This window comes from Parambassis ranga, chromosome 6 (genome assembly GCF_900634625.1).
Source record: "Parambassis ranga chromosome 6, fParRan2.1, whole genome shotgun sequence".
Taxonomy (NCBI): Eukaryota; Metazoa; Chordata; class Actinopteri; family Ambassidae; genus Parambassis; species Parambassis ranga.
In genome coordinates, this window is record NC_041027.1 from 10,596,054 (window position 1) to 10,868,171 (window position 272,118).

General features: G+C 42.8%; 28 protein-coding genes, 1 long non-coding RNA gene and 1 other non-coding gene across 68 annotated transcripts; 14 read left to right on the forward strand and 16 right to left on the reverse strand.

Moving 5' to 3' along the window:
* Positions 1–275: 275 nt before the first annotated feature.
* On the forward strand, positions 276–9,766 carry cdc42ep1a (CDC42 effector protein (Rho GTPase binding) 1a). Its single transcript, XM_028407430.1, has 4 exons — positions 276–493; positions 4,296–4,403; positions 5,779–6,694; positions 8,072–9,766. Exons 3-4 carry the CDS (start codon positions 6,223–6,225, stop codon positions 8,800–8,802), a joined length of 1,203 nt encoding a protein of 400 aa, XP_028263231.1. The 5' UTR covers positions 276–493; positions 4,296–4,403; positions 5,779–6,222; the 3' UTR covers positions 8,803–9,766.
* On the reverse strand, positions 9,740–17,204 carry sh3bp1 (SH3-domain binding protein 1). Its single transcript, XM_028407427.1, has 18 exons — positions 16,925–17,204; positions 15,649–15,691; positions 14,850–14,954; positions 14,686–14,762; positions 14,210–14,321; positions 14,019–14,095; positions 13,848–13,935; positions 13,694–13,762; positions 13,482–13,572; positions 13,267–13,403; positions 12,998–13,109; positions 12,636–12,717; positions 12,472–12,552; positions 12,271–12,384; positions 11,691–11,788; positions 11,440–11,602; positions 10,923–11,299; positions 9,740–10,418 (listed from the first exon to the last, which is right to left on the reverse strand). The coding sequence occupies exons 1-18, from the start codon at positions 16,972–16,974 to the stop codon at positions 10,135–10,137; spliced, it is 2,160 nt and encodes a 719-aa protein (XP_028263228.1). The 5' UTR covers positions 16,975–17,204; the 3' UTR covers positions 9,740–10,134.
* Positions 17,205–18,347: 1,143 nt separating this feature from the next.
* pdap1a (pdgfa associated protein 1a) lies at positions 18,348–21,569 on the reverse strand. 2 transcript variants are annotated; one of them, XM_028407432.1, is made up of 6 exons: positions 21,399–21,569; positions 20,630–20,709; positions 20,482–20,553; positions 20,091–20,215; positions 19,818–19,969; positions 18,348–19,730 (listed from the first exon to the last, which is right to left on the reverse strand). In XM_028407432.1, the coding sequence occupies exons 1-6, from the start codon at positions 21,409–21,411 to the stop codon at positions 19,696–19,698; spliced, it is 477 nt and encodes a 158-aa protein (XP_028263233.1). In that variant the 5' UTR covers positions 21,412–21,569; the 3' UTR covers positions 18,348–19,695. The 2 variants fall into 2 exon arrangements, with proteins under 2 accessions (XP_028263233.1, XP_028263232.1); XM_028407431.1 differs by having other exon boundaries at positions 18,348–19,733.
* Positions 21,570–21,794: 225 nt separating this feature from the next.
* Positions 21,795–23,386, reverse strand: cby1 (chibby 1, beta catenin antagonist). 2 transcript variants are annotated; one of them, XM_028407433.1, is made up of 5 exons: positions 23,308–23,386; positions 22,957–23,055; positions 22,647–22,752; positions 22,433–22,545; positions 21,795–22,109 (listed from the first exon to the last, which is right to left on the reverse strand). In XM_028407433.1, the coding sequence occupies exons 1-5, from the start codon at positions 23,311–23,313 to the stop codon at positions 22,029–22,031; spliced, it is 405 nt and encodes a 134-aa protein (XP_028263234.1). In that variant the 5' UTR covers positions 23,314–23,386; the 3' UTR covers positions 21,795–22,028. The 2 variants fall into 2 exon arrangements, with proteins under 2 accessions (XP_028263234.1, XP_028263235.1); XM_028407434.1 differs by having other exon boundaries at positions 23,223–23,374.
* A 294-nt stretch (positions 23,387–23,680) lies between these two features.
* Positions 23,681–23,753, forward strand: trnar-ccu (transfer RNA arginine (anticodon CCU)). The gene has a single exon. It is a non-coding gene; the product is annotated as a tRNA-Arg (tRNA).
* Positions 23,754–23,968: 215 nt separating this feature from the next.
* Positions 23,969–27,221, forward strand: plbd1b (phospholipase B domain containing 1b). The gene is made up of 11 exons (XM_028407428.1): positions 23,969–24,071; positions 24,529–24,751; positions 24,950–25,033; positions 25,165–25,306; positions 25,430–25,576; positions 25,807–25,951; positions 26,064–26,264; positions 26,397–26,537; positions 26,607–26,792; positions 26,871–26,977; positions 27,045–27,221. The coding sequence occupies exons 1-11, from the start codon at positions 23,969–23,971 to the stop codon at positions 27,219–27,221; spliced, it is 1,656 nt and encodes a 551-aa protein (XP_028263229.1).
* A 2,788-nt stretch (positions 27,222–30,009) lies between these two features.
* On the forward strand, positions 30,010–34,042 carry LOC114437455 (uncharacterized). The gene is made up of 3 exons (XR_003670908.1): positions 30,010–30,371; positions 33,232–33,354; positions 33,471–34,042. It is a non-coding gene; the product is annotated as an uncharacterized LOC114437455 (long non-coding RNA).
* Positions 34,043–35,644: 1,602 nt separating this feature from the next.
* On the forward strand, positions 35,645–45,733 carry sap30bp (SAP30 binding protein). 2 transcript variants are annotated; one of them, XM_028408607.1, is made up of 10 exons: positions 35,645–35,784; positions 36,152–36,261; positions 36,892–36,936; positions 39,285–39,324; positions 42,193–42,281; positions 43,346–43,437; positions 43,512–43,624; positions 43,712–43,770; positions 44,380–44,470; positions 44,979–45,733. In XM_028408607.1, the coding sequence occupies exons 1-10, from the start codon at positions 35,691–35,693 to the stop codon at positions 45,158–45,160; spliced, it is 915 nt and encodes a 304-aa protein (XP_028264408.1). In that variant the 5' UTR covers positions 35,645–35,690; the 3' UTR covers positions 45,161–45,733. The 2 variants fall into 2 exon arrangements, with proteins under 2 accessions (XP_028264408.1, XP_028264410.1); XM_028408609.1 differs by having other exon boundaries at positions 44,982–45,538.
* A 3,337-nt stretch (positions 45,734–49,070) lies between these two features.
* On the forward strand, positions 49,071–63,759 carry itgb4 (integrin, beta 4). 2 transcript variants are annotated; one of them, XM_028407660.1, is made up of 41 exons: positions 49,071–49,547; positions 51,226–51,311; positions 51,557–51,639; positions 51,720–51,821; positions 51,914–52,118; positions 52,194–52,290; positions 52,398–52,569; positions 52,753–53,106; positions 53,185–53,307; positions 53,381–53,548; positions 53,645–53,721; positions 53,828–54,036; positions 54,118–54,221; positions 54,302–54,397; positions 54,492–54,624; positions 54,710–54,835; positions 54,923–55,041; positions 55,129–55,162; positions 55,245–55,439; positions 55,531–55,634; positions 55,717–55,775; positions 55,878–55,901; positions 55,982–56,130; positions 56,234–56,413; positions 56,487–56,635; positions 56,729–56,936; positions 57,033–57,350; positions 57,429–57,583; positions 57,661–57,841; positions 57,940–58,077; positions 58,154–58,336; positions 58,816–58,944; positions 60,257–60,439; positions 60,529–60,675; positions 60,998–61,132; positions 61,326–61,475; positions 61,597–61,785; positions 61,866–62,021; positions 62,110–62,274; positions 62,379–62,498; positions 62,621–63,759. In XM_028407660.1, the coding sequence occupies exons 2-41, from the start codon at positions 51,236–51,238 to the stop codon at positions 62,749–62,751; spliced, it is 5,826 nt and encodes a 1,941-aa protein (XP_028263461.1). In that variant the 5' UTR covers positions 49,071–49,547; positions 51,226–51,235; the 3' UTR covers positions 62,752–63,759. The 2 variants fall into 2 exon arrangements, with proteins under 2 accessions (XP_028263461.1, XP_028263462.1); XM_028407661.1 differs by lacking the exon at positions 60,998–61,132 and having other exon boundaries at positions 49,072–49,547.
* Positions 63,760–63,857: 98 nt separating this feature from the next.
* On the reverse strand, positions 63,858–68,350 carry LOC114437164 (butyrophilin subfamily 1 member A1). Of its 2 annotated transcripts, XM_028407663.1 has the most exons (10): positions 68,219–68,350; positions 66,840–66,931; positions 66,637–66,735; positions 66,447–66,554; positions 66,191–66,349; positions 65,853–65,993; positions 65,584–65,635; positions 65,279–65,305; positions 65,018–65,044; positions 64,371–64,930 (listed from the first exon to the last, which is right to left on the reverse strand). In XM_028407663.1, the coding sequence occupies exons 2-10, from the start codon at positions 66,900–66,902 to the stop codon at positions 64,371–64,373; spliced, it is 1,236 nt and encodes a 411-aa protein (XP_028263464.1). In that variant the 5' UTR covers positions 66,903–66,931; positions 68,219–68,350. The 2 variants fall into 2 exon arrangements, with proteins under 2 accessions (XP_028263463.1, XP_028263464.1); XM_028407662.1 differs by lacking the exon at positions 68,219–68,350 and having other exon boundaries at positions 63,858–64,930; positions 66,840–66,974.
* Positions 68,351–70,053: 1,703 nt separating this feature from the next.
* aco2 (aconitase 2, mitochondrial) lies at positions 70,054–76,211 on the reverse strand. The gene is made up of 17 exons (XM_028408421.1): positions 76,057–76,211; positions 74,621–74,763; positions 74,184–74,442; positions 74,003–74,095; positions 73,746–73,904; positions 73,505–73,655; positions 73,314–73,418; positions 73,112–73,203; positions 72,866–72,971; positions 72,604–72,761; positions 72,453–72,526; positions 72,251–72,362; positions 71,695–71,973; positions 71,418–71,609; positions 71,176–71,308; positions 70,936–71,057; positions 70,054–70,848 (listed from the first exon to the last, which is right to left on the reverse strand). The coding sequence occupies exons 1-17, from the start codon at positions 76,090–76,092 to the stop codon at positions 70,714–70,716; spliced, it is 2,349 nt and encodes a 782-aa protein (XP_028264222.1). The 5' UTR covers positions 76,093–76,211; the 3' UTR covers positions 70,054–70,713.
* Positions 76,212–76,455: 244 nt separating this feature from the next.
* Positions 76,456–77,803, forward strand: phf5a (PHD finger protein 5A). Its single transcript, XM_028408420.1, has 4 exons — positions 76,456–76,567; positions 76,870–76,893; positions 77,341–77,507; positions 77,618–77,803. The coding sequence occupies exons 1-4, from the start codon at positions 76,516–76,518 to the stop codon at positions 77,705–77,707; spliced, it is 333 nt and encodes a 110-aa protein (XP_028264221.1). The 5' UTR covers positions 76,456–76,515; the 3' UTR covers positions 77,708–77,803.
* A 374-nt stretch (positions 77,804–78,177) lies between these two features.
* Positions 78,178–84,577, reverse strand: tefa (TEF transcription factor, PAR bZIP family member a). 2 transcript variants are annotated; one of them, XM_028408452.1, is made up of 5 exons: positions 84,340–84,577; positions 80,955–81,338; positions 80,441–80,661; positions 79,823–80,034; positions 78,178–79,731 (listed from the first exon to the last, which is right to left on the reverse strand). In XM_028408452.1, exons 1-5 carry the CDS (start codon positions 84,413–84,415, stop codon positions 79,707–79,709), a joined length of 918 nt encoding a protein of 305 aa, XP_028264253.1. In that variant the 5' UTR covers positions 84,416–84,577; the 3' UTR covers positions 78,178–79,706. The 2 variants fall into 2 exon arrangements, with proteins under 2 accessions (XP_028264253.1, XP_028264251.1); XM_028408450.1 differs by lacking the exon at positions 84,340–84,577 and adding an exon at positions 82,028–82,383.
* A 910-nt stretch (positions 84,578–85,487) lies between these two features.
* zc3h7bb (zinc finger CCCH-type containing 7Bb) lies at positions 85,488–96,439 on the reverse strand. Of its 3 annotated transcripts, XR_003670883.1 has the most exons (22): positions 96,170–96,439; positions 95,309–95,373; positions 94,762–94,798; positions 94,348–94,545; positions 94,100–94,258; positions 93,861–94,001; positions 93,747–93,789; positions 93,430–93,662; positions 93,069–93,348; positions 92,727–92,785; positions 92,501–92,600; positions 92,157–92,318; positions 91,849–92,054; positions 91,665–91,765; positions 91,391–91,572; positions 91,168–91,247; positions 90,704–90,972; positions 90,509–90,614; positions 90,261–90,369; positions 89,669–89,802; positions 87,125–89,591; positions 85,488–87,024 (listed from the first exon to the last, which is right to left on the reverse strand). XR_003670883.1 is itself a non-coding variant. In XM_028407517.1 (21 exons), exons 2-21 carry the CDS (start codon positions 95,365–95,367, stop codon positions 89,556–89,558), a joined length of 2,685 nt encoding a protein of 894 aa, XP_028263318.1. In that variant the 5' UTR covers positions 95,368–95,373; positions 96,170–96,439; the 3' UTR covers positions 85,488–89,555. The 3 variants fall into 3 exon arrangements, 2 of the variants coding, with proteins under 2 accessions (XP_028263318.1, XP_028263317.1); XM_028407517.1 differs by having other exon boundaries at positions 85,488–89,591; positions 93,439–93,662; XM_028407516.1 differs by having other exon boundaries at positions 85,488–89,591.
* Positions 96,440–96,563: 124 nt separating this feature from the next.
* On the forward strand, positions 96,564–101,636 carry rangap1b (Ran GTPase activating protein 1b). 2 transcript variants are annotated; one of them, XM_028407519.1, is made up of 16 exons: positions 96,564–96,674; positions 97,017–97,133; positions 97,246–97,373; positions 97,542–97,601; positions 97,714–97,893; positions 97,988–98,122; positions 98,222–98,380; positions 98,485–98,598; positions 98,687–98,786; positions 98,875–98,959; positions 99,085–99,250; positions 99,372–99,455; positions 99,546–99,648; positions 99,783–99,871; positions 100,297–100,418; positions 100,568–100,652. In XM_028407519.1, exons 2-16 carry the CDS (start codon positions 97,022–97,024, stop codon positions 100,650–100,652), a joined length of 1,722 nt encoding a protein of 573 aa, XP_028263320.1. In that variant the 5' UTR covers positions 96,564–96,674; positions 97,017–97,021. The 2 variants fall into 2 exon arrangements, with proteins under 2 accessions (XP_028263320.1, XP_028263319.1); XM_028407518.1 differs by lacking the exon at positions 96,564–96,674 and having other exon boundaries at positions 97,022–97,133; positions 100,568–101,636.
* A 213-nt stretch (positions 101,637–101,849) lies between these two features.
* chadlb (chondroadherin-like b) lies at positions 101,850–106,285 on the forward strand. Its single transcript, XM_028408371.1, has 10 exons — positions 101,850–101,927; positions 103,066–103,230; positions 103,316–103,510; positions 103,607–103,908; positions 103,987–104,268; positions 104,349–104,568; positions 104,649–104,922; positions 105,013–105,425; positions 105,496–105,662; positions 105,756–106,285. The coding sequence occupies exons 2-10, from the start codon at positions 103,066–103,068 to the stop codon at positions 106,066–106,068; spliced, it is 2,331 nt and encodes a 776-aa protein (XP_028264172.1). The 5' UTR covers positions 101,850–101,927; the 3' UTR covers positions 106,069–106,285.
* A 153-nt stretch (positions 106,286–106,438) lies between these two features.
* Positions 106,439–112,867, reverse strand: l3mbtl2 (L3MBTL histone methyl-lysine binding protein 2). 3 transcript variants are annotated; one of them, XM_028407893.1, is made up of 19 exons: positions 112,736–112,867; positions 112,495–112,528; positions 112,049–112,396; positions 111,835–111,943; positions 111,587–111,720; positions 110,006–110,084; positions 109,703–109,776; positions 109,385–109,502; positions 109,096–109,230; positions 108,882–108,970; positions 108,545–108,791; positions 108,367–108,434; positions 108,169–108,273; positions 107,939–108,086; positions 107,780–107,862; positions 107,442–107,676; positions 107,286–107,351; positions 106,972–107,109; positions 106,439–106,889 (listed from the first exon to the last, which is right to left on the reverse strand). In XM_028407893.1, exons 3-19 carry the CDS (start codon positions 112,376–112,378, stop codon positions 106,522–106,524), a joined length of 2,526 nt encoding a protein of 841 aa, XP_028263694.1. In that variant the 5' UTR covers positions 112,379–112,396; positions 112,495–112,528; positions 112,736–112,867; the 3' UTR covers positions 106,439–106,521. The 3 variants fall into 3 exon arrangements, with proteins under 3 accessions (XP_028263694.1, XP_028263693.1, XP_028263695.1); XM_028407892.1 differs by having other exon boundaries at positions 106,439–106,898; XM_028407894.1 differs by lacking the exons at positions 111,587–111,720; positions 111,835–111,943; positions 112,049–112,396; positions 112,495–112,528; positions 112,736–112,867 and adding an exon at positions 110,273–110,903 and having other exon boundaries at positions 106,439–106,898.
* Positions 112,868–114,990: 2,123 nt separating this feature from the next.
* On the forward strand, positions 114,991–135,828 carry ep300a (EP300 lysine acetyltransferase a). 2 transcript variants are annotated; one of them, XM_028408712.1, is made up of 31 exons: positions 114,991–115,380; positions 117,184–117,845; positions 119,005–119,184; positions 119,326–119,656; positions 119,951–120,070; positions 120,278–120,517; positions 120,710–120,812; positions 120,923–121,048; positions 121,900–122,017; positions 122,235–122,376; positions 122,551–122,625; positions 122,791–122,876; positions 122,982–123,134; positions 123,267–123,752; positions 123,998–124,406; positions 124,565–124,683; positions 124,844–124,907; positions 125,040–125,215; positions 126,201–126,289; positions 127,398–127,478; positions 127,593–127,649; positions 127,742–127,819; positions 127,922–127,989; positions 128,258–128,408; positions 128,533–128,679; positions 128,767–128,880; positions 129,001–129,166; positions 129,258–129,425; positions 129,521–129,682; positions 129,901–130,182; positions 130,291–135,828. In XM_028408712.1, the coding sequence occupies exons 1-31, from the start codon at positions 115,287–115,289 to the stop codon at positions 133,471–133,473; spliced, it is 8,430 nt and encodes a 2,809-aa protein (XP_028264513.1). In that variant the 5' UTR covers positions 114,991–115,286; the 3' UTR covers positions 133,474–135,828. The 2 variants fall into 2 exon arrangements, with proteins under 2 accessions (XP_028264513.1, XP_028264514.1); XM_028408713.1 differs by having other exon boundaries at positions 119,951–120,064.
* A 100-nt stretch (positions 135,829–135,928) lies between these two features.
* Positions 135,929–142,315, reverse strand: cbx7b (chromobox homolog 7b). 6 transcript variants are annotated; one of them, XM_028408721.1, is made up of 7 exons: positions 141,974–142,315; positions 139,278–139,321; positions 139,056–139,096; positions 138,840–138,905; positions 138,590–138,656; positions 138,197–138,506; positions 135,929–137,774 (listed from the first exon to the last, which is right to left on the reverse strand). In XM_028408721.1, exons 2-7 carry the CDS (start codon positions 139,287–139,289, stop codon positions 137,572–137,574), a joined length of 699 nt encoding a protein of 232 aa, XP_028264522.1. In that variant the 5' UTR covers positions 139,290–139,321; positions 141,974–142,315; the 3' UTR covers positions 135,929–137,571. The 6 variants fall into 6 exon arrangements, with proteins under 6 accessions (XP_028264522.1, XP_028264519.1, XP_028264517.1 ...); XM_028408718.1 differs by having other exon boundaries at positions 138,590–138,683; XM_028408716.1 differs by lacking the exon at positions 139,056–139,096.
* A 176-nt stretch (positions 142,316–142,491) lies between these two features.
* On the reverse strand, positions 142,492–148,310 carry josd1 (Josephin domain containing 1). Its single transcript, XM_028408561.1, has 5 exons — positions 148,141–148,310; positions 146,717–147,616; positions 146,512–146,640; positions 144,721–144,915; positions 142,492–144,523 (listed from the first exon to the last, which is right to left on the reverse strand). The coding sequence occupies exons 2-5, from the start codon at positions 147,076–147,078 to the stop codon at positions 144,424–144,426; spliced, it is 786 nt and encodes a 261-aa protein (XP_028264362.1). The 5' UTR covers positions 147,079–147,616; positions 148,141–148,310; the 3' UTR covers positions 142,492–144,423.
* Positions 148,311–148,699: 389 nt separating this feature from the next.
* On the reverse strand, positions 148,700–151,167 carry LOC114437560 (GTPase IMAP family member 4-like). 3 transcript variants are annotated; one of them, XM_028408340.1, is made up of 8 exons: positions 151,098–151,167; positions 150,814–150,922; positions 150,571–150,648; positions 150,301–150,351; positions 150,172–150,222; positions 150,030–150,080; positions 149,718–149,768; positions 148,700–149,636 (listed from the first exon to the last, which is right to left on the reverse strand). In XM_028408340.1, the coding sequence occupies exons 2-8, from the start codon at positions 150,857–150,859 to the stop codon at positions 148,924–148,926; spliced, it is 1,041 nt and encodes a 346-aa protein (XP_028264141.1). In that variant the 5' UTR covers positions 150,860–150,922; positions 151,098–151,167; the 3' UTR covers positions 148,700–148,923. The 3 variants fall into 3 exon arrangements, with proteins under 3 accessions (XP_028264141.1, XP_028264142.1, XP_028264143.1); XM_028408341.1 differs by having other exon boundaries at positions 150,814–150,990; positions 151,098–151,160; XM_028408342.1 differs by having other exon boundaries at positions 150,814–150,878; positions 151,098–151,135.
* A 260-nt stretch (positions 151,168–151,427) lies between these two features.
* xrcc6 (X-ray repair complementing defective repair in Chinese hamster cells 6) lies at positions 151,428–155,745 on the reverse strand. 6 transcript variants are annotated; one of them, XM_028408491.1, is made up of 13 exons: positions 155,640–155,745; positions 154,652–154,755; positions 154,378–154,490; positions 154,081–154,222; positions 153,753–154,004; positions 153,461–153,647; positions 153,140–153,326; positions 152,890–153,058; positions 152,628–152,789; positions 152,376–152,505; positions 152,177–152,277; positions 151,957–152,073; positions 151,428–151,842 (listed from the first exon to the last, which is right to left on the reverse strand). In XM_028408491.1, the coding sequence occupies exons 2-13, from the start codon at positions 154,722–154,724 to the stop codon at positions 151,643–151,645; spliced, it is 1,833 nt and encodes a 610-aa protein (XP_028264292.1). In that variant the 5' UTR covers positions 154,725–154,755; positions 155,640–155,745; the 3' UTR covers positions 151,428–151,642. The 6 variants fall into 6 exon arrangements, with proteins under 6 accessions (XP_028264292.1, XP_028264293.1, XP_028264287.1 ...); XM_028408492.1 differs by having other exon boundaries at positions 154,652–154,768; positions 155,640–155,735; XM_028408486.1 differs by lacking the exon at positions 155,640–155,745 and adding an exon at positions 155,118–155,168.
* On the forward strand, positions 155,338–158,357 carry desi1b (desumoylating isopeptidase 1b). The gene is made up of 6 exons (XM_028408493.1): positions 155,338–155,706; positions 155,848–155,869; positions 155,961–156,030; positions 156,151–156,260; positions 156,614–156,736; positions 156,842–158,357. The coding sequence occupies exons 1-6, from the start codon at positions 155,619–155,621 to the stop codon at positions 156,921–156,923; spliced, it is 495 nt and encodes a 164-aa protein (XP_028264294.1). The 5' UTR covers positions 155,338–155,618; the 3' UTR covers positions 156,924–158,357.
* Positions 158,358–162,565: 4,208 nt separating this feature from the next.
* On the reverse strand, positions 162,566–181,630 carry shisa8b (shisa family member 8b). Its single transcript, XM_028408479.1, has 4 exons — positions 180,937–181,630; positions 172,711–172,832; positions 165,346–165,459; positions 162,566–163,098 (listed from the first exon to the last, which is right to left on the reverse strand). The coding sequence occupies exons 1-4, from the start codon at positions 181,578–181,580 to the stop codon at positions 162,566–162,568; spliced, it is 1,413 nt and encodes a 470-aa protein (XP_028264280.1). The 5' UTR covers positions 181,581–181,630.
* A 16,391-nt stretch (positions 181,631–198,021) lies between these two features.
* On the reverse strand, positions 198,022–225,951 carry mrtfab (myocardin related transcription factor Ab). 12 transcript variants are annotated; one of them, XM_028408828.1, is made up of 20 exons: positions 225,807–225,951; positions 225,137–225,198; positions 222,557–222,745; positions 209,049–209,114; positions 205,707–205,762; positions 205,398–205,473; positions 204,859–205,020; positions 204,040–204,203; positions 203,811–203,957; positions 203,599–203,664; positions 203,291–203,475; positions 202,644–202,812; positions 202,045–202,395; positions 200,906–201,940; positions 200,573–200,779; positions 200,391–200,483; positions 200,079–200,204; positions 199,842–199,934; positions 199,342–199,402; positions 198,022–199,256 (listed from the first exon to the last, which is right to left on the reverse strand). In XM_028408828.1, exons 3-20 carry the CDS (start codon positions 222,729–222,731, stop codon positions 198,670–198,672), a joined length of 3,819 nt encoding a protein of 1,272 aa, XP_028264629.1. In that variant the 5' UTR covers positions 222,732–222,745; positions 225,137–225,198; positions 225,807–225,951; the 3' UTR covers positions 198,022–198,669. The 12 variants fall into 12 exon arrangements, with proteins under 12 accessions (XP_028264629.1, XP_028264628.1, XP_028264627.1 ...); XM_028408827.1 differs by having other exon boundaries at positions 199,342–199,405; XM_028408826.1 differs by having other exon boundaries at positions 203,590–203,664.
* A 1,247-nt stretch (positions 225,952–227,198) lies between these two features.
* On the forward strand, positions 227,199–232,098 carry get4 (guided entry of tail-anchored proteins factor 4). Its single transcript, XM_028407909.1, has 9 exons — positions 227,199–227,371; positions 228,240–228,318; positions 228,417–228,498; positions 228,663–228,812; positions 228,901–229,039; positions 229,382–229,522; positions 229,689–229,764; positions 229,881–229,953; positions 230,148–232,098. The coding sequence occupies exons 1-9, from the start codon at positions 227,232–227,234 to the stop codon at positions 230,237–230,239; spliced, it is 972 nt and encodes a 323-aa protein (XP_028263710.1). The 5' UTR covers positions 227,199–227,231; the 3' UTR covers positions 230,240–232,098.
* A 62-nt stretch (positions 232,099–232,160) lies between these two features.
* vps35l (VPS35 endosomal protein sorting factor like) lies at positions 232,161–239,691 on the reverse strand. 2 transcript variants are annotated; one of them, XM_028407908.1, is made up of 30 exons: positions 239,602–239,691; positions 239,039–239,138; positions 238,765–238,947; positions 238,569–238,688; positions 237,410–237,434; positions 237,253–237,332; positions 237,041–237,169; positions 236,877–236,961; positions 236,743–236,799; positions 236,561–236,657; positions 236,427–236,474; positions 236,226–236,319; positions 235,878–236,078; positions 235,751–235,797; positions 235,559–235,670; positions 235,366–235,482; positions 235,226–235,279; positions 235,064–235,144; positions 234,915–234,977; positions 234,745–234,830; positions 234,572–234,652; positions 234,424–234,487; positions 234,242–234,340; positions 234,073–234,150; positions 233,839–233,953; positions 233,607–233,746; positions 233,354–233,519; positions 233,153–233,271; positions 232,874–233,023; positions 232,161–232,623 (listed from the first exon to the last, which is right to left on the reverse strand). In XM_028407908.1, exons 1-30 carry the CDS (start codon positions 239,616–239,618, stop codon positions 232,525–232,527), a joined length of 2,907 nt encoding a protein of 968 aa, XP_028263709.1. In that variant the 5' UTR covers positions 239,619–239,691; the 3' UTR covers positions 232,161–232,524. The 2 variants fall into 2 exon arrangements, with proteins under 2 accessions (XP_028263709.1, XP_028263708.1); XM_028407907.1 differs by having other exon boundaries at positions 232,874–233,026.
* A 387-nt stretch (positions 239,692–240,078) lies between these two features.
* On the forward strand, positions 240,079–245,918 carry zdhhc16b (zDHHC palmitoyltransferase 16b). 3 transcript variants are annotated; one of them, XM_028407805.1, is made up of 10 exons: positions 240,079–240,224; positions 242,716–243,028; positions 243,106–243,300; positions 243,388–243,476; positions 243,561–243,589; positions 243,697–243,830; positions 244,280–244,365; positions 244,449–244,572; positions 244,691–244,761; positions 244,881–245,918. In XM_028407805.1, the coding sequence occupies exons 2-10, from the start codon at positions 242,759–242,761 to the stop codon at positions 244,981–244,983; spliced, it is 1,101 nt and encodes a 366-aa protein (XP_028263606.1). In that variant the 5' UTR covers positions 240,079–240,224; positions 242,716–242,758; the 3' UTR covers positions 244,984–245,918. The 3 variants fall into 3 exon arrangements, with proteins under 3 accessions (XP_028263606.1, XP_028263607.1, XP_028263605.1); XM_028407806.1 differs by having other exon boundaries at positions 240,090–240,224; positions 242,712–243,028; XM_028407804.1 differs by lacking the exon at positions 240,079–240,224 and having other exon boundaries at positions 242,701–243,028.
* Positions 245,919–245,994: 76 nt separating this feature from the next.
* On the reverse strand, positions 245,995–254,642 carry mms19 (MMS19 homolog, cytosolic iron-sulfur assembly component). The gene is made up of 31 exons (XM_028407802.1): positions 254,546–254,642; positions 254,059–254,107; positions 253,851–253,951; positions 253,690–253,775; positions 253,522–253,596; positions 252,068–252,137; positions 251,778–251,906; positions 251,624–251,685; positions 251,179–251,265; positions 251,024–251,098; positions 250,848–250,925; positions 250,598–250,736; positions 250,357–250,511; positions 250,206–250,281; positions 249,973–250,098; positions 249,797–249,878; positions 249,610–249,707; positions 249,370–249,528; positions 249,134–249,289; positions 248,950–249,049; positions 248,678–248,780; positions 248,520–248,597; positions 248,312–248,438; positions 248,117–248,223; positions 247,974–248,030; positions 247,704–247,890; positions 247,524–247,606; positions 247,274–247,438; positions 247,096–247,155; positions 246,899–246,999; positions 245,995–246,826 (listed from the first exon to the last, which is right to left on the reverse strand). Exons 1-31 carry the CDS (start codon positions 254,631–254,633, stop codon positions 246,796–246,798), a joined length of 3,090 nt encoding a protein of 1,029 aa, XP_028263603.1. The 5' UTR covers positions 254,634–254,642; the 3' UTR covers positions 245,995–246,795.
* Positions 254,643–255,128: 486 nt separating this feature from the next.
* On the forward strand, positions 255,129–262,174 carry ubtd1b (ubiquitin domain containing 1b). Its single transcript, XM_028407976.1, has 5 exons — positions 255,129–255,284; positions 255,687–255,883; positions 259,294–259,521; positions 259,620–259,777; positions 260,070–262,174. The coding sequence occupies exons 2-5, from the start codon at positions 255,802–255,804 to the stop codon at positions 260,337–260,339; spliced, it is 738 nt and encodes a 245-aa protein (XP_028263777.1). The 5' UTR covers positions 255,129–255,284; positions 255,687–255,801; the 3' UTR covers positions 260,340–262,174.
* The last annotated feature ends 9,944 nt before the right edge of the window (positions 262,175–272,118 follow it).

Below are 272,118 nucleotides of genomic sequence, written 5' to 3' on the forward strand. Positions count from 1 at the left end.
CATCATTATGTATTTCCCTTTATCTGAACATCAGCAGGCACTCAGCTGATGATGAAGCATTTGACTCAATTCCACACACATAAAATGAATATTTTTGCACTGATCTGTGGAGCAGACTCATCAGGTTGGTGATGATGTTCACATGAGGAGTCTCTAACGGGGAGGGGGGGATTCCATGTCTCAGCGTCTCCTACTGTAAAATCACTGCGTCATTGCTGCTTCAAATCCTGTTGACAAGCGACATGTTGTAGCGACATAATAAATAAGCGGCGTGGGAGCTCCTGGTGTGGCTCTCTTAATGGTTTCAGTGGTATTTGAACCTCACCCCGCCCCCTTTTTTCCCCCCTCATCCTCCGCGCTGCGCCTTTACGCATACCCGGCGCACCAGCGGGACAGTACGGCTGCAGCAGCGGCTCGCTCTGACCCCAAAGCGCCTTCACACTGGAAAGTCTATTAAACCGAGCTTTTCATCGTGTGTGACAAGTTTCCAGAGGTGAGTTTACATCTAGATTTATCTATCAAATGAATCAGAAAGAGCGAAAGAACAGCCTCAGTGAACTTGATTGAAGTTTTAATACAGCCTCATATTTATATGAGAGTTTGCACTGACTTTTCATGAGTTTGTACATGTCATATATCTCATAATATTCCTGCTATATGTGCATGCTTTCGTGTATATATGTGCTATTTATCAGATAAAAGGGACTTAACTTAACTTCACATTGACTTCTGATGTCATTGCTGTGGAATGGCAGGATTAATCATCAGCCAATTTAAAGAAGAAATAAAAATAAAAAGCTTCCCACTCAGAGGAAGAAAGTTTAGAACAGTTCAGGTACAGGTAAAGCTTGTAAAAGTGTTGACAGAAGCTCATACATGGTGTTAATGTTACCACTGTGTGAGCTTTTCTTCCAAGTCTGACTGAAACCAAATCTGCTCTGCAGCATATTTATACCCGGGAGCAGCAGCAGCAGTATGTCATTACTATTTCCCCCATTGCAGCTCTGGTCAAAATAAATTCTGGCAGTGCTTTGATTTTTATCACTCTGCCTTGTAATTACAGAAGTTAACACAACCTATCAATTTCCATACATGTCAATGACAAGATGTGCCTCTGATTCGGTGGAACGTGACATCAAGTTTGAAGCTGGTGGCCTTCAAGTGTTTTAATTAGGGAGACAAACAGGCAGCTCAGTGGTGGACTCATTACAAGTTGTTTGGGGGGGGGGCAGTGACCTCATGACCTGGCAACCTGCCCGCCACAGAGGCCACCATGTGAAACAGCGCACACAAACAGTGATAAAAGCCTGCCAGTAAACAAACATGCACAGCCATGATCAATAAAAAGCCAGCCTGCTTCATTGATGATGACATTAATGTCAATAAACAACTAGCAGGGGTCCAGTCTGTCCCCTGTGTCTCTCTTTTTCAAGTTAAAGCAGCTCTGTAATCTCCCTGGGGTAGGCGTACAGTAAATCCGTCTTGGTCCCCCTGTACGCAGCCACAGATGGTTAACACATGCATGTGATGTGTTTCCTGTACACCCCCCTTCACATGATTTACACTAATGATACTTGTCAAAGTCCTTGATTAAGTAAACTGGATCAGACTGGAACCTCTGTGGTTTTTCCCTCTGTATCCTTCATTTTTCTATTTTGTACCTGAGCCTGACATTCCTCTAACAGGGAACCTCTCTGACCTTTAGGTGTCATTGACGCAGCCGACCAGGAAGGGGTCAGTTGCAAAAGTGTGAACTTTGAATCATGGCTGCGGTATTTGTTTTCACACCACAGGGATCCCGCCCCCCCTCACACACACCTTTTTTTTCTGGCCACACAAGGTGCTATTGGGAATGACCATCACACCAAATGGTCAAATCTCTGTCAGCAGGATCTCAGCTGCTCAGTAAAGCTCAAAATGGTGAAAATCAGTTTTATAATATCATCGGGAAAAAAGCTGAACCTGTGAGAATCTCTCTCAGAATAAACTAAATCCTGAGGATGCCAGCTTGCTGTGCATGTTTGGAATGTCTCCTCCAGGGGGAGGTGGACTAATAAGAAGAACTCAGGGGTCTGCACCTGTCCTGAGTCCAATCCAGGACTAATATAGAAGTGTAGCCTTCTTCTGCCTTTGTTAGACCACCATAGTCATGTCGTGCTGCTTTCAAAATTAGGCGCTGTCATCATACATATATGTTTTACAGTGGCCGAGAAGTGGCCGAACACCCGACTACCCATGCAAATAGACAAAACACTAGCATTTTAAGGAAACATTGTCATCAGATAGTCACAACATAACAGGGATGTTTTTGGGGATGGACTTGGGTGGGACCAAGCAGCATAAAGCCATGTGGAAGTGTGAGTGAGTGTGCAGTTCGCCAAACAGCCTCTAGAGCGTTGGCTCCTAAAGCAGCCTGGTACAAATACAAACAATTCACTGATAAGTTCTCCTTTAATTTTAATGACAACATTTTGTGAAAATTAGTATTATAATTATTGGTGTGAGCTTCCTTCTGCCTGCCTCAGCTCCATCTCTTTGCCTGTATTTGGAGTTTAGGCAGAGCTGCTAACACGGCGACAGTTGGAGCCTCCCACAGAGACTCAAACCGACAAGTGACATCACAGAAACTTCATCCATAGCTATATACAGTCTATGGCTGGGGCAGTTGAGTCATGGACATGCATACATCTCATTTTCATCTTATATAAGCTACAAACCATCAAACCTTTGCTAATAAAGAGTTATAGACAGACATAGCTGATAAGAAAAGTACATAATCTGTGTGTTATTGTAGAGATTACACATTAACTTTACTGCCCTCCAGGGGGCAAGCTTCTCCGTAATAAAGACACATATCATTTATGCACTTCTTGCTATAGGCAAACTGTGGACTAAATCTTAAATACTTCTACAACAACAAATGAAGGATGAGAAAACGTGTTAGAAGAAAAGAGGACAGTTTATACAAGCATGAGAGGTATAAACAGAAGCAAAGAGGCAACAAAGAAGGCAAATTAGGACTGCCAGTACCAGCAGAAGCAGGAAGCAGAGAGGCTCAGAGAGTATGGATATTTATTGAAGCATGAAAATGTTTTCTTGGCCGAGGAGGAAGTGTAGCCGTGTTTTGCTTGGATTCAAGTTGAGCACGGACGGTGAAAATAGGGCCGTAATTGAAAGTCAAAGGGTGACCCTGAAAAATGCGGCCTTATCTTGTATGTTTGTTCACCTGGTTAGCGGGGTTAGCGAGTGGAAGACATGTGCAGAGAAGGGAGGAGGGAGAAGATCTGCGATAAAACACAAAGGCTGCTCAAGACAAACTACAGCAGCGTAAACAGTTTACAGAGTTATGGCCGTCAAACCTGAGATTATGTGTTTGTGTGTGGCCCAACAACTGTTTTGTTCATGTTGTTTCATCCCTCATAAGTCAGTCAGGACACTCAGAGAAGAAGAAGAAGAAGAAGAAGAAGAAGAAGAAGAAGAAGAAGAAAAAAGGAAAGGGAAAATGGAAAGAGAAGGAACAAAGGAAAGAGGCACAATAGAAACAAAGACTGACCAAGACAGTGATGGAAAAAGAAACTGAAGAAATGAGACACAAAATGTCAGCAAAGGAGAGAGATTCAGACCCGAACATGGTTTCAATCTGCAGAGATGATTAAAAAAGAAAGATGTTTGATGGTCGTAATCGAGAGAAAAACTCTGCCGACTGATGCTCTGCTCAGGAATGCACACACACACATACACACACACGGCTCCTATTAGACTGTGGTTACTCTGGTTTATATCCAGCAAAGCCACCTCAAGAAACAAACTGTACATAGTGACATGGAGACATTGTATCAGGTCTGTGATGTATGAATGCAACAAAATCCTCTGATTGGTGACTTGGCTGAAAAAGCAAATTAAATCTGAATCTAAATGCTGGACTGGAAGTGTATGAAGCAAATGTCAGTGGGATTTACTTGAACCGCAAATGTCTGGACCGGATTTGGTGTCAATCCTTCAATGAGATGTGTTACCGGATAAGCAGAAACGAGGGGTTCTGTGTGGGTCTGAAGGGACGAAATAAAGAAAGTATGATTCTGGATACGGAAGGATTCACAACCGTAAACAACTTCGGACATTTCTGTGCCTTGCAGGGACTGCTGGTAACGGGCCTTAAGTGCTTGACTATAGTGTGATGCTGCACATCTTTGACCACCTTTAAATCTTTAGTCCTGCACATCAGTGGCAGTGTAGAAACCCTTAAAGTTCTGAAACCAGAACCCACAGTTTTTGCTTTTATTCCCCTCTGACAGATACCAGAACCAGTGGACCTTCCAGGGTGGAAGCAGCCAGGCCTTGCCCAGAAAACAACGCCCTACTGGGGACAACGGAGGAGATGAAGGATTAGGAGATAATCCAGGGTATGTCCAAGTTACCCCTATTCTTTTCTGAGATTTAAGACAAAAACAGACTTACAGGATTAGCATTATTGACGTTAACATTAGCTTATTGTGGGCGTTTTGTTCTCTCAAACTCACAAAACACAGCAAGTGCGAAGGCATTCCACAGCAAGGAAGGAAAGAGAGTGGATAGGATGTTCAGATAAAACGAGCTCTGACCGGAGGTTTCAGATACAGAACAGCAGTCAGAGGGGAGCGACCCCCTCCTACTGCTGTGGTCAAAGGTCTTTTAACAGGATTACAGCCGAGACAAAAGCTTTCCGTAAGCACGCAGTCAGAGTAATTAATGCCTCCTGGTGTATTCCTGTACTTGCGTTTTTAATTTTTTAAATCATTGTGTAATTATAAGTTATGCGTTAGGCTGAGGTTTTTCGGTCTTCATTGTGTCTGCAGTCACTGCGGACTTCTTTTTCATGGGAACATGCACATGGCCCCTGCAGACTCACACTGTCTCAGCTTCATGATCACACCTCGGTATTACTGGTCCCCTGCGTCTCTTTGTGAGGCTTTTTTCGCTCAGGGCTGGTATGTGGCATGTTTCCTCCCAGATGCCCCTCTTAAAACTGCAGCCAGGGGAAGTGGAGCGTAGGGTCTGGGACTGCGGTCAGCAGCAAATTACAAGGACTGCCTTGGACCTGACGCAATCCCCCCCCGTCTCATGAACCATAGCAGGTCATTAATGAAGCCAGACAGGGGCCATGCATGCGTGGGAGGCCCCGCCGACATTTAGCTGCTGCAGTGAAAAGCTTTTAAAGAGAAGCAGAGGTCCTTGTCGGGGCTGCCTCATGCTATCAAAACAAGATCTGAATATCAATTGCTCTGCCGGCAAAGAACCAGGTCCAGTTTTCATCAAAGATCAGGTGGTTGAAGAGCGATTAAACAGTTTGAGGCAGTTGTTTCTTATCAGGAAACCTTCATTATCTCTTCCTATCTCTTCCTTGTTTATAAACAAATCTGTCTTTTCTGTAAAAATGCAAAATGAACTTTGTGTAACCTGTATGCTACATAAAGCAGCACAAAATGGAAGCAGGAATTCCCTGAAAGTCCAAATGTTTTTTTTTTATGGATAAGAAGCAGACTTTGGTTTTCAGCACAGAGGACTGACTGTGGTCTAAATTTAGATGGTTCCAGACCAGCGGACACTTGGAACGCGGAATCCTTTAAAACCTGCGGGAATATACAGCCAAAAAAAGAGGGCGGTTACAGTACTTTACAAGTACATACAGCATCCATGTCGTCTACATGTCGTCCATTTTTCTCAATATACCTCAAAATCAAGCACATCCCTGTCTGCACTTTAAAGATAGATGTTTCCCTCTGTTTCTCCTCTCTATAGATGGCTCCATGGTGCGACCGCAGAACCGTTTGCAGCTGGACTCCGACCTATTTCTGAGCTGATGTTGATGAAGCCAAAGCCCGAAGCGAGCCAAGCAACCTGACCACACTCCAACTGGATCGACTGCCTCCACAAACACAACTGCATAGTGTTCTCCTCAATTTATGCCTGTTTAATTCAGCCAGCTATGCATGACAACAAGCTACAAAGAGCGGCACAGAGTTTGGCCTGTACATGATAAACAGAGATTATATTCCAGTGAACTATTTGGCGCTGCGGGCCGGGAGTTCAGTAATTACACCATCTTGGAATAACCTTTGAGAGTGATTTTTCAGGTCCACGCTTCTCTGTCAGAAGCTGAAATCTGCCGTTCATTTTGACCTTTCAGTGGGATTTAATCCAGGAATTGTTTCCAGCTGATTTTCCATCCATCTCTTTGTGATCATGAATCTTCAGGAAAAGCTTTCAGGCCTCAAAGGTCTGGTCTCACACTCCCACAGCAAGCGTCGTCTTAAAGGTGAACTCACGGTGGACATGATCAGCCCACCTCTGGGTGACTTCCGCCACACCATGCACGTGGGCCGTGGTGGCGATGTGTTTGGGGACACCTCCTTCCTCAGCAATCATGGCGGGACAGGGAACGGGAACAACGGTGAAACAGATTCTATATCCAGTCCTGACAACAAGATAGGAGCGTTCTTCAGCAGGACGCTCCGTCAGATTAGGAGGGGGTCAGACAATAGACCCAGAGAAGGATCCAAGGATCTGTCGCCGCCGCCTCCTGCTGTTTCTCCCATCATTAAGAATGCCATCTCCCTCCCCAGGCTGGATGTGGACCTGCCAAATGGGAGTCCCACCACCAAAGTGCTCTTCCCCAGTTCTCACAGCACACCAGAGGACAAGAAGAGCTCATACGGTGAGGATCTCTTTTCCTAATAATAACCTGCATTCCAAGAGTTAATAAGTAGCCACTAAAGAGTCAGATATTTCCTTTAGGACTTGAACAGAGCTGAAATGTGGTGTTTTATTTGTGTTTTTCTGCTTGTTTGTGCCTGAACTTGTCTCTTGTTTCTACTTATTCTCTGTGTGATATCATCTTTCCTCATTATGGATCTCTTGCTTGCTTTATTGTTGAAATAAGCTTTTGTTTACTGTTTTGGATCACTGGATACGACCAAAATATCTTGACTGGAACTTTCTCAGCATGATGTCATAGCATCCAATTTTCCCCCAGTTATTCAAGGATTAAGCGAAGAGCACCACCAAATCCCAAAATTGTCCTTAAGCTTAAGCGTGTATGTTTTCCTTTAAATTAAACAGCAGTGTTGCTAAACAAAGTAAAAACACGTGAGCGAGGGTCAAACGAGTTAACCAGTGTTGACTGGAAAGTACGGAGAAGCTGCAAACACGTGTGGAGCTGCAGTCAAACTCATCCCTCGCTTCTACCCTGTAATCTGGAGACAGATTTGCCCCAGATGTCCTTATGATTCACCTTGGCTCATAATCGGTGGCGTTTGCACTGATAACACCACAGAGATCCAGACAGGGCTGTCTGGGAGGCTGCATGAGTGACCCATGCTAACACCACACTCATAGCACAGTGTCAGCCCTCCCTCTGTGTGTGTGTGTCTGAACAAGCACACAGTGCTCTTGCATGCAAAGTCTCTGCCTCGGTGTTAGTAGTAGTGTTGACAACAAAGTTGTGTTGGGCCTTTGAAATCCATCTTCTAATTGCACCATTTCTTACAAAATAATATGAAAGTCATCAGGACACAGTTTAAGCTGTAATCCTTCTTACTTATATGAAGTCTGCTTTGCTTTCTAGTAATAATGTGTTGTGACACGTCCAGTCGAGTCCTCCACAGATAAAGTGTTTCTCTGGTTAAAATGTGTGAATCTGTGAAATCAGACGGCGTTTTCTTTGGTTGGAATTAAAAAACCTCCAGACTCTCTGCCCATGGCTGGCATTGAGAAGTGTTGTGGTAATTCACCCATTTGGGTCATGCAGGCAGCAGTGTGTGTGTGTGTGTGTGTGTGTGTGAGGGGGGGAGAGAGAGAGAGAGAGAGAGTGACTTGTTAAGTGATCTGGCAGGGTCAGGCAGATGATTCACTGTTGGCAGAGCAGACCTTGGCTTGCTGGCTTGTTGTGGAACAGGATGGGATCACACTGCCCCCTGCTGGAAGTGGATGATGAGTCATGTTAAAAGTGACAACTTGTGTAAACAGATCAATTTGTGGCCTTGACATAAAGTGGATATTGATCAGTTACGTTTTTGTGCTGTGTCTTCTTCAGGTCTGGAGTCTGGTTTCGTCACTTTGCCTCGCCTTTCTCGCTCTGAGCGCCAGCAGCCTTCCATCTCCATCCCCGCCTCCTGCTCCTCGAACATTCACCGCGGTTCCTTCACTGACCCCACTGAAGCCATTTTATCCACCTGCTCCACTTCGATCGTGGCTTCCAACACCAAGCGCACCACCACCGCCTTCTCTGACTCCCTCCCTTCCCTCACCTCTCTGGACACCTTCACCTTTGACCTCGGTCCCTCCCTTATGAGCGAGGTGTTCAGCCTGATCGACGGCCACCCAGAGGAGCACACCCACACCTGGGACACGGAAGAGGTGGGGTCGGCGTGCGGGCTGACCACTGAAGGATCAGAGATGGACTCGGCGACTATCTCATACGTAGATTCCTTGCTGAGGGAGGACTGCGGGGGCAGCAAGAGTCCACACAGGGCTGAATGGGAGGAAGAGGAGGAGGGGAGCATGATAGAGGTGAACGGAGTCGGGCTTTCCGTTAAAGTGCCTGACGTTGTGATGGGGTCACATGAACGTGCGATGGTGGGAGTCAGGATGGAGAGTGAGCGGTTCCAGAGCGCTACGGATGTGCTCGCACGCCACTATGGCGTCAGCCTCTTAAAGGGACAGAGCAGGATGGAGGCAGGAGATTCAGATAAGGCCTTCATGAACCAGCCGAAGAAGAAAATGTGCTACAGCTACATGGACGACGACGACGAAATCAAAGTCTGAAGGGAGCAAATCATAGATCTTTGATGACAATTTTTAAAAAAGTTACCTGATTCTCTATAATTCCAATCATATAAATCCTTTTCATGGTTGCCAAGGCTGGTTCTTATGAGGGGATGACCATGAAAACTACAACGGGGATCCTGGGTTCCTTACTTCGGTGTAATCGTACTCTAAGGATGTAAAGTTTTGATGCAAACCTGCTGCTGAATGTATCTGAGAGGGGACTCGATGCTGCACGCTTCCTGATCTGCACATTAAGGATGACTGCTTTTTATAACAATAGACTGAAACAAAAAGAACACATGGAAAGTGAGGATGTGCCAGAGAATGTAGATAAGATGGTGTCAAAGGAAATACCACCATTACTCAATATAGAAATTGCAAAGTTTGTCGTAGACTTCCTCATACGTGAAGGGAAAAAAAGAGTGCACTACCGAGAGCACAGTGAGGAAGTGAGAGTTGGAAAAATATATTTAATCTTTCTGCATCTTTGTGGCATCACTACAATTTTTTTTGTCAGCTTTTTCACTCAGGAATATAACACCAGGAAAGAAAAAAAGGGAAGAGATCAGGAATCTCGGAATGTGTGAAACCTCGTGAGATGAACCAAAGCAACACAAACACTACATGGACTGAGGGAATATGAAACGTAAATGTTGGACTTTGCTCGATGCAACTACAGCCTGAACCATATAATTATTCATTTTATGCTGCAGACCTCCTATATAGATACTCCGTGCACCTTTATTTGATTTAAATTCTGACTCCTGTATTGCTTTTTATAGAAGAATTGTCATTTATATGTTCGTTTATACAACTGTACATGAAGACTGACCTCCTATAGATATGTACCTACAGTATGAGCACCTGCAGTACATAGTGCAATTCACATCCATATGCTGCAGTCAGTACCAATGATATACTATGATGCTATGAATTGACAATAAAGATGTTTTTAATTAGGTGTGCGTTTGATTACATTGTTTTAGTTACTTTTGGGGTTGGTTTAAAGGAATATTCCACCCAAAATCCTTGACCATATTTTGAAGAAGTGGCTGTAATTTGTTAAATATGAAACTCCAACTCAGTGTTAAGGTTCATTAGTTAATTTTCCTCAGCTTACACAAGCACTGTTCATTTATACATTTATAGAAAATGCCACCCTAAAACACTTATTATTTCTGTGACCATTAAGATATGGGAAATATAAAATGTCAGAATAAATAAAAAGGGACTTGCTGAAACATCACCAAATTCAGTGTAGAGGTAAAAACAAAATAAGTGTTTCTGCTGCCAGTAAACTAGATAAAGATAGATAAAAATTTGTTTTTTTCACTGTGCTATAGAAGGGACCTCTTTTGCCTGTGATGGTGGAGGAAGCGGTGGAGGGCAGTTTGGAGCTCTGAGTCCGGGCTTCTTCGCCGGAGGCTTTTTGAGGCTAGGTTGTAGAGCTCTGGGTGCGGCCATCGGCCGAGGCCTAGAAGTGTCCGCTGCTGCTGCCTCGGCTGTAGTTGGGGGTGGAGGGGCCTGGGCCTTGGGAGGTGCCGGAGGCCTGGGTTTGGTGAACTGAATGGTCACCTGATCATTGGCTTTGGTTGGGTTGAATGTTCTCTTTGCTGTGAGGTTGTAAAACAAAGATGGTGGGAAAATAAGGCTCATGCTTGTCATGCTACACACATAATATCACAACATCAGACAGATAAGGAAAAGAATTTAAGCCTCTGTTGACCAGTGAGGCAGTTACAACAGTGTGAGAGATGACGCACGAACATAGAGACTGATATTTTTGGTCAGTGGTGAGAGACTTCCTGTTTCCTGTGTACACCCTAGTTGTTACAACAAGACTTGTAGATTGACTTTTCTTCCCTCAGCTTGCACAAACAAGCCTCAATTCTGACTTTGTCACACAGAAAAGAGCAAAAGTACAGAATCCTTGCAGGATATTACAACAGGCCTGGTCCCTCAGCCCAAAAATAACAGTGAATGAAAGGGCTTCTGTTTAAGGAAGTGTATTATAAACCACTTAAAGGGACAGTACACGAATATTACATGTGATTATATGTGAAATCCTGGTGATGCCATTGTGCTGTCTTATCTTCTTGTATTGGGTTTTTACTTACGTTTATATGGTGATGCTATCTTCACAAGTGCTTTGGGTGAGTCTGGTGGTGCTTCCAAAATTGGCTCCAGCTGGCTCTGATCCGAGCACTGCTTCTGGGTGGGACTCTTTGTCTGACCCGCGTTTGGCGCTGATCCTGCTGCTCTAGGAATCGGGGCTGGGTTCTGGTTTGAGCTACATGAATAGGAAGCACTGGAGGCCAGAGTGGGGCTGGGATTGAGGAAAGGTGAGCCACTGGAAGTTGTGTTTTGATGGGCTGATTGTGGTGGTGCTGCTGCCTCCTCTGCTGCTGGGCCCGCCCATGTGGAGGTGCTGCTGCGACTGGTAACAGAGCCGGATTTCACCAGGAAGAAGCTGCTACTGTCCTGAGACGCTGTGCTGAGGTACAGAGACAGAGAAGGTTTGATGATTCCAACTGTTTTTGTAGCCACAGTGCATTAGAATAGAGCCGCTTCTCAGTCAGGAAGTGTGACATTGTTTTATTAACAATAATTGGTGGCAGGGTGGGAAGGTGGTACCTGTTTGTCTTGGAGACTGGGAGGTGATAAGAGGAGATGGAGGAGGCGGTGGATGATGAGGAAACTGTTCTGCTCAGTCTCTCCTTTTCTGAAAAGAAAGACTGCGCAGCAGGAGGAGGTACATCTGGAACATCGGGTAAGTCTGGAATCTCAAAGGATAAAGCTGACAAAAAAAAAAACAGTTTCAGGGGTGCCTCTTCAGATAATATTTCATATAGCGAGTGGTCAAGAAGCATGAATGTTTGGCATACCTTCAGGGAAGAGACTGGAGCTGTACTGAATAAGAGGCTCGATGACTGTCACCACCTGGACTGATGAGGCTGATGCCATGTCAAACAGAGCTGCTTCCCTTCAGAGACACAAACACACACACCACAACTCAGACTGCACTAAACTTGTCAAGCCCATAATGGCAGCTTGTTTTGCTAAAAAAAAAAAAAAAAAACGCTGCCCGTTGAGAATTGACCACAGACTCTATCAGCTTCTCCTTCACAGAAATATGCTCACAGGCCAATGCATGTGTTTTATCTGCTCACAGGATGCTGTGGTTGTGTGCAAGCTTGTTTGGTAGATTAAATGTGTAGTGGTGGAAGATCCTTCACTCAAAATAGACGTGTTATTTCAGATTTGGACATATACTATATACTATATACTCCAAAAGAAGAAGAAGTAGATTTGAGGAGTCCATATCACCACACAGTGCAGCCAAGGCTGTCAAAAACTGTGGAAAGTCCAACATTTCCTTTTAAAATGTACAGTAAAAAGGAGGGTAATGCCACATTTTTATAAAGTATGTGAAGCCAGCAATAGAAAGGTTTTATAATTACGCACCCCTCAGCTCGTGGCCAGAGCAGGTTTGGTCCCAGGACGATGGCGATGTTACTGGGTGTCATCTTGTTAACAGCTTGCTGTTCAGATAACAGAGACAAAAACTGGACAAGGTACCTGAAAAAAAAACAAAGTCGACTGGGTAAAGGCAGTTTGAAATGTTTGATCATGTGACACTGAAAAAAAAAAAACATGGCTGCCCACCTGAGGTTGTTGTAGTTTTCAGGTGGTAGTTTCTTCAGGAGCAACTTGAACTGTTCCAGCTTCTCATTCAGGTCTTTTTCCCTGTGAGAAGAAAAATGTCAAAACTCAAAAAAAAAAACAACAACAAGGAGAAATGTAGGTGTGAGTGTAAGGATCATACGCACCCCGCTGCTTTAAACCAGTCGTTATAGAGTTCAAAGGTCATCAGAGGTTCGGGAAGTTCTCGAAGGTAACACTTCAAAGCTCCTGTCAACAAATTCAGAGATAAATCTCATTAGAGAAACAATAATATTTATGAAACCTTAACGTCTGTGAGAGCTTTTATTTCCTTCTTGGTTCATGGGAAATGGTACATTTTACATTACTGGACGCAGCAGCAGAGAGAGAGAGATGTGCTTGGAGAAAACAGAAGAGGAACTGAGTTGTGAAGATAAGCTCTGAAAGTCACAGTGACAGAGAAGACACAGAAAATCAACTGTAATAAAAACTCAAGAAGAAGTTAAAGGAAAAAAAGATCCATGCGTACCTGCCACAGCATGAGGGTCCATGCTGAAGTCACTGTGGTCTACATTCCCCTGATCCAGACAAGTCTTCAATCTCTTGACCACTGAGGCTGCAGCTGCCAAACGAAACAAACCCTGAGGAAGGAGAGACGTGGAGAAACAGGCGATCAAACTATTTTACAAGGGAATTCAAGCATGAATTCAAGCAACACTAGAGAATAAGAAAAGTATGACTTAAAGCAGCTAATAAAGTGTAATGATCTCCACTGTGAACCCTGTGGTGTCGTCTTACCTCCTCCCTCATGCCTGTCCTCAGCAGCATGTGAATACACTCCTGGATCGGCACAGCGATTTCTCTGTTGCTTTGAGACAGGTGTGAGAGCAGATCCTCCCCATACACCTTCTGACCGGAGAGGCTTGGTGCTGGGCCTGAGGAGCCAGGTCAGCACAAAAATGAAACAACAACACATATAGATTTATCATCACAGCAGTGTGAACAGCCCTCACCTTTCTGATTGTGGTTCTCCTTAAGCTCGCTGATGTTTTTTTCCAGGAACTCGACTGAATTTTTGTGGTATTCTGCTTGCAGCTCGAGGAGCTGTGGGTGAAGAAACAAGAGAAGTGATGGATTTTAAAAAAAAACAATCTGTGGTTAGATTGAAAAATGCAACAGAAAATGTTTTGTTAGTCGGAAAACAAAAAACACTACAGCAACTCACATGGATGAAGTGATTAGCATAGTCATCCTCCTTAGTTGCGAAGTGATAGAGGTCTGCAGAGTACTGGTCCTGCAGTGACAGAAAAACAGAGAGGTCAGAGGTTCAGGGCCTCGTCTGCATCAGCCCAGGTGGTTATAAAAGGAAACACAGGTACCCTGATGCTCTCCAACTTCCTCCAAGCTTCTTCCACTTCCTCCCTCAGCCCATCCTGCTTTGCCTGGGGCCCAGTGCTGGCCTGGCTCCTGACCACACACACACACACACAAAGAAATATGTGTGGTTAAACTATAACACAAACAATCCCAAGCGAGGCTGTGTAACTCACTTTATTTTAGCATTGTTCCAGTCCAGAGTGAGCTTTGCAAACTGCTTCTTGTTCTTAAGGATTTCTGGTAGATCATCCTGAATGGAAAACAAGTAAATTATATTACTTTATAAATAAAAATTGATTACACACACACACACGAGTAATGCACTAAAGTTTCTTTTTTGAAGTATGAAGCATTTTCACTTCACCTCACTGAGTTTGTTGAGCGGCTCCAGGACTTCCTTCTCCACCTTCATCTCAAAGTCTGCCAGCATGTTGGCAAGTATCTTCTCCATGAAACAACACATCTCCAGCACCCTCCTACCACACACACACATTTAAAACTATAAAAATACATTTACAATAAGATCCAGAGAAGGATTAAAAGGAAGCAATGACCACATACTCTATTATGTTCTTCACCCATCAATTCACACATTATACACCATAACATAAGGTACATTACAGCTGGTAACTATATATAAAACACAAACACATGGCTTTGGTCACAAGCCGTAGACAGGATCCTCTTTCTTTTTCATCTAGAACTGAAAAACTGAAAGCCTCCACACAAGCAAACAAAAGTCACAAGGTTTTCACATGACAACACAACAGCTGATTCAGAGTCCAGGTGTAGAAAATGGATGGATGTGTTGATGTACTGATGGAGGATCAAACCTGTCACCTGATTGAGGACTCTGCATCAAAGTCTTTGAGGCTTTCGGCCATGCTGATGGACAGCAGCATCAGAGGAAGCTTTTTCTGTGGAGAGAAAAGCAGCTGTGACACTTTGAACTCAGCTACGTTAAAGGTTTTGCAGACACCTTGTAGATGCAGGGGTCTCATCACCATTCGTTTTTCAGCCTCCAGTCCGGGCTGACTCTGCATGCAGCACTGCAGCTTCTTATGGAGGACCTGAGCTGCCTTCTTGGCCGGTTCCACTCGCTGCTCCACCTTTATTTACACAGAGACACAGACACATGCAGGGAAGCTTATGATCAGAACAACATGCAGCTGAACAAACCAACTTTAATATCATGAATATACTAGAAAAGGGCATTTTCTGAAGAAAATGCAAGTTTGATTGCTGCAGCTGAAGCATTGCTTTGAACACTGATGTGAAGGATTGCTCTGATTCTCCAGCAATTTAGAGCTTTGTATGCCTCTGTGTGTCAGCCTATCACCATGGTAACAGCAGAGGAGACCTCAAAAACCACTCCAAATTTGAGAGCCTGGTGTGCGGAAATGATTCGGAATTAGAAAGTTCTGAATACAAGTTTGATAGAGCAGCATCTAATGAGCGTTTTAAGACTAAAATGTAGCTTGAAATTTGTAGGAGGAGATACATTTGGCAGATGAGCCTCGTTGAAGGGCTCTCTCATAGACTCCTATGTTAAAATGATGCATAAATTGCTTAACATTTGGAAAATGAAAAATTATAATTTTTTGAAACAAACTTGAAGTTGACCCGGAATGTCCTCTGTGAGATGAACATTTTGATAGTTAAATGGCTGAAATCGGTCAATGTATGCTGAAGATACGCTGCCCCAATAAAACGTACGGAAGAAGAAGAAGAAAAAGAAAGAGGGTGAAGAACAATAGTTTGATCGCCTAGCAACGGCAATCAAACTAATTAGTTGCTTCTCACCATAACCAGGTCCTCATGTAGGAGCTCGGTGGCATCTTGTGACCTGCAGACATTTTAGCAACAAATGAGAGTTACATACACCCCCACACTGCGATATGCTACCTTTAAGGCCAGTGAGAAATCAAAGGTAAGGAAAGGACATTTTGACTAACAAGCACCACAAACAGCTCAATAGCTGAGTGTGGGCTGTTTCTGTGGTTATGCTCAAAACTGAGGGAAGCAGATTCAACAGAGGTGACAACTTTTGAGCTTCTAAACTCTTGTGTCACACCAAAAGGAAGCCCAACCCAGTTCACAGCATGGTCATAACTGCTTCACTACCTACACGGTGTCATTTCTTATTTCCTGACATTTCAGAACATAAGAAGGGAGAAAAACCTGGACATGGCTGAACCACTCACCAGTTCCTCTTTAACGTGTGTAGAACAAGTGTTAGTGTTAAGCAGTGGAAATCGTTCAAGACTGTAGGGTAGGTGGAAGCAAAAGTGTGTGATAGGTGTGTGTGTGTGTGTGTGTGTTTGCATGAGTGCACAGTTTCAGTACAAACTGAGAACTGGGTGAAGTGCTGCTGTGGTAGTTGGAGCCCACGCTGCTCTGCTGCAGATGCATGCTATGTAGGTTTATTATTAAACCAGACTGTGTCAGAGGTAAAGGTGGCATGGTCTGCTAACACGCATATTTAGCCCTGCAGCATGAAGGTTAGTACCAAAAAAAAAAACCCAAGTGTGGGTGGATGATTTGGTCACCCACGTTTGTCAGTCAACTAGTTTGTTTCGACTCAAAGATATCATTACACCATCAGGGCGACCAGGTGAATGCCAAGACATTCCACAGCCTGAAATGATTTTTTTCATTTACATAAAAGCTTTACTTTATCCTTAAACACCACATTAGTAACTGTGAAAACGAGAACATGAACATTTCCTCAAAGTAACACCACAACTGAATAATGAAGAGAAGTGCGCATAGATTTTCACCAAATATAGGACATTATGTTGCCAAAATTGAGGAAAATTAAATAAGTACTTAGCTTAAAGATAATGTGAACTTAAGGGTTGCATAAGCTGTGACACTACAACAATGAGAGCCACCACAACTTCACCCTTAGACCTGATTATGCATTTATTTTTAACAGCTAAGTAACTGTGGTCACCACCATAAAACATAACGAAACCTGTGAGCTCACACAAAACCTAGAAAACCCTTAAATGTAGTCTTAACATAAGTGTTCAATATATGAATGAGTTAAAACACAAATATTAACAGACAGGCTTACTTTGCCGCAGAGCCGAACTGCTTCAAGATGCTCAGAGACTGCCGGAGCATGCTGGCAGTGAAGTCCAACCAGCTTTTCTAACCGACTCTCTCAGACCTGTTCAGGGTCCCACTCAGGGTCTGGCTCTGTCACTTCATCAGGATGAAAAGGTACAGACCTGCCACCCTTCCTTTGGTGGTGGTTGTTTGTCAGTGTGTGTGTGTGTGTTTTGGTTGTCAGTTTTCGTTCTTGTTTTAGGAGTGCGCTCGTAAGTCACATCTAAGAGTAGTCAGCAAATGAGGAAGTTGCACAGATGAAATGTGAGCTGCGAGAAGGGAAGAGAAATCCTTTTCAGGTTTGCCTGTCACCACACTATGACTTAGCATTAAGCCTAGAGAAAGATGCAACACTGATAATTGTATTCAGAGAGGGGACTTTATAAGTATTTGATTTCTGTATGACACCATCACCATGTATTGTGCTGCAGTGTTACATGTTGCTGCATGCATACTTTTTTAAAATCATGCTCACCTTTGCTGGGGATAACGTGTACTTCTCTAAATGCTAAGTGTGCTTTTACGAGTTAAAGGGATGTGAAATGGCAAAAAGAGGAAACCATCAATGCTGCTAACATTTTTACAGTTTTACATGTCAGCTTAAAAATATTACTTCAGAACAGACATTACCATCCAGCTTAAATGTTTTTTTTCCTATTAAGAAAATTTTTGCATTTAAAACTAGCTGTAAAGATCAAGCTTACAACCTGTCCTTGCTTAAGTTTCAAAAACAAGCTTTTCTTGTTTTGCCTTCTTTTTAGGTCAAAACTTAAAAAAATCAAACATAATTTAGTGACTCAGAGTTTGCTTTTAATCCAGCTGCAGCAGTAGATGCAAAACCAGACACTTAAGATTTTCTCTCACTCTTCAACAGTACCGAGTCATCTGTAACAGACAGCCACATGACTGGCTCTGCCTTATCTGTCAAACATTCAAATGATAATGATGAAACTAGATATTATGAAAGTGGTATGGGGAAAATGACCCTCAAAACGTGCACTAAGTGACACCAGTTCCTGTGTGTGCATTAGGGAAGGAGCTTACCTAACTGAAGTGTCACATTACACCTTCTAACCTACATTTTAGCCAACAGTGCTGCTGGGCTGATGATGAGCCTGCAAAGTTAAAGGGACAAACATCAGTATCTCGTCACAAGCACTCTCCCCATCCTCATGGCAAAAACGGCACCTAACCTTTGGCAGAGCATCTGAAGCTGCAGGTGGAAGCTGCACTAACCCTGGTTGCTGACAGGTGCTGCCCCCTAGTGGTGAGATTGGAAAATACATGCTCGCATGCATGCAACTTTTTCCCCCCAGTGTCCAACACTGGCCAGTAAAACACAAACAACTGAAACATCAACACTGACAACATAAACACAAAAACAGCCATGTATCTATCAATGATCTTTATTTTCTAAAATGATTTCAAATACATTACATTGTGGCGACATTTCCTAAACTTTGTGATGTCAGACATTTGTTACGTGAACTACTTCCATAATATAAGGAGAGCAGCTTTTCTGATTAATGTAATTCCAAATCTACAAAATACGGAGTTACTGTTACATTTCAAACGACTTGTATTGAATCCACTTTAATCAAATTAATGTTTTAATTTTTATTTGCGCTATAGGAGAGGGGGGGGGGGGGGGGGGGGGGGGAACCTGTCAGACAATTTGGGGATCAGAGGCGTCAATGTGAAGGACTGCAGCCCATAAAAGTACACCTGCAGTAATAAAGTAACCCTCTGTAGGTTTGTTGTGGCACAAAAACAGGCAAAAGACAGTGATTGGTCCCGTGAAAGGCAACAAAAAACTATCTTAGCTACAGTGGATAACGTCTAAAACAGAGCAGTTACTGAGGTGCCTCAGATGTTTACCACCATCAGGATTCTAATTTGGAAAATTCAAGTGCTTTTCCTGCTTTGAACAAGACTCCCAAACAAATTCTGAAGGTATGGAATCTTTAAATTGACAGCAATAAATTGATCTTTAACATTTAGAATAAAATCCATGATGGTCAAGTGAACTAAATATTTCCTACTTTCTTGACATGCTGCGGAAGGGACCATTAATTGATTTTAGTGCATAGCCAATTTAAAACAGTGATCAAATAAAGGAGAGCGTATGCTGGGTCAATGTTCCAGTACAATTTGGATGAACAAACAGTGAACTCCATAGTATATTTAACAAATGTCAAGTTTTTCCTCTGAATAATGTTCTTTTCTCCGTCCATCACTGGTTTGCCTTCTTACAAAACAGACGAGATGGGAAGAAAAGTAAAGCACCAAAGAAATCCTCATGCAGGCTCACTGTAATACCGGTCCTGTAAAGTTCAATTAGGGTATACTTTAAAAAAAACTGTATAAACCAAAAGGAATGGAAATAATGTCAGCAGCTTTAGAATTAAAACCTTGGTAGATGGGGAAGAGAAAAGAGGTTGTGAAGCACTTGGAAAACCTGAGATTTTCTCCTCCGGAACCTTCCGAGGAATTCTAACGAAAAACTAGAGGCATCCCAAATGTTGCATTCCTCTTCATCTTGCTTTACTCCACCCATGTACCCTGTCCTGATCACACTGTCATGGAAGACCCACACCCGTCTGATTTGAAATGAAAGACAGGACTTCAGGAGCAGCATTGATCTGACACCACTCATACTGGTCCCCTCCTTGTTCTCCTCCTCCATCCACCACCCCCCTGAGACCAAAGTGCATGTCAAAACTTTCAGAAGGAGAACTAGCGCTTTGCTTTGGCTTCTTCAGCTTCTTTTTCTGCTATAAAAAAAGAACACATAATGGTGTAAAGCTTTGACTTCAAATACTGCATGATTTCTTCTGCTACACAAAGTTGATCGTTACCTTTCCTGAGTTCGTCTCTCTTCTTGGCAGCATCCTCCCTCTGTTTCTTAATGATGGCCAGTCTAGCCAGGTCAGCTCTGGCCTGCTCAGTCTTACCTTCATAATGAAGTTTCATGTAGCGTTCCTTTGATTTCTGCTTTTCTATCTCCTCTCTGAAAGAGCGCATAGAAAAGGTAAACTCATAAGACTTTCAGTGGACGATCAGATCAGATGGACAGACCAAACAAAAGCAACAAAACTACAAGCCTTAATTTTTTTTTTTATGACGCCCACCTCTCTCTACGAGACAGCTCCTTGGGTGCATCAACGTCTACCTCAGATGTCTTCTTGTTCTTTTGAGACACACGGTTGGGATTCTCAATTTCTATAAGCCCCTCCACTCCATTCCTCCTCTTGAACTGTGTGCAGAAACATTTTTAACACCAATTAAATCCAAATTTCCAAACATCAAGAACAAATATTAGGCGTCCAGCAGTCAAAAAAGGCATATTACCAGCCTCAGCAAGCAAATTATAACTGAAAATAATACACCAAAGAGAAAAGTGATTTTCATTTCTCAAGTGTTGACAGTGTGTCTGTGTAGGACTCATTGATACTACGTGTATGCGAGTATAACCTCAATACTCAACAACAATATGCAAACAAGCAGCAATAATACACTTACCTCAGAATCCTCATCACTGCTGCTCTCCTCCTCAGAGTCTGAGTTCTCTTTCTCCGCACCAGCAGTCTCCTCCTGTTACAATACATTTTAAAAACCATTACAACTGGTTTAAAGGAAACTCTTGATAATTGTCGCAAAAGTCCTTCACCTCTTCCTGCGCTCTCATCTGTCGATCAATCTCCTCCGGGTTGCTGAATTGCTTCCCTCGGCCCTTGTGCCCCTTTTTTCCTGCATCACAATTGACAGAGTTGTCACTGCCAGTTACCATGAGATTGTTCATGTAAAAGCAACAGAAAGGACTAATCAAAGAAGTCAACCAGTGTACAAAACCATATAATTCAACACACTAGCCAGTGACGTAGAACGGATTAGAAAATCCCAGTTCACATCCAGTCTAGTGTGAACAGGAGTAGACTGTGGTGAGTCACAGTGACGTTCATTGAAGGCTACCCCGCTTCACAAGCGAATGAGTGACTGTTAGTAAGGAACGTGGTTGGAAACAACCCCACACATATCAGAAAAAGACACATTGGCGAATGTATCTGGTAATTCTAACCGCTTTCATTTACCAGGAAGTGCGATAAAGTATGTTTAGGTAAGCCGGTGCTGTCTTTTATGCACATTGTACCTCAGTGTAGGGTTCAAAGGAAGAATTAAAAGGTAGCCAAACCAGCAAAAATGCAAGAAGCAACAACATGAGACGCATGTGTCCAAACGAACAAACATATAAGTTGTACATTGGCGGTGTTTACCTTGAAAATTGCTTTACTCGGCTAAGACCGCTAACCACTTAGCATGCTAACAGCTAAACATGTGGGAGTGCAACGAGAATTCATGCTACTGCAGCTAACAATTAGCTAGCTAGAGTTAGCTCTCTAAAATTGCCCTGTAGTGTTGTTTTTAAAAGCAATACTTACCACCACGTGGCATTATGAACGGTGAAGTTTATACAGACAAGGTTTATTACGTTGTCGTTGAGAAATATAAAGACAGAGCCGGCGAATTAAAGTGCTAAAAGAAAAGGCTACAAACTACTTTGTCTCTCCCGCTGTTGCCTACAGAAACGTCGACAGACGCCTGCAGTTGATTGTGACATCATGCGCATGCGTACTTTGAACCATATCGTGACGTCACCCACTTCCACCAATTTCCACTTCCTCACAAAAAAAATCTTACATTGTGAAAATTAAATAGATTGAATAAAATAAAATTAAATACATATTAAATATTTTTACAAAATATATAAATGTAATTTTCCCATGGCAAAGAAAAACAAACACAAATATCAAATAAGAAAAACACAGCTGTTTTTTTCAGTTTTAGTTTTTTATATAAAACAGAACACAGTAAATACAAAAAACTTTTACACACAGCATACCGAGTTTCAGTTCTATACAACTGATACAATTCTTAGAACATATGTTGTGGATTAATAAAAAAAATGGTTACAGTTAAATTCAGGCGCATGGAGAATAACACAAAATTAAGCTAATAAAATTAAAATCAAGATTCAAAGGTATTTTGGTGAAGTCATCAGATTTGATTGATCATTTTTTTCTTTGATGCTGAGTCTTTATATCTTTCACTTCTTTCTCCATCAGGTGGTAGTCTACTGTAGTCTCTGTCAGCTTTAAGAAAGAGATGAAATATCATTATTTCACTGCTTTGTTTACAAACAAAAAAAATACATAACCAACTGTACTGTGCATAAATGCATAACTGAATATATACCATCAGAATGAGAAATACTTTATTTATCCCAAGGGGAAATTGTCCCCACTCTAAACATGTGATAAACACACGGTACCAAAATGTATTGCAATGTATGGATGGACTAACAACAAACTGTAAGATCCAAGATAAAACTGATGTAAGCAGTTTTAATAATGGTGTGTGAGTTCCTTATACTACCTTATATTGCAAGGACATGAAAATAATGTTCAGGTCTCACCATGTCTAAAAGGATTTCGATCTTTAGTTTCAAAAGGTTATTCTCTTCCTCCAACTGAGCATTTCGTTTCTTCAGCCGCTGCAACTCTCTACTAGATGTATTTCCACCAGACTCTGGATTCAAACAACAAGCAAAGACAGGATTTGTCCTGTGTTAGTTCTTCACAGCAATGATCCAACAGAAAAGGCAAAACACTCAGGAACATAAGAATGACCTGTTATCCACTGGCCCTCTTCAAATTTCCAGGACTGGCCTCCAATGTTCATCACAGGAGGTCCATACTCAAGGCCCAGCTCTATTTCTCTTGTTGAACGATCCAACTACAAGATAGTAGAAGGTGAAGAGAAAGAACAGCCTGCATGCACATGTACATGGACCAAAATACTTGCTGCAGCTTCTGTTACACAATTGAACGTACAACGCCTGAGTAACAGATGTAGACATTTGAAATGAGTTATATTAACTACAGGTAGGAAAGGTGGCTCTAACTCTACCCATACAATAACAGAAGACCCGTAACTCACCGTATGGAGGCTTGACAGAGATGCAGATTTGCGAGGAGGTGTTTTCTTCGGAGTAAATGTGTTTCCAAAAAACGGCATCTTCAGTGAATTTTTGAGGTTCTGTTGTAAAAATAGCATATCAATGGATGTAAGTGTTTTTTCTTAGATAGTATCAGGTTCCACACTGTTACACCATCACTTGGCAACAATGTTCATCGTTGCTAGCGTTACGTTACCGAACTAATGCTAGGTGGCTAACGCTAGCTAGCTGTGTAGATTACTCATACCTGACAGTTAAATGAAATTGTCGACTGGCTCTCAGATGGGTTAGTAGTAGTTGTGTCACGGAAAATACAAAGCTACTATATTTACCTCCATACAGAGTATTTATTTATAATCTTAACGCCGTGGTCGAACTTCTTTTCTCTTCTACCATGCTTGCCAGTGCGCATGTGTGTAAGTTCCATTTGTCCAAAATAGACAAATCTCCAACACAATACACCGCTTAATTTTAAAGTAGTTGGACCCCAAAAAAACAAAAAAGAAACGAGTTTGGACATATGTTGTACTTGTAACATGCTTCTTTTGTCAACATGTTGCACATTCAAATACTTACTTACGTTAGGAAGATAGATTTACCCCTGTTTTGGACGGTAATGGAATCGTCCATTAGACGCATCACCATGGTAATCTTACAAGCCGAGTCCAAATATAAATTCTAGTGACCCCGCCCCTCTTTCATGTAGCCCCAGTGGCCTAATGGATAAGGCACTGGCCTCCTAAGCCAGGGATTGTGGGTTCGAGTCCCATCTGGGGTGGCTCTTTTTTTATCAGAACAACAAGTTCACGGATTTCGTGTTGTTTATTAATTACGCTTACGAAGAATGTGTGGAGAAAGAAAGGCTTAGGCAAATTGTACACGTAGATCGCGGGAAGTCGCGCTCCATTCTTTCCTTTCTTAGTATATTTAAATATATTTATTTATCGAAATAGGACATGAGAGGCAGACAGTCGCAGGACATTATCAGCTGACATGGAGAAACAGAGCATCAGACTGTGCATCCTGCTGAGCACATTGGCTATATCATTAAATTCTCTGGATGTAATAAGAAGAACGTCTAAGGGTCAAAGTTACCGTGAGTATACTCCTATGTCTTTAACAATAAATGTGAATGACATGTAACCTTCACCCTCAGTATATGTTAGGATTTACCTAGTTTATTTAGTTAATTATTTAAAATAAAAAGGTTATTTTTACATTAAATTCAAATAGTACAATATTTGCACTTAAAACATCACTTTTAAAATTAAGTGTTTATACATTTTAAATGGGAGTACATTTGTTAGTAAATATTTATATGCACTAAACTATCAATTTTAAATTTGTCAATTCTACTTGCTGTCCAAGTAGTTACACTCAGCATTGTAAACTCATGTGTTAGTCCATAAAAAATTATATTTATTAGACAGATACCATCGGAGCAAACAATAAAATGCTGCATTTACATTCTATTGGTGTCATGACATTATCTTACATAATGCATGTTATCTAACCTCAACCCTCTAACCCTGTGCATCCTCCTACAATGGTAGAGCTTCAAGAGGCCACTGTGCACTGGGATGCTGCCCAGAAAAGTGTGATACTGAAAGAGGGGGTGATGGAGACAGAGGGGGGAGCTTATGGTTACTTCAACGACACTCTGTTCCAGTCTGGATGGGGGATCCTGGAGATCAGGGCAGGTTATGGTGAAAACACACAGGAAGATGAGACCACCTTCTTCCTGGCTGGATACTTGGAGGGTTATCTCACTGCTGGGTGAGTGGCAGGTCTTGTAGTGAAAATTTAAAAAAAAATGCATCTAATCTCAAACTTCAGAATAAAGAAGCACAGATCCAAACCATTTCTGTGTCAACACAACAGGCTGCTGCTGGTGATTTATTGCTGTGGGTAATTATTTCTCTACATATTTTAGGCCCCATAAGCAAAATTCTTCTTATTCTTCCTGCATTCCAGGCAGATGTACAGTCATTACTCCAACATGTACCCACAGCTGATAAAGGATGAAAAGGTTTTGAATCCTCTGAAGAACTTTTTAAGGTACGGCCAACAGTTAAAAATTTATTGCTTATGCTAGTCGTACAGAGAGGCTTTATACATGTAGTAAAGTTCTAAATTTAGGTGCACGGAAATGGTTAAAAGTTCCTCTTTCCTCTCTGATTGATCCTCAGCAAACAGGATCAGTGGGCCAGAGAGCAGGTGAAAGTGAAGAGAAACAGTGACCCCTTGTGGAAGCATCTGGGACTGATCATGGCCCAGCTGGATGGACTCCATGCTGGAGCTGCTCAGTGGGCCAAAAGCAAACACATGGAGGTGTGTGAGTGTGAGTGTGTGTGTGTGTGTGTGTGTGTGTGTGTGTGTGTGTGTAGACATGGTGAGGGAGTTGTCACAGTATCATTTTATTGACCCGTCACTTGCTCTTTCATGCCTGCCCAGCCTCTATCAGCATTCGCTGTCCAATTCCTGAACGGTGTTGGTGACCTCCTGGACCTTGTCCCAGTCCTGACACATCGCTCCAAGTCCACCACAGAAACCAGCACTTTCAGGATGCCAGGAATGGGCCACTGCACTGCACTAATAAAGGTTAGGCCAAGCTCACTTGGCTCAAGCTGTGAGGAAGTGCTTCAACATAGGCCTAATTTCTTTTATTGTTAAGCTTTGTGTTGGTTTCTTCTTCTTTAAAATCAGTTTTTCGCAGAACTTTCCTCTGACTTTTCCTCTGAATTCTAGAAGTCTTTATGACTTTTTACAGCACATGCTGTACCATTACCATTTCTCACTACAACCTATTTGCTGCTTTTTCTGAGTCTCAGGTGCTGCCAGGCTTTGAGAACCTGCTCCTGGGACACTCTAGCTGGTATACTTATGCAGCCACCATGCGTATCTACAAACATTGGGACTTCAGGGTGTCTGACGCACACGTCGCCACTGGGAAGATGTCCTTCAGTAGCTACCCTGGTACCCACACTCGCACTGATTCACATATATGACCTACTACAATAGTGGACAAACAAAGTCACTTCAATATTATTGAAATATTACAGACATTTCCCCCTTCATCCTCCTCCAGGCTTCCTAATGTCCCTGGATGACTTCTACCTGCTTGGGAGCGGCCTGTTGATGACTCAGACCTCCAACAGTGTCTTCAATGTCTCTCTGTTCTCTCAGCTTCACCCACACAGCCTGCTGGCCTGGCAAAGAGTCCGCCTGGCCAACAGTCTGGCACGCAGCGGAGAGGAGTGGGCACAAGTTTTCTCCAAGTATAACTCAGGTGGGAAGCTGCTGTTATCACACATGTTGCTATATGAGGGCAGGAGGACTTGGACTTCCTTGAGAATATGATCTTTTTTGATCAATGATGAGGCCTCATGGGGGTCATTGAGCATGTGTCCATTTCTTTCAGGTACATATAACAGCCAGTACATGGTGGTAGACCTGAGCAGGGTTTCTCTGGGTCACAGCATCAGAAATGGAGCTCTGACTATTGTCGAGCAGATTCCTGGGAAGGTGATGCACTCTGATCAGACTCGAGCTTTATGCAGAGGTAACACAACCACACAACCCACCCGTATCTGTTGTTAAACGTCACTTTAAATGTAACCTCCACCTTTAGGTTACTGGCCGTCCTACAACATACCATTTCACACCGAACTCTACAACCTGAGTGGGTACAGCGTGATGTGGAAGAGATATGGCGAGGACTTCTCCTACGACCTCTGCCCCCGAGCTAAAATCCTCCGCAGGGACCAGGCTAAGGTGTCTGACCTTGGCTCCCTCAAACACATGATGAGATACAACAGTAGGTGTAACAGTGACTCCTGAAGTCAAAGAGGGTCTTATTACTATGACCAAAAACTCAGGACTGGATTTATTTCAGACTACAAGAGGGACCCGTACTCCAAGGGCCATCCCTGCAAAACCATCTGTTGCCGTAACGACCTGAGACCGAGAAGACCACATCCTGGAGGATGCTATGACACTAAGGTAAAATTGTGAATGACATCAAGTTGTGACTTGAACCCTTGAGTCCTCTTTTTGTGTCATGAATCAGGTGACGGACTACCAGATGGCTCTACAGCTGGCTGCTGAGGCAATAAATGGGCCGACGACGCAGGGAGGCCTGCGTCCGTTCTCGTGGCAATCCTTTAACCTCTCGACACATCACGGACTCCCCCACACATACAGTTTTCCCTTCATCACCATGAGGCCCACATTGTGCCAGCCCTGAGGGGACAGTGACTGAGATGGAAGGTGCCATCTGGTCCTGTTATACTAATGGATTAGTGTACTGTCCTAAAAGTATTTTCAAGTTGATTTGCTGGTTTGTACTGGACATGTGAGACATTTAACAAAGGTTTAGCATCTATTCATCAGGAAATTGGTACTTATTTTGTGTTTATGTACTAATGCTTTATTCTATGCAGTGTTTACTCAGGTTTGCACCATGTGACACAAAGAAATCTGACTGTTCAGTCACCTGCTGGAGTTATAGCACATCAGTGCTATGACTGCTTTCTGTCCTCTGGACTGTTTACAAAAGGAAAACAAGCAAAGAAAAAAATATACGATATACGATACATACGATAAATATATAATATACGAAAAAGTCCAGTTGTAAATACTAACTGTTAGAGTGCCTCTCTGTGTGTACTGTCATGTCTCATTTATACCACTAGATGGCGAGCTTGTGATGTCATACATCCTTAAAGCTGAGGAAAATAATAAATTACCACTTTCCTGTTGTTACCAACTTCACATACTACAGGGGTGCCGTTCTACATTCTATTATGATAACATATAACCATATGTATTAATATAAATTACATTATAATATCTATATATTCTCACTTATCACTACAGGTTAAATACATGAAATTTAATACTGCTGTTTAAGTGCAGCTGCTCTCTGAAAAGTGGGCCATAAAATGTCCCTAATAAGCCCCACATCTGATTAAAGAGGATTGGAATGGAGCCATCTGTGATAAGAGGTGGTAATACAAGAAGATCTGTTTGTTGTCAAAATCAAATAAAATCACTGGCGCCCTATGAATGTGTCTCTGCTGCTGCAACAGAGTCACCATGAACCATGAATTTATCTGCTTGAAATCCACCGATAAGACTCACCCACATGACCATTAGTATGACACAGTGATGTCTATAGCCTGGATGAGACGCTGAGCTACAGATGGTGACCAGACTCAAGAGTGTATGCTGGTGGTTGAGCAATCCGTTTCCATGTACATGTCTTGAATTAGATGCTTTATCTGTACCAGCTGCTGTTGTGGTGACTATAGCGAGACATTTTTGTTCTAAAGGGCAAAGAAGTTGATGAGCACATCGTCCTCCACAGTCACTGAACTCTGTTTAAAGTAAACAGGCGGTGTTTTCTGCAAGTCAGTAAATGCAGATTTGATTAGAAACAGATGTTTCTATGTCAGCTGGAAGAAGTGGAGGGAAAGATCAGTTTTGCAATTCAAATGGATGTGTGTGTGATGAAGGGGAGGTCTGTTATTTATATGTATTATCAGCCTGACAATGTGAGGTAATGGCAGAGCTTCCTTCAGCTAATGGCTGGACTGTGGTGAAGGATAAGTGCTGTGGAAAAATGGCGAGAAGATAAATAATATTTAGTTTAGAAACCTTTTTTAAAAAAATCTTTAGAAAAAAAGTAAGATCTGTTTCCATGTTTTCAGGGCCGGCCCAAGACTTTATGGGGCCCTAAGCAAAATTTCATACCACCACCTCAGCATCAGATGCTTCATCATCCTATACGCTGCACTGTGTGTAATACACGCTACTGAATGTGTAATATCATCTCGTTTGTAATAATTAATGTTATTTTTAAAATATAAAATATATATTTTATCATGGACTTTTGGTGCTCTTGGGGGCCCTAAGCGACCACATATTTCGCATATGCCTTGAGCCAGGCCTGCATGTTTTAATGTGTTTGCACCTGTCCTTAATTCACAGACTTGCCAGAAAGCCCTAAAATATGAAATTATTTTAGCAACCAGCCAACTATATGGATTGAAGTGAATTGGACTGAACACAAATACTCTAAACAAAGAAAAACATCTTAGGTTAGCCATCAATTAAACATCGAACCAACTCATCACATGTTGAGCCTCGTCTCCATCTTGTCATCGGGAAAATAATGGGATATTTGGTGCAGCCATGAAGATCAATATGATATCTGATCAAAATGTCAATATACTCATATACTAGAGTAAAAAGTGCTTCATGTGCTTGTGATCAAAATAAGTCTGACTCTAAACTAAAGTTCAGTCTCTGAGGGTGCACGGCTCACCATTCGTCTGACCGCATTTGGGGTCACAAGGTTAAAATGCTCACAATAATCAATGAGTCTGCCTAAAAACAAAGCCTGACTGCAGACCGATTCAACCAGTGGCCTCTATTCACAACACACTCCCCACGTCCTACAAGGGGTGACGTTGGGAATGAAATAAAGCTGCACAAGATTTTAAAAAAAAAATTTCATTAAAGCTGTGCAAGAACATAAACAAAAGAAAAGGGCTCTTCTCTTTTATTGTTTGCTTAAGGATGCACCGCCTCTGGTTTTGATGGAGGAGGAACTCACAGGGGGACACGCCAAGAAAACGTCTCCTGTAAACCTTCCAATGTGCACACAAAGAGAAAACATGGGAGAGCAAAGACACGGGAACATGCCTATAAGAGATATGGGAGTCAGCTGGCAGGACACCAGACGGATGCACACACAAATACACACCACCCCCTGCCCCCTTTTAAAGGCAGCCTCGGTCTCCACGGTGACTGAAGACAAAAAAGAGGCCCTGGTACAGCTGGTCTGTAGAAGGAGAGAGAGAGAGAGACGGAGAAGACGGAAAAAAAAACAGTGAATGAGTGTACAGACAGGCCAGAGGGTGAGGGGGAGTGAGAGACGGTGTGAGCAGCAGTGAATGAGTGTGTTTGGGAAGTAGTTGGAGGAGGGAGAAGCTGGAAAGAGAGAGGGAGAGAGGGAGGGTAAAAGAAGAGGAGGAGAGGGAGGAGGTACAAACACAACTCCAAGAGAACAAGGAGGAGAAAGTGAACATAGTGCAGAAGGACCAGTTGCTGTAAACAACTTGCTGATTTGCTGAAAGAGTCAGATTACTTCCAAACATCCAGTGCTGGTTTTTCAGGCAGGCTAATTAGATGAAGAGCTTGAGACCAGCAGGCACCACAACAAACTTGAGAAAAGGAAGAGAAGAAGAAGAAGAAGAGGGGGAAGGGTGAAAACAAGAAAGAGCAGAAGTCTGTGAAACATCCTGGGGACAGTTTTTGCATCGCTAATTTTTTTTTGTTTTTTCAAAGAAGAGTACAACAACTGGAGGCTCTGCACACATTCACTGCAGAGGTAAGAGAGTTTTTGTTGTGTATGTGTCCCTATATAGACTGCAACTCTCTCTTAGACTGTTGTATTAGAATGCACGGCATTAAAAGATAGGCAAAGTAGCGCAACAGAAGTTGCTTTGGTCTCATGCTGCACATTCTGGTGTCCATATTCTGCTGCATATGAAACATGTGGGAGTGCACTAGAAGGACAAAGACAAGAGCAGATGAGGGCCAGCAGCAGAGGTCACACATTCCTCACACATAAAACTCTGGCAGGTGGTGGAGACGTTCACAATCAGAGGCTGGGTGGGGGGCTTTCAGAAAACACAGTCGGTGTAAATATATGTGTAGATATTTGCAGCTATTCATGCATGTTTTTAACTGGGTTAAATTTATCTTGTGGAGATCAGTGTGCACTACTTAGAGGCACATAGAAGGATGGTTCCTTCCCAGAAATTGATGTTTCATCTGTAAAGCAACAGGTTAACCACACGCACAGTCTTGGTGGCACTTCCTCTACTCTGAACAACAGGAAGAACAATTAAAGCATAGATACAAAATCGTGCTTTTCAATAGTCCACAGTTAACCACTCAGAAAAAGTCCATAAGTATTCAGTATGTGGTCTAAATATACTAGGTAAGGGTTTTTGCACTTTTTTTGGCGCAGTGTATCTTCAGCATACATTCAACTATCAAAATGTTCATCTCACAGAGGACTTTCTGGGTCAACTTCAAGTTTTTTCATTAAGCAATTTTTGCGTCATTTTTAACATGGGAGTCTATGGAGGAGCCTTCAAAACCACCTTCAACTTTGACATGTAACTAGTTCCACATGCTTTCAGCTACAGAAACCATTCAAACATAATTCTGTTCAGCTCTTTGAGGGCTATTAAACTTGTATTCGGATTTGTTCAAATATCTTTTGTTTTCAAAATATTAATAAAAATTTAAAAGCCATTTAACATTGAAGTCTATGAGAGAGCCCTTCACCGAGGGTCATGTGCCAAATGTATCTCCTCCTACAAATTTCAAGCTACAGACTCCATTTTAGTCTTAAAACGCTCACAAGATGCTGCTCTATCAAACCTGTATTCAGAATTTTCTAATTCCGAATCGTTTCCGTGCGCCAGGCTCTCAAAGTTGGAGTGGTTTTTGAGGTCACCTCTGAGTTTAACATTAGTGTGTATAGAGCAACTTCTTGCGATTCTCACAGTGTCCTTATTTTTTGTCTGAAGGCTTCGGTTTGGACAAAAACAGCAGTTGTTTAGAGGGTGTATTTACATTGGAAACGCATTAGGAGGGGGACAGAGAGAGCTGCAGTTAGGGGCAGTTGATAAATATTCTGGTTGCCATGGATACAGGCAGGCAGGCAGGGCTGTTACAGGCTGACACACAATACGTTTTTTCACATTAAAAGCCTGTGCTTCTTATAATCTTATGGTATTATTCCAGCCTCAGACCTTTCATTTGGTATATTCACAGGGTATTCTGTCTGCTAGTCAGTGACTTCATACTCTTCTTGTCTTTCTTTTTCATAGCTTCATAATATTCAAACATTTTCTACTTTTCAGAATAAGAGCTTATATTTTATTTATCTATGTTGATGTGTCTTGATGTTGCCTAGCAACGCAAAGCGGCAGCATTTCTCAGGTGCAGTTGGTATTTTTCGAACATAGTTTTAAGTATGAAAAAGGATAGTATTTACTCAATTAGCCAAATAAGAGACTGGTGGGTTTTGTTTTGCTTTTTGTTTTTTGTTATTACCTTTATTACAAAGAGGATATATTGTCATTCGTCCACGAAATAAGCTGTTAGAAGTCGTTAAGCAAGTCGGTAAGCAGCAGCAATAATGCTAACTAGCTAGTTAGCATGACGTGACGTGAAAAATGAAAAGCGGTAACTGGTAAAATCATATATCTGTGTTTGTATTTATGAATCGTATGCTATTCTAACTATACTATATAAGATAAAAATGGATACTAAAACTTCGTTAACAGCGCTGCTAAGCTAGCTTAGCACAACAATATCTGCAAGTGGCACTGACTTTGCTCAGTTAAGCTTCTTAAAAATAAGTCATGCTAAGTGTATTAACATGATACACTTTAATTAAGCTGAAGATAATGTAAGAGAAATCTAAACAGAGAACAAGAAAACATTTAGTTATATTTCGAACTTTGTTGTAGTGTACTCATAAAGCTGGTTGCCTTATATTAAACATGTAAACAATATTTTTTGGTTGTCTTTAAGACAACAAGCAAGACCCAATTGCTCTAATTACATGTTTCACTCACTCATGCCCATTCAGAATTTCTCTCTCTGATGTCCGCCTGCCTTCATTGTGTCCTGTTCTGTTGCCATTTTACACACCCTGTGCCTTTGCCTTCTGCACACTGCATGTAGTATCAGCCTGTGCGATCTCACCCACACACAGCTGTTCCAGTAATGATGACAGGCTTCAGTCTTGAAATGCCAGGCCTGAAATAGTTAGCCTTGTTTATAATTAATCTGAGGTGCTGGACAGTTTCTCCTGTGTGTGGATACATGAGTGCTCAGCACATCACACAGTGTGTCCACAAATGCAACATGCAACACGTCCACACAGACTTACGCACAAAGGAAGTTGATCAGCGGGCTAATTAGAGGTGCTGATGCATAATGAGTAACTACTTGTAAAGCACATAAAGAATTTAGCATTCAAGGCCGAAACTTTTTGCCAGGCTGGAGGGGTAATTGCAGGGCGGGGGTAAAATTGCAGTAGTGAAGGCTGGAGCCAAAGATGAAAATAACTTCTTCAAAAGAGAGTAAAACAGTCATTGACTTGCTATATCATCTTGTCTTTTTCTTTTTTTTGCACCTCCTCTTGCATCATCTGAACTCAACAGTAAAGATGGACGGGGAAACTGAATTATCGGACATTCTTCAGAAGGTGTGGAACAAACTGCAGGGTCTCCCCCAAGCCAGTCCACTGGAGCTGGGAGCTTTTTTTGTGCTCATCCTGTTTGTTGGTATGTTCTCTTAAAAGAAGGAAGCTCAGTTAACAATTTTTTGAGTGACATCACTGTGGTTATTAATTTCTTTGTACAGCCTGTGACTTCTTTCTGCCTCCTGTTTCTCCTTCCAGCCACATTTCTCTTCATGATTGTGCTGTGCTGCATCCACTGCTGCTGCTGTGGGAAGTCGAAATACCAGGCCTCAAGAGTACAACCCCTACAGCCTGTCTGAAAGGGAAGACAGAGAACAAATTCCAGCAGTAAATACAACCTCCATCCTGCCTTTCTTCACAAGGCTTTTTTTGCACAGTTTGTTTGTGTGTTTACTACAAAACAGAACAGTGAGACACTGTGTGGCAGTGTTTCATGCAAATAAAGACACCGAATTTGTGCTCAGAGCCACATGGACTCCACTATGGCAACGTCAGCACTTTGGTATACTGCCAATGGGTGTTGAAAACAGCAATGAAAATATACATTCCAGCATGTATGGAAGTGATGGCTTGTGTCAGAGCGCCATCTGCTGGGTGAAATGGCCTTTATAGTTGTTCTAATGGAAATTGAGCAGCTTGTCGACAAAAACAAATAATGTATTGTTACATTGTAAAATAAAATTGACGCTCAGTGGCAATGCAGCCGTGCATTTGTAAATATTAATGGAGCTACATATAATACAGCTACGTACGCATATGTTTATTTGTTCTTGGGAGAATTTAATAAATGTGTTTCCAAAATTACTTGTTTTTATTTGCTCACATGAGACACTACTTAAGCTTTGGTGTAAATTCCACCACTAAAACAGTGGTGGAATAACGTGTGCTTATCTTGCCATCAGCTTTCACCTGTTTCCACTCGTCAGGGTTTGGAGTTTAAACATTAACCAGTTTAACTCTTTTCACCATGCTCACACAGGGCACAGGGCAGTGACACTGTCCACTGGAGGGTTTGAATAAGAGAATTACTCTGCGATGTTTTGGATATTTAAATAGTCCCAGTCTTGTGGAACAGCAGTACAACAGCAGCTGCTGGCTGTTTACACACTCTGTAGCATTTTCTCTCTGTTTGGAGTCACTGAGCTGTGAGAGGACTGCACCACGGACATGGCTGTGGAGAGGTGAGTTTTTTAATAGGGAGCTTTTGAAAAGCTTTATGACCTTTTTGGACATTTTATCAATATGAAGAAACAAATACTGATGCCATCCATTAAATATCTAAGCACAGAATTAAAGTTGTATGTGGTTTATCACTTCCTGTGCAGCGGATCACAGCAGGACAGCCTCACATGGTCACCAAAGGGCTGGGTGGAGTGGTTCCTGTACCGTCTCCATGAGGAACCGTGGGCACTTGGCGGTTTTGTGGTCATAGCGGTGTTTGTGCTGGGAACGCTGTCTCTGGTGCTCTTTGCCCTGCTGTACGGATGCTGTCGTGGCCCAGAGAAGAAGCACCAAAGGAAGAAAAAACAGAGGAATGCAAAGGACACAATGATATAGACATACTGTAGTGTGGACTTACTTGTACTGCTACATGAATGTTTGCACACTGGAGAATTTACTGTGGACCTGGGAGTTTTCACTGCTCACACAATGAAATGTCTAAATTAAATTAAAAGTTGTTTTTAGAGTGAATGAGTTGAGTTTCACTTTGTCTCTTTAAGAAGGTATCGACACAAACTACAGGCAAATGGTAAAACCTATATGTTTTTCTTTTGTTTAGCCCTTCTACAACAGCTGATTCCAGGCATTTGAGATCTGTTAGTGTTAATATAGCAGTAGTTTTTCTACTAGTTTACTTATAAGGACTTTCTCACCAGGCTACTCGCTGATAAGGACACAGTATATCAACTGGAGCCAGATGTTTTTTAATTATTTGTCTAAGGAGTGAGGTGATTTTCAGTCAGATCAGTTTTCTAGGTAGGTCGGTAGGTGGCAGTAGTTCAGACAAGATCTGATTGTCAATTGCAAAAAGAAGCAAAAGAACAAGACGTCTGTGGCTAACTTTCACAAAGTTATAATAAACATGCACATCTTCATCCATGATCTACAGATGATATTTCTCCCACCCCTTCCTGTACCTGGATGCGGTTGAAGAGGTAGAACTGTATCAGACGTTTGTCGAGGAAGTCACCGGTGAAATTGAAAAAATATCCATCCAAAACTGTACGCACTGTTTACGCAGGGCCTCTATCCACATTTCATGACGACTGAATCCATCAATGCGCCCATTAATTACAATGCCATAAGGCTTCGTTTATGAATGAATCCATATGCCATAAGGCATGCAGTAAATACAAATCCAACAGATACTCTGACGTCATTATCCTGCGACCCAGCGTTTATGCGACGCACACAATAATGGCGAGCGGTAAAAAGAGTGCTCTGCTTTCCTCTTTGGCGGACTATGGAGACGATTCAGAGCCAGACTCTGACCCTGATCCAGAAGAGACAGGTATATGATAACTGTTTTTTTATCATCTCGTCAGTGCAGGGCCAATGAGACACTGTCTGATGTTCTGTGTGTCTTTCCCCGTAACTTCATGTGCTAGCTAACGTTAGCTTGCAGCTAACATAGCTAACGTAGATTAGACATTGAAATAATTTGAAAAAGTGCTAGTAATACACCTTAAAGGTAAAAGTGTATTGGACGATTCTGTTGATTTCTGGGTAGAGTATAGCTTTAAGGTGTTTTGTTGGAGTTCTGATCTATAGCTAGCCTGTTTTTTTTCTGGAGACATACATGTACACACATGAAATGGAACATTGAATGTGATTTAATGTGAGCTTCCACTGATCAATCTCTTTCTATCTCTATCTAGTGGGAGCTACCGGCAGCCTGGTTTATGGCTATGGAGAGGATGACCTGAATAAAACTGAGGAAATCAAGGACAAAGTATCTGCAGATGAAGATAGTAGAGAGAGCAACTCGGTGGGTTTTTGAGTTCTGAATTCCTCCTTTTAGTTTTTAGTTTTACACTCAGCTGGATGCCAGATACATTGACAAAAAATAAGTTCACTTTGGGGTGTAGTGATTTTTTTTTTTGTTCATGGGTCATGACTAAACTCTGGATGAGTGAGGAAGTGTTATATGTTGACTGTGGCAATGGCTGGTGTGAATAACTTAATCATTAACCCTAACCCTTGAGATGAGATTTGTGTAATTGGGTGGTATGTGTACTGACCAAATTTCCAGCTCCTGTCTATCTACTGAACATGAAATTCTGCCCTGCCACTGAAACATGCCCCAACAGTGTAACATAGTTTTTTTCTATTAGTTTGGATGAACAAAGAAAGAGCTCTAGAGGGTTGCTAAACAGAGAACAGCTCTATAAGCATTACAGGCCCATGATACATCTATCTGTTTGTAGTGTTTTTGAACAGAAATGTAAGTACTGAAGAGCAGTGTGTCAGTCTTGGGACTCAGAGAGCCCCATTGTTATATAAGAAGTACATAAAAAGGGCTCTACATTCCTCTGCTGTGCCCGGTTTGTTCCTCATCCAGATCTTCTCTCCCTTTAACCCTTAACAGTGTTAACCTTGTGCGTTTTTGTTTTTATAGGAAATGGACGAATCTGACGAGGGGAGGGACGCAGATGATGTTGAGGTATTTGAACATGCACCTGTTGTGGGGTGGATTAGATCTGGGCACAATTAAGTGTGATTACTTTGGTTTGTTTTGGGACTAACCAAGAGCAAAGGGACAGCTGTCACTACCGTACATGCTGTGAAGGATGAAGGATGGTCACTAGAGGGCGCTGTGGGTTTATGAATGTTTGGTGAAAGTTTATGTGGGCAAAACCTGCTGGTTAAAGTACACTTGAAGTTGTTTGACTTATGCTTGTTCATGTGTGTCTTCTAAAGTCATCTAGCAGTGTTGTTTGTCAGAGCACACTCGCTGGAACTTCACACCTTACAAACCCGACTGCGTATGTGTTTTAAAGCTGAATAAGCTGAACAGGCTGCTGAGGGTGACACAGAAACTTAAAAGGTTAGAGGATGTTTACTCTGTCTGAGGCTTTGTCTTACACCATATCTTTGAGTGATTGTAGTGTGATAAGCTGCAGTATTGTGTGGCGCCTCATGTCATTGGGGGGAGATAAAAGCTAACAAGCTTGCAAAATCTAATAATGATTGTGCGTCATGCTGTGATTTCCCAATAACGCATGTATCAACATGCGGAGCATCATTCCTAAGAGAAACACACATTTCCAGGGATGTCATGGAAACCATTGTATTTACATCACAGGATAATAGTCGATTTTTATTTTGTGATTTTAGTGATGAAAACCTGGTGTTGACTCATAGGGAGTGCATGTTTTTTCCTATTCTCTTATCTTTTCATGATCATTATTCCTTGTCGTTTGAGGTCCAGTTGTTAGTGTGTTTTGGAGCTGAGTGTTTAGGGTGTCTTGCTGCATGCCATCTGAGCAAGTGGAATTGTTTCCCTTCAACTTGATATCAGTTCCTATCTCCAAAGCTTTGTGGTTGTCCCAATTCACAGTGGTGATATTGACTCTATCCATCACCACGAGCAGGCTGATATTTCCGGCTTTGGATAAAATGGGTCAGTGCATAAGTTATTGTATGTTTGACATTCATGTGGATGTGAACATGTCACATACATCATTAAATTACCCATCAGCCTTGGTGTTATTGCAAGCTCAAAGTATGGATGGAAGTTCAAATTAGTGCAAACCTGCTCCATCTACTAAACATGAGGATGCCATGTTAACATTGTCGCTGTCTTAGGATTTATGTAAAAGCACCCTGTCTGTATTCCCACAGATCCAGTAGTGTGGCAAAACGGTATGAATGTGTGGCAAAGAGGGTACCTCAGTTACAGCTGGTGTGTGTCCTGCTTTCTAACATTAAAACACAGATGCACACATCACATTTACAATGCAATAACTGTGGTGGTTGTGTCTTATGTCTTATGTATGTGTTAAAACTCGTTTAAAGACACAAGAAGACAGCCTCAGGAATATAACCCAGACTTTATTAACAGTGATGTTTGTTCAGACCTTTCGAAGCACCTCCACGCCCACAGGAGACATTATATGGCTCCTGATAAGAAATACTGAACTTCCTGTGTGGAAAGTCAGAAGTGTGCTTCTTTAATGTACAAATGTAGCTTTTAAGGCAGAACAAACAAACATTTTAGTATCATACAAATTATATATTTTTCCCAAACTGTAAGAAGGAGTAAAAATGGATACATGTTTTGAATAGCTGGTGATGTGTGTCCTTTAAATATTGAATCCTTTCAGCATTAGTGCTGCTGTTTTTAGCTTACTGTGACCCCCTAACCTTGCTCTGAAGAGCATCCAAATGACAGCAGAAATGTCAGGTGGGGGTGTGCTTATTGGCTCAAACAATAGGTGCCATTCATTATTTATTTATTTATTTTTTTTGGATTATTTACCAGTGAGCTCTGCTGTACTTCCATGTTGTTCTATCTTCACTTTAACGCACAGTTCTTTGATGCGGCCGGGCAGTTGCTAGGTGACGACATGATTCCTGTGAATAACGGCACTGTTCTTTTTGTGCTGAACCTGTGTTATGCCCACAATGCTGGCACAACAGGCTGCATATTTTAGAGGCTGTACAAGACTCCTCCTCCTGCTGAGCCAAGGCATTCACTGGAACCTTCCTAGATTTACTACTCTGTGCTTTATTCTGCTCGGTCTGTTGCATTAGCATCTGTGATTTGGAGGTACACAAGGCATGAACCTTTGTCTCCACGTCTTTCACCAGAGCAGTCCACTTAACAAATATACCAATAATCCATGTTAATTAACTATACCTAAGCTGGGAATATGGTCTTGTAACTACTTATACTGTGTATATTCATGTCTAGTGAGCTGAATTGTTGTGATTCTAAAAGAGACCTAAATATCCCATGTGTCTCTGTTTCTGTCCTCTTCCTCTCTCTTCCCTCTTGTCATTTTGCAGATCTCCGAAGCAGAGACAAAAGATCCCAATGAACTCGTTGGTGAGTACATACACATATACATGTGCCTGCGATAAATACACCAGTGTTTCAATCCACTTTCTGGCATAAAGCTCAATTTTGTTCAAAAACAGGTGCTGAAAAGTATAATCTTTAAACATGTCTTAAATCTAAGAAAGTTTCAGTTTTAGTAAGCCTGATTTGTGGTAGATACAATGATAAAAGTGGAAATAAATTTGATTTTCTATGTAAAACAACATGTTATATGTTATATAACCACTAAATTTTAGCTTGCTGCAGTATGCAGAAAACTAGTGTTAATCCGCAGCTGAAAATAGTCCCTGAATGATGAGGTGAAGTTAAGGAGAGGATTTGTGACTTGTCTGTAGCTCAAACTCAGGACTGAGTGCCCCACGCAGAGGTAGGAAAGTATGGGGTTTAACAATTACTATAACACTCTATTATGAAACAGATAAACAGAATAGGATTCAGATCTCACTCTTTATTGTGTGAGCTAAACATGTTAATCACACTCTAGTTATAAAAGAGTGTTAACTCTAACTAGAGTTATAAAAGCCCCTTTGTCCACTGGCTGACAGATGGGTGATTAAAGTTGTACAGTGAGTTGGCAGTGGTTGGTGAGTAATGACTGTCCTGCACAGGTGTGCATAAGTGTAGCTGAGCACCAGGTCAGACCGGATGTGAGTGATACAGGGAGTGCCATTTTATACACCCCAGTGTGTTTCAGCCCATAAACATTAAAAGTTTAACCCTTCTGCTGGTTGTTTATACAGGCCCAGGAAGTGATTCATATTGGTGTTTTGCAGCGGATATAATTAAAATAGGAAAGGTATTTTATTTTGAAAGGAATGTCAGTTAAAGCCAAGTAGGAGTTTAACTCCTAACACGCTCCATAAGGGAGAAGTTGGTGGCTTCTGCCCACAGAATTGCTCTCTCTGTCATCCCTACTTGCACTTTTCTGGTTATTTGGTGCCATTAAACGGAGTCAGAGAGGGAAGAAGGGAAATACATTAAAGCAATTTTTAGTCTTCAAAACAGCCACCAGCACCGTCAGTGCACTGTGGTATCAGAGTGTGACTCATAGCCTGGGCCTGGACCCCTGACATTCCTACCGAGGAGCCTGGCTCCTCTCTCTTGTCTGTCAGAAAATGTCACAGCGCGTCTGGCAAAAAGCCTCCCGTCAGCAAGCTAAAGACAGCTCTTTGTCTGTTCACTGAAGGGACAGACTTTGTCTGTCTGTCCAGAAAGACCCTCAGGGCACAGATTGAGACTTTCTTTTTTTGTTGGAAGAGGCAGATGGTGATTTAGAAATAGAATATAATCTTTTCTCTGTCTGTGTATTTCATGTTCTTCCTGCCTGGTCGGTTGTTATGAGAATATTCCTCACAGGCGGCGCTGAATTGGGATATTTATTATAAAGGCTGTGATTTGTCGACATTTCCACCACTGCTATCGGGCTCCAGAGTTTATTTTGGTGTTTAAATCAGTATTTGTCCAACAAAGCTTCAAAATTATCAAGTAAATCTCAGGGTTTCTTAAGCAGATTAGCAGCCTTCCACAAAGATAAACCCCTGTTGGAGTTACACTGTCTAAGTGTCTGTGAGAGTTTAGTCAAAAGCTAAACTAATGCCTCTGAGTCATTGGACCTGCCCTGTCAGGTTCTTCTGTGTTGGAGGCTACAGTCTTTTTTTTCTCTGTTGCACCATTAGTATTCCTGTCCCTGCACATTGCTTGTTCATCTGTGTTCTTGCATACACTGATGCTGAGTATAACTTTTGTGTCTGGCCAACGGAGGCAACACCCTGCGCCTCCTTTGCCCTGGTGGTAGAGGTTAGCTGTAAAAGATATGGAGCAAAAAGGAAAGGGAGGTACTGCTGCTCCTCTGAACTATTCAGAGATGTCAGTGTGACTAGTCGGAATCAACACATGTCGGTCTTTGGTCCGACACAAGCAGCAGACCAAGCAAAACGGAAAAGATACTGAAGGACCGCTGGAGATTGGGTGTTAGTATACAAAGGCATCCTGTCTGCACACAAAACTCTATAGTCTGGCACAGACTTGCAGGGCTTCCTTCACTATAAGCAGTGTTATTTATGTAAGATATGTATATAAGATGCACCCACTGGGCCTGAGCTCCTGCGTCACACCAACCAACATCAGTGCTCGGACACATTAGCATCAAAACTAATCCAGAAGGACGATATTATTCTTTAGGGGCGTGTGTCTGTGGAATTTTCCTCTAATGTGTCTTCTGTTTTCAGCCAGACCACTTCACCACCTCCTGAAAATTATCCTCCCCATATCCAGTCAAGTTTTTACATGTCGGAGTTCACAGCATGTCAGCAGACACGAGCATCTGCACATATATACTTGCAGGGATGACTGATGGTGCTTAATGACACAAAAAAACCATGTGTCTGATTGGGATATAGAGTGACACTAAAGAATGCCTGGCATGCAGTCAGAGAAAGCACAGGGAGACAAGTCAAGTAGAGTAAGGGACAGGTCCAAAAGGGAGGGAGAGGAGCCTCCCTTCTCCTTACAAGCCCCAACAGCAACCACTCCCTGCCTGGGATGTGCACTCCTCATACCACACTGCCCAATAAAACCTACTTGCATACGCTAAGATGAACAACAAAATGCTCAGGAATTCTCAGGAATTCACCACCAGTGTTTGCATGATGCGACATAACCTTCATTAAGTTTGTTCACAAGTGCATATCCAAATCTCATCATCCTCCTGATCTGTCAGCTGTTAATATTTGCTTCTCCTGTTTTACAACATGTCTTTGTTATGCCCGTGTTTCTGCATGTAAAGACAAGCGGGGTGGGGTGGAAAGGGAAAGCCACAGCAGTGCAAACACATAAAAGTTCATGTATATGTTTCAGCTCTATTCTCAGAGAAGGTGAGGAACATGTCGCCCGATGAGATCAGGATCCCCCCCGAACCTCCTGGACGCTGCTCCACCCAACTACAGGTACACACAACCACTGTCACAGTCTGCCCTCACTCCTGTTGTTCAAAAATAGGAATTCTAAATCAATGTGTTGAAAAAGTACCTCATCCATTATACCCAAGTTATCTTGGATGTGGGCGTTTCTTGATGCCAAGTAGATAATTTGGTTCAGTTTCACACATTCCCTCTGCTACATAAATTCTGAGACTCGCCCCTGTAATTAAACCAGCACATGGTGTCATCCTCAGTCAGCTTAGCATCACCAGCGCCGCTGCTCACTTTCTATCTGCGCACTCAGTGCTTTGCACCCCCAAAGAGGTCTGTCAGGCAGGTCAGGACACACAGCTGACTTACTAAGTGAACAGCTCAGCAGAATCCCCTCTAGGCTAACACTCCCCTACCTATCAAAGTAATGATTCACCTTCACCAAAACAGCCTGAATATCCCTGCCCCCAGGCTACAGAAGCAGCAGCAGCGCATGTACGCTCAGAATGTGCCTGAAATGGAATTTACTAATTTGTACTTTTCCTTTAAAATTGAAGTGTTTTTCTGACATTTCACCATTCCTGGAATGTATCCAGTTCGTGAACTCTTTCCAAGTGCCTTTGCATTCGTGCCCTGACCTTGAGATTAGAACAATCCATTGGCTGCCAGCTCATTGAGCTCAGGCTTGATGTCATATCCCTCTAAGAAACTAGAAAAGAAGAGAAGAGACGCCAACCGGTGAATAGTTGCCAGAACCCAGAAGGTTGTGTGAAGTATGGATTTTATCTGTCAGATGTTAAAACTAAAGAGAGAGACCCACAAAACTATAAGAACTATCCTCTTGGTACCTTCTTTTAGAAGCAGAGGTCTTTGTATGACTAAACATTTTTGCTAAACTTGAGTTTTTGGTTTGTGTATCACTGCCTCTGCCAGCACCCTGTGACTCAGTTGAACATGATTGTCAACAAACGTTATTTACAATAGCTCCATTTAGCCTGATGATAAATATTGTAACTGCTCAGTGTTGTTGGAGGTGTCGGCGTCTTTACAGTAGGATGTGACCTCCTGTCTCTTCACTTCATTTGTTTGTTTTGTGACAGGAGAAGATCCACAAACTGTATGAGAGGAAGCTCCATGGAGATTTTGATACAAACAGCCACATCCAGAAAAAGAAGGAATTTAGAAACCCAAGGTATGCTGTCAGGCTGTCATTTACATATAATATCAGATACACAAGCAGATGGATATTCTGTGCTTCTCTTTCAGTATTTACGAGAAGCTCATTCAGTTCTGTGGTATAGACGAACTAGGAACTAACTACCCAAAAGATATGTTCGATCCCCACGGCTGGTCTGAGGACTCTTACTATGAGGCTCTGGGTAAGCTTCTAAGATCCTTAGCGTGTTCTCTTGTGATGACAGCTCAGCACTCATTATTGAGTGTTTTTTTTTCTACTCTCCTTCCAGCCAAGGCCCAGAAAGTGGAGATGGACAAACTGGAGAAAGCCAAGAAGGAGCGGACCAAGGTGAGACTTAACAACAAAGAGAAGCAGATTAGCCTGCTGTCAGGGATGTTCTCTTTCTGCGTCAGGGGCAAGTCTCCACCAGCTGCACTTAATTTCTACTTTACATCCTTTATCTGACACAAAGAGCTCAGCGCCAAGTTTTAGCTCTCATAGCAGCAGTTCAGGCCCAGCGGCTTTACAGCTTTACCCACTGAAGTCAATACAGACATCTGCAGTAGAAATTTACTTTAAATGTCTTTCTTTGCTTGAACTTGTGCTTTCACTTTGTATCATTTGAAACAGTCTTACAGAGGTAAATAGCGTGTCAGTGCTAAAGGTGAGTAATGGGTATGTCCTTGTAGCATGCATGTGTGGTTAGAGATCAGTGATACATGCTGCCATCAGCAGCAGCAGTATCATGCCAGCTGTCAAGTGGACTTGACTGAACACGTACTCTGACCTGTTGTTCTCTGAAACAGTCTCTTTATAATGGACTGTTTATACTGAATAGTTGTGATCTGTTTCCACCACTCGACACCAGATTCAAATCAAACTGCTCACTGACAAGCAGAGGTCAGTTATTGGTTCAGAGAAGAAATAAACCTGTTTTAATGTTTGTGTGTTCTTCAGATTGAGTTTGTCACAGGGACTAAGAAGGGCACCAACCCATCCAATACAGCGGCTTCCACCACCAGCAACACAACCACCACCACAGCCACAGGTGAAGTCTCCCACTGTCAGACCAAGTCTGTTTTTAATGATGATGTCTGATCCAAAGTGGTAACAATTTGATTGCACCTGCGATGAGACTAACTCCCTTATTTTCACAGAAATAGTGCCTGTATGCACATTTTTGTGAAAAAGAAATATGGCTGCATATGTTTCCAATAGGGAAAGGATCATACGTAATTTTAAGTAATTAAAATTACATTTTTTAAAAGTTTAATTTAATTTAGTTATAAAAGACTATATCCGCCGAATAAAACTATTTTTGTACCAGGCTATAAACATGTTTATTTCTACTGTAAAGTTGGACATTTGAACATGGTCGTTGATGAGGATTGATCGCTTTTTTTCCATTTCCTAAACAAGGAGGTTGCCGTGTCTCCTGCATCCTCATTTGTGTGCATGATGCAGGCAAAACAGGGGCTTACCTGGGAGCTTTGGTTCCTTTGGTGCAGCAGAATTTGACCTTCCTTCCTTCCTTCCTTTCTTTTTACTCTCACTAGCAGATGCCCAGAAGAGGAAAAGCAAATGGGATTCTGCCATCCCTGTGACCCTGGCCCAGCCAACGCTCATCACCACCACGGCCACTCTGCCAGCCGTCGTCTCCGTGACGACCACAGCAAGCGGCACCAAGACCACCGTCATCTCAGCAGTTGGAACCATCCTAAAGAAAGCAAAGCAGTGAACAGAAGTCCCGGTCCAAGAGTGAATGTTCAAAAGTGTTCAAAAATGTATTGTACATGCGGAAAGATGCAGAGACGGGACAAATGAACTGATGGACACTCTGCGTACAATTTTAAAAACCCAGCCTTTAAAAGCCCTCTGCTACATAAGGACTGATGTTAAGACAAACTGCCTTCTAACTCTGGGATTGTATCTGCACTATTGCGTCATGGAGCCAATCTGACCATTTGGTGAAAATACTCATGGGCTCTCTGTAAATGTGATGCATGCAGATCTTGTTCTGATTAAAACGTATTTTTCATTTTTACATAAATATATATATATAACTTGTTTTTGTTCATAAACCGTCATAAAACAATGGCTGAACATGGTAACCAAACCGACCTGTCTGCAGAACTGTTTATTTTTATATCCATAGTACTTGTGCAGTATTTTCTCGTAGCTTTTTTATGTTATAGCTCAACATGAACATGCTTTCTTTTTTTTTCTTCTGTGACAATTCAACAAGTTTTTTTGCACTTGTACATTTGTATTAATGATAGGATAAATAAATGGATCAGATGTTGCCTTTTCAGCTGGATTCCTGTCTTTTCTCAGTGAAATCGAACACCATCTTTTGTGTGTGTGTGTGTGTTTGTGTGGAATCGGGGACAGGTTGGAGTTCAGAGTGATTCTCAGTCCAGATGAGGAAACTGATTCTATTGTTGCACACATGGCTTTTTTTTAAACAAAGCTTTACATCTTTGTGTTTTACTGTGGAAACCAGTGGCCACTCCTTTTCAGTTTATTGGTGAGCGAGCTCTATTGACTGCAGGCATTGGCCTGAATCTGGACTCAAAGAATCTCTTTGCCGTTCATGCCCACAACCACAAACACATTGACACAGTTTCTGTCTCCTCTCTGAGGGAGTGCGCGTGTCCCAGGTGGAGATTTTACTTTTTACCTTTTGTCGGGTAGAGGTCGTAGTGTTATCTGAAGCACTGGCACATTGTCTTAACATGTAGAAAGGTATTAAAATGACAATTATGCAGGCTTACAAGCTGCTCATAATTCATAACCTTCCACTGCTCTAGACTTTAACAGGGTGCGGTCCTTCTAACACAGGTTAACATTATGAGACAATGACTCTTTGTTCTATAGATTATCTAATCCAATACTTCTGTTTCAAAAGTATTGATAACAAGAAACATGCACAATGGCGAGCAATAAACGTACATTTTAAATATACTAGACTGCTTTGGTTCCATTTATGAAAATCTGATGAATCATTTAAATTGGTGATTTTCAAAATAAAATACTAAAATTTGTTATTTTTTTGTTTTGTCTTACTACATCAGATGGAGAAGGGTTGAGTTTTTGGTGTGAACAGAGCTGAGTCATATCCACTTTTGGCAGTGAGCCGGTGCAGTAGGTGCAGCACATTGACAAATGTCTTCTTCTTCTTGTACCTCTACATGTTATTGCAGAGCCTGGAATGCAAAAACAAGATGTCCAGGATCCATGTAAGAGGACTAAGAGGAAATGTTACGCTAAGATGCCATTTAAACCCATTTGAATTTCCACAGAAAATCCCCCAAAATATCAAAAACATTTACTTAGCTAGCCTTAATGCATAAACTGTTATGAAGAAATTAATCAATAAATTTGTCCTTTAAATTTAAATTAACCCTCAGGAGATCCTTAAAAAAACGTACAGATTTGTCCCTCGGGACAAATATGTACACACCTTTAAAATTGCTGTAAAAAATATGATTTATTAATATTTTTTTCCCACTTTAAATGACTCAGTCTTTTAAACTACTCCAGCCTGAAATATACATATCAAATATTAATTATATTTTTGGGATTTTAATTAACCCTTTAAAGGCCAGTTTGTTTACCAAACCCCCTCTGTTTTTTTATGGAAAAAAAAAATTTACATAAAATACAGTCCATGTAGTTTGATTACTATTATACTAAGAGCCTTTGATGTGTCAATAATTGGCAGTAACACTGATTTTGATGCATTGTTATTTTTTTTGCAGTGGCATTTTTAACACAAAACTCACACTTACGATCCTCGGGACAAAATATGTACACACAAATATGTACTGCTGTATATATAATATGATATATTAATATTTTTTCACACTTTAAATGACTCAGTCTTTTAAAGCTACTTCAGCCTGAAATATACATATCAAATATTAATTATATTTTTGGGATTTTAATCTCTGATTAAAATGCGGCTCGCGTGCGGCTTGTACTGAGCATGTCAGAACTTTCCCTCCATGCGTGCTGCTTACGCAAAAAAAAAACAAAAAAAAACATTAAGGTTGTTCAGTGACGTGCCCGCAGGCCCCTGACGGCGGCCATGTTTGTTACGCCGTACTGTAAACATGTAACTATAGGTCAACTAGTTAGCATAGCATATTAAACTATGTTATGGATATGTATTATTTAATGTTTTAAACACCTTTATTGACTTATGTAAATTTAATTAAAGTCTTAAATGTTGACCATATTACGAATGTTTTCTTATTTTACCCATAAACTGTTTGTGCAGTGTAGACTACTTCACTAGGCTAATGGGGAGAAAAAAGGGGAGACGCCATTAAAAGTGCTGAATGAGCTCAGTGGTCCAAAAAGCGTTGTTTTTTTGTCATGTAAATTGGCAGAGGGTTACTCACTAGTTGGAGTCAGTGCAGATGGAGACATTCTTCCGCCCTGTATCCAGAAACCTGGGTCTGTCAGCGGACTGCGTGCTGTGAACAGTGACGGAAACTTTTCCACAGTAAGTACCGTTCAGACTGTGCATAATTTAATGAGACAGACTGTTAGCGAAGTGTTGGCCCTGCAGACATCCTGCTCCCTTTACAGAGAGTTATCCATTGTGTCAAAGTAGATGTGGTTGCTAGGGGGGGCAGATGTGCATGTCTCAGTTCTCAGACCAGTGCCCAGTCTGGACAGTAAAGAGGAGCTTTCACCTCTAAATCCCAGATCTGGTGCAGAGAAACACACAGACAGACATCAGACAAGAATAACCAAATATAATGAAGCCTTTTTTCATATGATTTCTTTTGGCAGCTACAATTGTGACTGACTTTCACCACTTATTTAGTTAAAAGAAAGTTTTCTATATCGGAAACTTTTCAAATTGGCATTTTAATTTGTGTGAATGGCTGAATTAGCTGCAGTCTGTGAGATACAGACTTAATCTTACTGACAGTGCAGCACCTGTGACCCAGGAGGGGTGTTTGCACAACAATAAATGTCATTAAACTCTTCCAAACAACTTAAAACTCAGGAGTGCATAAATTTACTTAGGTAACATACAGGGATTCCTTCATTTACTGCCTTTCAGTCTGGACAAATATCCCACTAGCACCCAGCTTCAGTGGGAATGGGTGCAGTCATCATTCAGATGTAGTTCTAAGCAGATGTCTTTTTCTACTTTTCTAGTCAGAACTCGTACAGCCAAACAAACACACAAAAAGCACCAGGATTGAGTGTCAGGGTCACTGTTCTGCTGGGTTCCTCTCCTCAGGAATGCAGTTAACCTCCATACTAGTGCATTGCTTTGCATCCTGACAAAAAAAAAATAAGGAAAGCAGATATGTGGCAATCATATTGTTAATATCAAATATTTGCCAAGAAGAAAATGTGCCTGGAAGTATGAGTACATGATTGTGTAAACACGAGTCACAAAGCTGTTTCCCATAGCCTGCAGGCAGTGTTCTGCTCTGCCTGCCGCTCCCAAGAGACTGGGAGGAGGCCGCTGAAGGAGGGGCCCGACTCCAGAGTCTCAAGCCCACACAGGTGAACTCCTGTTGGGTGGAATGCAACAGGGAGGAGGAGGGGTGGTGGTGGTGGTGGATGTGAAGGGGGGCTTGACACACAGAGGTGTGGACCTTCTCACAGGGTGGGGACGAGATAGAGGTAGAGGAAGGGAGTGAACCCTCACCGTCAGAGCTACTCACCTGAACAGGGAAAGGAGGGTGTGTGTGTGTGTGTGTGTTTGTGTGTGCGCAGAAGCTAAAGGAGGGATCAAGTCACAGCACTCACTCAGTTATTCACTCAGTTGCTCTGAGTCTCACTGTGCCTCATATCTCTCCTCTGTGCAGACTGTAAAACTCTTGAAACATAAACACTTGAGCAGAGTTTAAGGTTTGAATAAGTCAATATTTGACCAGGCTGGACTGTACAAGGAGGAAGAAAGAAAGGAAGAAAGGCTGGGAAAGTCTTTTTTTGTGGAACTTTGAATTTGGACACGAGGACATTACAAAGCATTTTTACCCAGCACAGGTGGATACAGAGTGAACTCCTGCATCAAGCAGAGAAAAATAAGCATAGTTTTTTTTTGCCTATTTGTTGTTGGACTTTTGGACTGGGTGAGAGCACAGTAAGAGGTTTGTTTGATTTGTTTGAACTCAGTCATAAATGCTTTAACGGCTCTATTGTTTTCTGTGCCCTTCACTTTGAATGTCGTTTGAAGCCGTTGCTGGTTTCAGTGTGTGGCTCTTTATATTTGCGTGACTTCTCTGTGCGAGGCTCTTTCCCTGTGTGTCTTATATAACTTTATATGGCACCACATGGTTTCAGAAGAGACTGAGGAGATTTGAACTAACAGCTTTTGATTAATGTGGCTGCTCTCTCTGCATGACTGCCCACATCAAAACACAGACCACAGGACAATGCAGCACAGGTGAAGGGAACAGGAGCAGCAGTCACTGTTGTGTATTTATTTTATAAGTATTTCCCAGCTGACTTTTTTTCTTACAGGTCTCCTTAGGTGACCCTGCAAACCTATTACAAAAGCCCCCCCCCTTCTTTTCCCCCCATCCACTTGCTGATGATGTCATGACAGGTTTGACCCACACCCAGTGGTGATATGTTCACCTGGCAGGCATGTTGTTGTCTGCAGAGAAGCAGCTATTCTTTTGAACTTGCGTCTTTTTTTTCTTCCTTTTTTTTTTTTTTTTTTGCACTCACGCCAAAGCCAAAGCTGCACGAAGAACTCTCGTTCTATTTTCCGTCTCTTTGAAACCTATAATTAGTGTCTCTGAGTTTATTGTCAGTGTCATAAACGCCTGCGTGCCTTTGAAGTTATCTGAGAGAGAGCAAAATACAAAGTGCTTTTTTAGCTCATATTCATTGATGGAGTTTGAGAAATAAGAGCTGATATGTTCTGTTTTTTTTTTCCTACCCTGATCACTCTCTAACACATATACACACACCTGTAGCTGGTTTCAGATTCACATAGGGGTGCTAAGGTGCCTTTCCCATGTGTTTTCAGGCTGTGTTTTTTTAACTTGGACAGGTCATTCTCTCGCCTCGAGGAGAAATTCCTTCTCAGAGTTGTAAATCTTCTGGGCACAACTCATCGTTTTTTTTTTTTTTTGTGCGCGTGTGTGTGTGTGGTGCACTCAAATTGCATCTGCCCACTGAGACGATTACTGAGACATTTCATGGCACACAGTGCCCTTTGTTCCCTCACCACCTCCTGTGTTTAGAGGAGGTTTTTTTGCAGCTTTGTATTTCTCGGATTGTTCTCTCTCCAAGATTCCAGCATTAAATTATAAAGCGGTTTTGTTGTGAAGAGTAAGAATATATCCAGGTCCCACCCTGTGTCAGTCCTTTCCTGTATTGATTTGTCCATCGTGTTGTTACATGCGTTAACAAGCATGACATTTGCAATGGTACACCAACAATATCTGATCAGGTTGTCGGTGAGTCTTGAGCAATACCACAAACATACAGATTATAAAGTAAACTGCAATATAGATGATGTGTCCTCTCCTCCAAATAAGAAAAAAGTCCCATTTACCACCATTGTATTGCTAAATACAGCGAGAGACGAAAGAGGGACCCTGTCATGTGGATGAAATGTGTTTAGATCAGAAGGTCTCTGTTATTTTCTGCTTCTGCTGAAGGTTAAGGGGAGTGTCTGTGTTCACTTTCTCTGTGCTTTGGCCAAGGGAAAGTACAGGTGGTTTGAGTTACACCTTAATCTGCAGACAGTTGATGTTTTTTTCCCCTTTCTCTGTCTCTGCAAATGTGAACGTGTATTTTATATTTTTTTTCCAGCAGGAAGGAGATGGGCAGATGGACGTTACATTTCTCAGTGTGGCTTGGACTTCTAGCCGTTCTGTTAACCTGCTATCATGCCGAAGGTAACAATCAAAAAGTCCTTTTGAGTAATTTCCGTCATTTTATTGACGGAAAGTTCACAGGAAAAGGGAAACTCAGGCACTTTGTTGTTTGCTACAACTGTTGTCTTCATTATGAAGAAACTAAGATGTGCCAGAAGGTGGTTAGTGTTACCACAGGTATTTTAAGTACGCTTTGTGGGGACAATCATCACTCTTCCTGACACTCCTTCCCTCACAAACCTCCATCTCCTGTCCACCTCCAACAGCAAACTACTGCTTCGCTTCCAGGGCCAAGTCCTGCTCAGAATGCCTGCAGGTGGGGGAAGGCTGCGCCTACTGCCCTGAGGAGGTGAGAGCAGAAAACTGCAGGAGCAGGTGACATGTTGGATAAATGGCAGCTGTTTGTAATCATACCTTTTGTTCACACAGACCTTTAATGGCCCTCGCTGTGACCTGTATGAAAACATCCAGGCCCATGGCTGCAGCGCCGCAGCTATTATTACAGCTAAGAGCAGTATGAGCATAGAGAGAGTGAGTCTCATTTCCATACTGATGATCCCTTCTTCCTTTAGCTTTAAATTTAACCCACCTGTTCACATCTTACCTTTCCCTTCACTGTTCAGAAAGAGGAAATTAACACGAAAATTGAGAAGTCGCAAGTGACCCCGCAGCAGATGAGCATGACCTTCCTGCCAGGAGAGGAGAAACTGGTGGATGTGGAGGTCTTTTCTCCGACAAGAGGTCCTCTGGATCTTTATATTCTGATGGACTTCTCCAACTCCATGGCTGATGATTTGGACAACTTGAAGAGAATGGGCAAAGAGCTGGGTGAGTGTTTTGACAACGGTGATATGTTGTTGCAAATGAGTGTGATCATGTGACTGTGAGTGTGTTTTACTGTAGCTTCACTGGTGCAGAACCTGTCAAGCGACTACACCATCGGATTTGGGGAGTTTGTGGACAAAGTGATTGAGCCCCAGACTGACATGAGACCCATAAAGTAAGAGAGGCGCAGGAGAGAGTGAAGCACAATCATACAGCGGCATCGTCAATGTTGACATGTCACTTCCTGTTTCTCCTTCTCTCTTGGCTTTTGGTCCTCCTCAGACTGGCTCAGCCTTGGCCCAACAGCGACCCTCCATTTTCTTTCAAAAATGTCATCAAACTGACAAGCGACCTGGACTATTTCACTCGAAAGCTGCAGGGTGAGAGAATATCGGGCAACCTGGATGCTCCTGAAGGAGGATTTGATGCCATACTACAGGCTGCAGTGTGTGGGGTCAGTGATAACACAACTCAGATGATGCTCTGCCTACTGAATACAAAGAGAAAGGGAGCTCATGGTGATGAATGTGCAGGATTTTAGCACCTTTTAGCTCATTGGTTTGGTTTTCTAGCCTCAGTCAGTGTTTCCCTCACAGTATTATATTAATAATAACTACTCCCATCGTATTTGTACTAGGATAAAATCGGCTGGCGCAGCCACAGCACCCATCTCCTGGTGTTCTCCACTGAGTCGGCCTTCCACTACGAGGGTGACGGCGCTAACGTGCTGTCAGGCATCCTGCCGCGCAACGATGAGCTCTGCCACCTGGATGCGCAGGGCAAATACACAGAGGATGTAAATCAGGATTACCCCTCAATACCCACACTGGTCCGTCTGCTGGGAAAACACAACATCATCCCCATCTTTGCTGTCACCAGCCACTCCTACACACACTACCAGAAACTCAAAGACTACTTCCCTATTGCTGAGGTGGGTCTGCTGCAAGAAGACTCCTCCAATATCCTGCAGCTGATGGCGACTGCCTTTGAGGTAGGTGTCTCTAATTGTTAAGACAGGTGGCAGCGATCAGAAACCTCAGTGTGCTGATCTCCTCATACTTTCTTTCAGAATATCCGATCTAAGATGAGCATCCGTGCGGAGGAGAAACCCAAAGCTTTCGAGGCTCAGTTCTTGTCCACCAGTGGAAAGATCGCGGAATACGGAGCCTTCAATTTCACACCTGGAGCAGTTGTAGGTGCCATCAAATGCATAAATCACATAATGAAACTCACTGCGCTGAAACATAACTGTGTGTGCTCTCCAGGGCAAATTCAAGATGCGGCTCAAGGCCCAACGAATGATCGACCAGGAGCCTGTTTGTAAGATGAATCAAAATGATAAAGAGGGAACGATGAGAATCAAACCAACAACTTTTAGCTCTGCCGTCAGTGTTAAAGCCTCGGTTCTGTGTCCAACCTGCGACTGTGAGAAGGTTAAAGATTAACATCTAAAAGTTTAAACTTAAAGTCACATTTCTTCATGGTCAAGAAATCCCTGAATGTGTTTTTTATGTATATATTTTATCCAGACCCCCCTCCGTAAAGCAGCCAGATGCTATGGCAATGGAGACCTAGTGTGCGGGAAGTGTCATTGCTATGATGGCTGGTGAGGCTTTAATCTTAAGAAATAGTTAACAAAAATACTTTTACCGTGGCTCCTGTGCCAGGGCTGCTGGGTTTAATAAAGTCTTTCTGTCTGTTCTCTCCTTCAGGCTCAGTACGTTCTGTAACTGCTCAGCGAGTGCTTCAGCCCTGGACACCAACCAGTGCATAGGTCCGGGCATGACAGAGCCTTGTTCAGGCCGTGGAGACTGTCTGGAGTGTGGAACCTGTGTGTGCTACAACCCGGATCAGTTTGAAGGGCCGTACTGTCAGTACGATAAGACCCAGTGTCTAAGATTCGGAGGATTCCTCTGCAATGGTGTGTGTGATTGATCTATTTTTCTTGAAGACATTATTCTAGTGAATTTTACAGTGAATGTTTACATATCATTCTCATCAGACCGTGGCTCTTGCGTTATGGGTCAGTGTGCGTGTACTGAGGGCTGGGAGGGCAAAGCCTGTGAGTGTCCTAAAAGCAATCAGACCTGTCTGGATAGCAAAGGGGTGAGTAAGGCAACTTTCCTTATACATTGGCTTATGATGTCACTTTACACACAGCCTGACGATGTCTTTATATGTGCCAGGGTGTCTGCAATGGACGAGGCAAATGTGTGTGTGGCCGCTGCGAATGTACAAACTCTGGCATCGAGATGACTTCAACCTGCGAGCCAAATTTCCAGGTGTGTGATTGTATAAATATGCACGCTCCGGGGGGATTACACAGATAGTTGCTTTTTTTCACTTAATGTCTGTGTGTGTGTGTGTGTCATCCAGGCTCAGCTAGGTGTGTGTGAGGGCACAAGAAGTTGTGTCCAGTGTCAAGCCTGGAAGACTGGAGAGAAGAAGGAAAAAGAGGAATGTGACAAGTGCCCCTTCAAAATAGTCATGGTGGATGAACTGAAGGATTGTAAGCACAAGCAAGATGACTAAAAAATGACTTGATTTACGGCTCAATATGAACACTTGATGATTGTTTATATGTGTGTTTTCAGCGGAGGGAGACCTTGATTCATGCAGTTTCCGTGATGAGGATGATGACTGCACATACTACTACACAGTTGAAGCCCCGAAAGATACGACAGCTAAAGAACTGGAGGTTCAGGTGCTGAAAAAGAAAGGTGAAAGATTTTACTCTATCTACATTTGTGTTCACCTCCTTTGTATTGGGGGTGGAAGCAGAGCTCCTAACTGTGTCTTCTCTTCAGAGTGCCCTCCTGGTGGCCTCCTGTGGTTGCTCCCCCTCCTCCTCTTCCTCTTGTTACTGCTGGCACTTCTGCTGCTCTGCTGCTGGAAGTACTGTGCCTGCTGCAAAGCCTGCTGGCAGGTATAAATGCTCACTTTTGGACCTATAAATGATTTATATGTCAAAGCCACAGTGGAAGTAATGTCTTCTGTCTTTTTCTTGACACAGAGCTGTCTGGCCCTGCTGCCTTGCTGTAGGAGAGGTGAGACATCGTTTTCTTTTTGCCAGTCTTACTTAAAATCCTCCATCCTAGGATCATGTTCAATGAGTTGTATTTTTTCCAGGTCGCATGGTTGGCTTTAAAGAAGATGAGTATTTGCTCCGCCAGTCTCTGATTACCTCAGACCATCTGGACACACCGATGGTGAGGACCGGTCCACCTAAAGGAACAGATGTGGTTCGCTGGACGGTCACAGATAATGTACACAGAGGACCCAATCACCCCCAGGTTTTGGTAAAACCGAACCCAAAGGAGACCAGTAAGTACAACATTGTATTCTTAGCAGAATCGTGCATTGTAAGTTAAGCATCATATGGACTCGGGGGATTCCTCCGTTTGTTCATTTGTAGTCCAGTTCCCGGTCTCTCTCAGACTAAACAGATTGTTCTCCGAGAACCTATCTCACCCTGAGTCCAGAGATGCAGAACAACTGCGCAAGGAAGTGGCCGATAACGTGAGTGTTTGTTTGTTAGCTGGCACATGTAGAAGTACATCACTGGCACATCGCTGAGCACCATGTTTGTTCTTCCGTACAGCTGAATGAGGTGTACAAGCAGATTCCTGGGGCACAGAAGGTGCAAAAGACCTCCTTTAGGTGAGATGTGTTAAATTACACGTACACTGACATCTTGCCTCATTCTCATAATCACAAATGTAAATAAAAATGTCAAAATAAAACACGTTTTTATTCTTGCAGATTGCAGAGAAATGCTGGGAAAAGGTAGAACTCTGATTGAAACGTTACAATATAATATCAGAGTTTATTGTTATGTACATGTCTGATGTCTCTGTGCTTTTCAGGCAGGACTACACCGTCATGGACACCGTGTTGTCTGCTCCTCGCAGCACCTACCCGGACATTGTGAAACTCACTGAGAAGAATGTTCAGTCTGGAAACTTTCACAACCTCAAAGTGGTGCCGGGTTACTACACTGTGGCCACAGACAGAGGTGTGTGTTGATAATGACAGATCTTCAGCTTGTAGCAATGTTAAGGTAAACACTTTCTCATGTCTGTAAATCTGCTCCTACTCGTCCTCGTCCTCCTCTGCAGAGGCTGCAGGAGCTGTAGAGTTCCAAGACGGTGTGGAGTCAGTCGACGTTCACGTGCCGCTCTTTGTCAAGGATGAAGACGACGACAAGAAACAGCTGCAGGTGGAGGCCGTGGATGTGCCGCTGGGCATTGCAGAGATCGGAAAACGTCTGGTTAACATTACCATCATCAAAGAGCACGGTGAGAACTCTTCATAGATTTAACTTTAAAATATCCTGTCAAAGAAAATTAATTTTTTAATTCGTCTCTCCAGCCTCCAGCGTCTTCTCCTTCCTCCAGCCTTCTTACACCTACAGCAGGGCAGACGGAGTGGCCAACATCCCAATCAGCAGAGAGATCATTGAGGATGGACGCACACAAGTGACCTACCGTACACGAGATCTCACAGCCAAGGATAAGAAGGTGAGCTGAGTGTTTGAGCCGGATGCCCTGTACTTATGTATTGTTTGGTAATTTACACCTATAAAAAGAATGTATTGATTTCTTGTGTTTTAGGACTATGTGGCTGTAGAAGGAGACTTGAACTATGGTCCTGGTGAAACCCAGAAGACCATTCCTGTCCGTCTGCTGGAGCTGAGTGAGAAAGACGGCCTGCTGGAAGACAAACAGGTCAAGCAATTTGTCATGGATCTCAGTAACCCACGGCAGGGTGCCAAGCTAGGACACTACCCAAGAACCACTGTCACCATCACAGACCTACCAGGTGAGTGACTGCAGAAGTGTTTGGATGTCTTGATACCACCGAAAGCACTGATGCTAATGTTGCTCTTCTTTTTTTTGAACATCGTTCCACATCCAGAACCCAGCGTGATGATGTTCAAGAAGGGCACCCAAAACTTCTCCACATCAGATTCGACCTACAGCATCCCTGTGGTCCGCACTCGCAACGAAGACAGTCCCGCTACAGTGAAATGGCGCACCAAGAAGGCGCAGCGCTTCGACCTATCCGGCCCTCTGAAGTTTGGTCCTGGAGACATAGAGAAGAACATTACGATTGAACCCAAATCCTACCCTGGCCAGATCCAGCCAGAGACCTTCCAGGTTGAGCTGTTCGACCCAAGTAGCAACGCCACTATCGGAGAGAGGAAGACCACTCTTGTCAATGTCACAGATGAAGGTGAGACACCAGCGAGGAGACTTTCAGTTTGTCTGTTGTGAAGTTTCTGGTTGGTTAAACCTCATCTTCTTCCTGCAGCTCCAGAAATGCCACAAATAGGCTTTCTACAGCAGTCAGCTTCCTCCCCTGGTGGTCGCCTTTCCTCACCAGGAAACCCCAAAGCCAAGGCGACAGGACCCAGAAGCATCCAGCTCAACTGGAACCCGCCACCTGGTAACCCTTCGGGGTACAAGGTACATAAAATGTTCACGAGCTTCAGCTGGAGTTATTATTATTAGTAGGTTTCTTAAATGCTGTAAATTTGTTTCAGGTGAAGTATTGGATCTATGGTGACCCAGAGAAAGACGCCCAGGTCTTGGATGTGAAGCGTCCTCAAGCTGAGCTGACAAACCTGTACCCCTATTGTGACTATGAGATGCGAGTGTGTGCCTACAATGCAATCGGTGATGGATATGACACAGACATGGTTTCCTGTCAAACACTGGAGGATGGTAATTATGAACTATTAACATATATAAATATTAATCACCAAGTAGTTGTGAAGAAGTATTTTACGTTTGAACTTCCTCCTCTCTGTGTTTCTCTGCAGTTCCTGGAGAACCTGGCCGCCTGGCCTTCAACGTCATCAGTCCGACTGTCACTCAGCTCAGCTGGGGTGAGCCTGCAGAGACCAACGGCAACATTACAGCTTATGAGGTCATCTACACGCCCATTGATGACGACATGAGTAAGAGAACTACCTAAAAATATAAAGACAATCAACAGTGAGTGTAATTTTCATCCTAACACTGCTTGTTCCACAGAACCTGTGGAACCAGCCAAGAAAGTGAAGATTGACAACCCTAAGAAACGAATGCTGTTGATCGAGAACCTCCAGAACGGCCAAACCTATCAGTACAAGGTCCGTGCCAGTAACAGTGTGGGCTGGGGTCCCTTCAGAGATGCTACCATCAACTTGGCATCACAGCCTGCCAGACCTCTGTCCAGTAAGTCTGTGATGTCTACTCCACATCCGTTAAAGGTAGGGTAGGAGATTTTGAAAACTCAGTGAGAGTCAGCAAGATTTTGAAAGTAAACACACGCCCCTTTCTCTCGGAGCTCACCCCGAAGCCACGCCTCCCAATAACATGGACGTGCATTACCTGAAGACGAGCTGTGACTTCGGCCATCATGCACGTACCTCTCTGGTGCACGCAGAGCAGTAAGAGAGTGATAACCAGCCAATACTCCGCGCAGGGTCCACCCGGGGGATTGGCTGATGTTTTTAGCATTTTATAGCTTCCACAGATGATTCATATTCTTCGTTTTAAAGCGAAACTGCCGAACTAATTGGTTGCTATCAGATTGTAAAGAGAAGTTACACTAATTTAACAAAAAGTGCATCAGAATGAAATCTCTTACCCTACCTTTAAGCTGCAGTCTCTGTTAAAAACAAGATTTATTTTAACCTCCACTCTCTCTCTAGTTCCCATCATTCCAGATGTTCCTATTGTGGATGCAGAGGCCGGTGATGAGTATGACGGCTACCTGATGTACAGCAGTGATGTGCTGAAGTCGCCTACAGGCTCTAAGACACCCAGTGTTGCTGGTGATGGTGGGTACCTAGAGCCAAAACCACAAACTTCTCATTACGGCTGACAGTGTAAACTTGTTGTGCTAGTCCTCTGTTTGTGATGCATTTTTGGCTCCAGCGACATGCATGTGACTGCCAGATTCAAGAGTGAGCTATCGCTATCAGATGGATCCAATTATTTCTGTTATTTCCAATGTGTTTTCATGCACCGTGTGGTGCAAAGAAATGACACCCTTCACACTTTCCCCTGTGCAGCTCAGTAATGGCACTTTGTTTTGTTTGGCAGTTTTTTTTCTTCAGGCGACGCCCCTGTCAGGCAGCAGCTGAATCTGCTGTCAGTGCGTTCCCAGATTTATGCAATAGACAGACATAGTTTACAGTCATTAACTGGAAGGTGCTTCATCAATAAACCTACTGCCACTCTCCTTGGAAGACAGCGCTGAAATTGCTCCCTATATATAAACCAAGACACATACATCTATTAATGTGTTGCTATATTTTTGTGTAAATTAATGTGTAGTTAAAGAAACACTTCTCCCCTGTGATCACAAAATCGAGGCTGGAAATATGTGGAGTTGGTGGGGTCCAGCCTGGACCTCCGTAAGGTGTCGTGGAAAAAGCGAGTGGAGATCATCCCCAGTCGGCACAGCACAGACACAGAGGCGAGCTCAGATGAAGCCCCCAGCTTCAGCCACACCAAAACACCCCTGCCAGGTGAAGACCACTCCAACAGACCCACAGACAGACAGACAGGCAGGCAGGCAGGCAGGCAGGCTGGGAGCTAGCATGCCTGATGCTATGATCCTCTCAGAAATGTTGTGGCTTCCGTCCTTGTCATCTTGTTGGCCTCTTCCCCATCTATCCTCCTGCCAGCCGCCCAGAGAGGACCATCAACTGCCACACTTCCAGTTGATGTTTTAGGGCAGCCTGCCTCTATCTGTTCTCTCTACAGCCACTGGGGGAGGTAGTGATCTGGAGGCAGCTTTTTGGCTGCATGGACATTAAGGTCTTGTTTCTGCAGGGCGGCTTCAGTGATGACACTTTTTTTTTCTTGCAGCTGCTTTCATCAGATGTGCCTGTTTAGATGTGAAGCACCTCATGAAACTGGTCTAAAAAATCCTTTTCATATACAGTAGATCCTCCACTAGGGTGTGCTGTTGTGCCAAAGTAGCAGCAGCATGAAAATCATTACTGACGCTAGCATTTTGCTCAAGTGGGACATCCTAAATTATCACAAATGTATATCAGGCTAGTTTCTGGTGCTTCATGTCACTGTTGTCCCAGTCTGAACAGGAATGAACGATCAATTTGTCCTGTATGTTGACACTTACAGATTACATGATGAATGGGAAGTGGGAACAGAACTTCCTTTTCCCAGGAGGAACTTCACGGAACTTCTCAGCATCATCCTCTCCAATGTCCACTCTGAGCTCAAACTACCGAGGAGGAGGAGGAGGAGGAGGAGGAGGCGGCTCCTTCACCACAGAAACAACCACCACCTACATGACAGGACCAGGTACGATATGATAACAGTGAACTGCACCAAGGAAGCTAGAAAACTAAAATCAGGATATAATTGATCAGTACGCTTCTGTCTATGTGCAGGAGGGTCTCGTAAACAGGATATGTACGGAGGAGTTCACACATCTGAGGTCATCATGAGGAAGCGATCAGAGAACAGAGGTTACACAGATGAAAATATCCGTGACTCCATCGTCATGGGAGATGTGCCGAACAAGTTCCCAGATTTAGGTAAGCGGAGGTTTGAATATGTTCCAAAGTGAACATCTGGCCAAAAGAAGAGTTGTTTTTTTTGTGTGCAATATTTATGATGCCTCGGCAGGTAAACATGAGAGTGCATGAGGCCGATGGCTTGGTCAGCTGTTAGCAGGGATGGGGCTGTTGGCTGCACAAACTTTGCAGGAGCTATGCTGACTATCGCTGTTTCTCCCTCCCTCCAATTGTTGTTTGTCCCCTTCTTGATTTTTTTTTTTACTTCACTCCCTACCTGCCCTCCTCCCCCCTCCTATTCTGCTACTTTTTCTTCACCTCCTTCTGCTAAATGCGCCGTCAGGTGGGTTCGGCTACACTGGGATGCAGAGCAGCTCTCAGAGCCAGTACAGCTACAGTCTGTCTCAGGTTTCCAGGGGCAGGACGCAGTCTTCAGACATCAATGACGCCTTGTATAATCTGGACAGGGTGCTCCAGGGTAAGTGCTGCATACAAGCATGACGGCACTGGATGTGTTTACTGGGTGTGATGTGACACATCCCTCTTTAGTCACTTCTGCACTGTCTGATCCCTCTCTCTCTCTCTCTGACCATCATGTCCTGTCTCTTGCTGGAAACTTGCCTGAGTCTGTCTCATGTTTTTCACTCATGCCTCTCTGTGCTGTCCATCAGATGCACGTCTCTCTCCCGGTGTCCCTGACACCCCCAGCAGACTGGTGTTTTCTGCTCTGGGACCAACTGCCCTCAAAGTCAGCTGGCAGGAGCCCCACTGTGAGAAAGACGTTCTGGGCTACTGCGTCCTCTATCAGCTGCTCAGCGGAGGTAATATTATGAATATGATGACATTCAATCAAAAATAAAAAAGCAGAAAATGTACCCAGCATTATCAGTGCTGTTACTGCACATCCACAGTCTTTCTTTTGCCACCGCTCTCCTCCTGTAGGTGAGATGCAGCGTGTCAACGTGACAAACCCAGCAGAGAACTCAGTGATCATCCAGGACCTGCTGCCCAACCACTCATACCTATTTAAGGTGAAGGCTCAGAGCCAGGAGGGCTGGGGTCCAGAGAGAGAGGGAGTCATCACCATCGAGTCCGCTGTCGACCCCAAGAGCCCCCTCAGTCCCATGCCAGGTGCTCACTCTGTTCCCGTGTGGATCTAAGTGTGTTCTTTATGCACTTACTATAAGTTCATTCTCTGTTTCTGTGTTCAGGCTCACCGTTCACTCTGAGCACTCCCTCGGCTCCGGGCCCTCTGGTGTTCACAGCTCTGAGCCCTGATTCTCTGCAGCTTAGCTGGGAGAAACCTCGGAAACCCAACGGAAACATCCTCGGCTATGTAGTCACCTGCGAGAAGCTGCATGGTGGAGGTGAAGGGAGCGTTTCTGCATCTTCCTTTACACCGTTTGTTTTTTTTTTTGTGAGAGATGTCTGACCTTTGTTTCCTGTTTCTTTCAGGTGACGTGCGTTCCTTTCAGGTGAACGGCGACAGCGCTGAGACCAGTCTGACCGTCCCAAACCTGACTGAAAACGTTCCCTACAAGTTTAAGGTTCAGGCTCGGACCACGCAGGGCTTTGGTCCAGAGAGGGAGGGGATCATCACTATTGAGTCTCAGGATGGAAGTAAGAGACGTTTTGTTTTTCTTCAGGCTGTGTTGGTTTTCTAAGCTTAACTTGCAGCCTACTGCAGCACTTTTCATTTTTGGCCGTCCTTTCCCTTCCTGTAGGTGGTCTGTCTGAGTACAGCAGCCAATCAATGATGAGCAGGGACGTTTTTCACATGCCAACACAAGTCACAACACGGACCAACGTCTCCCACACCATGCTCAACGACCCCTATTTCTCAGGTAATGAAAGTAATGAAAAGAAATGAGAAGGTTAATAATAATAATAATAATAATAATAATAATAAAAAAAGCTCTCCTGGAAATAACATTTATTCGCACATTAACTGCTTCTTTTCTAACAGATGGGATGATGATGACCACTCAGCACACAGAGAAAAGCGGCATGGTGACCCGGCAGATTACCAAGGAGGTGGTTCAGAGGAGCGTCATGGGAGGAACTACTGTCACCAAGAAGATGTTTTATGAATCCTAAGGTCTTATTGAACCACACCCAAAGCGGATGAGGAGTCATGCCTAACGATCTCTTTTAAAAAGACTTCAGAATGTGTGTGTGTGTGTGTGTGTGTGTGTGTGTGTGTGTGTGTGTGAGAGAGAGAGAGAGAGAGAGAGCGAGAGAGAGAAAGAGAGAGAGGTTCTATATCCAAATATACAAAATAGAAACCATTTCATGTCATAAATAGATGGAGAGGCGGCCGCTCTCTTGTGTCTGTTACAACTGTGGCTGCTTTCATTTTTTTATCCATAGTTAGCGCTAGTTAGCTTCTGATGTGTTTCCAGACTGCGCGCCCTCTGTTGGTTCAGGCTTGGTAACACACACTGGGGCTTTTGAGGCCAGCATGGGCCAGTAATCTCAGTTGAGTAATCCAAAGTCACCTCCTCCCTCTTCTCCTGTTCTCCACCTGCATGTAGAGGGTGTGTCTGTTTTGACTTCAGGTTAAACTCATTTCAACCTGTACTTTGACTGAACATTTTTTCACGAGGGTTTTGATCAGTTTTCAAACTGGAGTGTTTAGAACTTTTTGTTCATAGATCTGTATTATATTAAAGTGAGCATATTTAATACTTTTTACTGCCATTGAAGTCAATTACAAATATGGAGCTTGGCCTGTAAACAGTATTTCCTGATGAGCATGATTTTACAATAAAGGCAAATAATCAATTAGATGTAACATGTTTTTTAGAGACATAAACACTGCCTCCAGTAAATACTTTACTCTGCAAGGCCAATGTATTTAGCATGTTGTGTTTCGAACAGTCAGATCTATAGAAAACATGTCGATGAAAGACAGAAAGATTGTATTTGCTTTCACTGCTGTATTTTTTGCTCCCTATCGTAAGACGGGTGAGCGTCACCAAAATGCATTCAGTAAAGTATTCTTGTACTTTTGGTCAGCATGTATTACATCTTCATACTTCATACAGCTTTTTTGCATTGTTTCTTTTTGTTACTTCTGTTGCAGTTAATAAAGTTTTTACTATACCACGTATGATTTTAGGACCACTACAGACAAAATGAAGCATTTCTGGTTAATTTATTGATAGAAGAAAAAAATGATCTTTATATTGCACACATAAACAAAAAAGCACACAGCTGTGCAAACAAGCTCATGTCTGACAAATGTTTGCAGAAAGCTTGAGATGAAAAAAAAACAGAATGAGCTATTGGCATGCATCAGTCTGTAATTGTCTGCCTGCATGTGTTAGCAACCCCTCACTGCTACACTGTCTGACTGCACTGAGGCTCACACATTCCTCACAGTGCCTCCATGCTAAGCAATAAAAAAATGTAATACAAAAATTATTGTACATATCCTCATGTGGCATGAAGGTGTTCAACAATTCTTCTTATCTGACACCATTAAAATGTTCATCTTTAAAATACAAAGAGTCAAACACTGTATGTCTCAATGAAGGCAGAGTAGCACGAAGTGTAATGCAGACAAATGGCGGTTGTTCCACATCTCACGAGGCACCTCACAAACACAGTCAGACTTTTAGTCCAGAAACCAGCACACAACATTCAGGATACAAGTGGACTCTGTGGGCTGCTGAAGATCAGGAATGATCAGTGTGTGTGTGTGTTAAAGCAGTTCAGGTCCAGAGGCAGGGCCCAGGGCAGAGGCACGGCTGTCTGACATCTGCAGGTCTGATCACCAGGTCTTTGACCACCTCCACAGTCCCAAACAAGGGGAACAGTTCCTCTGTGAACTTCTCATTGTAGGTGTAAATATGTGATCGCTTCTCCACATCGTAGAAGGACAGCTGGCCCTGCTCAAAGTCCAGATACACTCCGACTTTCCTGGGCAGCAGGCTCTGGGGTAAGGGGGTAGCAGGTACCGTTAGGGCTTTCAGATCCATTCCTCTCTCCAGGCGGAGGGTCAGGTAGCCTGTATCCGTGTTGAGCGCGCGAAAGCCCTGCCGGACTGCAGACGCTTTGGCCACGCCCAGACGCCAGTCCCGCTCGCCCACCTCCACCTCCCAGTAGTGACGTCCAGAGGTGTAGCTTTCCTGGCCGACAGCACACCACCAGCCATCAAAGCGTTGCTGGCACCGCGGGACGTCGCGGCGCTCCAGGCCGCAGCGCATGCGTTTTTCATCACTGGAAAGGAGCAGGTCTGGGTTGGAAGAGTCTGAGTCCAGGGTGACATCCTCTGTGGAGGCATGAAGCAGGAGGGATAGGTTACAACTTGTACAATTTGATATGAGTATGACGAAGAACAGAGGAGAGGCTTTCATACCTGTTGCTTCACAAATCCAATTCCACACTGCAAAAGGAAGAATGAGATTAAAGCCTGATAATGTTTTTATGTTCAAATTAAGATCAGAACAAACAAAAAATGTCTCCAAATAAATGCTAACTTAGCTTTGTGTCTGCTACATGTGTACATATTTATCAAGCTATTATCAAAAATCACCTAGTTTCAGCTTCAATTCTAAAGATTTACTGTTATACGTCATTGTAAAGTGAATATTTTTAATAAGTCAGGATTTGAACTCACCACCGTGTGGGATGTAGCGGACAGCGTCTGAAAGAAGAAAGTCATTAGAAGGATTACAAGGAGACAAAAAAAGTGTTTCAACCACAGCCAAACTCTTTCTATAGGCACTTCTAATCCCCTATCAATAGATTAGTTCTAATAAAAATCAAGTTACACTGCCGCTGCAGAGGCTGAGTGTATAGTGCTAATGCAGGCACGCATATTGTTACAATCAGAAGTCCTTCACACATTACAGACACCCATTCAGAATCTGACGGCTTCATGTCTCATAAAGTTAATAAGAGATGCATCCGATCATCACTCACCAATCCTCTGGCTCCTCTGCTTTTTCACCAGCCACTGTTTTGTCACGTCCTCCTACACACACACACACACACACACACACAGGGGCAGATAACAGGGACATAAAGCAGGCCAAGGTGGGTTTAGCAACAAGATAAAGAGATTAGCATGAACGCCTGTCATGCAACATGTCTGATACTTCAAACTCACAATGGCTAACTGTGTTTTTAATTATTGTGCTTATTCTATCATAACTAATTAATACAATAATCTAATGAGGGGACTTTCAGACCTTTATGGGGTTGTCAGCATTCAGCACAGCCAGGATGACCAGCTCCATGGCCGGGAGCAGGTTGGGCAGACGGCCCCTCTTCCACTGGAACTCCAAGTCGTCCAGCATCATGAGCACTGGCTCACCGGGCCAGATGGTAGGCTGGTACCAAAAACAATAAAAAACAAAAAAAGCAGTTCACAAACATTGTCAGCTTTTACTCCAACCTGTGATCACAGGTCCAGCACGCTGGAGTATGACAAGATGACAATCAAGGGCAGGGATTAGCTTAATCATCTTTATCAGATGCAAGGAAAGGAAAGTGGGTCAGACATAGGTTGTCTTCAATGTATAGTCACCTGAGGTCTACTTTTAATCTCTCGTGTCCAGTCCATGATGATTCTTTTGTGGGGGCCCATGTCGTACTCGCCCCCTGCCTCCAGCATGCAAAGAAGGTGTCCCTTCCAGTCCCTCTTCTCTGGCTTCTCATATTGGTAGTCAGATGGGATGATCTTAGCCTGAATAAAAAAAAAAACATACAGACTTTTTAACACACAATGTTGTGAGTAATTCTGGATTTTAAAAAAAAAATCATGAACAGCAGATGTATTGTACCGGCACTTTTTTCTCCAGCACAGCAGCCCAATCCACAATAAAGTCACGACACAAGCTGGGTGGCCAGATGTCCTCACTGGTCCAGATGTGGGCGAGGACGTTTGACCTCTTTGTTATGAAGACACACAAGTAAGCGATAAGACGTTGTAAAATTAAGAAGAAAATAAGCAAGAAGAGCAGATTGGCTTACCTGGCATATTCTGTTGAGTTCTCGGGCCAGCTCCATGATGAATAGCTGACTTTCTACCAGAGGCTCCTTCTTGTCAAGTTTCACTCTCTTACGAGACTCCTGGAGCAAAACATAGATGACAGAAAGTATATTTTAAAGGGAGGTGAAGACATTTAACACAGGCAGCAAACAGAATTCTATCAGAGAAGAGCAGCGCTCCATACCTTCAGTCGGATTTTGAGCTTTTTGGCCGGCTCAATAAGGAACTGCAGGCAGTCTTTCATCATGCTGGCAGCTGGAGTGCGAGGCTGATGCCCTGTGGTACCATAATAAAAAAGCTTTAGTGCACTGGCACTCATTCTGTCAAGAGCTGGAGCCTAAATGCAGCTGACTGAGCTCCACGTTGCCCACACAAATCGATGAGAGCGCAGAAATCGCTAATTTATGAGAGGTTGCAAAAAAAGAAAAGAAATAGAAAATAGGTTGTGTGTGGAGAGAGAGAGAAGCACTGCAGAACTTTCATCACAGCTCTGCACTCAAAGTCCACAGAGAGCTCATTATTAGACACTCAGAGCTATCATTGGGTGAAGAGGAGGAGAAAACACCTACACACTGACAGAAGAGAGCCCACTCACTCCACACACAAGATCACATAGTGGGTGGCAAACACATAAACAATGTAGGAAGAGGCAAAAAAAAAAATACTGCACAGCAGTAGGATTTCCTGACGTGTGTGTGGGTCGATGCATCTTGATCATAGCCTTGAAATTGGAAATTTATTCCCAAGGAGATGTGAGACAGCAGTGCAGAGCACTTTTTTTTTAAATACTGCGGGGGTTTGCTGGACCACTTTGCTGTTGATTCAGCAGTCCGCCCCTGCCTGTACGCCAGTGTGATGCTCTGAGGAGATTTGCTGTGATGTAGGGGTGGCAGATGCTGAAGTGCATATATTGTAATGACACAATCTGAGATCTGTTTATCAGGTGTTTACATGAATATCTATGACGATTGCTGATATTGTTGATATTTCCTCTCTAAAATTCAAGCGCTTCCATTCAGTAAACACAAAAAAATGAGATAGTTCTGCTCAAATTAACATGCAGATAAAATAAATAAGAGGAATACAGCCATGAGTAGGTTGTGAGCTTGTGACGCGTGGTTAGATGGTTGGTTTATTTTTGGCAGTGGAGGCTGAGCGTGTACTGTAGGTGGCAGAGGAGGAGGAAGATTAGAGGAAATCCAGGATTACCATGGGTGCCATATCTGTACAAACACAGGTAGTGACTTTCTATGTCGAGTGTGTGACGGACCGACCTCTGCCTACGAGTCAGAATCCAAATAAAAGCACTGTATTGAAGAACAAAAATGAAAAGGGCTACTGTGCAATATCAATATGCTCCATATGTGATTGTTTACAGTCCACAAACTGTTCAATGTTGAACCGTCAATGTTCCAAAAACAAAATAGTGAATAGTGCAAATGTCTTCCGTCTACATGAAGCTAGCAAAACTGTGCAACAAACAGCAATTAGCATACCGTAAATTATTTTATTTAATTACGCCCAACACTCTTTTCTTAATGAAAACATGCGTAAAGGTCTGACCTTGTTACAGGAGCTGTTTCCGTTCCGCTGTCAACTCTGCACGGCTGCTTCTCTGTGTTGTTGTTGTTGTTTTTTGTTTTTTTTGGGTGATAAACTCAGACTGGCTCAGAGCTCCGCCATCATCCCGCACCGCCACAACTGCGGCACATACACGTTGCGCGCGCTCTTATCCCCCGCCGCAGCAGTGTGGGAGGAGCGCCGCTAGAGGCCGCCATTTTGTTTCATTGAGACACCACAGAGGAAGCTTCGTACAGTCTGTAAGTTCCGCTTCTTGAAGCTCTTTTAATAACATTAGCTCATAATTATGCACATTAGCTTATTTTGCGTTTTTTTTGCTTATTCATATTTTTATTTATTCTTACTATGCTTAAAAATTTTCTTTTATCTTATTTTAGTTGTGTACAAAGTCATGAGTGAGAATTTCATTGCTCAGTGTAACCTCTGCTGTGCATTTGACAATAAACTTCTTGAATCTTCAATACATATATATACACATATATATATATATATATATGTGTGTATATATGTATATATACACATACATATATATATGTATATATATATATATACACACATATATATGTATGTGTATATATATATATATATATATACACATATATATATGTGTATATATACATATATACGTATATATGTATATATATATATATATATACGTATATACATATATATATATGTGTGTGTATATATATACGTATATATATGTATATATATATATATGTGTGTGTGTGTATATATATATATACACGTATATGTATATATATATATATATACGTATATCTATACGTATATATACACACACACACACACATATATATATATACATATACGTATATATATATATATATATATACGTATATATATATATATATACACATATACGTATATGTATATATATATACATATACGTATATATATATATATATATCTCAATAAATTAGGGACTAGCCTTCCATTACTGACTGGCTCTTTGGAGGAGGCTCAGATACCACTACACCTGACTGTCACCTGTGTGTTTTGATTCAGCATTGTGTCATTAATCTTACTTACTTTTGTAAGTGCAGCAGCTTTTGAACCTATGTCCAAACTATAATAGACAGATGACAGAAGCCAATGTAAATAAATGAGATCTGTGAATTTTTATTTTACAACCCATTCGTATTTCTGAAATACAGAAAAGATAATAATCTGGGAGAAAGTAAAACACAAGCACTTAAATGCACATAGACACTTTACATTACAGTGGTATAGATAAAAGACGGGGGTGGTTTAATCTTTCATCTGATTGGTGCATTTATTTCGAAGGGACCAGAAAGTGAAGAGTTGTTTCTGACCCCTATCGCCACCTCTCCCCATCTGGAAATGTTGGAGTAAATTTCAGTTATGTCGACCTAGGACCAAAACCAGCTGACAGTGGGTGTCGTGTGAAAATTCATCAATGATTTTATGTTTTAAGTGTGCTGCTTGTTCTTGTTGGGGTAAAAATAACACAAGAAGTGAGACCACACCCTATAAGGGCACAGAAAATAAAGAATAATAGTCTATCCTGTACACAGAGAAGAATAAAGCTTGTTATGCAAATGAATGCTGTGGAGATGATGTGAACCTTTAACCAAAAATAAAGTATAAATAACTGGAGGACAAAAGGGGAACAGTAATAGGAGTAGCAGGAGTTGAGGGAGGAGAAGAGGGTGAGTGGAAATGTCTAGAACCACTTGTAGCACTGATGATGTTTGTAGTTAAGAATGGCATAGAGTAACGCAGGGCATGAATCCCATTTAACCCCAATGGTCTCACATTATTACAATGATACACAGTAAGTTATTTTGATTTATTTGAATCCCAGCTGCCTTCCACACTGTAGTACCTCACTATAGCCACTAGAGGGTAGACAAGAATAACATTAGTATGGGAGAAAAACTTCTTTGAATAGACCCAGAAAAACGAACAGTGACATTTACCTGCTAAGGATGGACTTTGTAAATGACAAAGGACGGCTGAATGTCAGTGGTTGTCTAAAGCCGACTGTTGCCATGCAGTGATCAAGAAAAGCAACAAAATAACTGCATTCAGCTGCAAAAACAATGGCAGCACATCAGTGGGTGGTGTGTTACATCACCACTCAGCTCAAAGCCTTGTGTGTCAAAATGTAAGCGTGCGTGTGTGCGTCTCCCCTTTGTTGATAGGACAGCATCTCTACCTGGTTTATCAATGTAAAGCAGCAACTTGTTTCAACAGATGTACGATGTACCGACAGATGAAGGTTTAACAAATATCTTGCACCCAATCCTGTTGTTCCATCATGTACATTAGCTTGACACTTTGAAGTAATTCTACTCTAATGTTTAAATCTTAGAGGTATATGAACACATTACTTCAGCCTATAAGCTAATGCAGATGACAGTAATCAATGTTCTTCATCCCCTGTCTTCCCAGACTCCTCACCACCCCTGAACCTCTGCATTTATCCTTAATCCTCATTTCTGCAGCGCCTTCATCCTGTTGAGAGCGGAGCCTGCCTGGAACCACTCAATCTGTGTCTCGTTGAAGCTGTGGTTGAGTTCCAGGGTCTCCTCACTGCCGTCACTGTGCTTTAGGACTGCGGTCAAAGACTGGAAGATAAGAAGAAGAGATTCTCATGACAGGTGTTCTGTGATTCCCTGTGTGTAGTACTTCTTCCAGCTGCTCTGCACTCTTACCTTTCCTGGAGTGAAGGTTTTAAGTCCTTTGATGGAGATCTTGTCATCAGGGCGGATCTTGTCGTAGTCTGATGGGTTGCTGAAGGTCAGGGGCAGCAGACCCTGCTTCTTCAGGTTGGTTTCTAAGAACATGAGGCCAGAAAAACTCTTAGATTTGATTATACACCCTACACGCTACCACAACATTATCTGCATGATGAAGGAGGAGCTCTGTGTAAATCTCCAAAAAGCTTTTCTTACCGTGGATTCTGGCAAAGCTCTTGACAATTATGGCTCTGCCACCCAGATGTCTAGGCTCCAGGGCTGCGTGCTCTCTGCTGGAGCCCTCGCCATAGTTGTCATCTCCAACCACAACCCACGACAAACTATTGGCCTGTAAAGAGAGAGAAGAGAGAGAAGATACATTAGGAGTGACTGTGCGTGTGAATCCAATGTTGTTCCTTCCGTAGTTTAGAAAGCTGTCCCCCCTCTGTGATCCTCACCTTGTAGTGACGAGCCACATCAGGAACTCCGCCGTAATCTCCTGTCAGGTGGTTTTTGATCTTGTTGACAGCGTCGTTCTCACTGTTGACTGCTCCAATCAGCATGTTGTTGGAGATGTTATCAAGGTGGCCGCGGAACTTCAGCCATGGCCCTGCGGCACTGATGTGGTCTGTGGTGCATTTTCCCTTAACCTGCCAAAATAAAAAAACATTTCTACCATCAGATCAGCAGCAGTTACGTCAGTTCTATCTTCTAATGTCTTCTCATTGTCCCGACCTTGATGAGGACCTGCATGTCCTCCAAATCGTTTCCGCTCCATCTGTCAAAGGGCTCCAGCAGCTGTAACCGGTTGCTCTGAGGGCTGACATCCACCTTCAGGCTGGTGCCGTCAGCAGGCGGATGCTGATAGGTGTCCTGGCCTGGGTCAAAGTCCCTAGCAGGGAGTTCATCACCATTGGGGGGTTCCAGCTTAAACTTCTCACCATTAGGGGCTGTAAGGTAATCTGTCTCAGGGTTGAAGTTCAATGTTCCAGCAATGGCAAGGGCGGTGACAATCTGTGAGGAAGAAGAGGGGATGACAGGGTTTTATTTATTTATTTATTTTAGATACTTGAAGTGTCATACAATGACCAGCAAGGCACGCCACACCAGTGAGTGCACCGTAGGCAGTGCGGGTAAAGTGCTTCGCCCAAGGACACACAACAATGACTAGGGAGGAGTTGGGATCGAACCACCAACCTTCCAGTTATTGGACCGGAAGGTTGGTGGTTCGATCCCAACCAACCCCTGTTTTCAGCAGGGTCGGTGTGGATTAGACTCGGTGTGTGTTTACCTCTGGCGAAGTAACAAAAGCATGTGTTGCAGGGTTTGCATCATTCCTGGCAGTGAAGTTTCTGTTGAATGAGGTGACGATGGTGTTCTTCTCTCCCTTTTTCACATCCTGCCTAAAAAAAAAAAAAACCAAAAAAGCCCATTAACTCAAAACACAAAATCTGATGTGTATCATTACACAAATACTTCATCAGCACAGTTACCTGTCCCACTGTCCAATGCAGGGTCCACATGCATTTGCCAAGACAACACCACCAACATCTCCAAGAATCTTTGACTACAGAGGGGAAAAAAACAACAAGGTCAACCTGTAATCTCTCCATCTGAGTGTACTTTGCAAGTGCTGACACTCACATATCCGTCTCTTTCAATGGTGGCACGAATCTGCTCTGAGCCAGGTGTGACTGTGAACTGAGCTTTGCACTTCAGGCCTTTGTCCAAAGCCTGCTTGGCCACAGAAGCAGCCCGACCCATGTCCTCATAGCTAGAGTTGGTACAGCTCCCGATCAGACCTAAAAAACAAGAACTTGGTTTCAGCCAGAAATGTCTGTCTCTGTAATGGTTATCCGTGTTCTGTATAGGAATAAAGCCAACTATGTCACCGGACAGCTCTTACCAACTTTGACCTCCAGGGGCCAGCCATTCTTCTCAGCCACAGCACCAACTTGAGACACCGGGTGAGCCCAGTCAGGGGTGAACGGTCCATTAATGTGGGGCTTCAGCTACAGGAAGAGACGGCACACTATGAGGGAAAACATCTTGGAAGTTCTCTAAACCCCATTGATAACAACTTAACATTACATTTACTCAGGCTAGTGTGAAAATATTGCCACAGAAACCAGCTTAAAAACTCTACACATACTTCGTCAAGATTGAGCTCAATGATCTGGTCGTATTCGCAGCCCTCATCCGGTACCAATATATCAGAGTATTCATCAGCCAGGGCAGCAATCTCTACAAAGAGAAACGAATAAATAGCAGCATAAAATGAGCAAAATGAGAACAAACAATTAGAAATCATGCACTTAAATAAAATACATGTTCATCTAAAGCCTTGAACACACCTCCACGTCCAGTCTTCTCCAGATAGGTCTTCATGCGGTGATTGTAAGGGAAGACGGAGGTGGTGGCTCCGATTTCTGCTCCCATGTTGCAAATAGTGGCCATTCCTGCAATCACAAAGACACACATTAATGAGAAGGTGTCACATGAGTGTTTTCACACACTTGGTACAGACACACTTATCACTACTAACCTGTGCAGGAAATTGAGTCGACTCCTGGGCCATGGTACTCCACAATGGCACCGGTGCCTCCCTTTACCGTCAAGATGCCAGCCACCTTCAAGATGACATCTTTTGGAGACGTCCAGCCAGAGAGGGTGCCTGTCAGCTTCACGCCAATCACCTTAGAGAAAAAAAAAATCAGTTGTGTTTTATATGTGTGACAAAACAAAGGTGGAAGAATTATGTGTGACAAGTGCAGTATACTGCTAACCTTGGGACACTTGAGCTCCCAGGGGATTCCTGCCATGACGTCTACAGCATCAGCTCCACCCACTCCGATGCAGATGGCACCAAGCCCACCACCATTCGGTGTGTGTGAATCTGTACCAATAAGCATTACTCCTGGGTAGGCATAGTTCTCTAGGATGATCTGTTCAGACATTTAAAAAATCTGATTGTTAGAACCATCACAGCTATAAAGATTGACATATCCAAACCAAACTCCAATCAAAATTAAATCATTGATACCTGATGGATGATTCCAGAGCCAGGTTTCCAAAAGCCAACTCCATATTTTGCCCCGGCACTGGCAAGGAAGTTGTAGACCTCATGGTTGATTTCCTGTAAAGAGACCCATGACCACGGTTCAGTAAAGATTTCATGCTGCATCTTACAACAACTAACAACATTCATTGTGAATCCTCCTCACCTTTGCTCTGGCCAAATCCTTCACTCCTCCAGTCTGGGCCTCAATCAAGTGATCACAGTGGATAGTGGAGGGCACAGCAACCTTTGGTAAGCCACTGCTGATGAACTGTAGCATTGCCATCTGGGCTGTAGCATCCTGCATAGCCACACGGTCAGGACGCAACCGCAAGTAGGTGCGACCGCGATCGATGTCCTGGTTGTGGGGGTCATCAAGGTGGCCATAAACAATCTTCTCTGACAAGGTGAGGGGTCGGTTGAGCCTGAAATAGAAAAAATTAGAGTACACTTAGGTAGCAGAAGAATAAACTGAATGGACCCTGCAAACTGATGTGAGCTGGTAAAGGCTATAACTGTGGCAAAGGGTAAACAAACATTGAAGATCAAATACTCACACAGATAAGGGGGTGCAAATACAGAGCACTTTAGGAGGGCACTAACCTTTTGCGCACAATGTCAACATTAGACTGAAGCTTCTTATAGTTGACGAAGGAAGCAGGCTCAAAGCGGCTCATAGACACATTGGCCTTGGCTCTATAAGCAGCTGATACATGCAGTCGCCGTACACCATGGCCCAGGACCACCTGGAGAAGGTACACAAACATTATACTACAAACAACTGTAGACATAAACACAGATCACTTTATTTATCTGGCCAGATTACACAACTGAAAACATTTCAATGTGTAAACATAACCCCTGTGGGAAGTAAACTTGTGAAGGCAATGCTGCTACGCAGTTAACTCCCATGTATCAAATGTCAGAGCTACACAACATGATGCACCACAACCACCCCCCCACGCCCCCGCACCCAAAAAAAAAACAAAAAACCATCAGGTCACCTACAAACACATTTACAACAAGAACACAGGCTCCTCTTAAACACTCTACATTGCATAATTCCTAAATAGTAGTGGCTAGATTTATAACATATATTGAATAAAATAAACAAGACTCTTGATAAACTGCAACAGCTGGAAGTCCTCAATGACCAGAAGATGTGTGGTCAAGATTAGCTGTTGTTCAGTGAAGAAGCGAGCAGCTGTACAAACAATCACTCGACTGTCAGGGAGCTAGAGGTTGCTGTTATTTAAATAGGGTAGCATTTACTAATAATAGTCTAATCTAATAATCATCTATTGGTGATTATTATTGACCCTTACAGGAAAACCAGTGTTTGTTTTTAATCATGATGCTGATCTTAAACACTGATTCACTGGCATTGTTCAGTCCAAGGTCAGGTAAACGATGCATAAAACAATAGTTTTTCCGATGTATTAAAAAGAATGAGAAAAAAAAACAATGTTGTGGTTTTCATTTACCCTCCTTCATCACCCTGTTATTAAAATACCAACCCACTAACACTAGATATGTGACACTCATTATAACCTCCAAACCAAAAGGATTCATTTTCCCCTTAAACCTATGAAAATTATCTATAGGACTGTGTTTGTTGTCTTATTTGAAGACATTTATATTCCTGCTGGTGCCACGCTGCTCGCCTGTGAGCCTGTACGGAGCCTCTAACCTTGTGGTTAACCTTGCTACCATACTCAACAATCCATCTACCCCACGCCTGTTCATTTAAAACCTTTGGATATAGAGAGAATGTTCCTTTTGACGAAGACATAAACTGAGATTTATCTAACCAGTGTAAGAATAGTAGACGCTCATTGGATGCGTTCAGTGCAGTCGGGACACGATGACCTGGCCAGCTAGTCGGTGACTGTTTCGCGTCTTATTTATCCACGTTAGCCACTCTTATCCAACTAACCGGGTCAGAACCGGGTTAAATAACTTCTTTGTCATCTTAAACAGTAAATGACATCCGTCCCTGCTAAAGAAAAGGGGTAAAAAGTCTCAATTTTGTCTCTTACCTGCAGCCGGGCGACAGTCAGACAGTAGGTTGCCATTTTGTTCACTGACAAAGATGTATGGGTCGGCGGTGACGTCAGGCAATTGTAGCCTTTCTTTTCTTCTTCTCTGTTTTTTTGGCAGCGGCCATCTTTGGTGCTTACTGCCGTCTTCTGGAAGTTCCTCCTTGTATCATCGGTCCCTTAAATTAAATTAATCACAACAAGATTGCGTAGCAACGGCAATCAAACAAATCATTGAATTAATTTCTTATTACATCAATTACACGTTTAACAATGGATTGTTACTGGTATGTTTTGCCAAAGGACGCAGATTTTTTTTTAAGTAAGTTAAGGATACAGTGTGCTGTTATTCATGCTGGAGACGCCAGGGGGCGATAATGCGCCTCTTCATACGGAAATCACGGGTTAAAGGTTAAAGTTGAACCATACCAGCCAGCGCTCGCCTTACGTTAGCCAACAATGGCTAAACATCACCCAGATTTGATCTTTTGCCGAAAACAAGCCGGTGTCGGTAAGTTTGACCGTAGCACACGTTTTAATAACGAACAGCAGTATTTTTCTACTGCAACTAAATGTCTCTTAATGTTGTTTTGACATTAATTTAGCTTTCATGCTAACAGGTATAGCATGGATTTCATTGAATGTGTGTTAGCCATAGTGTTAGCTTGGAGATATCTACTGATCTGTGAGCTAATGGTACAATTTTTGCAAAATGTTTTGGTGTCTTTAATGATAGATACATATAAAATAAAGCAGCACAGCTATATGAACGATTGCTATACTAACAAACCCTGTTTTGTTTCCATCCTGCAGCTATCGGGAGACTTTGCGAGAAATGTAAGCATTTCCATCTTTTGATTGAAATACAGCTTTTGAATAGTTTTAGCCTTTGTGTGTTTACTAGACTCTTTCCCTCACTAGGTTAATATGTCACACGTACATACTGTCCTTCTGCTATATTTGCTGATTTGTAAAGCACTATTCCTTACAGTCACAGTACGATTGTGTATTTGTTTTCTCTAAAAGACAAAAAATTGCAGCTATTATTGATGTTTACATTCCTACTTGTAAAATTATTAGCAGTTAGAAACATTGGGTTCTGTGTACAAAACAAATAATAGTTTTTTTCTTAGGAACTGATTAGTTTTGTTTATTTATTCCATAAACATCACCCAGTCTGTAGAATGTAATAAGATAAGATAATCCTTTATTAGTCCCCCGCATGGGAAATTCACAATGGATTATTGATCATAATATTTGCCATCTCATTCTTCCTCCTCCCAGGCGATGGAAAGTGTGTCATCTGTGACTCCTATGTGAGGCCGTGCACATTGGTGCGCATCTGTGATGAGTGTAACTATGGATCCTATCAGGGACGCTGTGTCATCTGTGGAGGGCCTGGTGTGTCTGATGCCTATTACTGTAAAGAGTGCACAATCCAGGAAAAAGATGTGAGCAGCCTACTCCTCCTTCTACTGCCTCTTGCATTTAATGCTATTAAAAACACAGGCTGACCCTAAAAATAAAATATTAAAAAGTATTTTCTGTTTTCTGTTTGCAGAGAGATGGATGTCCTAAGATTGTAAACTTGGGCAGCTCCAAAACAGATCTGTTCTATGAGAGGAAGAAGTATGGCTTCAAGAAGAGGTGAAGATGCTGCAGCAGCCTCAATCATCCTTTTAGTTTTGCATTTCCTCTCAAACTTCCAAGGAACATTTTTGACATGTCAATAAAGCTTGCTTTTATATTTCTGCGTAAATTTCTGCTTTGAGCAAGAATTTTAATGTAACAGGTATCAAACTTGGCTAATCAATAGACTATACAAAGTGTTTTCTAAAAGATACATTGAGTGTCTGTCAGCAGATAGAAATGCAATATTCACATTTGCCAAGCACAATTTTGGGCATTTTATTGCCATTGTGAACAAAAGTGGAACATTCCGAGTACTAAACACCAACTAATATGTATTTAGTCTCAGATTTAAACTGAATATTTAAAACCTTAAATGCCAATTCGGTAAATTTAACTACATTGTTACTAAACATCTTCCACTAGCTGGAAATATTTGTCGCTGTGGACTGCTGTTCCTAGATGAGATCATATATTATGAAAGACTCAGACTTGTGTCAACAAGGCTTTATTTATACATACTCTATATACAGGACGCAAATGATGGCCATACTTAAAAACGCCAATATGTTTCTTTACAAAGAAATACAAATATGTAACCAGGAAGGTTAAAAATAACCCATTAGCAAACTGACCTGTTCCAGCAACAAGTACAACAATAAGCTTTAAAAATGATTAAAATCTCATCATTACCAGAACAGAACTATTCCAAAAATGTGATTCAGAAATTACACTTTTGAGACATGGATTTAGACAAGGAGACTTTAAAAAAAAAAAAAAAACTTGGAAGTGTACTCATCTCTGTGCAGCCAAGGATACACTACCTGTAGATCCTACCAGTCCTGAATTCTTATTACTTCACAGGAAGTTACATCCCTATTCATTTTGACAAGAAAAGCTATTAGAGGATTAAGTGTTCTCCTTATAGTTCACCATTTGCTACAAAGACCACACTAGTAAACAACTAATACAAAAGCATAAAGAAACATAGGTTTTGTCAGGACTGGCCAACAGAACAACCTGAGGGTGGAGCCCCTGTAAACTGGCAGAGAGCACACTGCATTGAAATGGCTTTTAACAGAGAAGACACTTAGGGTGTCTGTATTATTGGGGAAATAATCAAATAAGTATTTAACAAAGATAATGGAGGCAAACATGACACAGAGGGAGCTTTAACATTTAAGGACCTTCACTGCTTGATTATCCAGAAGTAAAGATTATTCCAAACCTTGACAAGCACAATATCTGGAGTATTCTATGACATTGAATATATTTTTATGTGATTAAAAACAGGAGAAAATATAATTAACCTAAAACTATTCACAGAACATGCATCAGTAAATTCTACACAGACACTTCTGAAGCATTACTGATGTAAATGGATGTGTCACCATTGACCAGCTGCACATGGTGATAAACACAGCACAGGAGCTACAGGAGCACAGACACTGAACTGGAGAACAGCGCATTAAACATACAGCTCTGTGTCACTGGTCATTAGAGAAGTGGCTGCACTTTGTTTAGGGCCACATCATTGTAATCCCCTGAAGAAGCTTATTAGAAATGTCACAGTCAGAAGTTTCTGCAGGGCACAGAAAAGCCCAGCTCTTCACATCAAGACAAATGAAAATTAAAACATTTTTTTTAGAATTTAATAAAGCCTGAAAAGAACTGGAAGCAACCTGCAAACCCTAGTTAACGGCAAAACAACTAACCTATTCCGTGTAAAAACAGAATAAAAACACAAACGATCTCTTTCGGCTGAAGTGTACAAAACATGATCAAAGTACAGCTCATACACGAGCTGTGCTGAAGAAGAAGCACTTGAATATTCCTCTCACACTCTCCGCACTCACATAGATGGTAAATACAAAAAAGTTATCAACATGCTACTACATCTCCAGGGCAACATGATACACCCCTCACACATGCTCTTCTGCTCCTCATCCTCCTCTTCATCAACCTCACTGGTTTGATTTATTTATTCATTAGGAAAAATAAATGAATAAATCAACGGCTGTCTACAGGTCGGGATCTGGCACCGCACTTGAAATAGAAGAGAACAAGGATGAATGACAGAAGGGTGGGGTCAACCTGACCTTTCACACCTCAATGGATTCGTTTTATTGTCCCTTACAGAGGTCCAAATTTGTCTTCATAGTGACCCACGATGTTCTTGTAGCGGCCGCACTCCTTCCGCAGCTCTGCAACCTCTGTCCGCAGCGCCGTGTTCTCACGCTCCAGGAAAGCCGCTCGTACGGTGATCTGGTTCTCCTTTAACCTGCGGGCATCACGTGAGCGCTTGGCAGCCACATTGTTCTTCTTCCTCCTCTGCCAGTACTTATCATCCTGGATAGATGGAGAGGAAAGCAACACATTAAATCAAGTCAGGGAAACACACACACAGAAAAACCACTTCGTACCCTCGTTAAAAAAAATACACTTTCACACAAATCTGATCTCGGCTAAGACTGAGATGTGGCTCACAGCCAAGTTCCTCCTTACATGTAAACAACCGTTCTCCAGTGCACAGGCAGGGAAGGAAAACATTCATTCTAAGCCTCACAGTGCTGAGTCACTGTGAGTTGCCAGTTCACTATCAAATGGCCTTATTTCTACCCTGCACACCAGACAAGAAACTCTCACTTTTGCTGCTGGTGCTGCATGGTAGCATTACCTCTACATGTATGAGGGTACTATACACATAGAAGAAAGAAGTCAAACATCAATTATGTTTAATTACAATGCCAAATACCTTCTGCTCTTCAGGCACAAACACCTTCTTGGCCTTTTTAATCATAGGCTGTGGTTTGAGCTCCTCCTCCGAGAACTTGTGTTTGCGGGGATCAAACAGTTCACCTCCAGGCACACTCGACAGGACCAGGTCTGTAGGGTCTGGCTCGTAGTTGACATCAACCTCAATGTCATCAGGGCTGACGGGCTCGGGTGTCACTCTGTGTTTTTCGGTGGTTACCTCTGAGTGGACAGATAAGGAGGATGTAAGATATGGCAAAGCTGCGAGCACCATCTAACACTCAGCTCTATATGCTTTGAGAGCTGCATGTACACCCTGCTGATAAACATGGTCATCTTCACTATGCAGCTTCTATTTCTGTCTCCCCATCAATCATCACCACCCATGACTTGCTTTTGGAATGAGTGACATTCTGACATAACACCAGTGTCAGTTAAATCACTATAAAATTATTAGAACATAGAAACTGCTAACAACACGTATCTAAATCTATACCCGTGGAGGGATAACTCACCAGCAATAACATCGGAGGTGATGTCGCATTCGTTCTTGGTTATGATCACCACTTCCTCCTCACACTTGTCCAGCTCCTGAATGGACATCAGAGACACTGGAGACACACTTGCTGTCTTCTTAACTGCAGTCTGAGCAGAGGGTGTAGCCTTCTTTGTGGTGTCTCCTTCTGGGATGTCCTTTAAGGGGTCTTCATCTGGTGAAGTAGAGATGCCGTTCTCCATGAGGAACTCCTCCAGGTCCATGTACTCCAAGTGGAAATTCTCCCCATCGTACGGGATGGTTTTGTCCCATATAGCCGGTGTCAGGGCGGCTGAAGGACCCATATCACTGCCTCCACCCTGGTCAGCATCGTGCCCCAGACACAGCTTTTCCTTGTCAGTTTCTGAAAAGAAAAAGTACAACATAATTGAACAACTCTCACTGAGCATTTTCACACAATTCAACAATCATTCACAAACTCCAGGACTGTGAACAGAGGATTACTCTAATTATTATATGACCATTACTCACAGATCAGTGACTTTTCCTGGTCTAAATAATAATTTTACAGATCTATAACTTTTTCCAGACTTTTCATGTGTGTTTATTTTTGTTTTAGGAAGAGACCAATCCAGAAATCTCCCATCACAAATTCAGTAACTGCAATGTATTTCTATTTTGCATGTATTTTGACTGGACTGCTCCTAAACCCAGCTGCTCCCTCCCAAGAATAATAAACGCATACTATTCATCTTGTACAACAATCTAAAGAGATTCAAAACAATAACTTATCCAAATCTCGTTTTATGTCTCGCGATAAGTCCCTGCTGTTACGGCTCAATAAACACACACGCATGTCTGGAAAGGTCTGGACGGGTCTGTGTGTCCTATAGCTTCACTGGATGGTTCATTAAAGTCCTTGCAGACGTGTTGACCCCCCCATCAGGACCTACGGTGCAACAGAACCCACTGTTGGCCGCGATGTGTGATGAAATCGTTCTCGTGTGTTTCCGCCTGTATCCTCGGTTAAACTCGTTTCTAAACACTTTCGCTCACTTCCTGTTGCTCTGCCGCCACTGTTCTTGCTCTTACCGTCGTCGCCGTCCAGGATATTTGGAGGTGGCATCTCCATTATTTTCTTCAACACCACGGGGAACGTACTCGGGGCCCCTGCGGCCGTTTCCAGCGTGATGAGAATTTGTTCGCCCGACATTTTTACCCCCCTCTTGTTATTGACACCACGGCTAAAGCAGTAAAACTCGCCGCTATCCTTAGACGTTATCCGTTAGATATCCGGCTGGACTAAAAGTGGCGCCGGCTGCAAGTTTTAGACCCACTTCTTCCTTTAAATTAGGTTAGTCTGAAGGTTTTGGTGTCGAGAACGAGTCGTTCCTCCTCCTCCTCGGAAATGTCCGCTCTGCGCTGTGTTGATAGGCCGACTACGCTCCTCGTCATGAATATTAATGAGATGGAACCAAGGGACGGGACCAATTGCGATTATCTGCGCTCTCATTGGTTGACCGAGTTATATATGTTACAGTGTCTACGTCATCAGAAAAAAAAGGTGCCAGAAGCAAAAACATAAACATTAGACAGCACATTGGAGCTGTAATGATGCTGTAATATCATAAATAAGACAAGTAAAAAATAAATAAAAAAAAAGCCGTGTTATAACTAAAAGCACACAAACAATACTCTGATAATGCGTTATTATTTCGTCTTTAGAATTTAAATCTAATGCGTTACCGTAGTTGCAGCCGCCCAAGCTCACGTGAAAAAGCATGTGCACTTTCTTGCCCTGACGTGTATCCACTGGCTCCGCCCACTCAAGCGGCGCCCATGCCGCTCAGATGCGGAGATGCGCAAGAAGGGCGGCGCTGCTGCTGCGGCACGGGGTCAAACAAGAAGGGAGCTCCTTTTGGATTTAGGTTACAGTACTTTTGGAGGCGTTGCTGCACCCAAGCAGACATCTCAAGGGCAAAGACCTGCACGTCCTGACGCATGGATCCTGGCTGTGATATTTTTGCCACATCACCTTCAGGCATTTGTCCACTGCTTGTTTACATGCACAATGCACCCCTCACCTATTTTAATGTATCATGTATAATAGGGAGCACACACCAGGATGTAGATGCACTTTGATCTTCCATCAGACATGCTCATAAGGTCTCCTTATAGTCGCTGGGTGTGTTTTTATTCCCTCCCATGTTGCTTGCTTGTGTCACACAGATGTTTTTGACATGTCACAATATGGAGTGAGACAAAGCCTTCAAGGTCAGCTGCTACACTATTAACTGCACATAAGATTTAGGGATGGTCGGTGAGTTTACACTCAATATTGTCTTCTCTATGCACACAATGTCATCTATAAGATAAGACAGAGAATAATTGTGCTTTTGCAGACAGATCCTCCTGTCAACAAAGGAAACCAAACTGCATATGAGAGGATCCATAAACAGCACATGCTCCAAGACAGCTGGAATATCTGCTCCATGCTGCTCACATCATCCAGTTATTTAATGTAGAAAAGCTACAGTTATGATTGCCATCCTATTATTTATACTTCAAAGGTGCTATATATGATTACAGTTTCCTGTTACAAACACAACAGACTGCACTTTGAACTAAATGAGGTCAACAGCTCTCAACATAATGCTTGTTACATCACTGAAATCTGATTTAGTGAAACATGGGGGCAGATTCACAAAGGACAGAGAAATAAGTCTGAAGTGGTGATTTAATCATGAAGCTTCAGAGCCACACACACACACACACACACACACACACACACACACACACACACACACACACACACACACACACACACACACACACAGCACTGAGATGAGAAGAGCAGATGACACAGATCCAGCAAAACTGGGTTATGTTCTCTTTTATCTGAAGCACACATCCTGGGGACAGGACATGTAAATATATATATATATAAAGCTCATATAAGGCGCTACAACAGTAGAGTCACAGTAGAGGTGACTCAGGCCTGTCTAATGCATTGATCCTATCACAAAATGACATTTGTCCTCCTCCTAATTCACAGTGAAATCACCCACAAAATACTAATATTTCTCTGCAGCATCTAAGTTATTTAAAGCTCAATTAAATGTAAACGTCACAGCACACACACCAAACACTGAAACATTAGTTGTTGGAGGTGTGCTGCTAACCTTTGGATTGTAAATAACAGCTGACAGCAGCAGCAGATCCATGCATTCCCAAAAACCAAGCACACATTCCCATGCTGCTGCTGCTCAGCTGACAGGGATTATGCAACAAACACGCACTGTTTGCAGACATTTCAGAGGCTTTCCTTCTTCTTTTTCACCCACAAACACAACTTTAATACATGAAATTTAAATTTAGCCTCCACAAATTTAGCAATCACTTACCATTCTCATCAAAGTTAGGTAGAGTGAATGGATGCTCAAGCAGAGCCCTGAAAATTTCCGGGACTTCACTCGTCATGTTTTCTTCTTTTTCGTTCAAACTGCTGTAAAATGTCAGAGTTTGTCCGCTGCTCAGATGAAATAACCGCAGACACACCTGGAGGTGCTTACACGGGCCTGACAGCTGCTGTGCACAGTTCAGAAGTGAAAACTTTGACGGGTCACACACACCGTGAACTCCGCACAACAAGTTACTTAACGGAACCCGCCCTCCGGCTCTACTCTCAGCCAATCAGCAGCGCGTCTTCTACGGCAATCACAGAAGAGAGCGCTCATTGGCCGATACTCGTGTTCATCAAACACTGACAGCCAATCCCTCGCAAAAGCCTGCAACTCAAATAAAAAAATAAAAGAAAATGTAGATGACTTACATAATGAGGCAGCAAAGTAAACAGAATACACTTTATTTTTACCTGTAATTTACAAAGTTTATTTATTTTATTGTTTTAATTAACACGCACTGCACAAACAGCCCCCAGGGTGCTAATTAGGAGTTAAATATGTGCATTTTAAGGCGTATTAAGTGAAGGGGTAATTATCAACTAATAACAAATGACATGTTGTGATTGGCTGTGTAATGCACGTGTATACAGAAAACACGTGTGTGTGTATATGACTTGTAACAGCAAGGTCACAGGTGCAATTAAACCTGTCAACGTGCCAGTACTGTAACAATCACACCTGTGTGAATTATTAAGGACGGTATGTAATAAATACTCTTCAGCCATTCAGTTGTATAATAAATACCGCACTAATCATGGAGAGCATGTCAAACTATCAGGGACTTTTTAGCTGCAATACGACAAAGTGATTTTTTTTTTTTTTTTCCCAAAACAGTTTATTAAATGCTTTCAAGAGATTTGGTCCATTTGTGTGATCATGAACTTCCAACCAGGGAGGAGAAAAGAGAAAACAAAGTCAAGAGGGGGAAAAACAAACCCATAAAAGAACACAATGTAAAAATACAGTACAAAAAAAAAGAGGCCTTGTTTTTTCCACTTCTTACAACCCTGGTTTCTTCATTCAACAGGATGAAAACAATTCAAATAACCAATAATTTTCTAACTCATCAAAACATCGATTCTTTTACGATATTTTGTGACTGTGTGGGTTGTGTGTGTGTGTGTGTGTGTGTTGCTGTTGTGAATCACATGACAAACTCATCAGGAGGAGAAACGGCTGAGAACCGTGTCACTTCATTAAACAGACTTTAGACAAACACTACATATGTAAGAGGACAACCTTCAGGTCCCTCATGTACCTAATAATAAATAACTTATTCAACTCATTATATTTTTATGCCTGTGCATTGTATTTAAAAAATGAATTTAAGTTGAACACACTGGGTAAATAATTCATTCATGCTGAAACAAATCTTAAATCTCTTCCTAAGGATGCATGTTTAACTAATTCCTCCTTGTCTGACATGTTTTCTCATGTCACACTCAATCTGAAGTGAAATCGGTGGTGCACAGCAGCAGGGGTTTTGGGAGAAGAAGAGTCTGATGGTGCTGCAAAACTGTGCCCCTTGCAGTGGAAAAACACTTCGTTACTGTAGCAGCCACCTCCTCCCTAACGAGTTTGCCATGATTCACCTGCCTTCAACAACAACAACAACACTACACAGAGCACGCGGCACAGGCATCCGCGTTTCTGCCCTCCCGTCTGTCTGTCTGTGTCAGTTATATCATAAACTCTGGCCTTTTTCCAACACTGGAAGCGGAGCCTCACCTGAATTTCACTGCCTTTTTATCTTTTATTACCTGTCAGAAAAGAATTTTATAATTACATTCCAACTGCCGATTGTTCACCGACCAATCATTTTCCACTCCAACGCTCAAAAACACCCAGCAGCCAAAACATTAAGACCATTAACAGGCGATGTGAGTAAGCTCAATGTCATAGCACCTGTCAGTAGGTGGGATATATCACACAATAAGAGACGTGCATCAGTCTGTCTGATGTGTTGACGATTTGACAAAGGGTCAAATTCCGATGGCTAGATAACGTGTTCATCTCCCACACTGCAGTTTTTCTCACATGCGTGGTTAGGGGCTGGCCTTTGTGGTCTGACTCAACAGCTACTGTAGCTCCAAAAGTAGCAAACAGTATTGCTGGTTCTGACAGAAAGGTGTTGGAGCACACACAGTTTCTTTGTGTTTGTGGCAACAGATCAGATCAGCCCAGGGTTTGAGGATGTTATGGCTGATCGGCGTCTCCTGAACTGACAAGTGAGGAGCGCTTGGTGGGCGTCGCTCTCTGTTTAACACGATGACAACACATTTCTGACCACAGCACATTTCCACAGCCACATTTAAAAAAAAAAAAAAAAAAAAAAAAAAAAAAAAAAAGGCAGTCGGCTGTCTCTTATCTAAATTACCTTATAAGGGTGTCTAAGTATTATAATAGGTATCAGGTATCATATAGTGTAATATAGTAAGCAGGATTATACAATAGGGGGTATGTATCATCTTATAGGTGTAATATCTCGAATAAGGCGCTATAAGGGGGTATATAGGCCTCCGTGTATGCTTTTGTTTTCAGGTCTGTCCTTGCCCGGTGAATCAATTCTAACATAAACACAAAGTACAGGCAGTGAGCAGTGAGCTCTGCTGGTTGGATCGAACACTGCAAAAAGGGGAAAAACACATTTACAGTATGAATATACTTCAATCAACAGCTATCTTTTTCGCCTACAAACAGAGCTCATGGGATATTAATGACTGACCTACGGTTGAGTGTAGAATTAAAAGGAACCGGACGTTTCCTGCTCACTGCCTCCCCGACAGACCTGTGCGCTGCTGCATACACAGACGCATATTTACTGTTAATTATTATACTCATACATGGATACATATATAAAGAGAGAGTTATACATTGCAATTAACATACATATATCAATAGCATATAGAAGAGAAATAGAAATAGTCAATAGATAGCAATCATTATAGTCATCATATTCATAATACTAGGAGTAGTAGTAGTAATACAATCCCTCAAAGAAGCTAATACCTGGGCTGTTCCAGACGAAGGCTGCTAACTGTTTTATTTAGGACACTGCAGTCACATTCTAAAAAAAAAAAGACGAGACGTATCCGTTTACTTTTACGGTTAGATTAAAATGATATTTACTTTTATGCCATGAGCTGAAGCCGCACCGCGCAGGTCGCACTTACTGAAGTATGAACGTGTCTGAATTTTGATAATTGTAAACACAGCAGAGCAAAAATATATATTTATGTATATGTATCCACGTTCTATACATCCACTATAGCTGCTGCCATTGTTACAGAAGTAATATCCTTTATATACACAACACCCCGTCTGGAACAACCCACACAGAAGGAAGCTTTTCAAAATAAAAAAAAATAAAAATAAAAAATCACTATGGTCATCTAGTTCAGCGATACATGTCATATAGCAATACCTCAATAACAAGAAGTTCTTCTATGTAATCAATACAGGTTTCCAGGTTATATATTTATTAAGCTTAACTGCTAAGTTATCAATTATTATTAGTAGTATAGCATTATTTGTAAATATGTATAATATGTGTGTATCTGAATATAGACATACCTTCGTGTCTCTGTCTCAAGGCATGGCTGTTTGTATATGTGTGTGTGTGTGTGTGTGTGTGTGACATAATGTGATGTTTATAGGCACAATATGTGGTGCGAATTCTTTTCCCCCCCCTTGTCTCAAAGTTAGCAGGTTTCCTGTGATTGAAGGTTTGTCTTTAGGGGCTGCTGTGAGAACATCTGGGTGCACATGTGGAGCACACAGGTGTTCCCCTCTGAAGGCTGTGTGTGGGAGAGCAGTGGTGAAATAATGACCCCATTTCAACTGAAGATGCCCTTACATTCAAATTATCCTTAACGCACTAACTACAAAAATATATTCTTAATTAACTTTTCTTTATACGTCTTCTGCCAGCGAATGATTGTTCATCCTTTTTTTCTCCTACATTATTATAAAGCTCTTAACTCTCTTGTCACAACTTAAATATTCAGTATTTTCACTATGCTTCAGGCAAAGTGGGGTCATCATTTGTCCATGGGGATCTGCGGTCTGATGTACTGATGTACTGCTGAGAGCAGCTCAGTCTGTATGTGTGCTTCCAGTCACCTCTCTGTATCTCTACTACACTAACTTTATATCTCTGTCCGCTGCAAAACAGTGTTCCAAACTTTGCCTTAACTACTGTGACAACAGCTAGCCTGAGCTATTAGCTTAACCCACTGGAGCCACAGTGTTAGCCCCCTCTGTTGTCGACCTGAGAGGAGCACAAACGACTATATAGGTCTAATGTGTGTGCATGTCTGTGCTCATCTCACACAGGAATGGTCGGTATGATTATATAATCAGTTAACGGGGCTGTTTTTCTCTCTCTAAAAATCAATAGGGGAACTGTAACCTTACATGCATTCCAAAATGAATTTCCTTGTTTTGTTTTGAAGGCCTGTGCAGGCGTTACATTCATAGCGTTCTACCAATATGGCAGGCAATATAACAAGGAAGCGTAACTCCCCTTGGAAATAATTATTTTCATCCTCCCACTATAATCCTGTGAAGGTTAGAACAGCAGGACGGGGTGGTTACAGAGCTTAGCAGGTGTGTCCACCATGAACACTTTTCCTCCCTCCCCCCAATGCTTCATAGTTCAGTCATAAACAGCACAGAGAGCTTGGCATTTATGGCACTCTATAGTTCTGTATGAGTGCTGGGGATTAACTGAGTTTTGAACTACCAAGCATAATTTAGGAGCTGCGACCAGCGCACCCATCCGAGAATCGTTTCAAGGGTGGAAAAAAAAATGTGGTTGGTGGACACAGATGCTACATCAGAACATCAGTAGATTATTTAAAACAAAACGAGCTCTGTCAAATTTTATGTGGTAGAATCTGCCGAAGGGGAATCTACAGGTACGGTATGATATAGTCCTGAATGCTAAAGCTATCCTTTTGTGGTGCCTGGTGTTATTTGTGTGTAAATGTTTGTGTGTACATATATATATGAAGGTGGGGTCGACCACGTTTTTTTGTGTTCTTGCTTTCTCACTGCTGAAGAGATGCAAGAGGAGGTCAGACTGGCAAGATGACAAACTGTTCAGTTGTAGCTGGTGTGGCAGGCCTGTCCCTCTGTCTGCAGCTCGGCAACACTCAGAGGTCATCGCCGTCAGACAACCGCCGACTCCCCTGAAATGATACACGCAGTTCATCTCTCGGACATTTAGACTACGAGCTGCTTCCACCTCTGATGTTACACCACTCACCATTTCATCTGTGTAATCGGCTGAAATGGTGACCTGCTTGTCTTCAGGGGGCGGTGTCACCGCAGAGTTATCTGTGCGTCTACTCTGATTGGTGAGCTGGAGCCACAGCTCATACATCTGTTGCATGTCTCTCACTGAGGAGAGGTGAGACAGAAAAAGACAATCTCAGTAACCTTGAAGAGTTGAAGTGTAGTGCAGCAATAAGTGAAAGTGGAGGGAAATCAATGCAATTATGTGCTTTTATCTGTAGTGGCAGACGGTAGACACCGGAACGGCAGCATTGATAGTTCTTACAGATAAAGGTGAGGTGCTTTAATTACATTACATTTTGAAGCCATTGTCCAAATTTACTAAACAAAGCAGATTAGCCAGTTCACTGCTACATCTACACAACATTCATCTCCATCCATCCTCCTCTGCTTTACCTGGTGTGTATGCCTCCATTCAAACGTTGCATTACTATCAAATTATATTATATTATATATAGATCTTAGTATATAAATACAAACATGCAGATTATAGAGCTGAATATGGAGTTCTTAGATGCACTGATGTCAAACCACAGTGCTCAGAGATAGAAGCAGGAACTTACAGCTGTTGTTCTTCATGTACGTCCACACATCCCTTTCCTCAAGACTGTGGGCAAAGGAGCAGTTCCCAATATAGTGGCACTTCTTCTGCTTCATCACATGCACACACATCTGGGTTGGGAAATGTAAAGGTTTACACATGGATCGTATCCTTCGTTTTACATTTCCGAAACTAAATGCTACACGGCACCAGAATGTGATAAACAAGCGAGTTTAAAAGTAGTCGCTGCAGAATATAGGAGGAACTCACGTCATATTGCTGTGGATAGGTGCGAGAGAAAGGAAGAGGCCGAACTACAACCCACTTTTTCTTCTCAAATGATTTTACCAGCAAGACTCGGCGCTCCTTTGTCCAGCTGAAGATAAAGACAGTAAAAAGACAAGAATGAAAAAAAAAAATTATATATGACCTAAATACACAAATACAGTCTGCGTCAGGCCTCACCTGTGCCGTGCCTTGGCCGTGCAGTACTTGAGGTTCTTGTCGGGCTCGTTGACCTGACCTTCTCTCCAGCACTGACCACACACAAACTTCATTTTCAGGTTGAGGGGGCGCCCCCTTCCTGCCCCAGCTCCTAACCCTCCAATCCCAACCCCTCCTACTGGACTCACGCCACCCCCACACATGCCATCTCCGCTCACTCCACCACCGCCCCCGTTTCCCCCCAGCCCTCCAGCAGGTACGCTGCTGCTTGGATGGGGTATATGGATTGACTGAAAGAGACAGAGAAAGAATAAATCAATGATGCTGACCAAACAGACGAGCTACTTGAAGGATGAATCACATAAGCACAATGGCAAACTGTAGCCACGTTATCTTGCTCTCAAATATAATAGAATTCCTCTGTGGACATTATGCTTTACAGGTAAAGGTATGTGATATATTCCAACTGCCCCTTCCAGCCTCACCTTCTGCTGCTTCTGTGCATTCTGCTCCAACCTTTGCCAGTGTCTCTTAGACTCCTGCACCATCTCCTCATGGGTGATACCTGAGGGAAAGTTCAGACAGATCTCCGTTTAAAATTTGTTGACTGCAGACGTTCGTCAAAAGCGTTATTGCATTTTTTCCAGCGTTTTATTGTGCTTATACATATACTTAATGCTTATGCATATACTTATGTGTTATACCCACCGGTGTCCTGCTGCAGAACCCAGCATTTAAGCTCTATGACAGAGTGAGCAAAGGAGCAGCTGTCCTCACGCTGGCACCCGTAGCGAACCTCATGGCGGCAGACGTCGAACTGGCAGAGAGGGTGCAGGGGGCGCACCTTACTGTAACGCACGTTGGCAGACCTCACCACATGCACCAGGCACCTGCAGGTGAGCGCTGCTGTTAGGATATCTCAATAAACCAATAATAACAACACATTAAAGCTGACATGATGCTGAAATCCCATAACACTCACTTGTTATCATCAAATGGATGTCGGGCTGTGAGGTTTGAGCAGACTGCTAAGTTTTCTTTGCTGCGTTTGCTGATGATGCGTGGCTTACTGTCAAAACATTCCTTTAGGGAAAAAAAGCACACAAGTCACACTGGACTCCTTCCAGTTTCCAAAAGTACTAAAGTCTAAAGAGAAGTCCCCTCACCTCACAGAGGAACATGAACATGCCCATGTGGAGCTGCAGCAGTCTGGTGACGCTGAGCGCCCGTCGCTCGGTGCTGCCCAGCGGATCAAACAGCAGCTCCCGGCTCAGCGCACCCTTCCTCTCCTGCGTCCACACATCAATCTCCTCCTGGCAGTAAGCAAACGTACAGTTCTCCCCGTACTGACACTCCTGACGTTCCTGCACCTCTGTGGGATGCAGAGAGAGAGAGAGAGAGAAGTTATAATATATCATAAATAGATATTATAAATATCTGTCCAACTGCAACAGCATCTGGAATTTCAACATACCTTTACAAAGTACAAATGCTCCTAGGAAGTTGTTCCGTGCAGGCCGAGGGCGAATCCTCTTCCAGGTGGGGTCGTCTGTGTTTTTGAGGCGACACAGCAGCACGTCTCTCTTGCAGCGGTGTGCTGCCTCTGGCTGATACTTGTAGTCCATAACTCGTGGACCTATACGAGGAGGAAAGACAACGGCTTACTATTTATAATGAGCCTTTTTATTACCAATTCAAGGCGACAACCTGTCAGTAATGTAATATGTCAAATACAAATACAGCTGGCAAGGTGCACTGTGCACATTTAGAAAAATCAGAACAGACAGCAGCTTTTCAAAGGTTAACAAGACATCCTACCTATTCGGCTGTAACAGGCGTGACAGGCCTGCCGAAACTCGTGTGTGGCTGCCAGAGGATTCCTAGACAGCAGAGAGAGGTTGGTTCCTGCGGGACCGTTCTGAAGAAAAAGAACACAAAGAGATGTAATTTAAGAAATGGTGACTACGTAATAAATGGCTCTCAGTGCCATAAATATCAAAAAAAAAGTTTGTACTGCAACAGCTGGTGCATGTGCATTACTCACTGCATGTATAGCACTGTGATTACGCATTCCAGGGATGAAGCTGTGAGACACTCGTCCCCCTGAAGACCACAGACACAAGGACACTGATGTCAGACACCATATTGTGGTAGTGCTGACTCACACTAACGGCAGCTGACGCACATCTTAGGTTAAAGGCAGCTCCCTAAGAATTGTTTCCCAGCAGGTGGGCAAGGTAAAAAATTGTTTCCAAAACTTTTTCATGTGGCAAAGGAATTCCTTTAGTTGACTTACGGTAGTTTTTTAAGGCAACACAAATGAAATATTTCTGTTTTCCACAAGATAGATATAATCTATCATGAATATTTTTCTCTCTTTGCTCACCAGGGAGAGTGTATTCAGAGAGTGAGTCGAGTCCGCCAGCGGCGACTCCTGCCTTTCCTTCTCCATCTGTGGAAAAGCCTCCCAAAGCGTCCTGCGCCTGGGTGGAACCTTGGTCCTGCAGTGACGGGTAAGGCTCCAAAGGGGGCATGTCACTGATGGAGGAGCTGAAGAAGGCTGGGGGAAGCTGAGGTGATGGGGCTGGAAGGCCTGGTGAGTAAGGAGGCCGGAGGCCAACTGCAGTGTTAGGAAGGTTTGTGGGAATAGCACCCTGAACAGGACTCTGGAGGGAAGAGACAGAAATTTCATCAGTGTAATTAGGACCTTTCTTACAGCCGCTGGCGTGGCCAGTTCAGTCTCTCACCTCACTGACTTTCTTAGGCATGCATTCCAAAAGGCTGTCCAGCTCGCCCTTGATGACGCATTCATCCATGTGCTCTGACACTGGGACAGAGTATGGCATGGGAGGCAGGGCCTGGCTGCTGGGGCTCTCCGACAGGTCAGTGCATGAGGTTACCACAGTGGTTGCTGGGTCATCACTCACTGGAATGGGCGTAGCCAAAGGAGCAGGGATGCACTGCGCGCTGGAGAGGTCAGCTATGAATGGAAAGGGAATATTATGTAAAATAAAACAAAAGCAAAGAGCAGAGGACCGATTCAAAGTTTGCCAGTAAGCTGTACCTTGTCCAAGGTCGCTCAGAGATTCCAGACCATTGGAGGACATCTAAAGAAAAACAAATATTGACCTCTCATTCAGCCTTCAGATGACATCTATAAAGTTACAGCAGCCCCTACCTCTCCAGTGGGTGGGGAGGTCTCCCCATGATTCTCCCCTTCTGTGGCCGTGGACTCTGTCTGTGGGCTGACGTAGGCTTTACGACTTTTCAGGCCCAGTTTGCTAGCTAAATCCTGTGCCAGGTCACTCACCTGTCTGTCCTGAAAATGAATTAGAAAGTAGGTCATACATAACTGTGGTTACCACATCCACTCATGTTAAATGTCCAGTTGCCTAATGTTCTATGTTGAGGACATACATGAGGTGACGTTAGGAGACATTTTGTTCCACACTCGTAAGCTTCTCGAAGTCGCCCCAACTCCCTGAGACAGAGTGCTTTGCGATACAAAGCTCTGCGACTGCCTTCTGACACACACAGTGCACTTTCACAGTCCTGAACACCACGCTCAAATTCCCTCTGAGATACGAAAGACATTTAAATATCAGACACAGCACATTCTTGTGAAGTACATCTACAGCTAACAACAATCCTCCATTATTCTTCACCGTCTGGTAAAAGGCAGCAGCCCTGTTGACGTAGAGGCTCTCCAGCAGCTCATGGGGAATGATGAGGGCCTCAGCCTGGGCATAGCGGGCAACACTGATGCCTTCCCCATACTGATGAATTGCTTGACGCCAATCCCCATCTCGAAAACAAGAATTTCCCTCATCCAGCAAATTACACACCAACTGGGTCAGAAATGCCTGAAAAGAATGCGCAAAAGTGAGTAAAAATAGACTGATTAGAGAAGCAGGTGAGAGAGGGTGATGTTAAAAAAACAGGTCAAAAAGAGAAAATGAAGACAAAAAGTAAGATCAAATGGCATCTAGGTCAAATTTACATTTAGGCTAAAGCGATACATTAACAATAAGTAAAAATACTCATGGAAAAAGTCATAAAAAAAACTCTTCAATGCAAACCTCATAACTCTCTGGCTCTGGGAAAGGCAATGATAACCTGTGTACAGAAGATAAGACAGATGTCAGTATTCTCTATACACATTTCCCTTTTTTTGTAAAAGAAAAATGGAAAATGTGTTACATCTGAATAAAATCCAAAGGCAATAATTCAATTCCATATAAACCCTATAGTGTGCGTGGCATGGGTGGTCTGGGTTCTGCAGACCTGTCACCCATTAAAAACAACACGGCACAATATGAAATGAAAAATACAACAAAGGGGGACTCAAGTTTAAAAGCAGGTGAAATCCAACATTGGAAAAAGTTTCACTTCAACAGCTACAGCAGGTGTTGTAAAAATTCCAGCACACTGGTAAACAGGCCCCTGTGCAAACTGTTTTTGGAATATCTAGCATTTCAACAGTGGATATGTTGTCTCTTTGCAAGAATACATTTACATGGCTTATGCATGACTGCTTTAATTTACATTTAAAATATGCTGTGTACTCTGGTTGTTACACAGTTGATAGATGATAACGGATAAATGTCAGTGATCACTTGTTCTTACTGGATAAAGCTCATTGCCTTCACAATCTCCTCTCTTCGTTTCTGTCGTTCAGATTCCATAGCCTCCTGAGGATGAAAATAAGACTGACTTGAGACAGCTTAACAGGCCACTTCTTGCACAATAGTATTAACAACTTTGTCTGCTGTAATCAAAACACAACATTGGGTATTATTACCCTGCTGGAGAAGATGTTATGCAATTATAAACACTAATTACTCACGTCCCAGACAAACCAAGGCCTGCCACTAAATCGAGATAAAAACAATCTCCAGGACAGCGAGACAACTAATGATTAAACTGGCAACTATAACAGTTAGCTACGTTAATGTGTGTAGAAGTTTGGGATGACACAGTATGGCGACAAAAATCATTGCGGAAACGTCGAGACATCGAAATGTTACGATAACCAAAACAACACAGGGGCTGTGGTGACATTAGCTAACGTTGGCCTGCATGTTATCAACTCGTACTAAAGGCAACAACATAGATAGAAGACAAACAATATACACCGAATCAACTGCTAATGGTGTTGCTGTGTATGGAAGGCTAGCTGGGTTTGCCTATCAATGTTTAGGATTAGCCTGCTAACGCTATGTGCTAATTCTGGCTAAATGCTAATCGCCATAACTTAGCTTTATTAAACAGATTGAGATAACCACGCGTCTCTGTCAGTAAATTATTGTTTAGCCCTTTCATGGTCGCTCACACTGCATAGCTTCATTTAGCTAGCTGAGCTGATTTATATGTCAGCTAAATTGCATGAACCTAGATTTAACTAGCGACCAGGTAAGTTAACGGACTTAATTCACTAGTAGCAACCAAGCTAATAGTCAAACCTATGTATAAGCTACGGTAACTCACCGAGAGTTGTTACTGCGCTTTTCAGAACAGAGGAAGCTTCACGGGGCGCTGGCGATAACGATAGGAAGTATAAGCTAGCAAAATATCAGTCAATATCCAGGCGCATATTTCTAAGTTCAGTGTCCCTGTCATTGGTCTATGGACGGAGCACGAATTTATGTGTAACTGGCTACGACTGCTGTTTGATACCACAAACTGTCTGGCTAGCTAGCTAGCTAGCTGCTAGCTCCTTTCCTCAGCTAGGTATCGCAACAAGTTTTCCAGCAGAAAGTCTGGCCACAAGGGGGCAGCAAATGTAGTCTCATATGTTACTTAAATGGTAACAAGCAGATGGGTACGGTGGCCGAGAGATGGCGGTAACACCATAACATATAATGCACCTAAACATAACCAACGAAGAAGCAGTCGGGTGGTGTGACGTCACTGGATTTAACAACTACCAGCGCGCCGCGCGGAAGTGAGCGGCGTGTGTTCTGTATCACTGCCCTAAAAACTGCTCTTTGTGGTAAGGTCCACTACTATTTACAGTTATTTGACTTTTAGTATGAGTTGTATACCCGAGAGACATAACAATTAGCTCAATAAGTCCATATAAAAATACTTTATATTTAATAGTGTTTGCGTTTCTCACGTTGCGCACTACTTAGCACCTGTTAAGCTAAATAGCTAACCTGTCCATTGTTGATAGTTTTTGTTCTGTGCGATGTTAAAAAAACTAAACGTAATATTTAATCTGTCGCTTTTAATTATTTGATGTTTTTGGTTGTATCACTTTGCTTCCTCTCATTTATGCTTTATGAATTTGCTAATATGTGACCCTGGCTATGTTCTGGATGTTTCCATATAGTTAACATGGCCTCAGATGACATTTCTCAGCTGGCTGATGCTCTTTCTAAGACCCATGTCGGGGATGGAGAGTTGAGCTATAAAGGCCTGGGATTGAAGCTTGACAATGCAGAATCAGGTCAGATCCTGGACAGCAACTTTGTTTGTTTTTTGTTTTGTTTTTACATCTGCTAACATCTGATGTTAGGTGACTGCTGTCAGACACGATAATATGCTCTCTGTGTTTCCAGTGAAGGAGCTGGTCCGTGACATAGAACAGTACCAAGGTCTGAGAGCTCTGCGCCTGGAAGGAAACACTCTGGGAGTGGAGGCAGCCCAAGCCATTGCCGAGGTTCTAGAAAGCAAAGACCAGCTCCAGGTAGGTCCTTTGTTGATTTGATTTGAACACACAGTGGAGCAGACATGGGCCTTGTTTTACTATGGGATAAATACCAAGCATTATTCTATACTGTCTCACTACTCCCACAGTAAAGCAGCTACACAGCTAACTTTAATGTCATTCTTTTGCCAACTTTTTGTCTGTCAGAGATGCTATTGGAGTGACATGTTCACTGGACGGCTGCGTTCCGAAATCCCAACAGCCCTGGTGAGCTTCGCAGCTACGTCTTTACTGAAACTCTTACTTCCTTATAGACATTATAGATTTCATAAATTTTATATCCCTGTGTCATTTGTTCATCTTCATGTGCTCCCCTCAGAGGTCCCTGGGCAGCGCATTAATGAGTGCTGGGGCCCGGCTGACTGAGCTGGACCTGAGTGACAATGCTTTTGGGCCAGATGGTGTTAAAGGAATTGAGCAGCTGCTGAAGAGCTCTTCCTGCCACACTTTGAAGGAGCTAAGGCTCAACAACTGTGGCATGGGGATTGGTGGAGGAAAGGTAAAACTTCAAACAGAGATGCTCCTTTAAAACTCAGCTGAAACCAACCAAAAATTAAAATCCATATTTTTTTGATGGTGTTTGTTTGGCACAGATCCTGGCTGAAGCCCTGATGGAGTGCCACAGACAGTCGTCAGCCCTCGGAGTTCCACTCAGACTGAGAGTGTTTGTAGCCGGGAGGAACCGGCTGGAAAATGAAGGAGCTTGTGCCCTGGCTAAGGCTTTTCAGGTATAAAACACTCACACACAATGACCTGATTGGTTGATTAATTGATTGATTGAAGATTGTTAGTTTATACAAATCTTTCCTGTATTTGTCGATTGTAAGTTGATGGGCAGTCTGGAGGAGGTTCACATGCCCCAGAATGGCATAAACTACCCAGGCGTGATGGCGTTGGCTTCAGCCATGCGTCACAACCCAGAGCTTCGAGTCCTCAACTTCAATGACAACACCTTCACCACAAAAGGAACGCTGGCTATGGCTCAGGTGAGGCCAGATTATTTTTATATTTAAGTTTCATGTAGGCAGAGAGTAGTTTTGTTGCTCCTGCCTGTATAAACAGTTTTTTTGTCATTTTGTTGGCAATGCAGGCTCTGAGGCACCTCAGGAACGTCCAGGTTATTAACTTTGGTGACTGTCTTGTCCGCTCAGAGGGAGCCATCGCCCTTGCTGCAGTCCTGAGGGAAGGACTGCCGATCCTCCAGGTCAGTCCTACACTCCCGGTTCAGGTCGTTTTGTCTCTGTGCGTCAATAGATTACTTCACAGCTGTTGTTTATGTACCATCTCTTCAGGAGCTCAATCTGTCATTTGGTGAGGTCACGGAGGCGGCTGCACTTGTGTTGGCTCAGGCTGTCATGGACAAACCACACGTGAACAAAGTGGATCTGAATGGTGCGCACATCGACTGAAGAATTGATCTTCTTTGAAAAGTGATAACATTTTAAAAAATAAATTATGACAAGAAACTACTCTCTCACAGGTAATTGTCTGGGAGATGAGGGCTGTGAAGCTTTAAGAGAGGCTATGGAGAACATGGACAAAGGAGACATCCTGGGATCACTCAGGTAATACATGTGTATTAAAGCATTCAAAAACAAAGTAATCTATTACATTTTTCCAGTTTTCTGTTTAACTACATTAGGATGCTAATAGCAAAATTAAGATTTTTGTTTCATCAACTTCACTACAGTGACGATGAGGGTGAACCAGATGAGGAAGATGAGGAAGAGGATGATGAAGATGATGATGACGACGCCAATGAGGACTGTAATGATGAGAATGAGGAGTATGATGATATTGTGAAGGAAAATGGAGGAATGAAAAAAGATGACAGTCCTGTTAAACCTCAGAGCCCGGTAAGATTTATGCAGCAAGTTCACTCTTCTGTCATGTGACATCACTGTTGGTTTGCACATGTAATGGCTCCAATGACATTTAAGAATACACTTCTGATTATGTCTTTGCATCCACCATCAGGCAGAGATCATGTCTTTCCTCAGCAGCCCCTCTGTAGAAAAACTTCTTCAGCTGGGAGAAATGAGGACAAACCTGCAGCAACAGGTGAGGATTTAAAAGTGTGACTGTATACACAGGTTAATTCAGACATAGACGTTTTGCAGCAGTCTTTAACCCTTTGCTTGTTCTCACCAGGTTGATGGATCTGAGCCACACAAGGCTGCCGATATGCTTTTGAAAATAGGGTCCTTGTACAGTGAGGAGTCGGAGACCAAAGCGGCTGTTCTTGAAACTATCGGTGAATAAAATAATGCTTTTTACAGTGTGATCTAAGCACTTAAAACAATCCTTAACCACAGTTCTTGCCCTCATATAATGTCTGTATTATTATTATTATTATTATTATTATTATTGTATCTCTCTGTCCCACAGACATAGTTTTGAAGAAGCTTCTGTCGGGTTCTGCCTTCCAGTCATACTGCTTCCTCTCCACACTGCTGGTCATGATGGGCCTCCTTAAGGTACTCCTCCACTCCGCCTATTCACCTCCTCTAAGAATCACACAGAGCCACAAGGAATAATTAAGAAGAAAAACACACATTTAAAAAAAAAAAAAAAAAACATTCATAAATTATTTAAAGTTTCCCATGGACCACCTGGTCCAGTCCGATCCAGCAGGTGGCACTAATACACAAGACATCAACTATGATTCCACCACATTAACAGGAAGGCATTATTATAGTAGTTTCAACTTCTGCCCTCAGTGGTTTTGTACTTTTGAGGAGCATCACTGTATGAGCACAAAGTAGAGTGATTCCTAATTTATTCTCTGGTCCTTGTGGACACTGTATCAGAACGATGCATTGTTCTGTCTCCAAGGTGCTGAAGTGTAAAGGTTTTTCTTGCCGTTGATTTAGTCTGTATTATTTTTTTCATCTTTTTTTAGGGAGAGGGGAAAATGAAAAAGGTGTTGCTGGTGCCGGGTCAACTGTTGTGTTTGGAACATGCCGTGCAGCAGGAATACTTCCCGCAGCATCACGCCTCGCTGCTCCACATCTTCATGTCCAAGTAATCTTTTGTCCTATAAAATCTGACTCTCGTTAGTTTTCGACCTGCTGTTACAGAAGAATGAGGATTGTAAAGACCCAGTGAAAGCAGCATAAATATGAAGATTTTTTATGATTCTAAAAACAATGTTATGTGTCATTTTTTTTCAGGAATGGTGAAGCTTTGAAGTCATGCAGCAGTGCCAGAGAGAGGCTGAGCTCTGCTCTGGAGAAGAAGTGCAACGACCTGCACTGATCCAATCAACCAATGCCAGTGCTGCCACATGGACACACACACACACGCTGTACTTACAATTGTTTTGTTTTTTTTTCCCATAATCAAAACCAATAGGGATGCTTTACACTTGAACAAAGGACAAGTACAACCACTGAACTCCACTCCAGATTTGTATATTTTATGAAGGCTGTCGAGAATTAGTTATTTTTTATTTTTCTACTTTTGATTGTGACTTATATTTTTGTAGGAAAAAAAAATAGATACATATACTAAAAATGGAAGTGATTGTAACCAGAAGCGTTGCTAACTTTAGGCACATTTTGCAAAGTATTTGCATTTAAACAATGACAAAACAAGGCATCTGTTTCCTCCTCCACATCTGTGGAAGTGTAATAGTGCATTAACAGTATTTTCAGGTCTTGATAAATATGGAAATCACACACGCACAACTACAGATGTGTAGTTTTAGACCTGTACCTCACTGTTGGGGGTGTTGCTCTGAAAACCTGGTTATCTAGTGCTGAGACAATTCAAATGAATAGATGAAAAATTAAAGGCAGCATGGTCCATATAGAATTTTCCTTGTTGAGGAGGGAAAAACCTTTAGGGGCCATCTGTCCAAACACAATCATCACACTGCTGCTGAAAAAGGTTTAGACAAATCAGAGTGCTGGGTGCACCAAACTGTGAGCAAGAAAGGGAGCAGTACACACCTGTGGATGAACCTGAGTGTGTGACGGCTGTGTCAGTGCTTGGCTCAGGGGGACCAGACTCTTCACTTTGATTTTTGTACAATGTGCTCATACATGACTTTGTGCTGCTGAAGTTCAGTTGCAGTGTATTACCTCATAGTTCTTTATGTGATGTGCATATAAGGGAATGGCATTATAGAATGGAAAATACTTAGATTGCATTGAGGTTATTTTTTTCTGAATAACAGACAAGGAGAGCTGAAATGTTCATTTTTACTGAAAGCTCTTAAATAAAACTAATACTAAAGCACGTCTCAGTGTGTGTCTGTGTGTGTGTGTGTCCATCCTCCTTCCTCTCCACAGAAGCATAACAAATATCATAATGCAGTAGAATTTGAGAGTTTGTGTTGAACTGCTCCTTTAAACACGAGCAGAGGAAGGTGGAGGTGTGTGTGGGTCGGGAGGGAACAGTGGTGAATGGAAGGGATAAACGGAGTTTGTTTTGGATGGGGGGGACAACCGGGGAAGAGCAGCAGAGACCGTGAGAAGAGTCAGCGGCCAGAAACAAACTGCAGCTGGACGGAACCGCGACGAAGCCACGGTGAGTCTGTGCGTAAAATGGATTTTAGAATAGCGAATCAATCTAATGATAGGCTAACAGAAAATCTGGAAATAGCAAGAAATTTAAATTGAAATCAAGTCATGGTGACTTTTTGCGCAGTTTTTTTGCATGTGAATATACATATTTTTAAAATGTGCGCTGCTTGTTTTTGTATTAAATTATTTCCTTTTACGCACAGGACTCATTAACAAAAACACAATATTGAAAATGGAGGTTTTATAAACACAGTGAGTTAAGGTTGATGGCGTCGTATTGAGTCTTCTCGCCGTCCCTGGTCAAAGGACACCGTTTTTTTTTTCACAGGGGAAAAGCATTTTGGCACAACACCGGCAGAGAGAGACACTGCGCGTCTTTGTGCGCGGCCAGCGCGGCTGCTCCTCTGCGGTTTGGACTGTTGATCCCAGGAGGACGCGGGCAAACAACCCGGACGAAGGAAATTCCTCCGTCTCTAGTTTCTTTGCCCCCTTTCTGTACAGGGGGTCGTATGAACAAAACGTCGTGTGCTTCTACTTATGAGTGCTTTTCATACGGTGGGCAGCTTAGTTAGAACGCTGCTGCATTCAATGAGCGCAGAGTTTCTGAAACAATAACATGTTAATCGAGCTATCCTCCCCTCCAGGACATGAGTTAGTTCGGTTGGTTTCTGTCAGGTCCATCTACTTGATGCGTCAGTTTTGACAGAAGGGGTTTAAGCTTGGCACCAATGCACGCGTCAACATTTTGAGACCCCAAATTTCAGAGTGCGGAGCTGTGAAGCTTTTCATGTCCATTCCTGTGGATCAAGACTGTTGATCCCACATGGGAATGTGGTTTTAAGGCATTCCAGTGAAGACTAGGGCAGACCAATCTGACCAAATGGCGCTAATCCTCCCAAAAGTACAGAATGATGGAGACCTGAGGCTTTAGAAAACAAATCGATGTGACTCACATTCATCAAATAAAATCACACTAAAGTCATGATAACTGGATAATAATATCTGTCATGTTTCAATAAGTATTGTGTTTATTCTCTAAAAAATACCTAAATGCTCAAATTGAAAATTACTCAAATCTTATAAAAAAGTATGACCCTAAAGTGTTTTGTGTGTAAATAAAGTAGATGTTTTTCCCCTCTCAGATGTTCTCCCAGCTGTTTCCTGATGTCCTCTGGGTCCCGCTGCTCCTCTGCATCCCCACACTGCACGCAGCAAAATGCCCACAGGAGTGCGTCTGTGACCAGATCCAGCTCACTGTGACCTGTGTCAACAAGAACCTCACCCAAGTTCCTCCCACTGTTGATGAGGTTTCATTTACACACACACACATTCAGTGTCATAATACCGAATTTTGTATTATGTCTTCCATCTGATACGTTCTCTTCTTTATAGATCACAGTGAAATTGGATCTTCGAGGTAATGACATCCAGGAGCTTCCCACCGGTGCTTTCAGACACACACCTTACCTGACTTACCTGTCGCTGCAGCGCTGTAACATCCGCAGAGTGAAAGAGGGGGCTTTCCGTGGCCTTGGACGTTTGGTCTTTCTCAACCTGGCTAACAACAACATTGATATCCTCTACCAGGTGACCACAGACTCACAGATCATATGTGACATTTGTGTTTATCGCCTTACAGTCAGCAGCAGAGTAAAACCTCTGGCTTCCCCCATGTGCACGCAGGAGTCGTTTGATGGTCTATCATCGCTGAAGCAGCTCATGATTGACCGTAACCGCGTGGAAGAGATCCAGCCTGGAGCGTTCACTCAGCTAGGCTTCCTCAATCTGCTCTCCCTCACCCACAACCAGCTGGTCTACATCCCCAACTTGGCCTTCCAGGGTTTACAGAACATTAAGTGGCTTCGTCTCAGCCACAACTCCCTGAACTACCTGGACACGGAGGCCTTCGCTGGTCTGTTCACACTCACCCGACTCAGTCTGGACCACAATGAGCTGCAGTTCTTCCCCACTGAGACCATGACAAGGTAAGGCTATTAGGTGAGGATAACAACAGAGAAAATCTCTGATTATTTGCGTCCACACTTCTCCTTCTCTGTGTCCAGACTGCCAGAAGTGACTCGTCTGGAACTGAGCTACAACCCCATGACATACCTGGGAGAAGATGCGGTGTCCATGGCCAAGCTGACTCACCTCTTCCTGGACCACATGTCTCTGCAGGACCTGGCCAACACAGCTGTATCAAAATGCCCCAACCTCATCCTCCTGGACATCAGCCATAACCAGCTGCGTGTCATCCAACCATTCTCAGAAGGGTCGCCCAGCCTGGCCCGCCTCAACCTGGCTGGAAACCCCATCTACTGCAACTGCTATCTGCGTCCGCTCAGGTACAGCAGACCTTTAAGATGACTCCTCTTCCAGGAAAAAAAATCACCACGTTCTTCTTTTCTTGTTTACTACACTGCAGAGAGTGGGCGATCCGCAGTAAGGTGAAGCTGATGGGGACATGTGGAGGACCGGCGCATCTCTCAGGAGAGAGCCTGGAAGCGATTCACCCTCCAGAGCTGCGCTGCCAAAGCCAGGAGGCCATGTTGAAGGCAGAGTTTGAAGAAGCAACGAGGATCACACCTCCACCCACAGAGGAGCCACAGAACAAGGTCAAGTGTCCAGCCAACTGTGTGTGTGAGGTGAGTGGAAAACTGTTTGAACAACATGTTAGTGGTGTGCGTCCTATATGTTTCTATGACCTCCTATGGTCTGTCCACAGGCAGAGACGCACCACTCCTCATGTGAGAACCGCGGCCACACAAAAGTGCCTCGGGGCTTCTCACCCGACACACGCCTTCTGGATCTGCGTGGCAACCATTTTCACTACATCTCCAGCAACAGCTTCCCCGGGGTCACACAGGTCGTGTCCCTGCACCTGCAGCGCTGCAAGATTGTGGAGGTGGAGGGAGAGGCCTTCAGTGGGATGAAGGGACTGATTTACCTTTACCTGTCTGAGAATGACCTCACTTCTCTCAGCCCTGATGCCTTCAAAGGTTTTTGCAGGCAAAATCAAATCAGGGGTTTTAACATTCATCTAACCTTCAATGAACTGGTTTTTGAGCAGTGTCTGTCTTAATACACAGGTTTGCCTCAGCTGACCTACCTCCACCTGGAGAAGAACCGCTTCAGCAGCTTCCCCAAAGGAGCCTTCAAACTGGTTCCAAGTCTGCTGGCACTTCACATGGAGAACAACGCCATCACCAGGCTGGAGCCAGATATCCTGAACAGTGCTGAGGGTCTCAGAGCACTCTACCTCACTGGGAACGCCATCGAGCATGTGTCACCCAGGGCTCTGGACCATGCCAGTGATCTTGATACGCTCCATCTAGGGGGTAACAAGCTGAAGGAGGTCCCCACTGAGGCACTGAGCAAAGCCCAGAACCTCCGAGACCTCAGGCTGTCTGGTAACTCAATCCGCTGGGTGGGGCCGAATACATTCCAGCCTCTGCACAGGACACTGAAGGAGTTGTACCTGGACAACATGGGACTGGAGAAAGTGAGTAATCTGTATCTTTCCATCAGTAACATTTATTTTGCACTTCTAACCTTTTTCTGGGTCACATCAGATGTCACAGAATTCCCTGGCAGGTCTGGGTCAGGGGCTAAGGAGTCTGTTCTTGGAGGGGAACCAGTTGGAGGAGGTGCCTGACCTCCACCCGCTCAAATCCCTGGAGGTCATCAACCTGGCTGACAATCCTCTAATGTGTGACTGCCCCCTACTGCCACTGCGCATGTAAGACAACTACAGCAAAAAGACCAATATCAGACATTCCTGCCTGTAAAAGCTGCTTACATTTGTATTCACTCAAATATTTTCTTCATTTAGGTGGATTGAGAAAGTTAACCTCAAGGTACGAGCCACCTGTGCCAATCCACCTGAAGTGAGGGGTCGAAGGGTTAAGGACGTCCACATCTTCAAGGCCTGTCCTGGGGGAAATAGTCTCCGCACTGTCCCTACTGTCACCCCAAAGCCACCTAAGGCACCCAAGGCAACCAAACCCAAACCGATGCACCTCAACGGCTTTCGGCAATTAAAAATGTTCAGAGCCAAATCCAAACTTCGCAAGAGTCCAAACACAAAACAGGGAGCAGCAAAGACCACCACCACCAAACCCACAAAGAAACGCAGCATGGCGTAAATCTTTGCTGACTTCCAAACACTGAACTCTCAGATATAAAAAAAACTAAAAAACATCAGCCTTGGCCCAGTTATTGAGTGATGGGCACATCTAATCAACACCATTGTGTTAAAAATCAGACTTTTTTGCAGGTATGTTCCATGCTACAGTGCAGTAAAAAGACTTTAAGCTCCTGAGCAGCAGTAGTTCAAGTCGTAGCATCTTAAAAAGAGGAAAACGAAGCCAAACCGAGCTCCTGTGTTGCGATACATTCAACGGCTTATTGCTAGTTAACCACTACAGCAACAAGTACAAAATACTGAGATCAAATTTTATCATGAGAATACAAGTGTATAAAACAGGAAAGAAAATAAAACTTTACAACACTGTCTGGATTTGCTGATTTTTATTTTTTTTTATATTATTCCATTACAGTCTCTCTGCTCTTCCGCCTTTTCTACAGATCCCGTCATCTCATTTCAGCATTGCTTCAGGTTCTCCTGTAGTGTCATGCTCTGTTGTGCTCTCCAATGTTTCTTCCATGGTACTGTCATTTTCTTGGCCCCCCTCGTCTTCGTCCACATGTTGTATTTCAGCTTCACTTTGCTCCATGCTGCTTTCACCAGTAATGCTTTCTTCCAGTGATCCACGCTCTTCACCTGTGTCTTCTGCGGTCTGCTCCATCGGTTCATGTGCTTCCTTGTCGGAGCTGCTCTGCCCTGACGTCTGATCTGGCTTACTCTGGTGTCCTCCCTCCTCCTGTTTGATTCGCTCCATTGAGACTTGTGGAGGGTTTTCTGGTGGATCAATAGGGGCCTCCATCTCCTCCACTTTTACCTGCACTGTAGAGACTACCAGAGACACAATGAAGCAGATTACCAAAAAGAACAACTACAAGAAAATGTCTGAGAATGGTTCACATACTCTCCTGCTCCTCTGGTTCGGTCTTGGGTTGGGTGAGTGGTTCTGATGAAGGAAGGGGGTTTGTACTTTTAGCGTTAATGACCTCATTATCTTCTGTAGCATGATCCTGAGACAGCCTCTTCCTTGAGTGCTTTTTTTCTATGAAAAGAAAAACAGGGAGGTCATTTCCAGGAATAAACACTATTGATCTGTATTCTCAATAGTTGGGACACTGCATGTATAAGTAAAAAAAGCCATTTTTAAATCATGTACATTTTACACAGCAGCCAAACTGTGATTACAAACATGGCAGTAAATATCACAACACAACGTACTTCTTTTCCCATACACATAAGTCTTGCATTTCTTGTTTCGTTCCACTGGGTTTTCAAATGCTTCAACTGGAAAACAGAAGAGAACACCTGTCACATTAAAACACAATGAAAAGGCATCTAACTAAGAGGCATCTCATTATTAATATTAATATTTACCAAGCCCAGGAGGAGGCTGGAGCTGGTAGCCCATCAGATCACACCATCCAACCGGGTAGATGTCCGGAGACTCGTGATCGACCCACTGGTCAAACTCATCCTCCCAGCCGTCGAAGTGAATAAGCAGCAGGCGACCCACACAGCGCTTCACAGTAGCCACACATACCAGTCGTGGCTCCATCAAGTCCACTGCCTCCAACTTCAGGTTTGGGTTGAAGCGGTGACCTGGATAGTCCTGGAAAAAAAGTCATCAGAGAACATTTAACTTCTGAGCATTAAAACGAACTGTGGGTGTGATGAAACCTCAGTTTGTTTTCATATCAGATGTTCTCTCTTACAGTGTTGAACAGTCTTGCTGGTGCCGCTTTTGCCTTTGTCTCCTTCAGGTAGTTTTCCCAGGTGAAGGTCTGAGAATCATACCCTACCAGGAAACACACAGAATATCATATACATGTTTTCATTTACACTACAAAGCTGCTTCTGTCATGGACATTTACCTTGAGGCACAGTAAGAGGGATGTTGTGTTTTGTACAGAACCCCACTGGAAGGATAGCATGTGAGGAAGCATGGTAACAAAACCAGTCTGAGCCTATGTTTGATATGGTGCCATCAATACCCACCATCAGGTAGCCATCAAACAGCACCTGGGGAGGCACAGTAAGGAAGCTGAGACAATGTAATACAACACCACATATAACAAACAGACAAAAAAAACTGTTGCCTTACTTTGTGTACAGTGGCCACACAGATGCTTCCGAGGTTGAGCGGGTCAATGGCCTCCAGCTTCATTCCTTCTTCAAAGAAACTGCCTCCCATGTAGACAAATCTAGGCTGTGGATCACAAACAGGCTTTGAAAAAGTTTCTTTATTTCCAGTAGTAAAAAAATAAGATAAGAAATTCTGTGTAGGATAATTTTCGATTACCTTTTTAAAAAGTGTGAATGCACTGTCAAAGCTACCCTTCAGACCACTGGAAGCCTCAGTGGAGTTTGCTTTGAAAAAAAAAAACAAAAAAAAAAACAGTCACCTCCCTCCTATCATTTTGTTCTATGCCCCATTAGCTTAGATTTTACAGATATTTTTCTCCTGCTTTTAAACTTACCGGGTGCTTTAATGCTGTGACCCACTTTTTTGGACCAGCCTATTGGGTGCAGGAGAGGACTCCACATGTGGCACCAGAAATCAGAGACGACATTCACAGGAGCGTCACTTTGGTCGGTGTACACCAGCCGCAGCCGGCCACCAATGATGGAGTCTATGACAGCCACGCGGGTGCGGCTCACATGCTTGGGGTCTACCACCTCCACTCGCATGCCTATTTTGAAAGAGGACTTCATGTCGTCTGTCAGCTGAGGAGAGGACAGAGGAAGGATGAGAGACAGTGATAAGTGAAAATATTTCATTTCTTTCCCCATGATTGAGAGCAGCATTACATTTACCTTCAGGTAGAAGTCAACAGGAAGTGTGTTGGCCCCCACAAGCTTTTTCATCAAATATTCTTTCCAGTCTGCGATGTCTGGATTCACATCTGCAAACACACAGTGGTAAAATTCTAGTGTGTCCAACACCCTTCATTGTGCTGCGTGTTGAGCCAGCAAGGACGGTCTTGTATCCTGTACTTGAGTGCCACGTGGTCTCAGTGTGCATCCTCACCTTGTGGAGGAACCAGCAGCTTGCTCGTCATGGCACACCAGCCAATCGGATTGATCTCTCCAGAAACGAGGCTGCACCAGAAGTCATGGCTGCTGTCATGCTCAAAGCCTTCATATCTCAACAGAGCTTTGTAACCTAGGAGGAGGAAGACGTTCGTTACTGCTGCTTTGCCAAACTGTTTATACACACACACACTTATTAAGCTTGAGTATTGAATAGTAGAACTTACTGTAACACTGTTTTTCATTGTGAACTAACTTGTTCATTACCATTAAAGATGTACACACACCTGCGATCTGGATGACTGTAGCAATCCAGTACACTTTACTGGGAAGAATTCCATTAGTGTTCAGGACCTCCACTTTCATCCCTACAGCGATGTTGTCCCAGTGGGCCCAAAGTGGAGCCTGAAGAGTGCAGAATGTGATCCCTTAGCTAGCTGGCTAGCCATACCCATTCACACAGTGAAAATTCTCTCCATGAAACAGGTCTGGAACCCCTTCCTTTCACAGCTAGTACTACTTGCTGCTTGCTTTGTTCAAAAATATATTTGCAGAATTGCTAATAACACTTTGGACTGTAAAGTTTTGAAGGAAAATTAACTCACATGTCTGAAGCAGAAGACGGATGCAGCCAGAGATGTTTCCCTCTCCAAGTAGGCACCCCAGTCAAAACCAGGAGCTGCCACAGAAGACAGAGGAGTCACACAGCTGAAGTTTGCAATGTGAGAACGGATGAAGAACTAGTAGTAAGTAGTAAATCAATACACCCACCACAGGTGGGTGCACTGGTGGTATGCATGTGTGTAAAGACCTGATGTTCAAGCATGACCAGGACTTTTGTGACACACACACATGTTCATTTTATTCATTTTTAGTAATGCATTTCGACCTGGGATCAGTACATTTACCATGATTCACTCCTGCTGTCACTGGGGGGGCTTTGTGCACTTTATTCAGCACAACAGCCTTTTTTGTGGGAGGCCTTCCCTAAAGACAAAGAGAAAGAAAAACACAAGATGTGTGCGTTAACACAATCCTGCTGCTGCTGGGCACAACAACATTCACACACGTGAATATTTAAAACTTTATTGACATTTTTAATGATCATATTTAGCAGGTAATCATTAATCAGCTGTTTAGTTTTATGGTGGATCATTGGCCATTTAATAACTTACCGCCTGCTCCATATAAATGTCTGAGTGCTGATCTGTCTCTGAGGTGTGTGCGTTTATGAACTGTGTGGGCACGGCGGTGTTTTTAAGGAGGCGTCCCCTACGGTTCGAGTTCTCCATCATGCAGTAGTCCTCCGGCTGAAAGTGCTTCTGGCAGACAAAAAGCTTGACGAGGACGTGGAGGGGCGTGTTTACGTCCATGTTCAGAGTACACAGCCATTGCCTCAGCCTCTCTGGGTTGCAGAATGGGAACCGGTGGAAGGCGAGGTTAGGCCGCTTTACGTTGTAGCAGCTATCGACGCAGCATTTGTGAACCATTTGTGCTGCTGAACATGTATATCGAGCTGATTAGAGCAACGACAGAAAAATATTCCACAAGTAGCCTCACGGGTCGGAGGTGTGCTTTAAAGTCCCGCGCGGTCTTCTTCTTCTTCTACGCCTTATTTTCCTGCAGTGATTGCTGGTACACAGCTCATTGTGTGTATACTGCCACTGTGTGGTTGTTGTGTAAATTACGGGAAATATCCTCAGATCAGGGATGGATGCACTGATTGATCCTCTTAGCAGGTAATTGAGTAAATTAAATCAATAACTGACTACTTATTTCTACTATTTTATTCTGTCTGCACGCTCTATAACACTAAGGTGAGAGAGAAACAGTATTTTGATTCCTCTGTATGTCCTACACATATGGTGAAATTGACAAAAAAAAGCTGGTCCAAAATTCTGCCGCTAGAGTTCTGAGTAATACCAGGAAAATGGACCACATTACACCGGTCCTCAAATCACTGCACTGGCTTCCTGTGAGTCAAAGGATACATTTCAAAACTTTACTCTTGGTTTACAAAGCAATGAATGGTCTTGAACCAAAATACATCCTGGACTTATTGGTTCGCTATAAACCATCCAGACCTCTGAGATCATCAGGGACAGGCCTACTGTGTGTACCCAGGGTCAGGACCAAACAGAGTGAAGCAGGATTCAGTTATTCTGCCCCTGCACCTGTGGAACAGCCTTCCTGAACACCTGAGCTCTGCTCTGCAGCGTTCTCCTAAATTCTTCACTGCTGTCATTAACTGCACTCTTCTTATTTAATCATCCTGATTTTATTTGATGTTTTTTATGATTTTATTCTTTTTATGATTGTAATTTCCTTCTTAATTTAATGTTTTAAAATGCTTTTATTCTGTGATTTCATCTTATGTAAAGCACTCTGAATTGCCTTGTGTATGAATGGTGCTATATAAATAAAGCTTGCCTTGCCTTGCCTTTGAATCTTTCTTGGAAAATGAGCATATAAAACGTCTTTTTACTCACCTGTAAACGTGCCAAAATGGAGGACGTCTTGGAATTTGATGAATATGAACGTGAGCAAGACGCACTGCAGAAACGTTTTGACCTTGAAAAAAAGGTGCTAAAATTGCCAACTGTTTTACACATCTCACACCGCACTGTGAAAAGAAAAAAAGACGTTTTTGTATATGAGACATCACTAATTTTGTTAATTGTTCATGCACAATCTGGATATTACTAATGGTTTTGATGATAAGTGAGGGAAACGTCACCTGGTTGTTCACTTTTCTTTTTCTCCCCCGGCTTTGACCCACCTCCTGTCAGAGGTTCCTTGTTAGGTCCTCTGTCTAAGTGCATAGGTGCCGTTTCATTGCATCCGGCCTATGAAGACAAATAAACCACATGATACATGATTTCATATCAACCACAATTTTCATGAGTCTGTCTGAAACAGAAACACTCTATAGTCCTCTATAGGTCTCTTGCCTCAGCTGTGGTGTTCCGTCGTTGGATAGCAGGCAGACAGCCACTGCATCCTGCTCCGCTGCAGAGGGAACAGTGCGGACGTAGAAACACTGTCGGAGCAGCTCCTGGTCTTAGCTTCAGACCACATGTAGGTGTTCGGGATTCAAAGTACTCCTTGCCAAAATGCTCACTACATAGGTGAGAGCTGGATGTGGCAACCCACTGTGTGCGAGTGCGCTGGACCTGTTTTTCCCATTTGCGGAACTCCTCTGGATCCTTAGGGAATTTGAACAGTGTCACACCATCTTCTGCGGTTTTGCCACATCCATAGGCCACACAGTGGTAGGGCATCCTGTGTCGTGTTCCTCCCTTAAATTATAGAATAGAATAGAAATACTTTATTCATCCCAAGCTGGAAAATTTCACTGTTGCAGCAGCCAAATACAGTGAAATTACTGCATACTCACTGCTGGTAGGCTGTAGGATGTGTTTCTTTTAGCTCTGCAAAAGAAGATGCAAAGAAACATTTAACATTAAAAACATTTAACAACGTTTAATTATCAAATTCAATGCTACAGCTAGCTGGGTTTAATCAAAATATAAACAGCGGGAGTAGCTCATTTGCTACTGTATATAATGTACACGCTAATTTTTAATAGCACGTTTGACCGAGCGGTTAACTTGTTAATAATATGAATAGAAACTTACTTAATTGATAGATATCCAAGCACTTAGTTAGACATCTTCAACGACTGCACAAGTATTTGTACATACTGTAAACAGCTCTCTTCAAAGCTCCCCGGCACTGTAATGTAGTCGCGGAGCTTTGACGTCATCTCCTGACGCGAGGACAAGGCATTCTGGGAGCTGAGGTCTTAGCATCTGTCAGAAACTGCTAATCACAAATACGTGATTTTTAAGATTTTTAAGTGAAGATATGTTGGTTTAATTCATGGCTGCTGGTGTTTATACTATAACAAGAACGGCCCAACTGAGTAAGGAGTTCACCGTCACTTATAAACATGAAGCTCAGTTAAAACGGATCTATTTTGATAACTTTTAAAAAGTGTTTTCACCTGCAGTCGTAAAAACGATCAAATGCTAATAGGCTCCTTATAAGTGCCAAATAGAATCAGATTAGACTTGCTGGCTTTAGAACTTCTCCAGAAGTGCTTTATTTGAACGTATTTATTTTTTTTAGCTTTGTGGTGATGCTTTCTGTGCAGCAGGCAGGCTATGATGATATTGATACCTGCAATTCCTCTACCTCAGCACCACTGAATAAGACAAAAAGGTGTCTTTGCATCATTTATATGCAACTTTTCCAAGAGTTTAAATCGAGGCAACTGGACTCAAAAAGACTATGACCTGGATGAATGAGAGCATCTACAGATATATTTATATGTAACTGCACTGGAGCAGATGACATTACAGACATTATTGAAATTTGGACATTTTCGTAGTCCAAATTTCAATCGGTGGAGTGTGCGTGTAGACCCGTGGAGATGGTGTCTCCTATGTGGATCTGTTCTTTCTGCAAGCAAATGCAAAATACGGCCTGCATCCACACTCATTGTATGGATGTGTCATCAGGAGTGGTGATATGGGGTAATGCAGGATTACACGTCTTCCCTCCCCACACCCAGGTACTTACAGAACCAGGAAACAAGCAGGGAAATCATTTCAGACTCCTCAAACCCTTCTGAGCTCCTCCCCTCCATTTTAGGAGCTTAGAAATAGCTAATCAGTATCAGTTCTCATACATCACAACAGCATTTGCTTACGTTGATGCATGTTATTTTTGCACCACTACACTTGCCTTGTCTCTGCATTGTCCCTTTATGTAGGTTTAGGTGACTCTGATCCAATATATACATGCAATATAATGTGATAACCTAAAGAAATGTATTATAAACAACAGCTGGGATCAAACTTTTCTGTAGAGAAACATCTGACTTTAGTGTTGATTTCAACAAGACTTTTTCCCACCGAAACTGGCCATCAATGGTCCATCGCTTATTAAGTTATAGAAATACAGAAACCACCAATTCAGCATGTTTCCGTCTGATGTTAATGGAGCATTTATTAAGAAATGATAAGATTTAACAGGAAACAACCTGTGTTAAAAGGATGCACGACATAATGCACTATTACAAATGTAACACATCCTTAATTATAACTCAATTATTTTTATGATTTACTTTATTAAACCCCATGGGGATTAATAAAGTAAATCTTAATCTTAATCTTATCCTCACTTTGGAACTGGGGTCTTAATCTGTAAATGAGCATTTATGAGTGTGGAAAGACGTTGACCGGTGTTTTAGTGATCCATTCAGTGTGTGAAGCAAACTCTCCTGGCTTTGTATTGCAATAAAAAGAGAATGCTTTTTAAAAAAAATGATACACATGAGTGGATTTTAACTGTGAAAGAGCATCAAGTTCCCTCAAGTCTGTTTTCAAAACACTTGCTTAGGTTCCTGTGCATCCACCTGATCTACGTGCACTTATTTGTGAGATTGCAGTATCAAATCTGAGTAAAATCAGATTATATTAAAAATAACGAGTCTTGCAGCCAAGGCAAATAGAAGATGCAAGTTTTGGTAGCTTCCTTGAAGAATCATAAATAAGTTCTTTTTATCTCTTGCATATGCATCAGCCAGCCAAAGAGCGATCATACTCTTTCCACCATTGCAGCTGCACATTTGTCAGCTTTATTTTTTTTATTATTTTTTTTATTCGCATCCCTTCATCCTCACCCGCTGCCACCAGCAGCACCACCACCACCACCACCACCACCGTCACTTCGCAGGCAAACGAGCCTTTTCTGCCCGACATTATCTTCATCCAGACTCCGCTGGAAAGGAGGCTGAAATGACGGATGCAGCCATGGGAGAGATACCCGGGGACAGTTTATTTACATCCGAAAAGGTACTGTAAGTTTAGAGGGAAGCCGATGCGTGTGTCTCCCTCTTTACTCTCACCGACCCCCTCCTCCTCCTCCGCTGGCAGAAATTTATAAAGAACAAAAAATCCGACGAGGGAGGGAGGGGAGGAGGGGGGGTGATATACGCCGAGGCTGAAATTGAGAGGCGAACCCAGGGAAAGAGGAGCAATTTGTACACGGGACTTTCCCCCTCTTAGTCCCCCAAAAGGAGGGGGAAAAGTCGCAATATTGGAAACGAGAAGGAATGGTCTTGTAAGGGTGTGAAGACATCTGCAATTGTGGATACTTTATATATTTTTATTTCGAAAAAATATGGCCGAGAACGTTCTGGACTCTGGCCCGCCTTCAGCCAAGAGGCCTAAACTCTCCTCTCCGGCACTTTCCGCCTCAGCCAGCGATGGAAATGGTAAGTATTGTTTAATGATATAATTTGTTACGTTTTTATTCATTTAATTTGTCAATTTTGGGCGGCTTGTGTTGACTAAAAAGAGGACGAAGACGCGGGATTACTCTTCTGTTTTTGTCGTAGCTTGCTAATGTTAGCGTGCTAGTCGTGGATGTGTATGTGTCGGACGTGAGAACGGCTCCCCAGTTAGCTCACATGCTAACAGCCATTTTAGCCGGAGGTAGCCACACGGCTAGCGCTAGGCTAGCTAACTGAATGCGGGTCCACAACTGTCCCTAACGGCGACTTTAGCCGAACTAATTTTAAGCTCCATGCCAAACCAACTTATGATAAAGTTTTGGGTATCTTACAGCTATGTCAAGTTGACAATCGTCTACAGATGCCACCGTACTGTATTTGAGTTTTCAAGCTTCACACGTCTGAAACAATCTTGTTTTGCCCCCATCATAACTCAGACCATTTCCTAACTCCTGTTAGCTTCTGTTAATAATGTTGGTGAAAGCACAGGTTTCTAATGGTGATCCTACTAGCCTTGTGGGTGAGCTAAATTTAGGCCCCCCTGGTCCTAGTGATTGTTAAGCTCAAATTGCCATTGTTGGTGTGTTTTTGTGGATGGTGTGTGGCAGCAGCTGGAATAGTGGCCTGAGAACAAAACTGTGGAGCATGGACAGCGCCATGCCCAGCCACTATCATACTAACCGCGAAGTCAAGTTGCCAACCAAATACTACTGGAAGCACTGAGATTTGGTCACTTAAATGTTTTATCAGCCCTAATCTTAGGGTGTCTATCGAGCATGGGTGTGCAGTCACAGGCATGGTTATATCATCCAGATACATACTTGCATGATATATGTTGAGGAGCAATGCAGTGATTTCAGTGCATTAAAGCTCTGAAGTGTCACTGTATGGTTATGGCTGGTCAGATGTTTAGTGTTGACTAATAATTTGGCCTGCATGATATGGGACAGTAGTTAAATGTGTAAATATCCTTGTTAGAGCAACCATGGCAGTGATGTCTTACATATGAGAGCAATGAACTGCCAAACATTTGGCATGTTTTCTTCAGATGTGGTTAACATCATTACTTACTTTTAAACTGATTGATTGCTTTATGTTTTTACATTAGAGCGGTCATAAACAATCTGTTTACAGTAAGATAAAAACTAGTTGTAATGTACATGAAAAGTGCCTAGCACTGATTGATAGAACTGATGTAAGTAATTGATCTTTACAAGATGAGTTGGATTGTGATTTATAGGTGACTATAGTTGATTCTGTAGATGTGGAACTTGTTTTCCTCTACATCCATAATGTATCCTTCTTAATTGCTTAAGTTGTTTGCTTTTTAACTCCTTGCAAACAAACAGTGAGTGTGCATCTGTACGGACTTGGCTCCATTTTGAGAGAGTACTGGTATGAAAATGGTTTACTTGTCACCTTGTCTGTATAAACATGCCTGCAACATGTTGAATCATTTTACTGGTCAGGGATTTTCTCCACCAGCGTTGTGTTTGCATATATGTTTGTGCATACAGTTAAACAAATTACTCCTCTGGTATTGTCTCTGATAAAATGTAATTATTTTTAAGTAGAAGAGAATTGGTCATACATCTCTAAACAGCTTTTATCACCTTTTAATGTCAAGCATGCAATTGCATTTTCATTCAGTCATGCTGAAAAATAAGGATTATACCAGCTTAACAAGGCTGTGGCCTTTTTTGTCCTCCTCTCACCCTTTCCCTGTTTTGTCTCACATATCATTGTCTCTCTCTTCCTAAACTTTGCATTTCTTCTTCATTTCAGATTTTGGCTCGCTCTTTGATTTGGAGCATGACCTCCCAGATGAGCTCATCAGCTCTAATGAACCAGGTTTGGTCAATGGTGGAGACCTTAACCAGCTGCACACCACCTTGGGAGGGGGCAGTGGAGGGTCAGGAGGAATGGGTCTTGGGCTTGGCCCGGGAGGGGGTCCGCCTCCTGGTGGAGGCCAGGATGCAGTGGCCAAGCACAAACAACTGTCTGAGCTTTTGCGTTCAGGGGCGACCACCTCGACTCAACAAGGGCACCAAGGTACTATGGGCAGCCCAGGAGGCCCCACTGCCATGGGGCAACATTTGCCAAACATAAAGGCATCCCCTGGCCAGGGACCTCAGCCGATTATGGGCCAGGGGCAGCAGCACCTCTCCCCTCAGCAGCAGGCAAACATGATGCAGCAGCAACAGAATGTTACAGCTGGAATGATGGGTAGCATGAACAGAGCCATGATGGGAGCACAGCAGAAAGGCAGCAATGGACAGCAGCAGCCAGGCATGATTGGGAACCAGGTGATGAATGGCTCCCCCAGGATGGGCTTTGGTAATCAGGGGATGGCTGGGAGCAGCAACCTGTTGGCTGAGACGCTACAACAGCAGGGAGCACCGGGCCAAGCTGGGATGAGAGGCCAGCAACCTGGAGCAATGAACAAGGTAGACACTCCTTCATTATAAAACTGTTTCTCCTTTAATATTATCATGGATTAACATATTACATACAAGCACTTTTATTCACTTTAAAATGAGTGGCAATCCATGTGAACATGTGCTTATATTCTAAGCAATCTCAGCAGTTATCTTAAAATTACTTCTGTAAACTAAAAGGTGTTTTTTTTTCTGAATTTCATCTTGTAATTAATTGTTGGCAGCTGTTTCATTACATGAATGATTGTAGTAAGTTTATTTTGTTTAGTTGTTGTTTATTCTTTTAACTTGCAATGCTTGCAATGCTTTACTGCAGACTGTAGTTAGGTTTCTACCTAAAAAAATTCTCTAACATTAAAAAGTAGTACTTTGGTGTCTGTGACTTAATGTCTGTATTTTAACAGCCATAAGTGATGCACAGCATGCATATGTTTCTAGTTGAAGTGGCAGAAAACAGGCCTTTCAGTATGACTGACAGTCCCATGGGAGCGACAGTAAAATGTTGCAGAGGCAGGCGGCTGCTGCTGTCTGAACGTGGTTGAGACACTGATGTTTGATTTAGCCAGAGATCGAATGCAGTGGGGTTTCCAGGTTAGATCTGAGTTAAGAAAAAAGGAAAGAGCAACTAAGCTTGTGGATACAATGAAAGGGAAAAAGAAAGAAAGAGACAGGGGTAATGATGAGGAATAGGTCATCAAATTTACTGTGTGGAGGGAGAAAAGGGAGTCGATTTGTCATTAAACACTTAGTATAACTGCTGTAAGTGTTTGCATATATTTGTGTGATCCTGTTTGCATATGATTTTGTAGATGAAACACATTTCTATGTTCTCATGTAGGATACTTAATTGGTGCACTTGTTATGGACTGTTAACTGGTGTGCTTTAACAGTGTCATTAATTAAGTTTGTGGTGTTGGAAAATAGTCTTGCTTATTTTACCGGCATAGATTTTGTAGGAAACATTGTGATATGATTTTGTAAACCGAACAGAATACTTGTGTTTTTGGAGTTCGGTTGTTGTCACAAGTCACTGTCAGATCGGCAAAATATAACTTGCTGAAGACGATTTATTTCCTTGCCTGCTTTATTCTGTCATTTGTGTGCACACCCCTTTATCATTCTCACAAAGTTCTCTCTCTCTGTCCATACCTGCATTTTCATCTGTTAGATGGGGATGATGGGGAACCCAGGGGCTCCTTTTGGAGGTCCATATGGAGGTCAGGGGAATCAAGGTTTGGGAGGTGCAGGGCTGGGCCCTCAGCTCCAAAACAAAGGTCCTATGGCCAACAGTCTGGCCCAGTTCAACGTGGATAAGAAGAACCAGCCCATGCAAGCAATGGGCAGCATGGTAAGGATAAAAAAAAAAGCACAACAATGTGCATCCCTACTCACTACCTCCTCCTGCATTATGCCTTATCTGCTTCTTTTTCCTCATTGCCTCCTTTTGTCTCACCCATACCACATTTTTCTGTTTCTCTCCCACTTTCAGGGAACCCAGCAGGCACAGGCAGGTGTTGGTGGCCCTTCAGGTGCACCTGGGGGAGGAGCCCCAGGGATGGTGCCCAATGCTCAGGCAGGTCTGGTGGGGCCTGGTACCCAGGTATCAGCAGCCTCTGCTGCTGCTGGAGCGCCACCCACGGCTGACCCTGAGAAGCGCAAGCTAATCCAGCAGCAACTGGTACTCCTACTCCATGCACACAAGTGTCAGCGGCGAGAGCAGGCTAATGGTGAAGTCCGGCAGTGCAACCTGCCACACTGCCGCACTATGAAGAATGTCCTCAACCATATGACTCACTGCCAAGCTGGCAAGTCCTGTCAGGGTAAGTGGAAGGGATGCTGCACCTCCTAAACTCAAAGGATAGCTATGATTCCAATAGATGTTATACCTGTATTTCAAGCAGGCTTGTTTTAACTAGACTGGGAAGCTTACATCCTAATCCAGTTATATATCACCATAAACTATATCATGTTTCAGCTGCACTCTCTGTAAATTTAAAACACTACTTGCTGTTAATTCAGATTAATTTATTTGTTTCTATGTCTCCAACCCCCCTTTTTTATCATACTTTCTGTGTTGCCTAACTTTTATCTTTTCACCCTCCTTTTATCCTCAGTTGCTCACTGTGCATCATCAAGGCAGATCATCTCCCATTGGAAGAACTGCACCCGACATGACTGTCCTGTCTGTCTGCCACTGAAGAATGCTGGGGACAAGAGGAACCCGCAGTGTGAGTGTCTGTATCTGACCAAAAAAATAGCTACACATTTCTTATGTTTACATTGTGAACTGCATTAATGTCATTAGCAGTTTTGACTGATAATTATATATATAATATATAATATTATGATTTATTAGTATTGTGTGCTTTGCATAAATATTCAGTGACAGGCTTTTGGTAGTTCAGATGCATTATCAACCCTCTCTTCGTCTTTGCTCACAGCTCTTCTTGGTGGTGCTGGTGCAGGACTGGGCAGCTCTCTAGGAGCAGTACCTGGTGGTCAACCAAGTGCTCCTAACCTCAACCCACCAAGCCAGATTGATCCCAGCTCTATAGAAAGAGCCTATGCTGCTCTTGGTCTCACCTACCAGGGGAACCAGATCCAGACTCCAACTGCACAGCCTAACATGCCTAATCAAGGCCCCCAGGGGCAGGCTGGCATGAGGCCTATAAATCCAATAGGTGAGATAAGTTGCATGTTTGTGTGCTTGCCTCTCAGAGTATTTTCAGTAGAAAGATATACTATTCCATTCCTGGTAGCACTCACTAGTAAACTCCAAACAAGAGCATAAAAAGAGCATTCTGCGTTATAGAGCGCTATATGTAAATTCATTCATGTGCCATTGAATACTGACTTTTCTTTTCGACATGTAGGTGTGAATCCCATGGGAGTTAATGGGGGTGTTGGTACCCCCTCTCAGAACCAAGCCAGTCTGCTGCAGGATACTATGATGCATCTCAATGTGACCAGCCAAGGGTAAGATGACAAATACCATATGATGAAATGCCCTCTTAGGGGTGGCAGATCTAAATTCCAGGGCACACAAGTAGAAGTTAATAAAAATGATGCCGCCTTGTCTGTTTCAGCATGATGAATGATGCTGGTGGGGCTGGTTCCATGCCCACTGCAGCACCTCCCTCTGCTACAGGCATGAGGAAAAGCTGGCATGAGGACATCACGCAGGACCTACGGAACCACTTGGTACACAAGCTGTAAGTATTAAATATGACTCTAGATGCTACATCATTTTTTTTGTGTGTGTTGCACATACAATACACATGATTCTTTTTGCTCTTCTGTGTGCCATTCACTTGATGTAGAATGAGACATAGTGCCACTAAACAGAAACACTGTGGCTGTCCTGAAGTGATGCCACTGTGTAGTCATCTACATCTGAAAAATAAACCAGCAAACTCTTGAGATTTGACACAGGGTTTATGTGTGGAAATTAGAATTTCCACTTCAGACAGTGTGGAGTGCATAGCACACCATCCTCCTCTATGGAAGATTTCCAAGACAAAAGCTTGCTTGCTATGTGCAGGAAACTACAAGATTATATATTGCTAATTAATCTCAAAGAAAAATTGGAAGTGCAGTATTTGGTTGGATGAGACATCCAAATCAGAGTGGGTCCAGCAGGTTTGGCATGAATCTAGCTTGGACTATCACAGTGAAGCACAGAGGTCAGGCTAAAGTAGTGCAAAAGGTGCTGGGAGATGACATTCTGAGATGGCACCATGAATTCCTGTGGATAAACTAAACAACTGGCCGACAGGATGACTCCAGTCTCCATGAGCTTGGCAAAAGAGTCATATTCCAGCATGATAGTTATCTGCCAAAATCATACAAGAGCTTCCAATGAAGAAAAATGGATAACTGACCTGGCCAAGTATGTCACCTCACTTGAGTCCAACATAGCATCTTCTGGGTATTTTAAAGATGTAAAAGCAAAAGTTTTTTTTTCATCTGCAGAGCTGATACATTTTAGTCATTTCTATTTAATATAAAAACATTTTCCACTCATCCTCTTGCTTTCTGTGTATGTTTGCTTACCCCTCTACAGTGTCCAGGCTATCTTTCCAACTCCAGATCCTGCTGCCCTCAAAGACCGTCGCATGGAGAACCTGGTGGCCTATGCTCGAAAAGTTGAGGGTGACATGTATGAGTCGGCCAACAGCAGAGTAAGTTGTTTTAGTTCACTCTGCCAGTTCCAGGTGACATTGCCTGACTGATACATACATGAACTTAAGCAAATGGAAAACTAGCAATAGATGACTTTAGCTGTTGAAAGCCATCCTTAGCCGTTCTCCTTAGTTGACCCTCTTGAAAGTAATTGCTCTAATTTTATTTTCAAAATATGTATGTTTCTAATTTTCATTCTTTTCACCTTTTTGGCAGGCTGAGTACTATCACTTGTTGGCAGAGAAGATCTATAAGATCCAGAAGGAGCTTGAGGAGAAGAGAAGGACACGGCTCCAGAAGCAAGGTCTGGGCCTGGGGCCTGCTGGCATGGGTCAACCCCCCACTGGACTGCCTCCAAGTAAGTAAATGCATAGCACAAGCATATAATTTGGTCAAGATCTGGGTAAAGATCCCTGGGTCTTCGTCCAGTCATTTTGTGCATTTAGAATCTATAGTGGACCCCTTTATGACCAAGAAAAAAAGAGTTTCAATCACTTTTTCTATCTTTTGTCACTGTTTTTTTTTTTTACAGATGGTCCCCTCCCTGACCCATCAATGGTGCGACCACCTGGACCAAATCAAATGGTCAACAGGATGCAAGGCCCAGGTATATAAACTTAATGTAGTCAAGCATAATACAAACTCACATTAAGGAGAAAGAGGATTACTTTGTGTTGAAGCTATTTCTTTACCCCGAAGTTGAGTCCTTTGACAACGACACATGCAGTTATTATTACTATTGTGTATCATAACATTGTCTGTGTTTTGCCAGGTATGAATCAGTTCAATCAGATGGGAATGCAGACTATGGGGCAGAGGTCCACACCTCCTCTACCCATGGGAGCATCTGGCAACCAGGTCAGTTCCGAACACACTATGTATTACATATTGCACACAATAAAGGGCTGCTCAACAGAAAAAGTTGGATGTTCTTGTTATACCTTCCTTTTCTTATGCATCTAGATGGGAATGGTTGGACCCAGGGTGGGGCAGCCCAACGTCAATCAGCTGCAGAACCAGTATCTGTCCCAGGGACAGTTTCCTGGCTCAGGACCAGGAGTTGGAACAGCTCAGACTGGGATGACCCAACCTGGAATGCAGGGAAACATGGCACAGGTAGGGTCACCTTCATATGAAGATTTAGTCATGTGCAAAAACCAAAAATCATGTGTTTCAATTAAACCTTGTATTTATTTTGCTCTTGTCAACATCTGTCAACCCTCTTCACACATGTTCTTCTGTTTTCAGACGCAGATGGGCACTCCTCCCTCTCTTTCAGTTGCTAGTCCTCTAGCGCAGCCAGGTTCTGCCAGTGGTCCTGGTGGGGTCACAACAGTGGGGCCAATGGGTCCCCAGAGTGTGGGTGGAGGTCCTAACACAACTGTTGGAGCTCCTGCTTCCTCCGTGACCCCATCAAACACAAACCAGCAGCCCAATTCCATACCCCATTTGGGTGCCATGCGTGGCTCTCCCTCCCCTGCCCACAGCCGATCCCCTACTCCCCACCAAACGCCTCCTAGACTAGCAGGGTCTCAGACACCACAACCACACACCCCGAATGCAGCTCCGTTGGCGCCACCTTCAGCCCATCAGCAGAGTCAGCTTGGTCAGGGCCCTGGCTCTAACAAGCCTCTACAACAGCAGCACATGGGGCCAGCTGGTTCTACCACTCCATCTCATCCTGGACTGAGCGCCAGCTCAACGCCGCATGGTAGTCAGCTGCCACGCACTCCGGTCAGTGTGATTTTAATATTGCTTATGTTTTTATTAAGAACAGATTAATTCATGATGTACTACTAGTACAGCCTTTTCAGTATTATTTCAAACTGCTGCTTTATGGGATACATAATATTTCACAGCTGTGAAAAATGCTGTATCAGTGCTTAGACAAAGAACGGCAAAAGTATTTGCATCATATCATCATTTGTTAAGTCGTATTTACTATTTACATATGGCTAAGTTTGAGTTTCTCTCTTTAGTTGTCCCAGAAGGGTTCGTTCCCAGCAGACAGTCAGGCCCTGACCCCAGCCTCTGTCAGCAGTCTGGACACTTCATCCCAGCAGCCACAGTCGAACACCTCAGCAGCCCATCTTGATCCCAAGATGGAGATCAAGCATCAGGATGATGATGAGGAGACAGACGGCAGCAACTGCTCGAAAGGCGGGAAGCTCAGTAATCTGAAAACGGAAGACAAGCCCATAAAATCAGAACTGAAAAAGGAAGAGTGTTCTGGAGAGGGAGGTAAAGGAGTTCCTATGGATACGTCGACAACAGCACAGACATTCAGTGTAAAGACAGAAGACAGGAAACCGGAGGTTAAGAAAGAGGTGAAAGAGGAAGAGGAGAATTCAGAGGCAGCTGTACAACAGGCCCCAGTGAAAAAGAAGAGTGAGACTTAATTTTTTGTTAAAATTTCCTCTAAATTGTTGAACTGGATTTGGTTGTTTTCAGTTTTCAGCATAAAATCCAGATGGATAATTGAAAGAAATGTATTTGTTGGTTGAGAAACGACCATTTTTGATCTGATCACCATTTTTATTTTCCAGTTTTCAAGCCAGAGGAGCTTCGTCAGGCTCTGATGCCCACACTTGAAGCTCTCTACAGACAAGACCCTGAGTCTTTACCCTTCAGAATGCCAGTTGATCCACAACTGCTCTGCATACCTGTATGTATCTCTTCAAGTTCACTTGCTTAATGTCATTTGTAGTAATTGTACTATATGAAATGTACCATCCCTCCACTTTACCAGCTTGTCTTGTTTTGCACATCTACATTATTACCCTGAAAAGCTGCCACTGCTAAGCATACCAATTGTTATGTTCTAGGACTACTTTGACATTGTGAAGAATCCCATGGACTTATCTACCATCAAGCGAAAGCTAGACACAGGTTAGTATTTATTATTTATCTAAAACAAGTTGTTCTTTTTGTTGTGACAGAGCACCTGCCCAGTAGTGAGCCTTATTGTAGGAGATGTCTCAAAGAAACCATCTGTCTTAATACCTTGTTTTGTGCATATAGGTCAGTACCAGGATCCCTGGCAGTACGTGGATGACATCTGGCTGATGTTCAACAATGCCTGGCTATACAATCGCAAAACATCACGAGTCTACAAGTACTGCTCAAAGCTGGCTGAAGTTTTTGAGCAGGAGATTGACCCTGTGATGCAGAGCCTTGGCTACTGTTGTGGGAGGAAGGTAAGAAAAAAGGGATGTAGAATTTGCTGAATGGGTAGATGGAAACTCCGGGTAGCAAGTAGCCAGCCATTAGTAAAACAAACAAAAAATCAAACAGGTGGGTGGTGGTAAACCATATCTATAACTACACCGATAACTATTAATACTGATTAGCAGCTTCCTGTTGGAGAGTCCTGATTGGACAGGCACAGTAAAGACTTCTGCTTCTAAAAACCCAGAAGGTCAAATGCTGTGTATGAAACTGTAGCAGCTTGTGATCTGTAATGTGAAGACCTCTCCAGATCAAGAGTTTGAGTTCTTTGACTATGTTTTAGGTGTAGAAAGTAACTGCTCAATCACATCTGAAAATGGAGGCAGTGAAGTGGCATGGAAGCTAAATTTGGCCTACGGCATACCACCACCATATCACATTTCAGCTCTCATTAGGCTCTGCTATTTTTGGTTTTGCAGACAAATAGCACAACCGATTAGCCGTTACTATGAAAGCTGGCTGAAGGGTTGACTGCTGACAATAAGGCACAGTAGCACCTGAAATTACCTGAATTTCTTTATTTTCCAACAAAGCTAAATAGTAATTCAAGCTGCAAGCGGCGATGATTGGGCCCTCGCACCCTTTGCGTTCCATGGGGGCCGCTGCAATCTCCTCTCCACAGCTGTCCTCTCTCCCTTGTCTCCTCCCTATACTTGTCTCTCCTCTCATTGTAAAATTAGTATGAATCAAACAGTATTATCATATAATTAGTGTGGTTGTGGGTTGTTTTTACAGGTGGGATGTGTTTGTAGAGTAGTTTTCTCCTGTTCATTATTTAACCTATTTTTCTCTAGATGGGCTATAAATGATTATATAATAGTATAATTATGATACTATCATAAACAGAAAATTTAATAGCACCGGTAGAAAAGTATTTGTGTTCTCTGGTCATCAGAGGTTGTTTGTTGCTGACTAATGTGGTCTTTAACCAATTTCTTTGCTCATTCCCATCAGCTGGAGTTCTCTCCTCAGACACTGTGCTGCTATGGAAAGCAGCTGTGCACTATTCCCAGAGACGCTGCTTACTTCAGCTACCAGAACAGGTATGGAGGAAGGGAACAGTACTGCTGGGTGAAGGGTAGATTAGATGCACATACGTCGGGGGTTAGTAAAGAAAATAGATTGCAAGTCGAAGTATATCAACAGTTTAGCAATAGATATGCTGCAGTGAATATAGTCAGAGAGAGTGAGAGAGATATCAAGGGTTTTATTGGAATATTGATTGATTTAATTCTGTTTTCCTGAATACTTCCCTTCACTTCATGTTCCCCCGTTTTTTTTTAATACCTCCATGTGGTGCCTAATGCACTGGCATTTTAACAGTCAGTCCTCTTACCACATTCTTTAAATTATTTTCTGAGACAAATCTTAAAATAGCATCTTAGTACAGAATGTTTGAAAAAGGAGAAAAATGTTTTGGTCTATATACCAAATTACCAAAAAAAATATGAAGGAGCAATAATGCTTATGTTTTGTTATTGCTCTTTCCTCATAGTGGCCTTCATCTTTTTCTATTCTACCATTTTTTTTTATATATGCCCATGAAAGCCTTTCTGGAATGTGAAAGGACCGACTTTAAAATGAACTGCTTGAATGAACAGCTAAACAGTTGTCTGTGCTTACTTGTTCATATTTGTTCAGTGTTTGCATTATGTCCTGTTTGACAACTTCCTGCTCCAGTTTTCCCGTTTAGCTCCTGTTTATTCTGCTCCTGCTGTGTTAGCTGTGATGGTGGTTGTTGTTGCTCATCCTCTCATGTCCAAATTGCTAATCTGTGCTTTGCCTTGGCTCTCTGCTGTGTGTTGTCTTGGATGTTTGTCTCGTCTTGTTCCTTGTCCATATGACTTGTCTGTCCTCCCTTCCAATGGCTGTGATATCAACATTGGCTTGCTTTTGCCTTGACCAACCATGCACCTTCAAACCCACCCTCCCCTCCATCCCCTCACCCCTCAAAATCATGACTGGCTGTTGCGATGACGACTTCCTGCTGTCCTGCGCTCCTTCCTGCACTTCCTGCTTGCTCCGTTTGTGGCACCCTGACCTTGCCCATGTCCTGTACGATTTGGTGACTGCCCACCCATGCGCTGTCTGTGATTGACTGGGCTGTTGGGAATGGTGTAGTTCACCAAAATTTGGGCTTCTTGCTGACAGGTACCACTTCTGCGAGAAGTGTTTCAACGAGATCCAGGGAGAGACAGTATCCCTGGGCGATGACCCCACCCAGCCACAGACGTAAGTATATGTCCACCAAACAAGCAAAAATTCCACACAAAAAACCTGATTGATTGACATTTTTGAAAAATTATTTGTTCTCTACATAAGTGAACCCTTTGTAAAAAATTACAGATCAATAAATAAGGAACAGTTTGAGAAGAAGAAGAATGACACACTGGACCCTGAAGTGTAAGTCAACTGCTCGTCCAGTGTTTTATCCTAACATTGGGTAAAAAAACATAATTGTGTAATTGTACCTTATCCTCTGTACCTGTTTTCAGGCTTGTTGAGTGTCTGGACTGTGGGCGTAGGATGCATCAAATTTGTGTCTTGCACAATGAAACAATCTGGCCTTCGGGGTGAGTATATATTTCTGTTCTATAGTCATATGCGTTGATATGAAAGTTTCTTTTTTAAGTGATTCAATTGACTCAACCTTTTTTTTCTATTTGATACCATAGTTTTGTATGCGATGGCTGCTTAAAGAAAACAAACAAGACAAGAAAAGAGAACAAGTATTCTGCCAAAAGTAAGTACTAAAGCCTCTATCCCACTTAATCCCAGTGATATATTTAGTACTGGTGCACGCGTGTTCACATGAGAGGGCCTGACACACACACTATTTTCATGTTTTACCTTTTTAAGTAAACTATAGTTCCATATGTAACTGCTTGATCAAGGGATTACAGAAACTCGGTAAACTTACAGTTAGGAGTTGTTTTGCTCTGATTTGCTGGCATGAAACCCTACATGTTTGCCTCAGTTTTGAGAGATACTCTTGGATTTTTGTCATACAGGGTTGCCCCAAACGAGATTGGGCAGTTATCTTGAGTCCAGAGTGAATGACTTCTTGAAGCGTCAGACCCATCCGGAGGCTGGAGAGGTTTTTATTCGTGTTGTCCATGTCTCAGACAAAGTGGTGGAGGTTAAACCAGGCATGAAGTCCAGGTACAGTAACAAAAGCACTTCTCCCATCTGGAATCAGAGATACTGTCTTTCTTTTTTTTTCATGTTGTTTTGTGGAGGTACATGTGTCACAGTCGCCTGAGTGTCCTTGTGTTTTGGTCTCCAGATTTGTGGACAGCGGAGAGATGTCAGAGTCTTTTCCATACAGAACAAAGGCCCTTTTTGCATTTGAGGACATTGACGGAGCAGATGTCTGCTTCTTTGGTATGCATGTTCAGGAATACGGCTCTGACTGCCCTCAGCCCAACCAGAGGTAAGGATGTCACCATATTAGAAACAATATTTGTTTTTAAATATCAATTTTAAATTCATATTTTTTTTATATTTTTCACCCATTTAGGCGAGTATACATATCCTACCTGGACAGTGTACATTTTTTTCGTCCTCGTTGTCTAAGAACAGCAGTTTACCATGAAATCCTCATTGGCTACTTGGAATATGTCAAAAAGTTGGGGTGAGTGAAAACCATTTATTTTTGTTACAAGTGTACAAATGCTTTGTGTTTTCTATTATTATTGTTTGCTAGTCGGTGCATTTTAGTCAATTCTGATGGTCTTCTATGTGTCCTCCTTAGTTACACCACTGGGCACATCTGGGCCTGCCCACCCAGCGAAGGGGACGACTACATCTTCCACTGTCATCCTGTAGATCAGAAGATCCCTAAGCCCAAACGCCTTCAGGAGTGGTACAAGAAAATGCTTGACAAAGCTGTGGCAGAGCGAATAGTACATGACTACAAGGTAGAGCAGGAGCATAAAACACTTATTTGACTATGAGAATGTGCAGTTTTTCAGAGAACTGACTAACTTTATTATGTATTTATCCCAAAAGGACATCTTCAAGCAGGCGACAGAGGATCGTTTGACCAGTGCCAAGGAACTGCCTTACTTTGAGGGTGACTTTTGGCCTAATGTGCTGGAGGAGAGCATCAAGGAGCTGGAGCAAGAGGAGGAAGAGAGAAAAAGGGAGGAGAACAGCACTTCTAATGAGAGTATAGATGTAAGAATCACTCAGTATGGTCTATATGTGATTTGCTGTTTTAAAGAGTAGCACTGACATTTTAAGATATTGCTAATACGTTTTTTCTTTTGCAGGACACAAAAGGTGATAGCAAAAATGCAAAGAAGAAGAACAACAAAAAGACGAGTAAGAACAAGAGCAGCCTGAGCCGAGCCAATAAGAAGAAGCCAGGGATGCCAAATGTATCCAATGACCTCTCACAAAAACTCTATGCCACTATGGAAAAACACAAAGAGGTATGAAGGAAAACACAATCAAAGTAATATTGGGAAAAAATGGGTTCAGAAATGTGCAAGCATATGCATAATCCAGGCTTACTGCTCACACACTGCTCCATCTCAATCTGCCAAATGATTGACATTGGAAGAATTCTGAATTCTGAATACTTGTGGTGCAAATTTATGTTGCATTTTACTTGTTCCTCATCTGTTGTCTCATCCTCTTCCTGACCTAGGTGTTCTTTGTAATCCGGCTAATTGCGGGCCCTATGGCAAATGCCTTACCCCCAATTTCAGACCCGGATCCCCTGATGGCCTGTGACCTCATGGATGGCCGTGATGCCTTCTTGACACTGGCCCGAGACAAACACCTTGAGTTCAGCTCGCTGAGGAGGTCCAAGTGGAGTTCCACGTGCATGTTAGTAGAGTTGCATAACCAAAGCCAAGACCGCTTTGTTTACACTTGCAATGAGTGCAAGCACCATGTGGAGACTCGCTTCCACTGCACTGTTTGTGAGGTGAGTTGGGAAATGGAGATTTTTTTAAAGTAGATAAGAATATAATGCGTAGGGTGTATTATGCCAAAGTGAAAACTTTTTAACTTTCTTTCATATCATCTGTTGCAGGATTACGACCTTTGCATCACATGCTACAACACTAAAACCCATGAGCACAAGATGGAGAAGTTAGGCCTTGGTTTGGATGATGAGAGTAGCAACCAAGCTGCTGCCACTACTCAGAGCCCTGGAGACTCTCGTCGCCTCAGCATCCAGCGCTGTATCCAGTCCCTTGTCCATGCGTGCCAGTGTCGAAATGCAAACTGCTCCCTGCCGTCCTGCCAGAAGATGAAACGTGTTGTTCAACACACAAAAGGTTGCAAGAGAAAAACTAACGGTGGCTGCCCCATCTGCAAACAGCTTATTGCATTGTGTTGCTACCATGCTAAGCACTGTCAGGAGAACAAGTGTCCGGTCCCGTTCTGTCTAAACATCAAGCACAAGCTTCGTCAACAGCAACTGCAGCACAGACTGCAGCAAGCTCAGATGTTAAGGAGGAGAATGGCCAGCATGCAGAGAGTGGGTCAGCCCACTCCTGGAGGAGCACCAGGGGGCAATGGTCTGCCTTCTCCAAGTGCCAACAATGGAGGAACTGGCCCTGGCACCCCCACATCAGTTGGCGGCACACAGCCTCCCACCCCCCAGACACCTACCCAGGGGAACATGCCAGCACTTCCCCAGCAGCAGGGCGTGGGGATGGGTGGAATGGGGGGAATGGGTACTCCAGGCCAGCAACAACAAGTTCAGCAGCAAGGTGGTTCTGTACCCCCTCAACACCATCTCCATCAGTTTCAGCCGGTGTCTGCAGGGGGGATGATGAATTCTCCTCAGCAGCAGATGGTGCCTCAGCTTCAGCAGCAGCCTCCCAATGTCCAGCAACTCCAGCCGCAGCAACATCCTGGTGGTTTGCCTCCATACAACCCCAGACCATCAGTAGCCTCCCCGCTCCACCAGTCGCTAGGAAAACCTGGACTGGGCCCAGCTACTCCTCCCCAGCAGCAGCAGCAACCCAACCAGGTCCAGGGATCTATGTCTGTACAAGGCCAGCAGGGACCCCCTTTGGCTGCTGTAGAGACGGCCCTGAAAATCCAGCGACTAGCAGAGACCCAGAGACAGATGGCTCAGGCCCAAGCCCAAGCGCAGATTCGGGGCTTGGGGCAGGGAGGCATGATGCCCCCCCATCCTCACCATCAGAACAGCCCGGCCCAAATGGGAATGCCCCATATTGGGGCCCAGGGCATGCCCCCTCAGACTCAGGGAGTTGTAGGAAGGACTATGTTAGACCCACAGCAACAGGGAATGCTTCCTGGGATGCAGCAAGGTGGCCCTCAGTCGCAGTTGCCCCCTCAAGTACAGCAGCAGCTCCAACAGGTCCAGCAGGGAGGTGTTGGACAGCTCCAGCCAACAAATCAGCAGTGGGGCACCGGGGGACCAACTATGAACCCCCAGCAAAGGCCAGGAATGATGGGCCACATGACACCTCAGCAGCAGCCAGCAGTCGTCCAGCAACAGCAACAACCAATGAATCAGCAACAACCGCAACAAGGAAACCGTGGGTTGATACCACCTGCTTCATTAGCAGCTGCAGTTGGAGCAGGAAACCTGCCCCAGGCAGCACTACAAGAGCTTCTGCGAACGCTACGCTCTCCAAGCTCACCCCTGCAGCAGCAGCAAGTACTAAACATCCTGCGTTCCAACCCAACCCTGATGGCTGCATTTATTCGTCAGAGAGCAGCCAGGTACCAAGGTGGTCAGGGAGGGCCTGGTGGAGCAGGGGGGCCCCCACAAGGAGGTCCAGGAGGTGTAAGGTTCCAAGGGGCTGCTGGAGGGCTGGCTGGTGTAGGAGGGCCTGGAATGAACCAGCTTGCCAACATGGATGGCCAACAGCAGGTTAATGTTAACCAGACTGGTCAGCCGGGGATGAACATGGCTCAAGGTGGAGCTGGGGGAGGGAACATGCCTACAATGGCACAGCTTCAGCAGTTACAGCAGCAGCAGCAGCAGCAGCAGCAACAACAACAACAACAACAACAACGGCCAATGTTGCCTGGAAATCTGCAACAGCAGCAAATGGCTGCATTGCAGCAACAACAACAACAACAGGGAGCAATGCAAGCAGGGCAGCAAGGTAACATGACCAACATGACTCCACAGTTCAGAGAGTTACTGATGAGACGACACATGCAGCAGCAGCAGCAGCAACAACAGCAGCAACAGCAGCAGCAGCAACAACAAATGGGAAACCATGGGCAGTTCCAGCAACCTCAGGGACTCCAGCAGCAGCCAGGCCAGCAAAGCTTCATGCAACCTGGCCAGGGACAAGGGATACCCCCACCGTCTCAACCCCAGCCTGGAGGTGGAGGTGTAGGGGTTCCCCAGCAGCAGCAAGGAGGACCACAGGGTGGACCAGGACAGCAGCAAGGTTATCCTAACGCTATGCCTCAAGTAGCTGCTGCCCTCCAGCAAAGGCTTCAGCATCAGATACAGATGCAGCAGCAGCAGCAGCAGAATTCAATGAGTGGTCTTCAAGGACAAGACGTAGGGCCCAATGGAGGTGGTGGAGGACCTCCTCTCCAACCAGGACAAGGTGGATCGGGGCCAGGGCAACCACCCCAGAGTGGAGCAGGTGTTGGACCATCGCTGGCACAGACGTCTCAAGGCATGCTACCGCAGAACATCCACCAAAGGCTCCTGCAGCAGCAGCACCTTGGAGGTGGCTCTCCAGCACAGCATAGCAGTCCAATGAGTCCCCAGCAGCAGATGGCCCAGTCTCCCCACCCCCACCTCCAAGGACAAGCAGGCCTTGGTCCAGCAGGATCACTGAGCAGTCAGGTCAGATCACCTCAGCCCTCACCAAGGCCTCAGTCCCAGCCCCCACACTCCAGCCCGTCCCCTCGCATGCAGCCCTCTTCCCAACCTCAGCCGCAGCCCTCACCTCATCGCATTTCCCCCCAGACCCAGACTGGCTCACCCCACCCAGGCCATTTGAGTCAACATCACCCCAGTATGGCACCACCTCAACCTCCACAACCCCAGCAGCAAGCATTGTCTCAGCAGCAGCAGCAGCCGGGTAGTTCTGTAGATGCAAGTCAGTTCAGCTCAGAGCAGAACTCCATTATGTCTCAGCTGAGCGGGATGACGGGTATGCACAGTGGACAGGGAGGGCAGTCGGACATGTTGGGTGGGAATAATAACGGCAGCAGCAACAACAACCAGGAGCTGGGGACGAACATTAACCACAACCTTATGTAGCCTTGACTCCATGCTGTTGTTCTGTCTTGATGCTCTGATCTGTTGCCCCAAATGACAAACTGCCAGGAAAGGAGAGAGATGGAACTACGGCTTTGGGGTTTAAGAAGTTTTTTATTTTTTATTTAAATATTTTTGTGATGTACAAATACAAAAACTGAAGCTTCCTTCCTATGGGAGATACAACATCAATCTTAGAAGTCAATAAATGAATAAATTAAAATAATGGTAAGTTATTGCTGTTAAAATATATATATATATATATACATATATATATATATTTTTGCCAATTGTGTACAAAAAGGTGGAAGGGCAGTGTTTCAGGTTGAAGATATTTCTTCCTTAAGTATACGACAATATTTTTGGGGACTGAGAATTTTGCCTTTTTATGAATATTTTTAAGATTTTAAATGTGGTTAAAATTAAAAGTGAGTTGACATGATGTACTTTTTTATTGTTTTCCTCAGATAACCCTGTCATGATTGTATCTATTTTGCAGAGAGTACGTTTATTTTATTTCTATACTATTATTTAGCTCCCTCGATGAATAGTTAAAAAAAAAAAAAGAAGCATCCACATATCTTCCGTTACAGGAGCCTTGTTCTGGTCAGTTTTCACAGAAATTTACATTTTTACAGTGACTGCAGCATATTATTATTATTTTATTTGATAAGTCAGGTGTGTTAAATGCAGTTTGATTTTGACAGCTATCCTAGTTTTTTTTGTGTGTGTCAGGGTTAATAGGTTTGAATTAAACCTTAACAGTGTTTTAGGGCAGCAAGTGATGCTGTCTGCAGATTTGGTTGTAAATGTTTTTTGTTTTTTTTGCAAACGTTGGCCGCCTCTGCAGATTAGCTAGAAGTCCTTGCACCCTCTCCACCCTTCATTCTGACTTCTCCCTTGAATGTGCACACTTGCCTCACCCTACTCCACCATCTGCAGAACATGATGGGATGAACTGATCGTAAGCCGTCGGTGGCTTATGTTAACCGTTTGGAGCAGGCCGATGGTTTTTTTTGTTTTTTTTTTTGTTTTTTTAAAGAAGGTTGTGCGTGTACATATATTGCAACTGTGTTTTATGAACTGTGACATGGAGAAGAAAAAGTTGTCTTGTTTTAGTGCTGCAGAGGTTTAAGAAAATCCTGCCTGTATCCCCGAACGTTTCCGTTTCAATACTTCTTTTCCCTTTGTTCCTTTTTCTCATGACTGCCTCTCAGCCATATGGGTTAATTCTGTTAGTACTGTACAAATTAAGAAATGGTGGACTTCGATACTGTTTTTGTAATGAAAGTGAAAGATGTACAAAAGTGTAAATACTTATAACGTTATAAGCAGAGAAATTATTTTCTGCTGCTTGTTTCCCCTCGTTTGATTGGATATTTGCTGTATGTGTAAAAAAAAAAATAATCAAAAACTTAAAAAAAAACAACAGAAGTGCTCCTGAGCTACTGTACAGTATTGAGATTTTTTTCTAAAAGTGTACAGTATGGGGTGTAGTAGGTCACAAGCACCAATGCGCCTTTTTCTGTGTATTTTTGACAAGGTTTTAGGGAGGATGGGGTTTATTGCAACACACCTGAACAATCTCAAACGTAGATGTGAAACCTGCATGTAGTAGAACCGACGCAGCGGGTTGGTGAGAGGTGTGATCTGAAAGAGTTAAAAAAAAAATTTGGTCATTTAGCTTTTTATGGAGAGGACTGAAGACACAATATTCACATGCTCACTATTTTTCTCAAAAGGTTTGGGCTTGCTGGGTATGGGGGGGGGAGGGAATGCATCAGAACCAGGTGGCAATATATCTTGAGACTTATTTTATAAGAAAAAAAACAAGGAAAAACTGTCTTTTATATATAGATATATTATTTAATTTTATTTTTTGGAAATAAAACTTGAAGCTACAGGAATTATTAGATAAAACATGTTTTGTATTAAAGATGTTATGGTGATGCAAAAAGACACTGCAGACAGTCATTCAGTTTGCCCCCCCGGGGTGGCCGTGGAGTATATTATACCATCTGTTTGAAGAAATGTTTCATGTACATGAATAGAGTTGTAAACATACTGAATCACTGTACAAACTGATGGCAACTGAACAAATAGTTTTGTTTTTATCATTTCTTTTCCTAAAAAAAAAGAGACTGGAAATAAGACTATTTAAATATTTGTTTAGTATTCAAATGGAATCTTTGACCACTTTTTGTTCTTGTTAACAATTTCGGTGCTTGCTGAGCGAAAGCAAAAATAACTGTTGCTCCATTTTCATTAGTTTCTTTTTTTAAGTTATTTTGGTGGTCTGATTGTTTTTTGCCAATAAATTAATTGTACAATAAAGTATGTTTGTACCATTGGAAAAAAGTGTTGACTCTTGACATGTATAGGTATTTTCTTAATGTTGCCAAAGCATCTGATCATCACCTCCAGTCACCACAGCAACAGGAAATATTAAAAAATGATGTTAAGCAGCAACAACATTTATTTCAGTATCACCATAGAAATTTTCTCTACACAATGACACTTGATAGACGGGTGCAGGGTTACATCACAATACAGTGCAAAGTTCTTCGCTCGGTTGGTGGACGAAAGCGGCACAGACATTAGGCAACGTCAAATTCAGGGTGCCGTGTCAGTACGTTAATATGTGGTGTCAGCTCAGTGGTTATCACAAACTGTAAAAAACTATCATGTTCAGTCATCTGCGTGACAAATACACAGGTATCCTTAAAGAATAAATATACATTCAGATCAATGTAGAAAAATAACCACTAAAAAATATGTGTCCCCCTCAGTCTTGCTTTAGTGTCTCCTCAATATTCAAGTCTTCATCAATAAAGGATGGTGCATCCATAAATACTGAAACAAAACAACCTTTAACCCTTAAAAATGTGCGGGACACAGTGTGAGAGAGAGAGAGAGAGAGAGAGAGAGATTAGGCCTAAACAACAAAAATGGTGCAACATCAGGCACTTCCATTCCCTGCGGCTTCATTGTCACACAGAGAGTTTTAGGATGCTGACCCATCATGATCAGTGTGATATAAACAACATGTGGACCAATGGGAGGCCACTGTGGGAGATTCCACAGACATGACACATCACATCAGCTCCTGTGTCCACAAAGCAGGAAGAGTTCAGAGGTTTAGGCTTTTCTTTTTTTTTTTTCAAAGAAGCTTTTCTCTTTTTTAAATGTGTGTTTTTGTCTGTATATAGGTAGAATTATTCAAAACTGGTCAAAAAGAGCAGCCTGGTGGACACTCGTGATGTCAGTGCAGTGCAATTCCATAATACATTCTGCTATCAAGCCTCAGTTAGTGTGTAGTTTAGGTACACTGCCACTTTCACAGTGGACCGCTTGTGTCTACATGAAGAGCTATAGTTGGACAGAGAGAGAAAACACTGTATGTATACCTTTGCATTGATCAAACTGTACTGGAGGAGCAAGGGGCATGCAAGCGGTTCAACTCATCCCTCCCTACAAGACTAAGCCACGTGTTGTACAGTAGTAACAGTCTATGTGTTTACAGGTTACAGGTACAGCACTGCATGTTAGTATGGGACTGACAGCTATGCCCACCTCACTGTAGGTTGGAGTATGTACAATATGTCAGCTTAGTGTGGAAGAGAGACACCAGTGGCTGTATTTACATGCACAGAGGTCTCTTTAAATGATCAGTGATCTAACCCAGTTTGTACTCTTACTCAAGTACAGATAGTTTTACAGAATTTGACTGTTTATGGACCTTGTCTCGTCTTGAAAGAAAAGTTAAAGTAAGACACATTTCTCTGCTACCTTTTGATTGTACTGCACAGTTAGTGACACAAATTAAATGCTTCCTTTCAAAGTCTTGCCTCAGTCCTCCTTCTCTGGAAGTATTCTGGGTCCAGATCTTTGAATTCTGTTCACTCTGCCGAGCTTATTGACACTAAAATAACTTCATTACTTATATGGAGTTTGGCATTTATTTTCTGTGCATGTAAACGCACCACTCCCCAAACTAGAGTTGGCAATGTGAAGAGCAGAGAGGACCCTCATCCTCCAATCATACAACTGTGATTGAGTCAGTGCCTCTCACAGTGCCAACCTGATCCCATCGCACTGCACTCAGACCGCCAGGCCCCAGTCTCTGAAGAAGCCTTTGGCCACTCTTGACTCTCGGAAAGTCACTGTGAGGGAGTTGAGGGTGACGTCCGTCACTGTCACCTCTCCCGGCACGATGACGGGTCTCCAGACGTCGCTTGGCTTCTCTGATGCAGCGACCTCATCTGGTCCAACGGTGGCACTCCAGCCGTCTGTGCTTTCCTGTCCTGATTGAGGCAGGAATGAGGAGAAAGAAGGGAAGAAAGAGCAAAGCTGCAGTCAGACTGAAATCACATTAAGTCTATTACTTGTGTACTATTAATGTGTTCATGTCCCTTGACTGACCTGGAATTTGTGTGGCTGCAGGAACAGATAGCCCTTAATGTTCCCTTAAACCAAAAGAGCTCAATTTGCCCTATTAAACTGAACAACTGTTGCCTTACATTTATACACAAAAAAATTTTTTTTAATCGGCCTGTATTTTGACCTCTACATATCTTGCAGGAGCTCAGGATGTGGTGTGTTTAGTGTTTTTGGTTACATGCCCAATGAAAGAACCCTGTGCCTACAAGGGGGTTCACATAGAGTCGTGTAAAACTGGGTCGGAATGGTGATTAGAGTCCATGAGCTGACCGACTGACACACATACCATTTAAACGGCCTTCAGTCTTCTTTGCCGTCACCTCCTCCTCCTCTTCTCCATCCTCCTCTTCCTCCTCTTCCTCCTCCTCCTCTCCCCCTCCTTCCCAGTCCTCGTCTGTTGAGCTTGGAGGGTTTGAATTAAGGCATCTGAACCGAGACCTCCTCTGTTTGCTTATTTGATGATGTGGCCTGCAGGCATCATACGGCTGATCCTCATCCTCAGGGGCCACAGAACGCATGAGAGAGAGGCGCAGGCGGGGTGGAGGTTTCTCCGGAGCCTTGTGAGCGCTGCGGAGATCCATGGTGTAGACGGTATTCTGAAGCACAAAAAAACAAAAAAACAGTGGCATCAGCGGACAGGCGCTAAACAGGGAAATGGAAACTGAAGTCCAAACTTTACCTCCAGAATAAGCCTTTTGGCTTTGGATCCTTTCCGTCTGTAACCCACAGCTCGGTCTCTCTGTTCTCTAGAAAAGCCCCCAAAAATCAGGCATCTTCAAATACATCAGAAAAAATTTTATTTTTATTACAGAATAATGAACCCATGACACTAGAGGTTAAAGGCAGCAAGCCAACCTCACATAGAGAGTGGATTTGGTGCTCTTCTTAAAGTAAGAATGAAGATTTATTCTGTGTTAGTGAGGTCTTACTTCTCTTCATAAGCCTGTACAAGGCGCTGGTCCAGAATATGTTCCTCAGGTTCCCAGGTGCTGTACCTATGAGAAGTTACAAGTACATAAAACCCTGTTTGTCTCACCATAAACTCATTCATTCATTTGCTTTTTATGTACAGCTAATTGTATCAGTGTGTTGATTAATATAGCATTAACATTTCCCATTAAAATGTTGTCTGAAACAGGGCTCACACATTGGCTCCATCTTCATCAGTCAAAGTGGATGGTATCATCTACAGAAAGTCAACCAGTCATTACTTTTTCACAGTGTAAAAGATTTTTATTTTATTTTTAAATTTAAAACAAAACAAAAAAATAGTTATCTGTCCATGGTACTTCTCTGTGCATATGTATACTTTGTGAATATGATGCACACGCCATCCATTTTTTTTGTTACTAAGTCCACATACTCACTTTGGAGGCCATCCTTTCCACTTCAACAGGTACTCCACATTCCCCTGAGGAGACACAAAACTTTTAAATACTTCACACTTTGTTCATTCTACCAATGCCTGTGGTTACATTTCCACATTTGATCAGCTTTAAGTCACAGGCCTGCTGAGCATGACGCACCAGAGACCGCAGGTTAGATTACATTTGATTATAATATCAAACTCTGCAAGGCTGCAGCTTGTGCAACACTCAGATGGATTCTATGGAAACTTGTTGCGCGCTGCATCTTCTACATAACCTGTTACATCATAACTAATCATATATAAGTGGATTTTCTCATCCGTTTCATGTGTGTCGTGTGCATTCTTGCTGTCGAATGTGTGGGGACATGTTGCCATGCCATCATGATGGTATCTATAATTAACATGTCATCTAAAATGTAGGGTATGTTTTCCATATACCAGCCAATCCACTCAAGAGTTAGTCATCAGCTGTGACATCATCCCATAATAACTTCCCAGCTCTCTCAAGTATTTCTCAGAAAGCGAAGTCATCACTTTCCCAACTTCATGTTACCCACTTCCAGACTATCAGGGAAAACAACATGAATGCACCGTTTAACCAACAACAACTCAGTGGATAGCAATAAAAAATCCTAACAGTTGTGATATATTTAAGTATGATGCACTAATAGTATAGTTTCTGGACTTAAAGTGCTTGTTAGCTGAAGGGGATGGTTTGTTTTAGAGCACAAACTGACTGTGAGTATAGAATCAACTTTAATTGATCCCAAAAAAGGCAACTGATTCGTAGCCTACCATATTCTAAATGTATCAGCCATAAGGTGTGTGAAAAGGACAACAAGAAGTTAAGAATGACAAATAAAAGTTAAGATAATACAAACTGAAAATGCCTGCTATGTGGGTTTACCAGCCTGATACCGAAAGAAATAAAATATTTGGGGTAGTGATTTCTTCTTATTAAAAGTGTACAGTAAACAAGAGGTTTAGGGGTTGGCAAATAATATATTTTTTTTCTGCCTTATTGACCACCTGTGTCTCCCAGAGAGAACTCAAGCCTCTCTGCCTGACTCCAATAATCTTGGAGCTGGTCCTAACCAGTGTTAATTTTGGCAGCAATTTCTGATTTAGTTTTTATTTTAGTCTTGTGACTAAAATGTCATTTGATTTTAGTCACATTTTAGTCATCAACATTTTTTAACTTTTAGTCTAGTTTTAGTCGACTAAATATCAAAGAATTTTAGTCGACTAAATCTGCCGTGGATTTAGTCGACTAAAATTCTATGATATATATTTTTTCATGAAATAATTAAGGCTTGAAGTGCAATAAAAACAGGCACAGCTTTAACTTTTGTTGTTTGAAACAAACACCACTTTATTTAATTGCTATGACCTTTTCACAAAAGAACCAGTGAACAGTGAGCTGCTCTCCCTGAATACGCTGTTCAGTCATGACCTTCTTCATAATTACTACTACTACTACAGCAAAATACTAGAAACAGTGCACATGCTGTAAAACCATCAGCAGCGGTGTCTTAATTTATAGATTTTGTCACGTGTATCTTTGAGCGGAAGTTAAGATGACTCGTCTGCAAATGTCGCTTCATGTTTATTGTGTTTTTACCGCTGATAGTCGCTCCACACGGTTTGCAAACCGTCTTGTTTGTCTTGACATCAAACGTGTCCGTGTGTCTGTTCTTCTCCTGTGTTGTGTTACCATGCATGAGTACGCCTTCTTCCAGCATCACGGGGTAACGTCCTTACCCAGAGAGATCACTTCTGATTGGCTTTCTGCCGCCGTCTCCTGATTAGTCCCTCCCTTCCACAAACAAAATTTGCTCTGATTGGTATCTCGTCTCCATCAATAATTTCGTCTCGTTTTTATTCGTTGACGAAAGTGTCAATACATTTCGTCTTCGTTTTTGGCACCGTGCGTTAGTTTTTATTTAGTTATCGTCTCATTTTTATCAGCAAAAAAAGGTCGTTAACGAAAACTATGACGAAAAGGATTCATCAACAAAATTAACACTGGTCCTAACAACGCTAATCTACAAATAAACCAGAATGTTAAAAGAATTTTAATAAAAGAGCAATAACAGTTAAAACAAATACATTTTACTGATCCAATCCTGTCAATGTTTGCATGCTAATTGACTATAAATACACCTATGTTTATGTCTTGGTACAGTAGAGTCCACTGTTTACTAATGTGAAGATGTTCTTCCTAACAGGAGTAACAGCGGGAGTAGTTTCAGGGGGGGGGGGGGGGGGGTGGCCCTCCTGCGCTCTGGGGCCCATAATTCCTAGGTTCGCACGTGTATATGTCAACACACCGTAGTAACTTACCCCTAAACGCAAATTAGCCACAAAACAGGCCCCAAAACGACGGTGTTAGGTTGATAACATGTTCTCCTCCGGCTTATTCTAACACAACCACCTGACACATTTAAGCAGCAGGGCAGTGACAACACACTCCACGTTCCATTAAAAGGCACATCCCCCTTCTTTCACCCGCCCCCTTAAATACAGCATGCAATTAGGTAACCAGATTAGTAGCGCAGTTCTTCTCATTTAATCTCTAAAGCTTTCATTAGCTTCCAAAGTAGCATCCCAAATACAAAAAAAAAAATAATGCTGGCATGGTCCCGCTGCTAAACGGGAGTGATAAATTACAGAGCAACATTTTAAAGCTCTTACCTTTCTAACTCTTTTCTTGAGGATCGATTCAACAGCGAACACTTGCTCCCCTATCGCTGACAGCTCCATCTCCGTGCACGCCGCCGTCCGCTGGGCTTTAACTGTCAAAGTAACGTCCGTTTGCTCCACAAACTAAGCTAGCGTTAACTGCTTCTGACAGCGGAAAGCCTCCTTTGCTCGTCTCTCCAGGAGCAGCCTTGTTTATTTTATTTTTTTCCCCACGACCACCGACAGTTTTAGGGCCCCATTTATCAAGAGGGACTTCCTTGTGCTGGATCTTTCCGCGCGTCCAGTGACTTTACAAAATCTGCGACACATCTGCACACCGCTTGGCGCGCACCCGTTTCCTAAAGCGCGCTCCCTTTTACGATGAGTCCGCGCACGCCACCAGCTGAACTGTGATCCTTCATATTCAGAAGATGGATCAAGAGAACTTCCAATAAATGAAAAATAAAAAGCGCCACAATGTAAACAAACTCATCGATCAAGTATTATACAGAGCACACACACACACAAGCTTTTACATAAAGTGCCTTAATAAGCATTTTATTTCTATGCAAAATAATAATAATAATAATAATAATAATAATAATACAAAAAAAATACAGTGACAATCAGGATTTTCATTTGAAGGGCTGAATGGATTGTCGTGGCAAAAAAAAGAAGCAAATCATGATATGATCAGGATGAAAACTGTCAGAAAATTAACTTGTGAGGTCTGGAATTTAAAAATTCCATCCAAAAACAAAACAAAAAATAAGACATGCACCACGGAAATTATGTAATCTGTCCTTTATAAAAGTCAAATTTTCTGTAAATAACAGGCAGAAAAAAAACACACAACTCAGATTGCAGACTGAGTATGATGCTCTAAAATAAATGATGCTTTGGAATGAATCTCCTGAAATACTGTCAAACTGCACAGCCCCTCACAATGGTTCAGAGCAACACATATACTTTTATGTAAACAAGTTAAGGCCAATATTGTCGTTAAGAGACAATACATGTAGAGTATAAACAGTTAAGCTAATAAATCTAGACACAGCCACCACCAGGCTCGTTTCACAAACCGCCACAGCACACAGCTGGCCGTCAACCTTCACTCTTCATTCCACGTATTCTTTATATTTATACATTATTTCCTCTGCCCTCCATCATCATCTCATCTCCCTCTCAAACTTCCCTTCACCCAACCAACCAACAAACAACACACACAAATCACTGACATCCTCTCAGAGCGTGTCCGTCTGGCATGTTTGACAAAAGAGCTCCTGTGCTACAGAGGGCTGCTGTGATAGTGACGAGCACTGAAGCCAAAGTAAGGAAAGAAAACAATGAAAAAGTATGTGTAATTATTTTGTTGAATTAAAAATTAAACCTTATAAACACCCAGATGAGTGACATTTTTTAAATTAGGACTCTCAGTCCACCTGTTTGTTCTATTCATAGTGCTAATGGTTCTTTAAATGTACTGATTAAAGTTTTGCTTAGTCCAAATTGATATTTTAAATCTCAGTTGTTTGTCCAAATCTGTTATAAAGAAAATGAAAAAGATATTTCAGAGATGGATCAGATGAAGCTGCAAGTGCGACGATGCCATATGGTCAAAAGGGCCAGTGTGAGAAACAGGACATTCAAAATTGATACAGAGTAATTAAAGGACAATAATTGAGTGCTGCAAAACTTCCTCAAAACCGTCATCACTCTATATGATTAAAAAAAAAATATGGATGAATGATGCTGCTGCTGAAACTGAAGCACACATCCACCAGAGGGAGTGCTTGCTGTGGGTGTTGCATTGCTGTGTTGCCATAAAAAACTGTGGTGTCGGCACAGGCTATACAATAAAGGCTCAGTCTGTGTCAGAAGTGTTGAAATACAAAGTTGGCAATGTAATAACTCATTGATTTTAACCTTTGATATGAAAATAGAGGAGGAAGAGGAAGAGGAGGAGCCACACTGAGGAAAGGGAAGGGCACGCTTTGGTGAAAGTGAAGGACGGAGGACACAGACGGAGACACGAAGACACACCAGTGAAGACAGAAGCAGGGAGCATCACTGAATGAGACAGGCAGATAATACAGCATTTTTCATTAAAGCCTGATCTCCCATAACTTTGAAAAAAAAAACTGACACTGAAAAATACGTATCAATATGTATAAAAACACAAGAGTAGCAGAAACAGGTAACATTTTACAAGTCTTAACTGTGTTGTGAGAAAGGACTGTGATTCTCTGATTCTCCCTGTAAAGTGTTTGCTTCCTTCATTGCTTTGTATCTTATCAGATCAGCAATGGCTGTGTAAACAAAACCCAAAAAAGAGGGGAAAAATACATCTGCAAGTGTGCATTGATGTGATTGGCTGTGCACAATGCTACTTCCTCTCCTGTTCATTCTGCAATTGGCCCAACGGCGCAGTGGGAGCTATGATTGGCAGGTTAAAAACCTTTTTAGCCATCAGACCGCCATGTTTGGTGTGCCTCCACTTCTTCTGAGACCACTAATAGGAGTTCACAGTTCTTCCCTCGCAGCTGCTGTCGGAGAAACTTCCTGGGTTTGTGGTAAAGAAATAAAATAAAAACCAAGCAGCCACGATTAATAAGACAATAAAAACATTTACATTTCCAATATGACACAACCAGCCATTATTGAACATACTGTTCACCTAATGATTGTTATGACCAACATTCTAGCTCCTGCTTCGTTAAATATATGAATGAGAATTAGCTGCTAAATAGCTAGCTTACCTAAGCTCCTCCGGGTTGCCAATAGGTTGAGGGTTCCGCAGCTTGGAGTCCAGATTGTAGTAGACTCCCCCAACTTCTCTGACTCCAATCCAGTGCTGGCGTTTGAGAGGCAACCGGAGGGGCCCCCAGCGCAGATTGGACGGTACGTTCAGAATGAAGCCCTCCACATTGGACAGCTCGATGCTACCTACATCCCTGGATGTAGAAAAACATGTTTACGTCCTGTAAATTTCCTTTATGTGTTGTTAATCAGTGGGAAAGATGTGGACATAGTCTCATCTTACAAGTTCCTGGGTGTCCAACTGGACAATAAACTGGAGTGGCCTACAAACACTGAGGCTGTGTACTTCCTGAGGAGACTCAGGTCCTTCAATGTCTGCAGCAGGATGCTGTCATGGTGAGCACCATCTTCTTTGCTGTGGTGTGCTGGGGATCAGGTGTTAAAGCAACGGACTGGAGGAGGTGGTGAGGGAAAGAGTGCTGGCTAAACTGCTGTCAATCATGGACAATCCCTCCCACCCTCTCCACAACACTGTGGACAGACTGAGAAGCAGCTTCAGCAACAGACTCCTGCTGCCCCGCTGCTCTAAGGATCTATCTATCTATCTATCTATCTATCTATCTATCTATCTATCTATCTATCTATCTATCTATCTATCTATCTATCTATCTATCTATCTATCTATCTATCTATCTTAAGAGTTGCAGTATGGTGTTAAAATCAACATAAAGGAGGTGCTCTACTCATGTATTATGTGATCCACTACAGATAAATTTACATACATTTAATTTTCTAACCTGTTTTTCAGCCCATCTGCTCACCCCTTAACCTAAAAAACAAGACTACTGTTCTTTTAACACCTAGCTCTTTAAGGCCCCTCTTCCTGTAAGCTCCCTCTGTTCTGATCGCTTGACTCTGATTGTGGGTTTTTAATAAGAACATCTCACCACGTAACATTACTAGCGCACAGTAACTGATGAGTGTGAGGAAATGATGTGTACCAAACTGTAATGAGCTTGTGTGGCAACGCGTACAAACTTTCCATCCATCAAAAGTCAAACAGCCATTAAGTGACTGCACTTTCAGCTTTGAGTATTTTAAAAGGCCTGACACACCTATGCTGCAGTATCAGACCACATTTCAAACCGTACTTCCCAGCACACTGATAACATCCTCTATGATCACATGACGCATGTTGCTCACTTATTGTTTTTACTTTCCCTAATGAGCCAGAATTTAAACTAGAAAACATACAAAAAAACTTTAATTACATGCAAATTCATTAAAGAACAGTGCTGTTGTTCTTGTCACTAACCTAAGACTGTGCTAGTGTTTTGATTTTGTTTGTTTAGCTCAAAACAGAAAAACAGGAATAGGTTTCAGTGATAAAGCTAAAGTCTGTGGCTAGTGCTGTTGTCAACATTCACTGACCCTGATAATGAGGGAAGCAGGAATGCTGATAAAAATGTCTCCTAGACTTTGTCAACCAATGGACCTGCTGACTAATCAAAGAGACCATTGGAGACCCTGCTGATTAGGTGGTTGAGATGCAGTCGATGACACAGAGAGCCAGCATTTGCCAATGCTTAGAATCCATCTTTTCCACAGAGATGTTTGTGTACACTTACAAGATAAGACAGCAACAAGACACAAACAACAAAAAGGCGTGCAACAATGCGAAGCCCCCCCACTACCCGACTCTCATATTGATTTGGGGAAAAAAAAAACTAGGACAAAAGCCAAAAAATACACAAAGAATAATGGCTGGTTTTAGTATCTGGCCCACGTACCTTCTTTTATCCCACCAAACTGCCTCAAACCCTCGAGTCTGCAGGGCTGCCATGATGACATTTACATCATAATTCCCATTTCCCAGCATGCTCTTCTTATGAGGTGTCACCATGGTGCTGGGAGAAAGCCTGCAACAGGTTGACAAACAGATCATGCACATTACACGTCTGAACCTGGTATATTCTGGTGAAGCAGCTTCCTCACCTCTGGTATATCTCCTGCAGGGTGTCCCGACTGAAAGCCGTCCCATCCTGGAAGACGTTATTCAGCGCGTGCAGGGCACACAGCTCCCTCCGCTGCTTCTCATGATAGATGGCCACAGGTGTCAGAGAAGGACGAGGAGGAGCTGGGGATGTGAGGGAGGAAGAGGAGGACGAGAGATCCTGCTGCTGCTGCTGAGTGTCCTTGGGATCCTTGCACCTCCTCTCCTCTGCTCCCACCACCACCACCACCTCCCCTCCACCACCTTTCTGCTTGCTGACCTTCCAGGGCATGCAGCCCAGCTCCTGGAGGCCGCCTCGGCCTTTCCCCTTCCACTCACCCGCTGGATACGGAGCGCTTCCCATCCCTGGACGTTCGCTGCCGTCACCGCCTCCTCCAACTCCACCGCTACCTCCACAGCTACTACTTTCGGGATGCTACATTGGCATCATGACAACCATTGCCATGGCAACCTCTCAGCCACTTGGAAGAGAGGAGCTTGTGTGTGGCCGTGTACAGTCTAGGGGGGAGGTGAAGGTTGCAAGGTAAACGAGACCTGTGGCCGTTAAACACAGCAACGCCTGCTCTCTGTGACGTACGATCACCAAAAAACAAGGGGGTACAAACTGAAGATGAAATTACCAAAACAAACAGATACTCCAGATGCTCCCAAATGAAAGATTAGCCGTCCAACAATGCCTCTGCGGTGTCACCAATCAAGCTGTCACTGCTCTCTGTGCGTCTCCACTTCCTCCATCCTCTGTGTGTGTTGTCGGCTCTTTCCATCCACTCATCAAGCCCGTAGCTTTGCAGTTCTTTCCATCACCAGGCTGTTGACCACAAAGCTTTACTTTCACGGTAACAAATGCAACAAAGGTTGGATGCTTAGCAGAAAAAGGATGCCTGGAACACACACACACACAAAAAAGATGTATTTTCATTACCTACGTTTGTCATTAAGTCTATGAAATGAAGAAAAGCTCCAAAGAAACACCAAATAAACTGTCAAACTGCATAAACAAAGTTTAAAGACTAGTGCTAGTGCTGTTTATGGTGCTAGATGGCTAAAAAAAACATTACATAAAGCTTCGGCCTCCTCTTAGTCAGCAGATCCCAAATAAGAAAAAGGTAAACATTTCCAGCAGCTTGGGCTGGATAGAGGAAGCTGCTCAGTTAGCTAGCAAAAGATGACAGCCGTAACAGCTACACGCATGCACATTTAGGAGCTAACACTCCATTAAGTACGTACAGCTGCTCTTATACTCCGACATCGTGTATGTACACATGTGATTAATCCTATATTAGCAACAAATATATCTGGCGTTGAGTCTTCTGGCTGCTCTACGTGACTCCCGTGTCTACAGCAAACACACACAACCACGACCCTCCATGCTTTATAACTTCATTTTCTCACACCGACCACTTACCTGCACGTTTCCTGCCGGCGTTGTCACAGCTGTGCTGTCATAGACCGGTCTAAAAACGGACTCTGCTGTGTTATGTTTCCTTCTAAACCCTGTTCAGTCCTTTGTCTTTGCCACTTTTTTCCTGTTGTGGCTCTCTCTCTCTCTCTCTCTCTCTCTCTCTCTCTCTCTCTCTGTCTCTCTCTCTGTCCGTGCAGACGCGGACATGCGCAGTGGCGTCACTCAGGCTCCATATTGCTGTCACCGCCTGCGTCAGCAGGCAGAGGAGCAGTCCCTCCCCCGAGACTGCGAAAACCTGCGCTTTATTCTCACCTGTGATGGAGCACACCTTTAAACTACAGACTCACAGCTATGTAAATATAATAAACCAGCATAAAGAGTTAATTATACGCAGCAATTATCCATAATTCGCACAGTTACAGTGTTCCTTAATGCGAGGTTAATTACCATCTGAAATGTTTACTATATTAACATTCGTTTAAAATTTGTTTACACAAAGTTTGTGCTGCTACAAGTCACTTTCAATCCTTCTTGGGGCCACAGAACTGAAGCACTGCTGAACTCTGTCTCAAAATGACTTCAGTTTATTTTCTCAGATCATCTTTAAACTTTGATATCTCTTATAAATTATGAAAGGTGTAGGAGGGCAAGCACTGAAGCAGAGGAGGAAAACCACAGGCCAGCACAATCGATTATGATTAAAAAGAAATTACAAGGTCAAAAATAGGACAAATATACCACGATCATTGCACATGAATGAACCCTTCCACTTGTATTTCTGCGTCTTTACATGTGTCCCAGTTTTTTATCCAGTGCAGAGGCCATGTCAGCCAGCAGCTCCTCCCTAATGCGGTCCTCCCTCCTCTGCAGCTCGTGGACGAAGTGCCCCCTCAGCTCCTTCATCTCCATCGCACGCCCCACCAGACCTCTGCACGTCTCTCTCTGTGCCTCTGTGGGGCGCTCTGGACTGTTGTCCACCAGCTCAGGCTGCTGTCCACACAGAGACACAGCTCCTTTCAGACTCCCTACGTCCTCCCTAAGCAGCTGATGGTCCGCATGAGTGAGCACTGGGAGGATGTACTCTTTCACTTCCTCTCCAAACAATTCCACGGCTGCTCGCATCGCCCGGGTGACATCCTGGTCGATATTCATGCTGGAGCCTGGAGGTTGGATCACCAGAAGAAAGGCATGTGGTCCAGGACTGGCGAGCTGAAGACTCCTCAGAGCTTCTCTGGCTCTCTTGCTGTTCCCCAATGATGATCCCAAAAGATCTGGGGTGTCAATGACTGTAAGATCTGTACCATCCACCACGGCCCTTCGCTTGTTGCTTTCCATTAGAGGAGTCCTTGTCTCACTTTTACCCAACAAAGTATCTGCTAGGGAGGTCCGTCCTCCACCAGTGGGCCCCAGGAGGACCAGCCTCAGGCCTGGTCTTTTGGCACTGATTAGGTTCCATATTCTTCTGCTGGGATCTGTCTCAGAATCCAAAGATCCATCTCCTGCAAAGGTAAAATGTAAACAATCAATAACAATAAAAATGGTGAGCAAATGAAGAAGAAACAGCAGAGAGAGTAACCGACCTGTAGTGGCTTTGATGAACGCGACCAGCCACTTGCATCTGGATGAAACTCCTAATGAAGACAAGAAGGTTAAATTAGTTATTGATCATATATCTATGACTGCTCAGATCCCTTGTTTGGCTTAGTTTTCATTTTGATCTTGGTTCCCAGTTGTATTTCTGGTTTCTGGTTATGGTTCCTGTTTTATTTTGAAAGTCCCGGTCTCTTTGTGATTGCCTTGCCTCGCCCTAATGTGTTTCACCTGTGTTTCGTTAGAAACATGCACACACACACACACACACACACACACACACAATGCAGGGCAGCACTCACCAACAATAAACTGCCAAATTTGAGACAGCCATTTAAACAGGCTCTGGATTCCTGTTGGCACAAACAGCAGCAAACGTGTCAGCAGATGTTTGTTTGGAAAGATTTTCTTTTGCATGCTGTGAATTAAGGATGCATCTCTTACCACGGATGGTTCCTACTAGCCGGCTCACCCAGCCCCAAAGAGCTGACACACCTAAAGCAGAAGAAGCAGCATTTTACTTCAGATAAAGGACAAATATTCATTATGTTTTTATTTGCAACCAGCTCTCACCAGTTAAGGAGCAGAAGAGGCGAATGGGCCATCGGATCAGAGCTGGGAGAGCTGCAGAGGGGAATCAGCGTCACAGAATGTATTTAAGGTGATTACAAATTGATGACAAATGATTCACACAATTATGACTGTATGTTTGTAGTGCTTTGCCCTCTTCTGTCTCTCACTGTTTTACACCTTCGGTACTATCTAAGCTAAGTTTTTTTTTCTGTAAATGACGAGCAGTATCTGACATGTGAAGTGAAGTGAAGGTGTTCCTGTGTGACTGACTCTGTGAGAACCTGTAGAGAAGATACCCCACCACAGTAAAAGCTCCCCACTGGACATTGTTGCTGTTCATCCACCAGCCTGCACACACAGAAAGAGAAGTGTGACATTAGTATCATAACTTAACTAGTCTGCGTAAATTTAAATAAAAAAAAATCACAAGAAAACCCCTTATTGCTTTTCAGAGTTCACTTCAAAGTCACTTTCCAACACATAGCAACACTAGGTTTGTTTGGATTTTCTCACCTGCAACGGCATCTTCAGAGCCGCCTGTAGGACACTGACACTCCATTTCTCTGCAGTTGGCAGCGCTTTAGCCGTTGTCAAGGTAACAAGATCAGGAAACGGCTCGGTACTTTCAATATAAAATCCCAAAGAGTCAGAGTGACATATAGCGTAGGTCAATAAACGAGTAGTAAATACCTATAGGAATATAATCAGGACAGCCACACAGATTTCAACATGCCAAAACCAAAACAAAGTCTTTTTCAGCTCTCACTCAAGTCTAAGTGTTCATAAACAGCCTTTACCTGATGTGTAGTCACATAAGCTTCCTCCAGGAATGCCATCTACTTTTAGTCTGTCAAATCCTGACGCAACCCACACATGGTCAAAGTCCTAAGTGATCCCCCTCTTCCTGCTGCTGTGCTAACCTGCACAGGAACACTGCCTGTTTTATACTGCTGCTCCTGGGCTGCATGGCAAAACAATGAAGCCAGGAGGTCCAGGTATGTCGATAATGCTGAGGTTTTACTTTGGAAGGACACACCTAGTTGTTGTTACCAGAAGAACTGGAAATGCTGCTTAAAGATGTACAGTGAGTTGACTCATGCATTAATGGAAATAAACTTATGACATGCAGGGGTTTATCAAAAGGTTTATTGATACAAATGAAACAGTATTTTTATGTGACATCGTCACTGTAATCTAACAGTAAATACCTTGGAGTTCAAACATTTATGTGAAGCGGGACTGATAAGGACGACACTCAGGAACAAGAAACTATCTTCTTCACATTCTTTACTCCCATCTAAAGTTCAAAGGCCACATGTAGACTGAGTCTGATATCAACTCTTCATGAACCCAGCCGGGCCACTAGAGCATCGATCAGCTCCTGCTTCTTTGTCCCAGTGGTTCGAACTCCAAACTGCTTACAGGCCTCCTTCAGCACCGGGACGGTCAGCTTTCCCAGAGTGCCTTTCTGCACGTGGGCTTTCAGGTCATCTTCTGTCACCTCCACTTTGGGCTTCTTCTCAGCTCCACCGCTGGCATCAGCTGAAAGTTCAGTAATGATCACATTACCTCCAGGTGGTGTAACCATATCATCACTGATAAAGTAATCAAACTCCTGACACAAACAGTGATTTCACTGACAAGTCAGGGTCTCACCTGTTTTCCGTTTAGGGGCTGGCTTGCTCTCTGGATTGTAGCCATCAGGATAAACTAAATCTTTAAATTCTTGGACCAAAGGGCCGAGACGGCGGTCAATCTGGTCCACCTTTGGCACTGAGACAGAGAACAGACACACATGTAGGGCAGGTGAGCTCAAGACATGACAACAATGACAGTATCAGGCACAAAGGGAAAAAAGGATTTTAGTCTGTCTTACTGATGAGGTCCTCTATGTCTTCTGGAGCCATCATATCCAGAGCTAAGGCCTCCAGGTTCCTGAAATGCTGCTGGATGACTGGATTCTCGAAAGCACCACTCCTGAACGACATCACAAACAATAAAATCAAGTTATTTTTTAAAAAAAGTAGACAAAATGCTTCACTCTGAAAAACATTTTTAGGTGCATCTAAACTTGCTTGTATGGGAAGCGGAGCTTAGTGACGATTTCCTTCATCTTATCCACCTGGATTGGTAAGGCTGATGGGAAGTGGGGAGGATCCAGAGTCCGCAAGTCATCAGCGTACGGCAGAAAGATCACATTGAAACCTGTTAAAAGCAAAAGAAGACAAGCTGCCATCACTCAAATGTTATGTTTAAACCATAATATACGTGTAATATGCCTGTCCTATGTCATTGGATTTGCTGCCACACGCTTGCAGTGTATTTACCTGGTGGCGTGATCTGTATTTTCACCTCATCAACCTCCTCATTCTGAGGGACCAATGCGACAAACCGAGGCGGGTAGTTTCGACGAGAGATGCAACGGCACAGAGCGTACACTTCCTTCTCGCTACACTTCTTCAACAAGGCAGAGAACAGACAAGCACTACCTGAGGAACAGAAAAAAACACAGAGGATGTAACTGATTCAGGAACCAGAGGTATCATTAGATTGAGTGATTGGGTGCTTATATAAATAAATAAAGTCTACCTTTCACCTCATCCTCCTCTGGATAGAGGAACAAAGCGGGCCGGATATGGTGGTGCAGTTTGAGCGTCTCCATTGGTTTGAAGCCAATCAAATACAGGCCAGGGTCATCAAACTTCTGGATGGCGTCCACCTCGTCCCTCTCCATCACTATCTGTTTGTTTCCATACACCTACCACACACACACACAGTTTTCATGTGTATTTTACATATATAACATTAAATAATAGCATTACATCATTTATGCTTTTACCTGGGCTTTCTTTATCTCGCTGGGCAACAGCAGACTGCCAGTCTGAGTGTGGAAGGTACGTGTTTTGCTGCGGACAGGATCGTTGGTTTCCCTGTAAAGTCTGATGGCAGGTGGTTTCCGAGCAGTCACAGCAGTTTCATAAATTCCTACTGCTACATTTAAGCCCTCACCAAGACACAGGCTCAACCTACAAACAAATTGCACAAATGGAATGTTGTGGTTAGAAGAGAAGTTAAGTGATTGAAAAGATAAGATTATTCATGAAACAAAAGGATGAAAGAAAACTGTATAGCAATTAATTAAAGGAGGGCTGTTGTCTACCTGGACAAAGCTCTCTTCTTCTGCTCCTTAGCTCGCACTCGATTCTGGAGGTCGTCTAGTTTTTCACACGGCTCCAGCTGCAGGCCTAACTCACTCTCATCCTCTGGTGGACTTACAATGTCACGAAAGAAGAGCGAGACATCGAAGCCGCCCGGTTTCATTAAGTGCATTAAATCAATCACAACACCTAAGAGAAGATGGACAGACCAAGATTAAAACATCCCAACACAAGTCACCAACCTGACCGATGTCTAAAGATGTCAATGATTAATAATCAAGACCTCAGACCCACCAGTCTCCTTGAGATCACTGGCTTTGGTGCGAGCTTGTCGGTCCTTGACGCTGTCTCCCCCATGCGGATCATCCCTGCAGGTGAAAATCATGAGCCGCTTATGTGAGAGGCGAAGCTTGATGTCACTGTAGAGGTTGGCGCAGCACCACAGGGCATCTCCTAATGATGTCTCCCCATTGCCCATGGTCTCTCCTGCTAGCTGAGCACCTTTTACCCCCCGCAGAGCATCTACCTCCTGCACACGCTTTGCACCTGTGCAAAAAGACAAAGGACTGTTTAATTACAACATATCTACACGGAATAACCTGCAAAGTGTGTAGCATCTTACCAGGTTCATCAAGGTCATGGTACACATAAACATGTTTGAATGAATTCCTGGGGTTTTTGCTTTGCTCTGTGCCGTAGAACACCAGAGCCACCAGGTCCCTGTGACTGCTGATGATCTTACTAGTGTACACACTGCGCACAACCTACAGCAACAGAAGAACACACATTCTTCCAATCTCAAAAACATGTCAGAGTCGACATTTACAAACATTTTCAAACAAAATGAAACAAACATAGGCAAAGAATAACGAAACAACAATGAGCAAAAGACGAAGATTAAAAAAACAGGTCACATTACCTGCATGGTCATATCAAAGTTAGAAGGTTGTCCATCTTCCTCTTTAATGAACATTTCTTTGGAAGCATCCACCAAGAACACCAAACTGTCACGTCCTGTGATCTTATAATCTCCTAAAAAGACAGAGTACTGGTCTGTTTCGGTTTAAGGTCACACACTCTCTGGCATACGGATTATAAAGAGATGGAGGGCGGCTACCATCTTGCATTGTTTTAGACTAGCGATAAATGAAGTAATATTTATAAATTTATAAATGTTTTTTTTTAAATCTCACCTGCAGACTGCTCCCCTTCCTCCTGGTATTCCTCCTCTTCCTCATTCTGGTAGTAGGCGTTCCACTCTGCCATGTGTGCTGCCTTTGGTTCCTGTCACAGGACTCTGCAACAAAACGCTGCAACATATTATGATTTTATCAAAAAGTATTCAAACATTACTGTAAAATCTGTAACCTATCTGCTCACTTGCACCAAGAAAGGTGAGAGAAGAGGCGATTATTTTTCCACCAGACACAATGCATTACATTACAAATGCTCACTTACGACATGATTACTGTTTATTTTAACTTTAGCTATAAAACACAACGTTAGCTTACTTAGCTTGTAATTAGCCATTATTCCACCTTACCTGCATATATTTAGGGGCTATCGAGGTTGCTTATATCTTTCTAGCAATACAAACACACTCTTTATACTTAGTTTTTAAGAACAAACATATGCACATTAACGCATTTGGTCACTCACCGTACTCTACTACTTTATGCCCACAAGTCCGGGCTAGTTTCAATGACTGGCGCGTTCAGGTTACGTGAACGAGCACGCTGTAAACGCTGTCATCAGACGACTCGTCTAACCATTGGGTGTTTCAGGTGTCAATCAAATATATTGTCCAATCGTAGAAAAGTAGGTGGGGTTTATTTTCAAAGCGACCGGAAGACCGGGGCATCCACGCCAAAGCATTTTCTAGACAGTCATGTTATTATTTACAGTGACACAGTGACATAGCACAAGTGTCGACACCGGGCCGGAAGCCTCGCTCTTTATTTATTTATATATTACTACCTCATTTACTTCTTTTCATTTTACAGTTTTTGTGTGTTAACAGCTGTACTGTAATATACTTTTTGTTAAACTTTTGTTTGTTTGCTTTTTACCGGCAAGCTAGCTCGCCGGCTAACACTTGTTGCACTCAGGTAACTTTATGCTAGCTCGGACATAATTTTGAAGAAGTCCTTCTTTGCCGTAATGGACCAAACTGGCACTTACCCAGTGAAATTGTACATTTACGACCTGTCCAGAGGCATGGCTCGGCAGCTGAGTCCTGTCATGCTAGGTGAGTTTCTGAAGAGCTACCCTGTGGCTTGCTTTTAAGTAACCAGGGGGAGCGGTTAATTCGCTTCTACCTCTACAAAATGATAGTAGATACGCCAAATAAGTCAGTTCTTATTTGAATCTGTTTTTTTTGTCTTAACAGGGAAACAACTTGATGGGATTTGGTGAGTGTGTCTTTGTGTTCAAGAATTCACTAATTCCATGAGCTGTAATTAATACTAAAATAAAATCTGTGGATGTATACTTGTCCTGCAGGCACACCGCCATTGTGGTCCATGGAAAGGAGTTCTTCTTTGTAGGGGGCGGCGTCAACAGTTGTTCACCTGTAAGACTAATCGACGTCCTTTCATCTCCTGCACAAATGTTATTGCTGTACATGAAAAAACAGATGGATAAAGAAACTTTTGTGGCATCCATTAAAGTTGGTGTGTGCTTGTGTCTTCAGGGTGGTACCCATCTGGGCGAGCCTGACTCCATAGTCGACTTGGGCTTCACTGAGGTGCCTGCAGAGATATTTATGGACTACTTAACATCACTGGCGGAGTCCACATACAGGTAAAATGGCAGAGCTGCTCTAAATCCAGCTGTGTCCATCTAGCAGGTTAGGTGGAGGGCTAAAGGTGACTTGGACACCATGATTTTAAAAAAAGTACATTTTTTGAAATGTCTTCATGCGTTTTGTGAATTATATAATAGTTAATTTATAGCTTGAATTCCTTCCTTATTAGATTCAGTTTACAGAAAATAGCAGCTGCACCTTACATCAAATCTTCTTTCAGTTATCTCTCTTTCAATATGGCTCTATCTTGTCTTTTCCTGCCTCTCACCCACCCTTCTCCACCCTGTCTGGTCCCTCTGATTTTATGTCCCTGTCGGCTCTCCTCGTCTCTCCTCGTCTTGGTGCACAGTGGTGACAAGTACAACTTGTTTGAGCACAACTGCAACTCCTTCAGCAATGAGGTGGCCCAATTTCTTACGGGCAAAAAGATCCCATCATATATAACAGACCTTCCATCTGAAGTACTGTCCACGTAAGTTGACTTAATATAAATTTGTCACCAAAGCACCAACATGCTTTCCCTAGTAGCTGTTATGGTTTTGGTATAACTGTTCTGTTTGCTGTCTTTCCTATGCAGGCCGTTTGGCCAGGCTCTCCGTCCCTTATTGGATTCCATGAATATAAATCCTGGCGGTAACAACATAACTGGTCAGAGATAGACGGAATTGTTTTATTAGAAAATACTTGACAACATTCAGCAGCTAACCAGCCATCATGGGGACACTCTCCTCTGTTCTGTTTTGTTTTTGATGTGAAGGGTTCAGTGTACCAGAGGTATCCACTCTGTATGATAAATCAGGTTTTGTTCATTCAGATTGCATCTTCTGGTTCAGTTAAACCATCATATCATCTGGAATTGTATTTAAATACACTGGCGCTCCTGCTTTTTAAACATATACTATATTTTTTTCTGAGGTGCTTTAATATGGAAGTCTGTCATGAAGTGTATCGGAATAAGTCCAGTTGAATGAGAACGAGACAAACGTATAAAAGCTTAATATATTAACATGTTAAATAATCAATGACCAGCTCTGACTATACCAGCACTATATAAGTCTAAGTAATCATTTAATACTTTTGCCTTATATTTCTACAAAGCATTTACCTTGTCTTTTATCCTATCTGCTAACATATCGATGGCTGTTAAAAGCTCCCTGTGACACTGGAGTTTAATACCTCTCATAAGAAATGCCAAATCTTTTCTTGCCTTGTTGTGGACATCCACATCTTTACCCTGCGGAGTGTCTCTGTGTTATAACTTTTTAAAATTCAGCTAATGTTTGGACTTAAATTTAGTCTGTTTTTATTGTGTGTTAAAGAGAATTGACAACATCTTGTTGTGAAACAACCAGTTTTTGTAATATCTCCTTTTGTGCATCTATAGACAAACAGTACCAAAACAAATGTTCCTTGGTCCACTGCCAAACTACATTTTACTACATCTGTTCTCTTTGACACAAGCAACACATTATACCTTCAGAAACCACATCAGACCAGTTTTCCGAGGAGCCTACGGAATGTATGATCAGTGTTTTCCACTGCCTGGTGTTGGAGTATAAATTTATTTATACGTGTTTAATCATTCTTCTCTTTAACCTGCCACATTCTGTTTGTATTCCTGTGGTCATTATGACAGGACTGCACTCCAAGGTCGGTCATTTTATTGTTTTGTTGGCTTGTCACTGAATTCAAACTGACCAAACCTCCAGGTCCACCGCACGGCATAGGATCGATTGTGTTTTTAAAAGTACAGGACCCTTCAGCATGTAATCCTGAAAAATTGTTAGCATTTGTTTCTCTGTACTGCAGCTGTTCAGTAACCACTTACCCCTAAAAACACATTATTTATGCAATCATGTGTGCTTAGTTTGATTATACACCTGCTAACTTTCTCAGTAATTTCCTTGAAATAATGAATCAATAGTGCTCATTATTTAATCACACTTAAAGAATGTCTGCAGGTCATTAAATATTAATGTATAAAATATTGAAAACGGCACAAGGTCTCAACAAAAGTATTGTTGATCTAAAATGTATTTAATCTAAATTCAATTTTTAAACCTAACTGTCAAAAATCAGCTTTTATTATTGTTTAGACAAACATTTGTCTTAAATTTATTCATACAATGTTTATAAAATCACTAAATTTAAACCTTGCACTTTGTTAAATGTGTTACATTTAAAACTTGACTCAAGAATAAACATTAAAATGTTTCTGTTGTTTTACTGTTTTAGCATGTGCATGATATTTCCATTGTTATGTTAATGTTTTTCTTTTTAAGATCGTATAATATAGGGCTTAGGACACCCACTGCTGATGTGTGTGCGCTTTGTGTAGTACCAACAACTTGCCACAAGGTGTCAGTACAGGAGCCGTGAAGTGCTGTTAAGTTTGATATTCCCTAGATGGGTAAATTGCTCCATTGATTAGTGTTGTTACCTTCACTTATATTATTTATTTTTAACTTTTATTTTAAAAGAATATAGAATAATACGGCCAGATTGATTATTTATGATGTTTAGGTTACGTTAAGTATTTTGGCTGCAGAGTTTTGTCTGTTTCCTGTGCTGAACATTAGGAATCCCACTTGAGGTGGCTGCTGATATGAAAACAAGTGATAACAAAACCTCATATTAATTTTACAATCTTTTAATATTTCATGTTGAAAAGTGGCATCAGTTACCAAACAGTCTTCTGTAAAGATCATCCCTAGAACATTTTGGGTATAAATGAGTTGTTTTGTTGTAATACAGGTACAAACAGTATATACACAATTTTTTTTTGCTACATACTGCATTTGACACTACAGGCTTTGGATCATATTTGTAGTTTTATTGTAATTCTGTCCTCCTGTGTGGTTAACCTGCAGTGCATCATAGTTCTAAAGCTTTTAACTAATATATCAGTCACATATGTGGTGAAGTGTGTCAATTTAAGACGTTGTCTTCCTCACACTCGCCTCTTATGTTTTTGTCAGCATCCCAAATGTTGTATTGTGCAGTTACACAGCAGAATGAGCCTTTAAAAGCTTTCTGCTTTGTTAATGTGTGTCAGTTTGTTGTCACTAACATGAAAAAACCCACTTCAATAAGGTGACATACAGTACAGTACTTAATCTTCTCTATTGCACATTAGGAAATTGCACAACTCTGCTAATATATAACAGGTCTCTACCTTTCATCAACATGAAATACTCTCTTAAAATCTGACAATTATAACAAATATTCTTATAATTTTAATTGCTTACAGCCCTTATTGAAATAAAACATATAGGAACTTCCAATAAATAAACATATGTACACAATATTAATAAACAAAGCAGAATGATTTCAGATGGTGTTCACGCTACATTAAAACAAAAAGCTTAAAAAAGAGGCAATAATAATGTACACAAGAGGCTTAATCAGAAATAGATGAGAAAAATGGTTTCATCCACAAAGACACCAAGAAAATAAGAGGTCAACTTCTATTGCTTATAAAAAACGGTGTTTGTGTCCCTAAACCAGCAGATCTTGATTTTTTTGACTCACAAATGTCAAGCATGAGGAGGAAAAGATGATCCTTTGCTGCATTAATAATGAGAGTGATTACAGACATGGTGTGCGGGGAAAAAAAGGAGACGTGTTCAGTGAAACACCATCAGTCACAGTGCTCTTAATGCCATCAGCCAGAACTGGCTACTGTTAGAGTATGTTACTGTGTGTGTGATGTAGCTTTAATTAGACACTGTGTCATACAGTGTGTGTGTGGCTCAGGGCCTGTATGACATTGTTCGGTATCTAGTGATGAGTTGATGTCTGTGGATGGTGCAGCTTAGTGTGTGATCTCACCTTCAGCTTTGCTTAGTTTCAACCGAAGGAGTATTTTTTTAGTTTGGTCTCATTTTTGTTGTACCTTCATTTCTGTGGCGCACCTTTGCAAAGAAAAAAAAAAAAGTTGGAAGTACAACCACTCTGCACACGAGACAATTCCATCCCTTTAAAAGAATAAAAGAGGATTTAACCATAGCAGTAAAAGTGCTGCAGGAGTTCAGTTTAAAGTCTACACATGTTCCAGCTGGGGTCATATAAAGAGATTATTTCTTGATCCAGCTTTACTTTTTAGATATCACAGCATTTCAGGCTCAATTTTTAATCATAACATTAATCTTTGTTATAAAAGATAAGAGGCGTCATATATATATATATAAAGACACTGAATCTGTGGCTGAGATTTCATCAAGGAGGAATCATGACTTATTTAAAACAATATAAGCTTTGTCTTAGTCTTTAAAGTGAATATAATGTGTTTGTTTGACAGGCAGCTCTCACCAGGAGCAGGTGTAGCTGTTGAAGCTCTATAAATCAGGCCAAAAAATGACTCCAAATGGTTCTGTGTGGTGTATTTTGTCTGTAAATTAGCCATCAAAGGTGATTAGCTGTCTGCATTTGTTGCTTATATGCCCTTTTCTAGATGGTAACAAGGATTTGAGCTGCCTGGTGTCATCCAGCAGTGTCTAAGGTGCATCTTCTTACTGCACATTTTATTGGTTTCAGGGTGTTTTTTTCATGTTGTGTAGGTTTGGAGAAGGACTGCCATTCCCATCCCTAAACCTAACCCTAACCGTCTGACATGAAACATCTTAAAATTATACCCATAATCCAAACTGTGGTGTTGATCAGTCCTCCATTAAAATGTGTTTGAATACAAATCCTTCAGCGCTTTCAGTGCAAAAAATTATTACAGAAACGTATGGAAGTATTTCTGGACACATATGCAGTCATCGCTCTTCACTTGCAGTTCCTTGGGGCTTTACCAAACAAGTCCAGCAGAAGCATCAACTGCTGCATGTTCACAGCAGCAGCTGCAGCTCTGCGTGGTGTCCTTTGCTGTCCAGAGATGAAATGAGAAATGTCCACTGCTCCAGGCCTGGAAATGCCTCCGCGAATTCCCCCACAATCAGGCCTGTTTGGTTAGAAATTACATACAGGGACCCACACACACCCAGACAGTTCAATACTGCGAGGCCTAGATACACACTGACTTCTACCCATTTCTCCCCTCAAGGAATGAAAACACATAGAAATGTACATTTGTGTTTTCTATTCTCTCCTTTCTCTCCTCTCTTTCTCTTCTTTTCTAAAGAGTTCCAGCCTCTGGCTCTAACGCTGTCCCTCTCTTTCCTCCTCTCCCTCTTTCTCGTCGGGATAGAGGCTGATGGGAGCTGACGTGATGGTGGCATTGTCCTCACCGTTGAGTTAATGTAACCCCGGGGTTGCTGTCCCTGTGTGCTTGGCCTGATGGCAAAGAATTGCAAAAGCGTTTCATTGTGGAAAAATTGGTGGGTGCAAGGCCAAAATAGCGAAGAAGAGCATGAACAGCTGTGCATGGAGGTAGACCAAGAGATGTAAAGCAGCTGAGGTGTTTTTGCAAGAACAAACAGGAGGAAGCTGAATGTAGTAATGATACCTGAACATGACCTGAACAGTTACTTAGATTAGTGTTATGATTTGAATATAATTACACGATACAGCAGGAAATTGGAGGTTTGTTTGAACTGTCTTTTCCAGGGTTTCCTGGGTTTGGTGCTGAGAAATTAGATTTTATACTGTTTTGAGAGTAATAATAACACTTTATTAATTGGGATGTTTTTTGTTTGTGCCAAAAAAACTAATGATAAGAAGGTTTAGTGTTCCAGTGTTGTGTTTTAGTTGTTTATGAAAGATTCACAAAATACAAAAAGGCTGCAAGATGGATGCTGAGGTGTAATGTAGTTACCCTTTGTGGCCACAGAGGGTGCTGTTGTATAGCTATTTTTGTTTTCAGTAAATATGAACCATCATCAGTGTACTTCCACATGTTAGTGAAAGCATCCTGAGTTGCGCGTCAATGCTGAGTCCGGCCACCTGGCTTCCACTTTCACTGATTATTTTATATGATCACTTGCTTGTTCCTACACTGTTAAACACAACCTTACTGTTTTAAGTCAGACTCTAAACTACAGTGAAAATGAGCACAAACAAAATCAAGCTTTAGGATTTTGTTGTCCTGTCGCCTGCACGCTGAAACCACACCGTAGTGCCGACTGCAGTGGTTGAGTTGTATAGCCTGAGAACGATTCAGCACATCCTTTAGGTAAGGTCTACTTTATCTACACCCATTATCTACAAGAGCTGCTTTGTATATCTCCACACCCTGTTTCATCTTGTATATCTGATTCAGCCTCCTCCTTTTTATCCCTTTTATGATGGGCGAACTCTCCCAAACTTTGGCGTTTAGCTTACACCAAAGCTTTGGTCTTTGTGTCAAACATGGAGGTGCTCAGACAGTCACCTCAGTTGCACTGTGGGTGGAGTAGCTCTTCTGCCTGTTGGGATGGTAATACACAGGTTGAGATGATTGTTGCCTGTGGACATGCTGCCCCTGCCCAGCACCTCCTCCATACATCCCTACATAGGACTGATTAAAGAGATCTGGCATGTTCTCTATGCTCTGCTGCCTCCGGGTGGAGTAGCCATGCCTCCGGGTGGAGCTATGCATAGAAGAAGAAGAAGCGTGGCCAGGGACAGAGGTCTGCCTGTGGACGTGTCGGCCGGTCGGCTCCCAGGCTTTGAAGGCTGAGCTGGAGATAAGCGGGTGCGTGGTGGTCTTTGGGAGGCGTGAGTGTTCAAGGTGGCTGGAGGGGATGGAGATGGCAAGGGGAGCGTGGATGTCGTGGTGTGCCGACAAGGGCTGGTGGATGTAGGACTTCTCTTTGGGCGGTACCGGCTGGAAGGCCGGAGGTGCTACAGGCTGGTATTGGGCGAAGTCCATGAGCGGGAAGCTCTTGTAGTAGCTGCGAGATGCACTGTCCGCTGCAAAGACAGAAGATGTGAGGTCAGTTTATGAGGGGGAAAAAGTTTGAGAAAGTCACTGGTTAGCCAAAGTTGTTTTGGTTAAATTCTCCGACTATTTTTGTCTTCTTTAAACTTGTTTATACTTTAGAATCATTTTCAGTTTGTCACAGTCTGATGCAGTCCTGAGTCACATACAGAAGTGGCCAAAAAGGGGCTGTCAACATGCAAACACACACAGTCTGTCAATGTAAGAACACTGACGGCTGAATCACACTTGATCCAATGTTGCATCCTCCTGGCTCCAAACTATTTAGGTCTTCAAAGTATTGTAGGAACGTCCACACCTTAATATATAAAAAAACTGGACCAGGAAATGTGAGATGTGAGTGTAGAGATAACATATAGAGAGAGTCAGGGGACGGTGAAGGAAGGTCAGGATGAGAGGGAGGTTTTGAAGAAGATCAAAGGGGAAAGCTTTTGATTTAAGTATATTTCTTATTGGTGCATGCCCTTAGGGTGAATGAATACCAGTGTCACAGAGACACAGAATGCAGGGAGGTTTCAGAGTAGCAGGAAGAAGTGGAGATGATGGAGGTAAAGGTATATGTGTCAGAATGAGGGGACACAGCAGTGAAGGTTTATAAATACCCTCGCCCTGAGTCTGGAGTGTGTGTGTGTGTGTGTGTGTGTGTGTGTGGCATGGGCAAGCATGAATGTCACAGGGAATTATTTAAATAAACTAAACAGTGAGATCATTGCCGTTAGCTTTGTAGCTACATGAATTGTAACCTTGTCTGTGTGTGCTTTTGTCATTTTTGTCAGAAAATCTGACTCCGACGACGGCAGCTGTTTCTTTTCATCTTTTCGTAGACAGAACATTTGATGTCAAGAACCACATTGCAAAACAGAATAAAGCACATTAATCACAAAAATGAATGTATTAATATCAAAAGTGTGGCGTTAACTGTAACATTTGCTAATCATGAGTGTTAAAGGTCACTCATGTCGGCCATGTTTCTGCATATATTGTCATGATCATTTTGTTCTAGCCTGGTCTGTACTGTTTGTTTGTCACTTCTGTTTTTATGGTTTATTTAGTTCCTTGCTGTTTTAAAATTTGTTGTATTTCCTGCTATATTTTGAAAGTCTTGTCCTCCGTCCTCATTTATCTACATTAATATCCGTGTTTCCCAGTCTTGGAGCCTTTGAGGGTCTTGTTTGGACTTGGTCTGTTTTGAACTCTAAAACATAACATGTATGATGTTAACAGCTTTTCTGTTTACCAAAATGTATGCAGGCTTACATGAAATTATATGAATCTTCTCGGTGAGTAACTAATTATTCAAACACATTATCTCATTTTCATCAGTGATTTAAGCTAATGGTGAATTACTCATCTTGTCTCAGAAGCTTAAGTGGGTCCGTCTGTCTAAACCTTTTGGGCTTTAGTACAGTACGTACAGTGTGTAAAGATGGACTCTATCGCTGTAGCCGGGCTTTATCAACCTCATGTGGATAATAAAGAATGAAAAATATATCTACTTTAAAGGCAGTTTTGCCTTTGGTTTATTTTTGTTTTAATGGAACACCTGGAGCTGGATGTGGTTCAGTACCTATAATTCAAGGACAAAAACGTGTGTCTGTGTGTATATCACCTGGTTTTAAACCCTGAAGCCTCCTTGGCTGTTGATGCTTTGCAGTTACGTCACAAATCTTTTGCAAATCCACAACTGGAGGCATCAAAAAAAATTACAAATGGTAATCATGGAAATAGCGACTAAAACTAAGGATCATGTTGGGATATGCTTCTTCCCGTTGAGGCTTCTGCGACTTCTGTTTATTTAGGTTTGTGTCCAGTGCATCCATAAATGGCACAATGGGAGGATGGTAAACTCAGCGGTCATGTAGCTTTCATCATGTCTGCCCATGACACCGTGTTAACATGAAAGACAGAGCTCTGTCCTTGGCAGTGACCTGCTAACTAAAATGTTGTTGTACAGGAAATCAATTAAAACAATAAAAGGTTTGAAAGCTGAAATCACTAATAACATGACACCATGGTGCACTGTAAAGCACTGTAACAGTTTACAGACAAATTACCTAACCAGCTGCACCACAGTGTCAGACGGGGAACGGTGTGGGGGGCTCCTCCATAAAGAGACCCTCATCACTGACAGCTCCTGCACTTACTTACTGTACTGGAAAGGTTACTGTGTCGGTTGGAGTCAGCATCATTGTGTGTGTGTGCGTGTATGTCTGACTTACCCACTGCTTTAAGGGAGGTATATTTGTTCAGTCCCACTGTGCCGTGGTTGCTGTGGGGGTGTGGAAGCCCTTGTCCAAATGGCCCGTAAGCTGAATTATTCAGATGATACTGTTCTGGAGAGAGACAAAACAAAAAGACTTATGTCCAGATTCACAACCCTAATGTAACCACTACTGTACTGTTTACACACATGAAGCGCAATAGAAAAAGCGCTGGCATTGAACCATGGGTAAATTGACCCTGAAGCAGATTAAAGCTGGGGGCCACACCGGCCAACAGTTCCTTACAGTACCTAACAATGTGTAAACACCCTGTCACCTTCAAGTACCCACAATGTGCAGTGTACACAGGCCAGTTCATGCGGCAGCTGCACTAATATTTGCCCAGAGCCAAAGAGCGTCCAACAATATGCAACATACTAAGACTTCAGCAGGTAATTGGAGGGGTTTTGGGGGTCTTTTTCCACCATGGGGTTGTGTTTTTTAGTAGTAAAGACTCTACAAGTCCAGACGCCTTGCTTCAATCTTCTCTAAGTAGTAAAGAAGAAGCACAGACATGAGGCATCGGCTCTGTACCTCACCTATAATCATGGGTCAAGTACTGGCAGCTACTCTAGAGGGTGAAGGCGTCAAGGCTCACCAAAGGTGTTATCTCCAAGCTGGTCTGAGAGAAGCTCGGCATCCTGCAGAATGAAGGACTTTCTTTGCCCTGTAAAGTGTTGTCTGATGTCTGTCACTCTGCCTACATTGCATGCTTCATTTCTCTGATTGGTTGTATGTCTATTCAAACGTGCCCAGAGGGAGTTCATTCTGTGTTTGTTTGTGCTTTGTTTGATGGAAATCCATGTTGAACCCACAGAGACCAGACTAATTGGTTGAGAAATAATATTTTGGTCATTAATGGGGCAGATACTGACTGAAATGTCCATTTGACCTATAAAAGTAGAAATACTTGTTTATAGTAATGCACAATGAAGATGCATTTGCGTGTATTTGGCTGACTGAAAGAGTTCGGATGAGGGTCCAGCCTCAGGGGCATGACGCACCAAAGCACAGCAACAGGTTGTGGAAAGCAATTATCACTTTACATTGAGAATAGGTGATTTCCTGCATTTTGCTGATTTAAAAAAAATCAAGGATGGAAGCAGCGTGTGCTCGATGTCCTTCATCTTTCTTTGGGTGATGGGGTGCTACGCCCCGGGTCCAGTGTTATAATTCATGGCTGGTGTCCTAAGCTGTGTGGGTAAATTTATGTGGTGATACAGGATGATCACTTGGCCTTTGACACTGCCTGGAGGTCTGCTTGTTGTGTCAGGGTAAGGGCATGTATGAAGCGGTGCTGCAGTTCACTCACATGATTGCTGCATTAACATAAAGCTTGGCCCTGTTAACGTTAAAGTCCGGTGACTTTGGATGAGTCTGCTGCCCCATCCATGATGGCCATGCCAGTCCCATGCTAAATGAACTGAGGTTAATGAACAATGGAACAAACTAGGAGTAAGCCCCGGCTATTAGCATTAATGAAGTCCACTGATGCAGCCGGCGCACTTGATGTGAGCCTCAGGGATGGATGGACACACGTGCAACGCTCACGGATGCTCACATGGACACACACTTACCCAAATAACATGTGGGGTCAATCGGAGGAGACATACAGAATGTATGTTCTTATGTGCATTTTAGGTTATCGCTTGTTTAATTAACAGACCTTGTGAAGTAAAGTGTATTGATATGCTTCCAAATCTAATTCTGGAAAGTCTGTGTGTGTCACAGTGGGAGAAACGTGGCATCAAAGATAGAAGATTTCATCACATCTGTTACTGTCAGTGCAAAGAGATGTAAAGATGATGTACGTCTGGCAAAACGTCTGAATACTAATCACCACACAGGCATGAAAGACACACACAGAGACACACACAGTAGGCTGGTGAGAGAGAGAGAGAGAGAGGGATACAGAGGATGACAGGATGTTCTGGTGGAATAAATTAGAAAATTATGCTGAATCCAGAGGGGTGGAGAAATGTCAAGAATTAGTCTTTACGGTAACAACATTTATACTTACAACTCTGAGCTTCTACCTTCACACACACAGACACACACCACACTATAATCAGTGTGCTAGAGTTTAAGCTGATTAGCTAGTGAGATGTTCCACATGTTGTAGTAAGAATTGTGTGTGTGTGCGCGTGCAGACATAGAAACATCATCCAGTGGTGCTGACCTCTCAGCATGTGCCAGATTACTGGATTATGAGGAAAAACGTCCTTTTTATAGTGTCATCATCATCATAATCACTATCATCACTTCATCTTTTTTCCCTTCTCTGGATGCTGTTAGAGCGGTAAAAGACCATTAGATCACACTGGTGCAGCTCAGCCTGTCATGTATCTCCGAAGTTTTGCTCTCATTAAATCTTATTTGCAGCGTTTGATATCTGTAACTCACAAAGTGGTGTGAAGCAACAAAAAAAGCCTTTGAATTAACTCAGGATCTGTTATATTTATAGCATGCAGTAAGTAATGTATTCCCACTATGTGTCAATTTAGAAGCAATCTAACAATTTATGTGGACGACAAGGGAGATCTGCTTGATCAAAACTTTTTTAGTTACCGCTGATTGTGTAATAGAACACGTGTGCGTACTGAAGTGAGATGGATGTTAGAACTCCAGCGTATTAATTTCCCCATTAGGCAGCACAGAATAAATGTTTGGCATCAAGATCTTTAAAGTGCAGAACAAGAGGGCAGGAACGCTGCTTAATGAGTTATGTAATATCTTCTCTCTCACTGGGAATGGCAGAGAGAAGATGATTAAGGTGTACATCGGCGAGGCTTCCTGTCTGAATGTGTGCAAAACGAGCTGTCACCAAGAGTCGGCGCACAGTGGAGGCAAATTACAGAAAATTAGGAGCATTAGGGAGCAGGTGGAAAGAGTGAGAATATCCCACTCATTTAAATATTACTCAAAGAGCACTTAAAAATTCTGCATGTAAAAGATTAACGGCAAATAGAAACACAATGAAAGGCTCAGAGTGGCATCAAATGAGGAGATAAGCTTGAAGCAAGATGCAGGAGGAGATTAGCTCAGCTTAACCAGGCTTTGTTTACACAAAAAGACAACGGCCTAAATGTAACATTTATAGCTCGTAACAGTAAAAACATCCATACAAAAAGTGTCTGGTCAGTCCAGCAGACAGCTTCTGTCAAGCTCTATATGAGGATGTACAGTATGTGTTTGTTACACATACTGTGTGCTGCCAATGCTAACATTGGTATTGTAACTGAAGATTGCTCCAAATAAAGTTGCACATTGTTATTTCCAGTTTTTGTAAAAATTGAAAATAACGAGATGTTTACTTTGATTTACTCCATCCTCATCCTCTCTTTCAAATTTTTTGACAACTTTTAGAACATTTTATCAAAGTCAAAGTAACTTTAAATCCCGCTTTTAAAAAATTGTGCATCAGACGTCTAGTCTGACATGAATAATTAAGACATTTATTATTAATAATACAGACATTCTCTGATTAGCAGATGAAAAGAAGAAGGATATTTTCTTCCTTGTCAAGCTAAATGCTAAGTTATCAATAAATGAACAAGCACAGACTCACAGTTTGAAGCTTATATTAAGTCTCCTGCTTGTATGTTGTAGCAGAAGCACTAATGATGCAGCAACAAAATTAATTGTAAAGTCACAAAGTGTTTTTTTCCTTTTTAACAGGATTCATCCTAACCTTGACCCTGCCTGCTTTTGTAAATGTGCTCCGGAGCTTGAAGCACTATTTTATATGTGGTGCGTGTTTTAGTGGATAAATGTACATCTCTGTGCGTGAACTGGTGCACACAAAAGAAGTTTTAATTGCTGCAGGGAAAGGAGAGAGTGCCACCAAGATGAAATCTGTGAGAATAAGTAGCGTGAGTATGATGTCAGTCATATGTGAAAGAGTGTGTGCATCATCGTTTACCACAGCGGAGCAAACAAACACAATCCTCTCCCAGATATATCCTCGAACTTCATAATCCTTCTGGCTCCGTGAGATCTGCTGAGTTCACATGCCTTTTGTCAGAATAATCAACAAAACATCAGCCGGAGCTCGCAGCTCGGATTCTTACTAAGATCTTTAATTTACAGGAATCGGTAGTTTGTCGCTTATGACCCCAGGGAAAAGTTTAGAGTGCAGGAAAACATTTTGGAGGAGACAAACACTCAGAGCAACTCCTCTGACAGCTGGGGTATGAGGGTGGGAGGGTGAAAAAAACAGATGGAGAAAAGGTGAAATTTGTGTGAGGAAGACTGATTTGTTACTGGGTCGCACTTCTACTGCAGCCGTCTTTGATAAATAGGTCATCGTGTTTTGCTTGAAGCTTTCTTTCTGCAATGAGTCATGTTTGTTGGAGACTTTTTAGACCAAATATTTGCCTCCTGTCCTCAGTTAACATCAGATGCTGATGGCTCATGGTAATCTCAAAGTTTATGATTTGAAAGGTTTCTGACCTTTTAACCTTTGAAGGGAAGTTGAAGCATCTCAATCTTCTTATGCTCGGTTTACACTGTGTGATTTTGGATGAAAGACGACTATCGTAGAAGAATCGTGGCGATATCTTTGGTCGTGGCTCTAAATCGGTGGTCTTACGTCGCACTGTGAGACAGGTTCCACGACGGCCGTTGTCAGCGTCTTGCAACCAAAGATAAGCTGAGATAAGATTCTAGCAGTGTCAGAAATTTAGGATGACTGACTCACAGTGTGACAGCTGCTACGACCTGTCACTCCGCATCCACGTCTTCCTCCTCCTCGCATGTTGACGTACGACGTAACCTGTGATCGGCTGCGATTCAGTGAATGGTCATCGTACAATGGGCACGCATCAAACTTGGCGATCGTACCAAAGTTTATCAGAGTCACGTCGCATAGTGTGTCATGCAATGGTCTTATAAGATCACTAAAAATCGCAGGGACCTGAACATCCTGTACAACTGTACCTTTAGTTGTGGATGCAGCAGGCGTTTTAATGCCCCTCCAATCACTTCAGATGTGTTCAATTAATCTGTAGTGAGCACTACTTTTTCCAAAAGGTCTGTCTGCCATTTTGTCTGGAGTGGAAAAACCAATACTGTTCATCTGTCCTCTCTGTCTGGGCAATCTATGCAGTGCTCTACTTTGTGAACCGTTGGCTCAGTTAGACAGCAGTTTGAATTGCATTACACATACATTGTCAGCCAGCTTATTTCACAGGATGAACAAAAATATACTTGCAAGTGATGCAGATGAAGAGAGGATGAAGATCTGGGGCAGAGGGAGGTGATTCATGATGGGATGTGTCAACCCCTAAATGTCAGACTGTGAGTTTAGCTGTGACAAAGAAGAGTGTTATAAGACAGTCTTGCGGCAAAGACCTCGTTTTTATTTTACACAGTACCTGTGTGTTTGATCAAGGATTTTAGTTTCATTTCACTGACACGATGCACTGATGTCTTTATTGATCACCAGTAGCCAGAAGTGATCATAATGTGCATAAATATGGAGCGCATTAGCATCAGTAAGGTATTATCACTGATTTATCTGCCTTTCACTTTTAAACAAGTTTATCCACTCATGCTCTGCACTGACTTTCAGTCAACAATGCTGCGTCTTTGACTCCACTGTGTGCTCAGCAGTTTGAGATCGTCTGACACCACATGAGCAGCTGGATAATCCCGTCACAGCAGTGGGATGTTTAAAAATTCCCCTACATGCTGCCAACGACTTGAACCGTCATGAGGGCGGCAAACAGGAGGAATGGAGGGGAAAAATAGAGAGGGAGAGAAGCTTGTAGGTGTTCAGGAGTGAGGAAAGATTACTGATAATTTAATCAAAGGAGGCAAAAAATGTTAGAAGCTGCACAAACAATGGCATTATTGATTTTTAAATCCAGTATTCCAGAACTCTACACCGACTCCCCTTCCTCTGTTTCTGTCTCCGCTCATTGTCTCATCCTGAGGTCAGCAGTGGATTAAGTTAATGTGTTAGGACAGCTGTAAACAGTTTTCAAGCTAACCTAACATACAGACCAACAACAAAGTTGATACATTGAACAGTTAAAGCAAAATTTGGATGGATTGGATTAAAGGACTCGCTGCTCAAACACTCTGGATTAAAGTGTCCAACACATCGTGTCATTAGCAGAGTGTGAAATCATACACAGTGAGATGTGAGATCGAAGCTGCAGGGGGGCTATCATATCCCAACACTCTATCCCTTCACACACACACACACACACACTGATGCATACTAATGCAGACACACACATGCATAGTTACATGCAAAGAATACAGTGCAGCTAGAATGAGTGTTTGATGCAGGCTGCTGTTTCTGTATGGAAAAGATGTACAGAAAAGGCGCACAGAGCCTGAAGGGGTTCTTCCTGCTTACATTAACATACATTTACACGTGTGTGTTGCATGTGCAACAATCAAGTGTTCAACTTACAGATGTTCACAGTGTCTCACACAGTGTTCATCCAACCGTCTTGTTTACAAAAACTCTTATTAGACGGGTGTTCGAACGAATCACAGCATCGACCAGTCAGATCGCCTCCACTTATGTTGTTGTATTGTTTCTACTGCGATATGTGTGTAGTGATGTTTAGAAAGTGCATCGATCCATTTTCTTTAGCTTTTATCCAAGGTCGGGTTGTCAGGGCAGCAGCCTGAGCAGCTCCTCCACCAGCTCCTCCGGGAGGATACCAGGGCATTCCCAGGCCAGCTGAGAGATATAGTCCCTCCAGTACATCCTGGGTCTCCCTCCTCCCGCAAGGACAGGCCCACAACACCTCACCAGGGAGGCCTCTGGGTGCACCCAGACCAGGTTTTTTCCAAACCATCTCAACTGACTTCTCTGTACACTGAGGAGCAGTGACTTTACTCTTATTTTTTTATGACATCACCTGGACTTTATGAAGGATTTGACCTTGAAGAAGACATTAAGGAGTGACTCCAAACAGGAGATCATCTCTGAGGTGAAGTGTGTGTGTGGGTGGAAAGATTCAGGTGACAGTGACAGACTAGAGGAAAGTTCTTCAAAGGAAAGAAGAGCTGTCGTCTGTTTTTATGTGTGTGTGTGTGTACAGTGAACATGTGCAGCACCTGACAGAGCAGAAGATAGAAGAAAGACGCAGGTTGCTCGTGCCGCTTCATGTGATGTCGTTCTGCTTGTGTCAGTGTTGTCAGTCTTTCCAGCAATCAATAGGCAGTTCTGTGCTTTTTTTGTACAGTGGGCTGTTGTTGCTGCAGTTTTACACCAGATTTACAGGCACTTGTGTGTGTGTGTGTGTGTGTGTGTGTTGATGGTTGCGCTCCCTCTTTCTCTCTCTCTCTCGCTGTACTCACCACTCCTGCTGCGCAGCATCCTGGATGAGGTGCCGTTGGCTCTCCCTCCACTGGGCGAAGTGGCTGTGGCATTTTCTGAGCTCACCTCAGTTCCCTGCTGCTTCAGCAGGTCCGTCAGTGTCCTAGAGACAAGCACACACACAGACACACACACACTGTAAATCGATGCTGTCATTTGATCCAACAAAGTGGTGTATCCTTTTTTTTTGTATTGTACCATATAGCTGAGATTGCATTGCTCCATAGTTTTTAATGTCATGTATGTGTTAATAATTGTTCAAACAAATGAAGCTGAGTGTAATGTATTTTAAAGAGAAACAATGTCAGCGGTGGGTGAAATACTTTCACACTATAAAACACAATGGTGCTCTCTTCTCATGAAAAAGTGTAAAGTTAAAAAAAAGACTTTTTCCTCCTTCACATTGCTGCACAGCTGGATTCTTACATCATTTGTTATCATTCCAGATGTGCATCATAGTCTCTTGTGAGGGCTTTTCCCAACAGCTGGAACCTCTGCTTTTTCTCACACATAATGGAAGCAGTTCATCTACAGGACATCCCCTCAGGGGGTGTCCTGTACATGAACTCTTTACACTATAGTACAGTACAGTCCTACTGTACAGTCAGGGTTAACACAAAAGACCTACACACCTCCTATCACCTCCGTCTAAGCGTACACACACACACATCACTTTGAATCAACACATTTCTGCTCCTTGTGTGTTTGCTGAATTTACCCTGTTGATGGTATTCAAACCCCTTGATCAATAATTCAAACAGTGGGGCCTCTGTTTTGGTAATGAAGCTCATGTGTTTAGCCCCGACTACCACACACACACATGTAAATGCACAGGTAGACAAAACACACACACAGGAGTATAGGACTAACCTGACAGCAGCAGCCTGGGGCCACTCGTTCACACTCAACCTGCCAAATAGAAAAGTGATTCCCCTCGGCTGCTCCTCTGATGAACTATTTGTAAATGTGATGATGTGTGTGAGTAACAGTGTCACAGCTGCCAAAAAGAGACTCCTGCAGGGACTCTGCTGTTAGCATGAAGCTGATTTCATGTCCCATGTAATAATCCCATTTGTCATTACTCGCAGGTATCTCATGTAGCTTAGTGGCTCATGTGTGTGCAGCCTCTTGGCAGCCGTGACCTTGGCTTTGACCCATTTATGTAGTAAAGGATTCCCTCACCATAACACACACATACACACACACACATACACATACACACTGCTCATTGTAGAAAACAGGCATTCAACTTTGAACTTCCCAGCAGTACTTGAATGCATCATGTAAAAAAAGCACCAAATGTATTCTGCACTCCCGATTGCATTCAAGAAGCTACAGCGACAAACTGATTTGTCGAGGTTGTTGTACACACTGGTTGAAATTTGTTTAAAGTTTTATAAACTCAATAATCAAAGAAATTTAATGCTTTTATTTAGGGATGTCCCGATCCGATCACGTGATCAGAAATCGGGCCCGATTACGTGATTTCAGACTCGATCGGATTCAGACATTACCTCCCGATCAGGACTCGGATATATATTTATTAGGTCTCTCAAAATTAATGCCTTCTGTGCAGGGTGGCTCTGTGTCCTGTAGTGTAGGGGTATGACAGTTGCTTTTGGTGCGAGAGGTCCTTGCAAAATCAAATGACTCGGACTCTAGGGCAAAAAAACCTGATCGGGACTTCCCTACTTTTATTCTTCTTTTTGGTGATTTATGCAACACGATAAAAAGGTCACATTTGGTCGACAACAATCCAGGTGTGACACATGGCTATGTTTATGCTAACGGAACATATAGTCGTATTACCCAACGTCATATGTTCATAGGAACAATACAGTCACAGTAGTGCATGTCAGAAGGCAACGGGATGGACATGCTTTAACTAAAGAGTCTGAGGTTCCAGTCTCCCCGACGCCACAAGCTGTTTTGTTTTCGCCCGCTGTGCAATTTCATTTTTTCCCCACTTTTAATCGTGGCTGAATTTGGCACATTGCAGTAAACAGTTGGCCCATAGTGACTAAAAATCTGAGCGGAACAAAAAGTGCTTTTAAGTTTCTTGTTGTTTCTGCTTGATTGTTTCCAGCTGGCCGTCATAGTGAATCGATTTTCCCTCCATTTGAATTAAACTCCATTTATGGAACCAGAGTTTGAAAATGTATTCATTCAAATCAGTTTAGATCTTAATCTTATTGTGAACCCCTTCACACATATTGCATATGTGTGCGTCTTTGTGTGTATTGTGTGTATTATTAGAGTATGAAGTGAATTTCTTCCGTTTCTTAACATTTGCATCACACAACAGAAAGACTCCTGAAATCATTCTTTTCTTTCATTCTTTTCTCTCTCTCTCTCGCTCTGCCTCCTCCTCACCTAAACTCAGTCCTAAATCTGTCTCCTTCTCTTCACCTTCCTCTTTAAAACCCCTTCCCCCCAATCTCTCTCTCTCTCTCTCTTTCTGTTCCTCATCCCCTTTCTGACTCATTGCCGCGGAGCGCCTCGGGCCTCCACGCACTCTTCTTTTGGCTCGCCGCTCAAACAACTTGCTGATTTGGACTTTTAATCTGCAACAAAAACTGCACCTGTCTCCAGGCGATGGAGTGTTTGTGGAGCGTTGGCTGAGCTTTGTGAGAGTTTCAGTGGATGATAGAGACACAGAGAGAGATGGCCGAGCAGCTGGTTAAAAGGTTACTACTGACAGGGTGGTAGATTGACACAAATAGACTGCGGTGTTTGACGTAATTATGAGCGAATAGATACAGATTATGACTCAGAATGTGAGTTTTCACGACACTTCAGTTTGTGTAGTTTTGAAACATTTAGTCTATTTAAAGTTACTAAATCTGTGTGTCGATTTTAACTTGAGCAGTAGCCTGAATGTGTTTTTTTGTATTTAGAGATAAACAGGGATTATGTGCAGATTACAGGTCACTATAGCAATTTAACCCCCTTGAGATGATGAACACTTCTCTCTCCTTGCAGGCACAAATGCTCGGAAAAATAACCACATCAGAATCTATGAGCACAAGTCAAGTCAGAGCTCAGTTTCCTCAGGCAGCATTCACTGTGGGAGTTGTTGTTCCTTGAGCAGAAATGCATATGGATGTTTATACACTCCACGATTAACCTTAAGCTTACTTTTCCCACGGCTCTTTATAACATATTATATAAGAGTTTTGTGCTTGAGATCATCGGCTCTTCCATTACGGTCATAACTACATGAAACTTTGCTAATGTCCTTGAACAATCAATTTACTCCATTCACATCAGCCAGATTACAACACACAGTCATTAGTGATGACGAATATTAACAGTAACTCTACAAACTCTCTCTGCAGCATTGATTGTTCTAATGTAAAAATGACCAAGTACAGTACAGTGCATGTACACATTATTGATGCTATAAATACACACATGAGATCAAGTTACATTTTCCCCTCCAGTGATTTTAAATGTAAAAACTTCTTGTGTTTCGGTTGTGTTCCTACAGTTCACAGCTCATCAGGCTGTGAATTATGAACACACACTGACAGATAAAAGTCAGCACAGCAGCCAGATGAGCTGTTGATGAGCGTGTTTGTCTCTGACCTTTTCCTGAGGACAGCGTTTAACCTCTATCTGTCACTACATACACAACATGGCAGCTGATCAGTGATGTCCCTCTGCTGTGAGGGTTGGCTTTTCTTATTCTTTTTTTTACTGTAGGCCATTCTGCCCTGTGTCCTAAAACCACTTTTCACCAACAAGTCGTTTATCTGAGGACAAACCCTTTCTTGGCAGTTGTTTGTGTGACATTCTTGTCACTCATTGCTGCCTCAGTTCATCAAAGGTGCCTTCGAAACCAGCATCACTGTCACTGATAAGGAGCGACGCGATGACACGTCTTAACAGAACAGACATGGTTCTTGATGCAGTGTGTTGATTCTCTTCCATGCAGTGTCTTGTGCACTTATAGTTTTATTAGCATTAGCTGGAGCCTATCCCTGCTGTCAGTGGATGAGAGGCGGTGTACACCTTGGACAGGTTGCCAGCTTATCACAGGGCTAACAGAGAGAGACACTCACACCTATGGTCTATTAAGAGTCTCCAAACCAAACATGCACGTCTTTGGTATGTAGGAGGAAGCCAGACTGCCTGGAAAAACCCCACACAGGCACAGGGAGAATGTGTAAACTCCATAAGCAATATAAGCAATCTTATATCAATATATGTCTTATTTTTTGTGACTCATGTTGCTTTTTTGGTTGATTATACTGACATGGTTACTTTTCTAATGTGTTTATTCTTATTAATGCTAATAGGCTAACTAGTTTAGTTTTCCTTCTGGATGCCAAGAAGTAAAAACTTTTTTATTCAGCCACCATGAAATGGAAGAAATGTGTGGAAAGTTTTCAGGGCAGCTCACATGGTCATCGTGGTTGTTTTTAGCTGGTTCTCAGGCCTGTTTGAAGCTGCAGACAGATGGCCCATTAGGCGTTTGGAAATGGGATGAAATGGCGCTGCTGGGGCCAGCTCACTGTGTGTCTGCTGGTCTTATGAACCTCAGACTGTGACAGAAAATTAGCTGATTTGATTGGGATGGACTACTTGTAAAAATTGAACCTTGCAGATGAAAATCTTTCAGCTGTTAAGCAGACCGACCTCACAGACAAACATAGAAACAACAAAACAACCAAACCCTGAAGTCAGTGGGCGCTGACCCACATGTAAATATGTGTGTGTGTGTGTTTGTGTGGGCCAAGTGACTGAAGAATAGAAAGGAGAAGGTAAAGCAGCTGCAAGGGGAAAATTGTCACTTCAGATACAGCCAGGAATCTGTCAGCTTACATGTCCTTTCACTTTGGGAGGGATTGCGGCGGGTGGAGACGCATACATGTGCACATTTTAACACATTTCCTCGCAAGCATACGTGCATGTAGATGTGCACACACACACACACACACTATGGTGACAGGTGAGAGGTGATAGAGGGTGACTGCTCGGCCCTGGAGCTAAGGGAGACGGGTGGGGTGTAATCGTAGAGCAGAGGAAGCAGAAAATTTGAGGAAACTTGTGGGAAAACTTTTTTTTAGAGCTAAAGTTGCTCCTCACATGACAGATGTTTAAATTGTAAGAGCAGCAAAGGTGACTGGGTCATGAAATCTTAAAAATTGGCAGAATTTCTTCTATTGTTTTCCAATTAAAATGGATTAAAATGAACCCCAGTCTGCATGCATGATCATTGTTATTATTATCTCACCTTAACCATCATATATGTGGGTTTAACAGACTTAATAAGACACACCTCTGTTGTCACAGCCATCCTCAGACAGACAGACAGACAGACAAGTTGCTGTTTTAATTATTTCCATTATAAATCTGCACTCTGTTGTAATGGAGGAATCCTCTGCCAGCTTTTATATCTTCATGCCTGATAGCTGATTAAAAAAACGGAGAAACTCATAACCCTTAATCAGCGACTTAATCACTTTCTAACAAGTCATCAAGTCTGCTGCTATAAATGTAAATCACTGTGAAGGGTCGCAAATTTCTGACTTTCTATTAAACTGTCAAGGTGTATCAGAAAGAGACGTGAGGGGTTCTCTTATGGACAATACTTTTTTACTGGTTTAAGTGGCACTTAATTTATTTAAATTAATCATTAATGAAGCAGTTAGCTATGACTTCAAAACTTTTAAAACACATTATAAAGATTTTACAGTTGCACTAAAGGCTGAAAATGCTTTAGAAATATTGCCACTTATACCCCAGAGAGAGGGAGAGAGAGAGGGGGGAATGGAAAAGTAATGCCATTTGTTGCGTGTGCTGACAGTCCATATGTACATCCATGCTGTATTGAGTATTGCTTATCTGTCTGCCTTAAATCAGGGCAGAGCAGTCAAACCATTTAAGTGACATTGCCCTACATTACATAACATGAGGACTGAAAAGGACTACTGCACACACACACACATACACACACACACACACACACACACATGTTGGATGTAGATGACATGCAAAAACATGTAAATACATGTGCATATGTTGCTGATGCTGGATGAAGAGCACGTATCTCAGATGTGTGTTCCTGTTGCTAATTTGTTTAACAGTTGGAGATAGCAGCTGGAGTGGCACACAAGTGGCATACATCCACACACTCTTATGTAGGGTGAACCCACATATAGACACACTGTCTGTGACCTCTGCTGCTGTGTTGGTCCTGGGCCCCCTCACCCTTGCTGGACACTGCGCTCCTCGCCTCCTGGCTACACTCCGACCTCTCACTGTGGTGATCTGAACCGTGCTCACGCAGCCTAAATGCCACCACTATCATTCTTGTCGTTAATTGAACTATAAATCACTGCGAGTGTGTGTGCATGTGTGTGTGTGTGTAAAATCATGAAGGTCATTGGTGTTTGTTTACTCTCTCGGTGTAAAGCCAGCCCCTCTCTAGTTGAGGCCCTTTCATTAGACGTGACACGTGTGACCTAAGGCGGCGCTCTCCCTTCCCCTATTGTTAGCTGAGGATTAGTGCAGCATGCAAACACACCAAACCTGCTGTGGTTGGAGGAGTACTCGAAGGTGTGTGTGTGTGTGTGTGGATCTAGGAGGAGGATCACTTTGGATTTTAACTTTCAAAGCTGATTTGGGAAAACTGGTGGGATTTCAGTGTTAATCATCTTCTGCTTGCAGAGAGGGAAAAAAAATAAAAAGATGGTGGGAAGGAAAGTGAGCACAGAAAAAGCAGGTGCATGAGAGGAGCAAAGAGCAAAAATGCCCTTTTATGCTTTGCTTCTTTAATTCTTAAGTAGCTGTGTTCATATTTATGCATTTTACGTCTTGGTGTGTGTGCAGTGCATGATGTCTTAGTTGCACCGTAACACTTTTGGACCAGGGATTTATGTCAGCAGGCTAAATAACTAAACAAGCATGCAGGCAGGCAGAGCGGCTCTAGAAATGGTAACGCCGTAATCGCGGTGAAATTTGTTTAATCTCAAGGAGGAGTGGTAATCTGCCGAGATGGGCTCACGGAGGGAGGATATTTATGCAGCCAGAGTGTTTCTATTTCGGTGAGGTGCTACCCTGCAGGAAATATTAATCCTGTGTGTGAATCCGCCGAATGAGCTCTATATGCAGTGCAGGTTAATGGGAGACAGACAAATAAAATAGAACTGCTGCTCAGTGGCCAATAAAATGTGTCAGGAAAAGGGGAGGTGAAACAAAAGAGGAAAAGGATGGATGTAAAAAGTGAAGTGTTTGACATGGAGGAAAGAAAAGAGAGATGGGAGAAGGGGAATGAGGAGAACAATGAGGAACCAAACCACTGCACAGGAATGAATGGAGAGCAAAAAAAACAAAAAAGGAAAGAAGCTCCGAGGGGTAAGAGGAGAGGCAGCTCGCGAGGGTTAGATAGTTGGGGATGAAAGCGGGGCGATCTAAGCCCACGCTGTGCTCTGTATGCTGTAATGTTTTTCCTGAGGCGAACAGATTGATCCCCAGACCATGTATTTAACCCAACCCCACTGTGTGTTCACATGTGTGTTTGCATGCTTGCAGCAGGAGAGAAGAAGACATTTTGTTGGCAGTGCAAAAAGTGACTTAACCTGTGCTTGTTTCATGTTTTTTTTTCTTTTTTTGTTTATTTCAAATATAAGTCATGCTTACAAGCAAAGCAAATGGTACACGGGGTGAAATACAAAAGCATAGAAAGAAGAAAGAAAAGCAGAAACAAAAAAAAAAGCACAAAAATAATAAAAGAAAGAAAATTGAAAAATTAGAAACATGTTTAAAAATGATGAGCAAAACTAAAAGAAAGTCAATGTGTGTATTATAAAAGGAGCTTGTACTATAGGTCAGATGTGGTTAGATGTGTTTGAGATGAATACGTGCAAGCAAACATACACACATGCACACACATGTTAGAAGACCCAGAGACGAACATTTAAAGTTGGAAGTTGTAAATTCCAAGCTGGCAGGTTGTGTGTTGCAACAACTTTAAAAATCTTGCTACCTCTTTCACTTTTTGTTTTTTTGTCGCTTTGAGTGACGTCAGAATTTCCAACTTTCCAACATCCCTTAAATGCATCAAAAAACACATGCAAGTACACACAAATGTGCATGCATGAACATATACACCTAAATACAAACACCACAGACACACAAAGGCTTCTAACTAACTTCACACACACACACACACGCACACACACACACACACACTTACTCACCTGGAGTTGAGGTCAGCCGGAGCCGCCCCTGCTCCTCCTCCGCTCGCTCCCCCACGGCTCTTCTCCAGGCCCAGTTTGGTGAAGATTCCCACCAGCACCATGATGGCCACCACGCCGCAGATGATGTAGACGATGAGGTGCGTGCGGTCCCGGTCCTGGTCGTCCTGGCCCTCTGTGATGGTGGCCACTGGCTTTCCTGTGTTGGCCCAAATGGGCGTGTCGTAGTTGGAGCAGATGGTCTGGTCCAGCCGCTGCTGCCGGAACTGGCAGCAGAAGCGATAGAAGCAGGTACCACAGCAGTACAGAAAGACACCAGCATTGCAGTTGAACGGAGGGTCCCATTGGCCCATGACGTCGTAGTAACCCTGACAGCGTGTCCCGCCAGCCGGAGGGACGTCCTCGTCATCTGCGTCTCCACCACTGTTGGGTGTGGAGAGCCCCGTCTCTGGAGGAGTATTCTGAGTGGTCTCCACATTGCTGGTAGTCGTCTCGTTTGGCAGCCCAGTGGGGACGATGTACGGTTCGCCCTCTGTTACCGTCATCGTGGTGACAGGCAGGTTTTGGGTGAGTACTGAGTGCATAATCAGGAAGGAGGAGAGGAAGAAGAGGAATATGTGGGAGAAGGAAGAGCTGATGGCCGCCATGTTTTTTTGAGAGACTCCTTTTTGTCCAACGTCTCACCTGCAGGCTTCAAACAGGAACAGGTGGAAGAGGGTCAAAGACAGAAGGTCACTGAGGAGAAAATGCCATTTAGATGCCGATGTTGCAGCAGTAAAAATGCTAAAGCACAAACAGATCAGCAGCCTGTTCCAGTAAGAACACATGATGTATCTATTGACCCTGCATGCTTATGGAATCAATGATGAAAAGAGAGCAGAGGGCATTTTAACCGGGTCAGACAGATCACTATTGGAGAGTGAGGAAGAGGAGCGGGGCATGATTGCATTTTATTTCACAAAAAAAAACCAGCCACTCATAAATGTATAGCTTTCCTTAAATTAAGATTCATGAAACATAAAAACAACATGCAGAAAAAAACAAGTCACATTTTTTTTTTTATGGTTTGGAAACACCAACAAAAATCCTTCTCACCTTTCTCTTCGTCCCAGTCGTCGCTCTGCAGCTTTTCTCCAAAGTTCAAAGGCAAAACCAAAAAAAAGAAAAATCCGTCTTAAAAATCTCCACAAACTTTACTCAGCAGCATTTTCTCCCCCCGAGCGTCCCCACAGTCCTCATGTGTTCTCCATCCTCAGCTGTGGGCTTCACTCCTTATCACCTTCTTCTCCTGCGTATCACCTCCTCTTTTTAAAGCGCTGCTCAGTCTAGTGAAAACCGAGTCCAGTCCAGGACAGTTAGGGTGCTGCCAATATCCTTCTGCACTATATGTGTGTATGTATGTGTGTGTGTGTGTGTGTGTGTGTGAATGAGAGAGATTAAGAGAGAGTGTGATGTGGCTGCACCGAGCGCTGCAACAGTTCAGTCCAAATGAGATCTCCTCCTCTGTTTACTTCTCGACAGAGTGAAAGGAGAGAGAGAGGAGCGAGAGAGGGAGAGAGAGAGGGAGTGTGTATGTGCATATGTGTGTGTGTGTGGTGGTGGTGGGGGGGTATCCAGCTGCATCTCCCATCCATCCCCAGAGGAAACGCCTGGAAGGAGAGCAAAGGGAGGAGAGAGATGGGGGAGAAAAAATAAAAAGAGGGAAAAGATGGAAGTGTCGGCTATAACTGAGTAATTAGTCACTTTTTTGAAGAGTTGTTCTGTGTGTGTGTGTGTGTGTGTGTGTGTGTGTGTGTGTGTGTGTGTGTGTGGCTCACAGAGGACAGTCAACATCTGCTGTGGTCACTCCTGCTCATCATCTACTTATCGTTTCCCCCATTCGCGTCTCCTGCTTTTTCTGAACTTCCAAACACACACACGCACGTGCATGGACACCACCCACTCCTCCACCCACTTCCCCCATCTCCCACTTCCCCATCCTTTCTTCTCCCATCTCTTGGCGTCTCTTTTCCCCGCCCTCCCCTTGCGCCTTGGGCATAGATAACACACTTGTTTGCAGATTTTTGCGTAGAGTGTGTGTCTGTGTGTGTGTGTTGTAAGCATCTGTTTGTGTCAGAAGGATTCAGGAGTCAGCAGGGTCCAGCTTCACCTATTCTTTTTGTTTAAATCCCAACCTGTGCAGGAGATGCCAAAACCAGGAGCTGGCACACACACACATTTTGCAAACACACATGTATTCACACACACAAAAATGAGAGCACTGTGCATGAAATAAAAAAAGAAACTGCAGATAAACACCTGCTTGTATGTACGCAAAATATGTTTCACACGCACACACACACACTTTGATGGCACAGCTGAGGCTAATTGTAAAAGCTTTTCTCCAAGTAAACTACCACATGTACAGTTTTTAATGGAATTATAAGCCAGATTGACAAGAGGCTTTTTGTTTTGCTTTCCGCTAATCGCCTCCCAAAATCCCCTCCTTTATGTCGTGTCACTCCAGAGCACACTCAACACTTCATCCTCTGATTTTCACTGTATTGCATGTTGGGATATCAGAGTAAGGCAGAGAGAGAAAGAGAAAAAAAAGTGTAATGGAGAGAGTAAAAAGAAGAGAGTAAATGTAGGGCAGTGGGGAGGAGGCTGACAGAAAAGAAAAAGAAAGAAGAGAAAGAACGAAGGTGGGGGGGGGGGGAGTAAGAGGTGGAAGGAGATGATTGGTTGAGGACCAAAGATGAGAGACGGAGAGAGAGAGAGAGAGGTGAGAATCAGGATCAGGAAGTATGAGGGACTTTCTTCAGCAGAAAGTACAGATTCTTAATCATACACAGATGCACGTTATGTAAGAGGGAGCTGATTGGGCCGTGATGTGCAGAAGGTCACTAAGCCAACGGCAAATAAAATGGACGAAAATTTGTTTTTATCCAAGCAGGAAACAGCTGATTTCCAACATCATATTATGCCATAAATAACACATGACTTTTAATGTGACTGCATGTGTGTGTTCTGCCTGCATTAACTTGCATGCTGAGGTACAAGTGGCAGGGTCACGTTCACAGTTAGGCATAAAAAAAAGATTAAAGCTGGGTGTTTTAGCCCACCCTCACCAGGAGAAAGTAACATGAGGACGGTATTTCATCATTTTTGCGTATGTCTCAGGCCGCATCTCGACATGTTCATGGGGGCGGGGCCTCGATGGGATAGCAGCCAAAAATGGCGATTGTGTCATGAAGACGTTTTTCTTGTGAAATGTGTTTAATGTTATGAATTTGTATGTTTTGGATCTTTTCTTGAACTTTTACCATGTTTATTAAAGGTAGGGTAGGAGATTTTGAAAACTCAGTGAGAGTCAGCCAGATTTTGAAAGTAAACACACGCCCCTTTCTCTCGGAGCTCACCCCGAAGCCACGCCTCCAAACCAGTCTGTGACTTCAGCCATCATGCACGTACCTCTCTGTTGGGCGCAGAGCAGAAAGAGAGTGACAACCAGCCAACTCTACGTGCAGGGGCACCTTGTAGGATTGGCTGATGTTTTTAGTGTTTCATAGCTTCCACAGATGATTCATATTCTTCGTTTTAAAGCGAAACTGCCGAACTAATCGGTTGCTATCGGATTGTAAAGAGAAGTTACACTAATTTAACAAAAAGTGCATCAGAATGAAATCTCCTACCCTACCTTTAAAGCCTAATTTTGAAAAGAGCACAACTCATGGTGTCAGGGGACTCAAAACTTTGACTACTGAGTGAGAGTCCACACCTTTGGACACCAATATATAGTTTCTGTGCACCATAATCTCCTTATGGCCTTTCTACACTGTGCAAGTTTTAGCGATCTTATAAGACCATTGCATGACACACTATGCGTCATGAATCTAATAAACTTTGGTACAATCACCAAGTTTGATGCGTGCAGATTGTACGATGACCATTTACTGATCGCAGACGATCACAGGTTACGTCGTACGTCAACATGCGAGGAGGAGGAAGACGTGGATGCAGGTGACAGGTCGTACACTGTGTCACACTGTGAGTCAGTCATCCTAAATTTCTGACACAGCTAGAATTTTATCTCAGCTTATTTTTGGTCGCAAGACGCTGACAACGGCCGTCGTGGAACCTGTCTCACAGTGCGACGTAAGACCACCGATTTAGAGCCACGACCAAAGATATCTCCACGATTCTCCTACGATGGTCGTCTTTCGTCTGGGACAGCCCAAAATTGCACAGTGTAAACCAGGCATAAGTCACAGAAAGCCATCTTATTGCAGGTTGTTTGCACAGACCAACTCCTTACTCAGACTTCTGTGGCTTCATCGGCCCCATGTTCAGATGATGTGTTAGTATAAATGCAATGATGCTTCATATTTGGTGGGCGTATTGTTGACCAAACATGGCATTTTTTCGTGAGGGGTACCGGGACAAATCAGTGGAACCTCAAGTGGTGTGGAATTATTCTAAAAACGCGTAGTGCAATTCCAGGTTGGATTTGTATTTCAGTATCATCACAGTAAACAGGTTAAGTGTCTGAGGAAGGTTAATCATACAAATATCCCTGACATTGGACCTACACACTGTCATATACTTGCTGGAGGCGGAGCTCCGATGTCAGGGACCTTACTGTTTCTGCTTTATTTGCACCTTCAAGGCTCTATATGATAATTAAATTGCAGCCATGGCCACTTGTCAAGCTCGAAACAAACTATGGACACATTTTATTTAAATTAACATAATTTCATTTCAAAGAGGAAACAAATTACAATAATATCCTTGAACCTTGTAGTTTCCTCATGTTGTTTGATCTCACATTTATAAAGGAAACTACTATTAAATGTACATGAATGAGAGCATTGTGTGCTTTTGTGTAGCATTTAGCACAAATAGATAACTCTGTGTGTGAGGTTGTCATGATCACATGAATTCTAAATAATCCTGCTGAATTAATGCTCATTTTGAACTAGATTCACAAAGTGGCTGCAGGTCTTTTACTCCGGCATCATTGCCCCCTTCATTAGGAGACACTTTGAATATCCCAAATGTGTTGAATATTTCATTCGATGATTTCACAGCATCTATGAATATTCAAGTTTTGGCTTTGTGCGCCTCTACTGATAAGTGCTAAATGGAAAATTGTTAAAATACATGATGATATGAGGCACCGGTGCTGATGAAGACGCTGTGTTCAGAATGATTCTTGTACTGTGAGCATGTTGACGAACAGCTTCCAGGTTCCTGAGTGCGTTTCTGTGCATCTGTTTGTCAAGTCTTATACAAGGCTTTGTCCACTCCGCCGCTTCCTCTTTTCCATACTGCATCTGACTTAATCGATGTTGTCACCGATGCTCTAAAGGGTGTCTTTCCTGCTGCCATGCCAGCCTAAGGCGCCCACATATGGATGTGGAAGGCCCACAAAACCCCAGAACTCACAGCAAGACAGCCACATTTAACTTCCAGATAGATATAAATACAATGATTTGACTAAAGTGGTCCTGACTGAATGTCAGCTTCCAGACAAATCAATCACAAAGAAATACTAATGTGGTGAGGCAGATGATTTGTAACACAGACAAAATGTTAGCGTACTTAAATTACACCTGTAGCTCCTGGTATACCCTCACAGAGGTCTGAAGTCTGGTGAGATGGATTGTTGTGTGATTTCACAAATCTTGTGAGACTCCAACCATCCATCAATTATCCGTACCCACTTTGGAGCAGCTATCCCAGCTGTCAATGGGTGAGAGGCAGAAACAGCCATTCACGCACACAGTCACAAGATGGAGTACCCAAAGAAAACCCACGCAGAAAAGCTCCAAAGCAGAACCAGGAACCTTCTTGCTGTGAGGCAGCAGTGCTAGTGTCAGATCTTTGACTGCATTTCTTAGGTGTATGGGTGGACAGTATATGTGAAGTTCATTCCTCACATACTCCATCTGTGAAAAACAAAACACTCTGAAGTAGAGATGATGCAGCGCACCTTTTTCTAAATCGCTTATGCAGATGTGTGTGTGTGTGTGGAGGTAAAGTTTTCCAGTCTGAGTCCTCCAGTTAAAGCTGTGGAGTCATGCAGTTCTCTGATCAGAGGGAAGCCCCTTAATGAGTTGCTCCAGTCGAGGCTTTGATGCAGCTCTGCTCAGGAGATCTGGGAAATAAAAGAGAGGTGGTGGGATGCTGAAATGCCCTTTAAACTTTTACTATCGTTAAAAGTCTTGCTGCAGGGCTTCAAGATTAAATTTGGATTCTCTTGAAGATTATGCAATCTCTTAATTATACAGTTTTATTTCTAATTATACCCAACCTAATCGGATAACAAAGCCTCACCTCATTGTGGGGCTGCTTTTTTCCTTTTCATCTCTTCTTCCATTGTTTTGCTGTTTAGCTGCTGTTCTATGCAGAAGTTACTTTTTTTCTACTTAACAGCCCTGAAAATGGTTCAATGGGGGATATTTCTGTTGCCACAACACACCAGTGTGTGTCTGTCCATGCACAGAAGCAACCTAAAGGTTAGTCAGGCGGTTAGCCCGCATCAGCTTTAAACAAAAGACCATAGGAGCAATCAGAATGATTGATAAGTGGGGGAAATAACAACAAACTGATCAATATCACAAGGACACACAGCCACTGTATGTCCACACAGAAACAGAGCTGCATTAGTCTCTGTGATGGGGCTGCTGGGGGTTCAGGTCAGGTGGGAAAGAGACTGAGCGCACACTTCAAACAGGAAGCTGATTGATCACAAACATCAGCCCATTGATCGGCACTTATAGGGCATAATGTCACATGAGTGAATGAAGCGCCGTGTGTGTGTGTGTGTGTGTACGTTGCTGGGACTGGACGTTATAAGAAATGAGACAATAAAGACAACACTACCTGATAAGACTACAGTTCCCATGATTCCATGTGCCTAGCAGTGATGATAATAATAATGTTGCATGACTTAAAATTTAAGATGAAATACACAGATAATATATTAAAATCACTGCTTAATGAAGCTGCAGTCTAATTTTTAGTATTCAATGGACACAGCTTGATAAAAAAAATTGCTCATGCAAGGGGCTTTTAATGAATACCAATTACATACGTTAATTCAGGCAATGCTTTATCTGCATTTATATGGTCACGCTGCAGTGTGTTCTCTGTGTGTGTGTGTGTGTTGTGACAGTATAGTAGTTTATACTCCAAAGAGCTGGAAAAGGTAATTACAAATTAAAATCACCCCATGAGGACGTGTGTGTGTGTGTGTGTGTGTGTCTTTTTACTTTCACATGATGTTTTTCTAAGGTGAATGTTAGACTGTAGACCCATATGACATACGACATTCACACGTTCAGATTTGATCTGGGATTGAATCCTGATTTTCACAAATTCCAGATGTTAATGGGTCTTAGTGTAACAAACAAACTGTCCAATAAATACTTGGATTGTTGTGGAGATTGTCATGATCCCTTGTTTGTTGGGTTTGTTTTCATCATTGTTTTCTGTTGTATATCTATTATTTTAAGTATATTTCTATGTTCCTGCGTTTTTAATTATGGGTTCTGTTTTATTTTGAAAGTCCTGTTGTTTGTCTCTGGCTGTTTTACTTGCTCTTTTTGTGACTTTTGATGGCTTTGCTTTTTGGACCGCAGGATTTTTGTGGATTTTTTATTGTTTTTGACGTTTTAAAACACAACAGAGGTCACAGTGATGTTTGTGTGTCAAATTTATCGTTTATTTCTCCTAGTCTGGTGTAAATGCTTTATTTTAAGATTTTAAAGCATCAGCTGTCAATCATTTCTCTGTGTGTGTGTGTGTATATGTGTTTGCCCTGTCGGCCCTCGCCATGAGTTCACAGCACACAGCTAATGAGTGATTCTGATGTTTCCGATGCTGCAGGACTGAACCCGTTTGGCAGCAGAGACTCTGACACACTGACACAATGTTTGGAGACGTTTAGCGCTCTGCATGTTTTGACCGGAGTTAATGCTGCTTTACTCCACAGCTGTCCTTCGGGTGGTGGGCTTTGATTTGTTTTGTACGAGATGTGACGCTGGCAAATGTTTGGCTCTGGCTCTGATTTGGTTTTCTGTCTGTTCCCCCATGCATTAAACGCTGCGCAGGACATATAAGGTCACACGTAGTCTGCTGCTTTATTAATAAGGGTTAGAGCTCGAGGTGACGCATGGCTGCGTGGTTAGCTCGTTATGCACCAAAAGGCAGGAGGTGGTCCTTGTTTTTGTATTTTTTTTTGTGTGCATATTTTACACTTTTAGAAGCCAAAAAAACACAAACTCTCTTCATGAAAGCTGCTTCTGTACATGTATGTGCACTTACAATCACTCACACACACTCACACAGAGTTAGCAAACCACATTAAACTTTTGTTTTCCCAACAGTGTTGCCTAATCTCATCAGTATAAAACAACTAACCTATACTGACGTCAGTGTGCATGTTCACGTGAGGAAAAATGTAGGATTTGATATGAGGACGTTTCACGGTAAATGAACCTTATATAGCCAGATATGCTGTAACTTACAGATAAACTCCATCCATGCGTGAAATGTATGCATAAAAAAACAACATATATATATATATATATATATATATATATGTTTTCCACCCTGCTCCATATTGACCACTGACCGTCTGTCACTTAATCAGCTGACCAGACACTGGACAGTGGAGTTATTAGAGTCGGGTTAGGTGAATGATTAGTGATGTTCCTCTCATTGTTTGTCTGCACTCAGTCGGCCAATTAAAAAAGCAAAGACAAAGAGGGCAGCAGAGCCCAGAGGGCCTGAATCAGAGCGCACCACTATCACCCACAACATCCCCTAACACACACACACACACACATGAATGTACAGTATGGCTTCTCATCTTTAAGAAAGAGGAAATGGCATCATTTAAAAGCAACAAGCAGCCCAAGATGCTAAGGTTTATTGGCATTCGAGGACTTGTTGAAATAAAGTGTCATCATACTGAGAACACAATGGAGCAGAGTGATGACATATATAAATAAATAAGAAGATATATATATGGATAAGGGGGTGTCATTTAAAAGGACTGCAGACTGAAGAAAAATAATACAAAGGAAATGAAGTGTCTGAGTTTGGATGATTCAGTCACAAAGCAGGGACAGCTAGGAGTGTAACAGTATTGTTTCCAATCAGGGGAGTGTGTGTGTGTGTGTGTTTGTGTGTGTCCTTCTGCTCAGGCCCCTCCGGACCTCGCTGTCAGCATTGACCTTTACCAAATCAAAGGAGATGCAAATACCCAGCTTCATTTGGGCCCATTACAACTCCACACACAGCGACTCATAGAAGTGAATGAGCTCTGTGCAGATATCCAGCGAGAATAGCTGTCAGTCTTCACGCGCGGCTTTGATTAGCAATTTGAAGGGCCGCGGCGCCCCTCCGGCCCCTGACTCTCCTCAACAGATACAAATCAGCCCTGACGCTGCCTTGTCCATTACTGGCATCATTTCCAGAGAGAATTGTAATGAAACTCGTTTCCCCACAGTCTCTGTGTGTCTCCCCGCACACACACACACTTTTTACACTGACTTTAAATGTTCATAAACATGATTACTGTATTTGAGTATAATTACCTTCGTACACATATAAAAAATTAATATTTGTGTTTAAATTTACCTTTTGTTTGGTGCTTATTTTGGATTTTTTTCTGTCTTTTAGGTTTAATTTTCAATTTAGCTCACCTTTTGTTTGGACTTTTTGGTTTTTCTTTGTTAGTCTAGTCTTGTGTGGGTCCTCTTCAAACTTTAAACAAAAAAATGATCACTTGTAAAATATGAACCAGGTGAATCTCTCTCTCTATATATATATATATGTATGTATATAAACAATAAAAACTAGCTAATGAGCCACCATAGCGGACTGATGTGATGCTGAGAGAGGAGATGAACTTGTTGAAACCATGTATATATACACAAAGCGTCTTTGTCGGCGATGTATCCGCATCAGTCCAAAACCACAAACGTGATCATTTCTCCTTTTATTTTGTTATTTTTCATATATTTTCAAATCACACACTGTTTAGTCCGCTGAGTTCCTCCACGTGGATCCACTGAAGTTTTAATTTGAATGTCAGTGTATGATGGTGGTGGTGGTGGCGGTGGTGGTGGTGGTGGGTGGGGCAGCTCACCGTTACAACATGAGACACAAAATCCATTGATGAAGTCGAGCCATCGATTTCTACTCAGCTGGACTTTTCTGACCTGCAGCTGCAAAAAAAAAAGAAAAAAGGTCAAGGTGTCAGCGCTTGGCTTTACGTCAGCCAATCACAGAGCTGCTTTTTTTTCAAGTGCAGACAGCACAGAAAGGGTGGGGGGGGCAGTGAGTGATGTGGAGGTGGCAGTTCTCCACCAGGCGTGATGGCGCTGAAACAGGTTTTGCATATAGAGAGTAAATAAATGACTGGAACACTCACACATTTAATGAGTTGTTTGAGTGCAGATGTAAACTTCTGAGACTAGTTTTTAATGAGGGCTGTTGGTTAAGAATTAACAACCAAGACTATAGAGTTGTTGCTGCTGGAAGAAGCAGTCACATTCCTGCAGTGTGTCACTAATCAACACCCTGAACTCAGAGGTGTAACTTTAACAAGATTCAGAGTAAAATAATAAGATTGTTGGTCGGCAGCAGTTTGTTTCAGCTTCATTTTTCAGCTATTTATAGATATTATATAACATCTGATCGGATACATACAGATGTGCAGAACAGCCATGAAAAGGAAAATGTTTTTCTTGGTAACCAGTGCAACACAACAACAGTTGTGGTTCAGAAATAAAGTTCCTGTTATTTCAGAATGACAACAGTTCTAACAGGGCTTGATTTGATTGTTTGGACTTCCCCTGCTGCAGAAAAATGAACTAATTTGCACCTCGTAGCCTATTTATTGTGTTCAGAGAAACGCAACTTCTTTTAAACATTATAAAAGCCTGTTAGCTTAGGTTAGTTTCAATCAAAAATACACCAAATACCTGAATATTTTCCTGTATCATGTATGCTGTTGTCTGCTGGGGCAGCAGTCTGAGGGTGAGGGACATAAACGGACTCAACAGAATCATCAGGAAGGCGGCCATGTTGTGGGAGAGGACCTGGACTCTCTGACAGAGGTGTCTGAGAGGAGGATGTTGTCCAAAATAAAGACCATACTGGACTCTCTCTCTCTCTCGCCCGCTCCACACTGTGCTGACCAGCTACAGGAGCTCGTTCAGCAACAGACTCCGACTCCCACGATGCACCACTGAGAGACACAGGAAGTCATTCCTGCCTGTCTCAATCAAACTACTGAACTCTGAACTGTAACAGTCACTTAGACATTGTACATTCATACTGGTACATTCATGTACAGACTTATCAGGCGGGCCGGCTCTGTGGTCGGCATGAAGCTGGACTCCCTGGTGACAGTGGCAGAGTGGAGAACACTAAGAAAACTCCTGGCTATTGTGGACGATGTAATAATAATTCCTCTTATCTTTTATTTTTATCTTATATTTTTTACTGCACTATATTCTATTTTATTCTATTTAACTCTTGCTCTGACTGTTGGTGTTGTAGTGCTGCTGGTACCCAAATTTCCCTGAGGGACCTTCCCAATAGATTAATAAAGTATATTCTATTCTATTCTATTCTATTCATGTCATGCTCTTTACTATGTAAAGGTTTTTATACAGTAGTAAATATGTTTCTTCTTCTTTAGATACAACTCAGGGATTTCTATCTAGGTATTTAGATATTTATTATATATTTAAATTTCATACTTCAATTTATCTTTAATTTCTATTTGTCTGTAAGAAAAAATAATTTCCCCTCTGGGATAAATAAAGTAGTTCTGATTCTGATTTACAGCTGATACGGGTGACTTAAAACTGACAGAGTGTTCAGATTCCCACCATGACGCCTTTATGTTGTTACAAACCCTTCCTGACTGTGGCTCAGGCCTCCTATAGCCGCTTTAACGTACCTCTCTTATCATGTGAATTTGCAATGCTAAACAGCAGCCAGGTGAGTGGCAGTCGCACTAGTTGATTTTAATAGGCAGCATCTATTTCAGTCAGTCCTCCAGCAGGCTTCTTTCTCTGGAGTTAATCACACAGTGAACAACAATGCTGCAGCTCGTCTCTCCTCTCTGGGGTCTCCACTGGCTCCTTCACGTTTTTTTTTTTATTCCTCCCAGTCTCACTGCTGCTGCTTCTTGTTTTTATTTATATCCACACTCGCCTCCTTTACATCTCTCTTTACTCTTTACTGCATTTTCCACTTTTCTCTCATAATCACCCCGAGTCTCTCTGGGATGTTGGATGTCATTATTTTAGCGGCATGTTTATAACAGCCATTAAAACATCATTACTCACAGGGCACCACAATCGTCCCTTTTTAAAAGCTGCTTTTTTCACAGTATTAGCTTTGATCACCTCCTCCTCACTTATGTTTAATGTATGATGCCACGTTTAATCTACACATGATTATTCCTGCTGTAAAGTTAAAGGTTTAAAAGGAAATAGTCTCAAGTGGCCACTCATGGATGATGCAGGGCCTACATGTGGATTATTTTGCCCTCTCTGTGCTCTCCTCTGTCCAGTACTCCAGTAACATCACTGTATTAATTAATGTAACTGACTCCCTGTACAATCGCTCTAATTCATGTGTCTGCTCGTTTCACATGTCTGAACTGAAGCTTCTTTCCAATTAGACTGAGAGCTCAGGGCTGTTTGGGCTGAACAGGTCAATTAATTGATGCTTCCATTGTGATGAACCTACTTTCATATTGTCCTCTCATCATGTCCATTCATCATTATGAGCTGATCCCATTTTAGATCACTGACACAGATGAAATCAGGTACCGAACCTGTGATGAACTGTAGAAATAGATCAATGGAAATAGAGATTTGGCACCATCAAATTAATCCATGGATCATCTACTCAAACTTACACTGACCTGCAGTACTGAACTTCTCTAAGCTGGTAAACCAACATGTATGAAGCTCAGAACAAACGCCTCCAAACCAGGCCAACAGGGGCGCGTTGCATAACGCTGCCTCACACAGTTAAGCTGTCCCAAGGTTATATTAAAGACATCCGACTTCCATTATGTAATAACTAGTCAACCGTGAGTGCAGCCGCCCCCCTCCCAAACCCGATCAGATCCCACCAAATGTGTCATTTTAGATCAATCAAGATTTTTTTTTAGGTGTTCAACTTAATGAATTGATTTGACCTAAAGGTGTTGTTAAGTTAAGTTAAGTTAAGTTAAGTTAAGTTAAGTTAAGTTAAGTTAAGTTAAGTTAAGTTAAGTTAAGTTGTCATCAGATTAAGTTAAGTTAAATTGTCATCAGATTAAGTTAGATTAAGTTGTTAAGTAAAGTTAGATTTAGGTTAGATTAATTTGTTTGTTGTTACTCTGTTGATTTGTTGGTAAATTGTTTGAGATTAAAGTTCAGTGTTACATTAGGTTAATCTGTCATGTGGTGGCTTTTATTCCCACCAGCCGACAGACACCGGGTCACATTATGTTGCACCATAAGGGATGATGACAAAATGGTCTTTGTAAACTCTTTATTTTTTTCCCAAGGTTATATTAAAGACATCCGACTTCCATTATGTAATAACTAGTCAACCGTGAGTGCAGCCGCCCCCCTCCCAAACCCAATCAGATCCCACCAAATGTGTCATTTCAGATCAATCAAGATTTTTTTTAGGTGTTCAACTTAATGAATTGATTTGACCTAAAGGTGTTGTTAACACAAGTTAAGTTAAGTTAAGTAACTTAGTTTGACAACAAACAAATTAATCCAACCTAATTCCAAAGAATATTAATCATCTGTTGAAGCTATAAAATGCTAAAAACATCAGCCAATCCTACGCCACCTGCGTGGAGTATTGGCACCAGAGGGGTACGTGCATGATGTCCGAAGTCACAGACTGGTTGGGAGGCGTGGCTTCGGGGTGATCTCCGAGAGAAACTTAACTTAATTTAACTTGTCATCAGATTAAGTTAGATTAAGTTGTTAAATTAAATTAGAATTAGGTTGGATTAATTTGTTTGTTGTCAAATTAAATTAGTTGATTTGTTGGTAAATTGTTTGAGATTAAAGTGTTAGATTAGGTTAATCTGGTTAATCTGTCATGTGGTGGCTTTTATTCCCACCAGCCGACAGACACTGGGTCACATTATGTTGCACCATGAGGGATGATGACAAAATGGTCTTTGTAAACTCTTTATTTTTGTAAGGTGTTGATTCAGCTGCAGACATCTTTGTCTGTTTACTTGTAGTTGTGTTGTGTTCATGCTGTTTAGTTCACTGTCACCTGTGTGTAGCCGTTATTAGCGTTAGTTAACAGAGTGTGAATCGGGACTCTGTGCTTAGTTTGCAGAGTTTGTGTGTGATGTTTGTGCGCCTTTCTCTGTGACAGCCTTTTGTCTTTTTCGCCCGTGTTCCCTGTTTCTTTCAAACAAGCAGGTTGTAGAACAAAACACTCCTGCGCCTCTCTCCCTGCCTCCCACTTCCCTTCCTGATCCCCTTCTCCGTCTCCCCCTGCCCGTGCAAATGTCAGCCTTCACATCCTCTGCTATCAAAGACTCCGCAGTCACAGCGGGATCCACCCAAACCTGACTGCTCCTTTCACATCACACAACTTCACACAAAAATGGAGATAGAGGCTGCAATGAGAAGCGTTTGCTCAACCTGAAGCTCACACACTCATTGTGGTTCGGGAACTTTTTCATCGGTAATTATTATGGACAGTGTCTGAGTGGTCCTGTGCACAGGTGTCTTTAGTTAATGTCCTTAAAGGGACATTTTCACAGGTTTTGCACATGATGATTCATCCTAAAGCAAGCAGCTGAAAGCTCAGATCTTCAATGAGAAAAAAAAATCCATCCACTGCATGATTTCATAGCAAAATGTTTTTTTCTTCATTTACATTAGGTGATTAAAGGTTTTCTGTGTGATTAAAAACCCCGTGTGTCAGCTGGCTGCAGGGTGGCAGGCTCCTGTCAGTGGGATGTGGAATACAGAGGAGATCTTTAGCCCTCGTGGTTGCTGCAGCCCTTTGGAGCTCACTGCAGTTAATTAGTGGCAGAGCCTCTGGACTTTTATCTCAACTGTGTATGGACGACAGAGAGAGATGCTCCCAGGGAGCTGCTGTGACCTGTGTGTGTGTGTGTGTGAAGTGAATTCATAAGAGTGCACTGAGCTGGTTGCATGTTTGCGTGCCGTGCATTAAATATCTGCATGTGTTGCAGCGTGTGTGTGTGTGTGAGCAAGCTACTGAGGACTCATCAGGGTCTTTGAGAGATGATGAGGGGCTAGCTCAAACACTGAAAGGGGGATACAAGCAAGTGAAACTGGGCATTAGAGCTCGATTCAGTGGTGGAGGAGGAGGTGATGAAGAGGTCACTTTACCCTCACTGTTCAACACAAGAGCTCCCTAATTACCAGTCATTTAAATTACTTCTCCCCCTTAATTCGTGCCTATTGAGATGTCTGTCGGTGTAGAAATTGGCCTCGTTTCATGGAGGAATTTCTCCCTTTAGTGCTGCGCTGTTTTTTCAAAGTCACCCTTTTAGATTCCAGCCAAGCTATTTAACAGTGAAACCTCATCTGCTATTAATTTTACACCTGATAATACCAAGGGACAGACAATAATACATAACACCTATTTGTTTACTAGATTTGTTTTTATTTAAAGGATAAGTTAATAAGGATTTCTGCTCCTAACATCGCTGAATACATGTCCACCATCACTTTTTCAGACTTTAGACTATATTCCACCTGATTCTTGAGTCACTTGTTTGATGACTTTACCACAGATTGTGTAAAAGTGAAGCCAACAAGTCGTTTTAAATGTAATTTTACTATCTTTACTTTAAAGCTTTACTTGTTGTAGCTGGTTTTCCCCATTATTGTCCACTGTTGTTTGTTTGTTATGTGTATTTCTCCAAAAAAGCTAGAAGCAGTGACTTCTTTGCATAGCTATGTAGAGGTGAGCCTAAAATCTGGTGGTATCTGAACCCTCAGACGGTTTTAAGTGGACTGGCTGTGCTCACTCTCTCGTTCCCCAGCAGGCAGACGACCTTTGTTGGTTGGTTTAGGTTGTTTTTCTTATGTTTCTTTGTCTTAAGTTTAGCTTTTTACATTTTACACACACACTTGCTTCATTGCTAATCTTAGATACTCAGAGGAAGTTTTGAATATTTTTTTTGAGTCGTTAAATAATAATACAGTATAATAGTTTTATATATATATATATATATATAATTTACTTTTGCTGAAAACATATTCCTCATGTGGACCTTGTCTGAACTTGACAATGAAACATACAAAAATAACTTTTGTCAGCTGGTATCTTTAACACGATCAGTTCATGGTGTTTTATTTGATACACAAACCATCTCTGTGTGATGCGTACTTCCAGAGATATTTAACAGATATGAAGTCATGAGAATGTGGTTTCTAGGGTTAAAGCTGCATTCTTTTAGGTGGCCAGCAGGGGGCGACTCCACTGGTCAGATTGTGTACAGTAGAAGTCTGAGAGAATGACTCCACTTGTTACATACAAGTAGAATATACTTTATTAATCCCTTTGAGAAGGTGAAAAATGTAAGACGACCACAGCTACTTGGAGTCGCCACACAGCAACTTTAATGTATAATTTAGTTTTCAAAAACATCCTCCTGGAATCCACTGGCATGTGCAGCCTATTTGTTTACAATGACGCCCTCTTGTGAATTTTTAATGTATCACCAGAAGATAATATTCCTTGTTAACAGTTATGGCTGCATATTTTTTGTGTATGTAAAAAAGGAAAAAATAGACCCATCTTTTTTTTTTTAACAGTATGTTTATTTTTTTTTAAACTTTTTCTTTTTAAAAAATGACAAGGTCCAAGTATTTTTGGAAACCCCGCCCTCACCCCTATGATCCCCGACCGGCTAGCTCAACTCTAAAGCAACCAGCAAAGAAAAATAGTCATATGGACAATTGATAATATACACCCCATATACAGCAATACATAGTGGTCTACCATAATGTTACCAATAATAATACGTAACCTCCAATGAGGCTTCAATTCAAACTGTTGCCACTGATATGGTTGCATTTCAATAGCAACTGTCAACCAATGATGGTTGTGTTTTTTTTTTTTTTTTTGACTAGTGTGGGTGGGGTTCAGGCTGCCATGTTGAGACCGCCAACAGCTGCCTTTCTTTCTTTGCACACCACTAACGGCTCAGCTGATCAACAGAACACATGGTGGCTTTCACTCAGAGCTAAAAATTTGGCTGTTTATCTGAACACCCCCTTTTTGAAACGAATCAGATTCAGCATAAGTGCAAAGTTTAGGAGGCACTGACACACGCAGAGTAAACCCCACTGACAGGTTTAGTCTGTCAGGCAGTTTACTGAGGGTTGAAATGGGTTAAAGTGACCAACAGTTTTTTGCTGAACCTGGTTATATAATGCAGGTCAGGACACAGGAAATGATTCACAAAGTCCACTTCAGGTCCAATAAGTTCAAGTCCTTCCTTTGAATGTAACTTGAGCGTTTCCCGCCTTGCATACATTAACAGCCAGTGAAAGACAAGGCCAACTGTGTAAATGTGTGTGTTTGCATGTGCCAGTGACCCCCGCAGTGGTAGAGACAGCATAGAGAAGGTATCTGTATGTGCATGAAATAAAGACGGAGCCTGTACACAGTGTGAGCGACCACGTGTGTGCGCGTCTGTATGAGAAGCTACAGACAGGACTCCCAGTGCAGCTGCAGGTCCGTGCTGTCCAGAAAATCTGCAGAGAAGACGCTTGGAGGAGTGTGCGGTGCCAGCGGGGCTAAACTCGTCCCCCCATCTCCTTCGCTTGCTACTCCTCCCCTTCCTCTCCCCCCTCCATTGCCCTCGCTGCCTCCACTTGCGCTCCCCACCATGGAGATGTCCAACCAGTCCATGCTGTCCAGAGTGGGGTCACCGAAGTCCAGCCCCGAAGAATGAGGGGAGAACCCCAGGTCAGATGTGTCCATGGGGGAGGGAGGGTGATCCAGGATGCTGGGCGTGCTCAGCATCTGGCTGTGGAGGTCGTCGATCAGCGTCAGGCCGCCGTCTGGCTCCATGCCCAGCAGCGGGGTGCCTGTGGTGCTTTCCAGGAAGTCTTCAAGGCGTCCAGTGCTGCCAGTGCAGGACTCTCCCACAGAGGGCTGAGGGGAGATGAGGGACTCCGTTGGGGTGGGAGGGGAGAGATGGAGGGGGGATGGGACGGTAGATGGAGAGGGTGGATCAGAGTGGAGAGGGGCGAGGGAAGGGTCTGGGTTGGCCTTGAAACTGGGGATTTCTGGTGGAAGACAGAGAAAACCGTCGTCAACACAGACGGACAGACTATTAATGTCTTTCTCTGACTAAGCTTCACAGTTTCTTACCTCCACTCTTGAGCAGGATATCAAACAGGTCGTCCATCTGCTGGCTGTTCGCACCATTCTCCTGCTAAGAAAGAGGGACATGTTATTCATCAGCCGCCAGCTACACCTGCAAACACAGCCTGATGGCCTCCTCTGTTTTTTTTTTTTGTCTCTGGAGGAAATTGGTTAAAAGAAATGTGTGCATCCACCCAGCTGTCATGTTTATATCACAGCGTGAAAGTGTTTTCGGTTTGTCATAAAGCAACAGGGCATCAGGTCACTATTTATGTCCTGCAGCTCTTTTACATATTTACCACAACTGCTAACGGAAAGTGCAGCAAAAAACTACATTAGGAAAGTAGAAAAACTACATGAGAGAGCAACAACACATAGTTCATTTTCTAATTGTTCTCTAAGCTCAGTAAAATTAGCTCAAAGTCAGAAGATGGAAAATGGAGGCAGAGAGAAAAATAGATCAGCACTCAAAGAGATGGACAGAGAGGACATGCTGGAGGACATACTTTGGAGCGCTGAGAAGGAAAAGAGGTGTTGGGTTTGGGAGAGGGAGGGGTGAACAGTGTGTGCCGGTCATAAGGCAGACACACCTCCTCTCTCTGTCAGGGTGGAGTGATGAAGAAATGAAAAAAGAAAGGAGAAGAAACAGTTACACGTGACAATGTGTGGAGTGGGAGAATGAGTGGCAGAGATGACATGCTGATAGATGAGAGCAGAGGAGGAGGAGGCGGTGGTGGTGTTACCTTGAGTGAGGACATTAAGTTGTCTGACATGTCCTCGAAGAATGGCTGCAGGTTGGGCGGAGCAGTGACTGACTGGCTGGCCTGAGGGACACCATTGGTGTCCAAGTGTAGCCCTGCCTTCTGTCCCTGAGGGCAGAGGACAGTGACATGTTTAAAATGTAGAATGGAACACATCGGTGGGGACATGGGGACACCTTGTGGCAGGATGATGTTACTGCTTTGACTGTGGCTTTTGTACAACTACTCCATCAGACAGACAATACAATAGTATTTATAGCAATAAAATCTAAAACGGGTAAAACATCAGTCTACCTTTTTGATTGGCTGGCTCTCAGGCTCTGCCTCGGGCTGCTCTTTTGATTGGCTGTCATTGCTGGGGAGTTTACTTGGGGTTGACTGCAGTCTCTGAGGAACAAGAAAAGTTACAGATCAAACAGTTTGTCATATAGTGCTACTGTTATTATTATCATTAACCCTCATGTTCAGTCCTGTACCTGCAGTGTGATGCGTCCGTTGGTTTTGGCCAATGAGGACACTCCATTCTGTCCGTCTGTGGTGTGACTGGTGAGAGCTATCAGGTAGTGGTTGCCGTTGCTGTCGGTGACCAGCGTGGGTGTGCCATTGGCCTTGAGGAGGTCTAATGAAATGGCTTGTGTGTGGACTGGAGTGCCATTCTGTTGGTTGATGATGACTGGAGTCACCTGGAAACAGAAACCAAACCATAGTACTCGTTTTAAAATATTATAGTAGTAGTAGTATTTTAAATTTAGTGTATCAACACTGTTAGATCCATGCATGCTTTCCTGGTAACTCTCAGACTGGTCTACCTGTTGTGTGGAGGCCGTTGCCATCTGCTGTTTCTGCTGCTGCCTCTGCTGAGCCTTCAGCTGCTTCCTCTGCTGGCTTTGGGTCACTGCAGGCTTCTGACTTGTTACCGTCTGGTTTTGGATCTGCACCTGAACCTGCTTCAACTGAACTTGGTTCTTCTGCTGAGCTTGGGTCAGCGCTTGTGTTTGCTTGAGCTGGTTTTGCTGCACCAGCTTCAGCTGTGCAAGCTTCTGCTGGGCCAGTTTCTGCTGCGCTAACTTCTGCTGAGCCTGGAGCTGTTTCTGTTGTGTTTGTTGTATGATGAGCTGCTGCAGTTGCTGCTGCTGGTGGAGCAGGATTTGAGCTTCTTTCTTCTGTTGCTGTTGTTGTTTCTGAGGGTTCGGTTTAGGCTCTGTCACTTTGTGCTGTTGCGCCTGTTGCTGTTTTGGTTGTGGCTGCTGTTTCTGCTGTTCAGCTTGTTGGACCTGCAGCCGGTGAATCTGCTGCAGTCTGAGCAGAGTCTCCTGAGAGCACTGCATAGGCTGGAGTGGTTTCTTGGCCTGGGCCTCCTCTGTTACTCCCTCCATCCCTTCTTCGGGATCCACCTCCTTCTTCACCTTCAAGACGACACCATTGGGGAACGTGGGAGGCTGAATGGCTGACGCTTTTATTAAAGTTTGGAGTTTCACTTCTGGGGATGCTTTGCTCTTGTCATTTGCTTCCTTCTTCACAACTACGCCACCTGCCATCTTACCCTGCTCCAGCTGGGACCTGAGGGTCTCCACCAGTCTCTGCTTCTGTCTCAGCATCCTGGTTAGCTCCTCGATCTGTTTGTCCTTCTCCTGAAGCATCTGGTCTTTGTCCATAGAAGTTGTGTCCATTGCTATGCCAGATAGAGGCTCTGGAGGCTGGACAGAGGCAGGTGAAGACCGGGACAGGCTGCATGAGCTCTGGATCTCCTCTTTGACTATAGAGAGAGGCTGTGAGAGTGGGGAGATATTTGGTGGATGCTGTGGAGAGGGGTGAAGGGTGAGCTGGGTCAAGGGAGAGCTCACCTGATGGATGAAAAAACACAGGAAGGACATTAGGAAAAGAAGAAGAAGATAATCAGGAGCATAGAAGATGTGTCAACAATGAAAGATCAGCACAAAGAGCTCACCATCTCTCCAAACATGTCTCCGTTACAGCTCGTCTCATCTGGACTCATGCCAGCCAACGACCTCTCAGATGGCGTAGGCGACACCGGGGGGCTGGAGCTGGTGCTGCCAAATCGCATAATGCGCCCAGGAACCACCTGTGACAGGTGGTCAAAGTTTGTGGTTGGAGAGGACGTGGTGTTGGTCACTGCTGCGTTCGTGCCCTGCAGGCTCGGCTGCGATATGCCATTTTTTAAAGCGCCTGTTGTGCCTCCGTTTTGCTCTTGGTAATTACGAAGCCGCTCGATGAGGTCATTCTTGGTGCCTGAGACGGTCAGACCACGCAATTTCAGTTCTTGTTTCAACTCAGCAACCTGGAGGATGAGAAACCAGAGCAGGCAAAGAGTCAGACTGAGAACAGGCACTCATGGAACTTTATAAAGGGCATATAGGTGCTTTGTAAACAGAATAATTGCCTTTTCTCAAACTAAACTTCAAGCCTTTAAAATGCAGCAATGATCCAGGGTTTAACATATATTCAAAGGAAAATATCTTAGCATAGATTTCAGGACATAACCATTGCAGATACGCTTCATTCCTCCTAAATATATGTTTATATTACTTTGAATTCATCCAGGTTGGCTGGCAAGGTGGCTGGTTTGGTTCCCCCTGCTGCAGTTTGACTCTGACGGGCCGCCCCACTCTGACCTGAAGGTGCTGTGGTGGTCGTTGTGTGAACACTGCGGGAAGGGGAAGGGCCAGAGTTGGTTGTTGCTGGCTCGGTTTGTGGCCTAAAGGGGAAGATAAAGATTGTACAATACCATAAAAGACTTATTAGCATACACATCAGACAGAGCGGGGAAAAACGGTGATAGACGTCTGTTCAGCTGTTAATGCAAATGTAAAACTGGTAAATTTGCAAGCCAGCATCATCCACTGCCTGCTGTGTTAAAGTGAAGACTTTAAATATCTCTTCTGTTTTTACTTCTGTTTTCCAAAACAAATTACAACATTTATAAAAGTCACATATGTTTACCACCATATTAACCGATCATTGTTAGACCAGACTTCTGCTTTAAGCACCGGGCTTTAAAAAAAAACAAAAGCCACAGCAGAGTGACAGGAAGTCATAATGAGAACGGTCTGCCAACTGTGCTTCTTACTTCAAACTGGTTTAGCTTGTTTTTAGCGTTAAAAAAAAATCAACTGCAATTACTCATCTTCCACTTCTACGCCGCACACACTTCTACATCCGTCTTTGACGCTTACTTGGGAGGTGCGGGCAGGATGGTGTGGTAGTTGTAGTGCTGCTGTTGCTGACTTAGAATCTGCAGCTGCAGGAAAAGCTGCTGCTGGTGGAGGAGCTTCGCGTAGGACGAATCCATCTGAGGCGGACGCTCCTTGTCTGCCTTCTGGTCTGGAGGGATGTACTGATGGTACTTCAGTTTCTTCACCTTTAACCAGAAAAAAAATACATTGTTAAGAGACAACTCAAGCCTTTAAATAAACCTTTGAAGTTCTAAAGTACCCTGTGTCAGTTTCTGCTAAAAAGAAAATGAAACAAAGACCTTGCCGACCTTCGGTTTGCTGTCCTTTTGTTTCTTACTCCTCTGTGGAGGCCGGTCTGAACTCTTGGCCTGAGACTGCAGACAGAAAACCGTGAGAAATGAGGGTTTGAGGAGGAGGAAGTAGGAAAAATAAAGGAAATGAGGAAGGGCAACACTTATGACTGCTCCATAAATAAAGATTAAGGTCACAATTATTTATAGGTCATGATCTGCCAGCGCACCTTGACCTGTCCAGTAGAGTGGCGTGAAGATGCTGATGTCATCGTTGTCCCATTCGTTATTTTTAGGACAGGGGGGGAATCTGCACCATTCACCTGAAGAGGAGGTGGTGGAGGCGGTGGAGGCGGAGGTGGGGGCTGTGTAAGAAACTAGTGAGAGCATATTTAGTTTAGTTAGCCCATCATTTTTTAAATGAATTTAAATAGTCTGAATACAGTTGACGATATGTACCTGTGGGGGGGACATGTCCCCATTCTGTGTGAGCACATCAGAGGGGGACAGCTGAGGGACGGCACTCAGGGGAGAGTCGTGATTGGTTAGCTGGTCAGGTGACAGAGCATCACTGCTGTCTTCATCTAAAGATGAGCTCTCTCCTCCGGCTCCCTTTGGAGAATCTGTGACAGAGCAGAAAATGTTCAGAGATTCACTTCAACACCTTATTGGTGGCGCCATCTTGTAATTGTGACAGCACAGTTCCTGGCTCCCCTACAATGTGCAACAATGTCATTGTTGTTTAGCAATTGGCAGTGGCTAATTTCAGAGAAGTTAAACAACACTGCATGTTCTGTATATAATGTTTCAAAACAGGACTATGTCAAAACAGTGCTCTCATGTTTGTAACAGAGCTGTGTGGGGTTAGTTTGACATTCTACTGAGATGGTGGATTCATGTGCATGTTTTTACACCTGTGTGCAAATACCTGGATGTTGCAATTAACTCAGGTGACGTGTGTTCTGGCTGAACGGAAGTCCAGATTTAGCGATGGTGCAACTGCACACAAGTACAATGACATCTCAGTGGTGGGAGTGAACATGTTTCAACTTGCAGTCTGAACGCACCTCAACAGGTCCAGTGTTTTCTTTTTGAGTCCTGCTATATGCTATGTACGTGAGGGTTTGTGCATCCATGCATCCATGCAGCAGCATGCTTTATTTGATATGTCTGTGGACTGTATGTCTACTTAAACAATTCGGTTATTATAATATCTGCAATGAATGCATGTGATGTCAGCGAGACGTCGTGTATGTGTACATGGGTGCATGTAGTTACCCAGTAGTGAGGCCTGCAGAGGGCAGCTGACAGATAGGATGTTCTTGTGGACCAGCTCAATGGGACCGGGCCTGTGAGAGATCTTGTCATTGAGGTCGTCGGCAAGACGTGCTCGCTTCAGCTGCAGCTGCTTGGCCTGCAGAGACGGCTCTGCTGACGTCTCTGTGACGGTCAAAGAAAGACATCATGTATACATGATCAAATAGATTTGACCTATTTTAGCACTACCTCTATTTGATGTGAAGCTTACATGGAAAAACAAACCAGAAGCTGCTTAAAACTGATAACACAAATGAAAGCTATATATGACCCGTAGAACACGAAGTATTCAGTAAGCAGGTCACTTCATGGAAAACCTGTGAAACTTTAGAATTTTTATACAGAGCCACCAAATGATACAAAATGACATTTTAGACCACTCATAGATGTGAAATAGGAACCATGTATTAACATTATTATTACAAGGAACTGGTTGTGTTTAGTTTCCAGTGCGCTTCCTTGAACCAGAGATGAATTCTGATAATGCAGAGGGAACTCACCTTCCAGAATGTGCATCCTGACCAGCTCAGAGCGCTCAGGACGACTCCGGATCTTCCTCTTTAGGTAGTCCTCGGTCTGAGGGGGTCGGGCAACACAATTGTACATTAAGAAGTGGTTCAATATGAAGGAAAGACGACAAAAAAGATAAGAAAATACAACAAGTCATTACAGAACTCTGTGTACGTACACATTTTTTGTTAGCAATTAGCACATTGTCACAGATGAAATTTCTTCAGTAAGATTGATATTGAGCAATCTGACTGCTTCAAACCTGAAGACTGATAGAGCGGGAACCTCATGACACTCACCCTTGCTCGCTCCAGACTCTTCCGCTGTTCGTGAAAGGCTGCAGGGCTCTTTAAAGCTGCACAGAGCGAGAGAGAGAGAGAGAGACGGAGACGAATGCAGCTCAGACAGATTGTTGATGGGAGTCCTGATGCTCTTTCAGTGAGTGACAATGTGAGAACAGATACAGCTATAGTGCAAGACAGACTCAAAGCAGAAGTGGCTGCTGAGAGAGAAGGTCAGGAGTGCTATTCTGAACCATACACTTTGATGGCAGCTGAGTAGCCTGATGGGCCTCTGCTTTGTTTGCAGCTAGCCAGCATGTTTACTGCGGCGGCGGCGGCCACCTCAGTCATTAGTAAGTAAATTGTTACTGCAAGAGATTCCCAGGCCTGTTCGCATGGCGGCCATGTTACGATCGTTGTTATCATTGTGGCTTTTGCGCTGAAGCAGATACAAAAAGTGTGTGAAGTCAATGACAGTGAGTTAGTGAGCAAATATTTAGACACAGCTCGTATAACCACATGACTTCATCCATGAACACGAGCTTTCCAAAACTACTCAGCAGTTTTATGAAACTGAATGTAACCAGTCTCCCCACAGGCAGCTCAACTAGTCATTCTCTTGCACATAGCACAATAACCCTGCATCAAGATGGTTTTTTTTGTAACTCTGAAAATACTACACACGTGCTGAATAAAGTGCTGCATTTCAAGGTTTATATATAGCAGGCTCTTTCAGAGACTAGCTCTTTGCATTAAGTCTGATAGATGGAATGAAGCTGGGAATCTGAGAGACATCAATTCTTGATGAACAGTAGTCTGGAGTGGATCTTTAAAAAAGGAGCGAGGAGATGGAGGAGAGTGTGGACAGAGGGATGGACTGCTGAACACACGCAAAGAAACTGTACTATTTATCACGGCCCTCAGCCAGTGTGTAATGTACCTACGTAGTGTATGGGTGGGGATGTCCAAATCTATGTGGTCTATGTTTAGGAATGTGTATTTATGTCACTTTAAGCAAGCCAGTTACAGCCCAGATCCTGTATCTGAAAGTTCTGTGTGCGACTGTGAAGGCTCCAAAACATCAAATATTAAATTCTGTTTTATCTTGGGTGAGGAAAATAAGCTAATTCAGATGCAAGGAATTAAAAACTTCCTCATCTCATCTCTTCCTATCATTTATCAAAAACATCAAGAGACTTTTTTCATTACAAATGCAGAGCTAAACAGATGTCCACTCTATATTCGGGGAAGGATATTGGGAGGACAGTGGCCGTTGCGATGATGTAACAGAGTAATCGCTTGATTAGTCAAGAGCTGGTGAAATCCCTGCCAAGGATGTGCAAGTGTGAACTTTCTGACATCAACTGCTGTATGTGTGCCACCGATGACTGGGAGCGGGGGGTGGAAGGCAATCCTCATGTCCCGACCTCTGACGCTCAAAGAAGACCTACATCCAGCAGCCACCATCACTAAGACAGGAGGTCTGGTTATCATATTAGCCGGCCTTTTATTGGTCAAAACAAATAACAGGCAGTGACCAAAACAACCAATTCAACTAATTTGGAGTCACTAAAAACGAAGTCTTAGGTTCCACACAGGAGCAGGGAGAACATGCAGACACCAGGTTCCCCTGCTGTGAGGCAACAGTGCTGTTTACTGTCATCTTTACGTCCCTCAGTCATAATGTAGCTATTTTTGAACTTGAACAGTTGCTTAATTGCAGGTACCAGCCCAAGAAAAGCTAGACGGTGTTCAGTAATGGAAAGTTACACATTCACACCGCCTACAGCTGCAAAACCAAAGTGAGAAGCCAACACCAAAGAACTGACCCCTCATTATTTTTTTCCCACGTTTAATGGATCCCTTCACAGCAGCATGGCTGAAAACACATCACTAAGAACATAAGGGACTGAGAGGAAAATTCATTAACCATTAAATGTGTAATGACTTTATCTGAACATCATTATGATTTAAAAAAAACAGCCACTAAAGAACGGTGTGAAGCTTAAAGTCCACACAGTTCATATGATCTTCACTGTCCTATAATGCAGACATGGCCTTGACACCTTTGCGCCGTGTTCCAGTGTCTCAGAGCACCAGTCAAAATAAAAACAAAACATAAAAACATAAAATCATTACCCTGGACGCAATCTTTCAAAAATCCAATTTAAACTTCTGTTATATTATTTATATTCACTTATATGAATTTACACAGAGGAGTAGCTTGAAAGTGAAGCACTCCACGAGAACATGCTGATCCCAAAGCAGCAGAGGTTTTGGCACAGGGCCTGTTGCAGAAGGAGGACACAGAAAGATTTACTGTAACTACTGACGAAGTGAATATGAGACTTGATGCTAGTACCCACTAAAACCAGCCGTTGCGTCTCCACTTAGAAATTCTCTGCTCCGAAGTAGACCTTTGTACATGACTGTATGCCAACTAAGCCAGTTTACTGACATTTTAAGTGGTGTGAAAATCCTTTAGCGCGGATGCTGCTTTGGAGGTCAGGTAGCAGGTTACAGGCTGTCCTGCTCTCCAGTGAGCATGAAGCTACACCTGCTAGTTGTTCTGCTAACATGTTCTGTTTTCCCCGCCTGCTTCTAATCACTTACAAAAGATTAACTATACATGATCTATGATACTTAATGGGAACACATTGTCCTGTTCTATATTGAAACAGAAAAAAAATGATATCTGGGTCTTGTGAGGTGCGGAACTCTGTAACAGGAAGTGGATTTTGAAAAAGAGGAAGCTGCCCTATTTGATAACAAATGGTGCGTAGACATACTGACATATACTTTAATAGATATTGCAAATGAACCTATATTTATGTATGTCTCCGCAGTGAGTCAAGCTGCAGTTAAGTGAAAATTGTGAAGTCCAAATGAAGTTTTTTTTCGACCCACATGTTGTACTTTTTTCCCCCCATTTGGCTGATTTGTATGAAAATATCATCATTAGCATGACTGTTAGCCAACAGCGTCTGTTTCACAGTGACCCAGACCTTTAACCCTTCACTATGTCTCATCCTTAAGTCAGTGTGAGTTTGAGGATGATGCCACTAGGCAGTCTCTGATGGGTTCTGGTGTACTGTCTAATGGTGCAGCATGAAAGGGTTAACTCTTTGACCTCAGCTCAAGTTCACAGACACACAGCCCTTGTTGTGTGCACGGTGTGTGTCTTACACACTAAATTATTTCTAAGAGAAGATAGAAGAAGTTCGAGGTCTTTCTGTAATGTGCATGTGGTATCACTAGCACCACATGTGTGTGTGTGTGTGTGTGCTCATTCAATCAAACTTCTGTGTTTGCAGCATAGAATATATTTGATTAAGAAAAAAAAAAATCTCTCAGACTTACGCGGCATGATTCCTTGGCTGACCAGCTCCTCTCGTGTGCGTCTCTGCTGAAGTTTGAGCTGGAGGACTGCATGGAGACGGAGGAGAGAGGGGAGAAAGAAGAAAAGTAGTCAGTCAGTGACGACCGGTGCGAACCGCAAACTGCAGTGATGGAGCTCGGTGCTCGGAGCTCTAAAAGCCTCGTGATCAACAGTCCATCCACGACATTTGTGTAAATAATAAGCTAAAAGCACATAGATGTGTTTGGACTGACATAAGGAGGACCTGCACTCGCTGGTACTCACTTCATACTCAATTTCCCCCTTTCTTTCTTTCCTTTTTTCTTTTTTTTTTGAAGTTGCATAGGAGGCGGGTAGAAGGAGGGTGTGTGCAGACTACTACACGCTTCCTGTTTCTGTTTTTTTTTTCATGAGTGCACAGATGTGTATGTATAAATGAGCATTGAGAAAGGCTGCTAAAAAAATAAAGAAGGGAAAAAGGATGACAACGTGGTCTAAAATAAAAAAATACCAGCTTCGATTAGTGTGGCTGAGAGGAATAAATACAGCTTGTAAACTGATTCTGCTGTCATTTCAAAACAGGAAGTGGCTGTTACATAACGCAGAGGCCTGGAGAGAGAGAGAGTTTTTAAGGAACACACTGCTGGACAAAGGGAGCAGGACCGTGTTTGACCTTTCTGCTCACAACAGAGTTACAGAATGACTGTGGAGGCCAGGCCTGTGGTTGCTATTAAAGTTAAACTTATTAGCTTTTATCCTACCCTCACAACCCGAGTGAAGGTTAAATCAATAAATTAGGAATAATCAGAGGAAGGGTAAGCATTTCACAAAATGAATTCAATTTGGACAGCTGTCGGATTGTTTAGTACTGTATCTTTACTGCAACACAACGGCAGTTTGAGGAAGTCATCAGGCATCGACAACAAAACCCATCAGGGTCTCCTGATAGAGATACGCAGCGAGGCTGCAATTTGAGCTTTGACAGTGTTTGTAAGCTTTTAGAAACTGCTATATTTCATAGTAGCTTGACAAATTATATATCGACCACTGAACTCTTTCAGTTCACCTTCACTCAGATGAGGGCGTTGTTTTGTATACACCAGCTGTCCCTGGTGAAGCTGTGTGTGCGTCAAGTGGAACACACCACAGAAGATTCACAAGCATTTTTTTGCCAGGGTTATGTCTGCTACTTTGAGGACGAGCAGCACCTGTTCCTTGTCACTAACAAAGTGACATCATTGGTGCTCGGAGGCTAGCTAACCTGTTAGCTGCTGCTATGTTAGGCCCTCTGTTATGACAAAACAATTCAGGCCTGGGCAGCAGCACACTGAGTCCCATGAGTTATAGTCAGAGCCTGTGCGGCGAACATTGGCTGTGAATCCTCGCTGGCGATCCGAGCTTCCCACTGTTATTTTTACTAGTGCGTATGCTCTACATCAAGTATCAGTCCAACACCAGAGCAATAACATGTCAGTCCAACGCAGAGACAACACAGTGTGCCCTACCCGTGCTGCAGCTCGGAGGTTAATATATTCCCCCTGTGCCAAATGCACAGGCAAACGGCTCACGTGTTGCCTGAAATCGCACACACAGACACCACAAATACACAAATACAACAAGACGCAGACACGCACCAACTGTGCCATGAAGGATAAGATGCCACAGCACTTATCACTTCCAGGGAAGAGGTTTATTCTGGGAAACAGAACCTTAAACTTTCCCTCCAATGCCCCTCCTCATCATCTATCACACAACAGGACCCTGCACTAACTTATTTATCTCTCCTGCACCTCCTTTCCTATTGTTTTATTCCTCATCTCTTTTCGGAAACACTAAATGTTTTGTCCATTCTAATAGTCCATTTGGCGTGTAATGGCAAGAGTGCAATGATAAAGTGTTAATATAACCACTTCTTAAAAAAAATGTTTTTAACAAAAGTGGCACAGTGACACCTCCTACATGCTAGTGATGTGTGAAAAGCTGCAGATGTGTTGAAATCGTCTGTGTGAGGAAAGTGTGTGCCACTTTAAGAGCAGCAATAACAACTATGCACAAACTTTAAACCGTTATTGATATAATTGATAGAAATTCTATCAATGTGTAGCATAGCAGCAGTGGAAATGGAATACAAATTAAATGGAACATTAGAAACGACTCTTAGTCTTACAAGCAAACAATCAGCGCACAGACACAACCATGAGAATTCATGGTTTCACAACTGAAACACATGCTGATGATTTGTGCAGATTAGCGTGTGACTGAGCAGTGTGCCTTTTGTCTTATTGGAGACTATGACACACACGCCGGAACTTAAATCAGGTTTGAAGGCCATTTCGGTTAATTTAAGCAAAAGGATGAAAGGCAGGGCAACTTTATTGGGATACTAGGCCAGAGCCGGAGCTCACTTCTGCAGTCATGAAAAAAAGATAGTGAGGGATTCAGAGAGACGGTCAGAGATTTTTAGATGAAGCAAACAAGGAAACAACAGCAGACACAGCAGTCTGCTGGTTTTCTCAAGGACACTTTGCTCAATCGAACCTGTGATCACACAATGGGCACTTCTCCACGCTCTGGCAAACTGCTGCTCAAAGTCAGTCACAGTGAAATTTAAAGAGAGAAAATAACAGTTTTTAGAGCCTTAAATAATCAAGCATTGTATTAGAAAGGTAAAGAAGAGGAGCAGGAGGAGGCCACTGAGGTGAAGGCAGGATGGTGGTGGTAGCCAACTGGGCTAACCCTGCTGCGCTCATGTGTCAGTAGATCTGATTTAACATGTCTGAGTTCATCACTGTCCCCAAAGACCCCGCCGGGCCTTGGCACAACTGAGCCTCTGCACACCAACCGTTGCAACACACATAAAAAAGCTCAATGGGTGAAAAAGTGGGCACAACGAGACGGAAACATACATGACCCCACTGCCACGCCTAACGCTACCAGCCACACAGATGTACGTTACACTTGGCATTGGCCGCTGGAAATGTCGCATCGGGAGAGTTGTTCTCCTGCATGAGCTCATCGTTTGCACTGTGGCACAGACTGACTGCATCTGTTCGACAGACAGATGAATGCAGCGCCTGACCCACAGCAAGTGTTTCGCACATCAGTGAGAATAGAAAGAAGCTAAAGGGCAAACAATACAAGGTTAAAGCCATTTACACCTTGGAATCACTCCCACTGCCTTCACACTGCAGCAATATGTCGAGAAGCCAGATGACAACAGGGAGAGTTGCAGTGAATACTAATTACCTTAAAGTTCAGGGAACATGACTCAAGTTCTTAAAGCTAATGGCTTCCTGCAGTTTGGATTTGAAGCGTGCCTCTAAAGAGCTCAGCATTTACTCGCACGTGAACCTGTGGTCCACATATGTGCCATGATGTCAGCTGTTGTTGTCGTCGCACAGGAGAATCTCTTCGGTTTTTTTGTTATAAAGTTCTTTCCCCTTGCTCTCCTCTCTCCTCCCCCTCCATCTTCAATCATTCTAACCTCACAGGAATGTCTTGTTTCATCTGCACTTAGTCATCTGTGACTCTGGCCTTGTAACGTCTCTTATAAACACACTGAAGTTTATTTTACTGCTGCACTAACCACAGACCATACCAAATTAGGCTGCATCCCCCAATTTTTGATATTATGTCACTGTTGGCTGCCGTGAGTTTGTAGAACACGATGTATCTCCAAGAAGAGTCACTTTGTCACATTTAAGAAATGCATAAACACTCAGAACTAAAAATTGAAAGTATTAAATATCTGCTAACAGCTCTATTTAGATAAATGAGTTATTAAAAGGACATTCAGTTGCTATGTTGTAGCGTTTGTTATGAAGTGATACACCTACTACTGGGTTTCACTCCAATCTACTGGTATACGAATGCAAGAAATGCAGCAATGCACTATGGGAAGCACTGTAGGAGATGACCACTATCAAATAAATACACAACATTCATTCTTTCCATCTGCACATGCTTCAAACTTAAGTGGTCAACTCTGCTCTATTAAAAGGGTTTATCAGATAGAACACACAACCACTTCGACTTCCTTCCGTTTCATACTAGCCAGTAAACCAAAACGCTTATCTTTAACAAAGCGCCATTAGATGTAAATGCAGTCTGAGGCACATAAACACAAATCATATCAGATATCTCTGCTTTCTACGTGCGCCTCCAGATCGCCCACCTTCTTTCAGGCTGTGATAGACAAGTCTGTCATGATCCATCTTCAGTCCTTCCTTCTCTATGTCGTCTGCTATTGGAGGGGAGCCCAAGGGGGAGGGTTCGAAGGACAGGCAGTGGTTGGTGTCCAGCATTATCATTTAGAAATGAGATCAATTAAATTTGGTAAACATTGAACTTTAAAAAGAGGTCCTCCTCCAACGTCCCAAATATAAAAAGAAAGGACTGAAGAAGAGTCCTCGATGTGTCAAAAGCTGCAAATGCAATTAGCTGTCCTCTCTTCTCAAGGTAAAGTTGTGGATTAAATGCTGCAGACGCCTCCCATAGAAGTCAAATATCTCCTTTTAAACCAAAAGGGCAAGGAAAATCACTGCTACTGCCTCTGCTCTCCTCTCCCAGTGCCTCTCCTCTGTATCAGAGTAATCGATTAGTCTGTCTCAGCTTCTCTCCTGCTCTCTCCTTTTCTTGCAGTGGCAGCCGGCGAGTCACGACGGCAATGATCTGCAGTTTCACAGAGAGCCGAGGGTAAAGATATCCAGGGTTAGTCGTGACACGAAAACAACAATAGATCCGAGGAAACTGAAAAGAGGCCACTGGCTAAGGAAGAGAGGACAGCAGTGAGCTCAGCAGAGAGAGTCCCCAGTGAGACTGCTCTGGTTGCAGGTCCTCCTGACTCTCTCTCTCTTTCTCTCAGTCACACACACACACACACACACAAACTACACACACACACACAAGCAGAGAGAGCTGCCGATAAAGTTCTCCTGCTCAGCTGTTGCCATTCATTCACAGTTACAAGCTGTGCCACATGCAAACCTTCTCCCTGCTAAACGCATACACACAAACACAGCATACTGATCAAAATCACGGCCACGCTGCTCGGACAATATGTTCCTAAACACTTTCCCCCCGACAATCCTGCTCTCAAGACAGTGACTCAGCCAAGCTAATTTTTATTGGACACGTGGAATTGGCGGTAACGGTTTTCAGTGATGACTTCATCCAATCGAAATTGACCTTTGTCAAAGATGTTTGAGTAAATCTGATACTGGGATGAATCACCCGCTCTGACTTTCAAATGGATTGATTGATACCTAATCACCACTAGAATTCTGAAACGTTTTGATCAGTCTGCCTTTGGTGAGAGGTGGATAAGTTATACATTAACTCACAGGAGGAAACATATTTTAAGAAAGGAATGACTCATATTGTACTGTGTGCGTCTTGCTGCTTGCATTTTCTGATTCTTTTGTGGTTCAGGCCTTCCACTGAACTCTGCCTCCTGTAGAATGCTGATGGTAAACGCTGTCCGAGGCCACAGCCCACCCCCCCACCCCCCTTCACTGTTTTAAATAGCAAGGCCAGCTGGCCATAAGGGTGCTATATTCAGCTTGGTATCACCTGTGTGCGCACAGGGTAAGGTTACTTTGAGGCACACACACACACACACACATCGCAGCCAGCAAATGCACCCAAGAAAACATTAAATCCCATTTCCCTGCATAAAATCAATGTTTTATTAGGCACAATGAAAGACAAGTGGCTTTCATAACTTTCATTTCATCATGCGTGCATCACAGAGAACAGTCGGTCTATTAATCAAACAGTGGCTGAGTATAAATATTAAATATCAAAACTCGTGGCACCTTTATCACACAGGTGACACACCACAGTGCAACTGAATACACACAGACAACGCCTTGAACAAACGCCTGTCTGTTAACTACAATTACTGTCTGTTGTGAGTGTGAGGTTAAGGTCCAGCTGCTGTCATGATTCACAGTCTGAGCAGAAAACACAGAGATGACACGACAGGGTGGGATTAAGATGTCGCTGTGTGGCCTCGACCAATCTCAGCAACGTACACACAGCATAAACAGACATGTTTATGTTCATCATCGTGGCTCAAAAGCACAAATGTTTCACCAGTTTCCCAGGCACAGATGAAATGTAAAAAAAAAAAAAACTTCTTGTGCTGCCAGACTGTCTATAATTACTGTGAAGGTCTTGTAATGAAAAAAATCCTTCTTTCTGTAGTGCAGCCATAATAAATATTTGTCATTTCCTATCCTGATTTTGGAACAACTTGACCTTCTTGGCAACAGATATTAACCTTCCCACAACATTAAGTCGCCTCCGCAAGCTCCACCCAATCATTTCAGTCTGAAAAAGCAAAAGACGACAACAAGTGTCAATCTATCTCAGGTCAGACCAACCATTAACATTCCGGCATGGAAAACAGAAGGTGTTTTTCCCCTTTACTTCCTGCTACACCCCCCCCCCCCCTCCCCCGTATGCCCCGCTGTGGAATTTACCAGCACTGTTTGCATTTGGCTCGGATTTAACTCTGACATCAGGGCTGAGGGTTTCATACACTCGATCCACTGACATTTTCAACTGTAAAGAGATGCAGTCTGAGGAACGTAGTTAATAATATCCTAACCATGACGTTCCTCGCTGAAGAGAGTTGTAACTCCATGGCAGCCATGTGCGTAATTATGAGGAAAGGATGTGGAATTTGGCACGAAACCCGAACGTAAACAATGTTATATAGAGGGCTGCACTTACTGAGGTAAACTCCTCACTGTTTGTCCTGAGAGAGGCAAATCTACTGCCAGGGGATTACAAGCCATGTCTTCATGTGTTTGTAGATGAAGCAAGTCCTTCTAGGATAACATAGATGCATAATGTGAAGTTGACCTAACGCTGAACTTAAACTTGGTCCCCCAGAGAAATGATATTTTATTCTCTTGTCAGCTGCCAAAACAAACGAAAATTAGTGCCACTGCCAGCTGTCTAGTATGCTATTTATATTGCAGTTTAACTTTTTTTTACATCCCTTGTAGTGTTCTCTGCATCCTAAGGCTGCACCAATGAACAAATGCTAAATGATAAAGTAATTAAATGATGTCTGAAAGTCTTATTTTAACAGGTAAACACTGTCAAAGGGGCTTTGGTGACAACATCAAGTCAATTAGAGTACAAGTGCTGAGTGAGAAATAGAGCCATAGGCCAGCTGTCAGCTGTTAGCATCTGGTATCATAAGCCTTCACTATACAGAGCAGGAGGAGGAGGAGGAGGAGGAGGAGGAGGAGGAAGAGGGGAGGTGGTGCTCAGAAAATGAGATTTTCAGACAGGAATAGACCCCTGCAAGAAAAAGAGGGAAAACAGAGCACCGGAGCTGGAGAGGGGTGTTCACTGTGCAGCGGTGACAGCTTTGTAACACAGACTGTTACATAACTCCAACATCTGAAAATCATTTTTAATGTAACGAACCCCCTAACCTCCTGCCCCACTTACAGAGGAAACACAGCTTGCTTCTCTTCCTTTACAACTGTTTTTCCAACTTCAGGCCTACAACAACAGACTCCTAGGCACAAATGGCAAAAAAATAAATAAATAAAAGAATTTCACTGAGGACAGATGAATGAATGACGCCACAGAGAAGCACATGTTTTTTTTTTAATCAAATCTGCATGTGTGTGTGTTTTTCTTCAGGTTGCTCTTTGCGGTTTTATAGGCCTCTTCCTTCCCTCCTCTCCTCTTTCTGTTACTGTATATAACATCTAATAAAAGCCTGGCTGCTAATTTGCTTCAGCGTCAGGGTTTTTATTAGACACAGACCTTTAACGGGGACATGGGCTTCTATTTTTTTTTTTTTACGAGAGTTGAGTGATATGCAGGTGCAAAATGAGGTGTACGTGGTGCAAAACTTCATCGAATCCTTCAGCTCCACAGCTTGAGTCTTACTTTGAATCGCACAAACTACTCTCAAGTATGTTTTCAATCTTTTTGGGTGAAATTCATAGCTCACAAAATGCCCTCATCTTCCCATTTAATGTAGCTAGATGCAGTGTGTTGCACCTATAACCAAAATGCTTAAACATGCAGCCTTCATAGCCTCCAGCCTTCATTTTTACTGTTGCTGTCACTCTAATGGCTGATGTCTGAGTCATCTGAATGAAACAAGAGTCCCGTCAGTTCACAGTGACCTCTGCTAGATTCATCCGCTAACGTTGAGTGCGCCATATTTGCTATTGGCAGGTGACTCACAGGCTAATGGCTGTTCTATTATTCAGAGCACCAGGAGCAGGATGAGTTGGAGACACGGCAAATTAAACTAAGCAGAGGATACATGTCTTCTGCTGGTGTGGTGTTGCTGCTGCAGCAGGTTTGCGCCTGTGTGTACATGAGCAAACCCTCATTCACACATTTTAAAAGTGAATAAATGTTGAGTTTAAAGCGTTTTAGATTAGGAGCAGACTGTGATTTAGCCTCATTTTTAAGCACATTTACACTGTATCATATTCTCTACACAAGATGCTGCATTCATTTTCAACCCACAACACAATTATAAATGCACATATGTGAATCTGTTGTGCAGCTCAGCCCCCATCACACCATAGGTAAAAAAATAAAGACATGCTTACAGACTGTCTGCTCTTAGTCTGTTCTGTAGGACTGAAGACTGTAAAAAAAAAAGTGTCTTTAAAGATCACTGAGCAACATGAGTGGGCTTGTACCTGTGGGTGTGCGAGCATTATGTTCCTGTTGCTACGAGCAGACCTACGAAGCTTTTCTTTGGCTTCAGGCAACACATCTAAAAGTGAGGCTGTTTGGCTATGCTCTCCCACTTCTCATTAACTAACAGGAATTTACTGGATCACAAATCAAAGACGTGAAGTGTGTTAGTGCTTGTTGAAATACTGTGTGTCAGGAGGACATACTGGGAAAAATGGAAGACCACCAAATCCTGTAAGTGCACGTCCAGGTTCTGACACTGACATGGGCTGTGAAGTGTGTGTGTGTGTACTGGTGAGTCATGCATAGTCTGTGGGTGTGTGTGTGTGGGTGTGTGTGTGCTGACCATATTATGACTTAAGCTTGTTGCAAAACTTGCCTCATTTGCACAAATATGTATCTGCCTGTACGTTAATGACACTGAAAGCTGTTTACATTCACAAAGCACTATAGCATCTGGTCGCCTGTTTATATTCAATCTGTTTGGTAATGTTGCTGGAAAGCTGAGATTTGTGCTGCAGTTTTACACCGTCTAGCATACAGACGTACATCTTTGAAAACTTGAGTTGCTTTGGAATAAGGAAAACAGACGTGCAGATGGTCTGTCTGCGACATCTGCTTGATTGAATATGATTAAAAACCTCTTTTCCATTTTTATTGTATTTTTTGGTGGGGAATCTTCTTAAATTCTTTACACTTCCTTACATTCCTTCACTGACTTTACTAGTTTCTCCTCTTCCTTGCCATCTGTCAGCATCTCCATCTCATTGTTCCCTCTTCTCTCCCCTCCTACTCTCTGCTCTGAGGCCTCTCTGCTGGCAGCCTCCCAATCCGTTACATAACAGTACCATCAGCCTCCCTGAATCACTGCTGGGCTAAGCTAGCCTTGGCCAAGCAAACATATCTAGCTACCGCATCTCAAATACTGCCCAACAGCATGAGAGCCTGCTTGTGTGGGTTTGGATCGCATTAGCATTTTTAATTTTCTGGACGCACACAGATCACTTCTGCATCCTGCCAACTACAGCCTGCACTAATGAATCAACATGACAGCGTGACAGGAGGTGTGGAGCTATGGCCCATCACTGGTCATTATGAAAGGGTGGGGACGCAGGCGTGTGATCTTTATCTGTTTTTGTTTACAAGTCTGAATGAGCCACATCCACTAACTCACAGAAGGAATTTCAGCATGAAACTAGGAGCTACACCCTGTTTTTATGCAGTTTCTATGGTCAGCAGCTAGCGGCACATGAGGATGCCTCAAACCCAGCTGCTAGTTCTAGTCAAAATAGTGTCTTTGTTGTGACTAGAAGGCTCAGTGAGGCCCTGACAATTTGAAATCAGCTTTAACTCCTAACCCTTACACTACAGCATGTGCAAGTTGCAAGTGTATCGGTTGCCTACTTGGTCACATCATGCTTAAACATTGGTTTTCATGCCTTCTGCGTGACTGTCTGACTTCAACCAATTCCTTTGTTGTAGACACAGTTAGTTTTGTGATCTGGAACAATCTGTTCTGACTGAACTGAGTGGATCATTCCTACTTAAATCTGGAGCAGAGTCTGTGATGTCTATAACCTACCCCCCCCCCCCCCCCCCCAGCTATAGTCTCCGTCAGCAAGCCCAGGTCATGGCTCTGTAGCTCCTCCCTTAGCTTAACCCTCATCCCTCCAGCTCAGTCTGGATACTGGCCAGTTCTCATCTGGACAGCTGACAGCTGCTGTAAGTCATGTGTGGAACTTCATTTGCCCCCCTTTTTTAATAACAGTGTTCAACCTGTCCAACACGCTCATCCGGAGGGAGACCCTGACCACACCTGTTTCCATTGTCTTGGGGACCCTTTAAACTCCTTTAACAATAATGTCCTGTACGTCCCATTTTCCACTAACTCAGTCTCATAAAAGAACGTCAAGTGGATATTTCAAGCAAACCAACACTTAGCTCTGCCGTGTCAATACACCTAAGAATTACTGATGCATGCGCATGCTCACAGACGTACTGTGTAAAGAAAGACACACATGAAGAAGATGCTGTACTGAATGGGAGTTTACCTGACTGGATAGTCATATCCCTCTGCACCATGCTGAAGGAAGCCTTCACCTTCCTGGCAAGATTAGCAATTCATGCTCCCGACACAAGCACAGCAAATAGTGTGTGTGTGTGTGTGGAGGGGGACAAAAAAACACAACAGCAGCAGAAAGCTGAAGAGAAGTCCAGCAACAGAAAAAAAGCCACATGAAACACGTTTTCCTCTCACCGGCAGCTGGTACTCCACAGGTAGCAACGCACCTCACATTCCCTTTGCCTTGACTGAGTGCCTACAAGTGTGTGCACGCCCTGACAGAGAGGGTGTGTGTAGGTCTGTGTCTGTGCCTGAGCTTTCCTTGGATAACAACAAGGTCCACCCATAGGTTCCAGTCTTTCCGCAGTTACACCTCCATTCTCTCCTGCGCTTGTGCACTTTCTTGAGCTCCTCTTGTAAAATACAACTTTTGGTCACTCCTCTGCACTCTAAGCCAGTTCAGACATGAAAAAAAATGGAAAAAAAAGAACATGATCTTCCTGGTGCCAAGCCTCACCTCCTTAAGTACAAGTAACACACCCCCTCTTTTCTTGCTTTCCATTTTCCCTCTCTTGAGAAGTTATGCAATACTGCCATCGCAGACATGACCTCCCCCTCCTCTCCGCTTCCACATCCTCCTTCTTCTGCTGCTGCTGCTGCCGCTTCAGCCCACACTGAACTAACTTCACCTCCTTAAAGTTTTAAATGATCTGAGTCAGATTATCATACTGAGAGCTCTTTTGTTTGTGACTTCAGAGGCGAGTTTGTAACTGGGAAGACAGGAAATGTGAATGGCTTTTAAAGGTCCGTCTTGGCCATCATTTCTAGAATCAAAAGCCGACTCTTTCCTTCACACACACATACACGCTGAAACATCTGTCTCTGATCCTTTTCCTGGAAAAACATGGCACTTCTTTATATATACACATACGGCATGTGTGTTTAACAATGGATCTCGCAGCACTCATCCATTATGGAGGAAGGAACTTTGTGCAGTAAACACATTGCATAATCCAGCGTTAGAGATAAAGCTTTGATAAGCTGTGCTATAAGGGTACGCCGCTCTGTTTTACTGCCATGCATGCGTAGAGAAATGCACATGCAGTCACATGCAATGCATCCATCCAACTCTCTGAGAGCATCCACCATGCCAGATTAACAGCAGGAGTGTCTGCAGCAACATGTCTCCTCCTGGCTAGCAGAAAGAAATAAGGAACAGGCCAACAAGAGCAGGGGTTGTTTAAATCTGGGAGTGGTGGCCTGAGGCTATGAGAGATGGTGTGTGTCTTTGTGTCTCCCTGTGAGGTAAACATGGTCCTGTGACAAGTAGTCACAGGACCATTCTTAAACATTTCTTCACTGATATAAACATTACTACTTTTTTCTTTATGTATACAAGAACAATACATCTTCCGCGTTTCATTACCCCCACAGCAGTCTTAAAGTTAGCTGTATTGTGTGCGTGTGTTTTTTTTTTTTTGTACCACTGCTGATTTACTGCCAGACAGATGGTAAATCATTTACTGGTCCAGCCTTGCATTGCCTGGCAAATCATCACCATGTCAATCAAACCGATACAGCCAACGCCCCGCCTGGAACAATAGCCATCATGGCCGATCCTTCTGATATCTTTGCTTAGCTAATGGTCTGTGTGTTATTGTGACATAGTGATTGAAACAGCCAGACTCTTTGTTATGCTTAAGATCTTGCTAATTTATTTTCTTTTGATCAACAAAGTAAATGAATGGGTTTATCTCCCCAAACTGGCCTGTCTTAAATTCTTGGGTTCACTTATAATTTGCACTGTAAACCTAAACAAACCCAGTATTTCGTGCATAAAACTCAACTTATTTTTACCATGATACAAACCAAACAAAGCTGCTGCATGGTTGTCTGCACAGAGACCCAAGTGCTCCCAGCTCTAAACTAACCCCGGACACAAAACCGAAGTGTTAAGTCCACGGAGCAAACATGCAGCACGCTCTAATCTACTGTAGCAGGAGGTCAGCGCAGAGGAGCAAGCCAATTAGGTACAGAAGCTTCTTCACTCCCTTCATTCTGAAGACTTTGATGCACACACATTTTCACCTGGGCACTTAAATCTCTATGTCTCTCTTGCCTTTAGACGCCCTCTGTGGTGGTGAGGTAATCTCTGTGCTGACAAATGAACAAGATGTGCAGGCACACATGACATTTAACTTCTGCCTCCTCAGATAAGTGTTTTTCCATTTTTCCATTTAGTCTCAACTTATGTAACATATTCTCCAAGCACACGTTTTGCAGCTTGGAGAAATTTTAGTTGGAAACAGGCCATTTCTGTAAAGGATGAGTAGTGCTAGACCAAAATATTTACTTATGGTCGAAGCGAAAGCGCTGCTCTGTGAGAGCTGTAGATTTATCACAATTGTGCCTAAACAGCCAGGAAGAATATCTGCAAAAACAACATGGTTTAATTCTTGGTCCGCAGTGTTAAAAAATACATTTTGTAGTCCAAGTGTTGTGCAGTGAACACAGAATCTGCAAGAAGATGATAGTATAAAATGTATTTTGTCTTTATTTTGCCCCCATAACACCAGTTAAAGCCTGTGATGAAAGCAACATTTCAGGCAGGAGGGGAAGATTCCAACACAGCAGCATATGCACGACGTGCCCCACACGTCTGCAATAACGTACTAACCCACCTAACACTAAGGAAGCCAGAAACAACACAGGCATTAAATTCATGTCGAAACGTTTTGGTGCATCGCTCTCTCTCACCATTCTTCCGCTCCTGTAGTGGCAGCAGATTGGGAGCAGGCTGGAGGGACAGCTCCTGAAGCTCGTTGGTCACCGCCTCGCTCTGAGGGCTCGGGGCCGAACCCGGCGTCGCAGCAACCTCCATACTGCCGACGGGACTTGGCTCTTCCCCTTTGTGTGACTCTCGAGTTGCCATGGTGTCAGACAGACCTAGAATAGGAATATCAAAATGTAACTGTAATGTCTCCTTAAAAAAAAATGTTCATATCGTTGGTTCTCCCTTCAGGCATGTAGCCTTGTATGGAAAACATGCTCATGGACCTAATCTCTGAATCCTCAGACAAACAATGTATTTTAGGGCTTTCTGTTAAAACATATTAACAAGTCATCTATTTATTGCTTTTAATGATTTATTGGCTGAATATTCAGCAAAGACATGCACTGAAAACAAATGAAAATGGTACCCAGAGAGCTGTACAGGCTTTAACAAGTCAAATAGCTTGACTCTCTGTGTCTCACTCAAACACACACACACAAACAACTGGGAGAGAAGAAGAATGCAGGGCTGTAGAGAAGGGATTTGCATGTTTGAGCTTTTACAACTGTTGCTGTGGCCGCTGTGTTAAAAAGGGCCATTTATAGATATTTATATATTTTACTTCTTAATGACCTCAGTGTGATTTCCACACATTCACCTCATCTAACAAGCCACCGTTAGAGCTTAAAGTGTTTCATACAGAAGGGCAATAAAACCTGTTTGTTTGTATGTGTTCTGTGCTGAATAGGTCTGGCTGCGAGACAACGTGAAGAGTTGAAATTTCTGTTTCATGTTGAAATTTGGCTAATTGTTAAAAGCCTGGCTTCCATGTTCATGTTCCTCAAGCCTCAATACAGGGAATTCAAGATTCAGCACATTTTGTTTATAACAAAACAAACGTATCATTAAAAAAAACATGGTGTCATTGCTCCAGTGTTCATAAAAGTGTCACAAAATCAGTCAATCAGTGTGACTCACACTCGAGTTCACACTAACAATAAGTGGTTAGGCTTCAGATGAAGCTAACCTGTCAGAGTTTGGCCATTTAGACTTCCTGATTTACTGAGCCTGGACTAACAGGTTCTTCCTTTGTGAAGCACTCGTCTGAACTGAGCAGGCCCAGTAACATGGGGAAGCTGATCAGTAATGATCATTTACAAAGGCGGGACTCGCTGCTGCGCTGTGTTTTTATCTCTCTTTTGCGCTTTGCTGCAAATATGTGTTTTTTTTTTTCCTAGCTGTGGGGTTCTGACGGGGGTTCTGTCATTACTGCCCAGCAGGCCTGAAAACAATGAGGCAGTGTTGTCTGATGTCACTGCTTTTTCTCACCATCAAATGCTGGCGGACATGTCTGAATAGCGGCACACTAACCACATGAACACGACATTTTTACTTGATGTCTGGCTCACTGTAGGTGTTTTATTATTATGTCAGGTTTAAATGGTCTAAGTCTTTTTTGCAGAATTTATTTTGATGGAATCAATTTTGTGGAAAATATACAAACATATGAGAACACAGGTGGGTTAACTTTCAAGTTATTACACATATATTATCAATTAAAGAATGCTAGATCGTCAAAGATGCTTAAAGGGATCCAAATGCTGCTGTGTCTGGCTCACGCCGTCTGCCTAACTAGCCAAGCTATCAAGCAGCGATGCTGCTACGGACCGTCTCAAGTAAATTCTCCACTTGCACAAAACACTGCAGTGAAATTTGAGCTGAACAAATATGTGAAGATCTATTCTCAGCTATAGCACCATGTGAGCGTCAAAGTTGCAACTTCTTTTTTCTGTTTTCTATGACAGAGGTGTCAGAAATGCTGTTTTTGTGGGTGCTTAGCAGATTCTATTTACATAAGGAGAATAAAAACTAAATAAGTATAATAATAATCTGATCATGTGACCCATCTGCCGCCAAGAACCACAACACACGAGGGAGTTTTGCGATGGAATTGTTCAGCTCTTCTAGATTACTGCAACAGTCTGCTGAATTACTGTGTGAGATGGTGAGATAATATGCGTCTCTGCATGTGATCTCTGTCGCAGTATAACAAATCACTTTGAGATGCATATCTCCTGTCACCGAGACAAGTGAGAAAATGTGGGCCCTTATTATATTTTTGCCTCTGCTTTGTAATCCAGCATTAAAGCCGAGGAGCAGACGGTAACACGGACATATGATGTTACACAGCTCAATAGAGTGTGTCCAGTGCAAGTCCACAGATGTTCGCTGCAACATCATTTCCCCAACAAAACAAAACTTCTGTTCAAACATGCAGCATGTAACTGTTCTGGTGCAATGCACTGAAGATTGGACACCAAACACACTCACTCACACATTCCTCTCTCTCTCTCTCTCTCTCTACACGCCCACACTAGTCTGTCAGATCTGTATCACAATTACACTGGTACGCACATCCCGGCAGCTTTTCACAGAGTTTCACCATCAGACACAGGAAAACCACTACCAAGAATTACAACAGGTTCCCAGCAACCAATGAAAGGATGTGGTTGCCAACTGTTCTGTCATAAAGAGACAAGATACACACTACAATTACTGCTTACCTGTACTTTAAAACCTTGAAAGAGGGGTTTCCCATTTCAGCAGGACAGACCTCCGAGCAGCTCTGTTCAAGAAGATACACAAAAAACAATCAGCAGAGAATTACGTATATACACAGCAGTGCATTATCACACTGCAGCAGCAGTGTGTGTTCCAGTGTATCTGGGGCATGTGCAAGAAGGCCTTTGTGTATGGAGGTTAAAAACAGAAACATGACAACTGATGGTTTCAGGAGGCCTCTCACACAGATGTCACAGGGGGGCCGCAGTCTACAGCTGTCACTGTCCAAAACTGACAGACATGCTAAGCTATTGTTAGCTTGTCAGAGTGGGAGTAAACAACAATATCTAAGCCTGGATATATTTTTTTTTTAGCATCGCCAACAATCTACATCATGAATGCAAACAATATACACGTACACGATCCTAGCTCATAGTATCCGACCACTTCTGAAACATATTCGGCTTCCCTGCTGACTTGCAGACAGTCTGACACCCCAAGTTAGCTAGCTAGCAAGCGTTAGCATACCATAACAGCCAGGCATCACCGCTAACCGCTAGCTAGCTACATCCTCAGCGTAGCTCCTGTCTGTCTCGCTGCGGTTCTCTTTCTCTCACTACAAACGAACTCCTGATGTCGCAATGTCTATTTAACTCACGCATCCATGCTTACTTATCATGTTCGCCACTTGTTTGTTGTGTCTGTTAAGGATAAACAGCTTTGGCATCACACACCGCCACTTCCGAATCACAAAGGAAACTTTAACCGGAAAACCCTCCTCTGCGTGGGACGCAAAGACCCACTTCCTTCACAACGCTGTTGCCACACGTTTATTACAACTCCGCTGTAAAAAAAAAAATCAAGTATTATAGGCACATGTCAGTCACAACACTGTCCTTATCAAAATATAATTTATGTTTAACTTGAAGAAGTGGAGAGATGAGGAGATGGAGACAGGCAGGTCCTGTATTTCCAGTCTCTGCTGCCCTCTAGTGTCAAAATACGTTCACTCTGCAAGGAGCGAAAGCCACAGGTTTGTAAGACCCCTGCTGAAAAATCAGTCTGCATGTTATGATCAATCATCTGTTTTTAAAAAATAAGAGGAGAGAATTTCTTCTCATTTTTTTTGTCCTGCACTTCTTTTATTCCGAATGTTACAGGTGTGTCTTACAGATAAAAGTTATTGGAAGAATAGAATCGAATAGAATAGAATGTCTTTTTATTGTCACTATACACAAGTGCAATGAGATTAAAGCCGTCAAGCAGTTTCAGTGCAAAAAAGCAATGTATAAAAAGAGATGTATGAAAGATATTAAAAAAGAGATATTAAGAAAAATATTTACAATATAAACACAGAGGCAGCGCACACACAAGTATGGAAAAAAAATATATTGCACATGTATATGTTGTAAATTTGAATATATTGCACATGTTGTGTATTGTCCATGTGGATATGTAGTATTACATAGTATTGTACATTAAAATCAGTGTATGTGAGAGAGAAGAGATTATCTAACCTCAATGTTAAATTGTTGTACACCCTCATTCTGTGTATGGCATCCATAATGATTATATGTAAACAAAATGCAACTAAATACAAACATATAAAAAATATAGAAGGAAATTACATAGTAAGATAAATGTGTCTGCAATCCCTTCAACAGTATTTTGCTTTCTTCATCACATGATTTATATATTTTTATTATATTATTTATTATATATATATATATATATATATATATATATATATATATATATATATATATATATATATATATATATATATATATATATATATATATATATATATATATATATATATATTATGTTATATTTACATTTTTAATGATTTTGATAATGAATTTCTGAACATTTGTTAAATACATTGTTTCACGATATAAATGATGTGTAATCTAATTTTTAAAGGCAGTTTAATTTCGTGCTATTTTCATGGTTATATTATTTACTATAACTTTTTTTTTGTATCAACAATTCCACAAACTACACCGGCTACGGCAAGCGAGAAGGGCCTATTTAGTTCATCGATTTCCGTCTTCGCTCTGTCAACACACTCGTACAGCAGAGAGAGGAGCGACGATGTCGGAGCCGGAGAGTCTGAGGTGCTCCAGTGCCAGAAACCGTGGAGGCGTACAGAGGGTTGAAGGCAAACTGCGAGCCAGTGTAGAAAAGGGAGATTACTATGAAGCACACCAAATGTACAGGACTTTATTTTTTAGGTAAGAGCTGTTGCTGTGGTGCTTTTAGGTGCAGTTGTAATTGTCATTTGGCTTTGAGGCCTGCCTGTTCCAGATCATTCTGCTGTCAACCTTGGTCTCTACCTGACCGTTTATGATTGGTTTAACTTCGCCGCGGACCCTCCCACTCAGGACGGTCCGTGTTTTTGTTTGGCCCGTCGTCGTTTCGATCTTTTTACGGTCTTAAAACAGGGCTGCTGACTACGGCTACTTAGCTAGCTACATGATTAGCAACACTACTAAAAGCAAGCTAACAGTAGCCGAATTTACGTTTAGTATGCTGCGAACGACAAAGCGTCAGACAGTGTTTGTTTATGTGTTGCTATAAAAATGACGTGAAACATGAAAATGAACTTATTATCACTCCCGTCTGTTTTGTAACTAATGCCGATATCTTGGCGTGTCTGTTGAAGCTGTCCAGCTGTGTTAGCACTTAGCCACATAGCACATTCGCCGCAGTCTGTGTGATAGTGACAAGATATGTTGTTATCTTGACTTACAAAGTGGCAGAGAGTTCACGAGATGAGCTTAATTTAGAAAGAATCAGCTGTTCAGACACTTAGTGGTGAACTATTATATCGTTCTGCTCCAACAATGTGTGAAAAGCCCTACAAATAATTTTTATAACCAGGATGGATCTTGATTAAATAGCCTTGTTTGCTAAACTGAGATGAAACTCTAGCACAGTTTAGCAAATAAGATGAAATGTTCTACACACACCATTACACCCCAGTCTTCTTTATATCACAGAGTTGGCATAGTATCCCTACTTTTTGCCTTTTATCTGCTCTTGACATGTGTCTATTTTAATAAGCTAATCTCATGTGTAATGTTGATAATTTTCTGCCAGGTACATGTCACAGGCAAAACATGCAGAGGCCCGGGAGCTGATGTACAATGGTGCTCTGCTTTTCTTCAGCTACAACCAGGTACATACAGCACTGTATTGCTTTAAAACAAAGATGATCTTGTCTTTAGAGCTTAGTTCAGATACTATGTGTTAAGCTGGTTGTATTTTGCTTTGCAGCAAAACAGTGCAGCAGATCTGTCCATGCTGGTGCTGGAGGTTTTGGAGAAATCTGAGACAAAGGTTGAAGATGAAATATTAGGTGGGTGACAAGAAACAAAAGTTTCCATTTGCATGTGTCTTTTTTTTTTCCCAGCCTGTGACTGACGCTCTTTTAACTGAAACACATCGGATCACTGAACGTAGAATATATTTATTTTATTATGTTTACTTTGTGGTTTTTGCTTTGGGTGTGTTGTTGAGCAGAAGGCCTTGCTAAGCTGTTCAGCCTCATGGACCAGAACTCTCCAGAGAGAGTAGCATTTGTGTCCAGAGCCTTGAAATGGTCCACAGGAGGGTCTGGCAAGTTGGGTCACCCAAAATTACACCAGTTGTTGGCTGTCACTTTGTGGAAAGGTACTCAAGTGTTTATAAAAAGAATATTTAAAAACAAATTCACAGGGTAATTAAGTGAAATTATAATGTGAAACGTTTGTGTGTCCAGAGCAAAACTACAGTGAGTCTCGTTATCACTTTCTGCATTCGTCTGACGGGGAGGGCTGTGCGCAGATGCTTGTGGAGTATTCAGCATCACGAGGTTTCCGAAGTGAGGTCGACATGTTTGTGGCGCAGGCCGTCCTACAGTAAGTGAACCGACAGATTTTGAAGCATCAGTTTTAACTGCTCCACCTAACTGTAAAAGTTCATTTTCCTCCAGAGTTATTGCAAGCTCGGTAAATGTAATCCAGTCTTTTTAGATTTTGGTTGAAGTATTCTGAAATTGTGTGTGTAGGGGGAAAGCTGTATTGATGCGTGAGACCGGCAGTCATATCCATTTTCCACCTGTCAGCTGTTTAAAGACCTCCATAGCTCTCTCTATTTTTGCTCCGACTCATTCAGTACTATGTTTTTTCTCTCCTTCTTTTACATTTACTCTCTCCCCTCTGTACTTCGGTTGTCCTTCACTCATCTCTCAAACACTCCAGGTTCCTCTGCTTAAAGAACAAAAACAGTGCTTCCGTGGTGTTCAGCACGTACACAGAGAAACACCCGTCCATAGAGAAGGGCCCTCCCTTCGTCCAGCCTCTACTAAACTTTATCTGGTTTCTGCTGCTGGCAGTGGAGGGGTGAGGAAATGTATTTAAATCTCCAAAACCTAACTACCTCTTGTTGTAAGACTAATGATTAACTGTTGTTGATTTTGTACTTCTAATACCTAGTAAAAGTAAATCTATAAATAAAAACACCAGAATCCAGTTGATGACGCACGGCTCTTCTTTTTTTTGTCTTCAGGGGTAAATTAACAGTTTTCACAGTGTTATGTGAGCAATATCAGCCTTCACTGAAGAGGGACCCTATGTATAATGAGGTGAGTGTTGTCCCATTTACGTTATATGTATGGATCTGGGTTTGTGGTTGTAATCCTAATATATGCCATCTTTACGGCCTTTTCCTGTTCCTCTGGACAATTTACTGGGTCGTCAGTATCTCGACAGAATAGGACAGCTTTTCTTTGGTGTTCCACCCAAACAGTCCCCTTCATACGGTGGACTCCTAGGTGAGTTGACAGTTGTTCAAATGCAATAGAAATCTAAAACCTAGAAATCTGACACATGTCAGATGTGTTCAAATAATTCTGTTTAGCCTACTGCTTCAATAGAGCTAACAATGCAAATGCTTTAGGCTGCACCATTCAATATATTTTGATTTAATTTGATGAAAGAATGACGATCAGTATGTTGCCTTCTACAGGAAATCTGCTGAACAGCCTAATGGGTTCAGGTGAAGATGATGATGGGGCTGAAGAAGCCCAGGAGGACAGCAGCCCCATAGAACTAGACTGAGCCTGCAGCCCAGGATGATGCGAACAAACAAACAAACAAACACAAGAAAAAAAAAAAGAAAAGAAAAGAGGAAGACCACTTCGCACAGTGGGGGCAGAGCGAGGTGCTGGTCAGTGTTTTCAGTGGCGTGCTGTTTCACTAAACTCCCTCCATCATCCAAGTCCAAGAATCAGAACAAGTATGACGCCGCCAAAAACATCCCTCTCAGCACTGCCTGGACTGACTGCGCCAAACTGCAAACTCTTCCCGTGTTGAATTGTTGTAAGAATATATTTTATTGTAATCATCTCTTTTTTTTTCTTAGTTTGGGACTCTGTATGGTATTTAAACAAAGTGCTCTCTTCCTGTGAAGGGGAATAGTTTGAGTCTCACAGCAGGTAGGACAGCATCACATGTGTAACCCCTCATATTAATGTTGGTTACATCATTATAAGAAGGGTTCATCAACTCACTACTGTTCTCCAGCTGTCTTGTTTGCGTCACAGAGCTCAGCGTAGCTGCTGTTGGCACTTTTCAGCAACTTATTTCATTACATGTCTCTTATTTCAGTAGTAAATGAATTATACTTTTAGCCAAGGCAACATCTCAGCATCTCATCTCTTTAGCTTTATGGACATAAAAGCTATTGTCAAGAGGTCGTGCGTCTTAAATATCAACCACACAAACCGTCTTGTTGTGTAGATTGTAGTGTCATTTCTCAAACACAACTGTCTGTAAAGAGCTCCAATGAAATGGTCCGGCATTGTTCTGTGCTCTGGCTGATCTGCTCCTTTATATCTCCAAGACGAATTGTTTGTATGTGAGAGTGTGTGTGTGTGTGTGTGGGGAAAAATGGCTACTAGCAGTGACAGAAGCACTTAGAGAGGAATGAAGACACTGTGAAATTGTCTGCTGAGCTGAAACTTGCGTTGCATGTGATAAAGATGCTAATATTTAAACCTGCTGCTTTACAGTTTACTATTTGTTAGTTCCCTCCCTCTTCTTTGGTAGTTCTATCCAGCAGTTCCTCTTGGAGGCAGATCAGTAGCACAGCCAGTGCATAAAAAGAATCACACGTCACACAATAGCTGCCGTTTATCAGTAGAAAACTTCGTATTTTGCCCACAGAGAACACAGTATTATTATTTTTTTTTTAAATACTTCATTCATTCCTCAGCTTCTTTTTGTCCTCATAGTGACATTCAATCAAACTGTGCACCAACTGCTCTCATATTATCTTTTAAGATTTCCAAAAAAAATGCCCCGAATCTAGGAATCCAGTCCAGAGGTCTTCCAGTGTAGAGTATGTTTGTTTACTTTGTTTGTCTTTATTTGATCTACAGAAGCCTCAAATGGCCAATATTAATAAAATCATGAGAATAAAAAAAACAACTGAAGCAACAGAATGAGACAGTTGTAACCTAAACATGTGTACAATTGTATGGTATTTAAATTAAAACCGCTCAGAACAGAAACGGTATAATTGATAACACCTCAAAAAAAACAACACACTTGAGACTGACTTGAGAGGCTCCACTTTAGAATCAGACCTCTCCATTACACTACTGAGCTCGACCATCTAAAGGAAAATTCAGGCTAAAAGCTGGTGTCATGGTTGCATTGTTACAGAACGTCACACTTTAGATGTCAGGAGAAGGAATTAAAACTCTTGGTTTGCTCACCTGAAAGTCTGATTTTTCCTGTAATTACCAGGAAAAGAGTGTGACCAAAGGTATGTGCATCAACATCACAGCTGTTTGCATTTGTTTTTGTTTTGTTTTTTGTCCTTTTGAGAACTAAAGCGGAGTGTTTGCCTTTTCAGCAGTTCACTAATGGAGTAAATAAACTACAAATGAGAAGAGTTTGAAAATGTCTTGAAACCAATGCCGTCCTGTTCCGTTTCATTTCTTCCATTTATATCCTGTGGTGTGTTTTAGTGTACTGTAGGTCATGTATGAGGGAACCTACAGCACTGCACCATGAACTTTGTGGTGAGGCTTTTGCTTATCAGTGGTTTGGAGTGTGCCTGTTCAGCTCCTGATATTGTGGTGTGTGCAGCGTCGGTGCTCTGCCCGAGCAGGTCCTGTTTTAGGGTTGCTAAGTTATTGAATATCTCTTGTGGTTTGCACACAAGGGGAAACATGTTGCAGCCTTGGACAGTCAACGCATTTCAAAGTAAATTCAGTGTAATCTGATGAAGGCATTTTAAACTACATTGTAGTAATTGTTAAGTTTTTTTATTTACAGAAATTCTGGACATTTTTCTTGGATTATTTTACAAACATTTAGGGTGGTGTTGGTGGTGTTCAGGTCCGGGACTGTAGTGCAAGCCTCTGGATTGTATCTGACAGGTGAGACATGTCAGGCTGCTGAGCCAGGTGTTTGGTGTACTCCAGAGTCCGTACCTAAAGCAGACAATAAGAAACTAGAAGTTAGAAGTGCTACAAAACAGCATGGAGGCCAGTTACAGTTCTCACAGTTAGATCAGGACTGCATGTTGTTGGGTGTAAAAAGTCACTCCTGTGTATTTACATCCAGATCAATGTCCTCTACTTTGACGTATAGCATTGATCAGGTCTTACGTCTTTTTGGTCATTATTTAAACATTAAAATTGTCATTATATGTAGAGCTGCTTAAGAAATCTGGAGACTCACAGAGACCCGTGTCTCACAGTATCCATGTTTGTGGCTGAGGTTCCACAAGTTGATGGCCAGCTGGCTCAGCTTGTTGTTCCTCAGGTCACCGTGAGCCAAGAGGACACCAAACAAAGAGAAGGCTAGGGCGCCTTGGCGGCGTGCACATTGCTGCTGGAGTGTGGGAAGAGTGTGTCACTACAATGCTTTTCCATGAAAGTACTATCTTATTTTTGGTTGTATTATACAAAGGATCATTTTTGGAAACTTTAGCAAAGAAAATGAATTTCTTGGTCTCACCTCATCACGACCGAGCACCTTCAGATGGTCCAGGATCTGTCCAATCAGAGTCTCACACAGCTTGTTAATCTCTGATAAGAACTTGGGGTCTCCTCCATATAGTGTCTCATTGGAGTCCACTAAGAACAGTAAATACAAGAAGTGAGTGAACAAATCATTCATTCATTCTGTGTGTGTGTGTGTGTGTGTGTGTGCTGTTACCTTTAGGGATGGAGTAGAGATAGGCTTCCTGGCTCATTGCAGCCAGCAGAGGCAGAGCACTGACGTAAACCCGCACTTTCGCATCACTGTTATCCTCCCAGGTGTAATCCTGGACCATGTTTAGGAGACCACGAACTAAGTAGAGCACCCCATGCTCTGGATGGTCCTGCAATCACACGCATACAGTTGAGCTGTCTAAGCGGAATAGTAAGGATGTGATGTTCCTGCACTGGGATGCTGATAAGAGTGTTACCGGGACAACCAGCAGTGTTGCCAAGAAGTTGTTGATGAAGTCCAGCAGGAATGCCTCAGATGAGCGAAGCTTCCCCTCCACGCTGATGGAGCGAGGGACTTCTGGAAGAATACTGACTGCTGCCTTAAAGAATGCATCCGCTGCAAGAGATGTAGACGGGAGAAGAGAGACAACTAAAATGTGATAAAAAGGAAGGAAATATTATGAAGTCTCAAATGTAGCAGCTGCTTACCCTGGGAGAGGCACTGGTTGGCTAATGCCACCTGACCAGACAGCAGATAAAGGCTAAGACGACTGAAGATGCTGCTGAGAGACGGGATGGTGATAAAACTGTAGGCAGCACACGCCTGGAGGACAGAGGACATGCAAACCCAGGATTTAGCAACTGCCTTCTAAGGGGCTCCTTGTCCCCTTCGTACTATAAAAATGTCTTCCTGTTGGAAGGCACAGTGGCCTAATCACTCACCCTGACGAAAGCTGCAGTTTTTCGGGAGTGACTCCCTCTCATGACCCTCCTGGTCTCCATGGCCAGCTGGTTCACCGTCTGGTGAAGTTCCATTAAAAAAAAAAAAAAAAAACATGAATACTGTGTTTTTTTCTGCATCAATATAAAATATTTACGGATTGATACTGACGTGAATGAGCTGCACCAGCACAGGCTCCAGGTTACAGAAGGTGGCTCTGGCCTCCACGCAGAAACTTAGCTGCTGCTCAAAGTCCCGACCAAACGAAACCTGACCCCACAAACAGACCCAAGACTGTAAAAACAGACTTCATTTGAAAGGCATGTGATTTCTCGACCACGTTAAAGTCTCACCATGCGTATGAAGCCAATGATCAGCAGAGACAAAGACCTTTTCTCATCCTCCAGAGTAAGAGCACTGCAAAGACAAAGAGAGGAGAGATTACTGTCTGCACATCAGACCACCAGACCCGGAGAACAACACACAAACAAGTAACCCTACTTGACTGAGTCGTGCATTGTCTTGCAGATGTGCAGCATGGCGTTGAGGATGACCGGGTCCCTGGTGAGCTCCACCTGTTGTCTGCAGGAGACAAAACACCAGAATGAAATCAAGAAATCTCTGAGAATGCACCGCTTCCTGTCACAGACTAAACACATCTCACAGCCTCTTACTTGATGAAGACCTCCATGATAGATTTGCAGACCTCCACCCTCACACTGTCCTTCTGGAACATGTCCAAAAAAGGCAGGAAACGCTCCTGAGGGACACAGTAGTGGATAAAATGTCAGCGGTGGGAGGCTTATTGTTCTAACGAGTTCTTCATGCTTTTCAAACTGCTCACCATGGAGAAGAGGACGGAGAAGTCATGGAAGTAGGTGAGAATCTTCCTGATGACCGACTGCAGCTACAGGCAGAACAACAACAAAACGGTCACAACAGAGGTGATGGAGAGGAGAACAGGGAGAGTGGTTTAGACACAAGGCAGCTAACCTGAGGATAGGCATCCTCGAAGGCACGGTCAGGCGTCATGTGTTTGATGATGTCCGCCAGAACCGTGTTGACCTCACGTTTCTGGAGTGAAAAGAGAGGAGGAGTTTGAAGCAGTGACGTAATCACACATAATAACAACAGATCCGACCATGTTTCACTCACTGTAAAGTGTCGGCAGGTGAACTCCACCCAGATTTCAGCACAGTTGATGTAATCCTGAAAAACACAAATAAAGATTCATATTGTGAGACATTATGACTGGAAGAACAGTCTTTGTGATGTGAGTGCTGATGTCACACAACCTGAGGACTGCGGACTTTGGTGATGACCTTCCAGGCTTCGTTCAGGATCGTCAGCCTCTCAGATTCTGGAGGATCTGCACAAGCCAAACTGCGACCCAGAGATCCAAACAGCAGATGCTGAAATGGAAATGGAATGTCTATGTAAGACGTGAATATTTACATTAACTGGTGTTTCACCTGCTTAGGTTCAGACCTTTGGGAAACCGGATTCATCGCAGTCTTTGATCATCCCAATGAAATCAGTGGCTCTGGCTGCGACAAACTCAGGTCTGAATGCTCTCATGACTGAATTCAGAAGCAAGGCGCTGAAGGAAACAGGAATATTTATTAGCTTTCTATTTAAACTTCTGTCACGTCTTTATTATTTTGCTAAATAGCCACTCACTTATTTGCCATTGTCTTGCATCTCTCCATCATCTCCATCAGCAGAGGCTGAGAAACAAAAGCAGAAATCTAAGTGAGTTAGACCAAGCTTGACTTGTCAACATATTTCAGTCTGAATACACAAATACCTCTGGAGCTCTGTAGGCGATACACTGCAGGATCCAGTTGATGGCAGGAGAGTAGAGTGTCAGGTACTCGGGCACCTCCACTCTCTGCAGGAGCAGCTGGTTCCGGACGCTTTCTCCGCTGATCTGCCGGAAGGTGCCGAGCAGGTCAAAGAAGTTTTGGTTCAGGCTGTCTTTTAGGTGTGGCGCCACCTCCATGCCCACCTAGAAAGAAAGAGAGAAAAGACTTTCATCACATTCTGGATTACAAAGAAAAGACTGTGAAACATACAAGAACAGTAGGCAAAGAGATAGAGGATGTCTCAGAAGATGTGAGACAGAAACAAGCATAAAGATTTGAAGGTGTCTCACCCTGCAGAGGTAAGCTCTGGCATATGCAGCCACCAAAGGATCTCCAATCCCTCTGATCATGGCTGTCAATCGAGGGAGTGTCTCCTGGATGCCACTGTGGAAGACCAGGAAAGTAAACGTTTTATTTTAGTTTAGGATTATTTAATATGGATATTTTGTACATTATATTAAGGCAAAAAGACTGATAAATAAAGGACTGACGATTTGTTGAGGAAGCGGTTGCACTTGAGGATGGCAGCTTCAACATACCTGCAGGATTACAGTCAAGGTTAATCGATCTAAAACATTGGTGACGATCTGGCATATCTGAGCTGTGTGACAGCGATGAAGGATACAGTCTGGGCAGGAGCTCTCTGATGGAGGCGATCTTAAAGAACCAGTTGAGGCACGTCTCCTTTGCTGTGTCGTTCACATCTTCAACTGTGAAGCCATCTGATGCAAAACATAAAATATAATGTTAACCTCAGAAAGTAGGGTAAGGTCAGTAAGGTCAACGGCTGGATAGTTGCACCTGTACCTGGTAGGGGTTGTGGGTCTGAACACATGGTGAAGATTCTGTCGTACACTAACCGGCCTATCAACAAACAACAGTATAGTCAGAAAACCTGCTCACAGTATTTTAAAGGATTGAACACAGGCCTCTTTACACACCAAAAGTGTCCAGGATATCAGTGATGAGGACAAACTTGCTGGGGTAGAACTGGATCACAGAGGTGTCCGACAGCAGCTTGGAGCACTGAAACACACATCAATGCCAGGGTGACCAATATACATCACCACAAATTAACCAGTTTGTCAAACTTCTGCCACATTACCTGAATGACGATCTTCAGGGCTTTGACCTTCTGGTCGGAGGCCCAGGCCTCCTTCAGGGACTGGTTCAGTTCCTCAATCCGGTTGGCATAATCCTGCTGGGAGAGGTTCAGCAGCTCCCTCTGGGAGCCCTGAACATACACAGATAATATAATATTTAGATAAGCATGGCAGTCCTTATAAAGACCACATACAGCTGTGCAGGCCGCCACACCTCCTCCAGATCATCTAGCTCCTCCAGGCGAGTGCGAACTTTCTCTGAAACAGCTGATGATCCCGGACTGGGGGCTTTTCCTGGTGAAGGATGAAGAAGTGATGTGAAGTACAAAGTAGAATGAAAATGTATTTTTTTTTTTTAAAAGAGGTCTTACCTTTATCAGAGCCCATGAAGAGATTCTGTGAAGATAAAGAAATTCAAATGAATAGTCTAAAACATGGTTATTTATGGTAAATGATATCTAAGACAAGAACTGCTTGGTTTGCCAACTATCTTTCAAATAGATCCCAGTGTGTGCAAATGGCGGGTTCTGTATCGTCTTCTCTGGGGATCACAAGGGGAGTGCCACAGGGCTCAGTTTTAGGACCTATTTTATTTTCTATTTATATTAATAATATGTGTTTTAATCTGTCAAATGCCACTTATCACTTTTATGCTGATGACACAGTCATTTACTGCTGCTCTGCTTCACTTGCACAAGCCTTTGAGTTTTTACAGTCTGCTTTTAACACTGTTCAATTACATCTGCAATCATTGAACTTGGTTTTAAATGCAGAGAAAACAAAAGTGATGGCATTCTCACCAAGGTGTAGAGGACAGGATAACGTGCCGGTAATAACAACACCAAGGAAAACAAATTGAACTGGTCACCAGCTATAAATATCTCGGATTCGTACTTGACTCAGCTGTCATTCAAACCACATATTTCAAACTTAGTCCACAAACTGAAGGTGAAGCTGGGGTTTTATTTTCGGAGCAAATGTTGTTTTTCTCTCAGAGCCCACAGACTTCTGGTATCGGCAACCTTTTTACCACTGATTGACTATGGTGATGTTGTTTACATGACTGCGTCGTCCAAATGCCTCCAGTCCTTGAACACTGTTTTTCACTGTGCCTTGAGGTTTGTGACTGGCTGTACCCGCCTCACCTGAACTGTATGCCAAAGCTGAGTGGCCTTCCCTGAGCACAAGGAGGCACACCCACTGGATGGCATTGATCTATAAAACCCTCCTTGGTTTGGCTCCACCTTATCTGTGTGCTCTTCTCCAGCGAACTACCAGCCACTATGCCCTACGCTCCAGTGGCATTTACCACCTGCAGGTCCCTCATGTGCGGACTGAGCTAGGAAAGCGGGCCTTTAGCTACTCTGCCCCCTCAGCCTGGAATACACTCCAGACTGATTTAAAAATCTCTATTATACATTAGGCAAAAAGCATCCATTCATTAGTGCCTGTGTTTAGGCAAGGTTAAATAAAATAAAATAAAAACTGTAGCATAATTCTGATGATAGATCATAATGAAGGGCAACTCACAATCGAGAGTTTTTCAGTGGTAGTGAACCTGGCCAAGATATCCCCTCGCTTCGATGACCAGGGTTCAAAGTCTGGCCCCACGGCCTCTTCCTCCTTCTCCCTCCTCTTCTTCCCAATGTCCTGGAAGTACATCATCTCTTATTATTATGTCGGTTACGTCTTTTAGCGTAATGTTTTACATGCAGTGTAAACTAACCCCAGTTGAGCTGCTGTGTGACATGGCTGGTGTGTCTGTTGCAGAGGCTGCAGCAAACATGGACAGGGGGTCAGTCCCGTCCAGCATGGAACTGAGGGGGTCCGAGGGTGCAGAGGACGAGGAGGACGAAGTAGAGGAGGTGCTGCCTTTACGTGCTCCACGGCGAGTCTTTGTATCCGTCACCTGGATGGAGAGGAGATGGGAGTCAGAGGATTAAATTTATGATGCAGACACAGATGTTCTGCATGCTAAAGCTGCATGAGGACAGTGATACCATGATGGGTTTCAGAGGATGGTAGTCTCCAAACTCGATGGCAGCTGCCTCTGTGCGACACCTCTGAAGCTCTGCATCATAGCTGCGTCCACGGGAACGCCTGGTTAGACACACAGAAGAGCAGACATGCTGCTTATTTAGTCCCACTTACATCAGCTGCTGATTAAAACACATTAAGACAGTTTTCATCATGGGAGACAAAGGTCAGGTCGTAAAACATATGTTATAAACTACTGTTACCCTATATATGAACACACTGGCAAATTGAACCAGTATGCTGGATTAAAGCATTATAATCCACAGGCTTTATAATCCTACAGTCATACCATAAACAAGGGAGACAGCCATAATACAGCAAAAACAAAACTGTTACATTCTAATAGAGAAACCCTGCAAAACACAGTTAGCATTGTATCTGTAGCCTAAACTCATAATTAGCTGCGCGATACACGCTTTTGCACTGTATATATGTTATTAACCATCGTATACAACCAATAGATTAATAATGTTAACAGATTTATCTTGATAGCGAACGAGTTTTCTAACGAGAAACTGCATCTTACCACTGTACCGCTGCCATTTTTCTACATCACATGACACTTCCTGGTTCGGCTAAATTTGGGTAAATCGCTGTTTTTGTTTCCAAACGGGCAGTTTGTTATATATTTGTTACGGACACATTAAGTTGCTGCTATTGAGTATATATAAACAGGACTGTTGTGATTTGTAATAGCGATAGTTCAATTTTTAGAGACGTTTCACTGAAATGTTGTTACAAAATACAACTACATCTCCCATGATGCACTGCGTGCTCCCAAGCGCTTCTCCCAGAGAAGATAGAAGAAACAAAAAGAGGTGCCACTTCGGAATTATATTGTTGGCACTGAAATATTTTTGCTTTCAGGTTAACTGGTTGATGGTCTACTCTTGTCGGGTAATTATTACAGAGCTTTGGCGTGTCAGGAGGAATAAAATATATATGTGTATTGACAACGTGTTTTAAACATTTGCTACTTTTTGTTTAGCACTAGCGACGAGCATCTGTTTCATATACGATCTCTGTGAGCTCGCCGCTCTGTACCGTCGGTCTGCTGCAGTCAGTAGAGACCTTACAGCTCCTAGTTTCTCCTCACCATGACCTGACCGTAGCACCGCAGGCTTGTCTGCCCGGTTCCCCCCTAACAAGGTAAAACGTGTCACTGATAAATGTGTTCCGTGTTGGTGTACAATTGATTTATTTTGAAGGAATTGTTTAGGTTGGTGTCTGGAGGAGTCTGCGGGCAGCTAGCTGTTAGCTAGCTAACGTTGAAGCATAACAAATTGTAGCAAACTGGAGAAATGCTCTGATACCAGTTGTCTAAATTGGATAAATATGTCGTATTCTAGTGTAACACGTCAGGTTTTTATATATTAATTGTGGCATTTGCGACATTTGTCACATTGCTCTGTCTCACTGAACTGCCTACCTCCTTATGGACGAACCTGTTTGTTTTGTGGGTGATGTTTATTCAAGTGTCATCTTAAAATCTCATCTATCATCCATCTATCAATGTGATCTGAGATAGAGTATGCATGCAGATAGCAACTGAACACCATTATTGCTTGTTCCTATAGTCTTAAATAGGTTGTTGTTGTTGTTGTTGTTGTTGTTGTTGTTGTTGTTGTATATCATGTGTATATCATGCACCAGGAGTACAACATCCAACATCCTGCCAATACCTCAGAAATGTAAATAACAACCTGTTCTGCTGTCATGTAAAGTTATTAGCAGTAAAAGCTCAAGACAAGAAGCACATTTACTAGAAGTAAATATGCAGCTACCAAAATGAAACATGTAGTCACAAGTTAGTCATTTCAACTTGACACTTCTGGAGAAGTAAGGCATTGTCCTAAGGGAGAAAGCAAAGGAAGCCTTGCAAAACTGAGTGAAAATCCATTAAAACAGGAGCTTTGGTGAATGTTTAAGTTCCTGTAAAGATTCAGACATTGCTGCAGTTTGTAGCTGTGTTCAGTAAATGAAGGAACAGCGATGAAGAGATTGTAAAACGTTTTTATTGCTGCAGTCCAGCAGCCTTACAGCTTATTTAAAGATCAAAATACAACTGTGCAGCTCCATCACTGAGATTGGTCAGGTGCTTATTTATCTTCACTTATCCATGAATGATTGATTAGTTGATACTTCATGGATTGTAAAAAATAGTTACACTATAATGCCTCTGTGCTGAGTGACTCGTGACTCCAGACAGCTCCATCATATAAACAACAACAGTCAGTAAAGATGTATCATGTAAATGTTTGCTTTAATCCTTGATAAAGTAAAAAAAAATAGAGGTAGACAAATCCTCTTCTTCCTCCTCTCTGAGTCAGAGACTGAGACAGTGCGGAGGAAGAGGACAAAGTAAAGCTCATTACAGTTAGACACTCAGTCGGTGAGCTCCCTTTCTTCTAAGACCAGATTTAGGGCAGCGAGTTGCCATAGAGACTGCAGTGCCACTCTGTGTGCCACTCTCTCATGTTCCCTCTGACTGCCAGGTACACAACACAGAGATTAACATTATGTGGTTAAACAATCTCTTCAGTTGGACAGCTGCCTCGCTATGCAGCCTCAGACTCTGTGTGTCCTCAGAGGGTGTTAAGTTTCTCATATTTATTTCTCTCACATTTTAATATTGATCTCAGCCATTACATCATCAGATGTTTAATTCAACCTTCAACGCCCTAACTAGCAAGTTTCAGCAATGGCCATGTTCCAACGAGAGTCTTTTTCCTCAGATAAACTGGGTTTCCATATGTGTGAAACGTAATTACGCTGATGTTATTGAATTAATGTGGTCACAATTTATTAATGTTGTGGGTAGAAGCTCTTAATGAAGATACTCATTGGCATTGTGTTGAACTCTGACAGATGGCACGTGTCACATTCGATGCCCTTTTCAGATACGCATTTGCTAACAGTGTGTATGCAAAACAACATGTTGACCAAATGCAGATGCATTGTAATTTAACACTGGTGTAGATAAAATAATGGAAAGATGGCAGCTTGTTGCCTGGCCTTACAGTCACTGTCTATTAAAGGTTCTTGATTAGCATCTCTCATTATTAATGCCATCCTATTTTGGAGCACCTGAACAAGTCTTATCTGTGTAACTAATACTCACTTTCATGAAATGATGCCTCAGGATCAGGTAGCCACTTTATTCCCTTCTTAAGACATTCATCCCTTTGCATTTAGCTCTTACAGGGTTACCACTCTGCATCACCCCTGCTAGCTTCTAAGAAGTTTTGGCCTGCAGATCTGGATTTGCTGTGAATTATTAACAGGAGAAATTTAGGTGTAAGGGCTGATGGACTGTTGCTCATTACTGGATAGCTCTTGTCCTCATTTGCTCTGATGGACATATGTCACACAGGGGATGCTGTCATTATACCTGAGTGACCTTCTAGGAAAGGGTCCACTTTCAGAGAGTGGATGTTTTTCTTGCCGGCTCTTCTTTTGTGTCTGAGCTTTAGAATTATCCTGTTGGTTACTGTTTTTTAAAGAGCTCTGGCACTAAGGAAGTTGAAATGGAGACCTCACTGACCATCAGGCTGCGTTACGAGGAGCTGCTGTTTTACGCAGCCTGTGTTTGTAACTGCTGGAGTGTGTGTCTGTGTGTCTGTGTGTGTCTGGAAGGCAGAGCGTTTAGGAGAGCAGGCAGGGGCGGAGGTGGAGGTGGTGGTATGCGTATGGGCAGCAGCTGGAGGTGGCAGCTCTCCCGGGCAATGCGACTGGCTCTGCGTTGGTGCCGGCTGTGCCACCTGCAGAGGGGAGGCCGAGGCGGGGGGAGCAAACCCTGGATCAGCGGCAGGTTGCTGGAGCTGTGGAGTTACAGCAAACTGCTGCTTCAGTCGCTGTATTACAACAGTCTCACTAACTCAGACACACTTCTGGACTGTGCGTTCGAACCCATCTACTGGATTGTGGACAATGTGACGCGCTGGTTTGGAGTGGTAAGCTGTCTTTTCTTTTATTTCACCCCTCTCCACGCTACTTTTTATACCTACATTACTTCCTTTTCTCTCTCCAGGTGTTTGTCTGTCTGGTGACCATGCTGACATCCTCAGTTGTGATCATCATCTACTTGTTTGTCCTACCCACAATCCTCAGCAGTTACGCGGTCCACTGGATTGTCTGGCACCTCTGCTGCGGTCACTGGCTTCTCATCATGGTGGTCTTTCATTACTACAGGGCCACCACCACCTCTCCAGGACACCCACCCAAGGTAGCATAGGGAAGGTGTAGCTATGATTGCTTTGTATGAAGTGATGAGACACTACATTCATTTTTTTTGTTGCTTTTTTTAATTTAGGACAAAATTCACATCCCTTCTGTGTCCATCTGTAAGAAATGTATCACTCCAAAACCGCCAAGGACGCACCACTGTAGCATCTGCAACATGTAAGACCCTCAGATAATTGTACAGAGGAGTCAGCGGTGGGTTTTTAACCTATAGATGGGTGAAATATTTCCTTTGTGTTACAGCTGTGTTTTGAAGATGGACCACCACTGTCGTATCCTTTAAAAACTCCAGGGAGAGTCACATTACAATTAATGTTATTTATTTAAGTGTCATGTGATGTTCCACTTTTGGTGCATATTGAACTGAACACATTTCCAGCTTGGTTGAACAACTGCGTGGGCCATTTCAACCACCGCTACTTCTTCTCTTTCTGCCTCTACATGACCCTTGGCTGCATCTACTGCAGCATCAGCAGCAGGGACTTGTTTCTGGAGGCCTACAATGCCATAGAGGTGAGGCGGTGTTTTTTTTTTTTTTGCCTTGCTGTTTGTGACGGCCCCAGGGTTCCACCTGGGCCTCCTGTGTGTTTGTCTTGGGGAAAATGGAGTAAGCCGGCCACTGCCCCCTGCCCTATTTAAGACCCGCCTCATCCTCACAGTCTTCACCTTTTCCTCCCAGACACTACAGTTTTTGTGCTTGTTAGCTTTTGAGTGTGTTATGTAGTTTCAGATTATGTAATGTTTTGTAGAGCAGCACCTGTCAGACGCAGTAAGGTGTTTGAAATTGAGCTCCGGTGGTGAAACGGGAGACCTGAAAACGAGCTTTTCCTTCTGATCTTTACCTCCTAGTTAAGTATCTAGAAAGTGCCCCAGCTGGTAAACAAACAGCTCGAGGATTTGAATTCCAATTACCCGTGTTGCATTGAATGTGTTGATCACCGCCTCCTTCCTGTTCCTTTCAGAGTTACTATCAGACACCTCCTCCAGACTACACCTTCAGAGAAACCACTGCTCATAAGAGCGTCATCTTCCTCTGGGTACTGACCAGGTGAGCCACACTTTCTAAAAGCTGATGACCTTCTGCAGACAGCTTAGACTGATATGTGTTGTTAACCTCCTTCTTCTCTGCAGCTCAGTGGCAGTAGCTCTTGGAGGACTCACCCTTTGGCATGCCATTCTCATCAGTAGAGGAGAAACAAGTGTGGAGCGGCACATCAACCGCAAAGAGGCCAGAAGACTGAAGGAGAATGGAAAGGTACGTACACTCTGTACACAATCCAGGCTACATATTCAGTGTAAACTGATGCTGGGATGAATGAATGACTTCTGATAAACACTTTCCAACAGTGAATGTCTGTTCTTTTCCAATGCAGGTGTTCAGAAATCCATACCACAGTGGAAAAATGAACAACTGGAAGTTACTGTTTGGTGTAGAGAAAAGAAGGTGAGTTCAGACTTCTTGATATCCTCCACAGATCATCAGGGTATTTTGTTTTCATAACAACATTTAAAATGAATGATGAAGTGTGTAAATGTCCTTCGTTGGTTTCTTCTGCACCTCAGTCACTGGTTCACGCGGGTCCTCTTACCCTCTAGCCATCTTCCCAGTGGAGATGGCATTATGTGGGATTGCACCTTCACCAGGAGAGGCCCCATGGCTATCTGACCTTCAAGCCTTTAACTTCAATGTGCATTAACACTGCAAACAACATGGCTCATTGCTGAGGTCTTGGCTGGTGCAGTGAGAAGCTTCATCTGGTTTAGATGAAGGAAGCTGTGCAGCTGCACAAATCAGGAGCCTTTTTACTTTGCACTGATGGGAGAGGAGAACTGTGTGGAGTTATGGTTTTTCCTCCTGTGAGCCTTGTACAGTTTGTCTGTCCCGTGACTGATCTGATTTACAGACGCTGCTGGCCGGCATCTTTGAGCCCAAATGTGTCTCATAAGTACAGACAGGCCTGACTGAGAATACTTGCTGATAATTCATTAATAGCAGATCATTAATGACTGAAACAGCGTTGATCCCAAGACTTTCCTGACTGTTTAGTCATAGATCTGAATTTAGACTTATCATTTGTGCTATATGTTGTCGTAGTTGTGTGTGTCTTTTGGCGGCTGGGGATGCATCAAAGTGTGTAACATCATGACATAAAAAAACGTTTCCAGCATCGACTGTCAGCAGTTTGACTGCTGTCCAAAAACGGATTATTTAAATACTTGTTGTTTTAATGTTTACAACTGTTAACGTGTGTGTTTTTGTGGAGTGTGTGCTGATGAGACTGAGGGCCGTTAATCTGAACTGAAGCTCTGGTGCCAAAGAGAAGTAAAGAATAAATTTAAAAGAAGAAGAAGAAAAAAGAAGTCCAGATCCATTTTTCTGATTTTAAATACACAACACTCTGAAGGTGTTGCGTGCCTTGTTTGGTCTGTTAGCCTTTAAAACAGTGAATCACACACTGTGAAATTCCATTTTTCACAACCACATGTTCATATCATGGTCTGTAGTTGCCATAGTAACACGATCAACTTCAGCTGTGATGTGATTTGTGATCAATCAGAGCTGCGCTCTGGTTTGTCTTTTTAAAATAAATACATCTTTTTTTTATATTTGTTGTTGTGAATATTTCCACTTCCACATAATACTTTTTACAATGTTTTTAAAAATGACATCAAGATCTTTTTTTGCGTAAATTACAAAGAAACGTTTTATTGACATTTTAAGATGGACGTGTTAAATATCGTCTTATTTCCTTGGCATAAGTAGATGCGAGGTCCTGTCAGTTGACCTTACTGCAATGATGAGTACATGGCAAACACTCGACACACTGTCCACAATACGTAAATCTTTGAACATTAACCTCAACATAGATATCGAATTATGTAAAATGCATCTTAAAATTTCACTCGTGTCGGATAGAAGAGCTTGATACATGTCACTCTGTGAGCAGAGGACAGTTGGCACATCCACATTCATCAGGTGAGAAGAGGCTGTCAGTGTCTGCGGGCTTCAGTGCTGCTCTCATTTGGCTACATCTGTATATGCAGTGGAGATCAATACAAAGTATGCTCTGCGTTAACTTTCTCTCATCATATAACAACTGCCACACTCACAGCTATTTATTGTGTTGATCCAATTTAAATAGTCACCTATGAAAAAAACTTTGCTCACATATGTAGAGAGAAGGAAAAATCCATGATATGTGTTGCATAATAACGCAGCAGTCACTTCATTCTTTTAACCACAGTCAGGTATGTGTGTGTCATTCATACGCTTGTGCGTTCATGAAAAGTTAAGACAGTAACAACAAAAACATTTTAGTATAAAGGGAAAGAAGATGGAGGATGAAGCAGGATGTTGGCGCGTTCAGAGGGAGCGGGTTGACTGCTCAGTTTACCCGAGGAGAGGGGGCTGTTGAGTGGACTGTACAGCTTTGATACGTGGTCCTGGAGAGCCTCTGAATGGGGTTGTGTTTGAAAATCACCTTCCCCCTGGACTTCCTAAGAGGAACCTGTTAAATAAGAAGCGTGTGAGCAAGGTTGAACTTTTCATGCCGTCTTAAATAGTAATAGCTGATTCTTACCACTCTCCTCTAGCCTTTACTGCCTCGTTCCTCACAAGTCTCTTCTTGTCATCCAGAGGCTGAGCCATCGCTTTCAGCACTCGGGCCCGAAACGGCAACACCTAGATCACAGATATTAAGAAAAATATTTATTACGGTCAAAAAGAAAAGGAGGGTGTAGGTTGAAAAGTTCAGTCTGACATTTTTTAGTGTTTTACCTCATGTACAGGGAAAAGTGAAAGGGCATGGATACACCGCAATGAGGCGATCCGGACACTCTGTGCAAGAAAGAAAGATGGTGTATATATTGTAATGAACAGCTCCACCAGAATTAAGCAATATCTTGGTATACTGTGCATTTCCCCCCTCCTTCTATCTCTGAGCTGCCTCACTAACCATGGCTGGACTGGTGATGAGAGCCAGCAGCCTGCTGACCAAAGCCTCAAGCTGCTGTATGAGAGCTGGTGGTGGGTTGATGAGGACAGGCTCCAGACAGGACAGAGTGGAAAGCTGGACGCCCTGATCGGGACACGACAAGGCCTCCAGCAGCAGAGAGAGGAGCTGGACAGGAACAAAAGACGTTCCATTACTCCTCAACATAGTTTAAAATCCTTTTGGTTATTGTTGTAGAAAATAGCTCGCTTACAGCTGGAAGTTCAGTGACTTGAACCTGCTTGGGCAGCTTATTAACTATGTTGGAGAGAGCCTTAAGGTAGTTTGACTTCTTCTCTGAAGGAGACACAGACGATAAATGAAAATACACTTAAAGGTTGAAATTTGATACGTGGCCTTGCGAAATCTAGACCAGGGTACTGTCATGTGCTACCTTGCGGTGCAGTGTTGAAGCCTTGGACCAACTTGGCTGAATTCTCGCTGAAGAAGCGCTGGCGGTACATGATGCGCACGTCAGCGTGGCAGCCGCGGTTCAGGACGTCAGCCGAGTCGTTCATCAGGAGGGAGAAGCTGTCGGCAGCCATCGGACCCAGATCGCTATCATCGAGCAGGGAGAAGAGCTAAAAGAGAGTGAGAGACAACATGAAAAAAGAAGTCTGGAAAGATTCCATCCAACACTGAAATATGACAACAGCTGTGCTACCTTGTCAGTCAGTGCTGTGCACAGAGGGTGGTATCTGAGGAGAAGAGCCTTGGCAACCTGGAGACAAAAACCAACTTCAGCTTCATACCTCAATAAGACAGTTATTAGTAAAGCAAGTGATGCTGAAACAGACTGACTCGTACCCAGATCATAAGTGTGAAGGCCTGAATGCGTACAGAGGAGGAATTAGAGTCCAACGTGCTGAACACTCTCTTCATTGTCCTCTGAATCAGGTCGTCAAAAGAATCGCCTGAAGAAGAAGTAAAAACATCACAGCAGCTTTTAAGTAGCTACACATTACAACTGGCTTTCTGATGAGCATCAAAGCACAGACTGACCCTGTGGTCTCTTGTTGATCAGGCCAGCAAAGCACTTAGCAGCAGAGGTGTATGAGAGCGGGTGGCTGCAGGTGTAGCTCATGTCCTCCAGCTCTGACAGCAGCCGGTCTATCTGCGGCACCTCCACCTGGACAACACCCAGCACTTTTTTACAACAAAGCATCTAGAGTTTTAGTAGATTTATTTAGGCGTTTAAGTTGAAACTTACACTGCGAGGTAGTGAACATACACAGCCAATGAGTAGGCAAACCATCTGAGACTGGCTCCATGAATCCCCCTGCTGCTTCTGGGAAAATTACACATGTCTCAGCGTCCACAGTGGTGCAAATAAATAGATGCATCTCAAACATACACACAAGTTCACACCTTGAGCAGCTGAATATGTGAAGGGAAGGAGTTGTCGGGCAAAAAGGACACGTCGCCATCCAGGAAGAGAGACACAGCCCTTGATGCAGTCTGTCCTGCCAACCTGATGCCACAAAACACCCAAAAGGAAACCACAACCTTCATGAAAGAAGTGCACTGTGCATACAAATCTCAGAGACTGACAAAAGAAGTGTGACAGAACGGAAAAAAGTATCTTCCGGTGTATTTTTAGTATTTAGATCAGTTATCAGACTAGTCAAACCTGTACTTACGTGGGCTGCAGCCTGGAGCAGGCAGTACTGATGACAGGAACCATAGCAGACAGAATCACCTCCTCTACCAGAGGACTACGCCCACCAGACGCCCCCTCGTCTGAAAAACATTCAACAGGAGGCCTCATAAATAAATGTTTCACCGATGTTTTATTGGTAGTGAGGAGAGCTGATCATTGCTCACCCTGCAGCGCTGCCTGCAGCGCCAGAGACAGCAGGCGCGGGATGATGACATCATGGAAGCATCGTCCTGTCTCCTCCGTGTCCTGCGCCTGCTTCGCTATCTTCTGAAGGCTTTGGCATGCCGAAACCACCTCATCCACCGAAAAAAGACCACCACCTGAAGTTAACAAGACAATACTGTGTCCTTTGTTTGATGCTATTTTGGTGGGAAGATCGGTCTCAAGTCAGGCTGATTACCTGTGTGTGCTGAACTAAGCACCTCCAGCAGGACAGGTGTGCTCTCCTGGACGACACTGGGCTGGGAGGAGATGGCAGCCAAGACAGACAGACACCGCTGACGCACTGCTTGATGGGAATGTAACTCAGAAGCTTCTCTATTGTCTCGATCCATGGGCTCTGAAAGAGGTTTTTTATTCAGATATATTAATGTAGAATAAAATCACTAATTATCAGATTTTTAATGACGATGATTATTACCGGAAAACATTTCCCTTTTTAGCCTTGGGATGAGTTTAGCGATGAAGACTGCAGGGTGCAGCTCTGCTAAGGCTCCGGCACAATCAATCACTGCAATACTGAAGTCAGAAACACACAACTTGTGTTTAGTTCAACTAATAAAACTAAATACACAAGCAATCACAGAGACCAAAGCAAGCATGTCCACCTGACTCTCTCATCCTCCTCAGTCAAGAGCAGTCTGATCATATGATCCACAGCAAGCTCAATATCAGAGTCTGACAGCAGGCCTACATAAGAGAGAGAGAGAGAGAACATTCATCTGAGCATAACACAAAATCTGACTCTGTCTTTTAGGGTGTACAGGAGGTTATTGCATCTCACCTGCTTGTTGTGCCAATGAGGTGAGCACTGAGGTGGCTGTGATCTGCAGACTGGAATTACTCTCAGACAGAGCTGAGAACACCATGCTGCACAGAGGCTCTCGGAAGGCTGAAAACACACTCTGTTCTGCAGTGGAGGGATGCACAGCCACAAAAAAACACACACACACACATAAATTGTAGTGAAGAGTGTGTAACAAAGGGGACGTAAACTTTCTTTTTAGGTTAGCTCACCACTGTCTGACTGGCAGGTTGTTACTGACTGGATGAAACGCTGCACCACCTCCAGTAAAGTCCGTCTGTGGGAACACTGCTCAGAGAGAGAAGCGTTATGATTATCAATAAATCTCTATCCACGAAACAGCCACTGGATGCCACATGATACCTGTGTTCTGTTGGTATACTGCTCAACTAGAGAAGGCATCACAGCAGCAGTTATGATGTGGCTTGCCCTCATGGAGGCGCTGCAAGCGGCCTGAAGCAGCTTTGCGCTGGGCCACACAAGCTTCAAGTCTGGCTCACACAGGTGATGCTTGCAGTCTGGAACCACATCACACATTCAGTTAGAAACAAAGACAGACTTATCACATTTATTGTTTTGGATTCTGCATAAAACTACATTTCACCTTTGAGAATAAGATCCAGGAAGTTGCTGAGGGAGTCCTCAGACTCAGAGGTGAGGACTGAGCGAGACAAACAGGAAGTGAGCGCGGTGAGAGTGGTGAGGCCTGCAGACTCAATCTTCTCACTGGATGTCTGAAACACCTACAGTGAAAGAACAGAGATGCTGATTAAAACAAGCATCTGTTCTAAATCTCCACAAAAAACATTAAAAGTTTTGTTAACATCAAACACATTTATGAATTTGTTCCAAACCTCTCTGCGCAGTGACGCCCACAGTCCCTCGAGGAATTCAGCCAAGTCCTTGTGTTCATATTGTGACACACAAGCAGTCTGACAAATAAGAAGTTGTATACAGTGATTATATGACCCCACTGCAGTTTTACAAGCTGGCAAATTTATAGGAAGGCTGCTTTTTAAAGCTGTCTCACCAGAGTCTGCAGTGAGTCGAGCTTCGCACTGGGTACGTCCGAGTCCAGCTTCTCAATGATGAGCGGTAACAGGAACTGTAAGAGTGCCGTGAACTTTAGAGCAGAGCCTGTCAGCGAAGTCTTCTCAGGAAGTTCCAAAATCAATGTTTTCCTACCTCTGCAAATTTGGGAGTCCCGGTGAGGACGGCCCTGAGCGCCAGAATCAGATCTTCTCTGGTGATGCCGTGGGGGTCATTGGAAGGCTGGGGTGGGTGACAAGACATTGAGGGAAGAGGGAAAAAGCAGGTAAAGAGGTCGAGAAATAACCAACATGGCATATGATTCAAAAACAAGATTCAAAAACACAAGATGAACATTTTAAGTGGTGAGAATTTGTGATGTTTTGGAGCAGCTGGATCATATAAAATGCTTCTCTCCAGAGCTGTAATCCTCTGTGACTACATACAAACTGCACATGTGCAGACAGGGAGGCGATCACTGTTTTCTACAGAGTTTGTCTGAGGTCACAGGAAGTTTGTGATGACATTTCTGTCTGCTTCACTCTCCTCTACTTTCATCAGTCACAGTGAATCTGAACCAGCTGCATAAACACAGACTCACCGGGGTGAAGTCGATGGGGAAATAGCAGGACGTCACTTCGAACAGCTCCTCCGTGAATTTACCTGAAGAAAGTAGCATGCAGTACAATAGATATACAAGTTATGCTAAGAAAAAATGTCAGAGAGGAAAGAGGAGACGCTGTATGTGCTCTCACCTAGATCGTATCCTCTGTGAATGATGTTTTTGGCAATCTGGAAGGCTAACAGAAGGTTGCGGGGATCCCTCTCTCCATCCATTGATTGGACAAAACCAAACACAAAGTCAGCTCCCAGACCCTTCAGTTCTGTGAGAGAGAAGTTTTACAGGTTAAATTCTTATGTTTGAACAACAGCCATGTGGGTAAAATTACACAAATCACTCATTTACTTCATTTTCTTTTAATTAGGGTACAAATGAACCGTGCTCCTTATGAAGCTCATTCAAACCTGCCTATCATCCTCTTACCTGACTCTCTGGTCTCCATGAGGTTAATGAGCATGTTGTAGACGCACGCTCTCTCTGCCAGCATCAGAGACTGGAAGGAAAAACAGATCATATGGACAACCAATGGCAAAGCATCTGTGTGAGACAGCTTTAGGCTTGTGCAAAATCGTATCATGTGCAATTATTCGTCAGAAAAACTGTCACAGATTAATATTTGCCACTTATCGATTACGGTAATTAGTGCCTCGTCATGATGACGCATTTTTGTGTGCGACGTACTCTCACCATCACCCGCAAGCGCACACATGTGAGCCCACGATAACAATAGCAGCACGTTCCTAACAGAGGTTCAACGTCTGTCACCATAGGCCGGAGTACGAAGAACGCCGAAGAAAGCGCAATGAGGACACAACGCCGGCTACAGCTGTAGTATATAGTGCGCGCAAGCATATCAGACATGCATTAGGTGTGAAGCGTGGAGTGTTGGTTGTTGCCATAGTAACTGGATGTTTGTTGTTATTAAAACAATAAACTGCGACTGGAGAAGCTGCCTCCCGATTTTTATTTAAGGACTCCACAGCAAGATAGGAAAACATTACAACAGCGAAGTCTCCTCCAGCAGATATAGGAAAGAATTCCACTCAGCCGAGAATCCGCGGTACGTTTAGTCTTTGTGCTCCTTACGACCAAACTAAGCACTGGAAGAACATAAGGCATGTTGATTTGCACAGACATACATTTAAATGTGGAATTGTCTGGTTTGTTTGTCATGTTTTTTCTGCTGCTGTTCTACAGTATGAGTGAAAACATGCACTAGTGTGCGACATATTCCAGTCACAGGTTAATTTGCACAGACACATTTTTTTAACTTGAAATAATCACTGATGTGACTTTTCTGAACGTATTTGTCCTGTTTAATTTTAATGTTGATATGCTGAACTGCTCTGTGACCTTAAGATAAGAACATTTGAAGGACAAAGTTACTAAATGTTTGCTTCATTATTATTTTGAAGCAGTTTGTGCATCTGTTATCAATACATATTTCAAACATGGCTGGTTGGTGCCTAATCACTACTTACCAGCTTAACCTGTTAGAATGAAGGAGTTAACTTGAATGATGATTCGTCTGTATCATTTTAGAACAATGTGGTGATTTAGAGTCAAAAACATGTAAGTGCAATTGTCACCAATTAATCGTTATTGGCTAAATGCCACAATTAATCATGATTAATTTTTTTGCCAATATCGCCCAACCCTAGACAGCTTTACCTACACTACATGCTTAATAAAAGAGGAAGTACAGAGAAAACAAGATCATCATCATCATAAGTGTGGCCCAATGATGTGTGGATTGGCACATATATCAATGCCTACAAAGACAATGCTGTTGTGCAATTTACTGTCACTATTTACACTAAAAACTGAAGCTGAGATCTGAGGTGATATTACACTTAAATCCAGCCTGATAATCTCACCTGTACATGTACATCCTGGAACAAAGACCTCAGCATGGACACTGCTGAGCCAGGAGGCAAAGCTGCACATTTGGTCTGAAAAACACACACAAAATCTGTCAATCGCTGCTGTCAAATGTCTCAAAACACAAACATGCTGAGCAAAAAACAAACGGATCACAGACTCACCAGTGCTCTGAGCCCCTGTAACACAGGAGGCGTGATGACATAATGGTCCTTCAGACGGTTTTCGTAGAAGGCAATGAGCAATTCCACTATGGGAAAATAGGCACAACTTATTTAGATGCATTTTTTAATTTGACTGTCAATAGAGTTTATGGAAGGCGTACCTTCTCTCTCTGCAAGCTCTCCGTAAATCTCCTGTAAAACTTCAGAGAGAAGCTGGACCCCTCTGGCTCGGGTTTGGGGCTGAGAGCTGGTCAGACTGAGTCTAGGAAGGGAAATAAAAGTAGAAATATATTGAATATAGGAGATATACATGTATTTACAGTTTCATACTTTTGTTTTGTTTACATTGTTATTAGAACATCAGCTTACCCAAGTGCTTCCACCAACTGCAGTATAGTAAACTGTCCATCTTTGACACCTGAAAAACAAGTTTATTGAACTATAGCTTCAATAAACAAACATACATAATCAGGTTATGTCCACTAGTTAACTACAGATTAACTAACAAGAGTTCAAAGGTAATGCTACAGGGTTCATATGGCTACAAACACAGCAGCTAGCAAGCAGCATGCGGTTACAAAACAACTTACTAGCATTTTATTCTAGCAGAATGACAGCACAATGCAACGCTCTCATTATGATAAATGTGCGCTGTTACGCTGTCACTGCGTAATTGTTGCTGTATCATGTGGTTGTTGCTCTGCACAGACAGGATGTTGTGGCGCTAAGTTAGCTAGTTCACCATCATGCCGTTGTGCGCATCATTGAAGCGCTGCACAACAGCCTCACAGCGTCGTCTTTTCAAGGGATATCTTTTATAAATGTGTCGAGCAACACGCGATAAACACCGATTTACCTTTTGCTGCATCTTTGGCCTTACTGTCCTGTAATCCGGAGACAAATTCCTCCACCAGAGACAGCACCAAGGTACTGTCCTCAGCCATCGTGTCCCCTGTAACTCCACTAAAACTACGCATGCGCGAAAAGTTTAGAATGAACCGCAAAACTCGCTAATTCAGCATTCAAATGTATAAAAATGATAATTAACTAGTAAAAAGACACCGTAAAATGAACAATTAGCAAGTGTGCACGTCACTTAAAATACAAGCATGTCGAATTTTCAAAGGAAACGAGCAATGTATTTTTTATTTTTTGGTGATGCATTCATGGACTATCCGAATTCCTAGACACTATAGAGCAGTAACAGAAAAAGTGGATTTTTTTGTGATACACGTGATACAAACAGAGTCTTTTTTCAATTGGGGCGAACAACATTGTGTTTTTTTTACTGATATTAGTTTCAAATGGCTTAATATCACCTTCATATAATAGTTTTTTTTTTACGTCGGAAAGAATGATGATCTTTTTTGCTGTCCTTAAACTAGCACCTGCATGGCATGCGTGCTTACGTAAAGACGTAAAAAAAAAGTTCGGCGGCGCTAGCTCCCCGTCGCTAGTCACCTTTCACCAGCAGAGAGGGAAGTAAGGTTTGGGGATTTAAAGGAAAAAAAACACATATCTGGAGACAGCGTCCACGAGTTGAAGAACTGCTCCGTATCCTGGACTGGGAGAAACTGTAGCCGCCTACCGCTTTAGTAAGAGACTCGTCATGCAGGAATATGATTTCGAGTGCTTGGAAGTTTGTGTTTACTAATGTTAGCTAGCTGGTTGGCCCTGTTAGCTTGTTAGCGAGAAAGGTGCGCGCTGTTTGGACTACTGCTGCTGCTGCACAGCAACATGCATAACTAACCTATGTTTAAAGGTAATGTAGGATATATGCTAACAGTTTAAACAAACTGTTGGCAGGTTCGTTTAAAATGTAGGTTTGGCTATGAAGCTATTGTAACTGTGGAACGGGCCAAGCGCTTGTGGGGTCGACCAAACAAAAACAGTATTTTTTTTAGGTAAAAAAAAACTTAAGTCACAGCAGTAAGCGTGTAGTAAGTCAGTGTTCTTTAACGCCTTCATCATTATTGCTGTTACGGATGACATATCAGGCTTGCAATGCTGTACCTGCGACCCATCTTCCTCATCGGACCTAGTTCATCGTCCTCCTACGTGATGGGCCCCCTGTTCAGCTAGTGGAAGGACGCAATCTATAGCCCGCTAACCATGGGAGGATGTGTGGGGAGATACTGGGACGGCTGGGACGACACACAGAGCCGAGGCTCATCCAGGAACGGTGGAAGAGGAGGTAAGTGTGTGTGTGTGTGTGTGTGAGCGAGGGCGAGAGAAAACAGTGTAACTGCAGGGCGTTTCTTTGAGCCTTAAAAGTTTAAAATCCACTTAAACCACTGGTGTATGTGGTTCTGACATCTTTGGCCAGTTCATGTTGTAAACCATGCCATGACAAAAACATCTGCTCTGTCTGTACACACATTAAGCTTTAGACTGTCTCCAGGCATATTTTACTTAAAATACATCTCAAGTTCCAACTTGTGATTGTGTTTCACAACCTTGATGAACTTGATTCACTGTTTGGTACTTTTGGGGCAATTTCCTGTGTTTCATACATATCATATGTTGATTAACAATAGTGATCATTTGGTAGACTTACAAATACTGAAGGGGCCTGATATGGGAAATTGCACAACTGCAAATAAAGGGGAAGGATGCTGGCTTTATGGCTACAGCTTGATGTCACTTTACATGTGTTTGTCCTATGTGTAGAGCATGTAAAGTTTATCACTGCTTTGATTGTCCCAATAAACAAAGCTGGCAAGTTTCCCCACACAATAATATAAGTGTTGCCACTGACCCAGCAAGCTTGTTGGCTGAACTGCTGTTCTAAAAGTGTTAATGTGATACCCCTGTGAATGCTTCTTTTCAGTGCCAGCAGAGTAGCAGAGGTTAATCAAGGTTGCTGATATGTTGCCTTCAGGGACTTTGAGTTGAGTCCCATTTAGTTGTGTACCGTCTCAGAGAATAACATTCTTGTTCTGAAGATAAACACTGATCATCTGCCGCATTTTATTCTGTCTTTGATAAAAAACAAATGGAATCTGCATTGTTGTCTCAGCACTTAGTGAGAATAAATGTTACATTTACAACCAGACTAAACTGAACACAAAGGCGCCGTGCAGCTGATTTGGCAGACATGGTGGATTTCTGCATAGTTTCAACCCCAGACAAGAATGTCGGTGACCTTCTATGTCGGATAACGTGACATAAAAATGTTTACTTTTTATTGGATGATGAGATACGTTACAGGCTTAATTATAGATTAATTGTTTGACTTATTGGTGAAATTATTAAAAGAGTGATTTGCCTGCCTGCTCAGATTTCAGGCATATTTTTAGTGTATACAATGTCATTGCAGTTCAGTTGCCTTTATAGTGACTCTTTAGGAATCTAAATGTCTGTTCTTCATTTAGATGCAGGTTCTTTGTTTGTGTCTGATGGAAAGTTTTTTTTCCAGCAGACACAGCCTCCAGTTTACACCAGAAGGGACAGGCGGGTTTTTTTAGATTGATTCCACATTTGTTTGTTTGAAAAGGGGGAACTAGCTGAGACGTTTTTTGGCTTCTGTCCACATGGCTGCATCCTTAATGTAACATCTATTATAGATTTTAAGGAGCCAGTGGGACCTTCGTAATAATTTGTCTTTCCTTGATTTTTGCCTGTGAAGCCGTCATAGCTGAGAATTCCCCGGTTTACGGTAATTTCCTGCCCTGAATGGTATCAACAGACACTCCCATCTAGGCTTCCTTCAGAAACAACAGGTCACATCTTGTCCTGCTGTATCATTGACGGGCTCTTCTAACGGGATGGTTTCTGCTCCACATGCCCTCTTACAAGCACGCAGCCAGATGTGAAAAGGAGGTCCAATTAGACTGTTCACCTCTGCACATACACGGGATTGGTCAATACTACTCTGTATGGAGTCTGACTTAATCTCTTTAGTTGCAGGAATCTGACGTCACCCATGTGTTGATAAGATGGCCGGCGTGTGTTTTGTTGGTTCAGTCCCTGTCCAATTAGAATGGGGCGAACTTTCCGTCGTTCATCTGACATTTACTGGTGTTTGTTTTTAGAGAATCAGACTCTCAATCAGACATTTATTTCCCTCATGTGAAGAGAATGTGTGAGGCTGTTTAACATCTTTACAAGGCTTTTAGCAGCCACCTGTAGCTGTTGGGTGTGTGTTGTTTTTTGTTTGCATGCTGAAATACAACACAGAGATGGTCATACCTCGTGTATGACTCATTTCCACAGCGCTCATAAATGCAGCCTGCTTCACTGTAGCCTCATCACGTGGCTTTTATGAAGCCAGAAGGATGAAAACACCCAGATATTGCTTCATGTGTCTGTAATGCTTCATTTTATGTGTCAGTTTGGGTACAGCAGGCCCATTCTTTGAATTTCTTTCCTTTGTTACTGTCTGCTTTTGCAAAACCACACATATACACATGACTTTTATATGTGCCACTCCAGAACTCTAACCACGGTGCTTTTTTACTCTTCAGGCATGTAGTTTGAGTGAAAACACAATGTAAACAACAGCAGTGCACAGAGAAAGAAAATTACAAAGACAAAGCTATGATTAGCTCTGTTTATTTGCCTAGCTCCTCTTTTTTTAGGATTTAGGTGTCTGCTGTCCCACATCTGCTTGTGGTGTCTGTACAGCATCATGAAATGACTGTGTCAGTCAGAAAGAGGGGAAGGAGTAGTCACTAAAAATCCATTTTTAAAAAATGTCTCTGTTAAAGTGCAGTAAACTGACCATGTGGAAATATGCTGTTTGTTTTGTGTTATAATTAGAGAAGCAATCTTTCACATATCACTATCATCACCTAAATGTCTATTACTACTTAGTAAGAAAGCCCCCTTTGCTTCATGTGGGATTTTTTTTATTCTCTTTTAGTGCTAATCCTACACCAGCCCAGATCCTCCGAATTACTCCTCCGAAGCCACCCGTACTATAAATAATTAGTTTGAAAGAAAGACAACCTCTTGGATGTGTGCTGTCTCTTTTACACTGCTCTTCATTTGTTGTCACTTCATTCTCCTACAATCACTGCAGATATAGTCTATAGCAGGTTTAATAATTCTGGAGATTCAGCTGCATAAACTGATGCAGCGTTTAAACATTTTTTAGGGGATCTAAACTGATTGAGGAACATTATCCCCTCAATGACTGGTATAATAAATAATTGTGATATTTATTGATGGGTCACCTGTCCTGATCCTGGCCTCTTGTGTTTCTGTGACCTTCATGTATTCCCCTCCATTCCACTGAGTGCTCTCCTGGCCCAGGTGTGCTTTGTGTTAATATTGAATGGTGGGAAACGCAGGTACGGTTACATAGACAGATATAGGCTACACATGCTTCATGCATATTGCAAACTCTGAATGACCTCCTAATTTTAGATTCGGATGACATGTCAGGGTGGGGATGTTCTCTATCTCTGGTAACAGCTAGCATTTCTGCCTGCTAGCAGCTCTGTTTATTACCATTAAGAGAAAGTTTTTTTTTCCTTAGGTACAGAACTGATTTCATTTGAATTGATTTCATCAAAACGTGTTGATTCAAACTAAGAAATGATCACATATGTTCATAGATCGGTCAAACAGTGATAACAGATCCACCTCTACCAATCACAGGACGTAATGAGCCTCTGAAAAAAGATCGCCCTAAGTGGAAGAGCGACTACCCGATGACGGAGGGCCAGCTAAGGAGCAAGCGGGATGAATTCTGGGACACGGCGCCAGCCTTTGAGGGCCGTAAAGAGATCTGGGATGCCCTGAAAGCAGCAGCTGTGGCTCTGGAGTGTAATGACCATGAACTAGCCCAGGCCATAGTGGACGGAGCCAGTATCACACTGCCACATGGTGAGGACAGAGAACACACACGGCATACACAGGCATAAACAGACACGTTTGCACTGACTATAAATCCACGCCACGCTTCTTTGACATCCCTTTCGCAGGTACTCTGACAGAGTGTTATGATGAACTTGGGAACCGCTACCAGCTGCCCGTCTACTGCCTGGCACCACCTGTCAACCTCATCTCAGAGCGTAGCGACGAAGACACCAGTGACAGCCCTGAACCTCCAGTAGCACCCAAGAAAGAATTCCAGCTTAAGGTACAACAATAATAACAAATCCTAATAGATGTAGGTGTCTCATTTGTGTGTTAAATGACCACTGTAGCTAAACTCTGACCGTGGCAATACACATATGAGGATAACATGTGCTGAGTAGGAACAATTTATGTAATTACAAGTTTGAGATGGTGTGTAAGTAGTAACCAAGCTACAACAATACCTTGTGTATCACTTCCTGTCACATCCTCCGAGTTGTTGCCATAGAACGCTCTATCAGTACCACATAGCTACCAACTGCTATGCAACCTTTGTTGATTGTTGCAATCTGTAGGTACGCCTGTCCACAGGAAAGGACCTGCGTCTCAGTGCCAGCATGGCTGACACCATAGGTCAGCTGAAGAAGCAGCTGCAGGCCCAGGAGGACATCGATGCCATCCACCAGCGCTGGTTCTTCTCCGGAAAGCTGCTCACAGACAAGACGCGGCTGCAAGACACTAAGATCCAGAAGGACTTTGTGATCCAGGTTATCGTCAACCCGCAGGCCCTCCGAACCCCAAAGCTGTCACCAACCACCGCTGCCTCCTCGCCAACATCTGAATAACTGATGGCGGGGTGATGCAGTGGGTGGCAGACCCTGAAGGACCAGATGTGCCTCCCAATGCTGGAGTCTTTTTTTGACAACAACTGCTGTTACTGAATAAATAAAAAATCTGTGGTAAAAAAAAAGTTTGGAGCCGGAAAACATGAGGGAGAAACTCAAAAGTGCTGCTTTCTTTGATGAACAATTTTAGATTATTGTGGTCTGCCAAGCTCTGTGAGCGACCACATGAACTCTGGAAATTCTCATCCTCTGTGAACCACCTTGAATTAAAGCAGAGATCCTCATGTGGGCGTGGCGGTGTGGACTCCGCCCCTGCACTAATGCTAACTTAAGTGCCAACAGAGGAAATGCAGCAGTTCTAAAAGCACATATCTGCTACGACACACACGGACTCTCTTTCTTCTCCAGGCTCACAGGATTCGACGGCACAGAGCAAGATGCTGAACTTACCTTTTTGTTTTCTTTTTCTTTCCTTTCTTTTACTGAGGAAGTAATGTTAACTGAGCTTTTTTGCACATTTTAAGATTATAACTATACTTTTGTGGTAGTTTGTGTGCCTTCTACAAAACAAACAAAAAAGGGTCCTGAAAAATGCTACTTTTACTGCTAGGCTAAGCCTTTACTGTTAGATCAATCTAAGCTAAAACTGCTGCCTTTTTATTAAAAACAAAAAATAATCATAAGTCCTGCAGACAAATCACATTGTATGTGTGTGTGTGTGGATGGACAAACGTTTGTCACATCTGATACATTTCAGTTTGAGTGTTCAATCATAGCTCATGTCTTCATTTTGTCAGGGGGAGGAGGAATACGCATGCACAAAATATTGTCTTAACAGCGGGATTAGTGACAGTTTATTGACCCCAGACCACCAGGAGGGAGCCACACAGCCCCTTATGTAATCAGTGCAGTTGCTTCTAGCTCGATGGCCTTTTTTTTTTCAACCTCCTGATGAATGTAAAATTATTTTTCTCTCATTCACTTTTCTTGATGCAGTTCTGAAGAGAAATATCTGTTGTGTTTGTTGTCATATTTCCTTCACCAGCATACTGACAGCTTGGAGCAGTGAGTTAAAAAAAAAAGTTTTTTTTATATAGGTGAAACCAGCAGAACTAGTGACCCCTACTGGAAATATTTTGTATTGGTTAATATCAAGGTTATAACTCATATACTTCCTTCTGTGGCTCTAAAGGGCAGCTTTATCACAGAGCTCAGATTAGAAGTCCATCATATTAGAAGGGTGGAGTTTTAAATAGATGGGAGGAGTTATATAGGCTTGCTGTCCAGTTGCACTGTGGGAAATGTAGTTTGTATTTGGAGCTCGACGTCTTACAATCAGTATATTGTCCACACGTCCCCTGACTGTATAGAAGTGACACACTACAGTGCTGGAATGCACTGAAATCTTAACGGGACAGCGTGCTAGGCTTCGTTCTCACTCACTGCTCCTGCAGCGTAATTCTCCGGCAGCGTTGTGAACACATCCACGTCAACAACGTTCATTCTGTTCTTCTGTCTTTTTGCTTTCCCTTTAACTGTGGTTCTTAAAGGGACATTTCATAATCATCATATGCAAACTTGAATGAGCATTTCTCTGTATGTGCAATACAATAGACGTAGACCTCACATCAGTTTTCTGATTCTGCAGATTTGATAGTGCACTAGCTGTGAGTATTATCAATGTCAGACTCCAGGTACAAGCCTGTGTGTCTGTTCAGCACCTGACTGTGTAGTTTTAAATGTTCATATTTGTGCTCCTTCACCACTGGCCTCTGATGGGGCCCTTGTCTTTTTTTTACAGCGTGAACACCATTAAAGTGTCTTTTCCCAGTGTCCATTTAGCATTCTGCCCTGCTCGCCTCAGCTGTGAAGGAGTGTCACTTAGCCTCAGGGTGGGGAAACGCTCTGCTGACTACTTCGTCAGTGGCGTTTCTTGTTACAGCATCCTCGCATGAAATTAGCCATGGGGTGAGTGTTTGTCCATGTTTTTCTGATCACGTGCATCCTCGGTCTGTCCTTTTCAAACCATTGTAGCATCAAGCATTGGTGTTAAAGGGACTTCATCAAACTACAGTGTGAAGTGGAGGCATCCCCTTTTTATAAAGTGCAGTAGCAACTAGCAAAACAAGTCCCCTTCCAATTAGTAATGAGGAGAATGACTTGCATAGCAGGTGTAATGTGGGAGAGTGGAACACCTGTAGGAGCATGGCCTTATGTTAGCAAATGCTCCAACAGATCTCCCGTCCCCTTTTTCATATCTCAAATTTGAATCATCGTGAAACACAGAGGTCAGGACAGTTTTAACAGATCTGTCTTATCTTTGCTGTTTGTCAGATGGATGCATCATGTCAGCATTTGTTTTTTGTTGTTTTTTTGGCTTCTTAAAATGCTGTGAATATCACCTCTGTTGTCTCCTGAACTACTTCACCTCCATTAGGATTTTTTTTTAGATCACTGTTGAAACACAATAGTGCAAATGATCAAGTCAAATTTATGCAAATTTAAATCATTTCAAGGATGTTTCCACCACATTTTAGAAGCTTGTTTAACAGCCTCTTCATTCATTCACTGATGTGCTGAACACCAGTTCAGGAGCAATGCAGATAGCAGCCCAATCATATTTATTGTTGTTCAAACTTACATACAGGACTTTACAGAAGCACAGTCTGCAGTATCATATACATGTGTTCATGGTACACAGACAGAACTGAATTGTATGTGAAGTTGTTTATTAAGCTGGATATAAAAGCCATAAAAGGGCAGACATATTTATTTGACAGCACTCCATGCGTTAGTGTCTTCTTCACCGTCAGAAACTTAAACTCCCCACAGGTGAATCTGTTTTGTTTTGAGAGCCATATGTAAAACATTAAGACGCGTGTGCGCAGAATAAAACAGTATATTTAGTAAAAGAGAAATACTAATGCGATCTTAGTCGTATTATGGATATATGTCTTGATGATGAATGACACCTGCAAATTATTTTACACTTGGTGAGTTCATTTATATGCTGATTTCATTTTAAATCATGTTTTTAAACTCTTCAATAAAATCAAAATATTGTGACAATAAAACCTGTGAAATAGTTTTTTAATGCATGCTGCAAAAAGACCAGCAGATGGCGGTGTTGTATTGTGCAAATACTAGTGCAGTTCACAAATACGCACACACACTTATGATTGTTGCATCTTTACATGTGGAATTACGTCACAGTCCACACCTACTGTGACTTTTCTGTGCAACATGTCCTTGTCACCTGTCAATCAAACATCTCTGGGATGGTCTTTGTAGAAATGTCCGAGCTTCTGTGGGTTGTGCTCTCTCCAAACGTTGCTGTGTTGGTCATGATAATTACCTGTTTTCTTTCTGTCTATTACTAACAGCACATAAATGCATCACTTCCTGTCTGGGAGGCACGAAACTGTAGTGTAGTCAGTTAAAGAAAAAAAAACAACAGTTAAAACAAGTTTAGCTTTTTAAAGATGTAGCCCATCACTGCAGCAGCAGCTGCACATAGAAGTAGAGTCTTTCTCTCTCAGTCTCTGCAAACACAGTCCACAGAGGGTCTCTGGAGGGTTGTGGTGCAAACCAGGCCTGGAAAAAGCCCCTATTGACGGTGGAATTTCACAGGGAGTGCTGTGTTTGCGGTCACTCTCCCTGTCAGCCTTATTCTAAACCCTGTTTCCCTGCGGACAGACCCAGGATGACCCTGACGCCACAGCACAGAGGGCTTGAACAGTGATATCCGTCTGAGGGGTCGTAATATTGTCACAGGGTTGAGATTTTAAAATTCGACTTTTTGGATGTCAGTCAAACGTTTTAATGTTTAACTCCCTCATCATGATGTCACCAAAACCACAGAAGACGGACATCATGCAGTTTTTATCTAATCCCTCCCAATGAAGTGCAAAGTCAGGACTTAAGTTTTATTAGATCAATTTAATATACAGTGCAGCATTTAATTCCTCATGTGGCCTGTACAGTTCTGCAGACTGATGATTAGTTACACACATGCTGCTAATAAAAGACATAATTCTGTCTAAAAAATAAAAAGTCCCTAACCAGCCCACTGAATCACCAAGTGTACATTTACGCCTTACTCATTTCTGATGTTTGTACGGTGAAGGCCCACGGGAAGTGGAATGTAAAATCTGGTGAGCTGGACTCACCAGTAAGTCTCCACCTCCAGCACACATACTGTAACCACCATGTTCCTCTCAAGAGCTGGAATTTCCCATCTTATCTTATAGGCTGTCATTACGACTTGTGCGGCTTCCAGAACTGACCGTTACACTGCAGCTTATGGTCAGTGTTTGCTAGTCAGCAGTTGTGTCTGTTGGCCGGCTAATGGGTTTATTTCCATAGTTTGTATGACCATTGAAAAGTGTCTTTTGTTGAGGACTTTGCAGGCCTGCATTATTATTTTTACCATAACAGCGAGGTAGGTCAGCTTATATACAGACACACACATATATCATTTATTAAATGACAACAGAAAGGTTAGACTGTGAATGTTTATTATGTCAAATTAGCATCTTAGCTTCTCCAAAAAGCTGCAGTCTCGAGCCTCTTTAGATTCAAGATGTATAAATGTTGTAAAATAATGAAAGAAAAGCTGTGAAAGCAGCTCCTTCAGAAGTTTGGACTGATTAAATACAGCAGAGCTGCAGCTTAGGAAAAAATAACTCCTGTGAAATTTCGAGTTGGAGCACAGAGTTACATTTTTCCCAGTTTCAGTAGTGGAATTCCCTCCGATCCAGAAATACTCCATTAGAGCTATAAAGTTACTGAAGGTGCAGCGTGATTTCTGCATGATGAGGCGCTCATGCTGCTCCTGTTTTCTTATTTAATTGACCCATTTGCAGCTCAGGGTGCCATGCTGGCTCGTGTATTTCAGAACACGTCTGTGTGATGTGGACGTTATGTTGGTGAACCTTCAATAATCAGCTGCTCGGACTTACGGGAACTGGAGGTCACTCATGAGTCATCAGGATGTTTATGAGAGAAGTGTGTGTGTGTGTGTGTGTGCCCCCAGTCGGATAAATACAGAGGATTGTTATGCAAAGCAGACTTTTGTCCAGAATAACAGTGGACTTTAACCAGAAGAGATGAAGAGGGAAAATCCTCTCAGCCCTGTGGTGTGTGTGTGTGTGTGTGTGTTTGTGCTTGTAGAGCGAGTTATGCTGGCTTTAAAGCTGATCCCCAGACTCCCGCTCTCACTTGACCCTCATCCACTTACCTAATGCTCACCTGGCTCACACCTAAATCTCGCCGTCTAATACTGTGTGTAGGTGTGTGAGTCACCTAATACATGGTACCATAAACCTAACTGTGAACCTGGTCACCCCATGGCCTGACAGACCACGTCACAACACTCGGTAGGAGCAGAGCCAATGGAAGGTGATATAAGATGAGGCAGGTTTCCAAGGCTTAACCCGGCGAGAAAACAGGGGGGTGGTGGGGCTAACTGAGTGAAAGTCCATAGGCCTAATGGGGCCGTACAGAGTGACCTATAGAAAGATGCAAAATGACCACGAAAGGACAAAAAAAGACACACAGGGAGACAGAAAACGACTTTAAAACAACACAAAACAAGCACACAGAGAAGAAAAACAACTACACAGACACACAAACAGCAGCAGATGGAGCTGGTACAGGATGAACAGCTTTCAGATCGCACACCTGAGGAACACATGGAGTCAGCCGGACGTCAGGAAGTAGTTTATCAGAGACCCAGACTGACCCCTTTGTCCAGGATCAACACGTTGCTCTGGGATTTATAGTACACTGGCCCTGATGCCCCATGTAAAGCAGACCAAGTGTGCCATCCAAACACACACACACACACACATATAGACACACTGATACAATCCGCTAGAGCCAAAGTAACCATCTCCTCATTTCCCCACAGCCAATCAGGCGGCTCTGTGGCAGCTCCGTTGTAATCAGCAGACGGTCTCAGAGTGTTTACTGTACCAGACTGTAGCTTAGGTGAATCTCCCAGCATCCTGCCGGGTATTAGACCCTGATATGAGCTCTATCAAAGGCAGGTTTCCCCACAAGGAGGGGAAGACGGGGGCAGCGGTCACCTGGAGGTCAGCCTGGAAGTCTGACTTCCACTGTACCGACTGTACAGGAGTCTAAGAAGTTATTAACTATGGATTTTTAACAAGATTACATACACACTTACATAATTCTGAGTGATAGTACAGATGCAAAGCACAGAAAGAATTGCAGTGTGGTGCTTTTATTTTTGTGTTGCGCCAGCTGCCAAACACCAAATTCAAATTATACTTGATTGTCAGTGAAGCTCATGACTGCGGCAGCTCCTGTTGAAGAGATTTATTGTCGGACCGATTCTGTATCTGTGCAGCAAACACGTTGATTTATGTGTTTACTTTTTGTAAATATGTATGTTATGTGCTCTCTTATCGTCAATTTGAGACACTATATAATTGTGAAATATAAATAACATGTCACTGCACAACGCAAACTATATAAATTACTCGGTTGTGACAGAAGAAGGGCAGCGCGCACACACACACACACACAGACATAACCTAAATATAGGATAACCACTGCTGGCCTACATATTGCTCCTTCCAAACCGCATGGCAGGATAGTGGAAAAATGAACATTTATATCGCTAGATTACGTCCTATCATGTTGCAGCACTGTCCCCCCTTCTTTTTCTTCTGTGGTTTGTGATGACATATGACTGTCGATGTAGCTTATAAGGAGAATTTTCACCAGCCTTGAGACTGGAGAGGATTAAAATGGAGTCAAAGTTTCAGCTCCAGTTTATGTTTCCTCACCAAGATGATGATGGGGCAACGTTATATTTCTTAAGCTGCTCTAAACACTCTCTTGTTTGTTTTATTCGTCCTCTCTTGGACACATCTGACACTGATTAGCCTACTGTGCTTTTGAGATTCATAAACTGCAGTTCCACCAGTGGCCACTAGAGGCTGGCCCAATGCCCATAGAGCTCCGTGTTGAAATCTGAAAGCATGTTTGCAGCTTGGTACAAACACTTTCTTTGCTCATCATGTGCATTTTTTTTACAACCTTTCTGGACTATTAGTATCAATGATGTCACTCAAATCCAGCATCGTCCCTCTTAATTTTTCTTCTATTAGTCCCAGTATCATGTGTCGCTCTCAAAGTAAACTTTACTTTAAAGTGACTAAATCTGGTTGTTCTTCATCACATCCACACTGAATCACAGCAGTTAACTGCCAGATAACACTTCAAGAGGTAAAGGTGTTCTCCTCCATTTATTTTCTATGATGAATCAAAAGGCATGATAATAGGATGTGGGGGTTAATGCAAACTGGGCGTACAGTATACTGTTCTTAGAAAATTTGGAAAAGTCAGTTGGAGAACCGAATCCCAGTCCAGACGGCTGTGGGTGTCCTGGCTGCTCAGTTGGCTGAGGTGCACACCGTGTAACTGTGAGATTTGTCTCAGGTCCCAGAGTTTGGTCATGTCATCCCCTCCCTGTCTCCTGGTCATGTCTCCTCCTGGCGTCTGCAGGTCCTTGCAGTGATGTAAAAAACCCCAGAGACTTGCTGAGGTCCTCCCGTAAAACAGTGGAGAAGTCTGAAAGATGTTTCAACCCTTGAAAACTGAACACATCTAATGGCAGCCAAAAATGGCAACTAACCTCTCCTTGTAAAACGTGTTTAATGTTGTGATTTTTTGTGTTTTAATATGATCTTCACATAAGCTCTTACCCTGTTTTCAATGCAATTTAAAAAAAATTAACACTAGGTGAAAACACAACAGCTCGTGGTGTCAGGGGGGATTCGAACCTCAGACTCTTGGTACAGCTGTGACCCCATCCTAGCTCCTGACTTCCACAGCTTTATCAGTCTGATGATCAGATAATGTTGGCCAATATGATCAATAGTTAATGTAAATGTAATGTTGTCCATATTCTGTGAGGACACGTTGGTTAGCTAACAATGTTACATACAGTTGGTTTGCTGCTTTATTGCTAGATTTAGCTTGTTTGTAAAAACCCGGCCTCTCTTTAAACCAGACCACCCTTATTTCTCTTGATCCCTGTGAACAAACTCCACATGTGTGTGTCTGTGTGTGTGTGTGTGTGGGAGGAACAAGCTGTGATCTCTGTTTATCTTTCTTGTCCTTCCTTCTTCCCACTCAGAGGGCTGCATGCTAATAAAAGTTGATGGTCAAAGTAAACTTAACCTGCCTCTGTGTGAGTTACAGGACTTCACGGTGCTGTGAGGCAGCCAGAGATTGTAAGATGAAGCGGACTGGATCGTGTAATGTATGGTGAGGAGCTGAGTACATAAGAGAGGCTGTACAGGGTGGGAGATGGGGAGGGGAGTGTGTGCCACACAAGTTGCCCCTGGGGCCTGAGTGGTTGTGTTGGCTTGGCAGGAAGAGGCAGGAAGCACGGATATAGGGGGGCGGGGGGCAGCTGGTGCCACGTTTACATCACAGAACTGTAATTCCTTTCACCTCAGAGCCAAGCCTGAGCCAAACATGAGCCTGTACTTTGCTGTTGTGGTGTTTATTTCTTCATTCTGGTCAAACACACTTTATTTATGTACAGTTTGGGTGCTTTCGTATGGTTCCAGAATTGATCGATCAATGCTTCTAGAAACTCTCTGCACAGAAGAACACTAGCACTACATCTCCCAGAACAGACAAGAAGCACTGTATACATCATATTCTACATGTTTCTGAGATTTAGCCTTCAGGAGCACGGACATGACCAGCCGTTCACATTCATCCACCAACTGTAACAGAACTGAGCATTTATGAGGAAAACAACTCAAATTAGATAAGTTAACATTCAGAATGAAAAAGAAAGACGAGAATATTTAATGGGGATTTTACAGCTATGAATCAGCAGTAGGGGAAGTTTTAAAAAAACAAACAAAAAAAAACTTCATGTAACTATTCCACAGAAAGAGATGGGTGTTGAAATCATGATGTCATATGTTGTTTTTTTCTCCTTACTTTTGAAATTTACTCAATCAAATAATTAAAGCAGCATTTTGACCACAACACATTTAACCCTATTTTTAGGGCATCAGCTTGAAAATGGCATGCCCAAAATGAATGGAGTGTATCTCAGCAACCACAAGGTGTATTTGAATACTTTTGGTGTCATAATAAAGGGGGATTTGCTCAGATGTGTCAGTATTAGTTTGTATGCCTCTGGCTCTTTGTAAATTAAGATGGCACACAGCAAAAGTGAACATTTTTTTCTCGTCTGAAAATTTGACATTTTTACCATGAATATCTTCTTGAAATGATGCAGTTGAAGCATCCAAGTCATATCAAGCTGTAGCTAAGCTTGTGGACATTATGTCTGCCAAGTTTCATTTCATTTTAATTAAGGGAAACAAAATTACAGAGGGTTTAGTTTAAGATGGCCGCCTGTGCAGAATTTGAATGTTTTGATGAACCAAATATATATATTTCACTTTTAGGTGGCTGTAGGGTTGAAAGGGTTAACTCTCCCTAAAGGGGCCAGCACATAGCAATAGTTATATAACACACAGTGCAGCTGTGGATGTTTTGTGTGGTCTTTCCATATCTATAGTTCTAGTATCGATGAACCAGCTGGCTGCAGTCTGTTACCTCACCACTAGGTGCTGCTGAAAGCAACATATGGATCCTTTAAAGTGTGTAGCACATCAAGTGATGAGCACCTTGTGGCTGTTTGTCTGGCTTCAGAAGCAGCCAGTATGATCACAAAACAAACAGCACTGTGCTTACAGGACAGCTTTCTGTCTTTTCCAGCCTGCTGTTTGCTCTCACAGCTGTTACCGTGGAAACCGGAGGCATCAAAATACAGGCACAATGACAAATACCAGCATCTGTGTGTGTGTGTGTGTGTGTTGGGTCAGTGAGGTTCAGTCTGGGCAGTAATGTGAGACCAAGATGAAACACTCAACCATCAGCACATTCCTATGGACCTCAGTTTTTCTTCTGCCCAGAGAAAGACAGAGAGAGTAAGAAAGAAAATTACATAGAAAGAGAAAACCAAGCAGCTGTAAACATATCATCTGTTTAGAAACAATCATAATCATACAGCAATAAGTCCTCCACCTCCCATTACAGTATGTATGAGTCTGTATGTTGTTGACTTTATATATCGGTATGTTCAGTGGGGGGGGCTTGAGCCTGGTCTGCTCCTCGGTGGAGGCTGATTTACTTCCCACAAATATCGTCTGAATATCTGTGAACCAGAGAGCTGGTTTATACAATGATTGTTGTGGTGAAGGCTGCAGGGCCATTTCATTACCACTTTTAACCCCGCACAGCTTGGCTTTTGTTTGTTCAAATAAATTAGGATGCAAAATAACTTAACAAAAAAAAAAGCTGGATGTCTGTGAGAAAAAAAATCAAGGCCACAAAGTTTAGCTAGTGCACTGTCATAAAGTTGAGGTTTCGGTCATAAAATAAAACATTGAAATCCTTTTGTTCCCCAATTTTAGGCCTCCGTGCTTTTGTAAACTCAACTTGTTGCACCTTATTACTCTGACTTTTGACTGAGTCATCACCCTGTTTGGGCAAACTTTAGGCGTCATCATCTGTTGATGATAGATGATTGTTATTATGATGATTGTTGATACTTCCAAGAAACAAAAAATGGAGCTGGTGATGGGAGAGTCCCGTCTTCTTGCGTTATTCAGCGCCCTCTCTCTCTCTCTCTCTCTCTCTCTCCCTCGTGTCTGTCTGAAGGCCTGACTGCCTCATTTTCTCCATTCTTTTCTTCATTTTTCTGATTCAGCCCACCCCTTGAACATCCCACATCCTTCTCTCCTCTGCATGCAGAGGGGAAAAACGCAGACTCCACAGTAATTATCCAGCTGGAACTGCTCATGGGGGCTATTCTGCCTGTATCAAATTCATTACCAACCATAGAAACAAGACTTTGAATCCTCCCTGACTTCAGAATGAGCATGTTTCATACACACTGAGTTGTATGTGCCCCTCGCTCCCCCTCCCCTCTGGATGTTGGACACAGAACCTCAAAGGTGATGCTCTGATTCACTTGATTTCAGGTCCATTATTTAATGACAGTGGCATTATTTCCGGACAATTTGGGAGGTTAAGGATATTCACTGGAAAGAAGGAGCCTCAGGAGGATCTGGAAAATCTGGAAAACGTTTTCCAGCGTAAATTCTTTCTTCATGCTCACTGAAAGTAAATAACTGGAAGTCATTAAGGATGTGCATGTGCAAGAATTATGTAGGTGACACAACTTAGCTTGTTGTTGGTTACCTCCCACACACTTTATTCAACAACAACAAGCCCTCATAATGGCTGTTTGGTTGAAGTAAAGTCCAGCTATCAAAAAGCAGCTCATAAAGCTAAAGTGTTAGCATATAGGTCAAAAAAGCATGCTACCCGACCCATCGTGTGTGTGTTTCTCCAGCCGTATCTCTATGTCTTCATGAGGTGGGGGAAACTCGTCGCCATGGTAACCAAAATGGCAACCATGAAAAATGTGGTTATGAATTTGGATGTTTTATGATGATCTGTACCTAACCCTGTTTTTAAAGGTAGGAGATTTTGAAAACTCAGTGAGAGTCAGCCAGATTTCGAAAGTAAACACATGCCCCTTTCTCTCAGAGCTCACCCCAAAGCCACGCCTCCCAATCACATGGACGCGCATTACCTGAAGACGAGCTGCGGTCTGTGACTTCGGCCATCATGCACGTACCTCTCTGGTGCACGCAGAGCAGGAAGAGAGTGACAACCAGCCAATACTCTGTGCAGGGTCCACCCG

Bases quoted from the DNA above. Each gene is read 5' to 3' on its own strand.
- cdc42ep1a (XM_028407430.1), top strand. From the start codon at position 6,223: ATGAATCTTCAGGAAAAGCTTTCAGGCCTCAAAGGTCTGGTCTCACAC. The intron at 6,695-8,071 runs GTGAGGATCTCT...TGTCTTCTTCAG, and splicing joins GGACAAGAAGAGCTCATACG to GTCTGGAGTCTGGTTTCGTC.
- sh3bp1 (XM_028407427.1), bottom strand. From the start codon at position 16,974: ATGCTCCGGCAGTCTCTGAGCATCTTGAAGCAGTTCGGCTCTGCGGCA. The intron at 13,936-14,018 runs GTGAGTTACACA...GTGTGTGGTCAG, and splicing joins TGGAACAATGCTAAAATAAA to GAGCCAGGCCAGCACTGGGC. The intron at 12,718-12,997 runs GTACGCATGGAT...ATTTGTTGACAG, and splicing joins GGACCCTCATGCTGTGGCAG to GAGCTTTGAAGTGTTACCTT.
- pdap1a (XM_028407431.1), bottom strand. The intron at 20,554-20,629 runs GTGAAGGACTTT...GTATTGTAACAG, and splicing joins AGATGAGAGCGCAGGAAGAG to GAGGAGACTGCTGGTGCGGA. The intron at 19,970-20,090 runs GTGGGCGTCATA...GCGCTCTTTCAG, and splicing joins GAGCTGTCTCGTAGAGAGAG to AGAGGAGATAGAAAAGCAGA.
- cby1 (XM_028407433.1), bottom strand. The intron at 22,753-22,956 runs GTGAGTTACGGG...ACTATCTTGTAG, and splicing joins CTCTGTCAAGCCTCCATACG to TTGGATCGTTCAACAAGAGA. The intron at 22,110-22,432 runs GTGAGACCTGAA...TCTTTCTTAAAG, and splicing joins TCGAAATCCTTTTAGACATG to CTGACAGAGACTACAGTAGA.
- plbd1b (XM_028407428.1), top strand. From the start codon at position 23,969: ATGGAGAAACAGAGCATCAGACTGTGCATCCTGCTGAGCACATTGGCT. The intron at 24,752-24,949 runs GTGAGTGGCAGG...CCTGCATTCCAG, and splicing joins GAGGGTTATCTCACTGCTGG to GCAGATGTACAGTCATTACT. The intron at 25,952-26,063 runs GTACCCACACTC...ATCCTCCTCCAG, and splicing joins GTCCTTCAGTAGCTACCCTG to GCTTCCTAATGTCCCTGGAT.
- sap30bp (XM_028408607.1), top strand. From the start codon at position 35,691: ATGGCGAGCGGTAAAAAGAGTGCTCTGCTTTCCTCTTTGGCGGACTAT. The intron at 43,438-43,511 runs GTATGCTGTCAG...CTTCTCTTTCAG, and splicing joins AAGGAATTTAGAAACCCAAG to TATTTACGAGAAGCTCATTC. The intron at 44,471-44,978 runs GTGAAGTCTCCC...TACTCTCACTAG, and splicing joins AACCACCACCACAGCCACAG to CAGATGCCCAGAAGAGGAAA.
- itgb4 (XM_028407660.1), top strand. From the start codon at position 51,236: ATGGGCAGATGGACGTTACATTTCTCAGTGTGGCTTGGACTTCTAGCC. The intron at 55,440-55,530 runs GTAAGTACAACA...GTTCATTTGTAG, and splicing joins ACCGAACCCAAAGGAGACCA to TCCAGTTCCCGGTCTCTCTC. The intron at 58,078-58,153 runs GTAAGAGAACTA...CTTGTTCCACAG, and splicing joins GCCCATTGATGACGACATGA to AACCTGTGGAACCAGCCAAG.
- LOC114437164 (XM_028407662.1), bottom strand. From the start codon at position 66,974: ATGAGTGCCAGTGCACTAAAGCTTTTTTATTATGGTACCACAGGGCAT. The intron at 66,555-66,636 runs GTAAGCCAATCT...TTCATAACAAAG, and splicing joins AACTCAACAGAATATGCCAG to AGGTCAAACGTCCTCGCCCA. The intron at 65,045-65,278 runs GTGAGTTCAAAT...TTCCTTTTGCAG, and splicing joins CCGCTACATCCCACACGGTG to TGTGGAATTGGATTTGTGAA.
- aco2 (XM_028408421.1), bottom strand. From the start codon at position 76,092: ATGGCAACCTACTGTCTGACTGTCGCCCGGCTGCAG. The intron at 73,905-74,002 runs GTATCAATGATT...ATGTCTGAACAG, and splicing joins GCTCTGGAATCATCCATCAG to ATCATCCTAGAGAACTATGC. The intron at 73,204-73,313 runs GTGTGTTCAAGG...TTCTCTTTGTAG, and splicing joins GGAGAAGACTGGACGTGGAG to AGATTGCTGCCCTGGCTGAT.
- phf5a (XM_028408420.1), top strand. From the start codon at position 76,516: ATGGCTAAACATCACCCAGATTTGATCTTTTGCCGAAAACAAGCCGGT. The intron at 76,568-76,869 runs GTAAGTTTGACC...TCCATCCTGCAG, and splicing joins CCGAAAACAAGCCGGTGTCG to CTATCGGGAGACTTTGCGAG. The intron at 76,894-77,340 runs GTAAGCATTTCC...TCCTCCTCCCAG, and splicing joins CGGGAGACTTTGCGAGAAAT to GCGATGGAAAGTGTGTCATC.
- tefa (XM_028408450.1), bottom strand. From the start codon at position 82,148: ATGTCGGGCGAACAAATTCTCATCACGCTGGAAACGGCCGCAGGGGCC. The intron at 81,339-82,027 runs GTAAGAGCAAGA...TTTTCTTTTCAG, and splicing joins TATCCTGGACGGCGACGACG to AAACTGACAAGGAAAAGCTG. The intron at 80,662-80,954 runs GTGAGTTATCCC...CTGTCCACTCAG, and splicing joins CACCTCCGATGTTATTGCTG to AGGTAACCACCGAAAAACAC.
- zc3h7bb (XM_028407516.1), bottom strand. From the start codon at position 95,367: ATGGAATCTGAACGACAGAAACGAAGAGAGGAGATTGTGAAGGCAATG. The intron at 92,601-92,726 runs GTGAGTAATGCA...CTTTTTCTTCAG, and splicing joins ATCACAGTGCTATACATGCA to AACGGTCCCGCAGGAACCAA. The intron at 90,615-90,703 runs GTGAGGCCTGAC...CTTTATCTTCAG, and splicing joins ACGGCCAAGGCACGGCACAG to CTGGACAAAGGAGCGCCGAG.
- rangap1b (XM_028407519.1), top strand. From the start codon at position 97,022: ATGGCCTCAGATGACATTTCTCAGCTGGCTGATGCTCTTTCTAAGACC. The intron at 98,599-98,686 runs GTCAGTCCTACA...CCATCTCTTCAG, and splicing joins AAGGACTGCCGATCCTCCAG to GAGCTCAATCTGTCATTTGG. The intron at 98,787-98,874 runs GTGCGCACATCG...ACTCTCTCACAG, and splicing joins GAACAAAGTGGATCTGAATG to GTAATTGTCTGGGAGATGAG.
- chadlb (XM_028408371.1), top strand. From the start codon at position 103,066: ATGTTCTCCCAGCTGTTTCCTGATGTCCTCTGGGTCCCGCTGCTCCTC. The intron at 103,511-103,606 runs GTGACCACAGAC...ATGTGCACGCAG, and splicing joins ACATTGATATCCTCTACCAG to GAGTCGTTTGATGGTCTATC. The intron at 104,923-105,012 runs GTTTTTGCAGGC...CTTAATACACAG, and splicing joins CAGCCCTGATGCCTTCAAAG to GTTTGCCTCAGCTGACCTAC.
- l3mbtl2 (XM_028407892.1), bottom strand. From the start codon at position 112,378: ATGCCCTACCACTGTGTGGCCTATGGATGTGGCAAAACCGCAGAAGAT. The intron at 111,721-111,834 runs GTGACGTTTCCC...TTCTTTTCACAG, and splicing joins AAAGAAAAGTGAACAACCAG to TGCGGTGTGAGATGTGTAAA. The intron at 108,792-108,881 runs GTAAATGTAATG...TCCTCTCCTCAG, and splicing joins CTGTTGACTTCTACCTGAAG to CTGACAGACGACATGAAGTC.
- ep300a (XM_028408712.1), top strand. From the start codon at position 115,287: ATGGCCGAGAACGTTCTGGACTCTGGCCCGCCTTCAGCCAAGAGGCCT. The intron at 122,018-122,234 runs GTAAGTTGTTTT...CCTTTTTGGCAG, and splicing joins ATGAGTCGGCCAACAGCAGA to GCTGAGTACTATCACTTGTT. The intron at 124,407-124,564 runs GTGAGACTTAAT...TTTATTTTCCAG, and splicing joins GGCCCCAGTGAAAAAGAAGA to TTTTCAAGCCAGAGGAGCTT.
- cbx7b (XM_028408715.1), bottom strand. From the start codon at position 142,042: ATGGAGCTGTCAGCGATAGGGGAGCAAGTGTTCGCTGTTGAATCGATC. The intron at 138,906-139,277 runs GTGAGTATGTGG...AACTTCTCATAG, and splicing joins TGGAAAGGATGGCCTCCAAA to GTACAGCACCTGGGAACCTG. The intron at 137,775-138,196 runs GTATGTGTGTCA...TGCCTCAATCAG, and splicing joins GACTGAAGGCCGTTTAAATG to GACAGGAAAGCACAGACGGC.
- josd1 (XM_028408561.1), bottom strand. From the start codon at position 147,078: ATGGGAAGCGCTCCGTATCCAGCGGGTGAGTGGAAGGGGAAAGGCCGA. The intron at 146,641-146,716 runs GTGAGGAAGCTG...AACCTGTTGCAG, and splicing joins CTGCAGGAGATATACCAGAG to GCTTTCTCCCAGCACCATGG. The intron at 144,916-146,511 runs GTACGTGGGCCA...TTCTACATCCAG, and splicing joins GTTTGGTGGGATAAAAGAAG to GGATGTAGGTAGCATCGAGC.
- LOC114437560 (XM_028408340.1), bottom strand. From the start codon at position 150,859: ATGGAGTGTCAGTGTCCTACAGGCGGCTCTGAAGATGCCGTTGCAG. The intron at 150,081-150,171 runs GTAAGAGATGCA...TTGTGCCAACAG, and splicing joins GCTAGTAGGAACCATCCGTG to GAATCCAGAGCCTGTTTAAA. The intron at 149,637-149,717 runs GTCGGTTACTCT...TTACCTTTGCAG, and splicing joins GTTCATCAAAGCCACTACAG to GAGATGGATCTTTGGATTCT.
- xrcc6 (XM_028408491.1), bottom strand. From the start codon at position 154,724: ATGGCAGAGTGGAACGCCTACTACCAGAATGAGGAAGAGGAGGAATAC. The intron at 152,506-152,627 runs GTAAATACACTG...TGCTTTTAACAG, and splicing joins AATACAGATCACGCCACCAG to GTTTCAATGTGATCTTTCTG. The intron at 152,074-152,176 runs GTAAGACAGACT...TCTCTGTCTCAG, and splicing joins AGACATAGAGGACCTCATCA to TGCCAAAGGTGGACCAGATT.
- desi1b (XM_028408493.1), top strand. From the start codon at position 155,619: ATGGACCAAACTGGCACTTACCCAGTGAAATTGTACATTTACGACCTG. The intron at 155,707-155,847 runs GTGAGTTTCTGA...TTGTCTTAACAG, and splicing joins GCTGAGTCCTGTCATGCTAG to GGAAACAACTTGATGGGATT. The intron at 156,031-156,150 runs GTAAGACTAATC...TTGTGTCTTCAG, and splicing joins GCGTCAACAGTTGTTCACCT to GGTGGTACCCATCTGGGCGA.
- shisa8b (XM_028408479.1), bottom strand. From the start codon at position 181,580: ATGGCGGCCATCAGCTCTTCCTTCTCCCACATATTCCTCTTCTTCCTC. The intron at 172,833-180,936 runs GTGAGTAAGTGT...GCTTGTCTCTAG, and splicing joins CCGGCTGACCTCAACTCCAG to GACACTGACGGACCTGCTGA. The intron at 163,099-165,345 runs GTAAGTCAGACA...CTGTCTTTGCAG, and splicing joins TACCTCCCTTAAAGCAGTGG to CGGACAGTGCATCTCGCAGC.
- mrtfab (XM_028408825.1), bottom strand. From the start codon at position 222,731: ATGGCAACTCGAGAGTCACACAAAGGGGAAGAGCCAAGTCCCGTCGGC. The intron at 205,021-205,397 runs GTGAGTTCCCTC...TGACCGTCACAG, and splicing joins CAGGATGCACATTCTGGAAG to AGACGTCAGCAGAGCCGTCT. The intron at 202,396-202,643 runs GTAATATAAACA...CTCATCCTCCAG, and splicing joins CCAACCTGGATGAATTCAAA to GTTGCTGAGTTGAAACAAGA.
- get4 (XM_028407909.1), top strand. From the start codon at position 227,232: ATGTCGGAGCCGGAGAGTCTGAGGTGCTCCAGTGCCAGAAACCGTGGA. The intron at 229,040-229,381 runs GTAAGTGAACCG...CAAACACTCCAG, and splicing joins GTGGCGCAGGCCGTCCTACA to GTTCCTCTGCTTAAAGAACA. The intron at 229,523-229,688 runs GTGAGGAAATGT...TTTTGTCTTCAG, and splicing joins CTGCTGCTGGCAGTGGAGGG to GGGTAAATTAACAGTTTTCA.
- vps35l (XM_028407907.1), bottom strand. The intron at 236,800-236,876 runs GTGTGTAAAGAG...GTTTGTTGATAG, and splicing joins TGATATCCTGGACACTTTTG to GCCGGTTAGTGTACGACAGA. The intron at 235,145-235,225 runs GTGAGTGAAACA...TTTTCACTCCAG, and splicing joins TCACCTGCCGACACTTTACA to AAACGTGAGGTCAACACGGT.
- zdhhc16b (XM_028407805.1), top strand. From the start codon at position 242,759: ATGCGTATGGGCAGCAGCTGGAGGTGGCAGCTCTCCCGGGCAATGCGA. The intron at 244,366-244,448 runs GTGAGCCACACT...TCTTCTCTGCAG, and splicing joins TTCCTCTGGGTACTGACCAG to CTCAGTGGCAGTAGCTCTTG. The intron at 244,762-244,880 runs GTGAGTTCAGAC...TCTGCACCTCAG, and splicing joins TTTGGTGTAGAGAAAAGAAG to TCACTGGTTCACGCGGGTCC.
- mms19 (XM_028407802.1), bottom strand. From the start codon at position 254,633: ATGGCTGAGGACAGTACCTTGGTGCTGTCTCTGGTGGAGGAATTTGTC. The intron at 250,926-251,023 runs GTGAGACAGCTT...CTTATTTGTCAG, and splicing joins TCGACTCACTGCAGACTCTG to ACTGCTTGTGTGTCACAATA. The intron at 248,781-248,949 runs GTAAGTACAGGT...TTGTGGCATCAG, and splicing joins TGCTCCAGGCTGCAGCCCAC to GTTGGCAGGACAGACTGCAT.
- ubtd1b (XM_028407976.1), top strand. From the start codon at position 255,802: ATGGGAGGATGTGTGGGGAGATACTGGGACGGCTGGGACGACACACAG. The intron at 259,522-259,619 runs GTGAGGACAGAG...TCCCTTTCGCAG, and splicing joins CAGTATCACACTGCCACATG to GTACTCTGACAGAGTGTTAT. The intron at 259,778-260,069 runs GTACAACAATAA...TGCAATCTGTAG, and splicing joins AGAAAGAATTCCAGCTTAAG to GTACGCCTGTCCACAGGAAA.